The 282,604-nt window shown below is 37.1% G+C and overlaps 26 protein-coding genes, 1 long non-coding RNA gene and 6 other non-coding genes across 56 annotated transcripts in view; 13 read left to right on the top strand and 20 right to left on the bottom strand.

The window, feature by feature from the left end:
* The window catches only part of LOC108607011 (chondroitin sulfate synthase 1), a 6,810-nt gene extending 4,366 nt beyond the window's left edge, over nucleotides 1-2,444 (bottom strand). For 2 of the 5 annotated variants that reach the window (XM_017997591.2, XM_017997595.2), the window contains exons 1-2: nucleotides 1,692-2,015; nucleotides 1-443 (exon numbers count right to left, since the gene is read on the bottom strand). The exon at nucleotides 1-443 is cut by the window's left edge and continues 399 nt beyond it. In XM_017997591.2, the coding sequence (XP_017853080.1) occupies nucleotides 1-366 (366 nt within the window). In that variant the 5' untranslated portion in view covers nucleotides 367-443; nucleotides 1,692-2,015. Of the gene's footprint in view, nucleotides 444-1,691; nucleotides 2,016-2,295; nucleotides 2,353-2,416 lie in introns of those variants that run through there. The other 3 variants (XM_017997593.2, XM_017997592.2, XM_017997594.2) reach the window with 3 other exon arrangements.
* Nucleotides 2,445-2,726: 282 nt separating this feature from the next.
* On the top strand, nucleotides 2,727-9,722 carry LOC108604948. The gene is made up of 7 exons (XM_017994518.1): nucleotides 2,727-2,873; nucleotides 2,930-4,966; nucleotides 5,027-5,156; nucleotides 5,210-5,340; nucleotides 5,397-7,137; nucleotides 7,197-7,453; nucleotides 7,741-9,722. Exons 1-7 carry the CDS (start codon nucleotides 2,727-2,729, stop codon nucleotides 9,571-9,573), a joined length of 6,276 nt encoding a protein of 2,091 aa, XP_017850007.1. The 3' UTR covers nucleotides 9,574-9,722.
* An 877-nt stretch (nucleotides 9,723-10,599) lies between these two features.
* On the bottom strand, nucleotides 10,600-20,238 carry LOC108604949 (mucin-5AC). The gene is made up of 3 exons (XM_033294480.1): nucleotides 20,019-20,238; nucleotides 14,122-14,409; nucleotides 10,600-14,064 (listed from the first exon to the last, which is right to left on the bottom strand). The coding sequence occupies exons 2-3, from the start codon at nucleotides 14,352-14,354 to the stop codon at nucleotides 10,893-10,895; spliced, it is 3,405 nt and encodes a 1,134-aa protein (XP_033150371.1). The 5' UTR covers nucleotides 14,355-14,409; nucleotides 20,019-20,238; the 3' UTR covers nucleotides 10,600-10,892.
* Nucleotides 20,239-22,981: 2,743 nt separating this feature from the next.
* LOC108605509 (N-alpha-acetyltransferase 30A) lies at nucleotides 22,982-24,894 on the top strand. 2 transcript variants are annotated; one of them, XM_017995259.2, is made up of 4 exons: nucleotides 22,982-23,141; nucleotides 23,200-24,007; nucleotides 24,077-24,322; nucleotides 24,499-24,894. In XM_017995259.2, the coding sequence occupies exons 2-4, from the start codon at nucleotides 23,213-23,215 to the stop codon at nucleotides 24,661-24,663; spliced, it is 1,206 nt and encodes a 401-aa protein (XP_017850748.1). In that variant the 5' UTR covers nucleotides 22,982-23,141; nucleotides 23,200-23,212; the 3' UTR covers nucleotides 24,664-24,894. The 2 variants fall into 2 exon arrangements, with proteins under 2 accessions (XP_017850748.1, XP_017850747.1); XM_017995258.2 differs by having other exon boundaries at nucleotides 23,197-24,007.
* An 830-nt stretch (nucleotides 24,895-25,724) lies between these two features.
* Nucleotides 25,725-28,319, bottom strand: LOC108607112 (DALR anticodon-binding domain-containing protein 3). 3 transcript variants are annotated; one of them, XM_017997741.1, is made up of 4 exons: nucleotides 27,300-28,319; nucleotides 26,922-27,240; nucleotides 26,576-26,859; nucleotides 25,725-25,752 (listed from the first exon to the last, which is right to left on the bottom strand). In XM_017997741.1, the coding sequence occupies exons 1-4, from the start codon at nucleotides 28,112-28,114 to the stop codon at nucleotides 25,740-25,742; spliced, it is 1,431 nt and encodes a 476-aa protein (XP_017853230.1). In that variant the 5' UTR covers nucleotides 28,115-28,319; the 3' UTR covers nucleotides 25,725-25,739. The 3 variants fall into 3 exon arrangements, with proteins under 3 accessions (XP_017853230.1, XP_017853232.1, XP_017853231.1); XM_017997743.2 differs by lacking the exon at nucleotides 25,725-25,752 and adding an exon at nucleotides 26,238-26,511 and having other exon boundaries at nucleotides 27,300-28,318; XM_017997742.1 differs by lacking the exon at nucleotides 25,725-25,752 and having other exon boundaries at nucleotides 26,238-26,859; nucleotides 27,300-28,318.
* A 39-nt stretch (nucleotides 28,320-28,358) lies between these two features.
* LOC108607111 (zinc finger and SCAN domain-containing protein 12) lies at nucleotides 28,359-30,144 on the top strand. The gene has a single exon (XM_017997740.2). The coding sequence runs from the start codon at nucleotides 28,490-28,492 to the stop codon at nucleotides 29,981-29,983; it is 1,494 nt and encodes a 497-aa protein (XP_017853229.1). The 5' UTR covers nucleotides 28,359-28,489; the 3' UTR covers nucleotides 29,984-30,144.
* A 249-nt stretch (nucleotides 30,145-30,393) lies between these two features.
* Nucleotides 30,394-31,950, bottom strand: LOC108605728 (dnaJ homolog subfamily C member 25 homolog). Its single transcript, XM_017995521.2, has one exon. The coding sequence runs from the start codon at nucleotides 31,763-31,765 to the stop codon at nucleotides 30,743-30,745; it is 1,023 nt and encodes a 340-aa protein (XP_017851010.1). The 5' UTR covers nucleotides 31,766-31,950; the 3' UTR covers nucleotides 30,394-30,742.
* Nucleotides 31,951-32,626: 676 nt separating this feature from the next.
* Nucleotides 32,627-49,367, top strand: LOC108605749 (ras-related protein Ral-a). Of its 2 annotated transcripts, XM_017995548.1 has the most exons (6): nucleotides 32,627-32,795; nucleotides 44,771-45,042; nucleotides 45,120-45,280; nucleotides 46,728-46,902; nucleotides 47,741-47,864; nucleotides 49,225-49,311. In XM_017995548.1, exons 2-5 carry the CDS (start codon nucleotides 44,890-44,892, stop codon nucleotides 47,855-47,857), a joined length of 606 nt encoding a protein of 201 aa, XP_017851037.1. In that variant the 5' UTR covers nucleotides 32,627-32,795; nucleotides 44,771-44,889; the 3' UTR covers nucleotides 47,858-47,864; nucleotides 49,225-49,311. The 2 variants fall into 2 exon arrangements, with proteins under 2 accessions (XP_017851037.1, XP_017851038.1); XM_017995549.1 differs by lacking the exon at nucleotides 47,741-47,864 and having other exon boundaries at nucleotides 49,225-49,367.
* Nucleotides 49,368-54,386: 5,019 nt separating this feature from the next.
* Nucleotides 54,387-62,285, bottom strand: LOC108604950 (serine-rich adhesin for platelets). The gene is made up of 7 exons (XM_017994520.2): nucleotides 61,725-62,285; nucleotides 57,329-58,127; nucleotides 56,696-56,858; nucleotides 56,498-56,624; nucleotides 55,322-55,497; nucleotides 54,571-55,240; nucleotides 54,387-54,506 (listed from the first exon to the last, which is right to left on the bottom strand). The coding sequence occupies exons 1-7, from the start codon at nucleotides 62,194-62,196 to the stop codon at nucleotides 54,436-54,438; spliced, it is 2,478 nt and encodes an 825-aa protein (XP_017850009.1). The 5' UTR covers nucleotides 62,197-62,285; the 3' UTR covers nucleotides 54,387-54,435.
* Nucleotides 62,286-62,454: 169 nt separating this feature from the next.
* On the bottom strand, nucleotides 62,455-66,822 carry LOC108606626. The gene is made up of 2 exons (XR_001915464.2): nucleotides 66,721-66,822; nucleotides 62,455-62,698 (listed from the first exon to the last, which is right to left on the bottom strand). It is a non-coding gene; the product is annotated as an uncharacterized LOC108606626 (long non-coding RNA).
* Nucleotides 66,823-69,619: 2,797 nt separating this feature from the next.
* On the top strand, nucleotides 69,620-70,996 carry LOC108606624 (GATA zinc finger domain-containing protein 4-like). The gene is made up of 2 exons (XM_017996910.2): nucleotides 69,620-69,695; nucleotides 69,760-70,996. Exon 2 carries the CDS (start codon nucleotides 70,493-70,495, stop codon nucleotides 70,958-70,960), a length of 468 nt encoding a protein of 155 aa, XP_017852399.2. The 5' UTR covers nucleotides 69,620-69,695; nucleotides 69,760-70,492; the 3' UTR covers nucleotides 70,961-70,996.
* An 826-nt stretch (nucleotides 70,997-71,822) lies between these two features.
* LOC108606625 (salivary glue protein Sgs-7) lies at nucleotides 71,823-72,253 on the top strand. The gene is made up of 2 exons (XM_017996911.1): nucleotides 71,823-71,901; nucleotides 71,967-72,253. Exons 1-2 carry the CDS (start codon nucleotides 71,874-71,876, stop codon nucleotides 72,161-72,163), a joined length of 225 nt encoding a protein of 74 aa, XP_017852400.1. The 5' UTR covers nucleotides 71,823-71,873; the 3' UTR covers nucleotides 72,164-72,253.
* Nucleotides 72,254-73,019: 766 nt separating this feature from the next.
* Nucleotides 73,020-75,305, top strand: LOC108604951 (salivary glue protein Sgs-3). Its single transcript, XM_033294515.1, has 4 exons — nucleotides 73,020-73,099; nucleotides 73,164-73,685; nucleotides 74,865-74,951; nucleotides 75,013-75,305. Exons 1-4 carry the CDS (start codon nucleotides 73,072-73,074, stop codon nucleotides 75,234-75,236), a joined length of 861 nt encoding a protein of 286 aa, XP_033150406.1. The 5' UTR covers nucleotides 73,020-73,071; the 3' UTR covers nucleotides 75,237-75,305.
* A 17,518-nt stretch (nucleotides 75,306-92,823) lies between these two features.
* Nucleotides 92,824-194,276, top strand: LOC108606493 (CG43867). 9 transcript variants are annotated; one of them, XM_017996641.1, is made up of 13 exons: nucleotides 92,824-92,840; nucleotides 118,457-119,082; nucleotides 119,139-119,231; nucleotides 168,198-168,260; nucleotides 183,149-184,637; nucleotides 186,640-187,019; nucleotides 187,076-187,501; nucleotides 187,565-187,850; nucleotides 188,917-189,029; nucleotides 189,096-189,305; nucleotides 190,334-190,429; nucleotides 190,655-190,996; nucleotides 191,921-194,276. In XM_017996641.1, the coding sequence occupies exons 1-13, from the start codon at nucleotides 92,831-92,833 to the stop codon at nucleotides 193,193-193,195; spliced, it is 5,409 nt and encodes a 1,802-aa protein (XP_017852130.1). In that variant the 5' UTR covers nucleotides 92,824-92,830; the 3' UTR covers nucleotides 193,196-194,276. The 9 variants fall into 9 exon arrangements, with proteins under 9 accessions (XP_017852130.1, XP_017852132.1, XP_017852129.1 ...); XM_017996643.2 differs by lacking the exon at nucleotides 92,824-92,840 and adding an exon at nucleotides 108,407-108,512 and having other exon boundaries at nucleotides 189,096-189,275; XM_017996640.2 differs by lacking the exon at nucleotides 92,824-92,840 and adding an exon at nucleotides 108,407-108,512.
* Nucleotides 94,319-97,170, top strand: LOC108606494 (poly(ADP-ribose) glycohydrolase). The gene is made up of 3 exons (XM_017996650.1): nucleotides 94,319-94,510; nucleotides 94,563-95,232; nucleotides 95,406-97,170. The coding sequence occupies exons 1-3, from the start codon at nucleotides 94,357-94,359 to the stop codon at nucleotides 96,778-96,780; spliced, it is 2,199 nt and encodes a 732-aa protein (XP_017852139.1). The 5' UTR covers nucleotides 94,319-94,356; the 3' UTR covers nucleotides 96,781-97,170.
* A 400-nt stretch (nucleotides 194,277-194,676) lies between the features above and the next one.
* On the bottom strand, nucleotides 194,677-196,597 carry LOC108605726 (vesicle-trafficking protein SEC22b). The gene is made up of 4 exons (XM_017995518.2): nucleotides 196,201-196,597; nucleotides 196,017-196,126; nucleotides 195,662-195,963; nucleotides 194,677-195,597 (listed from the first exon to the last, which is right to left on the bottom strand). The coding sequence occupies exons 1-4, from the start codon at nucleotides 196,273-196,275 to the stop codon at nucleotides 195,449-195,451; spliced, it is 636 nt and encodes a 211-aa protein (XP_017851007.1). The 5' UTR covers nucleotides 196,276-196,597; the 3' UTR covers nucleotides 194,677-195,448.
* Nucleotides 196,598-196,902: 305 nt separating this feature from the next.
* LOC108606901 (pleckstrin homology-like domain family B member 1) lies at nucleotides 196,903-212,302 on the top strand. 3 transcript variants are annotated; one of them, XM_017997432.2, is made up of 11 exons: nucleotides 196,903-197,063; nucleotides 197,339-197,455; nucleotides 205,165-205,279; nucleotides 206,289-207,856; nucleotides 207,930-208,087; nucleotides 208,148-208,842; nucleotides 208,902-209,058; nucleotides 209,757-209,889; nucleotides 210,896-211,281; nucleotides 211,337-211,469; nucleotides 211,530-212,302. In XM_017997432.2, exons 3-11 carry the CDS (start codon nucleotides 205,165-205,167, stop codon nucleotides 211,704-211,706), a joined length of 3,522 nt encoding a protein of 1,173 aa, XP_017852921.1. In that variant the 5' UTR covers nucleotides 196,903-197,063; nucleotides 197,339-197,455; the 3' UTR covers nucleotides 211,707-212,302. The 3 variants fall into 3 exon arrangements, with proteins under 3 accessions (XP_017852921.1, XP_017852922.1, XP_017852923.1); XM_017997433.2 differs by lacking the exons at nucleotides 196,903-197,063; nucleotides 197,339-197,455; nucleotides 205,165-205,279; ... (2 more) ...; nucleotides 208,148-208,842; nucleotides 208,902-209,058 and adding an exon at nucleotides 209,583-209,697 and having other exon boundaries at nucleotides 211,530-212,293; XM_017997434.1 differs by lacking the exons at nucleotides 196,903-197,063; nucleotides 197,339-197,455; nucleotides 205,165-205,279; ... (3 more) ...; nucleotides 208,902-209,058; nucleotides 209,757-209,889 and adding an exon at nucleotides 210,313-210,701 and having other exon boundaries at nucleotides 211,530-212,294.
* Nucleotides 212,303-217,919: 5,617 nt separating this feature from the next.
* On the bottom strand, nucleotides 217,920-221,263 carry LOC108604952. Its single transcript, XM_017994522.2, has 5 exons — nucleotides 221,259-221,263; nucleotides 220,079-221,108; nucleotides 218,936-220,005; nucleotides 218,649-218,881; nucleotides 217,920-218,544 (listed from the first exon to the last, which is right to left on the bottom strand). The coding sequence occupies exons 1-5, from the start codon at nucleotides 221,261-221,263 to the stop codon at nucleotides 218,240-218,242; spliced, it is 2,643 nt and encodes an 880-aa protein (XP_017850011.1). The 3' UTR covers nucleotides 217,920-218,239.
* LOC108607059 lies at nucleotides 220,566-222,597 on the bottom strand. The gene is made up of 6 exons (XM_017997672.1): nucleotides 222,438-222,597; nucleotides 221,887-222,339; nucleotides 221,749-221,816; nucleotides 221,491-221,646; nucleotides 221,167-221,433; nucleotides 220,566-221,108 (listed from the first exon to the last, which is right to left on the bottom strand). Exons 1-5 carry the CDS (start codon nucleotides 222,527-222,529, stop codon nucleotides 221,285-221,287), a joined length of 918 nt encoding a protein of 305 aa, XP_017853161.1. The 5' UTR covers nucleotides 222,530-222,597; the 3' UTR covers nucleotides 220,566-221,108; nucleotides 221,167-221,284.
* A 189-nt stretch (nucleotides 222,598-222,786) lies between these two features.
* Nucleotides 222,787-226,626, bottom strand: LOC108607060 (40S ribosomal protein S5a). The gene is made up of 5 exons (XM_017997673.1): nucleotides 226,543-226,626; nucleotides 225,635-226,037; nucleotides 223,992-224,108; nucleotides 223,652-223,750; nucleotides 222,787-223,054 (listed from the first exon to the last, which is right to left on the bottom strand). Exons 2-5 carry the CDS (start codon nucleotides 226,034-226,036, stop codon nucleotides 222,986-222,988), a joined length of 687 nt encoding a protein of 228 aa, XP_017853162.1. The 5' UTR covers nucleotide 226,037; nucleotides 226,543-226,626; the 3' UTR covers nucleotides 222,787-222,985.
* On the bottom strand, nucleotides 223,133-223,269 carry LOC117134967. Its single transcript, XR_004458935.1, has one exon. It is a non-coding gene; the product is annotated as a small nucleolar RNA psi28S-1192 (small nucleolar RNA).
* Nucleotides 223,321-223,461, bottom strand: LOC117134966. Its single transcript, XR_004458934.1, has one exon. It is a non-coding gene; the product is annotated as a small nucleolar RNA psi28S-1192 (small nucleolar RNA).
* Nucleotides 223,811-223,954, bottom strand: LOC117134965. Its single transcript, XR_004458933.1, has one exon. It is a non-coding gene; the product is annotated as a small nucleolar RNA psi28S-2876 (small nucleolar RNA).
* Nucleotides 224,544-224,697, bottom strand: LOC117134963. Its single transcript, XR_004458931.1, has one exon. It is a non-coding gene; the product is annotated as a small nucleolar RNA psi18S-1854 (small nucleolar RNA).
* LOC117134972 lies at nucleotides 225,094-225,248 on the bottom strand. The gene has a single exon (XR_004458940.1). It is a non-coding gene; the product is annotated as a small nucleolar RNA psi18S-1854 (small nucleolar RNA).
* LOC117134964 lies at nucleotides 226,108-226,260 on the bottom strand. Its single transcript, XR_004458932.1, has one exon. It is a non-coding gene; the product is annotated as a small nucleolar RNA psi18S-1854 (small nucleolar RNA).
* A 190-nt stretch (nucleotides 226,627-226,816) lies between the features above and the next one.
* Nucleotides 226,817-229,117, top strand: LOC108606850 (ADP-ribosylation factor-binding protein GGA1). 2 transcript variants are annotated; one of them, XM_017997349.2, is made up of 6 exons: nucleotides 226,817-226,898; nucleotides 226,966-227,126; nucleotides 227,226-227,256; nucleotides 227,314-227,826; nucleotides 227,882-228,768; nucleotides 228,831-229,117. In XM_017997349.2, exons 1-6 carry the CDS (start codon nucleotides 226,862-226,864, stop codon nucleotides 229,041-229,043), a joined length of 1,842 nt encoding a protein of 613 aa, XP_017852838.2. In that variant the 5' UTR covers nucleotides 226,817-226,861; the 3' UTR covers nucleotides 229,044-229,117. The 2 variants fall into 2 exon arrangements, with proteins under 2 accessions (XP_017852838.2, XP_017852837.2); XM_017997348.2 differs by having other exon boundaries at nucleotides 227,226-227,826.
* Nucleotides 229,118-229,203: 86 nt separating this feature from the next.
* LOC108606853 (protein LST8 homolog) lies at nucleotides 229,204-230,607 on the bottom strand. Its single transcript, XM_017997350.2, is given in 3 exon segments — nucleotides 229,204-229,989; nucleotides 229,991-230,368; nucleotides 230,426-230,607. Coding segments are annotated over 3 exon segments (951 nt in total). The 5' UTR covers nucleotides 230,543-230,607; the 3' UTR covers nucleotides 229,204-229,533.
* Nucleotides 230,608-230,939: 332 nt separating this feature from the next.
* On the top strand, nucleotides 230,940-232,370 carry LOC108606854 (40S ribosomal protein SA). Its single transcript, XM_017997351.1, has 3 exons — nucleotides 230,940-231,000; nucleotides 231,248-231,490; nucleotides 231,703-232,370. The coding sequence occupies exons 2-3, from the start codon at nucleotides 231,272-231,274 to the stop codon at nucleotides 232,297-232,299; spliced, it is 816 nt and encodes a 271-aa protein (XP_017852840.1). The 5' UTR covers nucleotides 230,940-231,000; nucleotides 231,248-231,271; the 3' UTR covers nucleotides 232,300-232,370.
* Nucleotides 232,371-233,440: 1,070 nt separating this feature from the next.
* Nucleotides 233,441-237,538, bottom strand: LOC108607163 (pleckstrin homology domain-containing family F member 1 homolog). 2 transcript variants are annotated; one of them, XM_017997815.2, is made up of 3 exons: nucleotides 237,354-237,538; nucleotides 236,641-237,290; nucleotides 233,441-234,146 (listed from the first exon to the last, which is right to left on the bottom strand). In XM_017997815.2, exons 1-3 carry the CDS (start codon nucleotides 237,451-237,453, stop codon nucleotides 234,054-234,056), a joined length of 843 nt encoding a protein of 280 aa, XP_017853304.1. In that variant the 5' UTR covers nucleotides 237,454-237,538; the 3' UTR covers nucleotides 233,441-234,053. The 2 variants fall into 2 exon arrangements, with proteins under 2 accessions (XP_017853304.1, XP_017853302.1); XM_017997813.2 differs by lacking the exons at nucleotides 236,641-237,290; nucleotides 237,354-237,538 and adding exons at nucleotides 234,670-235,856; nucleotides 235,973-236,295 and having other exon boundaries at nucleotides 234,062-234,146.
* A 3,201-nt stretch (nucleotides 237,539-240,739) lies between these two features.
* LOC108606480 (glutamate receptor ionotropic, NMDA 2B) lies at nucleotides 240,740-264,894 on the bottom strand. Of its 2 annotated transcripts, none has more exons than XM_017996616.1 (11): nucleotides 264,491-264,894; nucleotides 259,192-260,177; nucleotides 248,172-248,943; nucleotides 246,062-246,212; nucleotides 245,218-245,811; nucleotides 244,788-245,077; nucleotides 243,846-243,998; nucleotides 243,622-243,773; nucleotides 243,049-243,556; nucleotides 242,881-242,985; nucleotides 240,740-240,944 (listed from the first exon to the last, which is right to left on the bottom strand). In XM_017996616.1, exons 2-11 carry the CDS (start codon nucleotides 259,826-259,828, stop codon nucleotides 240,902-240,904), a joined length of 3,405 nt encoding a protein of 1,134 aa, XP_017852105.1. In that variant the 5' UTR covers nucleotides 259,829-260,177; nucleotides 264,491-264,894; the 3' UTR covers nucleotides 240,740-240,901. The 2 variants fall into 2 exon arrangements, with proteins under 2 accessions (XP_017852105.1, XP_017852106.1); XM_017996617.1 differs by having other exon boundaries at nucleotides 242,884-242,985.
* A 4,421-nt stretch (nucleotides 264,895-269,315) lies between these two features.
* Nucleotides 269,316-270,178, bottom strand: LOC108606483. Its single transcript, XM_017996622.1, has 3 exons — nucleotides 270,032-270,178; nucleotides 269,734-269,976; nucleotides 269,316-269,673 (listed from the first exon to the last, which is right to left on the bottom strand). The coding sequence occupies exons 1-3, from the start codon at nucleotides 270,144-270,146 to the stop codon at nucleotides 269,633-269,635; spliced, it is 399 nt and encodes a 132-aa protein (XP_017852111.1). The 5' UTR covers nucleotides 270,147-270,178; the 3' UTR covers nucleotides 269,316-269,632.
* Nucleotides 270,179-270,565: 387 nt separating this feature from the next.
* Nucleotides 270,566-273,522, top strand: LOC108606482 (BTB/POZ domain-containing protein KCTD5). Of its 3 annotated transcripts, none has more exons than XM_017996619.2 (6): nucleotides 270,566-270,996; nucleotides 271,058-271,417; nucleotides 272,338-272,523; nucleotides 272,589-272,654; nucleotides 272,715-272,905; nucleotides 273,354-273,522. In XM_017996619.2, exons 2-6 carry the CDS (start codon nucleotides 271,232-271,234, stop codon nucleotides 273,364-273,366), a joined length of 642 nt encoding a protein of 213 aa, XP_017852108.1. In that variant the 5' UTR covers nucleotides 270,566-270,996; nucleotides 271,058-271,231; the 3' UTR covers nucleotides 273,367-273,522. The 3 variants fall into 3 exon arrangements, with proteins under 3 accessions (XP_017852108.1, XP_017852107.1, XP_017852109.1); XM_017996618.2 differs by having other exon boundaries at nucleotides 270,566-271,000; XM_017996620.2 differs by having other exon boundaries at nucleotides 270,566-271,000; nucleotides 272,598-272,654; nucleotides 273,354-273,521.
* Nucleotides 273,523-282,604: the final 9,082 nt, after the last annotated feature.

The following is a 282,604-nucleotide window of genomic DNA, read 5'->3' as shown; positions in this document are numbered from 1 at the left end:
CACATTCTTGAGCCCCACCACAGGCAGCTCGTCCGAGTAGCTGCCCTCCGAGCTGAAGAACGCTATGCGTCCGGGCACCTCCTTGCCCCATGTATCATACACAGCACGCGCACGCCCCTCGATAAAGTTCTTGGCCGTCATGACGCCCACAAACACAAGATTACGCTGCGAATTCTGTATGGTGTCCTCGTCATTGAGGCCAATTATCTCATGTGGCGTCTTTTGATTCGTTGGCCGTATGCTGCAGCGCTTGACAATCTCCAGGGCGCGATAGTTCTTCAGCACGGTGCCAATGCAGAGGCCCAGCGCAATGCCAAAGCAGGCGATGATCAGCGTCTTGCGCTTCGTCATTGTGTGTTGCAGCATTTTTGCAATGAGATAAACGGACGGACAGACAGACGACTCAATGGCTTAGCTGTAGCAGCGTCTGTGCATGAGGCTGACTATAAAGAAATAAAGGAAATGAATCAGTAACTGAATCTTTCAACGAATTGGGCTTTAATGGCGCGTGCTAGAGAACGACAATGTGCTTTATAACTCTTTGGTTGCGGCTTAAGCGAATTTTAAATACGCTACACACATACAAATTATAGAAATTAACTCAAGCAATTTCAATGTATTTTTATACTCATTCGAGAAATCTTAAGTACCTGCACGCAATTTAGAGTATTCGTTAAGCTTTCAACTTTTAATGAACTAAATGTTTGAGTATAATACTCATGCAAGGTTTTCGTGGAACTGTTTGCTCTCTATCGCCCGCACACACATAGACGCAAACACACGCACACACACATGCATACCTATTGACGTTAGTTAAACAATTTTATAGTTTATGTACAAAGCGACGTAGCCGTGCCACTTGCAAGATGATGCGAATACCACATAGGGGGCTGCATGCCTGGTTACTTGAGCTGAGATTGAAAATAAAGGCAGACAGCCCTGGCAGACATATAGACAGACAGCTGATCAGCTAAATTTAGAGACATGTGTAAATTGAATATTGTACGAAGGCAACAATTGCTGCCACTTGAGGCAGCACAGCGGGAGGAGCGGGAGCGGGAGCGGGAGCGGAGGGCAGCAGCAGCATCAGCTTGCAAAGCGTCTCAACTATCATCTACATGCTATACACATACACATGTACATCTATTTCTTTTTGCTGTTCATTCTGGTTTGCTTTACCGCACATAAAATGCTAATTAAATAAACAAACAGATCAGCAAACTATTTGATCTAGAAATATAGCATATAGTACATACATACTATAATCTGTTATATCTATGCCTGTGGGGCTATGTTCGAAATTCGCATCGATTGCGAGTTTGTTTTCGAATTTTAAAAACAATTTTCTGCCACTCTTTCGTTTTTACCTGCGCGGTCAGTCACTCTCACTTAATAATTATGTGTGTGTCTCAATTATGCAATTCTCTATCGCTGTGTAGTTCATTGGAACGCTTTGTTTATAATAGATAATAAATTCCATTTCATTGATTTTCTATATACACCACACAGCTGCGCGTGTGTATATAGATACAGATAATATTTAGCAATAGATCAAGCGCTATGCGGTTCAATATGCTTTAGCTGTATTCATAACTTAAATATAGAGCTTGTGACGCTTTGACTTCACTAGAGTTTGGAAATAAGATATATGAATCAGGTGATTGCGCTGAATATGAGACAAGTTCACTCACCTGTTGCTTTAGCCTCCAATATTGTTAATGCAGAGGCAAGCAGATTTTAATAATTTTTATTTCGCTTCTTTTTTTTTTGAGACTGCTCGCAAGTCGTCGATTATTATCAGTACCCCACCCCCCTTTACGGGTTAATATTTTATGATCGTCGCAATCTCAAGTTTGTCTGCTTGTCTTAATGGAAGACGCAGGAAATATGTGCGAGACAGCCTATGTACATTTGCATGTGTTGGTGAGCAAGAATGAAGAGAGAGTATTGTGCGATATGAAATGAATTTGTTTAGCAGGCCAAACAGTTTAATTCGTCGAAACTGTTGACAATTAGACGACGACGCCGTGGCGGCAATTAAACTGTTGGGCTTTCAACACACACACACACACACACACACTTATAACACGCACACATACACATTTATGCGGGCAGAAAGCCATGTGCTGTTTAATTATTTTTAGCAGTTGTTGTTATTGTTGCTGCCGCTGTTGTTACGACGATAAGTTAGCAAAGGTCGAGCTGCAAGACTTTAACACACACACACATTAAAAAAAAAAAACATGCACATGCATGTCAGCAACAAGTTGTTTCGAACAAGTTTTTATTAATTACTTTTTTGAACGCAACTACATATTTGCAATTTATATGTTTTAAACATATTCATTGAATTTTCACTTTTGCCCTTTGATTCTTCAAAAGCATAAACAATATACACGAAAATTTAGCCGCTCACCGTTGTGTTGCCTCGATCGCGCTTGTTGTTATACTCAGTGCTGCCGTCTTCGCTTTTTTCCCGTCAAATCTAGCACTTTTTGAACAAAAAATTGCGGGAAGCGCCGCTGTTAATCTTATCTCTGCTATATTACAGGTGAAATCGATTAGATGCGTTGGGCATAGGGCTGCCAGATCATTGAAAAAGCATCACAAAAAGCAACGGTAAATTTTGTAAATGAGTGTGAAAAAGTTTATGTGATCACGTGCAATGCTGTATATATTGTTTAATAAAGGTTATAAGTGAAAAAGAGTAAGTAAATTTGCTTGAAATGAAGCTGCTGTGTCTGCTGCTGTGCGTTTATTGTGCGCAGAGCAGCGGCGCTGGCAGCGCCAAAACGCTGGCACAACAGCGCGCCGAAGTTGAAAAGCTGCGCGGCGAGCTAAACGAAGCCTTTGAAGCTGGTGAACCAGAGCCGGTAAGTAGACATGCTGATTGCTAAATAGACAATGAAGGTGGAATTGTTTTCGATAGGAGGGCGTTATAGTGCAGCCAGGCTGGACGCAGAAGACAGCGGGACAGCAAGCGACGCCTAGCAAGGTGGTGGTAAATGAAAGTAATTTAAAGGCAGCGCAGCAGCTGCGCCAAGAGATAAACCAAGCAGTGCGCCAGCAGGGCCAGACACAAGAGGTGAAAGAGCTGGAAGCGGCCATCAAAGCCAAAACTGCAGCAGCAGAAAAAGATTCAGCATTGGGTAGTGCGCAGCAGGAAATGCTGGGCGCTGCACAAGAGGACGATCCGCAGTTGCAGACAAATGTTGTAGATGCTGCAGCGCTGGACATAGACTTGGAGCAGTTGCAACAATTGGAGCTATCAAAGCGGCGCACACGCGAAATGCTGCAGTTGAGCCGCATAGAGGAAGAGATGCAATTTGAACTCGGCGTAGATGTGCAGCAATGGCTACAGTTTATGCAAAATGGCAGTGTCTATTTACTAGGCAGACGCAGTAACGATTTGTTAGTGCTGCAGTGGCAAGAGCAAAACTTTCAAACTATAGGCGCGCTGCCACTGCCGGCAGAAGTGACCACGCTGATCAGCTGGGAGTTGCCGCAGGGCAGCGTGCTGCTGTTGGCGAGTGAACAGCAATTGCTTTGGCAACGCCTGCAATTGCAGCCCCTGGAGTTGCAGCCAATTTGGCAATGGCCTTTGGGCAATAGCATCGAGAAGCTACTGCCCTTTGCCTGGGACAACCGCGACTACCTGGCGTTGGTGCAACAGCAGACGCTTAGCATTTATGCTTACAATATGAGTGCCTTGGAGTTTTGGATTGTGCAGCGTTTGCGCATGGAGGCGCCCATAACAACGCTGGCTGTGCTTGATACGGCACGAGAGCTACTACTAGCCGTAGGCCAGCCGGAACAGGCTTTAATCTATGCACAACAGTCGGGTGAGCTCACTTGGCAGCTGCGTCAGCGTTTGGCAGCGCCACAGCTGCTGGACATTGAAGCTTTTCAAATGGGTGGACGCAGTTACTTGGCGCTGGGCGGACAGCAGCCACAGATTCTGGCCTATGTGCAGGGCCAGCTGCTGCCACGCACGCTGCTTGGGCAGAACTTTGGACATGTGGAACGTTTTCTTGCTGTGCCCGTGCGCAGCTATAGAGATGATCTACTGCTGTTGGTGCAACATCGCGTGCACTTTGATACGCACTCGCTGCTGCAGCTGGAGGTGCTCATCTGGAATGGCGAGGCATTTGAGGCCAGTCTGCCACCGCCTTGTGTATTGGGCGCACAGACACGCTATGGCGCCAGCTGCCTGTTGGATGAACAACGTGAGGCGGGCTTGAAGGGCGCCACGCTGCTGCGCCAGCAGCAAATGCCTATGATGCTGCTAGTGCCACGCCAGGCGGCACCTTCGGGACTGTTTCGCTTGCACACACAGCTGCTGCCACGCAACTCGGAGCTGCATGATCTGCAAGAGATCTACGACTTTATGCGTCAATGGCTGCAGGAGCAGGATAAAGAGCTGGCAGCCATGCAAAGCGAACTGCAGCAACTGCACACGCCGCTGCTTGTCAATGAGGGCGCGCACATAGAGCAGCTGTTTGTCAATGATTTGCCTTGGACTGAGGCGGATGCGCAGTTGGATCTGCACACGCTGCTACAGGACATACGTGTGCTTAAGGATCAACTACCAGCTACGGGAGCACGCGATAAGCGTCAACCGCAGTCACATGCACAAATATTCCCGTATCACTATGAACAGCTAGATGTGGACTATGTGCTGGCGGAGCAGCTCAGCTTGCAGCGCTGGAACGATTTGCCTTTCTATGTGCAGAATGCTACGTTGCAGTTCAATGGCAGCCTCAATGTGCAACAGCTGCAGGTGCTGCAACCTCGCGTGCTGCCACAAGCTGCTGCCGCCAAGCCAAGCTCCAATCAATTGCAACGCTTGCTACTCAAGGGCAATCTGGACTGCAAGTTTATCAACGGCATCGAGTGGCACAAGTTCAATCAGAATTTGGTCTGGCGTCGTGAGCCTTTACATCTGTCCCAGCTGCTAGTACAAGGTGTAAGTTAATGCTCGTTAACAAAATATAACTTAATTCATATTTTTTCTTTGTACTTGCAGCCCATTGTCTTTGAGGACTCGCTGCACTTGAGTTCGCTGAATGAGCTAAGCTTTCCAGATGATTATCTCTGGTCCCAGGGCAGCGCCACGACAGTGGTGCATGCACCCAAGCAGTTTACCCAGACGCTCTGTAAGCTTCGCTCTACACTCTGCTGCAGCAAATAATTGTTATTTTAATTTTAGCTGTTAATGCTTTGGACACTGTTGGCGCCATCAATGGACGCGATCCGTTAGACGCTATTACGCTCAGCGATGATCAGGAGTGGCCAGGCTTGGTAAGCTTCAGCCAGCTGGAGGTAAGCGAGCAGCTGCAGGTGAGTAATAAAGCAATATAATTTAATACTTACTAAAGCGTTTGTAATCAATGCAGTTAAATGGCAGCGCACAGGGTCGAGAGTTTGAGGATGCGCCACTGAATCCTACACTGCAGGAAGCGCAGCATATAACAGCTGGCTGTCACTTTGCCAAGCTGTTGGTGCAGGGTCCACTGCGTCTGCGTGGCTTGCTGGACAACAGCAGCTTTGAAGCGCTGCTAGGCGATTTAGCACAGCGTCAAGCGGATGCCAATGAGGAAATAGTGATAGCTGGCTTGAAGCAGATTGAAAAGCTTGCACTGCCTGTGGATGCGCATGTGGCTGATGGACAAGTAAGCGGCATACCGCTGGAGCAATTTGTCACCAAGCATACAACTCAACAATTGGATGGATTAAGCAGTCTGGCCGGCTTTGTCTACTTTCATAGATTAAATGTAAGCGGCAGCTACGATGGCGTGCAGCTGGAGCAACTGCAGCGTGAAGCTTTGCGCGTGGATGCGCCACTTAAAGCGTCGAGCACACGTTTGCGCTTTGAGCAGGCGCCGCAGGTAGCACAACTCGAAGTAATTGACAGCTTGAATGATGTGGCATTGACGGATTATCAAACGCTATTGGAGCCAGTGCACTTACAGTCTGCGCACTTTGACAACTTGCAGGCCGCGCAGCTGAACGTGCAGCAAGATGTAACAGGTGCAGCAAAGCTCAATGGTCAAACGCTGCAGCAACTGCTAAAGCAACAGCAGACGTTGCCAAGTTTGCTGCAAGTGCAGGACTTGATTTTACCCAATGGCGTGCAGGCGGCGCAGCTGCAGGGATTGCAGGCAGAGCTGTTGCTTAACTTTCTGCAACAGCTGGACGAGTTGCCACTGCTCATTTTACATGGACAGCTGCAAGTGCAGCATATAACAGTACAGGGCGCAGTGCAGGCGTTAGCAGGCATCAATGGACATGACTTGGCGCAGCTGCAACGTGATGTGGTCTGGCTGGATCGAGAGCAAGAGCTGCACACAAGCTGGCGCTTTGAGCAGCCTGTGAGCTTTGCCAGCGACTTGTCACTCAATGGCAGCTACAATGAGCTGCATTTGCTGCCCGAGGTGATGCAGGATGTAGTCTGGCGCTCAGAGCAGCCGCTGACTATAGTGGGCACCAAGCGATTTACCGGTCACTTGCAAGTGTTGGAGCAACTGCAGCTGCATGGCTTGAACGGTGTGCCCATGGAACATGTAGCCCACACACTAAAGCCTTTGGTATTCCAAGGTAATGTTAGCTTGGCAGCCGCTCTAAATGTGCATGAGCTGCAGCTGCTGGGCGAACTTAATGGCCACTCACTAGAGCCGCTGCAGGAAAAGCTTAGCTATTCCACGGAATACCAACAATTTGTAGTACGTGGTGTGGTGCCATTGCCAGCTTTGGAGCTTGAAGAGCTTACTGTGCTAGGACATCTAGGCAATCGCAGCTACGAGCCTCTGCAGCAATTCTTTGACAATTTGGTTTACAAGTCCGAAACGAATCCTTTAATAACATCACCCAAGATCTTCAATGGGCGCGTTAGCTTGGAAGGCGGTGTGCATGTGCAGCAACTTAATGGCGTCAACCTAACGCAGCTGCTGCCCCAGCTTATATACCTAGATGAAGCCGAGGTGACTATAACATCACCCGTGCGCTTTATGGCGCCCATTAGCATGAAACAGCTTGAAGTGTCGCATCTCTCCTTGCCTGGACATTTACTAAACGGCTGCAACATTACCGACTGGATATACGATACAGTGCGCGTGGATAAAAACTGGGAGGCAACAGGTTTAAACATGACATGCATTAAATTACATAAATTTATTTATACATTAATGTCCTTGCAGTGCCGCTAAGCTTTGCCGCAGGCTCGTTGGATTACAATGCCTTGGAAGTCTCACAGCTGAATCACCTGAATCTCAGTAATCTGATTACATTGCATACGCCACAGGAGCTTAGCATGCCGCTGTTGGCCAAGGAGCTGCATCTGACTGGAGGTCAAGTGGTTTTCACAGGTTTGGTCAATGAACAATATAATCTAACTGAAGAGTACGCCAACACACTACTGGTAAGTCCAACTGCTGACGGGAGACTAATTTATTTTGTTACAAATAATATCAAATTCGTTTTCAAAAAATCGATCAACATAATAACAAAATATCGAATCAAAATGATCAGCCACTTATCAAACAAATATGTATCGATAAGTGCTCGCACACTATTGTTTTGTGGATGATACGTGCTAAATTCGCATTGAAAGCTTGCGGATGACAGTGTAGTCATTCTGCTGCGGCTATAACGGAACTTTTTAAATAACTTGGCACATGTGCTTGCAAAATTAAATATTTAAAATCTGTTTTTGCTTTAATAACACATTTTTGTGCTTTGCAGACGGAATCTCCGCATGTGCAGCGCGTGGAGACGCCGCTAGTACTGCAGTCCATTGATGTGACTGGCAATGTTTATGCCAGCGCGCCCGTTAATGGCAATGCACAACTCAATCTTAGCGATGTGGCCAGCAGTCAGGAAGCAGAACTGGTATTACAAACTCCCATTTACTTTTCAAGACTGTTGGCGCCCGAGTTGCTCAGTCAGCAGCAGCAATTGAATGGCTTTGATTTCACGTCGTGGCATAGCAACAGCTTGTGGTCCAAGGGACGCGCAACGCAGCGGATTAGCGGCAATTGGAGCGTGCGCTGGCTGCGCGTGAAGCAGGCGCCAGAGAATGCTGAAATACGACAACGCAGGCAATTGGATGCAGTAGCCTGGCGACAGAACTTTGGCGAGCTGTGCCAGCGCATAGGCAGGCTCTTTGGACTGCTGCCCTATAAACTGACGCAGCTGAGAAGCCAATTTGCGATTAAGCAGACAGCACAGCAGCGGGATTTGAGACGCGTGCTGTTGCTGCAGGATGGTAACTATTTGTTATTGAATGAGCAGGGCTGTTGGACGCGCGTCTATCGCTGGAATGGCACAGGTTACAAAGCATTGGCGGCCTTTGAGAGCGGACCAGTGGATGAATTGTGGGAGCTGGAAGCAGTGGACAACAATAGCTTTAGCTTTGTGACGAGAAATCAAATGGCAGAGCAGTCGAATTGCAGCAACAGGCAGCAGCTACAAAGCTGGCGATTGGCTGGAGAGCAGCTAGAGATGTTAAAGATGCCCAAGGAGAAGTTTAAGCAGCTGCAAGTGGAGCAGCCATTGGATATGGAGCAACCCTGGCATAGCGTGCGTTATATAAACGCGTCACAAGTGGAGTCAGACACTGCTGCTGGCTATAGCCCCCAACAGTTGGTTATACTGCGTCAGCGTCTGCTGCAGCAGCTCAGCTTTCGACTGCAGACGGAGGTGAGCATAACACAGCTTAGCATACCCGAGCGCGATCTTTACGAGGATGAGCAGCTGCTGGAGCAAGTATTGAATCTTATGACGCAGCTGCCGCAGTTGAACACATTGCCGCTGCCCAATACTCCAGCACGTGTGTTGGCCTGGCGCAGTGTACAGCTTACATGGCAGGCGCTGGAGGAGCTGCAGGCCTTGGAGCAGCGTTATAATGCAACTCAGGAGCAGCAGCAGCAGCAAGCGCAACTGCAGCAATTTATGCTGCAGCTGTTGGACTTAGCCTACGAACCTGGTCAGGATGACAGCAGTCAGCTGCATGATGTCATAGCGCGTCTGCGCGAGCTACAAGCCAAACTGGAGGTGGACCAAGAGGCGCCTGTATCATCCTCGAGCAGCGAGCAGAGCACGCAATTGCCGCAGTCGGCGCAGGCCTGGCGCAGCGTAGAAACCATACGCTTGGATGTGGGTCGTGGTCAGCAAACGCATGCGCTCTATGCGCGTCTCACTCTGCCCATTACAATGCCAATGCCAAGCATTGCTCATGTCCAGCTTTATTATGGCAACGGCTCGCTTTTCCAGACGCTGCCCGCCGCGGACAAGGCACGTCATCTTGTCCAGCTACGCGTGCGTGAGGAAACGTTGCTGGCCTTTGTGGAGCACTGCTGCCAGGTGCGCGTCTTCATCTATCGTGGCCTGCAAGGATTTGTGCCCTTTGCACAGTTCCAAGCGCCATTCCAGGTGCTGCAGTTGCTCATGCTGCGTCTGCCGCTCTCACATGCGCCTGGAGCACGTTACATGCTCGCTGTAGCGCAGCCACGTCAGCTGAGCTTCTATGAGCTGCTTGTGCCCGGACTGCTGGAGCCTTGGCTGCATTGCAACTAAGTCTAGCTTATACTAGTTTATGTCTATTGCCTTTGTTGTTACACATTTATTATAATTTGTTTATAGAAGCACAAATTGTTAATCAAACCTATGTACATAACAAGTTGTTAGTTGAATCACGCTGTATTTGTTGTAAATAAAATGTTGGATTTTTGCTAAAAAGAAAGTTCGTTGCTTTAGTCATTTTGGGCTTGCGTTGTGCATGGGCAAATTTCGTTGTATTTTTAGCTGCTGCTCCTTTGTTATCCTTTCAATATCAAAAGGACATGCATTTTCGTGCTCCTAGGCATCGAATATATCGAATTGCATACCAGGATATCTAGAATTGCACAAAAAAATTTCTTGAAAAAATTTGCAGGGGGTGGGTCGCAAAAATGGATCAAAAAACACAAAATGTCCTTTTTCTCGCAAACTGTAAGGACTACAAGGATGTGCTTTGGTGTCCAAGTAGTGCTCCTTGAGTGCTTTCAGAATATATCATTCGAAGCACGAAAGTCCTTACAGGAGCGGAGAAAAACAGCTTTTTTCGTATACAGAAAAACGGCTATAACTCCCGTATACTTTGCAGGATCAGGACGAAATTAGTGCCAAACGACCGCTTATGAAAAGGACTATCAGCTGGGTAAAGGACATCGAGTTCGTCCCTGTAGTTACGGAGTAAATAAGGATTTTGTGTTTTTGGCCACTTTGCTTGCGCCCTGAGGCTGAAAATTTCCAAGTTAATGGATATTAAGATGAACACATATTTTTTTGATGCAGTTCAATAGAGTCTGATGCTGTGAGTGTCGCAATCCAAAAATTTTGCAAATGCGACAGGATACAGCCAAGCTATGGCCAATATTCGCTAGTGGATTGCCTGTGCTAAGCAGCTGCAAAACGTTGCATACTTTCAAGCTAAGCTATGTAAATAAAAATGACGTAGGCAACAAACTTGGCGCTTGCTTACAAATGACTGGAGCAACAAACTTGACAATTATGTAGATACTATTTATTTATTTAAAATTATTTGTCAATTATTGTATTTGATTTGTTTAATTTGTTTTGTTTTTTGTACAAAGTAAAGTAATATTAAAATATATAATTGCAATATATATGATTGTGACTACGCTTAGAGCTTAGACTGAGGTTCCCACCCAAAAAACCTTAAGTGACTACAAAACCCGGGCTCCTCTGCTAAAAAATAAATACAAATACGCACACACATACACAGATAGGACACAGACACAAGCATACAAAAAAGAGTTAAAAGAGGGAGCGAAGAGCGAGTTGTAGGCAGCGCGAGTAGCTATATACACAATATAAAAAGCAGCAAGTGTCAACTAAACGGGCAGAAAGTCGCGTGGATCACCAATCTTGGGACTTAAACGCACTACGACCTGATCATCACCATCGCCAACTTCCAAAAAGGAATTCCAATCGGCTAGAAAATAGAAGCCATTCTTTTTCTTAGCTGGTGGTGGCTCCTGCGCAACCGGATCGGGTGCAAAGGAGTCGGCTAAATCATCCAGCGAGCCATTGCGTGACTCCTCTGTGGTGCTGCTGGACGGCGAGCTGCTGTCTAGTGTGTCGTCAAGGCTAACATTTAAGCTAAGACGCTCAGGCTGCTCCGTTGTGGTGGTGGTCGAGGTGGTGCTGGTAGTGGTGGTGCTGCTGCTGGTGCTATTGGCGCTTTGACGACGTGGCTTGTTGCTTTGCGTTGCCTGCGCCAGCTGCGACTGCAGGTAAAGCGCATCCGGCGTGCTAGCGCCAGTGGTGAGACTAACATTGAGCTGCTGCAGCTGCTGCAAATTGCTAATCAAGCGCTGCAGCTCGCTGAGATTGCCGGAGAGCTCTGCTGCAGGCGCGGGCGTAGCAGCTGGCTGCGCTAGCTGATAGTTAAGCTCACTGAATTCCGCCATTAAATCGCCATTGAGCACGCCCACCTGCTGCTGCTGCTCATCTGCTGCCTGCTGCTGCTCCAGCTGCACGCTGCGACGTCGAAAGCCTTGACCCAAGCTGGGCGCCTGCTCAGTGGGCACACCAATGCGATTGGCGGCGCGCTTGATAGCGGCTTCAATTATTTTGGTGGCGCTGTAAACAGGCAAATCCAAGCTGCTGGCAGTGCTAACACGCGTGGGTGTAAAACGCGGCGTGGCGGGTTTGCTGGTGGTGAGCGAGAACACAGCGGGTGAGCTGGAATCGTGAATGGGCGTGCTGCTAACAATGGGCAAAGCTGTGGTAGCTGGTGCGCTGGTGGTTGTTGTGCTTGTGGTTGTTGTTGTTGTGGTGCTGCTGCTGGTTGTTGGCGTGCTGCTCATTTGCAGCTGCGTTTCCAGCTGCTGACTTAGCTCTGTGGGCAGTGCCACGCCCAGCTGCTGCAGCTGCGCCGTATTGTAGAGCAGCTTTTGCAGCTCCGCAAGACTTTGCCTGTGCTTTAGCTTGGGCTTCACTGTAGTTGTTGGCTTGCTGCTTTTATAAATGGGCTGCAGCTGTCGCTCGCCTGCATCCTGCAAGCCTTGAAAGAATTGCTGATACTGCTGCAGCTCCTCGCTGCTGCTGCTAAGCAGCGGCTTGCTGGTGCTGCTGGCGGGTTGTCTATACACAGGCAGCTGCAGTTTGAGCTGCTCCAGCTCCAGCTCCTCTGCTGGCTGCTGCGCATAAACAATTTGTGTGCCGCTCAAGCTTTTCACATTATGCGTGCGCTGTGAAGCGGCGCTGGTTAGCTGACGCGCGGGCGCTGCTGTTGTTGTTGCTGTTGTTGCTATGGACTGCAGCTGCACGCGCTCCAGCTCCTGCACTTTGCTTAGCAGCTTCTGCAGCTGCACATAGTCGTGTGGCTGCACATCCGGCAGCAGCAGCTGATTGCTGCGCTCCAAGTGCTGCTGGCGGTTTTGTAGTTGCTGCTGCTGCTTGCTCGGCTGCTGCTGCTGCTCCAGCTGCTGCACGCGCGTCATTAAAGCAGCAAATTGCAGCGGATTTACTGTAGGCGCAGCGCTGCTGCTGCTAGTGCGTGGCGTTGTTGTTGTTGTTGTCGTTGTGGTGCTGCTGCTGGTGCTGGGTCTAGCTGTGCTGCTTTTGCTTGCGCGCGCCTGCTCATAAAGCCGCTCCAGCTGGCTATCATCGCTAAGCAAGCGCTGCAGCTGCAGCAGCTCTGGCGTTTCCAGCTGCAGCGACTGCTGCTTGACAGGCTTAGGCTTGGGCTTGGGCTTAGGCTGCTGTTGCTGTTGCTGCAATTGCTGCAGCAGCAGCTGCTCCAGCGGCTTGGCTGTTGTGCTGCTGCTGCTAACGCTTGGCGGCTTAAACTGCAGTCGCTCCAGCTCTTGCAGATTCTGCAGCAGCTTGGCCAGCTCATCCTGTCCACTCGCTGTGCGCTGCTGATTGCCCTGGCTGCCAAAATTCAGATCAATATGCGGATCGATGCGTCGACGTGGCTTCTTAGCTTCGATTAGCATGGGCGCGCCATGAGTTATAAGCGTTGCAAGCGTTGTAGGCGGCGTGGGCGTGGTTGTGGTGCTAGTAGTGCTAGTGGTGGTGGTGGTGCTGCTGCTGCTCTTGCTGCTTTGTAGTCGCTCCAGCTCCTGCAAATTCTGCAGCAGCTTGGCCAGCTCTGGCAGCTTTGCTGTTGCTGTGGACAGCTCCGTATGCGCGCCTGTTGGTTCCACTGTGGGCGTCGCTGCCTGCGTTTTCTGCAGCGACTTGGGCGCCTTTTTGACAATGCCAAAGCGCGTTAGATAACCCGCCACCTCCGGCTTAACGCGCAGCTCCTCGCCTATGTTTAGTGGCTTAAAGTTAGCATAGGCATCCGGTCTAATGCGCGCGCCCTGCATGCCACGCAAATCCGCCATGGCCACCACCTGCGGCTGCGGCGCACTCTCAGCTGCATAGTAATCCTCGCCAGCGTAGCGCTTATGATTGGACGCCACCGACTGCGCAGCGCCTATGCCCAAACTTTCTAAAATATCCGCCACTGGCTTCACTGTGCTGCTGCTGCTGCTTGGCTGTGGCTTGCGTCTGAACTCCACCTGCTTCGCATTGTAGTGTGAGCTGTAGCGCTGCGTCTGCGTCGGCGCCTGCACCTGGGGCAGCGGCTGAAACTGCATGCTGGGCATGCCCAGCGCTGGCGCTAGCTGATACATAACCGGCGCTGGCGCTGGCGGATGATACGTCGTTGCTGTTGGCTGCAGCTGCTGACGCACTGCAGCATTGTAGCTTGGCTTGTATGTGGTCGCCGCTACAGCGGGATTACCACCAGGCACTGTGCTTCGCGGCGGCGCACTGGGATCGGCTGTCAGAAATTTGATGGGATTTGGTGGCGTATACGCATCAATGACGCGTGTGACAGGCGGCCGCGTGTACAGCTCCTGCAGATTCTCCTCCGTATTGTTGTCCGTATTGAAGGGCAGCACCAGCATCAGCGCTCGCATGCTGTCCGCCCGGCTCAGATCGCCCGCCTCAATGCTCTTCTCGTACTCCTCGCGTGTCACCTTCTCATAGAGCTCCTCGATCTCGCCGCTGTGATTAACATTCATTAATTAATTGCTACTAATTTCGCTCAGTGTGGCTACTTACCGCGTTAGTCGCGGCAATGCTGGATCCCTTGCAAGTATTTTCTGCACCTCATCGATGGTCTGTTCGATCTCTGGCGGCTGAAAGAAACTCTTGTCCAGCTGCTGCACATAGTTTGCTCCTCCTCCCACTGCTGTGAGCTTGGCCTGCCCTTGTATGTTCGGCAGCGCTGCCACCAGCAGCAGCGAGCATAGCAACGCCAGCAGCGATCCTGGCAGACGCTTGCAGCAAGTCATTTTCTGCTTCTTCTTCTTCTACGTATGCTTCTTCTTCTTCTTGTGTTTCGCTGCACTGTAGCACAAAATATACAAATTTTAAAATTCTTTTATAATGCTAAATTGCTTAAGTCTATAAAACTAAATTGTTTAATTAACTTAATTTAATTTACTTTTTAAATATTCACTTAAAAATATTTTTACTACTTTGTTATATTCATTTTTATTATTTTTTTATTTGTCGTATTTGCGTTATTTAAATAAATAAATAACTTATTATTTTTTATATATTTTGCGCAGCAAATAAAACTCAACTAAATTGTTGTTTAAACAAATAAGCAAAAAAATTTATTTTTAAATATGTAAATAAAATTTGTTAATGCAATATATTTATTTATTTGAAGTATTTCTGTATATAAATAAATAATTTATTGTGCTAATAAAAATTGCTTTGTAACTAAATTGTTGTTTAAACAAATAAGCAATAGCTTTTATTTTTAAAGTAACTATGCATTTAAATAATAATTTGTTTATATAATTTTTATATATTTATTGTGTAAATTTAAATAAATAATTTATTACAACAACAGTAAAACTCAAGTATTTATTCACTCAAGTTTATTGTACAACTAAAAATAAAACAAAGCAACTAATTTGTATTTAAATTCATTTTCATTTAATACATTCGTTAAATTAAATTTAAATTGCTTGATTTGATTTATTTATTTAACTAACAAAGCCTTTTATTTTTTAAGCTGCTTAATTCAAATATTAAAAGCAATTTTCAATTTATTTTTACTCTATTTAACATTTACATTTTCAATGTGTTTCAATTAAATAAAATTAAACAACATTTTTGCCAATTGCTTTAATTTATAAAAGTTGCTTTTATTTTAAATACTTTTTTTATTAAAAGTATTTTATTTAGCACACTTTAGTTCACGCTGCTTTATTATTTGCTGCTGACAAAATATGTTGAAAATTAAATAAAATTTTAAATGAACATTTTTTAGCTGCCCACTGTGGCTGGCTAGAGATCTTGACGCAATTGGGACATGATTTCAACTGAAGCCAGTAGATCATTCCAGAGCAAACACACACACACATACACACACACACATGTGTAACTTATAAGAGTTGTGTACCAGTTTTGATTTAACCAGCTGAAGTTAACGCTTTTATTGCAATTAGAATGCGCGTCACGTAGCCCAAGTTGGCAGACTTGACAAACATAACATACTTAATAAAAAAAAAAAAATACCTTGGCCATAATTGTAACCACTTTGCCGCTAACCAAGTCAACTGGCTCTTTGTCTGTTGCTTAACTTGGAGCTTAGATTATCTAACAGTTCGCATTCATTGCTAACGGCTGCATTCGTCGCTTTCTACGGTCACTCATTAAATTTTTTTTTTTTTTTACAAACAGCAATTAAGTGAAAATTAAACGCTTCGATAGTTAGCGACTGTAACTTGCCGCCGCCCCACACCAAAATATTTAATCCTTAATAAAATTTATGATTTCATTTGTCTTCATTTCGTTTATAGCTGTCAACTATTTTTGATTTTATTGCTGTCGCTTTTGACAGCAACAACAACAGCAACAACAAAAGCGACAGCAACTAAAATTTGTCAAGCATTTCAATTTTACGTTTTTATGACTTTTTGCTTTTGCGGAAACTTTAAGACATTTGATTTGCTTTAGTTTTAGTTTGTTGTAAAAACCGCAAAGCTTAAAAATTAAAACTAAGCACAACTAATTAAATTTGTTGTAAGCTAAAATTAAAATGTTTGTCAATTAATCAAAAAGAATATTATTTTTTGTATAAAAAAATTTGTTATGTTCACTAAATTTTAATAGCAAAAGCCAACCACAAGCAATTTAATGTTAATTTTGCTCAATTAAACAAAATAAATATTATTATATATTTGTAAAAAATAATTGTATAAAAAATATTTAATTTTTAAATATTATATAATATTTGTTAAAATTAAAAAGCAATAAATTTAATTTTTTTGACATTTTATGTTTGTTAGTCAATTATTGATTTATTTGATATTCAGCAGCAATTAAATTGACTATATCCTCATTAGCTCACAATTAGCAACAAATATATCGCTGTCTACATGTCGTATACGTAATTTATGCTCGAGGCAACACACAAAATTCGTAGAAAAAAATACGCGCGCACTTTAATTTCATAATTGTTGATGCAAATAATTTGTTACAATTGCGCCAGCAACAACAAAAGCAACAACTGTAGTTGTAATAATAATAATAATAATAATACAATTAGTTAGCCAATCTTTTGTGAGTGAGTGCATTTTCCAATTCCAAGCCGGCAAACGTCACTGAAGCGCATTACACACACACACACAAGCAGTCTATGTGTGTGTGTGCAACAATTAAATTGCTGTTAAGTAATTTTTTGTTGTCCACTTTGTTGTTGTTTTATTATTACTAAGCTTGTTTTTCTTTCATTTCTTTACATGAAGTTTCAAACTCGATACATGCATATGCATATGATGTTATGTATGTGTGTGTGTGTGTGCGTGTGTGTGTTGGCCTAGTCTGCTACTACAGCTCATGACTAATTAAAGCGATTTGTGCCATTATTATTTGACGTTTTAATTTCTTTTTTCACACACAACTCTCAACAATTTGCTTTTTTGTTATTCAACTTGACACATTACACTCATATTTGAAAAAAAAAACATAAACAGACAGACAGACAGACAGAAAGCTGTATAAACATATAATGCGGAAGTGTCGCTTGCTGTCTCTGTTACTCTTAGTGCGCTCTCGCTCTCTTTCTCTCTTTGTATTAATGCATTTTTTAATTGATTTGCCTATAAATTTATTTTTATTTAGCTGCTGTGCTTAGGAAAAATTAACAAATTATTTATAAATTTAATAAAAAGCTGCTAAACATATTTATTTTTATTTTTTGTTTAAATTGTATTTTTTAAATGTTGATTATGCGCGAATTTAAATAAAAAAGGCTACATAATTTAAATTAAATATTTTTTAAAATGTAAATGGCAACAAAAATTAATTGCTTAAAAATATTAAAAACTTGCAACAAATACAAATTTGCTGGCAATTTACTTTTATTGAATTTATAAATTTAATAAAAAGCTGCTAAGCATATTTATTTTTATTTTTTACTTAAATTGTATTTTTTAAATGTTAACTGTGCATGCTTGAGCTTAAATAAAAAAGGCTACAGAATTTAAATTAAATATTTTTTTAAAATGTAAAGCCAACAAAAAAGCCAAACAAATTGCAAATTTGCTGGCAATTTTATTTTATTGAATTATTTTTAAATAATTCAATGCTTGTCAAAATAAATAAATCAAGCAGTGTACATTTTAATTAAAAGCTTGGTATTAGTAAGTGCAAGTCAAACTTTAGCGTTAGTAACAAATTTATAATTAAAGTTCTATTAATTTGTAAATTGTTTTGCTTTGATTCGCAGCCCTTGAACTCCAAACAAGCTTAACCCTGATTTAACAGCGTGAGAGTTACTTGGCGACAGCAGCAACAAAAACAAGCGTAACAACAACTTGAAAATAATAGTTAAGCGCCTCATTAGCAACAAATGCATTGTCCATTGTCTTGGAGAGCGAGACAGCGACAGGCGCTGGAGCTGCTTAAGCTAAGCAGCGCACTTCATTAGTTTAAGTTAAGTTAATCAAGAGCATTGCTACTGCTACAAGTAATAACTACGCTCGTTGCTTGGTCATTTGGTAAATGAAGTCTCGACCTTCACAAGTGTAGAGAGAAACAAAAAGCAATGCTAAATTAACGAGTGTACATTCGCCCAAGTGTACAGCAATCAGCAAAGGTTAAGCTAACATTGTTGTTGTTGTTGTTGTTGTTTGAGTTTCACAAGCGCACAAAAAATATAAATAAAACATCAAATATACAACACCGCGCCCTTCTATATTTAAAAAATGCAGAAAAGAAGAAAGTTGCGCTGTTGGTTCGCTTATGTTTTTTAAGAATCGTTAAGGCAACATAATTTATTTTGTTGTAACGGTTTATTGTCTACGGCTTCAGTGAAATGAATTTAAATAAAGAAATTTTCGTGCGCATATATATTGTATATTTTATATATTATACAATTTGAATGCTGTTTTGCTTTTTTTTGCTGGCAAACAAATGACTTAAGGCACAAACTTGCAGTTTGGCCAATTGAGCTGCAAGGCCGTTTCCGGTATGGCTCACTATTGAGAAAGCGGCGCGTCTCTTGCGCTCACTCACTCACTCACTTTTGGTCAATTAGTCACAAGCGGCGGCGACAAGTGGCCATAAAAATTGAGCAGCGTAGAGAGCGCGAGAGAGAGCGAGAGCGAGTTCAGCACTTTTACTGCAACTTGTTACAAATTTTACAGTTACTGTTACTCTTGCTGTTGTTGTTGTTGTTAGTAAATTTGCAATGCATTTTACAGCAGATTTTCCTGCTTTTGTTTGTTAGCCAGCCAGCCAGCCCAACTGGCTTTGGCTATATACCAACTTTTAGCTGCATGTTGCGGCTAAATTCTATTTAAGCCAAGTGGCAACTTGGCTGACAAGTGAATGTTGTTTTTTGGCTGGCCAGGCAGCAGCTACTCCAAAGCTACTCCAGCTCCAGCTCCAGCTCAGCAACGTGCCAGCCAGCCAGCCAGCCACCCAGCCGGCTTTATAGCCATGGCTATAATTGCAAATTTGCTGGCTTTAATCGATTCACATTTGCCCAGTTTCTATTTTGTATGCAGCTAAATATAGTTTAACTATTAAGCATTTCAGTTTCAGTTTGTTTGTTTGTTTTTATTTTTTTGTCAGTTGCACAACTTTTACCCAACAAACTTTTATAACACAATTGATTTTTGAGCTGCCTAATTGTTGTTATTACTATTATAAACTTTTTTTGTTTGTTATTGTTTTCGCTTTTTGTCGCTGTTTACCTTTAAATACTTTCACCTGAGCTGAGCAACAATAATAAAAAAAAGTTAAAAACACTTAAGCTGCGCACTTGTAAAAAATTGTGTTAATTTTTCAACATTTTACGTTTTGTATATTTGAAAACAAATATTGAAGCAGCGCATTTGAGTTGCATAAATTATTCTTTAAAAAAAATGTAATTCTTCAGGCAAAAAGTTGGGGTTCAACATTTTTATTTTTAGTTTCTGTTATATATTAAATATTTTGAAGTTGCGCAACTTGTTGTAAAAATATTTTTGTGACTTTTTTTATTTCTTGGAAATTTTTAATAATTAATTTAAATATTTACTGATTTTAGCTTTAACGTTTTTTTAAATGCTACAAATATTTTTGTGACTTTGTTGATTTTCTGCAAAAGTTTTTAACAATTTGCTGATTTTTGCTTTAAGCTTTAACGTTTTTTTTAATGCTACAAATTATGTTTGCAAATTTTATTTTATATATAAATCGATAACAACACTAAATAATAACAAGAAATAAATGTATTCTGATTGCTTTCAAGTTCAAAGCATTTTAAGCATATGCAAACAAGTTAGTTTTTGGGCCAAACTACCCACGCTACAAAAAACTAATCAATGCAGTCATGTCAAGGTCATGCCCAAAGCCTATGCAGGCAGCAAATTGAACAACAAGTTTGCTTAAGCGCAGGCGCAACAGAAACAAAAACAAAAGGCAAATGCACATAATATACTTTCAATTACATTTTAGCAGTAGTTTTCGTTATGTAGACTGCACACACTTTTATTCCTTGTTTACTTTTCACAGCTATGCACAAGAAAAAAAAAAAAAAGTCAAAGCACACACGCGCAGCAGAAAAAAAACAACTATAACTTGATAACGAATGCGAATGCAGCTAATATATATGGCAGCTATAACGGTGAATGGAGCTTAGCGCACGCGCAGCGACTAAACCATTTTCAATGAGCGCACGTATCAAACTGAAACTGAGCCACAGTCGCGGCGTCGACAATGCTGGCAGCGACGACAGCGCAGTCGCGCAGTCGACGTTGCAATTGAAAGAGAGCAAAGCATGCGTAAGCGAGAAAGAGCGCGCGCGTCAGTTTAGAAGCTGCAGCGTTTGTTCTCTTCTATTTTATGCTTTGGCCTGTGTGCCCAATGAGCGCTGCTACTTTGAACTCTTTAATTAGTTTAGCAAAGCAATTGCAGCTTGCCTTGGACTAAAGTCGCTGCTTCTTCTTCGCTCAGCGCACAGCAAATTTCACATTTCAATATTTCGTCATGCATAATAATAAACTAAAACCTATGTGTACGTCAATTATTGCATTCAATCAATCAATGATAATTATGCAAATGTAACTGTTTCTTACGCATTGTTTGTCCACTTGACTACACATTTTAATATGTATTTAATTTAAGTTTTATGTGTGTTGTTTTACATTTAGCTATTAGTTTGCTTTGGCTTTGGAATGCTTTGCTGCTCTTTGCGCCCATTTAAATGATTAAATGACTTACATAAGTCTTAACCACAACAGAGTAACGCAGTTAACCCTGGCTAGCAACAATGTTTAACAATATTTTGTGCTTTGTACGCTTTTGCTTGAAATAATTAATAGCAATTTTCGCAAACTCTATTACCAGCAGCAACAAAATATGTGTAACATTACAATTTAGCTTTAGTCTTGGCATTTATTTGCTTTTGTGGCCTTTGTGACATGTTGGGTGACAAAATGTGCGACACAATTTGCGGCTGACGCAGCGAATTTTTATTTTTTGTTGTTGCTTATGACTGACTTTGTCTATTGGTTGGAATTGCAAAACGCGCTACATACATAAATGACACCAACTGAACCGCCGCCGCCGACATGACTTGTCCAAATGGGCTACAAAACAGCAAATAAGGTAAATTGCTGCAAGTCTATAATGTGCAAATAATGAAAAACACAAGACTTGTTGCCATTTTTAGTGTCTGTGTGCATGATAAGGGGCGTTGGTTGCCCAGACGCATCTTCAGTAGCAAACTGTTGTCCGCTTGTTGTTGTTGTTGTTATTATTGCTTTTACTTTAAGCCAACGTTCACTTTCTCTGGCTGACGCTTTTGTTGTTTGCTTTGCTAATTTTGGCAAAAAAAATAAATAAAAACGTGAAACGCTGTTGCTGATTACGTGTTAGTCTATGCTAAATATATATAACATGCTACTAAATTATTCAATAGTTTAGACTAACCCACACACACACAACATTGTCACTAAAAACATTAAAGCTTGCATCATATATTAATTTTTATTTTTTGTACTGCATTGCATTGTGCACTGTGCTCCAATTCCTCAAATAAGTAAGCATAACATTAAGCATTACAACAATTGTAATAGCAGCAACTATAACATCGCTCACGCGCTCTATGCAATGCCAAGTTCGTTGCCTAAGTCTTTTTGTTTATCGTTGAAAATTTATGTCAACGCCACCGCCGCCGCGCACAGTTGCTTTTGTTGTTATTTTTTTCCGTCTTTATTTTTTGGCCCGCAAAGTGGCCAATCAATCAGACAACCCCAAAGGCCCGTTCGTCTGGCACATCATAAATGCCTTCAATGTTAATTAACATAAATAGTTTTAACAACAATTTGCTGCTAACCAAGTTGGACTCATCTGCAGCAGTATCGAGTGCAAGCCAAGCCGCAGCCGACTTGTTTGCTTTCGAAGCAAGTGAAAGGCCTGATCTGGCTCTGGCTCTGGCTCTGGCTCTCTCGTCAACGTCTTGTTTGCCAAACTTGCCTTAAAGCCACGTACAAAGTTGTTTATCATATAAACCCATTTGAAAATCTTCAGACAATCTTCCGCACGCATCTGCTCCAGCAGATCTCAATGCGTTTTCCTTATTTGTAGCTTGAAAGCTTTTGCACACAGCTTTTGGCTTACTAACAATATTCAAAGAGCCAAGATGCTGCGACGCATTGGCTTACATAACTCTTGAGTGCTCCGCATCTGTTTGGCTTTGGCGACACTTGAACGGCTGACCGGCGCCCACCAAGTCAAACAGGAAGGAAACACAGTCAAGCGTTCGAATTCAGCCGCTGAATGAGCATTCAAATTTTATTACAATTTAATCTCCACTCCATCAAGCATGCGCTTCTTTCATAGCTGCTGCTGCTTGCTTCCCCTCTCTTTCTCACGCAGTTAGCTCTTGTGTGTGTGTTTTTTTTTTTTCTTTTTCTGCTTTTTTAATTTTATAGATTTATGCACTTAAAATGAAAAGTAGGCTAAGGTTGGCTTGACATTTTTGGATTTAGTCATTTAATTGGGAACTAAACATAAACATTTGATTTTAATTTGTAGCTGTTCAATATATTGACTCTATTTTTAGCTGCGTCTATTAATTTTAAATCAATTTAAATCAAAGCATTCAAGTTTTGGTTTATATGCCTTTGCATATTTAAAACTTGCGCTACTCTTGTCAAGCTTGCATGCAAATCGATAGTTGTGGTGGCATGCTCTAATCGATATATTTGACGCACAGCTGTTCTGTTGTAAAACTGCTACTCATACGTAACGATTACTTTTTGCAGCAGAAAGTTATTCAAACGTAGTGCACATATAATTTGTATATATAATATATACCGAAGCCATCTTTTGACTGAACACTGATTTATTCCAAGTGTTTTATAACATATGCTGTGCTATTTTAAGCAAACAGTATTCAAAGTATTCACTCGTTACAATATTCACTTAATCGTTCCGCGATTGTTCTACGTGCAAGTGTGTGTGACTGTGTGTTTGCGAGTGTGTGTGTGTTAGAGTAGTGCGGGTGTGTGAATGAAAAACTGGCAACTGTGAAAATATAACCAAAAATAAAGGCAAATTCATAGCGAGTGCGTTGACTCTGCCCCAGCAGCAACAACATAACATAACTGTTACCATCCACAGCAGCAGCGGCACGGCCATGGCGGATGCGGTGGCCAACAAGAAGAAGACCAGAAACAAAAAGAAGTCACAGGCACAGGGGCAGAACCAGGTACTGGCTAAAGTGAACCCCAAACCTGTCAAGGCAAAGCTCAATGGCCATGTTGAGCATCAGCAGACGGACAATGACCAGGTGGATATGGATGTGTCCTTAATCAATGGATTAATGGAGAAGGTCCAGCTCTGCAATGGTCACGGCAAGGAGCAGCTGACCAGCAGCCATGTCAATGGCCATGCCTACAACAACAATCACCTTAATACCAACAATAACAACAACAATAATCATAATAATAGCAACAACAACAATGAGCTAAGCATAAACAGTGCAAAAAGCAATAATAGCAACAAGAACAATAACACTAGTAAAGCAAAAAGCAACCACAGCAAGCCCAAGATAACGCAGAGAGAGGCGGAGGAGGAGGAGCTAGATCCAAGCGTAACAACAACACCAACTAAAATATGCACTGCCAATACAGAAGCCACAGCAGCAACAAAAACCACAAAGACAAGCGCCTTGGCCATTGCAACAAGGGGTGGCATAAAGCCAGATCGCCAAGAGGAACAACAACAGCCACAAGAGGAGGTGCCCACAACATCGGCAGCGGCTGCTGCTGCTGCTTCCACAACTACAACCACCACCACCACAGAGCCCATGGCCGTGTCTAAGCTCGAAACTGAGCCCGTGTCCGTGCCCGCTAACCAACTTCAGTTAGAACCTGCCATTACAGCCGATGAAATCGTTTATAAAGAATACGAAGCCGAGCATCAGATGCATGTAAGAGTGAAGGGTTAACCTCTTTCTTTTCGGTAGTTATATAATTGCTAATGCCATTTGCATTTACAGGACATAATGCGACTGATACAAGCCGAGCTGTCCGAGCCATATTCGATATACACCTATCGCTATTTCATTTACAACTGGCCAAAACTATGCTTCCTAGCCTCGCACGATAATCAATATGTAGGCGCCATTGTATGCAAGCTGGACATGCATATGAATGTGAGACGCGGCTATATTGCCATGTTGGCGGTGCGCAAGGAATACCGCAAGCTCAAAATTGGCACCACGCTCGTGACCAAAGCCATTGAGGTTTGTTAAACAAATGGACAAGTTACTGCAACTGCAACTAAACTATCAGCATTAGAGCTGGATCCAGCCCTAGCTCGAGTTGACACCAACTAATCATTAAACACTAACTGCTAAATGTTAAAAATGTATGCAATGACTTACCAGCTTATATAATCCATTATTATTGTAAATTGCAGGCCATGCTAGCTGACAATGCCGATGAGGTGGTGCTGGAAACAGAGATGCGCAACGAGCCGGCGCTGCGTCTGTATGAGAATCTGGGCTTTGTGCGTGACAAGCGACTGTTTCGTTACTATCTCAATGGCGTGGACGCACTGCGCCTGAAGCTTTGGTTCAGATGAGCCACACTGTATGCTGAAGCCATCGAGAGGATTGTCTAGCGAGAAAGAGAGGGAAAGAGAGAGCGCTCTACAAACGGATGCCTTGTTTCGACTATATATACAGACAGATATGTATATAGAGTTCAAAAAGTGAACCCAAATGTATATCCAAGGGGCTGGCTTCCATGCTGTTGTTCACACCACACACACACACACGCGATCGGCACACTTTGATTGATTGATTGTTTTTTTTTTTTTTTTATATACAATTGTAATTAATAACTTAATCAATTTATAATAATTTTATATTAGGCATTTGTCGTTCGGCTTCTATTTCTTCTTGGCTCATGTGGCGCATGACAAACAATCTTTTTGTACCTATTAACTAGGCTTTACAATTAACAATTTACTTTTTTATGTAAATTATTTAAAACATATGTATGTATTTAAGCAAACACACACACACACAACCACACCACAGCGGAGACGGAAGAAACAGTAGACAGTAAATAGAAGAGCAAAGCAACAATCTAAATAAATGCAAACACAATTAACGCGATACGAAACTTTACATCCTAGACAATTGTATGCAATATGTGATCAACAAAAATAAGTATATATACATATACATACACATCGCGTGTATATGTATGTATAAATAGTTTAAAAAAAAGGGCTTTCATTTAGCAGTCATGGCAGTCCCTGTTTACACAAAAGCAATAAACAAGTTCATAGAATTGAGTCTAATTACTTACTAACAATTATGCATAAATAAACACATATTGGTTTGTTTATGCAAACATTTTTGAAAAGCAAATAATTTACATAGCTAACAGCCTTCTGTTAAGTACCAACATAATTGCATAATATTTATACTTACGTAGTACGTACATACAAACAAATATGTTAAATTAAATTGCGCGTGCTTATTGATCGCATTTTAAAATTGATATCACAGCCATATAGATAAACCGAACAAACAAATATACATATATATATATATATATATAAAAAGATATTTAAAACATAAGCAGGCATATTTACGTGTATGTGTGTATTTTGAAATGGCGGCAGGAAGAGAGACCCGTTGTTAACGATCAAGACTTTGCCCTTAAAACAATACAAATAAATAACAAAAGAATATAAGATATAGTGAAATCAAATTGATGAACAGAAAATAAATTAAACAATTACAAACAAATATACATAAATAAATGAAACTGTGTATAATTTTTTATGGAATCATTAGCATATTATAACTATAATTGTTGCAAGGCGTATAGGAAATAGTTTACCTTTGTATAATCAAAACTATACATGTTTCAATCAAAGGCAAACTTAAGCCATACTTAAAATAATAAAGTTTTTTAACTACTACTAAACTTGAAAACATTCTGCACAATATGGCAACACCGCTCTGTTAATATACAGCAAAGTAACATGAACACGCTTAGCGTTAACATTATGCTGACTGCCGTTAGCATTTAAAATAAGAGACAAATTATCACAACGAATACATAAATTAAATAATGTTAAAAGTGAATTTTCCTTTTGCCCAGTTATATTGCTATGGATTAATTAACAGCAATTACACACTTAGAAGTTTTGTATTTTTTTATGATAGCAACACAATTACATGAATATTTCCAATAACACATAAATTGTTAAAAGTTTTGTTTTTTAATACCGGCGGGTACAATTTGTCACTCGGTTTTTAAAATTAAAAATGTACATTTTAAATGCCATTAGAGATTAAAGATATTAATATAGACATCTATAAATAGTTTAAATTTTAAACCATTTTAAACTAATCATTAGGGTTGGCTTTGCGAGCTTCTGTTTTTTTCTTTTGCTTGCTTGGTATGTTAGCTGAGTATATGGTTAATATAGTTGTATACACATACATACGCTTGAATAAATATATATTTCTTACATATAATTGACGGGCTCAATGCCAAGAAGTGCCAACGATAGATTCAGCACCTGACGCACCGCCTTTACCAAGTAGACCCGTGCATGGAGTACCGGCATTAGATTAGCTCGATGCTGCACAAGAATCTGCTTGTTGCGATAATATCTACTGAAGGTGGATGCCAAGCCGACAATATAGCGCACTAGTATATGTACACCAACGTGGCCCTCTCTGAACTGCAACAATACGGACTCAATCATCTCCGGGAAGTGCAGCAAGTAGCCATAGATGAGATGCCAATCAAGCTGCAGACAAAATTTTAACATTTGGTTATTAGATTAACAACTTATGTCACTTCATGGCTTACATCTTCTTCTAGAGTGCTGAGATCAACGCTTTCTAGTGGTGGCAAAGGTCCATAGACGCCAGTCTCCACCTTGCCATTGAATGTGCGCAGCAGCGTCTCCAGACGTGCCGAATTGTACAGTATATAATTTGCGCCCTTGGAACTGCCAAGACCGTTGGATACCAAAGAGGCGCAGCTGCTGTGACGTACCTCGAATAAGTCAACAATAACAGCCGCAAAGCCAAGACGGCGCATTAGGTCCTGAAAACCTTCGCCCTGGGGGCAGTCGCGCACGCCATGACGATGCATGGCAATCAGCAACATGTCATTCGAGCGTATACTAGAATAGACGTATGATTAGTTGGAACGAAACATATAGAAGGAGCATTACATGCTTACTTCATATAGCTGAGGCTGTCCAAGGTGGTGGCGGCTTTCTTGTGTGATTCGACAACGGGCCCACATACTAGACGCACTTCCTGCCTGACTGGGTTGCCGGGGTCCCCATCTACTATATCGGGTTGAGTTGGACGACGTGCATGATTGTTACTGTCAATGCTTATGACCAGTGTCTCGTCTGTCTGGTCTTCGGGCTCTACCGGATGCATGTTGGTGTACTTTAGCAAGCGGCTGACAATCATAAACAATTGCCTGGCACGAAACTTGTGCATTTCCTTGGAATTGCCGGGCGGGGCCTCCACATCAAGGAACTGTTCATGTAGTACAAGAGACACTGTGGTGTCCGGCGCAAATTCCAGCTTCTGGGGCTTTCCATACAGCTCACCAAGCTGCATTATGTTGCCAATCACATGTGCAACAATTGGTGCGCGCTGGAAACGCAGAGCATAGCGCTCCTTGCGCAATTTGGTAACGCTTGCAAGCGGAAAGATCCATTCCTTGCTCTTCTCAAGAATCAGCTGCACAGCCTCCTCATCGGGTATCATTTGCTGGTCCAAGTGGCGCAGCTGTAGTCCACGACGCTGGCAAAAGCATGCCCAATTGATCCGGCTGGCCGCAATGCTCAAATCTCCAAACTGCACAATACTCTCGTTGTGATAGTGCAAAAGCTCACCATAGCGCGTATAGACATGCTCCCTCTCCTCTTCTGCCCTATCTTGGAATCTAGCAAAGTAGTGAATAAGCTGACATGTCAACTCGGTTATGGGATTGTGCGACATGGCTGGGGCTGGCTCTGCCGGTAGGGCTGCTGCCATTAGGGCTCCTGTGACTTACTTTACGCGCAACTGCAAAGACAATGCAATGGCAAAAGTTTGGACAAATTGTTTGCTTTGCCCACAATTTCTACGCTCTGGATGTGTTTAATCAACTAGCAGTTATGCACAATATGACATTTTCTATTAATAAAAATGATTTTAAGATAAATTTGCGGCCAAAATTGTAAATTCGTCGCCAAGTTTTGTGCTTTTGAAATGTTTTTGTGAAAAATTTCCAGCTGAGACCTATCGAGCAAACTACAAGAGTAATCGCTCATTTGTTATCGAAAATGTATATCGAGCAGCCTATCTAACCGTATGTGTGGTTTCGTATTCCCAAATTCATAACAAACAGCAAAAAGGCTACAAAAACAAATGCCGCATATCTTTGGCTCTGGCTCACGCCTGGTGGATCTAGGCGTCGTCTGTCTGATCTGTTTGCGCGACGAGCCCGGCTTCTGCTCCATTTATGGCCAGGATTTGGATACGCCACAAATGCAAATTGTGGACAAGATACGCTGCTGCAGTGTATTGCAATTGGAAAAGCCAGAGATCTCGCAGCTGCCAAACAAAATTTGCCATGGCTGTCGCACCGAACTAAGCATAACATATCGCTTCCAGCAGAAATGTATAGAAGCGGAAAAGGTATTTCGAACGGCAACGACAGCGACAACGCTGCTGCTGGACATGGATAAACTGGAGTTAGAGCAGCAGCAAATACTGAAGTTACCTGCTAGTTTAAAGATAAAGCGCTTGGAAGCGGAACCGCCCGTGCCTGAAGAGATAGCACCAGTAATAAAACCAGAGTCGAACAAGCTGCTGTCGCTGGACGTGGAGTGGGCGCAGCGTGAGGAAATAGAGGATGAGCAGCTAGAGCTACAGCAAGAGTTGGCGGAAGCCAAGCTGGAGGAACCAGAGGAAGCGGAAGAAGACGAAGAATTGCAGGCATTAGATGGTACCGAGGACTATGCGCTGCAAGAAGAAGTGGGAGAGGAGGAGCTGGAAGAGGACGAAGTACCAGCACCGGCAATACCTGCTCAGCCATTCTGCAGCATTATAAGCGCACCCAATCGTCGCACCAACGAACCAAAAATCTGCGACATTTGTGGCAACACCTATCGCTATCAACATGCACTAAATGCGCACATGCGTCGCCACAACAACGAACGTCCCTACCCCTGCGAAGTGTGCCAAAAGGCATTCATTTCCAACGTCGAGTTGCGTCGACACATGCGCGTGCACACTGGACAAAAGCCCTATGGCTGCCACTATTGCGAGCGTCGCTTCTCCGACTTTGGCAGCAGCAAGAAGCACGAACGCATACATACGGGCGAGCGTCCCTATGTGTGCGAAGTATGCTCCAAGGGATTCGCCTATGCGCATGTGCTCTCGGTGCATCGAAGGACACATACGGGCAAGAAGCAGTTCCAGTGCACACATTGTGACAAGGGCTTTACCAAAAAGAGCTATCTGCTGGCGCACATGGAGCAGCATCGCGGCGGTGGCAGCACAGGCAACGAAGCTGCCAACACCAGTCAAGGAGCTGGCGCCATGGAGCTGGGCGCCACCAAGCTACGGCTGCCCGTGCGTAAACGTGAAAGGACGGGGCAGCAGCTGCATCTAACACCGCCTGCAGCTGTGAATGAATTCGAGTTAGGCATGGAGACCAAAGTGCTGGAGGAATGCATAGTTACCAACGATTTCATGTTTAATGATGATGCGCAGGAGCAGCAAGAGCATAACTACCACGATACGGAGCTGGACGAGAATGCCTTTGAGACGGTGCAACATGTTAAGGTGCCCTATGGCTTGGTTGGTGATCTGCTCGACGATGATCTTGTCAACGCCGCCAAATACCTGATCGAGTAGCTTAGTTCCTTCCTTCCTTCCACCTTATTCAACGCCTCGCCGCACTCCTTAGTTAGTATTATGTCTTAAGCTAGAACTAACCACAAACTGTGTAAATATTATTAAACAAATTTATGAAACGAAACAAAAACAATACCAGTTCATTATTTTGGTTTATGAAATTTGGGGTCGACAACTGTTTAAACAGCTTACAGTGGAAACTCACTAAACAAAAAAGTTGTACAAATTATATCATAGAAATTTTAAATTATATACACCAAGACGTTTATAAGTTTAGCAATAGTTTACTTTACAATAAATTGCACAAAAATTAAAAACAGCTGAAGCTTTTATTAAAGATAGAACATCATTTTGTATATTTGCTATAAAAAATTCGGACAATTGGGCTAACAATTTATTGCTTTTCTCTTGTTGTTTCCTATTTATTTCATAATCTTTTTCTTTTTTTTGCTTAAGTTTCATTTTCAGCATTGTTTTTCATATTGTTGGCTTGGAAAGATAAAGAAAGTAGAGAAGAACGCACGTTGCCAAGAACAACCAGTGAGGTGGGCACGAGTGACGGAGCACGTTTCTGAACCGGTTTCGGCGGCGAGGTCAACGTTTTGCCCATGGGCTAACACACACAATTATTAACATAATTTAAATTTATATTTTAAGACTATTTGCTCCCCCCTCAGCATCAAAGTAGGTTTGGAAAAGTGTACAAAAAAAAATTATAAATACAAATGTATAAAAATTAGGGGGGCAGCATTTGGCTGACTAATCCTCGAAAGTAATGCGTCCTGGACCATGATTCTTCATATAGCGCCTGTAGGCCTTATAGCGTGGATTCTCCGCCAGCTTTTTCTTCATCTCTTCATCCTGATCGGCCTTCCAGGCGACATAGTTGTCGCGCTCCCACAGCTGCAGCCTCAGATAATCCTCCAGCTGTTGTGGTTCCAGCGCATTGAACTGATGCTGTCCCATGCCCATGTGGCGACGTATAAGATATAGCTTCTGCTCCCGGCCATAGGGCTGCTTCAATATGGTATAACGCCAGAACCATTGCGCATGCCACACCAAGAAGTTGAACAAGGTATATGGACAAATAAGTAACTGCACCCATATGACATCCGTGACGCGTGGCTTGGCATAGCCACCTTGCACGTCCATCTTCTCCTCAATGACACGCAGTATAATGCGCTCCAATTCTTCCTTCTGCTCCGTCTTGCTCATACGATTCTTGCCCTTGCTTTTGTGCAGACGCTCGTTGATCTCATCCCGCGCTATGTCCAGCGCACGATTGCGATACTTGGGCACCGTAGCAAAATATTTAATGGCTGCATCATAGCGCTGCCAGCCAGAATAGTATTGTATGATTGATATAATGGTTAGTGTGGCCACTATGACCACACGCACATCCACTTTGGGCGCCACGCGCCTTCTGTAGTAGCGATAATAATGAGCATAGTATGCATCGGGATTGTCCAACATATAGTCATAATCGTTGCGTGACTCCTCATCGCGCAATATCTCATAGGCAGTGGCTATCAGCTTGAACTGCTCCTCCGCCACCGCCTTGGCCTCCTCGCCACGGTGCAAATCCGGATGAGTTTTGCGCGCCAGCAAACGATAGGCTTTGCCTATCTCCGCCTTGGAGGTCTCACGCGTCACGCCGAGCACATCGTAGCAGTTCTCTTTGCCACAATACAGACCCTCTAGCAGTCCCAGACATAACGTCGGCAATGCCGCTAGCACCAGACAGGTGGCAACCCAACTCTTACTCGCTTGTGTGTGTGGCATTTTGTTGGCAACAGCTGTTGTTGCTCCTTTCAGTCTTGATTGATTGGCAACTGTTCCGCAGCACCACACGCTTAGCCGGCCCGCGCACCGCTTAGCAACTGCATAGAAACAAACTGTAAAGACCACTCAAAGCTTAGGTAAAGATATATAGACCGCCTAAAGCTTAGGTAAAGATAAATTTTTAGCCGCGCTGCAGGGCTGCTAGCTTCGCTTTTTCCCGTCAAATCTCGCTTTTTTGAAGCTCAACTGCGGACAACAAGTTTAGAGCTGCATATTCTGTATATCGTAAGAATGGATTTATTTTCCCGCCCTTTTACAAAATTACGAAATGCTTAAAATATACAACATCAAATGAGCTGTCACTGCTTGTAGATACTTGTCAATCAATACTTAACATTTATTTTTTCTGAATATTTATTTATTGTAAATAAAGTTTATTTATTTTAAATTCCCTAAACATGTTTATAGTATATATATATATATGGTATATTGTAGCTGTTACCAGCTAGCAACAAATACTAGGCATCATTCAATTGAATAAAAAAGTTTCGAAGTTCATTGTACTAAGTCGTTCTTTTTGTTCATTTGATTATATTTTGTTTTGTTTATCAAGTGATTTAATGTATTCATCTCGCTTCAACTCTCTTTTATGGAAAATACAGTGCTACATTTTATAAGTCATTCATAATAATATTTATATACGTGTACTTATTATTAATTATTTCACATGTTCTTGTGAATAAATATCCGAATCAGAAGAATCTGAACTTATTCATATCGCTCATTTCATTTGTTCGTTCATTTGAGAACGAGCCAACGTTAGCTACAATTTGGCAACACTAAACATAAGTGTTAAAATTGTTGTCGAGCGTAGAGGTTGTGTCGGAGTTTTGTGCGGATGTTTTGTGCAAAATTATAAACAATAAGCATAAATACGTGCGCGCAACGCAAAAGAAATAGCAAACAGCAATTTAAGAAGAAAACAATACACGCTTGGAGCACATACGAAACGCGTGCGTTTACAGTTAAAGTAAGTGAAAAATACACCTATTTTTTTTTTGTGCTGTAGAAATTTTAACAGAATTTAAAGCAAAAAAGAAAACAACATAAAGAAGAAGAAGCTTAAGAGAGGCGGCTACTAAAAGTGATTACGAAAAGTATGTTTTGCGTTGCATTTTGATATAAAAAAAATACGAAGAAGAGAAGCATTGCTTTCTTTTTATTATATTTTTGTTATAGTGAGCGTGTGTGCAAGTGTGAGTTTACATTATTTTTTATGTGCGCTCTCAATTGTTGTATGTGTGTGTGCATGAGCTCCAAACTATTGAGTTAATTAATAAATAATAACAATAGCGAAGCCGCCAAGAACAAAAAAAAACAAAAAGGGCGACAGCATTATTTTTTTTTTTTTTTTGTAAAGAAAGCAATCAGCTTTTGTCTGTGTGCGTGCGTGGCTGGCATGCGTATGGGTATGAGAAAGCAATAAAACCAAGCCCAATGTGTGTGTATGTGTGTGTGCTGCAAAAGTGAAATTTTTAACTTGATTTTTGCATTTATTATTAAAACTTGTATCAAATAGACACATTGTTGTTGTTTTTGATTGGCAACGCCTTTTTATAAACGCCGCACCCACCCCGCTTGACCTTATTACACACACACACACACACACACACACACACACATGCATGTGTTGTTCCCCTTCCTTGCCGTGCTCTGCTTACACCCGCATTTTTGCATTTTATGCGTTGTTTGTTGACTCATTCTTGCGCTATGTGAACTTTTTTTTCTACAAATTCTACACACAATGTTGCTTCGCTATCTGACTCTCTTCCTCTTACACTCTCTCTCTTTCTCTATTTGCGTGTGTGTGTGTGTGTCCAGTGCGGTTCTCATGTGTCAATTTTTAGCAACTTTGCAATGAAGAATCGCAAAATGTAACTAAACTATGTATGCATGTATATTAAAGCTCTTATCAGCAACAAAGCAACTCACTTACGCTCTCTCGCGCTCTTTATACTACGATCACATGCTTTTGGCGCTCTTTATTCTTAACCCAACAACAAGCGCGCTAGCGAGTTGTCGCCCAAGATGCAAAAATTCCTATGACAAATCACTGAGTTTATAACTTTTTTTTAGACTATGAAATATTAGTTGTTTTTTCAAGAGTTTACTTTTACACTTAGCTTCATATCAAATACGCATACATGCGCATGCATTTGTATATATATGTGTGTGTGTGTGTGCAGTAGAAATTCAAGATCAAGTGGCTAACTTTTCATGTATTCGACACATGCATAGAATTCTTATCTTAATAAAATTCTATAAATAAAAGAGTTGCTTACAATTGTTGAACAGTTAATAAATAAATAAAATAATTGTTTATAATAAAGCAATAAAATATTTTCTAAAAGTAATATAAATTTGATAGACAAACTCACATTGTTTATTATAACAAATTGTTAAGTTAACTTAACTTGTATATTTTTTATAAATTAAGCCAACGTTGCTTAAAATTTTTGTTGATTGCATGTCATAACATGTTGCTTGCTTTTATGAATAGGTCGCTAGACTAATCAACAACTTCTGCTGCTGCTGCTTCTTGCCTGCCCATTAGGCAAAGCAACGGCATAATGTGCCAAAAAGAAAAACAACACAATGCGTGCCGAATTCACTTCCCCCCTCTTAAGAATAATAAAATAAAGAGTAGCAGCAACAAGAACTTTGCGTTACCGTACGGTAGGCTCCAAATCGAAGCGCAGTTATTGATTTGGAAGATATGTATGCCGAGGTTTTTTTTTTTTGTTGTATGTCTCGTGTCTAAATGGATTGTTGCTGTCTCTTTCTAGCTTTTCTGCGCTCTCTTATTAGCGCTTGCTTATTATTTTTTTTTTTGGGTCAAAGTTGCGTCTTTTAGTCGTCGCATACTAACAATGACAAATTTTAGCATATTTGCAATAATTGTTGCTGTTTTTTTTTTTGTTATACTCTTGTCTGGCTATCTCGCTCCCACTACGTGAGAAATTGCAATGCAAATTGCTGCAAAATATGAACAATAATGAACATTAACATTATTATTATTATAATCTGTAGTCATGATGACACAATTCTGTAGCCCCAAAGACTGTTGCCAAGTCTTGAATTGAACAAGCGCTGCTTTTGTTTATTATTTTTATCGTTGTTGGATCTTAAAGTTTTTTTGTTGAGGCAATTTTTTATTATTATTAACTGAAAGCTATTTTATTAGTTGCAAAAATTGGCTGTAATTTGCATTAGTTTAATATATTTTATACCATTTATTTTTATTATATTTTATTAGTTGCAAAAATTAGCTGTAATCTGCGCTAGTTTAATATATTTTATACATATATTTTTATTATATTTTGCTGCTCTTTTTTTGCTGAGTTTTATTAACTAATTATGCTTTACAGTTGTCTTTGTCTATATGCCTGACATAGATAGATTATAGTTACTAGCTAAGATATAGACACTATCTGTAGTCTATTAGCCACGTTAGATAGCGGCAGTTGAGACTTAATTTTCTTTTTTGTACTGCTGTCTTCACAGGCTTTTGTTGTTTACGCTTTCGTTGGTGTAATTTTCTCATCCCAAGATGTTTGTCAAAAGTAGAAAATTACGCTTGCAGCGCAGACACAATAGACATGCACAAACATGCATACATTTGTCAAGATTTGCAGATTTTTTTTTTTTTTTTTTGAGCTGAAATCTAACACTTCCTTCCAACGTAGTTCGCCCCTCCCACGCTTTGAGTCTATGCTGTGAATTTAAGTTGAATTTGGTACTCTATATGTATAACTAGTATGTCTATATTCGCCTTGAACTTGGCCCCCACGTTGTGTGTGCGATGCGTAGAAAGTTAAAGAGATCAAAGATGAAAACTTGTTTCCATTCCACAACGCTATAAATAGTAGCAGCAGCCCAAAGATGAGGCAAACAGTTAAACATGCTACAGCTATACAAGTAGCTTTAAATGGTTAAACAATATACACATTTCATAAAATTAACTATATGTATTTATGAGTTGCTGTCTATTGTTTATACACTTGACATTGAAGCTCACTTTGAGTGTGAGTCAGCAGCAGCAAGTTTTTCGTTTTTTTTTTTTTAAAGCTGTCCCTATAATTTATTAATAGAGCTGCAGCTACTAAACAACTTTTAGTTTAGCTGCAGTTCAAAGTTAGCCAAGGGTATCAAAAAGTTCAGCTAGCAAAATTTTCTTTTTCTTTTTGTCACAACTGAGTGCGCACAGCTCTAACAGTTAACAGTTACACAAATGCCAAGGCAAAAAGCAGCAGCATAAAAAACAACAACAAAATGTATAAAAAACTAGCATTTTGTTGCTTAGAGAACCGGGAACAACACACATTTGTAATGGAATGCAAAAAAACACAGAAATTAAGTTAGACAACCAGTTTTTTTTTTTTTTGTAGTTTTGTTCAAATGTCTGCGAAGCGTTGGGAACCAAATGCAAAAGCAATTTTGAAAAAATAAATTTATAGCCTTAGAGGCAACTAAAACTTAGGCATATGTGACTGGAGAGCCTATAATTTATGCATTACTGCATTGCAATTCTAAGTGCTTATTAAGAAAGAGCAAGCAACAGCGAACCAGAGAGAGAGGGAGAGAGAGAGAGAGCGAGTTATAACATGTTTTAAATCTTGGGAAATATGCTAAGTCTTATTGAAGTTCTATTGAGATAGAAACAAATTGCTGCAGCTCTAAAGTTATTATAGACTCTAGTCTTAATTTTGTATTTTTTATAATCGATAGTATCGATAATGTTACTATCTATTATATCAGCGCAGTTATCATAACTTTTATAAAAAAAATACGCTAGACTTTTACTTCAATTTAATATTATAATTATATGTAGCTTAAATTTTTAATTTCTTAAATTTAATGCTGTTAATCGATAGTATCGATAATGTTACTATCTAATACGCTAGACTTTTACTGCATATTAATATTAAATTTATATGTAGCTTTAATTTTTAATTGCTTAAATTAAATGCTGTTAATCGATACTATCGATAATGTGTGTTAGCTACTATCGAACAGGCCAGCCTAGATTTCAAATATTTATAGCAAAAGTTTTAAGCTGCAAACTTAAATAATTCTTAAATTTACATTTTGCTTTGACTTTCACTTTTTTGAGTGTTTTTTTTTATAATAAAAAACAATAAGTTAAAAGCCTTGCGCTATTTTATGTTGCTAATTTATAAAACATTATTTAAATATTACAAATAGGTTTATTTTATGACAAAAGTAAACAAAGCATGGCTAATTAATTAAAAAGCAATTACACTTAATTTTCTTTTATGACAAAGTTTGTGCGCAACTTTAGCATGAACATAAATCCAACTTAAAAGAGCAGACAAACTAACAGTTATTGTACTTTACACAAGTAAAGTTAAGTTTTGCTTTTTTATTGGCCCTTGCCCTTCGCATTTTTCTTATTTTTGCTCACATCAAGTTGATGCGCGGTTTATTGAACTTAATCTTGACGGAAGTTGCTAAAGTAAAAAAAGCGACTTCTTCACATGTGTGTGTGTGTGTGTGTGTGTGTACTACAATTGTATTTGTATTTGTTGTTGGCGCAGCAATTGCCAAAGTGCAGCAAATACATAAAAAGCAAAGCAAGAAGTTCTAATAAAATAAATCAAATGCAGCACAAACAGACGATGCTGCTTAGAAAAGTTTTCTACGAATTATTTGTACAACAAAATAAAACGAATCAAACGAATCGAATTGAATTGAATCTCTTAAGCGTATTACAATTGAAGTTGAAGTCCTTTTAATAATATTAATAAGAGCAGATTATATAGAAATTGCAGCATTTTGATTTGCTTTTCTTAGAAATTCTCATTAGCGAGTGCTTACTGTAGCACTTAGTGCTTTATTTTCTTTACTTTGATGTTGCTGTTTGCTTTTATGTTTGAACATCTATAGCTTAAGTAAATATTTAAAAACATTGTCAAGTTGATAAATTAGTCTATGCTCTATAATTTATTATTTAATATACACTGCGCCAAAAAAGAGTAAAATTTAAATGCGACAACTAATCGATTGCACTTATAATTTCGATTTTCAACACAGACTATTGACTGGCGTCAAGGTTAATTATAATGAAAAATAATTATAGCAACAACAGCAAGTAGTTTATAACAAATTCCATTAATTTAACAGTTAGCTTTCAGTCAAAAGCAAACACGCACGCAATTCAACTGGCGCATAAGAGAGAGAGGGGAGGGTAGGGTAGGGGAAACCGTAACTAATGGTTGCTGCTTTTTGGCCTAGAAGCCAAAGCCAAAGCCAGCCGGCTAACTCTCTCTCAAGACTCTCTTCTGGACACTCCGTGGCTAACAACTGTATTAAAATCACACGTCCCCCTTTAGCACTTTACACTTGCCACAACTTGAAGTTGAAGTTGACTGACTGCACTTTATTTACTTTGCAAGGCGCCGCTGTGTGCATTAATTTTAATTCACTTTTGACATTTAGAGGGAATGCTGAAGTTGTGCTGAAATTATGTAACTGTTAATGGGAAAAACTGTTGGGTAGAAAATAATAAAGATACATAGAGAGATAAATGGATGGATAGAGAGATAAATGGATAGATAGAGGGATAAATGGATGGGTAGATAAATGAATGGATAAATAGATAAATGCATAGATAGATAGATAAATGCATAGATAGATAGATGGATAGATAGATAGATGGATAGATAGATAGATAAATATATAAATGGATGGATAGATAGCTATATAGATGGATAGATAGATATATAGATGGATAGATAGATAAATGGATAGATAGAAAGAAAAATGGATAGATAGATGAATGGATGGATAAATAGATGGATAGATAGATAAATGGATAGAAAGATAAATGGATAGAAAGATAAATGGATAGATAGATGAATGGATGGATAAATAGATGGATAGATAGATGGATAGATAGATGAATGGATAGATGGATAGATAGATAGATGGATGAATAAAAAGATGGATAGATAAATGGTTAGATAGAGATAGATGAATAGACATATAGATAATTATAATTATATAATATAGATAATTTGTTGCCAAGAGCTAAAATGTATAATAATGAATGTATAAGTGTATAAGTCTGAATATAAGTGGCTAGTATAAGAGTTGCGCTATAGATGCTAAAAAATATAAATACTTGGGCTTTATTTAACAGCGAATTTAATAAGTAATAAAATAAAATAAATAATTGTCTGTTTAAAAGATTGATTAAGCTAATAAGGCAAACAAATAATTTTTTGTTTATATATTACATATAAATAACTAAAGATGAATCTGCATTATTGTTTCTATAACATTTTATTCATATATATGCTTTATTTCAATTATTTTTTAACAAAGTGTATGCCTTAGTTGTGTGCTACTTTCAACACTTTGTTATTTTAGTTATATTTCTGTTGAACTTTGCATGTTTCTCAGCTCCGGCACCTACACATGCTTAAGCCACCACCAAAGTTTTTGGGCTCTAACCTTTAGGCCAACATGCGCTCTCCCCCTTTTGCTTTGCTGCTACTTCTTCTGCTGCTGCTGCGCTCTCCTTCGCTCTATCCCTTTTAGTGCTTCATGCTTGAGCGCGCTGCACACTTTGCACACAAATGACGTCATTTATGCAACCACCAAAAATTCTAGTATAAACAATAGCCACACAACAGTCCTAGACCCCAAATAATATAAAACTAGAAATTATGCGTAATAAATAAAGAGCCAGGCGCACTCTATAAAGGCAACAGTTGCTGCTTTTGCTTTTGCTTTTAATTTCTTTATAAATTTGTTCAACTTTTTATTGTACAACATTCCTTCGTTTTCACTAAATTTCACTCTTGTGCCTCTGTTCAAAATCAACTTTTAAGCAAATAAATAACAATTGTTGCTGCCTAGATCAATATTATGGCAAACGCAATGCGCAAAGCAAAAATGTTTAGAAAATATAAGAGCCAGAAAACCAATTTCAATTACAAATGTGTTGTTTGCATTGAATTTTTGGCTAACGATTTGTTTAAATGTTTGCTTGCCTGTGCTTTTCGAAACTACAGTTGACTCAATTTAGCTAAAGTATGTTACAAAAATAGCTAGCAATAGGTAGAAAAAAGCTAAAGCAGCTTAAATACTTAAATTAATTAAATAAAACAAATAATTTTACTGCTTTAAAAAATAAAAATAAAGAATAGTGAAGGCTAAACAAAAATTGTAGCTAAAATATATTACCAAAATAGCTAGAAAAAGCTACCAAATAAATAAAGATAAATATTTATGAAGCAAAAAATGTTTGGGCTGCAAAAGTTTATTTATTAATGCATTAAATAAATTTAAAAAAAAATAGTTTACTGCTTAAGAAATTTTTTGCTGACTTCTAAAAAAATTGTTTTAAAGAATTATTAAATTTAGTTTAAGTTTAATACATAAATTTAAAATAGTTTTTGCTTAAGAAATTAAAAAAAAAATAGTTGACTTCTAAAAAAAATTATTCAATGAAAATATTAAATTTAATTTGAGTTGAGCTTTAGTTTTGTTTTAATTTATTATTTTATTTTCTCTTTGTTTTAACGTATGCAAAAATATAAAATGCAAGCAAGCTAAAATGCAAATGCTTATAAAAATATTAAACTATAGAGAACATAGCACAAGTGCTTACAATTATAATCAACAACTTATAAAGCGCTTAGTAGCAATGTCTAACTGTCTGTCTGTCCGTCTATCTATCTATCTGTTCTAATTCGCTGCTGGCCGCGCTGCTCATCTATCGGTTTGTCTATTTAGCTTGTCAGCATGTTGCCGTTTCAAATGACGTCATGCCCCAACAGCAAAAGCATTGAAAACAGTTTTCGCTTTGCGTATAAAAATTAATTTCCGCAAATGCAAACAAACCGAGGCAAAAATAGAAGTTCTATTTTATACAGTTTTTGGTTTTGAGTCTCATTTGTTTGTACGCAATTGCAAATGATTTTTTTTTTTGTTTAAACAATGTTTTTTGTTGTTGCTACACACACACACACATGCGTTTAATTTCATGGCATGTTTGCCAAATTTAATTGAGCAGCCAGTTCTGCAATTTTGTTTCTCAAAATTTTCATTGCGGTTTTGTTGTTAAAATTTGTTAAATAAACAATAGTTAACGTATTTTTAGTTTGATAAATTAAAGTTCTGCAAGCGCTAAAAATAAATTGCTTTTAAAGCATTTTAACCTTGGCCTATAGCCTGTTTGCCATATAATGTAAACTAAATTAGCTTAAAAAGCAAAATATCTTCAAGTGAAAAATGCCATTAAAAAAAATTAAGAAAGAAAATGAAAACAATTTGCGTCACAAATCGAAAATGTTGTTAACAATTGTGGTGGCTAAACTCAAATAAAAATTCCAAATTAAATTTATAAAAATTATTGCTTACTATTAATCTTTTTATAAATAAAAATTATCACAAATAGTTAATTTAATGCATTTAAAGTGGCTGGAAAAAATTAAATAAAATATTACAATGCTTATAATAAATATAAATATATTTACTATTAATAATATGTGGTTAAAATTTTATATTGATAACATTACATGTTTTATTTTACTTAAAAATTTTTCGCTCAGTGTATGTTCATTGCAAGTTATTCATGTACATGTTGTACACGCTTATAATTATTTACAGCGCTGCTTGCATTAAATTGAAATTAATTTGTTATTGTAGATAGCTAATCAAAAATTGATTTCATTAGCGCCTATTTTCACAGTTTCTCTCTCTGTGTGTGTGTAACGCTGCGTATGAGTAATATTTTTCAGCTGCAAGCAAGCTTATATATTATTTTTCAATTAATATATTTTTTTTTATTAGCTTTCGCGTCGCACGTTGCGTATGAGTAATGTGCAATTAAAGAACAAACTTTTTTTCAGCTTGCTGTTAGTTTTTTTTTTATAGACTTAGATAACTATATGTATGTATATATATATTTTGAACTCGTACAATTGTTAGCTTTTGTTTTTATTATTTTGGGTGTGGGAGTTGGCATTACTCATACGCCGCATGGCACATTTATTTATGTTATTGCTTGTGCTACGCTTTCAACTTGTTGCACATGCTTAGCTACGCTGATTTTTTTTGTTATAGTTGCTATGACAATGTGGAGCAAGCCAACAACTCATGTAACCGCAACAAATACAACAACAACAAAAAAATACAATTCAATGTCAGTTGTGTTTTTTTTGTTGAGTTTTCTGTGTCATCTTTGCGTATTTGATTTCCCACACATCTGCACAATATTCTCATATTTTGCGGTCTGTCAATTGTTTGTTACGACAGCAGCCGTCATTGGCAATAGCAACGAAGTTAGTTCATAATATATATCTATATATATGTTTATAGCTTTGTGCTAAATTGGAACAGACTAATGGGCAGCAGCTTATGAGCTTCAAAGCAAACATTTTGTGTCATATTTGGGCGCCAGGACAAGCTAAAAAAGATAAAAAGACATTGAAATAAAATAAAGCAAATGTTTTATTTATTTTATTGCTTTTAATTTCATTTATTACTTTCATTTAATAAGTTGCATATAAATAATGAAACAATCAATAGTTATAGCTACAAAAAGCCACATAAATAAAATAGAGTAAAATATATTTCTATATTAAATTAAATTAATTAATGGCTTGTTTATTTTGTATTAAATTTAGTTTATATTTTCTTTTCATAAATTTAACTAAAAACGATAAAACAAATAAACTTATACACACTTTGAATTGTTTGCATATTAAATTGAATTTCATTAATGGCTTGTTTATTTTTTAATAAATTTAATTGCATATTTTGCTAGTTTATACTTTCATTTGATAAATTTAAAAATAATTTAGTATTGTTATATAACTAAAAACAATAAATAAAAGTAAACATATACACACTTTTAATTTGTTTCTAAATTAAATTTAATTTCATTAATGGCTTGTTTAATTTTTATTAAATTTCATTGCATTTTTTACTCTTTTATATTTCATTTAATATTATTTTAACAAGAATTTAATATTAAAAACAATAACAAGTAAACAACACACTTTGATTAAATTTCAATGCTTATTTATATTTCATTTGATATTATTTTGAATTTAATATTGTTAAAGATAAATAAGAAATATAAAATAAGCAAATACACACTGCATTTATTTTTATAAAATATAATTGTACTTATTGCTTCACATTCATTGCATTTAATATTGTTTCATAAATTGTTAAATGCATTTAAAAAAGTTGCACATGTCCGCTCTTCCTCTTCCTCTTCTTATTCATTATTACTTGCCACATGCAATTTGCGGCTCATGTTGCAAATAGGCAGTTTAACTGTTTTTGTCGCTTTTAGTGCATAAAAAGCAGCCTCACTATTTTCTTTAAGCGCAAATCGACAAATGAAGCATAAAAAAATAAATATATATATACAAAGCTATAGACGTATGTAGAAAGAAAACTACAAAAGGCAGAGACAGCGAGCGAGTTGAATGAACTTTGAACACAGCTAAACAAAAACGAACGTGCAACAAAAAACAACAACAGCAAGACACACACACACACACATGTACATAATGCAGAGCTAGTCAAAATGACGCTTTAGGCCAATTTGGTGTTGCTGTTGTTGCCTTAACTGTTTTTGTTTGCCGCCAGTTTGCAATTAGCCTTTTGTCTGCGTCAATTGCAATAAATTAAGGCATAAAATTACGTAGATATTGAGAAAATGACAAAACATGACGCAGCATATGGCAAAGGCGACACGTGGCGAGCCAACAAAATTCGTTATTTAAACTTTATTTGGCTGCTTGAATGCATAAGAAAAATATTTATAATAATATAAGAGTAATAAAAATAAATATTTTATGCATTTAACGCAATGTTGCTCATTAGTTGACTCCACATAGTTATAAAAGCATACACCACGCACTAGTTAGGGGGGGGGCTGAGTGCCGTTAGCCAGTCAGGCATGCCTTATATAGTTCAATTGTCATACGGTTGAATAAACCTGAGCCGAGCGCCCCGAACAACAAACGCGTTGTCGACAGCCAACAATTGGCAGCTTATTGTCGCCTGTTAAAATGCAGGAAACACAAATGGACAGCGCAAAAAAACATAAACATAAAACAGAAATAGAAAAAAAGAAAGCGCTGCAGCTGCAGCCGACTGCCATATACACTTTTTATTGAAATTGACTGGCAAGCAAATAAAATATATTTAATTCATTTTTACTGCATTAAATACAAAATAATTTTATAATATGACAAAAATAAGTGCAATTATATTTTTCTATTTTTATTTATGCACATTTATTTTGTATTTTGGTTTTAATTCTGTAGCAAAATGTATTGTTTAATTAAATTAATTATAACAAAATATTTGTAAATATAACAATAAGTGAAAATATTTTTATTTATGCGCATTTATTAAAAATATGACAAAAAATAAGTGAAATTATATTTTTCTAAATACACTTTTTATTGAAATTTGTATTATTTTTTTATTGTTTCATTTCTGTAGCAAAATGTATGATTTAATTAAATTCGATACATAAAAGTTAAACATATGAACTAAAATAAGTGAAATTATAATAATTTTCTATTTTTCAATTAATTAATAATTATTATATTGTATTTTTGTTTCAATTCTGTAAAAAAGAGCAAAAATTAATTATTTTTGTAATAATTATAATACAATGAATTTAAAAATATGAAGCAAACTATGTCAATTTAAATGTTGCTTTGGCATATAGCTAATGTTATATATTTATTTAAAATAATTAATGAATAATTTGCTATTTTTGCTCAAATGCTGTTATAAAATATTTCATTAAATTAGCTATTATAATTATAATTTGAAGCATTTATGTGCTTAGTGCAACTCTAAGTTACCCTTGCACGCAACAGCTGCTGCCAAAGTGTATCAACGAATATATATCTAATTGCTTAGCTTTTTCTCTAATTGCAGTTACGTTGCGGGAACTCTAGACTAGTGTGAGTGTTGGAGTCTCAACACCACCCCCAAAGCAAAATACAGTTCTCTCTACACATCACGGACTGACGCCCCCAAACCCTCCCACAGCAAATATGAGCAAGAAACCAACAGCGGGCCCAGCGCTCCACAAGGTAATCATGGTGGGCAGCGGCGGTGTTGGCAAATCCGCGCTCACTCTGCAGTTCATGTACGACGAGTTCGTGGAGGACTATGAGCCCACCAAGGCCGATAGCTATAGGAAAAAGGTGAGAGCCCCTTTACACACATTTATATATATATATATATATAGTTGACAATATGTTGCTTGATGATGCGCGCGTAGGTTGTGCTAGATGGCGAGGAAGTACAAATAGATATTTTAGATACAGCCGGCCAGGAGGATTATGCCGCAATCAGAGATAATTATTTTCGCAGCGGCGAAGGATTTCTCTGTGTCTTCTCAATCACAGACGATGAGAGCTTCCAGGCCACCCAGGAATTCAGGTGAGTGTCTTCAAGTTGGCGCATCACACACAAGTGTTCACTAATTAGTCAGAGCTGCTTGCTGCGTTTTTAATTTGCGCACAAGCTGAAAAAGGGGGCTTAGGTCCTTAGAATATGTAGGCACAAATTTATGTGCGAAAAAGGCGCAGCACTTTGCAATAAAATTTTAAAAATATATTAATATAATAATGCATTCAATTAGACTTATAAATAATAACACACATTAAAAAAGATTAAAGCAAGAAGCAAGAAAATTCATTTTAAAACTGTTTAGAGGTTCGAAAAGTTTTATTCTTATATAAAACAGAATAAAAACATAAACTACAAAAGAAAATATTTTTAAAACTGTTTGGTTTGGTTAGGTTTGAAAATTTGTATGCTTTCATGTTTAATGACTTAAGAATACGCGCAATAAAATTATAGATTGATGAATAATAAGTAATATAAATTCATAAACATCAACACATATAAAAATGTATAAGAACATTATAGAAAATATTCTTTGCTGTTTAAAAAACTATAAGAACAAATATAGAAAGAGATTAAACTACAAAAGAAATTAATTTGAAAACTGATTATTATATTAGACAAAAAGTATAACAAATACTGCAAAAAAATATAAGCTACAAAATAAATTAAATTAAAAATAGGGAATAGAGATATCAAAAGTATTTATTCTTTCATGATTAAGCGGCACTCGATCAAATTATCGCTTGGTAATAATTAATAACATTTAATTTTTATTTAATTTGAAAGTATTAAAACAAATATAGAAAAATTGTATAAACTAAAAAAGAAATTCATTTAAAAATGCCTGAGACTAATTTTTATTCTTTAAGGCTTAAGAAAGTATAAAAGCAAATATAGAAAAAAATAATGTTTAATTAAAAATTGTTTAACGCGTTAGGCAGCTGAAATGTTTAATTATCGATTGATTTTTTTAATGTTTTGAAATTAAATGCTAATAAAATAATTTAAAAATGATATTGCTCAATGCTTAAGGATTTTATGCTTTAATTTTATTTCTCAAAGTATAAAAGCAAATATAAAAAAGTTATATTATATTAACACAAAAGAAATGCAATTAAAAATTGTGAGGCAGCGTAAAATATTTGCTGCTTTTATGTTTAATTAGTTAAGAGCGCCGCTCGATAAAATTATCGATTGATGTAGTGAGCATAGCAGTAAAAAAAAAGCAACATAAAGGGACTTGCGTGCGTTTAAGCATTTATGTTGATTTTTATGAGCGAACTTTTTTCTTTTTTATGAGCTCATGCGGAGGTTAAAACAACAGCAGAGAGTAAAAAGCGAAGCCGCTTGAGGGGGCGGCTTAATTTAATAGACAACAAATGCCGCGTAATTGAGCGCTTATAATTTTTTGTTATACATATGACTCAACCGCTCTACCCCCAACTCACCCTCTCTCTCTCTCTTTCGCACACTATAGAGAACAAATATTGCGCGTGAAAAACGATGAGAGCATACCGTTCCTGCTGGTGGGCAACAAATGCGATCTGAATGATAAGCGCAAGGTGCCACTTAATGAATGCCAGCAACGCGCCCAACAGTGGACCGTGCCCTATGTGGAGACCTCAGCCAAGACCCGCGAGAATGTTGACAAGGTAAGTGCCGCCCACTTGACGCCCACTCACTTAAAATAAGCCTACAATTTATATATATATATAAGCTATAAAATAATAATAATATTTGCAGCAAAGAGAACTCAACCAATTGGCTACAATTTGCAAATAAATTGCAATTTATTTTTACTTTATTTATTTAAAGAAAATCAATATTAAACTTATACTTTTTGCCAAATTGTTTATTAATGGCTATCATAATAATTAATAGTAAAGCATAAACAAATTGCACTACTACTATAAACACAACTCTTGAGTTTTTTATAATTATTTATTAATTAATTAATAAATAATTCTTGAGTTTATAGCAGCTTAAAAAAAATACTAAAATATTTCAATAAATAAAAATAAGTAATTATAAAAGTTAAATATTAATATAACAACAAATAATTAAAAATTATGCAGATTTTTATATGAATTTAATTAAGTCTAGCAGCTAAAATTCAAGCGTTTTATTTTTTAAACTTTTAAGCAGTATTTATTATATTTATGTATAACGTTGACACACACACACACACACACTGAAATCAAAGGCTAACATATTTGAGCGCACCCATTGTACTCTTGTTGTTATTTATTATGTGTTTATTTATATATTTTAACTTAATTTTTGTGTCGTACCCAAGCCAAGCAGCGTTGCCTTCTATTGCTATAAACTATAAACACACATATAAACATTTATAGTCAACACCCTACTAAACAATCAAAGCTCTGCTATATATTTATTTGTTATATATTATACTATATACATATCAAGATATATATATATCACTCTGTACAATCTATCTACTATTATTATTATTCAATCCAACAATTGCAGGTATTTTTTGATTTGATGCGCGAAATAAGATCACGAAAAACCGAAGATTCAAAAGCAACAAGCGGGCGTGCTAAAGATAGATGCAAGAAGCGGAGACTTAAGTGTACCCTACTTTAGGCATTAGGTGCATACAAACAAAAAAAATACTCAAAATACAACAAAAAGAAACTATTGTTTTTCTCTTTTGTTTATTAGCTATTTGCCTTTTAACTTAACTCACTTTGGTTTTTCCTTTTTCTTGCTACCTCTGTAATTATCTTCTTCTTAGTTACCTTAGCTTCTGCCCACACACACACACACACACACACACAAACTTAACTTGCGCTTTGGCTTTTTGCAATACTCAAAACAAAACACAATTTATATACTAAAAAGTTTGCTTAACAAATATTTAATTTTTAAACTAATTAGAGTTGAATTTATTAACAAACTAAACTTACTACTTATATATTGGCAGTTTAAGCAATGTATTTATATTTGCAGCTAAGTCTTGCATGTGCTGCTTATATTTTAATTCATTTTTTATGGTGCGGAATATTTAACCATTAGTCTAGAATTTTGATAAAAAAAAAGTTTTCTATAAAGAGTTTTGAGATATATTTCAACGCAGAAAGCTTTTTTGTTATAATAAATATAGTTATAGATTGAATTAAACCCTAAAATAAGGAGATAAAAATAAGATGAGATTAAATACATTATATTTAATATTACTATCAATAATATTGATAAGCTTAGATTCATTGGAATTGAAAACTTAGTTTGAAATCTTTTTATTAGCTCTTTTCTTTTATAAAAGAAAATGATTTGTTGGGAGGAAAATTTTTTGTAGCATTAAAAATAAAGTTCAGTTCAAAATTCTGGTTAGAATTTAATATTTATCAACACTACATCAATAGATTTATGTTTGAAACAGTTTTGAAAAACGTTTTCTTAACTTCAAATAAAAGAAAAGGACTTACGAAATTTAAGCTCTTCTGTTTATTTTGAACTTAAATCTATTGCTAACTTTTGATCAACGTTGTAATGTCTTTAACTTTAAACACTTTGCAGCACTAACAAAAAAAGCAACTGACAACACTGTACAGAGCTAAACTTATAGAATTTCTAGGTAGTTAGCAATATTTTAAGCATAGCTTATTATTTTTATGAACTCTACTTTAAGCACTTAACAACACTGAGGCACACACACATACATAGCCATATGTATATACACTCACACACACACACTTACTATATATGAAATTAAAACAAATTTAGCATATTTGTTGGTTTTTTGCTCTTACTTTTAAATTAATTGGCTTTTGTTTATATTATTTATATATAATTTTAGTTAATTTAAATTGAATGGTGTTTGCTTTCGGTTCTATTTAGTTCTAGACAAAATTTTCTTGTAACCATAGAACCAAAAAACTATATAGAACAATTAACAAATTGTATTTTTGTTTGTCTAAATATTAATGCAACGCTTTATTTTATATAAACAGGTATTTTACGATCTAATCAGGGATATATCATCACGTAAAAAGCAACGTCAGAATGATGTCAAGGAGCCGACAAAGCCCTCACCTTGCTGCCAATTGTTGTAAGCACAACAACAACAATAAAAATAACAAAAAAAAAAAACAACTACGAACATGCAACAGCAGCAAAGGCCTCTACTCCCAGCAACAACAACAAAGAGAATTAATAAATGTGTTATGTTTATAGTATATAAAAAAAAAAAAGAAAAAACAACAACAAATAATAGCAATTTATTCAAAATTTAATTTTCCAACAAACACAGACACGCTGATAAAAACATTAATTAATTATGCATTAAAACATATGTAATATAATTAAATATATATATACACACAAACAGCATACATTATATACATATGGCATACATAATAACTACCAACTCTATATAAATATTATTTACTAGGCCACAGCTTTTTTATTTTGTAATTTCAACTTTGAAAACTTTACGCTATTTGCTCCTAGTAATTATAAATACACGCAGACATACACAATTGTAATAATTTCATTTCAAATTTCTTTGTTGATATATATATTTTTTTGTTTTTGTGTATAAAGTAGTAGCGAAATGTTAAACAATAAATAATTAAAAATCAAATGCTTAAGAACTAAAAACTTACACACACACACAGAAAAGCTTTTTATATATATATACACTACATGCATAAATATTATATATGAATATATATAGTTTAACATATTTGTTAAATTCAGCGACAGGTTGAGAGACAAAGAAACAGCATTAATTAATAGCAAAAACTGCAAACTCTCCATTTATTATTAAAGAAAAACTAAAAAAAAAAAACTATTTGAGAAAAGAAACAAAAACAAAGAAACTTTTATGCAATTTTTGTAATTTTCTAACTGAGAGCCCTATGAGAAAGAAAGATAAAAATAAAGTAATGAATAAAATAATAATAATAAAAGCATAGCAGCTGCTTGTTAAAATAAATTCTCTTGAAACATTTTCCGTTTGCATACTGTATTTTAATATTTAAGCTATTATTATTATAATTATGATTATACTATTATTACTATGCTAATTGTAATGATAATGCAAACTACATTTAATTTTTATTAAATACATAAGTTATTGCAATCGATACATTTTTTTTATCCTTTTTTTTTGTAAAATTTTTTTTATTTATATATGTATAATGAGAACAGAAAGCAGCAGAAAGAAAAGCACATTTTTCTATACACTTTCTTTCTTAATATCACATACAACACAACAACAACAAAATGCAGTACGATATAGTATATATACATATTGCATATGTAACAAATTGTTAGCAACAATATTGAAAGCATTTTTTGTCGTCTCCTTTTTTTTAATTATTATAAAAATACTGGTATGAGCATACGTGTAGCTTGACTCTGAAATAAACAAAAAAAAACTATGAACAATTATAAATTTGTATGTATTGTAAAACTTGCAGGACATTAAAAGGACATGCATTTTCGTACTGCTGGGCATCCAAACTATCGAACTGCATACTAGGATATCCAGCATATCGCAAAAATATATTGTTGAGCAAGTTCGTTGCCTAAGTCTTTTTTGTTTACATTTTGTATGGCAAAGTTTCATCGTTTTTTAGCTCCTGCGCCTACGTTATCCTTCCAATCACAAAAGGACATGCATTTTCGCGCTCCTGGGCATCAAATCTATCGAACTGCATACCAGGATATCTAGAATTGCACAAAAAAATTTCTTGAAAAAATTTACAGGGGGTAGGTCGCAAAATGTGGCCCAAAAACACAAAATGTCCTTTTTCTCGGAACTGTAAGGACTACAAGGATGTGCTTTGGTGTGCAAGTAGTGCTCCTTAAGAGCTTTCAGAATATACCATTCGAAGGACGAAAGTCCTTACAGGAGCGGAGAAAAACAGCTTTTTTCGTATACAGAAAAACAGCTATAACTCCCGTATCCTGTGCAGGATCAGGACGAAATAAGTGCCAAACGATACGTATTTAAAAGGACTATCAGCCCACCAAAGGACATCCGTTTCGTCCTTGTAGTTGCGGAGAAACTACGGATTTTGTGTTTTTGGCAACTTCCTTTGCGCCCTGAGGCTGAAATTTTCTAAGTTGATGGATATTTAGATGACCCCATATTTTTTTGATGCAGATCGATAGAGTTTCGTCCTGTGAGTGTCGCAAGCCAAAAATTTTGAAAATGCGACAGGATATGCGGGAGATATGGCTATTTTCGCTGCAGGAGTTGTCCATGCAAAGCAGCAGCAAAACTGTTGCATACTTTTGAGTGCAAGATAAAAATAACAGACGGCAAAGTCTGCAGGTAAAATAGCCACAGTTTGGTCAAATGTGGTTGGATTTGAATGTACTTTAGATGGTTTATAGTCCTTGCTCTGGAGCATCTGCAGATATTATCTTGATCCTGATCCTGCAAAGGACCTCGTAGTTATTCTCTATAGAAAATTGACCATTGCGCCTGTGCTGCGTTATTTGCAGGATTCAATAGCTGGGGAGTCCTTTGAAGGATCAGAACATAACCAATTGCAAACGGTACGTATTACAAAAACTAAGAATAAAATTTCACAACTCACTGTTGTCCTCTGAAAGTAAAAACTGCTTACAGGATTTTTTTTCAAATCACGTTTTTTTTTTATTTTTTTCGCATTTTTTGTTTTTCTTTACACATTTATAGAATATATATATGTATATACATAATTTCTCATATATATAGTTCATATGCATTGTTGCATGATTTTTTGTTTACGATTTTCTTTGTGTTGATTTTCTACATTTCCTTTTCTTTGCGTTTAAAATTAATTTACAAGTTACATTTACAGCTAAAAGTAATTTTTTTTTTGTTGATTTTTCGTCTTCAATTTTGTTAGTTAATGGTTTTGTTTTTTATTTTTTTGTCTGTTTGCTCCATTAAGATATATTTATGTTACTCAATTCGTGTGTGTTTAATTTATTCAATATGTATATATATATATATATACACATATACATACATATAATTTGCAATACTCCCGATTTGTATTTGTTGTTGTTTGTCGATTGTTAAATTAATTATAATAATAATAGCATTTCTAAAATGAAATCGTTTAGTAAGAATTGTAAGCTATAAAAATAAAAAGTATTTAGTTCATTACTTGGCTACTTACACAGTTGATTAATTAAAAAGCAAAAAAAAAATGTAATTATAATGATAGTAATAATAATAATAATAAACACATACAGTATTGATTTAATAATAATATTAAGCAATTAAATATATGCAGATCTTCAAAAACGAACAAACTAAATACAAATGTTTAACTTTAAATAATTGTTAATATTTGTTTGCTTTTATTTAATTGTTTTTTTTTTTTAGATTTTCTATTTTGTTATATTTTTTTACATTTCTTTTTTATAAGCTTTTTGTTTTTATGTATTTTTTTTTTTGTTGTCGCTTAATTATTTTTTACATTGAAAACATTTACACAAACATTTATGCAATTACGGCTATAAAATTTTTTTTTGTTTATTTTTTGTCAAAACATATTCTAATTTAAAACTTTTTTTTGCTTTTTGAAAAGAAATGTTGGTAATTTTTTCTTATATATTTCTGTGGTTTAAAAATGTGTGAAAAGCAACTTTTGTCATAAAAAAAATATTTACAAAATGTGGCCTGTTGAACAAAATAAAACAAAATTTAATGTAGTGTCTACACACACGCATACACAAACACACACATGTATACAAATACATATATATATATATATAAATACAAATATATATTTATATAAATTATTGTTGCTATGCTCTGTGTTTTTATCTATGTGTGTGTGTGTGTTTTGTTTTGTTGCTTCAACTAATTTACTTTTTATTTATATAATTGTTTAATACTTTTTTATGCGCTAACATACACAGCTACACACACACATGCAAAACACACACAGTGAAAAAAATGCTCCAAAATATAATATATATGTATATAGTATTTGTTTTTTATAGTTGTTGTCTTCTGCTTAACTAATGCTTATATACATAACATACACACATATATATTGTTGTTTTCTTTTTTTGTTGGGTTTTTCTTTAGCTTTTCCGTATGTAAATATATCATATACAAGTTATAAATGTAGTTGCGTTTCTTTTTCTTTTTTTTTTGACATTTCAGTGGGGTAAAGAGCTTAAGGCATTGCATACAATTGAACATACGCATATGTTAGTTATCTATATTACTTTTTTGTTTAAAACAAAAAGCACACGCTTTTGCTAACGTAAAACATTAGGCATTAATGTTGTGGTAAATTGAAAAGGAAATCAAGTTGTGTAGACATAAATTTGTTTAAGCTTATTGGTTAATATGTATATTGTTTGTTTGCTTTTTTTTGCAGGCTATATAACACATATACTACGACAATTTGCTACACATACACATACATACACAAATAACTATGAATATATATAGTTTGCGTTAGTAAATTGCAACAGTTTGACAATTTGAAACGTACGTTTTTTGTAAATTGCAATAGACATGTGTGTTCAACTGTAAATTGTTAAAAGTTTTGGTCAGACACTTATACATAAGTAGTGTGTGTGTGTGTGTTAGTGTGCACAAACATGTCTTTTAGTTACATCAATTTACATACTACTAGCTAGTGCATGAATTGGTTTCTTCTTATATAAAGCGTAACCCTTTTGGTGGTTTCTGTTACAAACAGCGCTGATTACTTTTCTTTCTAAACATTGAGTGTATATGTGTGTTATACATTTTATAAACTTATGTGTATATATGTATATAAAAAAAATTGTTTCTTTTTATATATGCGTATATGTGTGTCTGTCTGTAAAGCAGTATGTGTGTGTGTGTATGTGTGTACAAAATTATTTATTAAAAATAATTTGCTTTTTTATATATATTTTATTTTTTTTGAATTTTTTTTTGTTTTTGTTAAATCCTTTTTTTTTCATAAATTTTTGTTTGATTTTCAAAATCGATGCTTTAATGTTTTTTTTTTGGGCGGAACTGTTGTTTGTTGTTGTTCTACTACTTGTTGTTGTTGTGTGCGATTGTTGTGTGTATGTGTGTGTGTGTGTGTGTTAAACAAGTTGTTGTTCTGCTTTGCTTAAATTGTTTGTTTGTTGTTTGTTTTTCATCCAGGTGGGAGTTGTTGCACACAATTCAGTTTTGTTTTGTTGTTGTTGTTGCTGTTGCTTCATTGAGCCGCCGTACCGCTGCGCATTAAAAAATTATAATTCCGCTCCTTGTCGGACTGATGAAAAGCAGCTACAATAACAAATTGCATTAAATATAGTTATAATAAATTAGTTAGTTGAGTTTCGACTGTTACCATTAGACGTTGCCACCGGCTGACTTGCTGGTTGAAACTTGAGGTTGGCGCTGCGTGGGGGCGCAGCGACGGCGGCAGCGGCGCTGAGTAGATGAGCCTGATGCTGCTGGCTTTGCTGCATGGGCATGGGCGGCGAGGAGGAACTGCTGCTGGAGGAGCTCGACGACGACGACGACGATGATGAGGAGGAGGAGGATGAGGAGGAGCTTGAGCTATTTTTGAAGCCCATAAACGAAGCCGCTGAGGAAACGCCGCTGGATGTGCTGCTGGGTGAGGGCGATGGCGTCGAGGGTGTGGGCGAGCCACGTATGCCATGTGTGGTATTGATAGAAGCAGTGGGACTGCTAGCGGGACTGCTTTGCGTTGAGCTCGTGCTGGAGCCGGAGCCGGAGCCGGAGCCAGAGCCATTGGCTGCCGCCAGCATATTGGCCTTGAGCAAGGCAGCAGCAGCGGCGGCAACGGGATTCAGCAATGTTGCAGTTGGCACGGCAGCAACAACAGCTGAATTTTGATTATAGCTGCCAGCACCGGAGGTAACATTGTTGTTGTTGTTGTTGTGGTTATTGTTGTTGATAATGATGTTATGTTTGCTAGCGTTGCTTTTGCTTATCACAGTTGACGTCCAAACGGCTGCAGCAGCTGGCGAAGCTGCAGCTGCATTCTCCACCAACTACAAAACACGAGTGAGAAAGAGATGCAAATAGAGTTAGACATAGTTAAATGAGCAGTGCAGCAGCAGCTTGCAACTTACAGCAGTGGCAGCATCAAAAAGTATGGCGGCAGCTGCAAGATTGCGATTGGCAATGGGCACAGCTGCTGATACCGTTGCTGCTGCTCCTGATCCGCTTGGCGATGTCGATAACGATGAGGAGCTGGTGCTGGCGCTGTTGTTGTTGTTGGTTGTCAGACAAACAGCTTCGTTAACATCTGCAAAGAACACATTTCAATTAATAAAGCGTCAGGCAATAAAGTTAATTGCTTTCAATATCAAATATCGATTATATCGATATTAAATATCAATCGTTTAGCTCGAACTTTGCTTTTAGTTTTGATATGTCGTTAATATGTGAATTAAATATTCATCATTGTTTTGAATTTTATTCAATTTTTATCGATTATATGCATATTAAATTTTAATCGCTACATAACGTTATATTTTTTTCTATATTTTATACAATTTCATTATTAAAAATCAATTAATTGTTTTCAAATATCATATATAGGCATTAAATATTAATCTATACATAGTTAATCTATATATAGTTATTCTATCAAACTTCTATCGATTATATCGATAACAAATACTAATCAAAATATAATTTTTTCTATATTCTATACAATTTTAATTAGCAAATGCCAACAAATAAACATTTAATATGTAAAATTTGCAGCTTTTTCTTTAAAGCTATCGATTATATCGATAACGAATATTAATAGATTTATTATATATAAAAATTCTATATCAAAAAACAAATATGATTGTTTTTTAAGCTCTTGATGCTATATATATTTACATTTTAGTTTTATTAAATATTAATCGATACATACATTTTCTCTATTTTATTATTACTCAAACTATTGAAGTAAACTGCTTTGGTATTCATAATTGAGCAACAGTTAATATTTGAATTGCAGGCAGGGTTGCATAAGTTGTTTGCATGCAACTCTGCGAAGAGTGAGCGCTACAAGGGCGAAGAGTTCGCTCAATGCGTAAAAGTGGAAGAAGAACTAAGCATTCATTTTCAAATGATATGCAAAACTTGAGCTACATTTTTATTGGAGCGCTGCGGCAATGCAAATATCTGAGCTGCAGCCAAGAGAGATCTACATTGAATTTCATGGTTGCCAGCCACATTTGCATCCACAACAATCTCTTATGACTGCTTTATATATAAATATAAGTATTTTTCAATGTTATTGAGCTTACCTTTATGCTCTGGAATGCTCTGATCTGTGTCACGTCGCAGGCTGTTGTAACGCTTCTGTAGGTCAATCTTTTTCTTGGCCTCAAGCTCATACTGAACCTCCACATCCCGATTGAGTTGCTTTAGTTCCTGTAGAGAGAGAGAGAGAGCAACAAATAAGTTTAGACAATTAAAAGTTAATGCATGTGATGTTAGTTTACCTCAACATATTTATACGCCTTATCGAGTATTGTTAGATTTGATGTCTTTTTGCGTTCCTCCTCTTTGAGCGGCAGCTGATTCTTTAGCTTCTCGTAGCATTCCTTCAGATGTGCCCGCCGATTCTTTTCCAGCTTGTTGTGCACCTCGCGTGTGCCCTGTGCGCTGTAATTTGATGGAAATAAACGTTAATTAGGAAATTTATCGATAGTATCGATTGCATTAGTATGTGTATTTTGGTATTTATGGCATTTAATTAATAATTCAGCCACTTATTGATAGTATCGATACAACATTAATGTTGGTATTTTGGTATTTATGGCACTTTAACGTCAAGTAACTTATTTATCGATATAATCGATTACATACGTATTGGTGTTTATGGCATTTAAGCGCAAATTATGCCATTTGTTGATAGTATCGCTTTCAAGAGCTTTGATATTTTAGTATTTATGCCACTTGAACGTTAATTAACAAATTTATCGAAAGTATCGATTACGTAAGTCTTATTTAAACGTTAATTAAGCCATTTATCGATAATACCGATTACATAAGTGTTCGCATTATGACGCTAAAGTGTTATCTAAGCCACTTATCGATAGTATCGATTACATTAGTATTCGCATCACACTTACCCATTGCTGTTCGAGCTTATGGTGCGCCTGCGTGCGCCGTGTCCGCTCAGCTGAGATCCAGTTATGGGCGCCGATGCCGAGACCGACATTGATGGCCCGGCGGAGCATGAGGCAACTGCTACGGCGGGCGATGCCTGGGCGCTGAGACTCTGACGAAAGGCGGCGCAATAGGCCAGAGCATTGGAGTCGATGGCGGCCGCGTCGCTCATATGCGCATCCTCGGCGCTGCCCAGATAAAAGCTCTGCGGTCCGACTGCTGCAAATTTATGGGAGGACATTGAGAATGAGCGTATGCGGGCATGGGTTTCATCCAATTTGCGCGTCGCCATGGGCGGCGGTGTAAGGGGTATGGCTGATTTGCGTGTGGCGCGCGCTTGCGCCGCCGCCGTCGCCGCCTGTGCGGACGTCGACGTCGTCGTTGCGCCCACAGGATGGAATAACAAATAGCTCTGAGGCGTCACTGCCGCTGTCGCTGTCGTCACTGCTATGCTGCCAGCGTTGTTGACTGATGTGGGCGTGGCACTGACACCTTTCGGATCAGTGCGCATCAAATACTTGCGAGCCAGCTCGCTGCCAACAGTGCCAGCGGACAGTTTATGCTTTAAACTGGACGTCGTGACCACGCCCCCATTCTCATCGAGCAGCGGCAGCGGCAGCGCTGCGGCAGCAATGCGTACAGCGCCATTAACTTTAATTGTTGTTGGTATTGCTGCTGCTGTTGTTGTTGCTGCTACTACTACTTGTTGTTGTTGTTGTGGTTGGGAGTAAGAGTTCAAGTTTGTGGAGGATTGTTCATCCTCTAAAAGAAAATAATAGATACAAAAACGAAAAAACAAAATCATAAATAAAGTTTTCAGCACAAAAACAAAAACAAAAATGAAATGAAAATAGTTAGATAGCGTGTAATGATTTAATGAAATGATTAAAAAGTGTTCACAACCAATTAAAAATGAATGAAATTCACAATGGCAAAACAACAAACAAGGCAACGGCAAGCAATCAATTAAAAAATTTATATAAATATATATAACTTAAGGCAAGAAGCTAGGCAATTAAAAGAATATAATTGTCAACATAAGTAGAAATATTAATTAAGGCGGCAAAAGTCTTTAATCTTTTGAGTTTTGAATTTGAATTCACTTCTCGAACTCTCACTGTCTTTTTTAGTTTTATAAACAAACACTATATATAATAAATATAGCAATTTGCTTAAGCTCATACCAAATTATTCAAACCTCATCAAAAACTAGCACAGCTGCATTTTTATTTAATTATTTGTATGTTTATATTTTTGGTACTCTTCTATAACTTTCTCTATTTTAATTAAGCAAAGCATATTTTATTTTTATATTTATTTATTTTGTATTTTTTATTTGGCAAACTCATCTGACTGCACATTAAAAACACATTATTATTTTGTTTGTTATTATTCTCAACTCAACACCTCACCCAGGCAATAAAAACGATTAATCCATTTCTTTTTGGGTGGCGCTGACGAATTTATGCGCATTTGTTGTTGTTGTTGTTGTTTTTGCTCTAGCAGTAAATTATGCAGCACATTCAATTGACTGAGCAGCTTGGTAAACAAATCAATAACAACATTTTGTTGTGACGACATTTTGCAACAACGAAACACAACGAAAAGTAAAGGTAAAATAAATAGTTATAAGAGCCGAGAAGTTGACATCAACGCGTTTCGTTATCGAATGTTGTCCACACTCTGCTCTAATAACAAACAATGCACAAATGTGCAGCACAGACAAAAAAAAAAAAAGGCATAAATAATGCAAATTCTTTGCGGCAATGAGAGTAAATAACAAATAACAAAATTCCATTTGCATATGAGAGAGACAGCATTGGAATTTATAATGAAAGGCAATTATTTGTTGCCAGCTTTTGGGCGTTCAGCGAAAATAAATAATTAACAAGCGATTTAATGGAATAATTATTGCTGCTGTCAAATTTAATTTTATTGCTACGTTTATTTGTTATATATAAATTGCATTTATTTTATACAGTAGCCATTGATTACTTTTATTTATGCGCTTTGCATTCAATAGTTAATTATTTTGCTGTTGATTTTGTTTTTATTCAATTCAATTACTACTCAACCAACACATGTGTCTGCCCCATTAACGAGCCACATACAATATGTTTATTTATTTATAGCTGACAATGAATGTTCGTTCTACTTTGAATAAGAATAACTCTCTAATTAGAACTAGACAAGAGTGCACTCTAGAGACTTTGCAAAGGATTTTCCTTTTATCCTGCCACAAGCAGACAAGTTTCTGTGGCTAATTGACACCCACATAGTGCACACAAATGGAAGCTGCACTCGAGAGCTGTCTGACTATCTCTCTCTCTCTCTTGCCATTTGCTTGTCGTGGGTTACTACTAAAAGGTTTTACAGTTGTGTAGCTCGCTCTAACTGTTTAGTTGTTGTTGTTGTTACAGTTGAGAGCTCAGCAACAACAACAAATAACAGCAACTGTACAAATATTACGAACGCCAAATTATCGAGCATGCAACAAAAGGCAACATATAAAAACACAAATAAAAATGAAAATTATAATAAATTTCAAAGTGTGAAGCAAATAAACACAAGACATAAAAAAACACACAAAAAAAAACATAAACAAGCGCGCCTAGCTTGGATGCAGTCAACTTGTTGATACACTTTGAGTAGCAAATTGTAACTAAAATATTGCGCTAGTTGTTTAGTTGTTCAGCCATAGTGTCAGTTTTGCTTTGTGGCTTCTTCCTGTTGCATACACTTGCACAACTTGAAGTTACCCTCTTCTATGTTTTATGGGCAATGGTACAAGTGTATAAAAAGAAAGGCCCAGACGCTAATAAAATTATGAACGATGGATTGCCCAAAAAAAGCAACACAACAACAACAATAACAACGAAAAATGCGTACAAAGTTCATTGACTTTGTTTTACATTGCGGAAGAGCAAAAGGAGAGGCAGAGAGAGAGAGAGCGAGAGCGCGCGCCAAAGAGAACGAAAACGCATTGCATGTTGTTGTGTTTTTGCAAAGACAAAGAGAGCGCAGCAGCAAGCGCGCGCTCTTAAAAATTTACTCTTTGCCATAACAATAGCCAACAGTCTGTTTGTCTTTCTGCATGTGTGTGTGTGTGTGCCTATGACTAATTTGTTTGCTTGTTTACTTCATGGCTAAAGAGAGTGAGAGAGTGAGCGGCGAGCGCATGTTAAAGACATGACGTGACCCCAGCACAAACAACAGCAACAAGTATGAGAGCGAGAGAGAGCAAGCGTGCAAGCGAGCGAAAGACAGAGATGGAACACACGTACGTACGTGCAAAAACAAAAAACATGTGCACGCATACAGACACACACACACACACTTGCACTAGTATGTGTCAGCATGTGCTCATTTATTTACATTTACATAGAGCAAGCAACAATAACAACCGCAGCACATGCAAATTTTGTTTTGGGGCGCTTTGAAAAAACCTGTACAATGACAACAGCAAAAGCAACAACAAAAGTGGCTAAAAATATAACAGTACCTGCTGCTGCTGCTGCTTTTGCTGTTGCTATAGCTTGCAGTTCTTGCTGCTCAAGTGTGCGTTTGTCTGTGTGAGGGAGTGAGAGAGCGTAACTCAGCTTATTTGCAGTGTTGCTGTTGTTTTTGTAATTTTTAAGTTTGCTTGCTGCTTGCTTCTTAATTTTTTTAGTTGCTGCTGCGTTGCAAACAAGGTCAAAGCACAACAGCGCTGACATTTTTGGCTATTTTTGGCTAGCTGTAGCTTATCTAGCTGCAAGTGCTTATCAAAAGAAAGCTAACAAATGCATTTCTAGCTAAAGCAATAAATATTTTAATTCTTTGGCTAACAAAAGGGAAATGCAAATAAACTAAATAAAGGCGTTATTTTAATGATAGCTAAGTTATAGTGAATATGTATTCAAATAAATAGCTAAACTTGTTGCATGGCATAGAAATACTCAAATTTATCATCTATATTTAAATTTTAAACTGAGTTGCTGAATATTTTTACTGCCCTTTTATTATATAACATTTCTAAAATTTTCTTTAACAATGAAATAGTTAATAAGTTACGCTTCGAATATCTATAAACAAATTGCGTTAAACATTTAAAAGATAACGCTTGCGACCAAATTGTTTATTTAGTACAATTTGCTTAGCCTATTTTTCTAACTATCTTTTATTTGTAGCTAGCACGCCTAACACGAAATTTTGGCAGCACTGTAGCTTATTTTGATGTATTATGCAAGTTAGTAGCAGTAATGTAATGAAATATTGATGTACACATATAAATGTTTCAATGATGAATTTGAATGTTTTTGCTTGATAAGTTATGGAGCAAGGAATATTGTGATATGAATATTTTGAATATCAACTTACCCGTAGCATTGTGGCGACCCTCGCTGTTGCGTCGTCCTGCTGCTGCTGCTGCCGCTGCTGCTGCTGCTGCCGACGCTGACTCCAGCTGGTGTGCATTGGCAATGGCATATTCATAATCGTGGGCTAACACTGAATGAGCGCGTGGACTGTTGCTGTTGCTGCTGCTGCTGTTGTTGTGGCCATTGCCGTTACTATGGCCAATTGATGTTGCTGCTGCTGCTGCTGCTGCTGCTGAGACGGCGGCTGCAACATTGCCGTTAGTTAAACCGTTTAAATTGGCGGGTGTTGTTGCTGTTGCTGTAGCGGCTGCGGCTGTTGTATTGTTTCTATTATGTTGACTGGCATTGTTGTTGTTAATGCTAGCAACACCTTTGCTGCTGCTGCTGAAGTTGCTGTAGCCGTTAAGCTCCTCCTGCTGCTCAATGAAACGAGCAGCTTGCAATAATATAGTTATGGACCCTGCCCCTGACATAGCCGCCACCGCGCCTCACACACACACACGCACACACAAACACACACAGACTTACACACACACGCACGCCTACGTATAAAGCACACACACACGCAATTTGACTTTTTACAACAAACAAACACACACACACACACGCACGCACACACACTGTTGTAGAGCGGGAGAGAGAGAGAGAGCGCGCCACAAGATTTGGGTCGACACGTTTACAGTTGAAGTTATTTCGTAGCTTGACTTGTTGTTTAGTATTAATTCTTATTCTTGGTACTGCCGTCTGCTGTCTTTTTTATTTAGTTTTTGTTTTTTTTTTTGTTACTTTATTCGTGGGTGCTTTTGAACTGTGTTTTTCCGTTTACTTTAGCCTTTTGTACACTCTGTTGCTTTTGTCTCTCGCTATTGTTTGCTTTAGTTTTTTTTTAGTTGAAGTTTGTAGTTTGTATTGATATTTTTCTGCTGTTGCTGCAATAAGCACAGTTAAAATTCTCTGCTCTCTTTTGTGTTTATGCTGTAATAAAGAAAAGAAAAAAGTTTATTAGTAATGGTTGGAAGCAAAAAGTTCGTAACGTTATTGCCTTGGACAAGTTTGTCGGCAGTACGCAGCAGCAGCAGCAGCTGTTGCGTTTGCGCTAATTGCTCTCTAAGCGATAACAGCAGCTACAGCTGCGCCGCTGTTGACGTTGGCAGCGGCGCAGACGACAATAAGAAAAGAACGCCCCAACAAGTTGTTGACTTAGCAAGAGAGAGAGCGAAAGAGAGAGGGTTGAGAGTTAGCTAGTTCAATTTGAAGGCTCCATTGTGCACAATATCCTGTCAGCTGTTCATACAATTTAGCAGACAATAAATAATAAAGCAAACATTAGCTAAGCTATAAGCTGCTCTTAACTTAAATGACCTTAACAGTTTTGTTCGTGCGCAAAGAGCAACTAAATAAATTGCAAGTTATAGTTGTTCACACGAGTGACTGATTGATTTGATTAATTTGATTAGTTGTTCAATTGAACGCGCAGCAACTCTAATTTGCCTATGTGATTATTGGCGCGTGCGTTTCGTCGCTGCGCTCCCCATTCCCACTCAGAAATGCATTTCGAGCAGCAGCAGCAGCATCAGCTGCTCATGCTCTCTCTATCTCTGTTTCTTTCTCGCAACCGGCATTTATGCTTTTGTTGTTATTGTTAACATTGTCATAAGCAAACATAAGTGTGCGTGCATAACTCATTGAAAAGGTCAAAGGTCGTGACAGTGCACACCTGGCTAGCGCACAAAATTTGTATAAAGGACGCAGCTGGCGCGTAATTAAAGAGCGCGACAAATAAAGAGCGAGACATTCAATGAGAGAGCGCAGAGCGCGTGAATGAGCTCAAAGCTGCACAACAAATGCAAGGCAAGGCGAGAAGCTTTTTAGATTTTGGTGTGGGCGAGAGCGCAGTTCACACAATTACTTGCGCGTGCTCTCGTTCTCACTCTCTCGCTCTCTTTCTAGTTCTCTTGCCTTGACTTGCCTTGACATTAAACGCATATTTTGATGGTCACCTCAGGGTTGCCAGGAGCAAAGCTTTGGCTGGCTGACTGTCTGTCTGTCCGTTCGTTCGTTCGTTCGTTCGTTTGTGTGCAGGGTGCGCAACGTTGACATTTTCATTTAGTAATGCATTTACTTTGGCAGCCCAAGAGAATGAGAGCGACACTTATATGCTGCGGGGGTGGCATTTAAAGTTGCGACAGTTTAATGTAATTTGCGTTTTACTTTAAGCCATTTACAATTTATTGCTAGCGGCACACACACACACACACACACACATTCTTTTTCTTTTTAGCAACCCTCTGCTGCTGAAACGAGAGTTGGCGGCTCACTCAAGGGTCGAGACCATTGTAATATTCTTAACTTTGCTTTCTTTTATACTCTCGGCTCTGCCTGCTATTCAGAACGTAAATTTTGAAGCGTGTGAAAGCAAATTTTGTATGCATCCCATCGAACCCCCCGCCCGACCTTCTCTTCGCTGCATATAAACCAATCGAGGGGTGTGTGGGTCAATAGGCAATCTGCCTTTATAATCATCTTATAATGCACTAAAAACCGGAAACTGTTGAAAGTGCAATGGCAAACCCAACAATTGCTGCTCAAAAGTAATGAGAACGCAAAATGTTAAATTTTTCTTGTGGTTGAAATTTATATTGCACAAGGGCTGCTGTTTATAAAATTGACTTGACACTTGTAAATTTCCAATTTAAATTATATATTTAACACTCTCTCTCTCTCTCTCTCTCTCACTTAGCCAAAGCTTTTAAGCCTACGTATAAAAAAATATATAAAAAGCTTTTGACACTTGAGATCTTACAATCACTCAATGTAATTCTCAGGTGCATACTAAAATACATAACTGTGCTTAGACGTAACGCAAGTGAATGTTATTAATATTACATTTGATATCAACGTAATCAACAATGACACAATGGGAACCTTAAGATGTTCACTTTACATTCACAATGTGCAATCTAAAAAAATATATATAGTTATAGCTGCAAGGCTGTAACTATTTGAATGATATAGAATTATAATATAGTTTTTTACGTTAACGCATTATTAAAACAAATGTAATTTAATTTAACATCTATTGCCAAAGACAAACAATATTTTGTTACTTTGTAATATTGCTCTTGCTATTTAAACTAATTTATTTTATACATTTCTGTATAGCTATAAATATATATTTAGCTTGTGAAAATTCTAGACAACAATTCTCCATTTACTTGGGAATCGAATCTATAGATCTCTGCCATATCACATGTAAAATTGATCACGAGCAGTTACAGTAAACACGTATGTATATGTTTATATGCATGTATACACACTCACACATACATATAGATATGTATATGTATGCATTATGCCTTAATCTTGTGTCACGTGCAGCACAATAAACCGTTAATTATTATATATGTATGTATGCATGTTATTTATTTATTGTACTGCTTGCGTTTGTAAGATTGAAATTTATATATTTTTATATATTAAGCACGTAAAAATGTGTTGTATATTTTTGAAATTTTCAAGTCTTTGTGCTCCACGATCACTTGTAAAATTGAAGGCGTGCAGCTGACGCATTCACACACACACACACACACATACACAGCCAGTCACATTGCACGCACACACACACACAGCGCCAGTTTGGTTGGTTTGCTTTCAAAGTCATTCGTAGGCAACTTAAACAAAAAGTATATGTACATATGCATGTATTATGAATTTAATTGTATGTATGTGCGTGCGTTTGTATGCACTGAGACTTTCTATAAAGCTTTTGTACCGAAACTTATAACTGCAGCTAAAAACGTAGCTTGAGATTGTGAAAAGCTTAATACATATGTAGTAGAAAGTGAATTTTTTTTGTGTTAAACTAAAGCACAGAATAAAAAAAAAACAACAAAGAGCAAAAATATACAAGAAGAAAAAAAAGCTTAAAAGCCAATAGCAAAGAAAGCAATACACAAACAATGCGTATGTATGTATATATGTAAATACATCAGTTTGTATGTATGTATGTACATATGCTGACACTGCTTGCTAAATAGCTTTCACACATACATACAAGCACACACACACACACGCCGACAGAAACGCACGTGAGAGCTAACAAATTGAGCGCGCGTTCAATAACACACAAAAAAATAAAAAGAAAAAAATACACCCATTAAAGAGCGCAGATCGTATATGAAGAGCGCCAAAGAGCAAAGTTATCGTCACGCACTTTCTTTGCATTTTACGTGTCTTCGTAGCATGTTATTTTATTATTGTTGCTAATTTTATCTGCTAAATATTATAAAAACACACACACACACATGAACATAAAGCTACAAAAAATAAAAATAAAGAACGTAACGTATGTATGCATGAAGAAAAAAAAACCGTATGTATAAAAATAGCTAAAAACGTTGGTCTAGTCAGCTTGTGTGCGTGTGTGTGTGTGGGGGGGGAACAGCAAAAGAGAGAGAGAGAGCGCGCTGAGTAAGTGCCGTGTATGTATGTATGAAGCTGTGTATGCGTGTGTGTGTGTGTGTGTGGGAGTCACGTAAAGGACGTTGAAACCAAGGAGAAATAATAGTTAACTGTTTTGCTATTTGCAATACATTTTTGCTTTAACTAAAAGCTACATTTTAAAATAAAAAAAATATTAAACACACACAGAGCATAAGCGACAAACGCAAATGACAGCTTGGCCACGAAAAAAAAGCTCACTTACACACACACACACATGCACATATCATCATTCATACACACATTAACACGCGCACAGTTCATTTACACACACACACTCACGCGCGCGCAAGCAGAGCGAGAAAAAAAAGCTAAATGAAGCCGAAAAAACTTTTTTTCTTGATTTATATTGTTGCTTGTGGTTTTTGCATTTTCTGCACACATAGGATATGTTTGTACGTTAGTTATTTATTTGCGTGCTGTTTGCATTGCAAAAAAAAATTTATAAAAAAAAAATAATAGTATATAATGTGAATAGCTATTTGTTATTTACTGACGCAACGAAATTGACGTCGTCTTCTGCTGTTTGCTTGGCTGCTTTTAGCTGCGACGAACCGACGCGCACGGCACGGCTGAACAACGTATAATGAAAACTAAGAGACACACACAGGCGGCGGCGAGGCTGTCCAATGCTAATACATAGCGCTCCGCAGCAGCAGCGCCAAAAGAGCGCGGGCACATGCACACTCATATACAAAGCCAGCTCTCCAACGTGCGCGCGCTAGTGCTCTCTTTCTAAAAAAAATAAAAAAAAAAGCACGCGCCTCAATCTCTCAATGGCTAAAATGTCTGTGTTGTGCATTGCAAGGCAGATATGCTCTCCCCCACGACTGCTGCACTCTCGCAGCAAATACTGGGCGCTCTCTTTGAGACTGAAAACCACCACAGCATATATGTATGTTTATATGCATGTATGTGTGTGTATATGAATGCGTGTATGTATGGGCTACACTGAAAGGGCACATGCTAAAAACAAAGCCAAAAGCTGACGAACTGGTCGTCGTTTGCTTTGCGCCCTGCACTTTGAACCGCAATTGCTCACACATACAAACAAACATACATATGTACATATATGCATTTAGCTGTATTTTTATATATTTCTCTATATGTACGTAGACACATTTGTATAAGTATATTAAAGCATACGTACGTGTTGTATATATGTATGTATTTATTTGTAGCTCCTCTTATTGTTGTTTTTAATTATATTTGTTGATTTTGCACAAGCACACACACACTAAAAGTAGTTGCACTTTTGTATATACATATGAACATACGTGTATATGTACACTTGAAAAAAAATGATTGCTTAACTAGAGAAAATGTATGGTCTATGCATCGAAATTTTGTTGTTTGATTGCTTTATGCTGTGGAAACAAAATATGCGATTCAAAAGTGAATAAGAAAATAGATCGAAACAAGACGATTTATTTTCGAATAAGAAAATAAATCTACCAACACGATTTATTTTCTTATTCGCTTTTGAATCTCTTATTTTACTCTACCCGCACACACACTGCAATGACACAAGCAAAAGCAAACTAAATGCTGGCGCTATCGCTGCTGCTGCTTCTGGCCTTTACTAACTGCGCTGTCGACTGCGCTGCAGCATTTGCAAAACGCAGTCAAAGAGCGCACGCGGCCCAAGAGCGAGAGAGCGAAATAGAGAGAGAGAGCACGTTTTACGCTCGCGTGTTTGGGTACAAACGCAAAACAGGAAGAAGCAAAATAGCTGCTGCAACTACAGTCATGTATACATACATATATGTATATGTATGTATGTATTTGTAAACACCATCCAGCAGCCAAAGCAAGAACATTAGGGTGTCCCCAATTATTTTTACACGGAATTTCTTATGAACATTAATTACTTGTATGTAAATTATTTGTTTGTATACTATGAAAATTATTTATATAAGCATAAATATAAATACGATTAGTGTTTATAATTTTTTGAGCCACCCTAAGATGCTGCGATTAGTGTTAAGTCTTCAGCAAATGTTTCAGCTGCAAGCTGCAACGTCCACTTCGGCAGTTCTTGTTGTTGTTCTTGTTCTTATTGTTGCTTTTGCTAGCGTCATCAGTTGTAAGTTAATGTTGCTCTTCTTCTACTCATTGTTGTTTTTCTTTTTTCTTTTTCTTTTTTGTCGTTGCGTTACATTGCATTGCAGCAGGCGCTCTTTAGTATTGTTGCTGTTGTTGCCTGCGCCTTTTGTTATTGTTATGATGATGCGTCGCCGTCGCCGTCGTCGTCGGCAATTTCGAAACGTGCTGGCATTTGTGTGGAACGGAACTTGTTTTGATATGCTTGGGCTCATCGCTGTCGCTGCGCTGCCGACGCCGCTGTCAGCTGCCGCTGCTCTGGGCCCTGGGCAAACTTTGCAGCAGCCCCAAAACAACAATAAGAACAACAACAAATTATTTGTTTTCACAATTCCTCTTGCATTTTAATGCTACATTGTGCGTTTTTACGCGCTGCGTTTTGCTCTGTGAGAAGCAAAGAAGAGCAAGAGGAAGAGGGCAACTTTGTATGCTTGCAACATTTGCTTTGTTGTTGTTGTTGTTGCTGCGCAGCCAAAACAAAGTTTGAAGTAGGTTCATTGTACTTTTTTGGGTTTGTTTTTTTTCTGTTTCAGCATGCGCGCTTTTTTTTTTAAACGTCTTAACGCTGTTATGCTCTGTCGCGCATTCACACATAGACAAACAAACACACACACACGCACGCGTTTGTTACACGTGCGTGTATGTGTGTGTATGCAAATGGGTCAACAAAAAATTCACAATATGTATTTGTATATGTTTATTTACTTTGCATCTTCTTCTAACACATCCTGGCGTTTACCATATCTCTCTCTTTCTAACTGAATCATTAACATAAACTTAAGCAAACTCAAGTATTTATTTAAATTAAACTTTTGCTCGTAAATAATATTAACAATATTATACTACAGCAAAGTGCTGCATTGCTAAACAAAATTGTATATAAAATAGATTTTATTTAAAAAAATATTATTAAATAACATTAAACATTCAATTGTGCAGCATTAACGTCTAGAATTAAATTTTTTTAAATTACAAAAAACAATATTTTTATTGCATGCTACATTTGATTTTCTGTTTTTGTTAATCATAAAAACTAAATTTATTTTATTTTTAAAAATTAAATAAGCCTGGAAATTATAGCTCCGAAACTTATGGATCTGCAAACTTTTGTAGGAGAGTTTTTGCATCTTTCTCATTATATAGTCGCTGACTTTTATATACCTTAATCGCTAGAGTTGAAGAAACGCGATTTAACCTGGTTATATAAATATTTGTTTAACAGCGCGAAAATGTATTTATTATTAAAAACTTATTTGTTCAATTGGCTAGAGAATTATCTATAAAATGCGTAAGCTTAAAAATGAGTGATAACAGTTGTAGTCGAAGTGATAGCTCAACAAAATGAAGCTGACCATAGGTTGTCTGTTTGGTAAAGAGACTGGACTAGAGCTTGAAGAGAATCCTAGAGAACTCACATGCATATTTATTTACAGTTAGTTTTGTGCTGTTTAACAGCTTGGAAAACGTCCATGGTAATTATGCGTGTCCACCTGAGACGACGAAGTGTCCGCCTATCACGACGAAATGTCCACCAGCTATAACGACGACAAAGTGTCCTCCAACCGGAACGACAAGGACTACAACTGGAACGACAGGGACTACAACTCGAACGACAAGAACTACACCTAGAACGACCACCAGATGTCCACCGAATACAACTAAAAGAACAACTAAATGTCCTACGCCTAAGCCAACTAAACGTTCTACGACCAGGACAACTAGACGGACTAAGACCACTAAACGTAAGACAACTAAAAGATCCACGACCACAAGAAGAAAAACGCCAAGGACATCGACAAGGAAAACTACAAAAAGAACAACGAAGAAAGTAAAAACTACGAAGAAAGCTACACCGAAAACTACGAAGAAAACTACGCCAAGGACAACCAAGAGGAATACTACGAAGAGAACAACACCGAGGACAACCAAGAGGATTACGACGAAGAAAACTACCCGTAGACCAACCACAACTATAAAGTGTACTACACCAAAACCGACCACAACTAGGACCACAACTAGAACCACAACTAGAACCACAACAAGGAGTACAACTACGCCTAGGCCAACCACAACTATAAAGTGCACTACACCTAAGCCGACCACAACCAGAACCACAACTAGGACTACAACAAGAACCACAACTGGAACCACAAAAACAACACCTCCATGCCCCACAACAACAACAACAAGGACCACAAAGGCAACCACAACACCTTCATGTCCTCCAACAACAACAAGAAGGACCACAACTACCACAAAGGCAACAACAACACCTTCTTGTCCTCCAACAACAACAACAAGAAGCACAACTACCACAAAGGCAACCACAACACCTCCATGCCCCACAACAACAATAAGAAGGACCACAAAGGCAACCACAACACCTTCTTGTCCTCCAACAACAACTACACAGAGAACCACAACACCTCCTTGTATAACCACAAAGAAATCAACAACAACATCAAGAAAACCAACAACAACATCAAAGAAACCAACAACAACATCAAGGAAACCAACAACAACAACCACAAGAATGTCCACAACAACTGTGCGTCCTTGGCACCCATGCGAGCTCTGCGGCCCTGGTGGCAAGACCTGTCCAGGTTGCCCCACTCAAGACAATCTCTGCCGTGAGCTCATCCAGCAGCTGAATAATCTTGAGAAGCGCATAAAACTTTGTGTCTGTGGAGTAAGTAAATTCTTACTCTAATTTAGAATTTACATTTCAGGATTTATTATACGATTGTCATTATTTTGTTTTGAATAAATGTTGTTGTGCTAAATAAAAAAGTTGTTCATATTAAATTGTTGAAAATTTTAATGCTGAGCTGCCTGATGCATATCAGAAGCAAAAGGGCAACCTTAATGGTAGGGTAATACAATAAGTGTTAAGCTATTTTTGAAACTATACAAAATAGACATTTTCAAGGGCCTTGCACAGTTTTGAATGTGAACATGCCATGAATAAACGTTTAGCACACATAATAAAATGTATAAAATATTATGCATTTTATTTTAATATATTACAAAATAAATTTAAAATAATTCAATTGCAGCTTTTTATTGTAAATGGTAATGGTTTCTACTAAAAACTATAAAATGATTGCAGTTAAATATTCAAACCAAACCAATCATCAACAATAGTAAAATGGATTATGCAAAATAAATAGAATATCAAGTAGATAAGCAACATTATTTTACAATTTTTAAAATATTTAAAAAGTCAATTCTAATTAATGCTGCATTACATTTTTTGTCAATTTGTTAGTTAGGCAAATTCAAATTTAATAATTAATGCCTAGTGCATCTTCAATCGCCTCACATTACATTTAAACACACGTATTAATAATTTAACAAACTGATTAAACAAGAATAAAATAAGACTGCTGTGGCTATTAAAAATAAATTTGCATTTACTTTAAAAACATATTTGCGCAATTGTTTTGTCCTATAAATAAACTGCAGATAAAAAATGCTATAAATTCAAAGGATTTTAGTGTATGGAACAACAGTTACCGTTACAATTTCGGCAAGTGTGCTTATCAACATGAAATTCACCATTGTATTCCTTATTGGTATGGCAATTAAGACAATCCAAAAAAAAAGGATTCATAATAATAATTTTTTATTTAATTTACAGTCAGCTGCATTCTGCTCAGCATTGTGCAGGAATCAACAGCGACAGGACATCCCTGCGCTCCATGCGGTCCTGCAGGACGCGCCTGCGAAGGTTGCCCCAGCCAGGATAATCTCTGCAGGGAGCTCATTCAGCAGTTCACCAACCTAAGGAATCGCGTTCGCACCTGCGTCTGCGGCATGAGCAAACATCTTCTCTAAGTAGGATTGCCTGTGGACTCTTGGATATGGATTTGTTGTTGATTTGGATTCGGAAATATAGAATATATTTGTTTTGTTTTGCTTGTAATAAAATTGAATGCATATAGTTGAAAATACTGCGAGTTTTTATTATAAACTTTTCAGAGAGAAAACATAAAAAACTTCAGATGTGACTGATGCTACAAAATTATATTTGCATAAAATAAACTAAGCTATTTTGTATAAATATTTTTTTTTAATTAGCTCCTTTATATATGTAAACAAAAAATTTTAGTATGCAGTCAAACTGAACAAATTTTGTTTCTTTTGTTTTTACTTTCAATTTAAACAAGTTTGTTTGTTGTAGATTTGAAGACAGAAATAAATACAAGTTAAACATAAAAAAGAAAGGAAAAATTCTATAGTTTATGTTTTATTGAAAGCTTTTGTTATTAAGATAAATATAGATTTAGCTGAAGTAAATTATTTAAATGATTGAATGTTATTCTAAAGTTTTAGTTCAATATATTCTAAAGTGTTTGTTTAAACATAAGCGTTAGCATAATTATAAATTATAATACAAACGTTATATATATTTTTATATGCCAAAATATAATTGAAATTTTAAAGAACTTGCTAAGCTCAATAAAAAAATGCCAAAGAATAAATTAACACAGTCAAGTGTCTAAAAATTGGTAAACAAAATTGTTGTATAAAGTTATTTTGGGTGCAGCATTGCGGTTAAAATTAAAAACGTATGTAAAATATTTTTTTAAAATAAAATTGTAAATTATTTTTAGCATTTATTTGCGCAAATGTTTGTCCAGAAGTGCAAAAGCTGTGCGGAGCTATAAAATGGCAAATGAAATGCCATAAAGACAGCAGTTGCCTTCCATAGAGATTGCAATCAAGTTTCATTCCAGGACAATATGAAATTAGCCGTGGCCTGTGTTATTGGTACGAAGAGGATTCGATTATAGGACCAAAACCAAAACGTGCCTAATTTGTTTTCAATTTACAGCGAGCCTTTTGCTCTTGGACGTCACAACTGGCAGCTGGTGTCCATGTGTGACAACACCTCGTTGCCACCCACCAACAACACCCACGACTACAACGCCCACAACAACAACATGCACGACCACAACACCCACAACAACAACATGCACGACTACAACACCCACGACAACAACACCCACAACAACAACACGCACAACAACAACAACAACTGATTGCCCCACTACACCAACAACAACAAGGACAACCAGAACCCCATCAACAACAACGAGAACCAAAACCCCATCAACAACAACGAGAACCAAAACCCCATCTACGACAACGAGGAAAACCCCATCAACAACAACAAGAAAAACAGTACCACCCACAACTCCACGTCCCTGGTATCCATGTGATGTCTGCGGTCCTGGTGGCAAAACCTGCGAAGGTTGCCCCACTCAAGATCATCTCTGCCGTGAGCTCCTCAACCAAATGGAGAATCTAAAGAACAGAATTCGTATTTGCGTCTGCGGCGCCAACAAATATCTCATTTAAGCAGTGAGAGAATCCAATCTGACGTACCCGAAAGCCACTACACGATCCTAAGCATTTCCTATTTTCAACTATCAAAATGTTGTTATATATTTTTTTTTTCAATAAATTGTTAAATGCACTCAAATTTTAATTGGTTTTTACTACTATCTATAACATCTAGCTATCATTTCATATTTAAATATATTTATAGATTTATTCATATAATTAAAATTCGCTTCTAATCCTCAAGCGTATATAATTCCCAAGTGAACATAAGCTCCATATAATTAAATACATATTCATCAAATATTTGGCTTGGGAATTATATTCGCTTGGGGATTGAAAGAGAATCGCTCTATAATAAAATACATTATAAAAGACATTAAGACATTATATTATTTAACCTCGATTTATTCAATAATTAAATAGCAAGACGTTAACTAAGTTAATAGAAGTAACAAGGGTCTTTTAACTCTTCAAAATGCGCTAGGAATAATTTTCTGTTATAAATTAATACAATTTTTTAATCAATTTTAACAATTAAGATTTTTATATCGCATTTTTCTTTTGTATAAAATTCTACCAAAGAGTTTAATCAAATTCCACTCAACTGAATATTATTAGGAATGTACATAGAACTCTCTTTCGTAAGATCTGGTTAAAGACACAGCTCTACCTACTATCTGAGATATATCTATAAATAAAATGTTCATATCAACTATATTGACAGTTTTTTCAACTTAAGAAACACAAGAACATTTATTAATATTTATTCTTGACTTGTAATATCTATTGATCCTTGTCTTTGTTTAAATATATATATATTTTTTATATTGGAGAAATATATGAAGACAAACTATATATAAAGCTCGACAGAGATTCCAAAACTATAAATTGGAAAGTAGCCAAATAAATTAAATATATTTTGTTATGGAGCTAACATATAAAAATAACATTAAATTATGGCTAGAAACTGCAGCTATAGCATATATATAAATTTAATCTATTTTAAACACTTTTGCCTTGCAGCTTAAGCAAATATTGAAAAGTTATAAATATTAAATTGAAATGTAAGAAACAAAAATGTGTTAGCTGTATTTTATTTTTAAAAACTTATTTACGCAATTGTACGGCTGCGTAAATAAAACAATGTGCGTGCAAAGGATTGGCAGCTAGCGACTATAAAATGGCTAAGAAAATTGGCCAAGAGCATCAGTTACAGTTTTAACTTTCAGTGACTTACACAACGCCAATATGAAATTCGCAATTGTCACCATTATTGGTATAAAGCTAAAGCAAAAATTTCATTTGCAATCAATTATATAGATTCTATAACTTTGCAGCCAGCTACTTGCTGCTGAACTGCTTGGCCAGCTGCAGTTGGAAGCCACCAACCACCACAACGACACCCAAGCCATGGGTATGCCAGCCATGTGGACCTGGTGGCAACAAGTGTGACGGTTGCCCCACCCAGCAGGATCTCTGCCGCGAGCTGGTCCAAACCATTTTCAATATTGAGAAGCGTGTTCGCTCCTGCGTCTGTGGTCAACGCAGTTGGCAGCTTTAAGTTCATGGAGCTGACACCCGTCGTTGTTGTTTTTAATTCTAATCAGCATACTTTTTTTTTTTGATATATAAATAAATAACACTCAACTATTGCATTCAATTTATAAAGCGCTCGCTCTTCTCATTAAAAAGACTTGGCATAATCATTTTAATTGGTGGAATTACCACGAAATGAAAACTAAACTTGATTCAAAAACTTACCTGCAATTTAATTTGCCAAGCAGTTTGTTTAGTTTTTAAAAAAATATTTATAGCAGAATGAATACAATTTTAGCAACAAAATTTTCCTGGTTCTCATTAGCATTCAATTAAATTAAAAATATTAAAATTAACTAGCTTAAAGTTGGCTGCAGCCGACAATACAAAACCCTGCAAATTATAAAATAAGACAAACATTTCATAATTTATAAAAACTTATACTTCGAACGTCTGTTCCTTTTTTAAATTTGCCAAAAGTCACATTTTATTTAAAATTTTCTTTGTAACTATAATTAACTAATTAATTTTTAAGACTTACCTGTAATTTAATTTCTTGCTAACTAAGTTTGTTCAGCTTGAGCTGTAAATATAAAGAAATAAAAATTTATAGAAATATAAATAATATTTTAGCTCTAAAGTTCGCTATACTATCAATTCCAATGAGTTATTATATTTATATTCAATAAATATTTATTAAGTCAATTTTGTATCAAAATCTCCAATTGTATAAAAACTAGCCTACATTTCTCTATAAAGATTATAGGGTATACCTCGTAGGCTAATGAGGAAACCGGAGACAAGCTAAGCTTAGGTCATAATGCACATTTAGTTAGTCCAAAGTGTCGAATTGCAGCGCATGCTCTAATTGGAGTTTATTACGTCGCAAACAAAATCAAACATGAAGACCAGCCAATGCAGTGAGAGAGTAGAGCAATGGAGAGAGAGAGAGCGCGAGAGCGATGGCAGAAGATGTAGGAAGTACGCCTGAAGTGATAGCGGGTGTATTAAGCTGGAAAAACCGGGTAAGTAAGGCGCATGTTGAGGAAATCGAAAACAATAACAAATTAATGAAGAGCAACAGACACACGCACACACTCACAGACAAACAGACAAAAGAGCGACCGCAAAAGAGAGCGAGACAGCGAGAGAGAGCGAGAGCGACACTGTCCGAGCTAGTCCAAACAGGATGAGCACATATTGGCGAATAACCATACAAAGCAGCAGTCCAAGAAAATGCGTCGCAAGCCAGAGCGCAGGTGCAAAGAAGAGTGCCAGAGAATAAAAAGGAATGAGAGACAATGAAAGCCGGCAGGACGACCAGGCAAGCAGGACATGTTGAACAAGTATGCAATGCACAAAGGAAAAAAGGAATAATCAAAAAGCCGGAAAGGGAAATTGACAAAAAAATTAAAAAAGTGAAGCGGTGTAGAAGAATTGAAATACACAGAAAGTCTCAATTCTTCTACATAAAACAAATTATGAACAAAATTTAAATGCGCAAAAGTAGTGAAATTTAAACACATTGTATTAACGATAGTATCGATAACAAACGATTTTCATCTATATTCTTTTAGCTTACAGTAGTGTTTAATATTTATTGACAGTTAATCATGTAATTGGTCTTAACTTGTTTTTTTTAGACTTGCACATAATTTTTTACCCACACATTGTGTTATCGATAGTATCGATAATCAGCTAATTTGCTGATAGCGATATATTGATAGCGAGAGTTGATTGTATAACCTACTAGTTTTAACTTGTTCTTGAACAAACGTACACATATTATTTTGCTCAGTGTAGTTCATGCCGTTGAATTCACATGAATGAAAACAGCAAAACGCCGACGTCGACGCTGGCAGCGACGCGTTGCTGTGTTGCCGCTGACGGTGCAACAATTTGTTGCCGCAAAAAGCAGCTCAATGAATGTGCGTCAGAATGAGAGGCAAAGAGAGAGCGAGAGAGAGAGAGAGCGTTAAATTGTGTTCAAGAGAGCGCTAAGTGCGCGAATTGTGAGAGGGAGAGAGAGAGAGTGCCAAGTTGTGCAATAGGGAGGCAGCGTTAAATTGTCAACAACACTCGCCGACGCATTCGTGCCACATGACGCAAGACGCCCACGCCCACTCTGAGGACACCCACACAACAGAGACCGGGACCGAGACCGCAGAAGAAGCGCAAGGCACATCCTAGAAACTTCCAAGTCCTTGCGTGCGTTTTAACTATTTATAAAGTACAAGACGCAAGAGCTTCGAGCCCCAAAGACTACATAAGCTTGCACAATTTTCCAACCACTCTCTCCCCACCCCCCACTCTGTCTGTTCTGTTCTGTTTCACTCTCGCCTAGTGACTAGTAATCTTTATAAAAGCACAATTTGTTTGCATTAATTTGATTGCAACACAACAAGCCGGCATAAGGTGCTTAACTTGTTGTATATACAAGTTTTAGACTCGAGGGTAAAAGAAAATTGGTTTTCAAGAAAAGTCTTAAAGTGTGTCATTTTAAACGGAGCACTTGTTCTTCTTAATTATTTGTAGGTCTAACCACGTTTCAAAGTCGTTCGATTCGAGAACTTAAGGTCGAGCTTAGTTAATTATTCCAAAGGGAATAGCAAATCAGAGTCTATATAGTTGAAAAGAGTTTAAAGTTTTAGGGACGTAACTTTGCTAATGCCAAGAGTTCCAAAATAAACAGGAAATCATAGAGCTTTGGAGCAGGTATAACATTCAAGGAGTACAAGTCGAAGCTGGTTTCAAATTCTAAGAGGAATAGGCAGGAATTCTAAAAGGAATAAAATTAGTCGAGCTATAAATTATTATTATAAGTTTATATAGTTGGATAGAACTTTGCTAAATGAAAAACAATGCTGCGTGTTCCAAAATCTGTTTTGGGTTCTTTTTATGGGTTTTAACTGAGCTATGCATACAGCTTTTTAGAATAAATGTGAGCCCACATTTAAATTGTAAGGATTAGAACTTAAAATTTAAGAGTAAGAGTTTTTGCAACTCTCAAAATTTGTTAAGCCTAAAGTATATCCCATTTGATAAAGTCTTTTATTATTATGGTAACTGTTGTTTGTTTGTGTTTGTTTTGCAAACCGAAACCCTACAGCGAGGGGTCTATTACGGCAACCTGAGGGTTGCAAAAGTGCACGCAAAAAATAGCTCGTCCGAATATGGTAGTAATTAAAGATTAGTATATGTGAATAGATATGGAGTAGAACATGATGACTACAGCATCGCAATACAACAGAACAGTAGTATGACTGCGCATAAGTGTCTTCAACGCCAAATCTGATTTCGTCCTAAGCGTTCTTTATGGTGGTAATCTAGGCTATGTGAAATGCCGCACTCTCTTGCTTATTATAGAGAAACTCAGAACGAGTCGAGCGCCAACCTCTACAGAGTTCTCGTGGATTGAAACTTAGAATTGCTCAGAACGCTTCCCAAGTTATTCTGAAGCTACTAATGTTGACATCTATCATCAAAAGAGTGTGTCTAGTGTCAACGCCTCACTCTCCGCCATCCCAATTTGATTAAAGATACTTTCTTTATAATATGGTAAACATAAGATATGAGTGTTTGTTTTAGTGGTGTCTATGTGACAACGCAACTCCTCCGTTAATCCTTACAGCGAGCGTGGTTCTATTACTCCTGGAGGCTACCACATTGCAGTCTCGCGCGGACTGAGATAAGTGCACGCTCGCAGAAGCAAAAGAAAATGGAAATTAATGTAAATCTGGAGTGTGGTGAGCAACTGCATGTGTATGCTTTGTCTAATAATTAGATATGAGATTAGATGTTGATACATGTTCCACTCCCATGCTTAGCACAATAATCTTAATAACATCACACAGACTTATGTCGATATATATAAATCATTTAATTAAATATATGCAAAAGCCCTCTTGGCAAACGCGATACCTCTCATCCCGTAGCGAACTCTGGTCCTTAACGCAAATATATAAGAGAGTGTGTGCCTGAACACTCGCACTATTGTGTTACCCAAGACTTTGTGCCATCAGCCTACACACCTCTACGAACTCCCAATTACTGACAAGTTTCGAGTGACAAGACTAAATATTCTCCGATTGACTTCTGAGATGTTGTCCAGTACTGCTATCCACTCCTAATACATTTCATTTCCCCATTACGCACTCACCGATCATAAATGAACTATGTCTACTCTGTGGGACGTATAGAGTCATAGCTCGATAGGCAGAATATTTTAGGATAGCTGTCAACTACCTGAAATTTCTCTCCACTCTTATGCATATAGACATTAAGCGAGCACAAAAACTCTCAATTTGCTCTTGCTCGAATTGCAGTGAAATGCGATGAATCATTTGTAAAAACAAATATAGAGAGTCGAGATTTAACTCTCTTTCTATACATTATCTGCTTGACGTGTGGATAGCCTGTAATATTGTCTTGTGATCATAATCTAGATCTAGACTCTGTTGCGTACGATATGTGAAAACAACTGGAGAGTAGAATCAAAAAAATATAATATATATATACAAGCTCCGAGTGGACGATTAAGCTGTCATAGAGCCGTCGTTGCAACGATAGCTTTAAGATATTCAAGCTTCAAGGTCCATTCTTTTAATACAGAGTTGTGATAGATTTTCTGTATGTTGTCCTCTCTTTAATGAGTATATCTACATAATTAAAGTGAACAGTGTATAGTATTGAATATATATTAAGATAAGACTACGAATGCTTAAATGTCGCACTAAATTATTGTGTAAAGTGTAAATAGATATTAATTAAAATGATTGAAAAGTGAGAGATTAGAGAGTAATTTATGGCTAAATTCTGTGATTCATTTGGTTAAGATCAAATATATCAAAGACACTACCAATATATAAAGAATCATATTGCTGTTAACCAGTATAAATGCTTGATCTACTATAATAACTCTAAATTAGAGTGCGTAAGGATCAATAATCACACTAAAATTTACTAGTCAACGTCTATTAGTTATAGTCTTTCTATCTGTAGTATTTAGTCTTATTAGTCTATTTTTATTGTATTTTAATGTATTGTCGAGAGTGTTAAAACGATCTATGTAGATTTGATAATGTGAAATACTAGGTTGCTGCTATTTTAGCATTATCAAAATAGTGCCTATTATATAATCCAAATCAAATTTTTGATTGCCACGTCATGTCTCTTCTATAATAGACTGATAAGTTCGTCTGATTATTTTATAACCTAATACTTAAAGATATTTCTCGCTTATGGCGCGATTACACATGGTGTAACATGGTCACTCTCTCTCGATGATAGATAAATGTGATGAATTAAAATAGTTAAACTTTTAGTACCCATTTACATATTAAATATATCCAATGATATTGATTGTAACGACGCAAGTATAAATATATCTCATGACAACTGTGCCTGGCGCATAAAATTGCATAAGAGTCTTCGAGAATTTGATTGCATGCTAATCGCTTGTCAGTACTATTGTATCTGGTAGACATCCATTAAGCGAGTACCACACCACATTTCCAACCTCCACAGCTCGCAACGGCTCTCCCGATAAGCTCTCTCTACTCACAAGCATCTTGCTGCTTCTGTTCCTCGCTTTCTCTCTATGCACCTTAGTCTGTAGTGTTATCTCACTCCCTACCTCACTTTGCTATATCTTGTGCTCACGCACTCGTTCTCTACGGCGGCGTGTCTCATAGTGTGACACTATTGACATTTATGTCAACGTACGTGTTTGGCAGCGTTATACTGTAGTGAATACGCGACAGCACTCAGTGAGTGTCAGATAAGACTGCTATGAGGGGAGTGAAATGGCGAGGCGTATCCCGGTCTATGGCAGTGGTAGTGGCTCGCTATGGCGTGAATTAGTGCATATTATTCTATCTATCCTACCATCTCTAAAGCAACGTGCTTTAGGGTCCAGATTGGTCTGCTGAGGTTGCTGTAGCTTAGGAATGGCTTGCTAACTCACTATTGCTCATTAATGAGCGTTGTGTTCTAGTTGGAGTGAAACCTCCATATAATACCAGGAGATCATAGCTCAGTAAATAATTTTATATCTCAATAGTTGCACACACTCAACCAATCCATAATTCTTTTTTAGCTGAGAGATCAAACATGCACAAACATTGTATATATTAAGCTATGAAATTATAAGTCAGAAGAGTATAGTGCTTTTCTTATACATTCATGTATCTGTAAGCGTAAGGTATTTGATTAAATTGCAATTGCAGATCCTCTATAACATGCTTGTATGTATGCAAACCCTCCACATCACTGGCACACTATTAATCATACGTCAACTATCTTACTTTATGCTCATCTAGCACCACACACAGATATTATGCTCGTTTTATTAACATATTTTTAACAGGTACTCCCGATGTCGTGACGAGCAAGCAAAGAAAGTCTATATTCCAACCTCTCCGATATAATCTTCAACCTTGTGAGACCAAATAGTCATGGCACACATAGACAACTTGAACTTTCATCTGAGCTCAAATCACAGAGAACATTTCTGTCCTTCAGATTAGTTGTTAGTCTAAAACTGCATACTAGTGTGGTCATTCAGTCATTCAATCAATCAATGCAACCAATCAAACAGACCATAGCTAGGTATACAAAAGAATTGAAGCTGCGAGCGCTAGCAGAGCAAGCGCAAGAGAGTGAGAGAGAGAGAGCGCGCGAGCGCAAGAGAGTGAGAGCACAACTGTGTGCGATAAGCAGCTCAAGTTCATGCTAAAATAAAATGGGTAGTCCCCACACTCTTAGTTAGTTGCTTACACTAATAACAATTAGATTTCTATTTTATGTATTAGTATATATAAATATTTTTTAGCATAAAACTTCAATGAGCAATATTACATTTTTCTGAATTTAGTTATTTTCAAAAAAACTAATAAAAATTAATAAATTGAATTGTTACGTACATATGTATGTATCTAAATTTCTTTAGCATAAATTTTCAATACTTAAATCAGCAAATAACTAAATATATAAAATTGTAGTTATAGCATTCACTCATTTTTAAAATCAATGCTGAATTTATTTTATTTTATAAAATCATGTCTACAATTTTTTATAAAATAAAAATTTATTATTTTATAAGCTCATGTCTACAATTTTATATAAAAGAAAATAATAAAAAAAAAATTATACAGTATTTGATTTTTGAAAATTCTTCAATGCTCTATTAGCTGAATTTTTTATTTTAAAAAATAAAATAATCATTGTTTACGTTTACTATTATATTTGAATATAAATATTGAATGAATTATATATATTTAGATATATTTATATATTTTGTATTTTAAAATTTATTGATTTGCTTAAACTTTCGCTTAAGTTATACGCTAACAACTGATTATTCTATAGAACATAACTAATCGATAACTGTCGATATATCTTATAAGCGACTGCACTCTTAACTTGAACTATTTTATTGCTCAACTTTAACTCTATTAATGCTGCTGCTTAAATTCAAAAAAATAGTTCTCGACAAAGTCTGGACTTGAAGTAGCTTGCACCAGAAGCTATTGTAGCTGCTATGTATGAAAGCAAGAGAAAGAGAGGGAGAGAGAGAGAGCGAGAGAGAAATCCACTTGAGACACTTCTTAATTAAAGTCAGAGTCGATTCTTCTCTCGACGCTGAATGGAGTCGCTCTCTGCAAAGAACTAGACATAAATTCAAATTAGCTTTGCCAATTGCCTTGGCATATCGTATAATGGGCCATTCCGTCGCTCAACTCAACTCTTAACACGAGAGGATAGCCATAGCCCCAACATTTGTAAAGTCTCAGCCGCTAATGGGGCCTGAAAGCTGCACACACCACAATGTGTGAATGAAGTCAGAGAAAACCCAATTAGAGGCAACACACACACACACACAGCGACAGTTTGTATGCTTTGGCTAATTAGCGACATATTATGTTTGATAATGATGATGCGATGAGATGGCAAATTGCTAGAGAGACTAGAGAGTGGCATAGGAGCATAAAGGAGAGTGCGACAAAATTAGCTGCATTATTAAAATCAACAAACAAAAAAGATATTTCTTTTTAATTTCAGTTAGGCAAGCATGTAATTCTTTTGAAATTCTATATTCTGAAAATTATTATTAGCTTAAAGTAAGTTTGCGTATATAAAACATAAAGTAAACAAAATATAATTGAAGAATATTTCATTAAGTACGTATTTGAATAATTTGTTATTATTATAAACATAAAATAAATATCGAAATATATATAAAATAAAATATATACAGAAATATTTGGAAAAATTACATGCACATATTTAATATAAAATATATACATACAAGTCAGAAATATTTGGAAAAATCGCATGCACATATTTAAAATAAATTATATAAAAATTATCTCGAAGAAAATGTTTATTGGCTTCAACAAATAATCATTAATTTAATATAAAATTTGCATTTTTAAAAGCTTATTAATGCCATTATCAAACACAAAATGAATTGCGAAATATTAAAATATATATAAAATAAATATATACATATATGTTTAAAGTCAGACATATTTGGAAAAATTGTATGAATAAAATAAAATATTAAAATATTTATAAAAAAAAAAAATAAAATATGTGCAAAAACTATATGTACATATTCGAAATAAAATATAAGCAAATACTCTCTCAAAAAATGATTATTAACAGCTTAAAATGATTTTCTAAAAATCAAAATAAATTCTAACAAAAAAGTTTGTACTATAAACAAGTATAAAATTAAACAAAATATATTTTCAAAATATTTATTTTGTTTGCATTAATGTCAAAATAGCAAAAGCTATTAAAAATAATTTAAAAAAAAATCAAAAAATTAATAAAAGCTCAAAGTGAATTAAAAAAAAAAGAATAAAAAAAATTTGCACAAAAATTAAACAAAAGTTTTTGAAGCCGCGCATATGATGAAAGCAACTTGCTATAAATTTGCATTAAATTCGACTGCTTAGAGTTAACAATAAATTAATAAAACAAGCTCAAATCCTAACTTTAAGCTTAATGCTGCCTTGAAGGCTTTGAAGCCTACAGGCTTCGACTGTAGTTTTGAATTTCCAATTTGGCCACAGCTGCTACAGCAGCAGAAAAAAAAGAAAAGAAATGTAGCGCTCTTCATTCTTTTTTTTTTTTATTTATTTCCAGCTGTTTGAACGCGTATAAATCAATCAAGCAGAGTGTTTGCGCATATAAAAAAAAAGCAAAAACGTAATAACAAAAAAAAAAAGGCAAAGAGGCAGACATGGGCCATAGGGTTGATATAACGACATGGAACCAACAATGAGAACATGCACATAAAACATGTAGAAAAAAAAGCAAAAGTGCTTGTAAACTTTAGCAAAAAAAAGCAAAAATAAAGGCAAAAGTCAAAGCGTATAGCCCACCAAAAAATAATAATTTGTTAACTAATTTTTAGTCACTGCAGGTGCGTGTCGTTCCGTAAGCCTTATAGATTATTTAGCAAGCAGCCATTGAATTCATGTGGGGCGTTCAAGTGTTAAATGCATCGCCCACTTGGCTGTAAACCCAAACTCCAGCCCCAGTTCCAGTCCCAGTCCCAGTCCCAGTCCCGGCCCTCAGTGCTCAAGGCAACAAACAAAGCAAACAAAAATGAAAACCAACTGCTGTCGTCGAGTTTTCGGATGACGACAGCAAAGTTTTATATTTTGAGTAACATCCACTGACAGAAGTTGAAATACACTCTCATTTTTATATATACATATACATATATTTTTCTAAGTGCACCGCTCTGATAATAAGTCAGCTTGCATTAATTTTTTTTGTTGCTAACCAAAAAGTTTATTTATCTTTGTTGCCCCGCATGACAAAAGTTAAGGTATCGCCGCCTATTTGAACATGCACTTAACCTCACCATGCATGTGTGTGTGTGTGTGTGTGTGTATGACTGTAATCAAAGTATGACACTCTAATTAGCAGGCACAGAAATTTATCAACCTCAACAGCAGCAGCAGCAGCAACAACAACAACAACAGTATGTGCATATATGTATGCGCACACATGCAGTTTGGCATTTTGTTTGAGTTTTTGGGGGAATAGCAGCGGTTTTCTCTTTTTCAAAGAAATATAATTCGCTAAGTCATAAGCTTTGTGCACAATTTAAAATATATACTAAAATTACTATTTAGAGCTTATACTAGAAATACTAAAAATAATGTACAAAATACATACCTTAAAATACCTTATATATCTTAAAATTTTTTCTTGATTTTACTATTGAAAAAAAAAATGAAATAAATTTAATATATCTAAAACATTCTGTATTTTATTATAATACTAAACAGACATATATAGAACTATTTATAGAACTATATTTATTTTCAAAAAACTCTAACTCTAATTATTCAATTTATTTACCAATTTCATTTGATATTTTGATTTTAGTATTGAATATTAAAGCTAAAAGAAAAAAGTCTCTATATAATAAAATATAATAAATATAATAACATATATTTTACTATATTATATTATTACTAAGCATTTAAATTATTGTTTATATAATAGCTAAAATATGCAAACTGTCTAATCTAATATTGAATTATTTCTATATTACAAATATGCAATATTTATTTTCTTGTTTTGAAGACTTGTACTAAAGTTTATTTATTAAGAAATTATGAAATATTGACTAAACTGCTTAAGTTAGCTTATACAATTAAATTAAGTATAGTATATAGTATATATTAAATTTAATAAATATAAGCAATAACTAAACAGCTATAGTTACTTTTAATATATAGAAAATGCTTTCAATTTCGAATTGTAGTGTATAAACTTCGTTGCGTTGTTAAAATGCTGCCCTAGACTGTCTATCTATCAGTCAGCTGCATGCATATGTATGTATCTATGTATGAAAGTATCTATCAGTGTGGCATGCAATACAAGCAAAAGACTTATACAGCTTTGAATTTGTTTGTGTATAAATGCAAAACACTTATCAGTGCTGACGAAAGATACGCTGGGGAGTGAAAGGGACTGAGAGAGACAGAGAGGGAGAGAGAGAATCTGTTGGATTGCGGTGGGCGTGGCAGACTGCTATAATGCACTTAATGCTGATAAGACGTGGCAAACTCTGTGGGGCATGCTGCATGCCGCATGTGGCAAATTGATATTAAACGAAGGCAAATGGAAACAAAGCGAAAGCATAGACACAAGTGACTAAAACATATGTTGCTACTGCTATTGTTGTTGTTGTTGTTGCTATTGTTGTTGTTGTTTCAAGCAGGTTTCAGGGCCATGTTGTTGTTGCAATGCTGTTGCAACTTTTTGCCAAGAGCTAATTGGCATTTGGCACGTTCCTGCAACAGCAAAATACACTTGCAAAAATAAATAACATAAAAAGTATACATATAAAAAAAAATAGTATTTAAAATTTTTAAAATATTGATTGACTAATATTTTTAACAGCTGAAAAAAAATATATGCAAAATTTATAATAATAAAAATTAAATGTTTGCATAATATTTTTAGCTGCAAATTTTTTAATTAAATTAAGCAGTCAACTTTGTTGAATTTAAGCTTAAGCTTGAGCAAATTTGCTAAACTTTTAATAAGCTTTGGCACTTTAGTATTTAATTATTTATTTTGCTATGTACAGTCGTTGCTATATAGTTCAATTTATTATCAGTTACTATATGGACAGGAAATGCATTTTGTAGTTTTTATGCAGGGGAATAGTCGACTATTATTATATACAGCGACTAAACAATGACAACATGCATATATTATATATATATATATGTGTGTGTGTGTAGTTATATATATTCTACATACTATATAGAAAAGTAATTTCCGTCAATTTGAATGCAACGGTGCACAGTGTGCACACTAGAGAGAGATAGAGAGAGCGAGAGTGTGTGCTAGGCCAAGAATGAGACGTGTATAGGCAAATGGACAATAATTGCAGTAAAGTAAAACTGTTAATCGTATCAGTTCAAAACACACACACACACACGCACACATACATTGCCAACAGGCATGATTGAGCGAAAAAAAAGAAGCAAAAAGCAAAAGAAATTAATTAACTCAAGCGCAAAAACAACAACAACAATCATAAGTGCCATAAGATAAAACAACAACAACAAATTCTTCTTATGGGCATTTCATATGCATATTTGTATGTATTAGTGTATATCTTTAGCGCTCTATAAGTCACACTCATGTGCAAAAGTATTTTGACTGCTGCTTTTATTTTATTAAGCAACTAATACAAAATTTGCAGCAGGCTATTATTCAAAAAATTAGAAATTTATATTTGAAATAAAAATTTGCAGCATTAAAAAAATTAGAAATTTATATTTACTTTAAAAAACTTAAACGTTTGTCCAAATAATTTTATGCCTTACAAAATTTATGCTTTATAAATATTTTTGCATATATTTATTTAAAGCATTTTTGTCAACAAACTTTTGTCTATAGTGTATGTTTGTATTTCGTTGAGATAATATTTATTTAAGCTAAAGTTTCGTTTTCTATAGAGCATTTCATTTGTTACAAATTTTATAATACAGCAAATATTTAGGTATAAAAAATATTAAAAAAGTTGTAATATTGCAAAATAATTTTGCTAACTCTTTAAATTTTAGTTTTATTATTTTTTTTATTATAAAAGTGTATTTGCTAGTCGGTGCTAGCTTGCTGTAAGCCTCTCCCAGCTTGTTGTTCTTAACTTTGCTGTCTACGAATTTCTTGTGGCATAATAATAAAAGCTAATATTCTTAGGTGTTAAGCTATACACGCAGTCTTGCATGTGTATGTAAATAATTACACACACACACATCCGCATTAAAAAAAAATGGCTTTTTTTACATAGCCATAAACATAAGCAGTTATGTACATATTTTTATAAAAACAGATGCCTTACAGAACATTTTTGCAGTTTGTTTTTTCTAATTGCATTTTGTTAAACATTTATAGACAAATTGTTTGAATGCCTTGCAGTTGTTATTGTTGTTACACAAACAGCCTGAGAGAGAGAGAGCGAGAGCAAAAGCGCGAGTGTGCAAGCGAGCGAGCGACATGCACACGCAATAACAAACAAGCAAAGACAAAATGTAAAAACAATTGCATGACATGAAGGCAGCGGCGCTCTTAAGCAACAAACAGTGCGCTCTTAGTTCGCGCTCTTTATTGTGTTTGTTTCGTCTTTTTTTTCAAGTATCTGTGTGGTAATTGCAATGCGTCAGACGTTGAGCATGAAAAGCACGAGACAACAATAACAACAACAAAAAGAAGTAAAAAAAACTAAACAGCAGCAAGCTTGACTTGATTTTGTTTTAAACATGACTCACACAGAAAAAAAAATTATTTTAGTTGCTGGAAAATTAAAAACCGAAATGGCAAAAGTTTTTGTTTACAACACAAATTACTCAGATTTCAAGTAACAAAAGTAGCGCAAAACGAATTTGTACACGTAGCGCACACACACACACATACATACATATGTATGTTTGTATACATACATACGTACATACATATGTACAGAGCTCAAGTTTACACGTACACAAAGCTGCGTTCATGTCTTATTTTACGCTCTTGCTCTTGCTTACGCGCTCTCTTTTCCTTGTGACTTTGGAAGCAAAAACAAAAATGCAGTCATGTGCATGCATTTATGACCTACAATAATAAAGCGGCATTTAAAGCAATGCGTGCAAGCGAACTAGCAATAACACCCACAGGCAGGCAGACATTGCAATGCGTAAGAGCGAGCGCAAGTCTTGCGCTGAAACAACGCCTTTAAATTTGATTTTGATTTTGCTTTTCAGTTTTTTTTTCAATCTGTGACACGTACTTTGTTTTTCACTTACTTTTGTATGTACGTTCGCTTTTTGTATGTATGTATATTTGTCTTTTATGTTGCAAGTGCTTTTAGGCATGAATCTTTTTCGACTGTCAAAACAAAAACACACACAAGCAACTCGTCGTCGTCGCTCTCTCTCTGCTGCTGTATATGCAAAAACTTGTTTTTGACGCTCGCCTCTCACGCGTACGCGCTCTCTTTTGCAGGCAAAGCTCACGTGTCAGTTGGAAAACTAGCAGCCGGTTTTTTCCGCCTTGGTAAATCGAACTCTCTTTCCACGCTCTCCTAGTTATTTGCAAGGTGGGGGCGCTCACGTTTACGCTCACGCGCTCTTTTTCTCTTTTGCGGTCGGCTGACGTGTTTACTGGTTCTGGCTTTTGTGCTTGTTTTTGTTTTTTTTTGCGCGCGACTTGCACGTTGCTTTGTTATTGTTGTCGCTGATGTCAGATGTGCAGACACATACACACATGCATGTACATGCTTTAGTTAATTGTGTCTGTGTGTGTGTTAAAGCAGCAAAATAATAAAAGCCAAAGACGTTCCATGTGCAGTGTAGTTATGTACATATGTATGTATGTATGTATGTACTGATGAAACAAAAGGCAATGTGTTAGTTATTTTCAAAACAAAAGGTGTGTGCGCTCTCTAAGCAACAACAATGCATAATTTCATAACATGTACAAATATTCATATATACAGTAGGAGCAAATTAGAATGAGAGAGCGAGAGGCACGATCGCTTTGAACTGCATTGAACCAACATTTTGTTATAGGCTGCAACCACGCCCACACACACACACACACACACACACACAAAACAAACAATTTATAACAAATTCAATAAACAAATTAGTTAAAATTGCATATGTATTGCCTTTGCTGCTGCTGCCGCTCGTTTCTTTTAAAATTTTTGCATTTTTAATGTGTGACGCAAATGCAAAAAAGAAATACGCTGTCAAAAATATGAAAAATTTCAAAAAAAATTATTTTGTTTGTCTTCTTTAAATTTACGCAAACGTTGACATTGAAAATATGCGCATATTTACATACAAAAACAAAATCTAAGCACAACTTGTAAAAATTAGAATAAATAATTTACAGTTTACAAGCTAATGGATCTAAAGTAAGAGAGAGAGTTTATTGGCATACGTGTTCTCATCTTAAGTCCTCTTTGCCCATTTCGCTTGCTCTTCTTCTTGTTGTTGTTGTTTTCTCTTTTGAGTTTCAGCAGCTTTAGAATTTAGACGCTGGCGTCGCTGCAGACCCTGACCGAGCCTGCCGTCTATTACAATTTCAGCATTATCAAAACTCTTACATACAACTATGTATATATGTGTGTGTGTGTGCATTTGAAGTGGTAGGGATTACTCATGCAGTCAGCAGACTCAACGGCACTTGCTTATTATACGCATACAAATATATGTACATATATATGTATGCGTATGTATGTATACATAGTATAAATATGGTAAGGTGCGCTGTTTTACTTACGTACATTCATGTTGTTGATAAGCTTATTGACAGCTGACTAATATTTGAAAACACATACACACACACATGTAACTTAAGTACTTTGCATTTGTGTGCGAAGAAAAAAAAATAAACGAAAAGGTACTCTCAGGCAGACGAAATGCATGTACACTGCACTCACACACGTACAAAAACTGCACCGGCATTTAAAGGTCGTACAATGACTTTACACAGCAACAACAATTACGAGAGTAAAACTACTTTAGCCAGTAGCCAAGCAAGGCAACGGGTGTTAGCGCACTAAAGAGCGTGAGTAAAGTGTAGCTTTGCCGCCGCGACTGCATGCGCGCGTTCTCTCTCTCTCGCTCACACTACTCTAAGCTGACAAAAGCCTACACAGACGCTTTGGTTACGTTCGCCTGCAGCAGCTGCAGCGTTGTTGTCATTTTTCACTGAGCGCATTTATACATTCACACATACATATGTGTGTGTTTGTATGTGTTTGTAAGTCTGCTCGCGCTCTAAGCTGTAGTCCAGCGCCCTTTGGCTGCACAGTGGTTCGCAAAATTTGAATGCAAGCAAAGTTCTATTTGATCATTGCAAATGCTGTTAGCTCAATTAGCTTTTGTTTAATGCACTGCTTATAGTCTTAACTAATTTAGATTAATTGACGTAGATTCTGTTATCTACAAATGCAATACGACGATTAATCATTAAAACTCAAGGCAGCTAACAAATTTTGTTTAAATTTTGCAAATATAAATTTGTTTGTTATACGCTTATAATTTGTATGCACTTGCTTCAATCATAAATGTTACTTAAGTAGTTTAAAGCACACGCCCACAACTAAAATATTATTTTTAATAACAACAGCCACAATTTATTTGCGTGCGTACACATTTTGCATTTGTATTTGTACATACATATGTTTGTATTTATTTTTGTTAATTGTTTTTACAACAAATTTATTGGGGTTAAGGCCTGCTCAACTTGCTCGCTGCTGTTGTTGTTGTTTTTGTAATTGGTTTTGCATTTTTATTATTTGTTTAAAGCGTCTACATATGTATGAACATCTGTACATGCTAGAAAAACGTGCAAAATTTAAAGCGATTTCTCTTTTATTTTTTTGCTAAAATAATATAAAAAAATAAATTTTTGCTATTGTCGTTTTCATTTGATGTATTATTGCTCATAGATATTTTGTTTTATTTTATATTTGTTGTCACTTTCACACCGAGTGACATTTAAGCGTGGGCGTTAAAAAAGAAAACAGAAAAATAATTATACATAAATGAAAAAGTATAAAATAACAACAGTCTCTTTTTAACGCCTATGCTCACAAGATAATTAAGTGTCAATCGGTTTGCATTAAAAGTATGTACAAACATACACAAATACATGTATCATACGCTCAGATGTGTATGTCGTAATAGCTATTAATAATGCTTGCAATTTGTTAAATTTCTTTAAGCAAGCAAACAAAAAACAAATATTGTTTGAATGTGTGTTTGTTGCTAACGGTGCCTTGGCAGCACAATGGACTGCAGTGTCAAATTAGATGGCATAAATAAACAAAAACAAACGCTGTAAGGACGAATAAGTTTTTGGTCTAAGCTAATGAAATTTGTACCACTGTGTGTTATGCGCGCTGTCAACAGCAGGCAATACATATGCATACATAATCTAACTGTTCCTTTAGCAGAATTTGTTGCGCAAAGCGAAATCCTAACAACAACAACAACAGCTCTTCCATACATGTCTATACAACAAGTGGTTAGGCAACGCAACATTGTAAGAGAAAGATTCACATAACAAAAGAGATCAGGGGCTTTGGCGCAATAAAAACTGTTTGTAAACATGCATACAGCTTCTTCTTCTTCTTTCTATTTATAAAACGCCTGCAACGTGCGCGCCAGTTTGTCTCAAGCTGTCATGTGCGTGTGAGTAAGTTACAAAGCGAAATAAACATAAACAGCAAGTGCAAATAAAAATAAGCAAATGCTAAAATCAAAGTGTAAATAATTCCCTAACTACAAAAAAAAAAGGCTAAAGCGGTAAATTTTCGTGTTTTGCCAAGTCTCGCGCTCCTTTTGTGTTGCCGCAACAACAACAACAACGAATGTTGTAGAACGTGCGCGTCGCATTAAAATTATGTGCCTATGTTTTTTGTTTTGCTTTTACTGTGCGTGTGTATTGTGTATATAATATAATAAATTTTTTTTTTATTAATATTTGCTTAATAAAGTGTCATAAAATGCATTCATGTTCAGTCTGCGTCTCCGATAAAAATGCTGGATCATGTGATCGTGGCAAGCACGCCCATACATGCAAACAAGTGAGTTCACACGCATACATGCATACATATTAAGATTTAGCTATACAATAGATAGCAAAAATTGCAGCTATTATACATACAGACTTCCATACAATACATTATCTAAACGACAAACAAAAAATTGTTAAATTTAAATCCACAGCGCATGTTTGTGTGTACATAAGAACAAAATAAAATTAATTTGAAGCTAAAAGCAAAAACACACACACACACACACATACGGGCACACGTACAGCCAAGCGTACGCTTTTGTAGCCGCTTGCTGCTGCACTTGACGTCGGCAGCGCTGTCTCGGCTGTCGCCGCCGCTAGCGGCTGTGGCTGCGTTTTTGTAGTTCATACTTGAGATGACCTTGAAAAGTTTAGTAACATTTCGCATTCTATATTTTTTTTGCTGCTGCTGGTGCTGTTGTTTTGATTTTCGTGCGTGTGTGTGGTGTCTCCTGCCTATGCTGCTTTCACTGTTATTTGTATTTGTTTTTGTTTTTGTTTGTGTTTTGTTTAATTCTTTTTGGCAGCTGATTCTGATTGGATGTTGTTGCCTGCCAGCGTAACTGTTTCAAAACAGCGCAGCTGACGTACAAATTCACACACACATACACACTCACATACGCGTATGAAGGTGTCGGCAATTCGCAGAGAGCGCTACAGTTTATACATATATACGTAGTATATATGTTTGTGTATTTCTAGGTTATGGTCAAGGCGACTGCGACGTAGATCTGAACTATGCTAACATAAACACATAAGTATATAAGTGTGCATATAAATGTAGATACACACATGCGTATGTGTGTGTGCGTCTGTTTGGCAATCTAATTGAGGTTTTGGTGATAATTTTGTTGCTTTCTTTTGCTGCCTTTATTTGTTTACGTCTTACGCGACGCTTTGCACGCAGTCCAAAATGCGAAAGAGCAAAAATTCGTTTGATTAGATTCTGATAAAAGTGTGTTGAACTCTGCTAAAATATACATATAACAATATGCACATATTTAAATACTTACTTATGTATAAGTGCTCTCTCTTTTAGCTGTTGCTTGAATAATTTATTGTTTTGATAGTAAACCTTAACGTATGTGCAGCACTTTCACTGCCTAAACAACACAAGAACCAATTATATACAAAATTTAAATTTGGCGCGCAGTAAAGCTTTCGATAAATTGCTTAAGTTGCGGCGCTGCTTTAAAGCTAAGCAGTGCAATTTTATAGCCAGCGTATGTTTTATAATAATATGCTTAAAGCTAACTGTAAAATTTTACTATTAATAACGAGCTTAAAAAACGCGCGCGCACTGCCAATTCAAATTAGCAAACTGCTTGGATGACACTTGCTGTTACAACCACTGTTGGATGACAGTTGCGTCGCAGTGGCAATTATCGATAAATTCGTTCTTTTAGCAAAATGAAATTTTTTTGCACATTAAAAATGTTTATAGTGTTTATATTTTGTGCCGCCTAAAAAAAGTAAATAAAGCAAAGGCTTTTGAATAAAAAATCACAAGTGTTAAGTGGCAATCAATGCAATTGATTGCAAAAAATAATAGAAACTTCAACAACTTTGCGGTTTTTGCACATTTTCATTTGTTAAACAATAAAAGAAGTGCCATGGACAGCAGCAACAACAGCAGCATGGAGGTGGATGAAGAGCGTGCTGACTCCTCAGGAGCAAATGGTAATAAACAATACGCATTGTTAACAAGTGTTTAATGTTTTTTCTTGCGTAGGCGATAATGCGGAGGCGTCGGAGCCAATTCATTGGCGCTGTCAGCCCATAGAGTCGGTGCATCGTGGTCTGCAGCCGTACGAGCTAGAACATTTGGCTGCAGTGCATCCAACTCCTTTGCATCGTGTGCTGTATCGTCATCCCATACGTGAAGCAATGGACGAGCCGCCGCTGCCCTTTCGCGCCACTGCTCGCTGGGATTCTGAGCATGTGCGTTTGCCCTGCGCTTTGGAGAGTAAATATCCAGTGGAGGCTGAGGATGGCAGCACCAACATAGACTCACGTTGGGGCATGATCGAACGTGCGTTGCTGCGTCCCATTACCACTAGCAAGCAATTGCAGGAGGCAATTCTCAGCTATAACTCCACCTATAAAGCTCACTGGAGTTTCCGCGCATTGCATCAGCTGCTCAACGAGGAGGTGGATGAGAGCGAGGCCAAGGTTTTCTTCGAGGATCTCTTGCCGCGCATTATACGCCTCGCTTTGCGTCTGCCCGAGCTAGTGCAGGCGCCCATTCCATTGCTTAAGCAAAACCAAACTGTTTTGCTTACCTTGTCGCAACAGCAAATTAGCTGCCTGCTGGCCAATGCTTTTCTTTGCACCTATCCACGTCGTAATACGCTCAAACGCAAATCGGAATATAGCAATTTTCCAGATATTAATTTCAATAGGTGACACAGGTTTATGAAATTTGCAAGACACTTTGATAGCGATGCTTGAAGAGAAGTTAATGATAAGTTATATAAATTTGTGATCTCCCTGACTTCTTTTCTGAATCTGCTATCAAAGTGTTTGGTATATTGTCTGCAGATCTTTGTTTAACTTGCTTCAACTTTGCTTTTAGATTATATCAATCGACTGGCGCAGCGGTTTATGAGAAGCTCAAATGTCTATTGCACTATTTTCGACGCGTTTGTCCCACTGAACGAGATGCCAGCAATGTGCCCAACGGCGTTGTGACTTTTGTGCGTCGCAGCGCCAAACCAGAGTCGAATCCACAATGGGACTTAAGCGCTGCACAATTGGCCGGCATACCAGTGCATGTAAATGCCGCAGGCACAATCGAGGATCAGGGTGTGGGCCTGTTGCAAATGGACTTTGCCAACAAATTTATAGGCGGCGGTGTGCTTGGACATGGCTGTGTGCAGGAGGAAATACGCTTTGTCATTTGTCCGGAGCTAATGGTGTCCAAGCTATTCACGGAGTGTCTGCTGCCCAGCGAGGCGCTGTGGATACTTGGCGCGGAGCGTTACAGCAACTATACTGGCTATGCCAGCAGCTTTACCTGGGGCGGCAATCATGAGGATCTAACGCCGCGCGATAGCTCCAGACGTCGCCAGACCGCCATAGTTGCTATTGATGCATTGAGCTTTCAACAGGCCTCAATGCAGTCACAATATCGCGAGGATCTCATATTGCGTGAGCTGAACAAAGCATCGATTGGCTTTAAGCATTGGCTAACAACGCCGCCGCCAGGTGTCGCCACTGGCAATTGGGGCTGTGGCGCTTTTGGAGGCGATGCACATCTCAAGGCGTTGATACAGCTAATGGTCTGCGCCCATCACAATCGCCCGCTGGCCTATTTCACATTTGGCAATCTGCAGCTGCGCGACGATTTGCATACACTGTGGCTAATGTTTCGCGAGCAACGCACCACTGTGCAGCAGCTTTGGGCACTGCTGCGCAGCTATAAGCTGCAGCCCAAGCAAACGCTCTATCAATTTGTGCTGCAAGAGATCAAGCAGCAGTCGCAGGCAGCGGCGACCACAGTCAAGTGCGTGGCAGCAGCGCAGCAGGAGCAGAAACAGGAACAGGAGGAAAAGGCTGCAGTGGTGGCCATGCTGGCTGCCACATTGGAGAGCGTTGACAGCAGCAACAGCAGCAGCAATCAATCGGCGACAGTAGCAGCCACAGCCGAGGCAATTGTAGCAGCCGCCGCCGCAGCAGCAGCTGAAGTTGTTGCCGCCGAGGCAGTAGCAGCCGCCATTGATGCCACAGTAGCAACTAAAAGCAGAAAAGCTGCTGGCCCATCGACTTCACGTCAGCTAACGCTGCTGGAAATGCTCGATCAACATTATGTGGAGGGTCAAGCTAATGGCGGCCAAGCCAAGCGTCAGCATCTGTCAACGTCGGCGAGCTGCAGCAGCATTAAAACGCGCAAGGATTGCGAGGACGATGCACCTGGCACCAGCAAAGGCAGCAAAACACCGCAAGAGTAAACAACAACTATTGCTATCTCTTTCGTTTTGGCTATTTGCCATACAAGCAAAAACACACGAAGTTAGTTTATAGGTTGCGTCATATGATTTTTAATATTTAACAACATTAAATATTCGACTGTTAGCATTTCTTTCAAAACGAATTGAGTTGCATAAGCATTAAACATTTGTTAATAACATTATTAACAAGCGTTAGACTTAAGTGTGTGTGCGTGTGTGTGACCAAACTCAATTGTATCTATAGCATGAATTTTAAAGCTAAAAGCATTAAAGCTCTAAATGTATAGTTGAGAGTTAAATAAACTAGTTGTAAGACTTACTGGCATTATTTAAATGTTATCAACGTTGCTTTTATTTAGCGCCGATATATATACATATATGCTCATTATATTAATTACTTATACATATGATACATACACATTCAAATATAATCTTTAGTGTTGTAATATGTAGTTGGATTCCAAAGTTTATTTCGATGTGATGTGTTTAATTAATTGACATTTGTAATTAAATTGCAAATTCTTTGAATATCTATATGTCTAATTGCATATACAAAATGGTTATAAATATGTATTTAATTGATTAAACAGTTTAATGAACACACACGCTGCATTTTTATTGTAGTTGTAAGTTGTAACTTAAGTTAATTAGTATTTACTTTATTGTATTTATTATTTTGTAATCATAATTATATTATTTATTATTATTTTTATAAATGTTGCAGGCTAAACAAAATATTAAAAGTACCGCTTAGCTTAAAAAAATATGGCACAATATATATTTTAAAGCTCTGACTTGATCATACTATAGTTCAAATTAGCAGTTGATCTGTTGTAAATTAATTAATCAAATATTTTTACTGACAATCCATAGCTTTGGACTTCAGTCTTAATTTTTTTGAAAATTAAAATTATATAGAATTGTTCTTTAATGCTATTAGACAAATTTATATTATACTAATATGCTATAAATCAACAATTAAGTTAGATAGAAATAGAATATTCACTGCTAATAGGCAACTATCACGTCAGCAGTTGAGCTAAGACTGAACGCAGTCAAGCTCTCATTCCTAATTTATAACTGCAGTCAAAGCAGCACCCACACACACCCACCACATCGTACGATGCACATTGAGCAATGGTCTAAGCAAAAAATCGGCGACGCTCTCGTTCAGTCGCAGCAGCTCAGTGCTATCGAGAGCGCATACGAAAAAAAGCAGCGCTGCTCTCTCTCGCTAGCAAGCATGATAAAATAATAAAAGGTAGCGGGTTCTTGAAGCTTCTTCTCTCTTTTTGCTGCTTGCTTGCTCTCGCTCTTTTCGTTTTGTATCAAAGTATGCATCGTACAATGCGTGTGCATTAGAGCGCTCTCTAAGCAACAAAGCATCGACGCAGTCACAGCAGCAGCGCTTAGAGATCGAACGATACGAGCAGCGCTGCTCTCGTTTAAGCTCTTTGAGCTGCTTGCGCTCTTTGCTTCTGTTCTTGTACTTAGATCAATGTGTGTGTGGCCGGCGGTCAGAAAAGTAAACGATACGAGCAGCGCTGCTCTCGTTTAAGCTCTTGGAGCTGCTTGCGCTCTTTGCTTCTGTTCGTGTACTTAGATTAAAGTGTGTGAGGCCGGCAGGCAGAAGAGTAAACCAGCAGTAGTATGAGTGCGTTGCCATTGACATCGTAAGCAGCGACGCATGTCTTGTAGTCGCAGAGAGATCGCAAAACGCAAGCAGCGCTGCTGTCGCTTAAGCTCTCTGAGCTGCTTGCACTCTCACCTTTCGTTCTTGCATTTAGATCAAAGAGTGTGAGTGAGGCTGGCAGCTAAGCCAGCAAGCGTGGCCGCCCACGTGGGTCAGTTGTGTTTGGACTCTTGGTGACTAAACAAAAGGTGAACTGTGAGCTGCTGCCAGCATATTAATAATAAATATTGCAACGTATATATTTTTAATTAATTAAAAACTATTAAGAACGTAACTAAATTTGTTTGAGTCACAATTACATTCAAATATTTCTTTAATTGATGGCCTTTGACCCTCAGCTCTTATTATTTATAAAAATCAAAACATACATTCAACTATTACCATTGGGAAAACTTGTGGACATTGGTCACTTGAGTGCATTTGTCAGATGAGTTGCTGCTTTGAGTTTCGTTTGATGTTCAGATTAAAGTTGCAGAAACTATAAAAAATAAATCAAAGTTATGTTCAGCAAGGCAAAAAATCAAATCAAAATATTAATTTTGAGCAAAAGGTTATTTAAACTTTTGGCGAGTGTGAGAGCAAAAAGCGAATTTGGCTGGCCAAAGGCGCTTGGCTGCATTTTATAGACAATAAAAATGATATGAAAACACAAACACAAGAGTTTCAGAAAATTGCACACAGACACATACAAAGCAATCAAAATGCATCAAATTGTGGCATGTGGCAACACAAAATGGCACAGTGGGTGCAATGTGAGTGATTTGTGGTAACAAAACAAAAGTAAAAATTAGTTTATATTTAAAATTAATATTTTAATAAACATATGTTTATTTTTTACTTACAGGTGAGTACTGATGAAATGAAAATTATGCGAGCACTAACTACTGCGCTGTCTACTGTGCACCAGTGCAGTAATTAGTACCTATGCCACACTCAATGCGTCAATTGTGTTGGCCATAATTGAAGCATGACTCTTGACTCGGCAACAGAATCACGAGTTGAAACAATGCAGCGATAATTTCTAGCGTACTATTGTACACAAAGGATACAAAGGATATCATTGAGCTTTGGGTGTCGACACAGCGTCGTTGCGCATCCGTTCAGCATGTTATTGTTTGTTGAATGTTAGTTTTCGGTTATGCAAACACGTACGTTGGTGCAACAACAACAACAACAACAACAACAATAAAGTTGCAGGAAATATGGAATCGAGTTGAGTCGAGTCGAGTGGAGAGTCGAAGTTTTGGGTGCATGTGTTTGGCTTAACTTTATGCCACAAAAGCGGCGCCGCGGCGCATAACGTTAACGTCTCTGGCCATGTTGTTGCAAGCACTTTGTTTGCTCATTTTGTTGCAGCTACAACATCATAGATGATGTTGCAGTCAAATAGCAAAGGCGCTAATATAAACATGTGTGTGTGTGTGTGTGTGTGTTGTCTGCACGTCTTGCGCTTTAGTTGCAATAAGCCTGGCTGCCTGCAAAGAAAAAAAATCTACTGCAATACGCAAATGCAGTTTTAGTTGCGTAGGCAACAGCAATAAATGTGAATTTCTATGCCACAAACTTTTGCGAAAAAACCTGCAACAAAGCGCTCAAAGCGTTGCAAGGGGGTTGCGGGGGGGTTGCATGCGTGACTGCATGTAAGCTTTGCCACATGTTGTGGCTATAAAAGTTTTTGGCAGACGCCAACGGGCAACGCTTTGTTATTTGTATTTTTACTAACCAAAAATTACGTATACGACTAGTAGTAGCGCAATCGCCATTTGATCATTTATTTATGCTATATATACACAGTTATTTGCGCTGTGCAATGCATTAGCGTAAGGATATTTTTATTTCAACTACGCGCTGCAGTCTTTGATATTTGTTTGGGTGGCGTATACTTAATTTCACATTTAATTTGTTACCTAAAGCATAAATTGTGTTTTAATTAAATACAAGTAAAGTTTTTAATAACTAACTGTGCTAGGCAGCAAGGTACAGTGGGCTATTTTGTTGTATTAGTTTTATGAAAAAATTATAAGAATATGTTAAAATATTGCTAAATAATATAAGGGGTAATAAATTCCACAATTTTATATTGCTTGAAATAAAAAAAGTAATAAACTAAATAATAAAAAATAAAAATATTGGAAAATAATATTAGTTAAAATAGTATACAGTATTTTTTATATAATATAAAAAATTCTATATTGATAATGGTCCTTGATTTTAAGCTTATAAATTTCCCTCTTTTAATATTTATGCTCAACAAATGAGTCGTTAGTGCCCACTGTGCGTTTTGGTTTGATTTATATTTTTTTATTAATGACAAATAATGATAGAAAATAATTAATTATCATTATCTTTTATTATTTATGCTCAACAAATACTCATTTAGTGCCCACTGTGCTTACTAGCTTGTTTTTTTTTTTATATATTTCACAAATAATTAATTATTGTTAAAGCAAAATCATTATTTTTCCCTTTATTATGTATGCTCAACAAATGAGCGTTTTTGACCCACTGTGCGCCATTGCTTGGCCAAATTGAAACTGTCAAATGCACAGCAGCTGATGCAATTTTATGTTTGAACTAAAAGTAAAAGGGCAGAGTTGGGGGCGTGGCAGTTGTAAAGAAAACAAAATAGCTATAGAGTAAATATTTGTTGTATGTTAATACCAAACATGACAACATTATAAAATGTAACAATTTTATGTGTTTCCAATTTTTATGTTGAAAAAATTTCGAATTTTATAGGCAATTTTATGAAATATTTAATAGGGTCTCGCTCTCTCTCTCTCTCGCTTTTGCTTGTTTATGTGCATAAATTTTATTACTGCCTTTTGTTTTTTGTTGTTGTGTTGAGGGCGAAAAGTTAATGCAACACAACATAAATGTATATTTATTTTCTTTCTTACTTTTATTTATTCATAATTCTCTGTGCGGAGTAAAATGAAATGCCAACGAAAATATGTGAAATATACAAGGACAATAAAAGTGTCGCGCTTGTGTCGCATGCCGCATATGTCATAACCACAGATGCAGGAGCAACGCCCACGCACCACGCCCACTCACACACACACACACACACACACAAGCGGCCAATGCGCACATTCCATATATCACATAATATGTATATATGCTAAATCAGCATATTTGCGAGTTTATTTACAAGGACATTTATAAAAATTTATGGCCGTGCTGGCAGGTCTTGAGATTTATGCGTCCTCGAACTCACCCCTTTGCTCACTCTCTCTCTCGCTCTCTCTCGAAGCTACCAAGTTAACCTTTTCTCACATAATTCAAAAGTCATTGTCTGAAAAACCAAAACGTTGGGCTTAAGGCTCAAAGCGTTGAGTAGGGTTTGGTGCTATCGCGATTAAGAATTTTTAAATCAAAAGGGCAACGCGCATTTTGAAAACATAGCTTAGTTTATTAATGAATTAAGTTAGCTACAATTGGCTAGTTTTGAAGCCAAAACAGACGTAAGGCTCAGGGCTATAAAATAATACAAAAAATGTAAATTTTAAAACAAATATATTATTTGTAGTTCTCTCATCACGCATACAATCAAATTTTAGTATCAAAAAATAAAAGAAAAATGTTTAAAATAAAATAGTAGTAAAATCTAAAACATATTTTCCAAGTTGTAGCAACAAAAAATCAATAAAAATGTATCAAACTTTATTGTTTAGCTATTTTATAATAGTATTGGCTGTGTTTAGCTTTTTTTTTTAAACCAAACCAAAACAAATTTAAAGCTTAAGGCATTTAGTGGCGTCTAGTAACAATTAAAATAATATAAGCAATGCAAATTTAAAAATAAATATTATAATTTATGCAATTTGAATATATAATAAATTAAAGCTAGACAATTAAAAAGAGTTATTGAAGAGTCTAGTATACAAATAAAAATTTTGATGGGAAAGTTTCATTCCAAAACAAAGTTGAACTATTTTTGTGTATTTTTGAATAAATTTTGGATTTCTTTTGAAGTTAACTGTGACTATACTTAGCTAAAACTAGCTATATTTAGCTGGTTTAGTTAGCTTTCAGTTCAAAGTTAGCCCTATTTAAAATATTTATAGCTTTAAAATAATTATAAAAATGTTGATGTCATTCCAAAACAGATGTAAACTATTTTTGTTTATTTTTGAATAAAGTTTGGCTTTTTACAAAGCTAACTTTGACTATATTCAGCTCAAATTAGCTATATAGCTTGTTTAGATAGCTTTCAGCTCAAATTTTAAAATAACTATTAAAAGTTTGTTTATTTTTGAATAAAGTTAGCATTTTTTAGCTTCTTTAGTTAAGTTTTAATTTAAAGTAAGCCTTATTCAGCTTTTTTCTAGCTGAAAAACTCAATTGGAAAGCCAAATAGCTTGTGGCAAGTACAGCTTCAACTTAATTGAACTCGTTGCAGGTGTCAAGGTGGTCAGAACTTTACATAGCAAGGACACTCATGTACATATGTACGTCTGTCTGTCCGTCGGTTTGTCTGCTAGCAACAGCAATAACAATTAACGGCATACCAATGTGTCTAGCCAGTCTGTTTTCAGACACTGACTGCAAATTTCAAAAATTTCAATTCACAAAAATGTAGAAGAATGTGCTTGCCACATATTCGTGCAGCAGGTGCATGCCACCACCCACACACACACACACAGCTTGAGTTTTGCCTGCTGGCCAACACCTGTCTGTGTTGTGTGTGTGTGTGTGGGTGGGTGGGTGGTTGGAGTTTCAACTCGTCAACTGCAACTGAGCCTGCAGCTCTTTTAATTACATAAATTGAAACTGCTAGCAAAAGAGTAAGAGTAAGAGACAGACAGCTATCAAATTTAAGCTGCTGTCTTTTCAATCAATTTAATTACAATAGACAAAAGACAGTGAGAAATTTAAAACAATGTATTAAAGCTTAAGCTAGCTTAAAGTTGGCGTAGGCTTATTGCTCACGAATCAACTTAACGAGCCAACAAACAATAAAAGGCGTTGCCTGGCTGTCAAAATCAAGCGAACAATGCTTTACAATTACAATAATGCAGAGGCGGCGACTCCTACATACGTATATCCTTTGCACAAAGGATACAGCAGCAGCAGCAGCAGCAGCAATAAATGGCAGCTCAACGTTGTTGACGTGGCATGCCCCATGTGAAGTGTTTGGAGTGAGTTGCAAGCGTCACAGCTGCCAGCTCGCTGGCAATAAAGTGGCCACGAGTCCAGTGTGATTACACGTGCTCATAAACAAGGACATAAATACCAAAGTCCAAGGTGTTGCCTAGTATCCTTCCAAATGCTCAACGCTTTTGTATCCGTCAACAGATTTACCTCCAGCTGGACACACACACACATCTCGCGCTCTCTCTCTCTCTCTCTCTCTCTCTCTCTATAGTGGAATCAATCAAGCAGCTGCAGCAGTTTCTCTGCAATTCAATAAAAACCACACTTGAGCTCAAGAGTTTGTCCACGTTTCAACCCAAACCAAAACCACACACACAGCTGGACTTATGTCCCAGGTGTCTATTTAGTTGATGTACATTCATTCGATAAGCAAAAGACTAAAAGCGGCAGTAAAAACATTCGACTTAGTCGCTACTTTTATGCTATAAACAAATACAAGTTACTTAACATTTAATAATAGTTTACTCCTCGAAAATCAAATCAAACTTTCCCAGTATTTTCTCTACGTTGCCCGCACTCTGACTAACTTAATTTAAATCCATTGTTTAAAAGCGTAAGAGAGGCAGTAAAAACGATCAATTAGTAGCTACCTTTTTCTAGAAACAAATACAAGTTAGTTAACTTTTTCTAAGTTAACATTTATTGATAATCCATTCTCCGAAAATCAAATCCAATCTTCTTTGTTTGACTGTCTTTTTAATTGTTATTCATTCATTCGTAAAAAAAACTTAACCTTTTGAAAATAACATTCGAGTAGTAACTACTTTTTCCCTTTAAACAAATACAAGATATTAAATAAAGTTATTTACAGGTTTGCTTAGTTAACAATTATTGTTAATTCTTCAAATCAAACTTCCCTAGTCTTCTCTCTTGGTTTTCCAGACTTAGTGTAACTTAACTTAATCTATTGTTTTGACTCCCTACTTAGTTAATATTCATTTATTCGTAAGAAGAGGACACAGAGAACATTCTAGCTACTTTTTTCTATAAACAAATACAATATATATAATAAAGCTGCAAGGGTTTATTTTTTTCCCAATCTTTTCACATGGTTTTCGGAACTCTGACTAACGTAACTTAATCCATTGTTTTACTTTTTGAGCAGTAACTCTTAAGACAAAAAATTATAAAAAATTAGATAGTAATAAAATAATAATGACTTAATAATATTCTTCATATTGCCCACTCTTAGGATAAAATAATAGTTCAGGGTCTACTTGTTGAATAGTAAACAAAAATTTATATATTTATATTCAAATTTGGCAGCTGTAAGATTTTGGACTTCAATTCTTATCAGCCTCTAATTTTGATGTGAGTTTGAGAGTTTTTTGACTTAATTTACACATGAGAGTTTTTAAATAAACACATGCTGTTGTTTTTAATCAATGGCAACATATTTTTTAACAGTCAAACGTACAACTCACATTTATCTACTTAAATCTCATTCCGCTCTGGCCCACAAATATTATTCAAAAATCAGCAACGCCGCTGCTCAAGGACTACCTTTGACGGTGGGCGGTGGTGGGAGATTTATTACAGCAAACATTAGAAGCGGCAAAACTCCACTTTTTTACCTACATACGTGCATCCCCTTTGGGAGCACTAAAGCACTTAAGAAAGTGGCAAGAACCCTCTTGGCAGCAAATCCGAAACCCTTTCCACTTTTCCAGCACATTAAGAAAATCACACGAGAGAAACTCAACTCAGCTCCAGCTCCAGCTCAAGTGCAGCTGCTGGTCGAATTGAATTGAATTTATGGTGACTGGCTACAAGATGTACTCACACATATGTGTGCGTGTGTATGTGTATGCGTGTGTGTGTGCGAGTGCGTGTCATTAGCGTAGTCAGCTAGGCACGAGGCCAGGAAAGAATAAGCGAAAGCTAAAGTTGTATGCAGACCCAGCTGTAATATACACTTTGCCTTAAAAGGCAAAGGCAATTATTAAAAAATATTAGTAACTGCAAATAACAGTTATGAGTGTTTGAAAACAACATAAAGCATATTTATATATTCTGCATAAGCATTATATTTTTTTCAGATTTTTTTTAAAGCCTAAGCTTAAAAGAAGAATTAAAAAAAAAATTCTATAATTAATGAATATTTTATAAGACGACTGCGCTTATTTAAGTACAACATATAAAGTATAAAAAGTTCGCTTTAATTCTTTCTATAAATATAATATTATGTGTTGTATTCCTAACAATTGAAAAATAATTCATTTCTAATAACATTTTTATATAATTTAAAATGGAATTTATTTCAAACAAAATCTCATTGCATAATTTAGCTTTAAAAAGTTTATTGCTGGCTGTAAAACGCTTGATTAGCGTGTTCAAGTTGTTAAACAACTTTAAAGGCATCTTCATACGCAAATTGGTGTCTATAGCTCTTTTAGTCAGCGAGATCTTGTTGTTCATACAGACGAACATGGTCTCAATCGACTAAATTTGCTATATGCTAGTTTATGGACACAATGTTACAAACAGCATGCGCAGCACCAATATACCCCTTTCTAATAAAAACAATAATAACAAAGTGTATAAAAAGGTGTAATGTTTTATTGCATGTGGCTGCAAATGTGAGTTATATATGAGCTTAAACACGGAATTTACATTATGCAAACACAGACAGAAACCTTATATGTCGTACGCCCTTAAATCCCGTTACGCCCACAAAAAAAAACATAAAAGAAAATAAAACAGCAGCAGCGCACGAGGCAAAGTTAAATAATGTACTTACCAGCTGGCTATTATTTTTTGTTTTTTTTTTTTGAAATATCAAGTATACGGCGCTTAAGAAATTGGCCTAGAAATCTAAAAGTTACCCTCATAAATCTTCAACTGCAGGTCATTGATTAATGAGAGCGCCGCCAAGCTGCTCGCCTAAGTCACCACATAGATAGATGTGGGAACAATGCATTTCTGACATGCTAGTTAGCTATAGAGAGTAACGTGACATGGCGGAGTGCGAGCATGCATGCTTGAGAGAATCAGAGAGGGAGAGAGATGAGAGAGGGGTATCTTAGGAATGGTGGCCATGTGCAGAGATACCGATGATATAAGTTGCTATTCTCAGTTAGCAGAACGAAAGCGTGCTCCAGTGGCCGGCAGCGTGGCAGCGTGTGGAGAAGGTGCGTACATGATGGGGCGGGGGGCTGTTTTTTGGGGCTGGCCGGTGGCGGGTTGGGGGGGAGTTGGGTTGTGGTTTTGGTGGATACCTAGTTTTGCAGAAAACTGTAATGAGGAAATAACAAATAACTCTGCGGATTTATTTGATGAATGGTTTGATGATGTCTCGTGATAGAGCGGCTGAATTTTAACTCTCTTTGGCATGTAGTGTATGATAGGCAGGACACAGATGCCAGAGGTGGCGGAGCCTAGGCGCCAATAGAGACGTCAACGTCAAGTTACGTGATATGTCAGGCTAAGAGTGTGCCCACGTTGCGCACCTAGAATTCGGCTAAGGGGGAAGTTATGTGAGTTAAAAGGAGTGCTCACGCTGTGTCTTTTCACGACATTTCCGCTAATTGCTGCGGGCACAGTCGTTGGATAAACTTATTCATAGTGTACTGGGCTGCACTGCTGTGTGTGCTATGGTGTTGAGTTGTTCGGGTCCTGGTTGTGCTATGACTGATAGAAGGCGAATCTAATTCTGTATATATTTTTACGCATCACAGTTTTTTATGCCGCAACGAGAGTGTTAGGACGCGTTTTGAATCGTATATCATTGAGCTGCTTTTTTGCTCCTGCTTGGCTGCTGTTTGTGGGCGCTATTGGAGGTAAAGTCTCAGTTTTAATACTGATGTTTTTATATGTTTTTATTCTAGTAATGTTTAGTCTGTAATATTTATGAGGTTGCGAGCTTACGTACCTTTGAGTTCCGCGCAAATGTTAATCTTTAGCGGTTCTGTGCCACTTTGCGGGCAAAGTGTGCTTTTTGCTTTATTTTTTGTGTGTTTTATGTATTTGTTTATTTATATTATTTGGTATACCTGTGATCAATATTGATTTAGAGCGTGTCAATGATGAGTCTTTTGCGTGGGTGGAAAAATTATATTCGGTGCGCTACATTGCTGAGGTCTTTTTTGTGCAAGTATATGTCCAGTGTTAACTAAAGTTGTATTTGTTAATGCAATACACGCGTGTTGAGTTGAGTGGATGGCTGTCGGCTGGTCAAGAAGGCGGACGGCGCTCGTCCTTGATGTGTGGCAAAGTACATGAAGATTAAAAAAGCATGACTTCGAATAATATGTTCGGTATCATATCAGCAGACAGCAGACGCCATTTTTTCACGTTTTTTTGCTGTCAATAACAACAGAAACATAATCACGGCGGCGCTTTCACACGCTCCGCCTCTCTTCTCTCTCTGCGTGCGTGGCATGGTTCGGCTCGCGCTCACTCTGCGACGTGCGCAGAGAACAGAGCCCACAAAGGCAGCGACAGCATTTGTTGCCCAAATGAATACCACAGCAAATGGCAAATGCTTAAATTTATTATTATTTAAAACAAGTTACTAACTTAGTTAATTTATTATGCACATCTGCTGTGCACAGCGCTGACAACTTATTAGCGCTTTTAACATTAGTTGCGGGTGTGCGCTGTTAACAGCGCTGCTAATAACAGCGTGCAGCAGCAGCAGCAGCAACAGCAAAGTCAAAAGCCCAACAGCAATAACAAACAAGCGGCGACGGCAGCGCAGCGACGGGCGGCGTTAGTTTTTTTCAGTTTTTTCCTTAGTGCAAAGCCGCCAAGTTGTCTGTCGCGTCGCGTTGTCGCGTTTTCGTTTTTTTGTTGTTGTTTATTAAACTACTATTGTTAACTACGGCTGCTTGGTTTGTGCCATGTGCACAACTTTTCGCTGTTATGTTTTACTCTCTATGTGAGTGTGTGTGTGAGCTTTGTGTAAAATTTAAGCACGCCTTGCTCAACGACAATAACAAGTGCAGTGGCGTAGGGCAAAATCAACAGCTGTTTGCCAGCAGCTGAAGCGAACGGAGCAAGCCAAATGACAAACGGCAAAGGGGCGCAGTTCGAATAATTAAAGAACAAATGCGCGCGCGTCGGCAAAAATAATAGAAGCAATAATAACTAACAGCAACGACATACAACGACAACAACAATAGCTTGCATAAATTCAATGTACCGTAATTTTGTGCTGCTGACTACAAAACAAAATGTGCTGCGCGTGAACTTTTAAATACCCTGCAAAGTGTTTTGTGTTACATTTCAAAAATTTTATAGCTGTATGTGTGCGTATGTTATTTTATGCAAGTTGCAAGCTGTAAATAAATAGTGAGAGCAAGCGAGAGCGTGCGCGAGCGAGCGAGCGAGAGAGCGCGTCTAAGCTAGTGAAAGCGAGAGTGTGTGTAGGGTAATTAACAGTCGTGTGCGCTCTACTTTGGCTGCATACATTTTGTGCGTGCGTTTGTGTTTTTTTTTCGCCTTTTTTTTTGCGTTGTTTCTTTTGCTGCGCTTTCACGTGCATGGCTGCTGACACTGACTGCGCTGCCAGCAACGTTTTGCAACGGTTAAATAAATGCAAACAGAAATTCCCATGCGGCTGCTTAGCCCAGTGTACTACGCCTACAATGCTGCGCTCATGTTAACAGTCGTCGCCTCTGTCGCTGTCGCTGTTGCTGTCGACGTCGGCGTAAGCTTAGCTGCTGCATAACACTGTGAGGACAGCAGCGCTGACTGCTCTGCGATATGTATGTTGTGCCCATTCAAGAACAATCATGCACATAATTTATGCTTTAAAATTAAGAGACAAGTAGCGCTTTTTAAGAGCAACATTTCTATTATGTAAGCGTCAAAGGCAAAGGTCATGCAAATAACTTCAAATGAAACTAAAATGTCTCAATACAAAGCAAATTAACATAAATTCATTTTATTTGTTTTTTCTTGCATACCAACGCTCAACGCTAGGGAGCGTAAGCGCAAAAAAAAAGAGTTCAACGACGTTTGCCACAGGGTTAGTTTCAATTTGCAGCAAGCAGGGGAAGCAAGCGCTGTTGTCAATAACTTTGGGCCTGGCTAACACACACACACACACACACACATACATATAGAGACAGCTACTGGCGACGACAACTGCCTTGCATTCTACTCGGCTATATTCCCTTAAGAAAAATCAATGTAATTGTTTGGCTATATATTGTGCTATTGCCCAATGGCCCAGTCAGCAAACTAAAATTCATGATTTTCTACTCTTTGAATAACAAATTTTAAGCAATGGCCAAAATGAAATATTGCTGTTGACCTGAAAAAAAAATCAATTGCAACCAAACTTAAATAGAAACCATGTCAAGAGCACTTTGTGTTGCAAGTTAATGCAAACGTCGATGCTTGCAACAATTTTTTTTATTGCTGCTGCTGCTGCTGCTTGGACTTGAGCAAGTTGTTAGACTTATTTTTAGCAAGCAAATTAACGCGAGTCCAACAATTAAGCCAAGTCAAAGAGCCGCCGGCAAAGCTGCTACGTGCTTTTGACGCACTTTTCCAAAATTTCGAGTCTCCCCCTCTCTAACCAAATGCATTAAAATAAAGTCTTCACCAAGCAGCAACGTGGCAAGTAAGTCAGGGCAATTCTACTCAAGACCAAAACGAATCCAAGCTGCGCTTTAGTATGTCAAGTGGCAAGTGGCAAAGCCAAAATGAGGCTAAAACATATGTAAATATGCATACATCAAGCTAAAAGATTATAAAAAAAACTTAAATTTTTGGCTGCCACAGTTTTTACTTTGAAACCTTTTTGAATAAATATTTTGCGGTTTTAATAAAAATAAAAAATAAATAAAAAATAAAAAAAAAAAATAAAAATAAAAATTCTCATAAGAAATGCATTGACATAAATGCAAAATGTTTTATTTAGCATATCAGTTAGCGATTTGTCATATATTTATATTATTTTCAATTTTAACTAGAAACATTTTGCTTGGAATCATTATTTATATGCATATTTCTTTTATTTGAAGCTAAAATATTATAAAAAAATTTCAAAACATTTATTTTTACTAGAAATATTTTTTTTTGTTGCTATATTTGCTTGTTTATTTATAAAAATGCTCATTGACACTTATAAAACAAATAAATGCAAAATTTTTTACTTAGCATATCAGTTAGCAATAATTATCAATGTGATTTATATATTTTTCTATTATCTTTGATTTTATTCGTTTTATTTTTATGCATATTTCTTATATTTTAAGCTTAAATATTAGAAAAAAAATCTCTACGAATTTTTGGCTGCTACATTTATTTTTCCTAGAAATATTATTTTAATTTTGTTTATTGCTTTGCTATATTTGCTTAATTTTATTTATAAAAATGTTCATTAAGACTTGTAAATTAATTGGTTAGCAATAATTATCAAACTGGCTTGAATTATATATTTTAATTTTAACTAGAAATATTTTGCTTGCTTTTATAATTAATACGCATATTTCTTTTATATGACACGGGCTATGTTTAATCGATTTACTTGCCTATAAAATACGTTTGGCTTGTATTAACTTTAGTTACAGCTCTCACAGCTTGACTGACGACATTTGCTTGAGCAAGCGACATAAAGCTAAAGAGCACACATAAACATTAGCAATTGCCATTTTTATTTTTTTTTTGTGCTTTTGCATTTTTTATTTAGCCAATAATCACAACAGTGCCCTTCGTACCTTACAGCAACTGCTGCTGCGTATTTGTATGTGTATGTGTGTGTGAGTACGTGGCATGCCACTTGGCTGCTTGCTATGTATGCTTGACTCCAAGCAAGAATCATTTAATCAATTATGCTAAAAACGACGTCGACAGCAAACGATGTATCGTAAAAATGTTTGCAAAACTTACGATACCCTTTACGTGTCGCTTGCTGTCTCGCTCTTACACTTTCTTTGCATGTGTGTGTGTGTGTGTGTGTGTGTGTTGGCCCGACTTTAGTTATTGCTTGTGCATACGACGCGGCGCGGCACGTTTACCTTTTCTAGTATAAATAATTAATTAAATGTACATCAACTGTGTTTGCAAAGCTAAGCTACAGTTACAGTTACAGTTTACTGTTACGGTTACGATTACGATTACACGCCCTCAGACACCCCATTGAGCAGTTAACAAAAAACCTTCACATTGATTAGCTGCATGCCAATTAAAAATAATTATTAGCTAACTGACATTCCAATTCCAATTTTCAATTAAAGCTGACAATGCATTTTGTAAGCATATTTAATTGATTTAAAACAATTGTTAATAATTATTGACTAGCTGACATGCTAAGTAAACAATTTAAAGCTAAGGCTGCAACTAATCAGAGAAAATTTGTTTTCGTTTTAAGGATTTTATAGGAAAATGGCTGTAAACTATTATATTATTTATATAATATATATTTTTTAATTATTTATTTTTATTTCAATTAAAGTTGACAATGTAATTGGTAAGGAATTTTAATTGATTTAAAACAATTGTTACTAATTATTGACTAGCTGACATGCTAACTAAACAATTTTAAAATTTAGCAAAATGGCTAAAAGCTAAAATAATGTTTACAATAATATTGTTTATATAATATGCACTTTTAAATTATTTATTTTTATTTTTATTTGCTTTTATAAACATTATTGCGTTTTGTAAGGATTTTTAATCGATGCAAAACAATTGTTAATAATTATTGGCTAGCTGACATGCTAAGTAAACAATTTTTTATTATAGAAATAGGCTATAAGCTAGTGTAATGTTTATAATAATATTTTTTCAAGTAAACAATTTTGCATTAAAGTTGCCAATGCATTTTGTAAGAATTTTTAATTGTTTTAAAATTGTAAATTGCAATTTTAAAATTTAGCAAAATGGCTATAAACTAGCGTAATAATTTTATTAATATTTTTTATATAATATATACTTTTTAATTATTTATTTTAATATTTATTTGCTTTTTTAAACATTTTCGACAAACGTTGCTTTTAGCTTTTCAGCACTCAGCTTGAGGTTTGCTGCTTTGTGCGCAAAGCTTTGGCTTGTTGGCAATGCACATGTATGTGTGCATGTGTGTGTGTGTGTGCTTTGGCCCTTATTTGTTGCCACTTGAACTTTTCAACCTTATGGGTCCTTGTGGGGGGCAAAACAGACACACACAGAGCAAACAATAAGTGCACAATTGTTTTTGTTCGTGGTTTCCACTTGAAGTTATCTAGCAGTATCATATGCTAATGAGTGTGTGTGTGTGTGCGTATGTGTGTGTTCTGCATTTCCTTTTATTTATGCATATAGTCGCTTATTAGCGCAAGTTTTGTTTGCTCAAGATTTGATTTGTGCCCATATCGAGGTCACTGTCATTTCTCATCGTGCTTGGCGTCAATTAAAATCATTCCACTAACAGTTTGGTATACATTTCATTTGATTTTTATTTCCTTTTTGTTTTGTTTTTTTTTTTAAGCTGCCTTGTTTAATCGATGGCGTCAATTGCTTTCTACTTGACTCATAAGCTTTTCAATTTGCACACAGTTCGTTTGACTGCCTTTTAGCTCAAGTGTCTGTACTTCAACACACACACACAGGCACACACACATGCACATATATATTGAGATAAAAGCGTGAATCAAGTGTAGCTTATAGAACTTTATAAACGCTTCATATTGCTCAAGTTCGCTAAGAGCTAGAAAACTATTTTTAAAATAAAGTCTACGATAATAATTATTATTCATTATTTATAATTTTTTATATTTATATTATACACTAATAATTATACTAATAATGTGCTAGCTCTGAGAATTTATAGAAATATTTACTTATTTATTATTATTTATTCTTAAAATAGAACAATAGTTGTGAATTTATAGAAGATTTAATTTACTGTTTAGCTTTAAATTGCGCAAAAAAATGCAATTTTTTTGATTTGCTAAATTTAAATTGAACAGCTATAAAAGTATTTTTAAAATTAAGACTACGATAATAATTTTTAACCATAATTTTTTTTAACTTTTTTTATTTTATTGCGCTCAAAATAAAACAATAGTTGAGAATTTATAGAACATATAATTTAGTGTTTGATTTTATATAAATCGATCTTAGATAATCATAAATTTGAATTAAACACCTAGAAAACGATTTTAAAATAAAGACTTCGATAATTTTTTTTTATAGTTCTTTAGATTATTTTATTTGGCTCAAAATAAAACAAAAAGTTCTTGGAGTTTATATATATTTATTTATGAAATATTTTTATTAAATTTACTGTTTGGTTTTAGATTGAGCAAAAAAATGCAAAATTTTTGATAAGTTTTAAAATAAATACTAAATAATTAACATTTTTTATTTTATTGCGCTCAAAATAGCTTAAAAGTAATAATCTGCTAGTGCTGGGAATTTTATAGAATTATTTTTATTTCTTTTGCTGTTTGGTTTTAGCTTGAGCAACAAAAATTAAAACTCTGCGTTAAACATAACTTTTGAGTTTTATTTTATGACGCTAATTGAAGAGCAATTATTATTATTTAAATATTTTTAGCGCTAAACTTAGCTGCTCTAGTTGAAGTTCGACAGTTTTGCAACTGCCAAATTTTGCAAAAATGCTCAGGCTCAAGCTTGTTTTGATTTTCGTGGCATTTTCATGTTAATTTTTCGCTTCTGGATCTATCTAAAGATATCCATGTCATTGCTTATGTATGCCACATGGCTTGTCTCGCTGCTCTGCTCTCTATTGTTCCAAAGCTATCTATACAACTGTCAATGAGGCGGCGCATGGAAATTGTGAGGCTTTTATCACTGCACAAAACTTAAACAACACGAATGAGCATGCATATGCAGGTCTGTGCATGCCTATGAATAAAAAACACACACACACACACAATCTATACAATAATAGTTCAGTATGAAAAACAGGCAGAGTGACAATTGTGTGGGCGGCCTTTTGTTGCTGAGCTGAGCAAACCGCAAAAGTCAATGTACTATGAATAAAACAGAAACAAATAGTCGAACTTGCCTCTGCTATTTGCAATTTGCAGTTGCTGCACGCATTAAAATTTATAACACACAAATTTTGTTGTCAAATTTTTTAAGTATTGGGGCGCTTCAATTAGTTGAAGAGCAAATGAAATTGCAGGCTAATTGCTTAAACAATAAAAATCATTTTTACATAATAACTTTAAGTTAAGTTTGAAAAACTAAAATTAAGCTTATTAAAGTTTAAAACTAAATTACAGCTGTGCTAGATTTTTTTTTACCAATATGTATTATTTTATTTGTTTATAAAGGATTCACTAAGCTACTCTCTGAATAATTAAATTTGTCAAAGCATTTCTTAACAAAATTATGAATTTTACTGGAATTGGTTTTTTTTTCACTCAAATAAATTCTAAATAATTATTCAAAATAATAAGATTGTACATAAATTTGCAAAAGTCAGTCACTCTACAAATATTTAAATAATTAAAAATTTTTTTTATTACAAGCAGTAAATTAATACAAAACATCGATACCATTTAAGCAAAAATAATAATAAAAGCAGTAATAATTATAATTTTTCAAATTTCTTTTGATAAATTTGAATTATTAAAATAATTAAGTCTTATTGAGGTACCAAAACATTAATAATAATTGCAATAGCAATAACATATTAATTCATAAATTAAAAAAAGCTATAATTATAAAATTTTGTCACATTGCTGTTATTAAATTTCGAAAAATAGCAAAATTTGAATTATTAAAATTAATAATAAATGCAAAAATGCCACAATTTAATTCATAAATTAATAAAAGCTATAATAAAAAAATAGCTAAATTTGAATTATTAAAAGAATTGAGTTTTATTAAGCAACAAATCCAAAATAATATGCAAACAATTCCATGCCTAAATTAATAAAAGCTATAATTATAAAAATTTGTCATAATTTCTAGCTCGAATATTATTAATTTTGCCTGATTTTATAAGCAGAGCGCAACTATCGATAAACTTTTGAGCATAAATTAGACGTAGCTTTGAAAACTGAACAGCAGCTGCAAATATAGTTGCTGCTTACTTTTGTTTCTATATATACATATATGTCTGGCAATATCGTTATTACTCGTTCTGATTGCAATTGCAGTTGGCTGCGACTCATTGGCAATTCAGCTGGTGAACGTTTTCATTTAGAGCCAGCGACAACAGCTAAGCCGTACTTCAAACTCAAAACTCTTGTGAGTGAGTGTGCTACTGGATATATATGATGATATGCTATATATACATGTGTGTGTGTGTGTGTGTGTGTGTGCTGCGTAGCATTTCGATGAGCTCAGCGCGATTGCATTTGTCATGCATTATGCATTATACATTGAACATAAAGCACCCACTATATGCAATATACATATAGACACATCATCATCATCATCATGAACATTGTCTGTAGTCGTTGTCGAGCGCATATATCAGTACAGACTATACTATAAGTTGTATATTTTTAGCATAAATATATATTTAATTACAGCTAAAGAAAGATATGCGCTAGAAATTCGTCATCAAGTTTTTATTAAATTGTAGTTGCTTTAGCTTTGCAGCAAGTTACAGCAAAGTGCTGCAAAATTTTCTCTTATGCAATTGATGTGTGTTGAGAAGTTTGCAAGCAACAAGCGCTGAATGCAGTCATGGGCGTAGCTGGCAGCGTGCTAAAGGGGCGCTCCATATAAGCTTAATTTAAAGTAAAAGTGCTGCTTACTTATAATAAATTATGCAATAAATAGTGCAAATTAAATACAAAATATTAAAAAAAAAAATTAAAAAAATAAAAATATTTTTGCTTTAATATTTACATTTATTGTTAACTACTGGGCGCTGTCTATAAATTATATATATGCGTAAAAGTGCTGCTTACTTAGTTCAAATTAAATACAAAATATAATAAAATTAAAAAAAAAATTAATGAAAATATTTTTGGTAAATGTTTACATTTATTGATTGATTTACAATATATTATTATAGCAGCATTTATTTATGGCTATTTTTTTATGTGCTGCTAAATTGTAATAAAATATGCAATAAATAGTAAAAAATTAAGTACAAAATATAACAAAATTAAAAAAAATAAAAAACTATAAAATAAAAATATTTTTGCTAAATGTTTACATTTATTTATGACAGTTAAAAAAATAAGTACAAAATATTTAAATAAAAATTTTAAAATAAATATATTTTTGCTTATACTAACACTTATTGATGATTTACAATATATATATATATATTTGGCAGCATTTGTTAACTACTGACCCCCCTTCAAATTACATGCTAACTACGCCACTGGGCACTGCACTCTTGTCTTGCTGTAAATCATTGGCTTCAATGCAGCTACAAGTCCAATCTTAATTCGGCATTGAGTGTTTTGTGCTCGAGTTGCCTCGAGTTGTCCCCAGCTGTGGTCGAAAACTGTCACACAAAGAGACCCAAACAAGACTCAAGCCATGAAGGGAGCGGCTGCCATTCATGAGAATTATATTCAAATTTTGTGCTTATTACGAAGCAAGGACAACTTGCAGTTGGCCATAAAATTGCTTCGCAATTGCTTTCAACTTCAGTTGCTAGCTCCAATTATTATTGCGTGTGTGTGTGTGTGTGTGTGCACTTTGTACTCTAAATTTGAATTTAATTAGAGTTGATTGAAATCTTAATTTTGCAGTTTGCCAAGTGCCTTGCAATTAAATTGCCAACCACAGCCCACAAAACCACAATTCATTTTCTTCGATTTAAACCCCAATAAATAATATATTATTGCTTAAGTTAAATTAAACATTGCAGTCGTTGTTTTGCTTTTGTTAGAAATATTAAATATATTAATAGAAAGCTTGCAACGATTTTTATAAATGTCTAAATGCAGCATTAATAAAATATACAATAGATTAAAATAAAATATGCAACAAAATTGTTAAACAAAAATATATAAAAAAATATATATAATGTGCAAATAATATAATTTAAAAATTGAAAACAAATAATTATTTTATTGCAGTAAAAAACACAAATTTTAAATATAATTATATAGCACAGAATTATTTTATTGCACCAAAAACTAAAAAAAAGAAAAATATGTATTTTTAATATTTAGAATACAAATTTTAAATATTTTTTTTTAGCAAACTTGAATATGCTATAAATATTTTAAAAGCAAATAAATATTTTTTAACAGTAAAAACTAAAAAAAAAAATATATTTATTTAAATATTTATATTACAAATTTCAAATATTATTTGGTGGCTTTTTAACAAATTTGAATATGTTATTGATTGATTGAAGCAATTATTTTATTACATTAAAAACTAAAAAAAACATATGTATATATTTTAATATATATAATACAGCTTTTAAAAATTATTTTGCTGGCTTTTTAGCAAATTTGAAATTAGATTTTGATGCTTTTTGATATTTTATATATTTTTATTTAGCTAAATATAAAATAAATTGATTGATTGATTTAACTTTAAGCTTAACTGAACAAAATTAAAGTAAAAGTTATGCGCACATATTATGTAAATAATTAAATAAAATGCTTAGTAAATAATGTATATATTTTTTGTTTTAGAACATAACTTTGCTAATTCTAGACTTAAAACAGTTGCTAGCAAGTTCAAGTTGAATGAACTGCTTAGAATATGCGCGCAGCACTTTCAAGTTTTCAAATCATAAGCAGCTTAGCAATATCTCTAAGCTGTAACCAACACACACACACGCACACATGAGTTAGCTGTGTGTGTGTGTGTGTGAGTTCATATTTACACAGACTGAAGTTAAGCCTTTGCCTTTAGCTGCTTTGGGGTTGGCAAATTGTCTCATAATTAAATGTGCTGAGCACTAATAAGCTTTAAATCTATTTGCAGCCTCAATGTCTGACGAAGTGCCTTTGGGTCGTTTATCCCAAATATTTGATACGCTTACGAGTCTACAAGAGCAACAGCAACAGCAGCAACAGCAGCAAGAGACGTTGCAGCTGCAACAGGCGGCTGTGGGTCGTCGCTCGTCGTCGCTGTCACCATCGGCAACGCCAGCAAGCGCATCTGCCTCAACATCGGGTCGTGCCACGCCCAGTGCGGCGGCACAAACGCTTTACTATACAAATACGCACAATTACTATTTACGCTCGCAAGATGGCGCCAGTGCGCCACATTTTCTGCATACATTTCCATCGCACTATTTGCAACAGCAGCAATGGCAACAACAGCAGCAGCAGCCACCATCGCTGCCCATACATCTAACTGGGGGCGCTCGTTTGGCCAGCGGCTTTACTTTGACTGGCTCACGCTCAGCTTCATGCTCGCTGCATGGCTCACCGCTGCCAGCAAAGCGTGCCACATCGTTCAGCGGCGCCAGCAGCTCAACGCCCAACAGTCCGCAGCTGCTGCCGCGTCGCACGCAGCGGCCACCGCCCATACCAGCAAAGCCTAAAGCTGCAGCTCAAGCATTAGAGCAGCATTTGGAGCTTAACTATGCACAAACATTGCCCGAGGTATTTAACGCACTTTGCTTATTAATTGTTTAGCTTATGCAATCTACGGCTTATAGATAAACTGGCAGGAGCGCTGCCTGGAGCTGCATTTGGAGCTGCATCGTTCTAAGAATCAAGCAGGGCGTATACGTGATATGCTACGTGATAAGGTAAGTCACAGCAGCAGCAATATTTTTAAATAAATTTAAAGCGCCTGCAAGGCGCTGCTTGAATTTGAAATTCGAGTGAAATAACCTGCGTTGACCCTTTGCAAAGTTTTGCAACCACCTTCAGTTCACAGCGGCTGAGCGGCTCAATTGTTGTTTTTCCCTCAGAGGCCTAGACGACCGTTCAGTCTCTGCTATGTGTTTGCTTGTAATGTTTGTCTATAGGGCGTGTGCCCCACACACACACACACAATGGAATAGTTTCGCTGTTGATTTTAGTCGCAAGACTTGCGGTGGAGACTCCGCCGCCATACACAGGATGCATGAATAGATTCTCAGTTGTGTGTGCCCGCCTGCAAAACTTTAAGTTCATTTCCTTTGATATGCATAAGAAATCAAGTAATTGCATTTGCTTGCAGTCCATACACTGACTAACTACATATATGTCCCGACTTGCATTTTATCCATTTTTAATTGGCAGCGCTCCCAAGCACAAGCAGCAACCTTAACATCTACTATACAGTTACTTGTGCATTAAAAGAAAATTATATAACGATCGCATTGCTTTAAGTTATATGCAATGAATATATAATTTTTGCTGCTCTTTCGACATTCGCTTTTGTTAGAATATTCTCTTTGTTATTCATAGCTGCATAAGCTTTTTGACTTTGTGCTGCTTTTGTTTGCTTATATTTATTTATAACAACTATTGTATTCATATCTAAAACTAGTAATAGCTATATAGCATTGAGATTTGTTGCGCAGCTATGCTGCATTAATATTTGTTTTATTAATGCACTTAAAATAATTTATATTATGAAAAATATCTATAGTATCGATACATAATAATACTATAAAACTCAGATTTCTTGCACCAATATAGTTTAAGCAATTATTTTAAGCGCTCAAGCTAGTTAGTTTCATTAATGTGCTTGAATTTATTTATAGCTTCTAAAATATCGATAGTATAGAAGCCACTGAAGCTGAGATTTATTAAAGAATTATAGCTAAGCAAATATTGCTAGCGCGCAAATTAAGCAACTTTAATGATTTTTGTGTTAGTTATTAACATATCGATAAATTGTATATCAACATTTGTTTCATTTATAAGTTTAGCAGTTTGTTTTAGCGCTTAAATAAAAAGTTACAATGATTGTAATAAAAATTAGTTATATTTTATAAAATATCGATAGTATAGCTTAATGATAAGCCACTGAAGCTGAGATTTGTTAAGCAATTATAGGAAAGCAAGTTTTCTAGCGCTCAAATTATTCAATTTTAATGATTTGTGATTATATATATGATTATATATCGATAGTATCGATAAGCTGTATAACTCTAGAACTAACAGCCGTTGCACAATTATACGTTTATCTATTTGTTGCAGCGCTTAAATTAGCTAGTTTCATTCAAAATTTATAAAAATTAGCTATATTTTATAAAATATCGATAATATCGATAAATAGCAAAGCTCTAAAACTGCAATTTTTGTACAATTAGCAAACAACAAACATTTTTGCAGCGCTTTTATTATGTAACTGCATAAAAATATAATTATATATGTTAAAATATCAATAATATCGATTAATGATAACTCTTTAAAAATGAAATTTTTCAACCATTAGCAAACAACAAATATTTTTGAAGCGTTTTTATTAAGTTATTCCATGAAAAATAATTATATATGTTAAAATATCGCTAGTAGCGCTATAGCTTTCTTTCTAATTTGCTAACACTTGCTCTCACTTGCTTGATTTGATATCAAGTGTTGATGCTTTTAGTAGCAAACAACGCTTCAATTAGTTAGTGAGTCTCAATGATGAGCTGAGCTGAGCTGTCTGCTCAATTCAGTCAGTTCATTGAATGTACTTCAAGTTGAGCGCGCGCACTCACATTGGTATTATGTTGCCCCCACCCCCACCCATATACGTTGCATGTTGCATGTGGGCAACGTGTGTGCGCTGAACATAAATGGGCAATGGCCACTATTTCATGCTGTCACTTTGCCATATGCTGGTGATTGCACACATCGGGACAGAGAGCGAAACAGTTAGCACACATAAGTGCCATAAGCTATAAGTCATGTGCCGCATCAGGGGCGGGTACGGGAGTCTTCTCACTCTCTGCGCTGTCTGCGCGTTAACGCGTTGAAATCTGCGCTTAGAGGCGTTGCAGCCAATTCGATTTGGCCCAAAACGTTGACAAAAGTTACGCGCCCCAGCGGCGATACAAACTGAAACTGTCGACGCCGCCGTGTATGCGAAAATGCAATATTTGATAGCCTATGATAATTATTATACACGCGATGCTAAGGCGCAGCTGTCAGAGCTGTCAGAATGGTCATTTGTGTGTGTGGCATGCCGCACTGATTTCATATAGCGAGTTATAGCTACAGCGGTGTGTAGTTTATAGTTCATGCTGCGCACAACTTTAATGTGCATTAACTTTAAGCTGACTTAGTAATTAGCAATTAAAGCGGCACAACGTTGCGTATTATTAATTATTGCACATATGCATTGCATACTTTTGTGCGCTGCCGCTGCTCTTGAAGCAACATGTGCTACTTTAATGTGTGTGTGTGTATGTCCTGTCCTTCAGAATTAATGGCCATCAGTCGCATAATAAATGAAACGCTGCCACGCCCACGCCTTACAGCAGCTGCTGCTGCGAAAACTTGTAAAATTTTGCAGACTTCAGACTCAGCCTCAGTTGCTTGCAAAGTAAAGTTTGCGTCTATGCTGACTGTTCTATATGCATGTGTGTGTATGTATGTGTGTGTGTATGCTCGTTTATTCATTTGAATTATTCCCAAAAGCGCATTTAATTTTAATTAGGCGTGACAATGCCTCATACAAAACTCTGTTATGCTGCCACTCTATTCAGCTCCACCCCCCACCCCACTCTACCGCTACTCCTTGCACATGTGCGACTTCCCAACCAAAGCTTAAAGGCTCATAGTGTACGCTCTATGAAAAAAATATGTAATAAAGCCGCGCCGCATCGTTAGTAGTTAATACAGCGCTCTTATTTGTTTCTCTCTCTCTCTCTCTCTCTCACGCTCTCTATGAGCACTGCAACTAGGACAACATCGTTGTTGTCCTGTCACAATGCTGACAAAGCCGTCAGGCTAACAAAAAGTGTAATTAAATACAGTAGAGCTACGCTAAGTAGCGCAAACAGTTTGTCAAATTAGCATTTGGTTCAACTTTAAGCTTGAGTAAAAATTATAAAGAATAAAATTAAAATATGCATGCAAATTTAATGATTAGCATAATTTCAACTAATTACAATTAAACAAAATTGTAGCTTAAGAATTATGCTTGAAATATTAAATTAAGCGTTGAGTTAATAAATGCAAATAATAATGAAATAATTGATTTAATTCCTAATTATTGCAATTACAAATAATTCAAAATTTTATAGTGAATTATTTTAGTTTTGAAAATTATTCTTAATTATTTTTGGCAGCCCCATAAAGTTCATACCTAATATATAGAAATTAATTTATTAAAATTATTAAAACTTAGCAAACAATGCAAAATTATTAAAAAAAAATAATTAAAATGTATTAAAATATTTGAATTATTCATCTAATATTATTGCATAATTTAATTATGGGGAATTATTTAAGTTTCAGAAATTATTCTTAATTATTTTTGGCAACCTCATAAAGTTTATACTTAATATACAGAAAAATATTTATTAAAATTATTAAAACTCAGCAAAAAATAGTGCAAAATATATAAATAATTTAAAGATAAATACTTTAAATTTTTTTTTACTATTTATCTCAACAAAAATCAGAAGTTGCACTTAATATATAGAAAAATATTTATTAAAACTCAGCAAAAATAATGTACAATATATAAATAATTAAAATTTATCAAATTATTTGAATTATGTATGTAAAATTTTAATATTTGCATAATTTAATTTTGGAGAATTATTTGAGTTTAAGAAATAATTCTGAATTATTTTTGGCAACCCCATAAAGTTTGTACTTAATATGTTGAAAAATATTTATTAAAAAATAATGCATAATATATAAATATTTATAAGCAAAATACTTTGAATTATTTTTACTAATTATCTCAACAAAAATCATAAGTTGCTCCCAATATATAAAAAATATTTATTAATATTATTAAAACTCAGCAAAAAATAGTGCAAAATATATAAATAATTAAAATACATAAAATTATTTGAATTATTTATCAAATATTTTTATATTTGCACAAACATAAGTTGAGTTTAGCGTTGATTAAGCTTCAAATAATTCATAGACAAATTAAATATTAACAACTGAAGCCTTAAATTTCTGCCTTTATTAGCTGTTAATTTAGCAAGCACATAAAAAATTGTACATTTATATATTTTAAGCTCATAAAGAAGCTTAACAAATAGTCCAAGCAGCGACGCAACGTAGTCTATTAATATTTATCAATCTAGAGAGCACCATGTGGAGCTGTCAACAGAAGCTTTTGTGCTTAAAGCCACTTGCTGCTGTTGCTGCTGCTGCTGCTGTTGCTGTTGCAGTTGTAGTTGGAAGTTATAGTTGGCATTGTTCGTTTGTCTTGTTGCTTTTACAGTTGGCTAATATCCTTTTTAATCCACTGCTCATAAACATGAGTGCACGGTGGGGAAGCCCTGGGGCCAGAGCGACAGTAAAAAGAGCATAGGTCAATGCTTGTTGGTAATAAAAATTATTGTTAGTTGGAGATTTCTATAAATTTGCAAGCGAAAAGCTTCGGAGCAATCCGCTTAATAACATTTTTTTTTTTTGTTTTTTTTTTGGGGGTTTACTTTGAGTGTAGCGCATGTGCTTTGCCTACAAAGCCATTGCCAACTTTGTTGTTGTTGTTGACATACGTTTGCCATAGCAAAACTAACTGTATGTGTGTGTGTGTGTGCGTGTGTGTTACACACGTAACAAACATAAAGGGCTTAAATAAGCAGCCCGAAAGCCGCTTAACACACAACTTTAGTGCGGTTTTCTCGCCATGACGACAACTTTTCGCTTTTCGCAATGGAATTCGTGTATTTAATTGCACACACACACACACACACACACACACACACACGCACACAGGCTCAGTGGCAAGCTTTACATTCATAATCATGTTTTATGCTTTCTGTGTGGCTCTCGACTCGCGATCATTCATTCATACGCATAAAAAGTTAAGGCGACCGCAGTCCACAGCTCCCAAAAACTTGCACAATGGGCAATCCCAGACAACTTCAAGAGCTAAAGTCAAACCCCTAACAAAATAAATTTCAAGAGCATTTTCTTTATACTAAAAGCACTTAAATTCATTTGCAGTCAAACTTTATTTGAAAATATATTTCTTAGCAATTGTTATGCCAATTTATTTAGAGTCTAGAAAGGCTAAAGGCAACTTGCAAATTCAACTTAATAATTTTAATTTTATAGCATATTATTATATTTGCATAGCTAAGCAATTAATAATATAATTTGCATTTATTTGTGGCCATAACAATTATAATAAATATAAGTTATGTTCAAAGCATATAAAATAAAGCTATAAAGCATATAATGTATATATTATACATATAGCATATATTTTATAATTTAGCTGCTTTATAGCTAAACAAATTTATATCGTATATATGTTGGAATTTAGCTGCTATAAAATAAAATAAAAATTTCTAAGCAATTTTTTTAGCAATAGAATATTATGCTGCTTAAAAAAATTAAATCTTAATCGTGTAGATTTTTTTTTTTAAAATATAATAATTAAATAAAAGCAAAATATCTTGAAATTTAAGTTCCAAGTTACTCAAATCAAAGCGTAAGCTTCAAATATATGAAGGGAAAATATTTGGAAATTATTGGAAATTTAAATTTAATACATAATATACATACATAAAATTTAATACATAATACATATCTAAAAATACTTGAACAACTTAAAATAAATAAATTTTAATTTTTATTTAATATATTGTTACTAATTAAATTTGTGTGAAATTTTCTAAGCGCTCAAAAATTAACAAACAACAATTTGAACTTGAAGCTAATATAATATTATATAAAATATTATATTTTTAATAAACGTAGCTCAACAACTTAAAATAAATAAATTTTAACTTTTTTCTAAATTTTTTAAGCGCTCAGAAATTATGATCAATATTATTTTTAGATATTTGTGACAGTAACAACAATTTACAACAATATTATGTAAAATATTATATTTTTATTAAACATAGCTGTAAATAAGCATAACATAGGGTATGCTATGCTTGCTTACTATGGCAAGTTAAGTGTATATTGTTGGGAAAAATGTGGCTCTAAACACAAAGTGACGCTATTTGAAAACACACACACACATGCGCACACAGACACACACATGCGCACAATGTACAGCATACAGCTGTGTGTGCCGACTGCCTATGCGTGTGTATATGTCTGTGTGTGTGTGTGTTTCGTTTCCTTGTTGTGTGCTACTGACTCCATGGCTATGGCTTTGGCTATGACTGGGACTGCTCGGGCTGCTCGACTGCTGTCGACTGTCGACTGTCGTTTGTCGTTTGTCGGTAAATCACAACCAGAGTACGGCACACGGCAATCAGTTTGTGTTTGGCTGTGTAACGCGTTGCGTGTTGGTTCCTTCGCTACGGCTGCCCAAAGTTTTTTTTTCGCTTGAGTTTACAAAAATGCAAACGCGAACTCGCGCGTCTTTCCATTTATACTATTTGTGTTGTTTTTAATTTTTTTTTTTTCGCGTGCTGTGCGTGCAAAAGTGTGTAGAGGCGGCGAAGTAAATTAACAAAAAAATATAAACAAAAATAAATAAATTAATGCTTAGTGCTAGGCTTGAGACACTATTAAGCGGCGGCTTGGCAATTGTTGCTAGCCAAGGCCAAGGCAGTTCATTGGCAGACGAACTGGCGCCCATTGCCTGCCTGCCTGCCTGCCCGCCTGGCTGACTGTTTTAATATAATGCATATACACATGCTACATACTGTGTTCTCTGTTTATTTTTTTTTTTGTAAATTTTTGCGCATTTTTTTGATATCATAAGCATTTGATGTATGCTCTTTGTCTGTTGTGTGTGTGTGCTGTATAAATATTTGATGAGCATTTGAAAAATGCTTGAATAGAGTAAACTTCAATCAAAAATGTGTAGCATACTTTGCAGCGCTCATTAAGCAATTTCCCAATTGACTGTAAAAATAAACATACGCGCTGTTGGCTTAAAAATAAATTATTAATATATTATTAAAGTTTTACTTTGTTTCCGCGCAAAAATAAATTTTTAAATAATTATTCTTTTTTTTTTTTTATAAAATTACCTAATTACAATAATTACTGTTAAATTAGTGTTTTTTTTTTTTATTACGTTGCTTTTGCGCAAAAATAAATTATTTAAATAATTATACATTTTATTGTTAGCTTAGCGCAAACTTTAATTAAAGCAGTGTAGCACTTAAAAGCAATTTCTCAATTATAATTAATTTGTTTTTATTTTTTAGCTCATGCTTGCGTAAAGTAAACTTCAATAAAAAAGTATAGCACACTTTGCAGCGCTTAAAAGTAATTTCCCAATTGGCTATAAATTATTAAACAATTATTAATTTATATATTTTGCTGCTTAAAGTAAACGTTAAGCAAAAAGTGTAGCACATCTTGCAGCGCTTATTAAGCAATTTCTCAATTGCCTGCAAATTTATACATATAGTGGCTATATGCTTGTAAAATGAAGCTGAAGCAGCAGCAGCAGCAGCAGCTGTCCCAAGCACAAGTTTTAAGCGCGCCCCTTAACTTGCAAATCAAGCAGCGTGTCATTAATTTGCTGCTGTGTGTGTGTGTGTGTGTAGCTTTTAAGCCGCTGTGCCATTGCCTGTGACAACAACAGCAGCGTCCAGTGTGCAGTACACTCGAGCTCAGTTCAGTCCACTACAGTTCAGGCATATGTATATTATCTCTGGTGAATTATGGTCTGGCTATATAGATTCCAAACTGGCGCGTCCTTACAGTAACAACAACAACAATCACTGCCTGTTTGGCCACACACATACTAAGCATGCAGCTCGCCTTACTGTTTAACCAGCTTCTTGCAACTCTTGCTCTGCCCCCACATACGTCTCTCTGTCTGTCTGCCCCGCCCCTCTGCTGTCTATATGCATGGTCATCATCCACTGTGACACCCATTGTTAAATGGACGATACAAAACTTCAACTTACATACAGCTCTACAGCTAACAGAGAGCTACAGCTACAGCTCCTACATGGACATGGACATGGACGCAGACACTATGCTTTAGTAGACATATCCTGTGCGCTGTCGCCTGCCAAACATGCAACACTTCGCCCACTCGAACTTCACTCCACGCCCCCCGCTCCCCACTCGCCCAGAGTTGAATTGCAGCATATTTTTGTATGCTGCAGACACAAATTGAAATTAGATCTTGATATTCTGTTAATTTAGCAGCAGACTTCCTTCCTCTCATCAACTGCATCAGCAAGCAATTCCAAAAAAAATATATATATATATGTCTATCTAGTTAATTTGCGCTGATTTGCATAGTCTGCAAATCCATCCAGACTTCAAATTTTGATTTTTTAGTTAGCATAATCTTTTATTTTTTTTTAATGGCAGCCTTGCATTGAATTCAATTTAAAATGTAATAAATTAGAAAAGAAATTAAATAGTCGTACTTGAATTAGTATTAGTGTTAAATAATTCTTGAGGAGCGCTTAGCTAAAAAAAATGCAAATGTTCAATTTAATTTATTTTAAATTAAATTAAAGTACAATAAATTATTAGCTTTATAAATGAATATTATTTTTCATTATTATTCATTTAATATTTGTTGATCAAATTGAATGGGTTTAATGGCTCAAATTTATTAATTTACTCATTTTTCATATTTTATTTTTGCTCAAATTTAATTTAGTCAAACGTAATGAAATAACGAGAGCATAAATTCAACAATAATATTTTTATAAATTGCTTACTATGTATAAATTTTTGCTTGTACATAAATTAAAGCGCATAAAAATATTTTTATTTATAATGAGTGCTGATAAATTCAATAATAATATTTTTATAAAATCTTTACTATGTATAAATTTTTGCTTGTACATAAATTAAAGCGCATAAAAATGTTTTTTATTAAATATTGAGAGCAATAATATTTTTATCAAATTTTTAATATGCATAAATTATTGAAAATATTTTTTAGAGCATTTAAAAAAATATTTTAATAAAATCTTTGATGGGCATAAATTAATTTTGTTTTTTCTACATACTTTGATATGCATAATTTAATGCAAATATTTTAATTACACCCAACGTATGATTTGTATGAATTATTGTCAATTGTTTTATATTCTCATTTTTTGTTGTTGCATGTCTCGTTAAGCTGCGCAATTTGATAATTTGTGCAACGTAATTGTCGCCGGATTATCGAGATTGTAATTTATTTGCCACATGCCGATGTCAGGCGCGTGTTGCGTTTGTGTGTGTGCGTGTGAAATGTATTTAGAATGAAATAAATTAATCATACGCCATGATTAACAATTCAGTTTTACGTATGTAAATATATAAAATGCAAGTGTGTGTGTGTCAATATTTATTATACGCAGTGTAGTTGATATTTATTGTCATTTTAATTCGATTTGCGCTCATCAAATGCCACATGACAACACGAATCAGTTGCAGTTACCGTTACGCTTACGCTTTACCGTTACAGTAGGGTGTGTCTATTTGTGGTTTGGGGCGCACAAACAAAAGCTCTCCAGTGGCACATTAAGCATGTGGCAGACGCCTAAAATGCAGTTGCAACAATTTGTAGCAAACTGAACAATGACTATATAAATTTTCGCTATAAAGCGCTCCAACGCTATACGCAGCCAACTCTCAAGTCAGCAACAATTCTCAAACTGGCGTCGCCCTCGTCTGCTCCAATGGATGTCGCTGGGCTGGAGCAAGAGCAGGCCACTTCCAATACAATGCCAGACACCAATGCCGCCAATAGCTCGAATAGCGCAACTGATGCGACTATGGCTGGCACCTCCAACAGCTCCTCGGGCACTAGCTCGCCGGCCAAGACCTATCACCATATCACACACCAGCTGCATCATAATCACTCGCTGCTGCATCATACTGCGCCACCTTCGCCTTTAGCTACAGTTCGTCATCAGCAGCAGCAGCAACAGCAGCAGCAGCAACAGCAGCAACAGCCACTGACGGCTCAGAATGTTTGCATATCTGTTTGCTGCAGCACTAGCGATGCTAGCAGCTCGCAACTTCATCATCATCATCAAGTGGTCGCGGGCATTAACCATATCACACACTTGCCCGTGCACTCCTCACTTTATCCGCTAATGGGCTATGTAAGCTCCGGCTCTGGGCCCAGTTCGCTGGTTAGCTCGCCTGCGCCAGGTCGACGCAAACGCTACACCAGCAACTCCTCCAATTGCTCCAGTCAGTTCAACAACAACTATGCAGGACTCGATATGGACTCACTGGATGATATGCTGCATAAGGTATGTCCAAAAGTCGCAGTTCAGTTAGCAATTGATAAGTTCGAGTATTGAACATTCGTATATTTGCTTAGTGTTAATCATAGTTAATGTTAAACAATGGCAACTGAGTTTGAAAAGTGCAAAATCAGTAACCAATTTTGTATATTTCTTTAAGTTGGTTAAAGCTGAAATCTGCTTGAGTATTGAACTTGAAAAGTGCAAGTTTTATTACAATTATAATTAAAAATATAAAGCATAACTAATTTTAAGCGACTGCTGTCAAATTATTATGCGAATGAGCATGGAACTGGGAGCTGAAATTGGAATTTAAAACCTTCAACAATTTTGTAATTTTTTTTAAACTAAAGTCCGCATGAGTATTGAACTTGAAAAGTGCAAGTTTCATTGAGAATGGTACTAGGATTTTAACTTGAAAGCTGAAATACCTTCAACAATTTGTTAAATTTAAGTTTTTATTACATTTCTTGAATCATAACTAATAAGCAATTAATCTTAGACTGTTTTATTAAAATATTTTATATGAAAAGTGGCAATTCTGGGATTGGGATTTGAACTTTAAAGCTGTAAATGCTTCACAATTTGTTTTTATACATTTCTTGAATCATAACTTATAACCTAAGATCAATTAGACTGTTTTATTAGAAAGTTTAATTTGAAAAGTGGCAATTCTTCAACATTTAAATATTTAAACAGTTTTAAACATAACTAATGTTAATCAATTGTTGTCAAGCTTTAATGGAAATGGGAATTGAACTGAATCTTATAATTCGTTTGAAATTTCTGTAGTTGAGGCTTTCAACAGATTTAAACATAACTAATGTTAATCAATTGATGTCGAGCTATAATGAGAAAAGATTCATTTGTTTAAAATTCATTTTAAATTTCTGTAATATTAAACATAACTAATGCTAATCAATTGATGTCAAGCTATAATGAGAATGTTAATTGAATTTTAAACATGAATAATCTTATAATTCGTTTGAAATTTCTGTAGTATTAGGCATAACTAATGTTAATTAATGTTTATTGAGCTATTGATTGAGCTAGAAATGGACATAGGAAATGAGATGGGAATGGAAACAATAACTAATGTTAATTAATGTTTATTGAGCTATTGATTGAGATAGTAATGCAACTTAAAAATTACAAAATCTGTTAATTCCTTTAAAATTTCTTTGCTTTCAATCCAAAACTTGCAGGCTAAATGAAAACATTCGTTTATCAAATACAGTTAAGTACTTGCCAACGCTTTTTCTGGCACTCTCTCTCTCTCACTCTCTTCATTTCGCTCTTTCATGTTGACATTGCACTTAAGTACTTGCAACTACATTTTGTTTTGGCTGTCCACAACGGCAGCAGCAGCAGCAGCAGCAGTAGAGTGCCATAAATCTTGGGCCTTGGGCTCTACCGCAGCAGCTGTAACCGCGGCGCAAAATGCGCCTATGCTTAAAAATTATGCAATGCCTTTACCTTTGCCATGTTTAACATTGAGAAATCCACAACTACTATAAATAATAGCATGCAAAAAAAGTAGAAATAGTGTGCCAGGTTTTTTTTAGCCCAGGCGAAGAAGTTTCTTATAGAGCTATAGAGCTATAAATCGTTAATGTTAATGCAGCAAGCTTTAAAATATGCTGTTGGAATAAGTTTTGCCAGAAACAAAATGTGTATAAATGATCTATTAGCACAATTCACAGATAATCGATAGCATCGATAGCAGCAGCGATAATTTACGCATGTCATTGTTGAGGCCTGCTGCAAATATTTCATTAGTAATTCAATTAAATGTTTTGATTATCATTCAAGTTACAGACAATCGATACTATCGCTAGTATATTGTTGTTGCCTGTTATCAATCAGGCTTGTGTAAGCACAAGCAATCGATTGTCGTCGAAAAAGCAGACAATCGATACCAGCGATAGTAGCAAAAATAAGGCACACACACAGATTTGTTGGTCCGTCTTCGTTGAGGCTAGCTCAAATTTTGTAATAGTGACTAAACTGTGACTTAATACAGACAGCTCGATAATATCGATATTCTTTTATGCTATCCAATAAATCACATATTTGCTGGGTTTTCATCGTTGTTGTTAGTTACAAGTAGAGACCAAACTGTGACTAATACATACATAGATGAATCGTTAATATGGATACTATCGATAGTTCTTCAAATGTTCTATTAGCGATTAAACTGAAACATACATGTAATAGTTAAAAACGATACTATCGTTAGTATTCAAAGTATAAACGATAAGCCACGTACAGCATTAAGCTTAATTCCAAATATTCTATTAGCGCTTAAACTGTAACTAATCATGCATGCAATCGTTATTATCGATACTATCGATAGCACAAACGATAAGCTACGCACATATACGCACTCCACAGCGTTGAGGTTTGCTCGTCGCATTCTTTTAGTGATAATGAACTTGCTACACACACACACACACCCAAACACTCAGTCCAGGCCACACCCAATGTGGTTGGGGCTGCCATATGAACAGTCTCTCTCTCTCTCTCTCTCGCTCTCTCGCGCGCTCGCTGACGTCAATGGCATGTGCTGTTGTTGGCATGTGCCTGGTGCAGATGAGAAGCGGGCGCGCTGCTCGCGTCATAGCGTCAAATCGCCTGGTTTCATTTTTCTACATATTGACGGTTTCACAAACAGAATCTCCTGGCAGAGAGCGAACTCTACTATAAGCTAAGCGGAAAGGTAACGTCGCTATGCCAAATCAATAGCCGTAGTTTTTGGGGGCTCTGCGGTTTTCAAATTGCCACTGTGGAGCGAGCGAGCGAGCTCTGCATTGCATTTGCGGTTGGGCTTTTCCAAACAGGGCAGGACTGCGGCTCGCTCGTTCGCTCGCTTGTTGTTGTTGCGACAAGTGCAATTTTCCGTGGCATACTTTTCGGTCTAGGCTTGCGGCTGTTGCGGCGCGTGCATAACGGCAATTTGAATAATGTGCCAAAACTGCGGACATTTCATTGTTTGTGTCCTCATTCGACCAAAGCTTCGCGACTCCAACTGCGACTGCGACTGCAACTGTGAGTTGGTTAGAATTGCTGTCAATGGCAATTTGAGTGCACAAGCTTTGGTTGGCGCAAACAAATAGCAGCGGGCTATCAATGTATTGTGTGTGTGTGTGTGTGTGTGTATTTGGTTATTAAAAAGTAACAGCACTTACAATTAGGCAATGCTGGCAAACATGTCCAAAAAGAAGAGCTAGCAAAAAAAAAAAAAAGACACAAAATTATGCACGTCTAAGCCTAATTATATGTGTGTGTGTGTGTGTGTGTGTGAGTAAGTAATGCCCAGGATGCTCGTTAGTCGCCATCAAATTGCTGCGTTTTGGGAGCACACACACACACACAGTCACACACACACACACTTGCAGCACTTAGAGCGTGAATAAATGGTTTTTTATAAGCCACCTTTACATAATGACCATGGGGAATCATTAAATACATATACGCAACAGCTAGGTGTGGAAATGTTTATAGTACAGCCCTGGCATGTGTTTTATTTAGAGCCATTTTATAAGCATGACACATACGCTAGGTCTGACATAGTCGGCTGCAACCGACTTGCAGCCAAATTAAATCGAGAGTCTTACATTTAATTCCAAACTTTTGTTTTTATAGCATGCAAAGCGAATCAATCAAACTAAATGATAATGATATAAAAGCAAACAACACATATACAGAGTCTTACCTCAGTTGGTGTTAACCGACTTGCAGCAGCATAAGACATATCAAGTCTTTAACTTTGTAGCGTTGAGCTGAAGTTTATTTGCAGCAACGAGCATCACATACAAATTGAGATATGAGTAGCAAGCGATAATACAAATTTAGTACAAAAGCAATAGCAGCCCATGTACAGAGTACGCCATGGTCGGTTGCAACCGACTTGCAGCAATTTAGAGCGAGTGTTCTTACATTTAATTTCGAACTTTGTAGCAAAGAAATTAAACGACAAAACAATAATAACAGTCACATGTACAGAGTCTAACATGTTCGCATGTGCCCCACTCTCAGCAGTATAAATGCATTTTAGCTTATATTAAGACATATCAAGTCTTTAACTTTGTAGCGTTGAGATTGAGTGAGAAATACTCAAAGAAACTTGCATATAAATTTATATATGTGCCTTTTAGCTATATACAGAGTTTGCAAAAGTCGGTTGTGTTCGTCTTGCAGTAAATTAAAGCAAGCTAGCCATATCATATATTTAACTCTCACACATTTGTTTTATTTGTTTACTTTATATGAGCAGCAAGCGCCTTTAATGCATAACAGAGTCTCATTTGTTTACCTTTAACAAAATTAGAGCTATGTACAGCGTCTGCTTTAGTCGGCTGCTGCCCACATGCAGCAATATTAAGACGTCTACAACTCTTTAACTTTGTTGAGCTTATTTGCGCAAAAGCAAAAAACAAAAGAAAAAACTAACATACAAAATTATGTGAACAAGCCAAGAAATCACAAAGCGTAAAAAGAAGTAATATTAACGAACTCGAGAGAAGCAGTAGCAAAAAAAAGGGTTTAGTCCACACACACACACACACACACCAAGGGATATTCCCTCAATTAGGATTGATACTTAAGATAGAGAGAAAAACTGAAATGGAAAATGTAACGCACATGGGAGGAAAAATGTTACGCATGTGGGTTGCTGCTCTCAGCTTGGTTAACCCAAAATGCAATATGCCAAAGTTGCCTACGGCTCACTCGACCCACAATTGAGGCATTATTAGTAAAGTAGTTTTATATGCCAAAATTTTTACTACAAGCACCAGAACATACGCTGTACATTTTTTAGCTTGGCTTTAAAATAATAAATCGCGCTACATTTACAGGGTATGTGAAACTAGCACATACCCTTTTTTGCTTGCGTTTCTGTGCGTTTCAGCTTCAGCTTCAGTTTTGTTTTTTTGACACTGACGTTGATGAGGGACTTGCTCAGCTTCGTTTACGCTTTTGCGTTTAACTTTTGCCGTATATTTTGTATTTCGGTTTTGTTTGGGTTTAAATAGCTTAAAAGTACAATTTATCACAATTGGCAATTGCTTGCTCTATTGTGTCTATCTCTGGCTCTATCTGTGTCTGTGTCTGTGTCTGGGCCTGGCTAACAACTTGACCGGGTTTTTGCTGCGTTTGTAACCGCAATACCAAAATGGGTTTTGACATTCCCTTCTATACAATTGTGTGTGTGTGTGTGTTGTTGTTATCCTTTTTCACTTTCACACATATGCGCAGCATTAAATAGTCTCGGGTCTCTATGGTCAGCAATTTATTGAACGCTGTAGTTAAAAGTTTAAGAGGTTACTTAGTTTAGTAAACAAAAATGCAAGTGGCAAACTGCAAAGTTATAATTCGTGTTTTATTCCAATTCTAAAATCAATTCTTGCTACGCATTTTAACAGGTAAAATTTTGATATATTATTTTATTGTTTTGTCGCTTCGATTCTAACAAAATTGATTTAAATATCTCTGTTAGTATTAGAAGCTTTAAAAATATTATAGACAAACATTATTTTCGTTCATATAAGTTAGATTTGAGTCAATTCTGTTTAGGTGTAGAACAAAATTAATGTTAAAAATCAGCGCTAAATTTTTTATTGCAAATTCTTGTTTAGTAATCTAATATGGAGTCTATATAATTTGTAATTTTTGTGCGCTTATATTATTTATTAAAAACAATATTCTGTTTGTTTATTTATTTATTTATAACAAGGTCTCAACCTGTCGACTACGACCGTCAGTTTGTTACACTCAAATTTTTTATTTGCCGCTTTTGTAGTTGTAAATTTGTGGAAAAGTTTTTAGCAATTTTGACATAGAGCGACAATTGCTGCTCTATAACGTCAATACACTTTTATAATTGCTTTTTGGGCTAAAAGCTTTACCGCATATGAATGCGAACTGCTCAACTTACAAACAAAACACAAAACTTTGCTAAATTCGAGTGCGAAAACTGAGCAAACGATTGTCATGAAGCATTTGCATTATAATATGATTTTAATTTGGCACAAGAGTAAACAGAGCGCTGAGCCTGTATGCGCATTGAAAAGCGAATAACACAACCCACCAAGTCCACCCAACTTTCATTTCCTGTCTATTTTCCGTTGCATACTTTTGTGCACATGATGCATTCAGTGCTACGCTTCGGTTTCGGTTGCTGCCATTTGCTTGTGTAGGCTATTCAGATACTCGGATACAGATTGAGGTTGTGCGTTGGCCTTTTCCCCTATGTTTGTGTACACACATGTAGATTTTATTAAACATATGAATTCATTATGTAAATACAACGATGACGACGACGACGAGAACGACAAAAGCCAAGGGGGGAAAATTGTATGAGTATGAAATTCGCCCTTTATTGCTCGCCTCACAGCCTGTGCTCCACTTCTGCGCTTCATTCACACGTTTGTCTCTCTACCTTTTTTGCTTTTTTGCGTACGTTTTTCTTTTATCATGTGTCGAGTTCTCGAGAGCTCGGGGTTAATGGGTTATGTGCTGTGATTTCCAAAGTGCGCCTTCTTTTGTTGACTTTTGTTTAACTCAAGGCACAAATTGATTTGCCATTGCATTAAAAAATATATATATATACATATACATGCTTGAACAATATGTTTCGTTATGCATTGTCGAGCATAAAGCGCCGCAACAATGCAGCAAAAGGAAAAGCATGAGATGCATGTAAAAAGAAAATTAAAAATAACAAAAACTTAAAATTTGCATGCTTAAGAGCAGTGGCGTTGGCAAAGTGAAACAGAAAGGGGGCCATATATTTTGTAAGTGTGTGCATAGCTTTTTTACATATTACGTATACGCATTATTTTAATACATTTTTGATAATAGCAAGCAAAAGTCTAAAGAAAAACAAAACTTAAGCGCAGCCAAAAAATGTTTAAAGGGTAAATAAATATATAAATAATTTTTATAAATTTGTAGAAATCAGAAATCAGCTAAATATAAATTTTTGTATATATCAAATATTTATTTTTGTTAAAAAATCTGCTCTAAAAATCAAACTTCAACTACAAACAATAAATTATGATTTTATTTCAAATCCAAAAATACGTTGGCAAAATTTTGATGCGTTTTAAAAGCCGCGCATCAAATAGTCCCATAAAAAATAACACTGAACTTCGCTTTACTGTGTGCCAAAAACTTATTATTGTCACTGCTATTTTGATTGTCATTGATGTTTTTGTTTTCGTGTGCTTTTCTTTTTTTTCGCTTGTCATAAAGCGGCGCGAATGCAATCAAGGCGGCTATTATTCTTAGATTTGAAGCGCAAATGAAAACGAAGAGCAAAGCCGCCAAGACGAGCCGTCAGCACGCCAACCAGCCCAGCCCCAGTCCCCTCTCCAAAAAAAAAAAAAAAGAAACAACACACGTTAAGGCCTGGGCTCAATACAAAACAAAAGGGCAAATGTGTGTGCGTGTGTATGCGTGTGTATGCGTGTGTGTGTGTGTAGCCCAGCAGCAAAAAGACAAGCGCGTTGTTGCCGCACATAAAAGCCTCATTGTTTGGGCTGAGCAAGCGTTGGTAATGGCGCATGTGGGGCAAAAACGAAGAAAATCATGTCGGAGTTGTGTGGCTCATGTGCATATGACGTGTGTGTGTGTGTGTGTGTGTGTGTGTGTGTGTGCTGCGCATGTATGCAAATTTTTAAACAGCGACAATAGTGGGAAGTTGAGTTACCGGCAGTTAGCAACAGAGAAAACCCTTTTAATTATGTGCTGCAGCTCGGCTATGAGATTTATTCAACTGTAGCATGTTATAGAGCTGACAATCAATGTTGCTACACATGGCTATCGATACTATCGATAGCAAATAAGGCTTAAAAATTTTGTAAATAATATTTGTGGCTGTCGATTGTTATAAAATTCAAGCGATAGTTAAGCAATTGTTGTTGCTCACTGCTAATAATCGATACTATCGATAGCCAATAACTAAGATTTATTCAACAGATCAAATTTTAAACGAAGTTACTTATGTTTAAAATTGATATGAAACCATTGCGCGGAGGAAGAAGAAGAAATAGCTAAGCTGTAGATTGTTATAGAATTCAAGTGATAGTTGAACAATTGTTGTTGCTCACTGCTAATAATCGATACTATCGTTAGTCAATAATTAAGATTTATTCAACAGATCAATTTTTAAACGTTGGCTAGTATACTTATCGATACTATCGAAGTTACTTATGATTAAAATTGATATGAAACCATTGCGCGGGTGAAGAAGAAATAGCTAAGCTTCTACAGCTTGAATTCTTTAACAATCTACCTTATACAAAACCAATTCGTGGTGGCTTGAAGAAATATATAAGTTAGTAGATTTTTATAGAATGTTAGCGTTAATGAAACAATTGGTATTGCTAACTACTAACAATCGATAGTTAATAGCAAATTAAATATTATATAAATAATTTTCGTGTGCTGCTTGCCAAGCCAAGAATAGATTAAATTTTTAATGTTGTATGCTTTAAGAGCTAATGGAACAATTGTTTAATAACTAGTAAAAAAATTAAAAGTTATATAAATAACTTGCGTGGGCTGCCGGTCAAGCTTTAACGAATATTATATTATATTATAATATTATAGGCTTTAAATGCAAATGGAACAATTGTTTTTGTTAATAATATTAATCGATAGTATCGATTTGAATCATATAAAATGATTAAAAGCGTTATCAACCAAATTCTTGGGGCTCATAGATTAATTTTGTTAAAATAATTGTTGTAGTACTTTCAAATAATGATAAATATATATATATATAGCTAAAGAAATTTAAAAATAATGAATTACTGATTGCTTTTTTCAAATTAAACTCATGCATTTTACATTTTTCTCTCTCTTTACAGGTGAGTTTCAGTTTCAAACTAACAATGCATATGTTACTTCAGCTATGCTACAGTCAAAAAGAATTGCCAAAGGTAAATGTTATTTCAATTAGTGAAAATGTTGCAGCAGCAGCACAAAGAGTTGCAGCTAAAGAAATGTCTGTGTGTAGCTTGAAGGGGAGAGGGGGAGAGCTCCTCTTCAATAGAATGCAGCATGAGACTTGAACTTTAGTAATGAAAGCAACTTTACTCTTTGAGCATTTTAGTAGCTGCTGCTGCGTAAGTTTTGCTCTATTTAATTTCTTCTTTTGCATTGTTGACTGCATATGATGATGCAGCTGTGTGTCCGGTTCCGTTACTGGTTGACTTCTGGCTGCGGCGGCGGCATCAGCTGTAGCCAGTGCCAGCTACAGCGCCAATGGCAAAGCCAAACAATTGCATTGTAATTTTTGCAGCAACATATAAGCCAAATTGTTGTTGTTTTTTTTTGGGCAGCGCTCTCTTGTCAATACGCATACCACAAAAGCCACTCCACAGTACCACACCACACCACACACATATGAGTGTGTGTGTGTGTGTGTGTAAACAAACAGAATCATTGAAGCGCGTTTTACGAACCTCAGTCTCCAGTACTCAGTCCCAACCGACGCGTTCACTTAGTCGCTCTCCCCCACACACACACACACACACACACAGACGTTGTCGTCAATTTCCATTGCTACTTTTGCTACTGTGTGGCTTTCGGTCCAGCTGCAGTTGCGTATGTATGGGAGAGAATTAAATTACAGAGCCCTGACATGCAAAAATGCACTTGGCAAGCATCAGTCGCTCGTTTGAGCTGATGTGCAGTTCAATAAATTGATTAAAGCCCTCGAAACGAGGCAAATAAGAGTTTGCTGCTGCTGCTGCTACTAATTTGCTCTCACTTAAATAATTTGCAGTAGCTCAATTCACTTTTGCGTCATTTCGTGCGTTACAGTTCACCCAGTTATAAAATAATAGCGAAAATTTAATTTTTTTCATATAAGAAATGAAAGATTATTTGATTTAAGATAAAAATCTTTTAGTAATATTAATGAAATTGAAATTTTATTAAAAACAACAGAAATTTGTAGGCAAAGCATCAAAGTTTAAATAAAAATTATTGCCATTCTAAACTAAATGCAGCATTATTAAGTATACGCTCAAAGCAGCAAAATGAACTATAAAATTTATAGAGTTTTTATTTAATAAATTCAAAATTATAATGAAAAAAATTCAATTTTGCCGCAAAGCTAAAAATAAAAACTAAATATTCGCATTCTAAACTAAATGCAGCAATATTAAGTATACGCAAAGTATATATTAAGTAAACGCTCAAAGCAGCAAAAAACAATAAAATTAATAGAATTTTTTATTTAATAAATTCAAAATTATAATTTTAAGCAGAATACAGCATTATTAAGTATACGCAAAGTATATATTAAGTATACGCTCAAAGCAGCAACAATTCCTATAAAAATTATAGACTTTTTGTTTAATAAATTCAAAATAATAATTAAAAAAAATTAAATTTGCAGCATTCTAAACTAAATGCAGCAGTATTAAGTATACGCAAAGTATATAATAAGTATAAATAGCATATAACAAATTCAAGTAATTAATAAAAAAATTAAATCTACAAAGCAGCAAACTGAATATCAAATCTGTTTATAAAAACTTCGGTATAATTAAAAAAAATATTCAACATTAAAACTGCAGCTTAAACCAAACTAAATACAAAACAATATATGAATTTATTGTTTATAAATTATAAATGAAAGGTAAACCTAAAAGTTTCCATATCAAAAGCCATTAAAATTGAAACTAAAGTTATATGCGCCATTTGAAGCTAAAAGCAACATTATCAGCTATAGCTATGTAGCCTGCTGTCTGCGCCAAAGTAATGTGCCAAGATTGTTGACTTTAGCAGCCCTGGCACAAGCAGTCAGGGCTGTAATGCCTAAGGCCAAGTTGAGTGCTGTGGCTTACTTCGGGCTGCTTGGAATTTTTGCATTGTCAACAGATCGCAGATTGCTCATGTTGTGTAGCATATTTTCAACTTTTGAGGCAGCAAATCATATTGCGCGCCCACCCACAGCACCCCCAACCCCTCGCTCGCTTGGCAGGTTGTAGCTAAGTCACAGCTGAAACTTTGTCAACAATGTTGAATAATTAAAATGCTCCCTCGACAACAAGTCTAGCGCGACTTTGGCAGCTCAGTAGTTGCTGTTGTTGCTGTTGTTGTTGTGGCTGCTGCATTGTTGTTGTTGACTTGACAGTTGGGCTGTGCTTTCAGGCCAGGCCCAGACCAGACCAGAGCAGAGGCAAAGCTCATCAGCAATTCTCGATTGCTATTATAATATTTTTTAGCTGCGTTCCGTTCGCTTGGTAAACATCTGATACAATTTATGTGCCTGCTGCTTGCAGCTTTATGTGGCAAGTTTGTGCCAAAGCACTGGCCTAATGCACAGTCCCCAAGCGGCGCTAAAGTTGCTCAGGCTAAAAATTCATCAACTTTCGTTTATTTAAATAATAAAAGCAGCATGCAGCACACTTTGTTGTTATCGTAGCTAGTCAGCAAATTAAATCATATTTTTTGTTGTTTTTTGATTTGCTACACTAATAATTAGCTAAGCCTTAGCGACTAAACGGGCGCGCAACTTTAATATTTTAGTTTTTAGCTTAAGCTTTTACTTTCTCTTTTTTGTGCGTTCAAGCACTTTCTCAATGTGTGTGTGTGTTGTCTTTTATAGCTCAAAAGAAAATGTAGAAAGTGTGTGAGGCGGGAAGACATGCAAAGCGTTGAGCAGCCACGACAGCTGCCACTTAGAAGCAGCAGCAGCAGCAAGGAAAGGGGCATAAGCATAAGCATGAGCGTGTGGGCGTGGGCGTGGGCGCTTGTAGGATGTTACCTAGTCAAGTTGTCAGCCAAGTCAACACTTATCTTTATGAGTTTCCGCTTTCTGTAAAGTCATTGACATCTATGCCAACTGCTGACTGCTGCATACTTCAAGGCGCTGCGCGATACCAAAAATACGCACAGCCCCCAAACTCGCGCCCTGTGCTAGAGCAAGACAGCTGACACAACATACATGGCTATATATATATATTATATATATATAAAAATGATAGCGCCAGTGTGAGTAGACAACGAGCATTGTCAGCAGTCAAGCAGCTCGTAATATTTGCGCGTGTTTATTCGCTTGTTGTCTGCAACTATGTGTGCACCCCACATATATATATATATATATATATACATATATACACATTTTATATAGCGCTGCTCTGCCTACTTTCGGTATCATTTGAAAATATTACAACAACAAGCAGTTTGTCGAAATTTTCGTTTGTCGCTCGCTCAACATTTTTATGCCTTTTGCCTATAAATTTAGCGCTGTTTTTAAAATAACAAGTGCAATTTAATTTTAAATGCGTTGCTTTACTTTATAGTTACTGCAACTTTTAAAAAAATAGCAGCATTATTTTTATTATTATATTTTAACTAGAAGCTATATTTAGATAACTTTAAATGAATTATTAATTTAAATGCCAGCTTTACATTATTACTTTATTTTATTAAATTTATTTATGTTTCTTATGTTTAAGTTTTTCAATTATATTTAAACTACTTGATTTTTATTTAACCTTTAAATTAACTATTATTTTAAATGCCAATTCGTTGCTTTACTTTATTACTTTTTAATTACGTTTATTTAATTTTTTATCAAACTATTTAATTTAACTTTTTAATTTTTCAACTATATTTAAAGTAATTGATTTTTATTTATTAAACTTTTATTTATTAAAATTTCATTTAACATTTTAGTTTTTCATTTATATTTAAACTACTTGATTTTTATTTAATAAACTTTAAGCTTTATTACTTTAAATAAATTATTAATTTAAATGCCAATTCGTTGCTTTATTGCATTATTACTTTTTAATTAAATTTATTTATTTTTTTTCAAACTTTAACATTTTAATTTTTCAATTATATTTGAACTACTTTTTTTTATTTAATAAACTTTTTGACCTGCTGCAAATGCTTGCAAAATATGCTATTTATTTATATAAAACAATCTTTTGTTACATTTTCGTTGCTATGAAATTTTGTTTAACTTTTATGAGCTCAACACAAATCTGTAGCCAAAATATATTCAGCCCTTTCTCTATGCGATTTTGTTAGCTGCAAACGCTTTACTCTTTCACTCTCTAGCGCATGCAGAGATTAAATTGCAATAAGATGCCACACGTAGCAGCGAATTACAATCTTGAATTTATTCCACATACGAAGCGCATGAATTTCAAATTACTGTGAGAAAACCCAAACGTTAGCAACAAAAGAACGAGGCAGTGAGAAGTGAGTGAGCTAACTTGGTATGTAGTCGAATAGTAGAGACGATTGCTTCCAAAAAAAAAAGAAGAAAACCAATGCATGAGAATGTGTGTAAACACACACACACACACATGGAGAACATCATTGCCATTTTCATTTCCATATCCAATCGCCACTGCGGCTTGACTGGCAGGTAAAACGTGTGCAACACGTTAGTTTAGCATTCAACAATGGTTCAAGAATTTTTGGGGCAGTCAAAAAAAAAAGGTAAAAAGAGAGTTAGCAAGGGTAGGGGAAAGAGGAAAAGAGTTAATCAGGCAACTGTGCGCATTTGAAATTCTTAGATTAATTCCATGCCAATACGAAATACAGAGCATTGGTACTATGGGTAATTTAAGCTGCTTTTTCTTTTTCGTGCGTCTGTATGAGCAAGCAAGAAGCTCAGCGAATCTATAAGAGCTAGAGTAAATCAAATTTGGTTATATAAGTGCTCAAGCATTGCGCTTACATTTTTGTAACATTTTTTTCCACCCCCCCTCACCCACAAAGCAAAAAATGCGTTTTACGCGCACAAGTTAGCTAAAAAAAATCTAAAATAAATTACTAAATACAGGCATTGGTACTATGGATAATTTAAGCTGCTTTTTCTTTTTCGTGCGTCTCACCCACAAAGCGAAAAAATACGTTACGCGCACAAATAAGCTAAAAAAAATCTAAAATAAATCACATATGCGCCTTTTCATGTGCCTAATCGATAACAAAAATTTCAAAACGTTTAGCTATATAAATTGGCAACTTAATTTTCCAGCGTGGTTTGTTCACTTTAAAATCTCTACTAAATGCGCTGTTTACTAACACTTAAAGCTGTCAATAAAATCAGCACACAGTTGAACTGTAGCTGTAGAGCTGTTGAGCAGCTCTTTTGCGCTTCATATACGTTTCAATTCTCTAAATAATAAATAAGCTTAGCATAGTTTGTGGCGCACACACAAGCAAATCGATTGCAGCAGCAGCAGCAGCTGCGGTACAACATCGAGAGTGAAAGCTGCTGCATACATTTTGCTCTCAGTGTATTTGGGTTTCTTAAACAGTTCGCCATAAATGATTTATACATGGAAACCTGGCCAACACACACACACACACACACACACACATAGCTGTGCATGTTTTCAACACATTTGCATATTAAACCACGCGACACGCTTCCAAATCGATCCCCCGCTCACTTCTCTTCTTTGCCCCTTTAGGCGTATTCACTGAGATTTGCATTTAAAATTGGCTCAATGCGTTGACGAGTGACGAGTTTAACTGTTGATGACCTTAAAACAGCCATTGAATATAATATTTTGAAAATTGCTACAGTCAGTGGCAATTACAGTCATGGGCATATATATTCATATCGCATTTATTTATGAAATCGAAAAGTAGTTAAGTTGTAAGAAAATTCAACAAAACATTTATTTGTATTTTTTTTTTACACAATTTATTCTATTTAGCCTTTTTAAATGATTCTTAAATGTTAGTGAAACAGCAAAACTCAAGAGTTTGTTTGTTGGTTATGTATTTATTTATTCATTTTGATTTTTAATATAATGAATTCATTAAGTTTTATTTCTAAGCAAAGTTTTGTTTTCTTTTTTGAATTTTTATGCATTTCAATTTAATTTGAATTACTTCGAAAAATATAATATATTCAAAAATATATTGTATTTCGAAATATATATTTCTAAACAAAGTTTTATATTTTTTTTTTAATTTTGTAGCATTTTAACTTAAATTAAATTAATTAATTCGAAAAAAGTTCATAAAAACTAAAACAAATAGTTAATATATTTGTATTACTAAAGAAATCTTATGCATTAAATGTTTCTAAAATTATTTGTAATATTTATTTATAATTGCATGAAATTTATTCAAGTAAAAAGTTGAGCTCAGCAATTTAGTAATATTTCTAATTGCTTAAGTGTAATTTTTAAACTACACTTATGTTAGTCGCTCTCTCGCTCTCTTGAAACTTGTTAGCCATAATTGGCTGAGTTGGCTTTGAGAATTTAAGATTTGTTAGCAAGAGATCTTTGGCAATAGTTTGGCAACTCGGCGCGGCCAACAATATTAATTTGTCAGCATTAGCGTGGCAAAAGCGTATTGCTTGCTTAATGACTTTATGCGCCACTTGCAACAATTTGTGGCAAATTGGCAGCAAGAGTTGTCTGCGCGCGCGAAAGTTGAGCCAAAGCTGCTACGTCCAACTTTTTGTGCAGCAGCAAGCAGCAATGACCTGCCACTTGCCACTTGCCACTGCAACATGTTCAACAGATTCAATTAATTAACTGTCAATATTCTTTCAAGCACGGGGCGCTTAGACAACGTTTTTATTTGCCCAAACGCCATTGCTGCTGCTGCTGCTGCTGCTGCAACTAAATAATTAATTGAAAAGACAAATTGCTGTTGATATAGCAACCACCACCCCCTGGGCTGGCCACCTGTTTTGCTTGCTACGCTTTGTGCGGCTTTCAGTTAAAAATTCTTTGGCTATCTGTAGCTTGTGCGCTTTTTTTTTTTGTTTCATTAATTGCATTACTAATTAGGCGTAAGCTTTAAATACAACTGCGGCATTAATTTGCAGCCGCAAACATAATAAAGTAAAGCAGTGTGGGCGTGTGTGTGTGTGTGTGTGTGTGTGTGCCACGCCCAGCGGCGCTGCCTCTTTGATTGGTCACGTGCGCCATGCACATGGTTGTGATTGCTTTGTATCGATTACGAAATTCATTACAACACACACACGCACACACACATACGTATGATAAATAATAATATTGAGCAGGCGTGAGCTGTAACGTATACGTTATACGTTGCGTATACGCACAGTTAAAGCGCTAAAGAGTTATATGCGCTGCTGCTGCTGTTGATTGCGCAATTTATTTATTGCATTCAATTGACATAATTCGTAAGGTTAACTGTATTACAAATTGCAATTATTATCACACACACACACACACACACACACGCAAGCAAAAGAACTTGGTAACTTTTAACAACTCTTGGGAGACACTTTGATAAGGCAAAAGCTTATTGGGGGCTTGTAGCCCCAACGTGCCCCAAAAAGTTTTCTGCTGCTTGGACACACGAGCTTAGCCCCCCTCGCTCAAGTTTATTAAAGTGTCATAAAACTGTCATTGACGGTTAATGCTTTGCGATTAGTCGCATTTAGTTAATCAGCGCGTTTAACGCTCGACTCGAGTGCATAATTGAATGGTTGGATTTCAATTTGAGTCTAACATTTTTATAAACTCATAAAATGCAGCATTTTTTATATGTTCAATTTTTGTTTGTTTAACTTTTGGCATAAAATAAAGCAGCAATAGCTTTCAACTTAACAAATAAAATCAAATGATCATTGCGCTGCCATTAGAGTTAAAGTAAAGCAAATGAAGTTGCCTTTGAGCTGCTTAAAGTAAAGGCTTAGATTACAGTTAGTTACGCCTATAAAAATGAAACAACTTTTTGTTGAGTTTCAAGTTGCAACTGGCAGCAAGTTTCACTTCAATTCTGCTTAAAACTGTTAAGTAGCGCAGAGTTAGAAATTTGAGCTTGAGAAATAATTTAAATTAAATTTTTTAAAGGCATTAATATTTATTTAAATTGCAGCGCGAAACAAGCTTAACAATCGCTTAAGAAAAATTCCAAATAATTTAATTCTTATGAAATAAATTTTTATTTGAAAAAATTAAATGTTTAAGCTTGAAAGAAATTTAATACATTTTAATTTACAATGAAAATTCAATTTAAAACTATTTTGCGCTTAAGCTGTAAATATATTTAAATACAATATTATATTAAAATTAATTCAACTCTTTATTAATACAAATTTGTATTTTGACAAGTTACAAATGCTGCTTTTGATTATAAATTTTAGATAGCAGCAAATTTTAGTTAGTGGCCAAAATAAAGAATTTTGTTGCGCACGTTTGTTTATAACTATGTTAGTTGTAAACATTTATATATTTCTTTTTGAATTTGAATATAATTAAATTCTTGTGAAATAAATTGTTATGTGAAAAAATTAAATGTCTAAGCTCGAAAGAAATTTAATACATTTAATTTACAATAAAAATTCCATTTAAAACTATTTTGCGCTTAAGCTATAAATATATTTAAATACAATATTATATTAAAATAAAGTTGCTTTAATTTTCAACTCTTTATAAATGCAAATTTGTATTTTGGCAAGTTACAAATGCTGCCATTCATTATAAATTTTATATGTATAGCAACAAATTTAAGTTAGTGGCGAACATAAATGAATTTTCTAAGAATTTTGTTTATAACTATGTTAGTTATAATTTTGCTGCCAGCGCCACTCAGGCAACAGAATGTATAATCAGACATATGCTGCTCTCTCTCTCTCTCTCTATCCCGCTCCCTCTCTCTCTCATCTCTTTGTCTGTCTGTTGCCTTTTGTAAATGGTTTCATGGCCTAAGCTATTCAGACTGCATATACTTATGGCCAATACACACATATGCATGAAGAACGCTTCAGTGTTGTGTAAACTTTATGAAAATCATATGTGTGTGTGCGTGTGTGTGTGTGTGTGTGTTAATGATAATCATGAATATTGTGTTTTGTTTGGAATTGAGAGCCCTGGGCAAACTGTTTGACTGTTTGCACAATAAACTGTGTGCGTGTGTGCGTGTGTGTGTGTGTGTGTGTTAGCCAAGCTAAGGGTCCCAGTAGCAAAATTTTGTGGCATTCAAGCTAAATATTTGATTAGCTTTCTCTGCTGTGAGGCACAAACTTATTTTAGGCGCAGCGCAAGATGCTACAGCTCCACTCTACTCTCTCTCTGTTGCAACTCTCTATGTGTGTGTGTGTGTGTGTGTGTGTGTTGCAATGAAATTCCAGTTAATTAAAGTTAAACAAGCAGCTAATCAAATTTTCATGAAATAGTCTTAGCGCAAGCAATTTCTATATAAAGCAAAATTTAACAGACAGTAAACTAAGTGTGTGGCTGCGCTCTCTGTCGCTCTTCGCTCTCGCTCTCTCTCTCACTCTACGCTATGTCTGCTTATGCTCGTACTGCGCTTGAATTTGCTATTAGCTTAGCAATGCTCGCTCGCGTTTTGCGTAGTTAGCGTCATTATAAGCAGCGGAATTAGCTGCATATCGCGGCAAGGCTTACTCAGCAGGCCAACAGTAGCTGGCCTAAAGCAGAGATTAGGCCAATAGCAGCCATTGAGCAACAGTTTCAAACACAATACTTCAGTTGCTGTTGTATGTTGTGCTCATATTTAGTTTGAATATAAATTCTGCGTTGTTATGTATATAAATTTGCAGCTTTAACGCTATTGCACATAAACCAGCTTGTTTATTACCGTTATGCAGTGCAGCTTAAAACACGTTTAAAGCACTTGCTGGCCAAATTGATGCGCCGCTTATGCTAATCCAACTGCAGCTGACACAAACTATTATTTTCTACATGCACCGCTTGTGTTAATTTATAACAAATGCATGTTACCCCATCGTTTGTGCAGTGCAGCGTAAAATGACATTTAAGCTAGTGTTGGGCACTATCGATAGTTTTCGATATAGCACAAATAATAAATGATGTAGTTTTGCTTACTTTTGGTTCATTTATAAGCAATTTATTTACTTATGCATTTAATTTACTTATGGCAGCTAAAGCTAACACTAACAATAATCGATACTATCGATTGCATACATTGCAGGCAGTTTAAATCTACATATTTTATTAAACTATAACAATTCATGTGTCTGTCGTGTAGCTAACATAGAATTAATACAATAGATAGCATCAATTATATAATATGGAGTTAAAAATATCGATAGTATCGATTGTTTATTAAAATATAGCATTGTTTTATATAAAGCTAAGTACTTAGTTGAGTTAAAAATATTGATAGTATCGATTGCATTAAAATATTTTTATGCAAATATAGGTTTGTTTTATATAAGAACTTAAACTAGAGATAGCACTATCAATAGTATCGATTAAAATACGTATTGGATAAGCCAAAGCTTATAATATATTTATAAAAATTATAGCAAATTAATTGTTAAATGCTTAATGTCATATAAGCTAGCTAGCTAGCACTATCGATATTATCGATTATATTATATACAGTTAGCACTATCGTTAGTCTTGATTGTGGTGTCTAATTTTGGTTGAAAATATAAACAGAATTTACTTATAAATAAGCAGCCATTAATATTTTCTCATTAACTCTAATATGAACTCTCTGCTGCTTGTTGCTGCTGCTGCTGGCCCCACAAATTAAAAGGGCTGCTTGGGCCAAAGTATTGTGTTACCAATTTGTAGCTCAAACAAGACTTCAACAAAATTGTAAAATTTTAAGCAGGCATCAATTTCTCGCTCTAACTGTGAGCTGTGAACTTTGTGTGCTGAAGCTGACACCAGTTCAAAGTCACTTCAGTTAGTTAACAAAAATGTGCTGTAGGTCGCGTTAGCGTAAAGATTTCAATCTCATCCTTTATGGCAATACCTGAGCAACGTTCTGTGCCAAGCGCTGTGGCTGCCGCAGTCCTGCTAACTGGCTGATGCACTTCTGCATTAATGTGCAACTGCTCGAGACGCGCAGGTGAGTGGGATGCACGTCTTGGTGACTGTAGACGACGCGGGGGTGGCGGCGGCGGCGGCTCAGGCTGCTCCAGCTTAACTATGGATATGTCAATTGTTTGCTGCTCCAGTCGATTGCTAAACATTTGCTCATCCTCCGCATGCAGTTGGCAGCAAAAGCTGCAGAGCCAACAGCGTCCAAGGTAACTAAACATTGCTAACTGGCGTTTGCTGGCTTTGGCATTTTATAGCCGCCCAGTGGTTGCCTAAATTAATTTTCAATTGATTTGAGTTTGTCAGCTGTTTGTTAATCGACAGCAATTTGCCGGCTGCAGCTGCTTTGCCTACAAATGAGTTTGATTATGATGCGAAAGTTTCAATTACCAACCTTTTCCCTTTTTTTTCTTTGCCTCGCTCAAACGCAATTTACACTTTACGTTGCCTACTTTTGGGCGCAACTTTCCCTCTAATGAGTTTTGTAATTATGCAAAGCACTGAGTAAAGCATAATTAGCGCACAGCTCAAAATACAAAATTCAATTACAAAACTGAGCGCATATTAAATTCAAATTTTCAAGCACCGCTGGCTGTTGCCAAAAAACCAAACATCAACTTTCAAATGTAAACAATAAAATGTATTTTAAATTTGCAAACTCATCAGCAGCCACACACACACACACACACACATAAAACTTTGCTTTTTCATAATAAATTTTCGTAGCGCAGCAAACTAAAAAACAAATATATATATTATGTCATTTGCAGGCTTTGCTTACATTTTGGGGTTGTTTTCATTTTTTCTCTACCCTCATACATTTTTTTTTTTTGTTTTAGTTAGTTGCATGTCTGCTGAGTTTATTATTTTTATTATTGTTATTGTTATTATTATTGTTGTTGCTGCTGCTGCTGCAGGACACAGATGTGTAGCTGCGGGTCCTTGCAGCGCTACACAAAATAACAATTATAGATTAAAGTTTAAACTAAGAGTCATGTGAATATGTGAAACATAACTCAAAGCATTTTTAATTTATATTTTTATATGACAGCAGGCACTGCAAATAACAATTGTTGGCTTAAAAAAAAACAGCAAAGTCAATAACAATGGATTAAGCAGAGACTGAATATTACAAAATAAATTGTTGGTAATTTTTTTTTATAATTGAATGCGAGCGCTAAAATTTTTCTACATTTTTTTTTGGATTTTAATCACAATAATAAAAGAAAAAACATATAAAGTTATGAAATAATAATAAAATATGCTTATAAAAAAATTAGCAAACAAACAATTTAATATATAAATATATAGCAAAAGTTATTGATAACAATTTTATTGATTTAGAAAAAATAGACATGAGTTTAATTGAAAAATATATGATAACCTTTTTTTGGTGGCATAAAATAATTTTGAAATTTGTATTAAAAGAAAAAAGAGCATAAAGTTAAGAAATAATAATAAAAAATATATTAATGCTTTTAAAAAAAATTAGCAAACAAGGCAATTTAATATATAAAATGCTTAAGCAATAGCTTTTGATAATAATTTTAATTATGTCATAAGTTTATTTACAAAAATCAAACAATTATTATTTAAATAACTACTGTTGCATCTATTGTATGTAAAAGTAACAATGCCAGTTAGAAAATGTTGCACATGCTAAAAATTAAACTTGGCTAAAGCTTTGGCAAAAGTTCAATGCAATTAACAGGATGTTCATTGCCAATGGGCGCACATATAAAATTAATGGCTAGCAACAATTATAGCGCACCTGCATACAAACACAAACACACACACACACACACACACACACACACAGCGAAACGAAGAATCGTTAAAAAACTTAGCAAATACGTTTGTGTGTGTGTGTGCGTTGCTTTAATGTTAATTTTATTAGAAAACGCAGCAGGCGCAATTTGCTTTGGCATTTTGCTTTACGTTGTTGTTGCTGTTGTTAGCCAAAAAAGAAAACCAATTTCGAACTCGAAACAAGAGCCATAATAAACTTTAGCAGAAACAAACAAACAAACAGCAACAGCCACAACCAGCAAAAGCAGCAGCAGCAGATGCTGAATATAAAGCTGAAATTAGAGCTTGGGCGCTTATTGTTTTTGTTCAAAGCGAACTGCTTGAGAGAGAACGTTGCTGTCTTTAATCAATGCAATTTTGCTTGAGGTGAGCTACAAAATGTGTGTAGCAGGTAAATGTTATTTTAATTAGTGTGGCAAGCCAAATATTCCAGCACACACACACATTTTTGTAGCCCCAACTGTGATTACGGCTTTTTGTTTTTGTTAAGAGTATTAAAAAAAAAGAGAGCAAACAATGGAGGCTGCTGCTACGTGCTACGGCTGCCTGCGTTGCCATAAGCAATTTAGCTAATTTTCTACAACGACTAACATAAGTTAATCGAAGCGTAAGATAGCCGAAACAGTTGAGTGCGTCGCCCACTCAGAGGGGGAGTGAGAGCGAGAGCGAGAGAGCGACATACAGTTGTGCTTAGCTTTGTTTTGTGGTTTAGTAGCACTTGTAATTTATTTAAAATTTGCCAATAGTTGCTGCTGCAAAGCATTCAGCTTTTGTCAGTGCATTATGATAACGGTTATGCTCGCTCTCGCCCGCGCGCTTTAGCAGTGCTGCCAGATTAGCTAGCTAAAATTCGCTAAAGCCGCTAAATTTGCTAGCCAAGCCAAGCGGCGTTTATTTATTTATAATTTTTAATATTTTTGGCGCTTTGACTTGCTTTTGAAATTCATGAAAATTTAAATAAAATGCACATTTCTATATATTAAAAGCTAAAAAGCTCGCATAATCCATGAAATGTTTCATATTATATAATATTATATTTTTTCTAATATTTTTGGTGCTTTGACTTGCTTTTGATTTTAAAATTCCCTTGAAAAACAAGCTAACGATTTAAATTAAATGCACATTTCAAGCAACTAAAAGCTAAAAAGCTTGCATATTTTTTTACTGGCAAACATTTAACGTCTATGAAATATTTTATATTATATTGTATTATATTATTTTTAATATTTTGCTTGCTTTTTTTACAATTCCATTGTTTGGAAAACAAGTTCAGCATAATTTAAATAAAATGCACAATAAACTAAAAGCTGAAAAATTGTCAAATTTTTATGCCTTCAAGTATTTTACGCCCTATTTTACGTCTAAGTTTTGCTATTTTCAAATAAGCTAAATTTAGCTTGAAAGCAGCTGAACTGCCAACACTGCTCTAACATTTTTTTTTTTAATGTTGCGCCTATAAAATATTTCTTTGAATTAAATTCAAAATAAGCTTACTTATGGCTATAACTCTCTTAGCTAAATCTAGCTTGAAAGCAGCTGAACTGCCAACACCGCGCTCACGCTCAGAGACTCTGCTAACATCATATGCGTGCATAGTTTGTAATACTCTCATTATCATCATTGTTATCATCAACATAATACCAGCTGCTCTCTGCTCTCTGCTCCTTGCGCTCTGAACTCTGCTCTCTGCTCTTGTCTTCGAACTGGGGGGCAAGTCGCCTAATAATCGTTGATTTTTATGCCACTTGGCGTAGCGGGACGGACATGTCTAAAGCAATGGAGCAGCTAAAAATCAAATTTGCCTGCCCCCTGCTGCTCCGCCTACCCTTTTTATCCTTATGCTCTCTGCCCTGCCCTACTGCTGTTTGTGGCTGTGTGATTGAATTTTGAATAACGCCCCAAGACGATTTGCCAGCTCCAAAGGCAGCTGCTAATGCCTGACACAAAACCCAACCCCAAGCCAAGCAACCACCCAACCAACCAACCGACAACCAACACGTACGCTATGCTTTATAAAGTGAAATCTAACGGAAACGGAAATGGCATTGAAATGTTCACATGAGAATTGAAAATATATAAAAACAAAGCGCACACAGACAGGAGAACTTTAAAATGATTTTCAGGTAGGAAAATAGAAACTAGAGCAGTTAGCTCGAAAGCTCGTAAAGTCCTGTCTAAGTGAATTAAATAAATTTTAGCTGAATTTCTGCTTGGCAAGACAAATGCGCTTATTGACTTGAAACGCTTGCGCATAAATTTTGCAGCCGCCATGGCCAACAAGTCTCGCTCCCACTGTCTCTTGGTATAAATTAACTGTAACTTAAACTATTTCTGCTTTGTCCCGTCCACATGCAACGACAAATGTATGGCCAACGCAGATTTATAGTCAACTCTCTAGCGCAGACACCACGCCGTACTTATAGCCGCTAACAAGGCTCTCTGTCATTAATATTGATTGCATTGCTACCATGCTGGCTTAAATGCTATAAAACTAAAAGAATAACACAAGCTTAACAGTTTAAAAATATATATATTCGATTTTCTTTGCGCCAAAAATGAGCAAAACGCTTCACAAGGCTTAAAGTAAAAGTTTAACGAGTTTAATAAAAAGTTAAGTTCTGCATAAGCAAATACAAATTTATAAATCAAATTTGATGGCATTTGGCAGCTTAAAAACAAATAATTTGTAAAACTTTAAATCTTGCAATAATTTGTATTTTAATATTAGTTTTAAACATTTACACTTTGATTTTCTCAAATATAAATCAGGCTTTCAATATTTTGTTCTACACTTTAGTTGCATTTATTTTTTTTAAATTTATTTATTATATTTTTGAAATATAATTCTGTCTTTGAATATTTTTTCTACACTTTGTTTTTGTTTAGGTCTTAGTTGTATTTAATTTATTTATTTTTGTATTTATTTATTTATTTTTTAAATATTATTCTGTATTTTAATATTTTTCTACATTATTATTATTATTATTTTTTTTTAATAATTCTGACTTTTAATATTATTTTCTACACTTGGTTTTTGTTTAGGTCATAGTTTTATTTAGTTTATTTATTTTTTTAAATTTTTTTATTTATTTTTTAAATATAATTGTGGCTTTCAATATTTTTTTCTACACTTTGTTTTTGTTTAGTTCTTAGTTGCATTTAATTAATTTAACTTTTAAATGTAATTCTGTTTATCAATATTTTATTTCTGCACTTTGTTTTTGTTTAATTCTTTGCTGTAATTAGTTGGTTCAACTTTATATATCTAAATTCTGTGCAGTTTAACAATTTGCAATTTGTACTCATTATAGCCATTACACTGCCTGCAAAAATTAAACGCTTTAACTCGTTTAGTTTCTTCATTTCAGTCTCCCCTTTTACTCTTTCACTTGAAATTCCTAAGCGTTGTACCTTTAGCTATTAAAACTATTCCGCTACTTTGCTGCTCTCTCTCACTCTCTCTCTCTCTCGCTCTCTCTCTGTGCCGCTCTGGCACTCATTAAAACCTTTAATCGCTGTGCACTGTGTGCTTACATTTTGATTAGACTTTAATGTGTTTTCAGCTTCGTCGCAAGAGCACTTTACTTATAATTTAATTTTTTCGCTGAGAGCTTCTGCCGGAAACACGGCGAGAAAAAGAGAGAAAAACACGGCAAAAACAGATTTGCATAAATTTACATTGGTCCGCAGCCCCCTCACCGCTCTCGTACCCCCCAACTAAGCAACAGTGTCTAGCTATCTGTCTTGCGTGGTGTGATGATGACGATGATGATGATGCCACACAATGCCACAGGCGGTGTCCATGCTGCGTGGCAACAAAGCAAAAGTACTTCAATGGAAAACAAACGCGCGATACTTAATTAAAATTTGTGTTGCGCAAATTTAGCGCTTGTGTCAATAATTTTATGCTTATCATCGGCTTTGGCGCCAGCTTCTAATTTGCAACAGCAGCAGCAGCAGCCGCTTGCAATAGCTCACAGTTTTCAATTTATGTTGTTACTGAGCTGTCAGTCTCGCAACGAGAGACCGGAAATTGAAAACGGAAAGCAAACCCCCAGCAAGCAGCAAGTAGAGGGTACCACCCAGCTAGAGTAACAATACTTGATACTGTTGACAGTTTAACTTTTTTTTTGTGAGCAACACAACACTTTAAATGCGGAAGTCATTGTTTAAACTGTAGGATATTTCATTAAATTAAGTATACGTAAGCTAAAAACAACAAGAAAATTATTTGTGGTGTAAGTACCAAGGTATAAAAAAGGGTGCGGGGTGCCAACAATTATTTGTAGCATAAGTATCAAGGTATAAAAAAGGGTTTTGGTTTGCTTGCAATTGATGAAGTAATAAACAAACAAAATGAGTACAAAATTAATAATTTAAAATTAAAATAGTGTTTAGTAATATTGCAAAGCAGTTTGCATAAAACGGAAGGAAAGTGAAGCAGCTAAAAAGTTTTATTTCGTAGCTTTAAAAAGAAGAACGAAGCATAGTTAGTTTGAAAGCTACTTGATTTACATCTTGTATAACTTAATTTCAGCTTCAGGCCTATCGATTATGCTTAGTGTAGCTTAGACCGGTTTATTGTTATCGAAAAGTCAGCATGACTTTAACTTATTTGCGCTGGCACTAAGTTAATCGAATTTTTTTCGAATTTTTAATTCAATTCAGAAGCATCAACTTGAAGTGTCGCTCCTTGTTACTCATGTGTTTGATGTGCGAACCAATTAACGCCACAGCAACGCATCAAAGCAGGCAAATTGTAGTGTGAGCAACATAAACATAAAAATTGAAGCAATGTGGCACTTTGCACCTTTCGGCAAACAGCGCGCGCTCTGGAAATTGTAACTACTTTGGTGAAGAGCGAAGAGTTTTGCTTGCTTGCTTGCTGCTGCTGCTTCGGTGTGGCAATCAAAAGCAATGATTGTTGCACATTAAATGAAACGGTTATGTTTATCTGGCTTTCGGGTTTCGGGTTTATATGCCTGCAGCTTGTCAACAGAGTGAGAGAGAGAGAGAAAGAGAGAGAGGCTTACTTTTCAAGCAAAGTAAATATTTAATGTACACCCGAACTGGCTGCAGAGTTTGCATAGTTAATGGACTTCGCTTAGTGTTAACTGTAAACTGTTTGTGAAATACTTTTGCACTGCTTCCTACATATTCAATTTTAAAGCTAAATTCAAACTACAAGAGCTGCGTAATTTCCGTTACAAGGCAGCAACACGTTCAAGGCTATAGACATGGCAAGTAGTGGGTTGGGATGTGGGCTCGGTTTGACTTACGCAATGGCAGCGGCTGCAGCTGCAGCTAGACAAATGGCAAATGGCAGCAACAGTCGCCACGCCCGCCTGCACTAAGAGCACTGTTAACAAAAAAAAAAGCGAGTCAAGGGAGCAACAGACAGCCAGAGCGGCAAGAGAGCTGCAGGAGACTAGTAAGAAAATTTACATACAGCAAATGAAGCAGAAATATAAGTAAAACAACAAAAGGTGAGCTTTGGTCGCATGGACGAGGTCACTTGAAAAATGTTAGATAAATATACACCCATTTGCCAGCTCCCCATGCCCATCCCCATCCCCACCCCTTACCCACACTATTGACCAGCCGCAATGCAATATAAAGTAAATAGCAAAGTTCTAAAAGAAATTGAAAACTGTTGGCACAAAAAAAGAAATAGAAAGCACACATAGTTCACATAGTCTCGTGCTTCTAATAAAGCTTTCCGTCTGCGGTTTGTTTTTAGATGTCGCTTCCTTCAATTTCTTGTGGTTGTCGCCACTCTGTTTTCCATTTGTAGCCCATAGACCTGGGTCCTTTGTATACTGTGGAGCAAGTGTATAACATTTTCGAATTCGAATTTAATTTCCGGACTAGTTCATTCACTACAAAATTATTACATGCTCGAATTCGAATATTACATTTTCGAACTATGCTCGAATTCGAAATCGAAATTAATTACATCAATTCTCATTTACAGCTTTGCGTTATCATCAAATAATAATAATTCTTGTACTTACGATTCGAATTACATTTTCGAATTCGAATATTATCAACCAGTCATAAAAGAGAATTATTCGGATGAATAATCCACACATTTTAAATGCACCAATTTTAAATAAGTTTAGTTAAATCATGGAGTAGCAGAAGTTCAGCGACGCTTCATTTTCGAATTCGAAATTAATTCCACCAATTTTTGTTAACAGCTTAACGATATAATTAAACAATCATAAGACTTGTTCTTTCATTTATTACATTTTCGAATTCGACTTACGAATATTATTAAGCAGTCACAAGCGAGAATTATTGGATGAACTTTTCACAAATGGATTATAAGTCTGAAAGGAATAATTTTTAGTATAATAGTTGAGTGAAGTCGTTTATGTTCACAATGGGAATTTATAAGCGCGTAGCACTTGAGGCTTTGAAATAATAGTCAGGGAGCTAAAAAGTAAGCACTTGAAAAATCCCATAAAACGGTGAGAATAGCAATTAGTGCATGGTCTCTGGACTTAAAGCGAAAGAGAGAAAGAGAGAGAGAGAGAGAGGCACGCACACACACAGAGGAGACAAAAGGCAAATGAAAAGACGCGCGTATAATAATCACAACCAAGTGCTGCATATTTATAGGCGCAATCAAGTTAATTGCGCACAGAACGAGCAACAGAGAAAGAGACAGAGAGAGCGGGAGCGCGATATAGAAAACAAAAAGCACCACAAACGCGAAAAAACAAAACAACAGAAAACATTGCCAAAAGCAAGAAGCGCTATGCTAAATGGACTGTCGACTTAAGTGGTAAACAAAACAAGAAAAACAAAAAAAAAACAGCGCAGAGAAAATAAAACAGACAATGGGAATTTTTTTAGTTAGGTACGACGACATTTTACTTTTGAACGCTTACAGCATTATCTGCGCTTTATCTGCGGCTCTAATTAAATTAATGCAAACTAGTGCATAATTTCAGTTTTTTTTTAATTAAAAAATTTTTTAATCAAAACAAAGCTGATAAGCAAGCTAAAAATTTAATTATAAATGCTGCGCAGCAAATTCTTGATACGTTTACATTCATGTGCAAGTCTCATTTGCTGGCCTCAACTTATTTGTTGCCCTCAGATTAGCTTTCAAATTGATGTGCAGAGTTCTCAACGGAAAACTCACATTAGAGATGCTGCTGCTGCTTATCAGGCACAGTGCACACGGACTTAAAGTCCGCCCACATTGATGGGCAAACTTCTGCTATTTAATGCGGCTGTGTTGAAACAAATGTTTGGCTCTAAACTTTATACAAATTGAGCTGCGTGGGAGGTGGGAGGTGGGCTGGGGTAGCTGCAAGTAATGCAAGCGACACTTTTGTATTAGATGTAATAAAAACAAGATAATTTCAAGCAAGTTATAGTTGGGTGGCTGGTGGCAGCTGCCGAAAGCCAAAAGCGCAAAGAGTGCGAGACGGCGAGCTCCACGGCTATAAAATTTCCATATCAGCAATTTTATTTGCAACAATTTGGTAACACTTTTGTGCAAAGTTATGCACACCACCCCACACTACCGACCACCACCCACCCACTCGAGCAGCGCTGCGTAGCATAGCGGTGACGTATCAATTTCCGCTTGATTGCATTTAAGCAAAAAGAGCGAGAGCGAGAGTGAGAGAGTCAACAAAAGTTCCTTGGCGCAAATTAAGTTTTGGTTGTGTTCAGCCAACCCAACCCAAAAGCCACACCCCCCGCCCCGCTCCGCAACGCACCGCGCTGCCGTCGCTGCTTTGTCGTTGCAGCCAAATACAATTTTCACGGCAAACGAAAATCGAAAATAAAGTTAAAATTTTTACGTTTTTATCTTGTATGTGTTTGCAGCAACTTTCCCCGCAACGCCCCCTGCCCCGCTCCTGCGGCCAACGCAAAACTTTGTCGAGTGCAAAAGTTTACAATGTTTTTTTTTTGTGTGCAGTTTTCTTTGGTTTTATACACATTTTTTTTTTTTTTTTGCGTTTTGCGTTTTTGTGGCGCACAAGTTTAAAGGTTAATGATACCGCAAAGTAACACCAAAATAACTTACGTTAAGCATGTGGCACCACCCAGACTCAGACCCACAGCCAAAAACCACAGCCACAGCCAGAGCCAGACTAAGGCAACGTAGTAAAGTAGAAAAAAACGCTTCTGATTGGATTTGCTACGTGCCGCCACAGACTGTCAGGCAGGACATGCAGACAGGACATTTTATGTCATGTATGTGCCACTTTTGAAGCTAAACGAAGCGTTATTTGTTATTTCATAGATCATTCACATTAAAACTGTTGCTGATTCTTCAGTTGAGTTGGCAAATGTTCAAACTTGTTAAACGAGCGATTAAAACTTATGCAGCTCGAGTTTATTTATTGAGTGCACATATTTGTATTTAATATTAATAGCTAATTATTAGTTTTATAAATTGTTAAAAAAAAAACTAACAGCGCTTACAATTAGAAATTTTCCATAATTTTTATCAATTTTAATATTTTTTAAAAGATTTAATTTGTTGAAATTTTTGCGTATATTTTTTTTTTTATTTTTGCTCAATCTATTTGCATTTTCTAAGCTTTATTACAACTTTTATTTAGTGCTTAGCCAAAATATTAAATATTTTATTAAAAAATAATATAATGTTTAACTTTATACGCATATTTTTAAAAGATTTATATGAAGCTTTTTTAGTGCTGAGCCAAAATATTAAATATTCTATTTAAAAATAATATAAGCTGTTGATTTTTATACGCAAAGATTTATATGAAGCTAAAAATAATATAAAACTTAGTTAATCTGCAATTTATTTAAATTTTTCAAGTTTTTTTTTACATATTTTATTTAGTGCTGATATATTAAATATTTTATTAAAAATTTATATTAAATGTTGAGCTTTATACGCAAAAAACTGAAGCTAAAAATATTATAAAATTTAGTTCATTTGCATTTTCTAAATTTTTTTACATATTTTATTTGGTGCTGAGCCAAAATATTAAAAATTTAATTTATATGCTATAAAGTTAGCTATGAATTAAATTGAATTTAATTTTTTGCCTTAAAAAGCGCACATGTGCTCCATAGTACTTTTTACACTTTGTGTATTTTTTTGTTGTTGCTTAGTCAACATTTAATTGTTGTTTATAAGCACTCTGTACTTTTTGCTACAGCCAGCCAGCCACCCACCCACCACCCACGCCTAATGCACACAGCAACAAGTGAGTAGGTTTTTTATTAAAGGACTCAGGACTAAGCACAAAAGCAGGAACAAAGCAACGCTTTTCCACACACTACACATGGAAACAATTAAGCCATAGCTATGTGGCAAGAATGTTGCGCGTAAATTTACATTTTAATTTCTTTTCAAAAGAAAGGCACACAAGTCGGTTACAGCCGATAGCGGCAGACTCTGCGTCTAAGCGCATATGCATACAACTAAATTTGTAGACAGCTGTAAATTAAACTAAAGCTTAAAATAATACATTGAAATGTATTTTCTTTTTTTGTGCTATGCTTTTGTTTCATGTTGCATTATTTTGTTATTCGCTTTTAATTACTAGTATTAGCATACAATGTAAATGAGCGAGGAAACAAACACAGTGCGGCAACAGCTGTCAATACAAGTTGAAAGGATTTCTCTTCCTTTTCCTCTTTTTTTTTTTAATTACTACAGCCGCATTCTCTCTCTCTCTCTCTAGCAGGCGCTTCCATTTGCATTTGAATTGGAATTTAAAATGTAAGCACCCAAGCAGTTAGTCCCACACTCTAGTAAATAAATTACTGCGTTGTTGCTTATTTAAAATAATATAGTTAAGCTTAAAAGGTTGCAAATTAAACAAAGTAATGTTGCCTAGCTGTAAGTTGGATGCCGTGGAATTTACATGGCGTGGTCTTAAAAAATTCCCAGACTTCCTTCCAAGGCAAAAAGGTTCGAGGTCCTTTAAGTCTTTATTTACTTTTTATATCGTTTGTTAAAGTAAACAACAAAAAATTACAAAAAAAAAATCTATTAAGTAAACATTTTTGCGCTTAATTTGGAGCAGCATGTCCATGTTGAGCGTATAGCCATTTATCGATTACTTATCGATAGTATTACCTTTATAAGCTTTAATTCAAATGCATTAAATCTATAAAATAATAATGTACTAAACTTTTTGCATATTTAAATGGAAGCTGCTACACATATGCATTTATCGATAAACTATCGGTATGATTTTAACTTTCTAAGCAAGCAATTATATGCTTTAGCTCAAATGCAATATCTATAAATAAATATTGAACTGAACATTTTCAATGCTAAAATGGCAACTGCAACACATATGCATTTATCGATAACATTATAAGCAATCGATTATGTGCTTTAAAGCCATGCATACAATTAAGAAATTGCAGTTTTAACTATATAGTTTGCTAGTTACTACATATAGACTATATTATGCAGCGATAATTTATCGATATGTTTAAATTAACATAATCAAGCGATTAAATGCTTTATGCACAAATGTATAGCCATGAATACAAAAAAGTAATCGCAATTTTAACTATATAAGTGCGCTTTGCACTGCATACTATCTATCGATAATTAATCGAAATGCTTAAATCAACATATTCAAGCGATTAAATGCTTTAAGCACAAATGTATTGCAGTTTGAACTATAAAAGTTCACTAGCGCATACATATTAGCTATCGATAATTTATCGATATGCTTAAATCAACATAATCAAACGATGCTATGAGCTATATAACAACTATATTGACTATAGACTTGACTGCTCTGCTCAGCTTTTGAGCTGGAATGATTCCGCTTTCCATTCCATTAGCTACAAATTGAGCCTTGATGCCACCCCCGCCCCCCAGTGTGGCTCGCTTTTATGGCTTAGACTGAATGTCGACGGTAATCTTTAACCTGAGTCCTAATCCGTGCGTCATGATTGAAAGCAGCTGCAAGAACGTGGCAACGCGCTCTGTCTCAAATGAAGCCAGAGAGCGTAAAGCCCCCCCCTCCCCTCTCCACACCCCCCCGTAACAAGCAGTGGGTGGATTAAATAGCAGTTGCTCTAGCTGCTAAAAGGCTAAAAGACAATGTCGCTGATGATGAGCAGACAAGACGACGACGACAACGACGACGACGACAAAGATTTTGCTGTTGCAACTAATCTGATTGCCGCTGATGTACTTGCCTCATTCCCAGTCCCTTGCCCCATTCGCAATGCCAATTTGTTGAAGTTTGTCACATGTCACTACATGCAAGGCAAGCAGCCTAGTTGGCTGGCATAAGCTTACTGCTGCTTCTAATTAGCTACGCTGATTATGCAGCCTGTCAGAAAGGCCAAGACACACACACACACACACACACACACACACATAGACAAGCTGACACACTTGACACAGCGGCACGCGACTTGTCAGGACTTGTTTATGGGCCACCTTAGCGCTCGTGTTAGCCTAGTTTATTTTTAGTTTCTTCAGCTGCTTTTTTTTTTTTCTTTTGCCTCAATATATCTTCATGCCACATGACAATTTCTTGCAGCCACATAAGGCATATGGCATGTTGCAAGTGACAGGTTGCAAGTTGTGCTTGGAACTTCGAGCGCCATTGACATCAATGGCTAACGTCAGTGCAAAAAAAATCTGTTAAAACAACAAGCCAGCAACATATAGAAATCTGCAAGGTGGAGCTAAATTTAAATTTATGTAGCAAGCATAGCAAGTTTTAAAGATTTTAGATTGCATTGACTTAAAGCAAATTGTTGCATAAAAATATTAACAAAGACTTGTAAACGTTGCTAGCAAATAACTTAGAATGTAACTGAGTCAATGATTGACGTCCACCAATTTATCAATTTTAGTCTAAGCAACTGTCGAACTTAATAAAATTTGTTAATTGTCTATTGAGCTACATTGTAGCAGCTCGAAGCTTATTTCATATAGAATTTATATAGAATTATATAACTCAAAGCATAAAATATTTATTTACAACTTATGTTTACTTAAATTTATTTAAGTTGCAGTCTAAGCCTTTTCCAATTGCAATAGTAAAATTAAGTCAGCTCGCAGCTGATTTTATACAGAATTTATATATACAGTGTAGAATTATAGAATATAAAGCATAAAATATTCACTACTTAATGTTTATTTAAATTTATTTAAGAGCCCAGTCTAAGTTAATTAAATTACATTTGTGAGCATTGAACATCAAAGCAGCTCGAAGCTTCATCTATATAGAATTTATATATACAGTATAGAATTACAGAATTTAAAACATAGAATTATCCCAGCTTAAGCCTTTCCTCAATAAAATTAAACTTAAAGTTAAAGTTTTATATAGATTTTATATAGAACTTAAAGCATAAAATATTCACTAGTTAATGTTTATTTTAATTGAAGATCCCAGCCAAAGCCTTAACCAGATCCAAAGCCAATTGGAACAGTCCAATTGGAATAGTTAATTAAATTAAATTTGTGAGAATCAACATTAAGCCAGCTCGAAGCTTCATTTATATAGAATTTATATATAGAGTATAGAGTTAGAATTTAAAGCATAAAATATTCACTATTTAATGTTTATTTAAATGTTTTGAAGATCCCAGCCCAAGTTTTTTTTAATTAGAATAGTAAATTAAATTATATTTGAACTAGGTCGAAGCTACTTTTATATAGAATTTTTATATATAGTATAGAATTATAGAATTTAAAGCGTAGAATAATCCCAGCCTAAGGCTTTTCCAATTGGAAAGCAGCTTAAAGTTGATTTTGCATATAATTTATATAGAATTTAAAGCATAAAATATTTGCAACTTAAGTTTTTTTAAACTATAGCGTAAACCTTTGGCATGGATTAAATTTGAGAGCAGCTCGCAGCTGATTTTAAATCAAATTTAAAGTAAAGCATAATTAAAACTTGTGTTTATTTAAATTTATTTACAATCAATTCAGACTTCAGTGCTGCCGTTTAAGCTTTTTTCAATTGAAATATCATTAAGTGCTGAGCTGCATTGTTGAAAAATTATTAATTATGGCCAAATAGCTATTGCTTTTATTATTAATATAAACATTCAACAAGGCTATCTATATATTTATGCTAAGCTGCAATCTATTTTGCTCAATAAAAACTTTAAGCTTGTTACTGTTTAAAATTTTCTGCAACATTTACAGCAAAGCCTTGCGCATCGCTAATTGGATATTCGATATTAATGTTTATTTGCTTGTTTGTTTATATTTAACATATTTACACATAGCTGGGCGCATAATCACGCAATATTAATTCAAATTAAGCACAGCGTGTTGATTTCATTTACATTTATTTATAAGCATACAAATTGATGTACACATTAAATGCATTAAAGTGCATTATAGTTATATATATATATATATGTGAGATTCAACAGTAACAAGCATTTGCATAATGCAATTTCATATCTGTCTGTTGCTCGCTGTTTTACACAACAAGTGATTTCATTTTAACATAAAATCGACAGAAACTGCTCATTTAAATGTAAAGTGTGCTTGAGTGTATATTAGGGTGTAGCCTTTTATTTATACACAATATTAAAGTGAGCCTTTTAACGCATTGAATTCGCAAATTTTATGCTCAAATAAATCTTCAAAGTTTGCAAATTTTAGCACAAATTTCTTTCCTTAGTTTAATTATTAATTGAGCTTGAGCAAAATAGAAGGCACTCTGCAGTTTTTTATTTACAACTTTTAGCATAAAAGCTGCGCAATAATTTTTGTATATTTTTTATACTAAAAATTACGCAATTTATTTTATTTATACAAATTAATGTAATGTAAATTAATGTATGTAATTTATATAAATTAAATTACTAATTAAATGAAATGCAAATTAGGCTTTAGCTTAATGCATTTAAAAGTAGCCAAAGTTGACTTTGTTTATAAACAAAAAATTTGTATGCTTTGATTTGTTGTTTATTTCAACGCAAAGCAGCTGACAACTGCAGCTGGCTACTTAAATTAATCCGCTGTTTTCTAAGTAACAACTGTTTATATAGTGTGGGCTGGGCTGACTCGTTGGTTTGTATAAAAGTTAGTTTAGTATGCCGTGGCCATTGCTTGACTATGGCCAACTTACTGCTCTCATTTCTACGCGGCATTTTCAATTGTCGCAGATCGCCAACAACTTATATAATTAGCAGTTTCAATAACAAGGACATCGCACAAGCCACACAGGACATGTCAGTCAACAATGTGCAGCCAATGGTGGAACTAGCTAAGGCTGATGATGCTGATGCTGATGCTGATGATGATGGCTATGGCTATGATGATCCACGTTTGCCAGAGCTGATTATTTAGCATATTAGTAGGCTAATTTACTAATGGGCAATCAAGCGACTAATTTTAATTAGACTACTTATGTTGTTTGCGCAATTTGCTATAATAAAATGCAGCGACATGTGAAATTATTTATTATTTACACATTCATTATTTTAGACACCGCAAATTTTTATGTGAGTTGATTTGAGCGCATATATATATATATATATATTGTTATTTATTTTTTATTGTGTCTCATATAAACAGATTTTTGTTATTATAAACAATAACTTGCATTTATATTACTTTGAACTGCTTTTATATAAACAAAAGTAAAATAAGCAGCAAAAAATATTTTTGTTGCTGCAATAATTTTAATTTTATTAGCGTACTCAAAAATATTGTTACAAAATCAATGTTTAATATTATATTAAAAACTTAGCTGCTAATTTGTAACTTTATTAACAAATTTCTTTGCTTTATTTTAATATTATGTGAATAACAATTAATATAATTTTGCTAAAATAATTTGGCATACGCTAATAAAATTAAATTATTAATATAATATTAAAATAAAGTAAGGCAATTTGATAGTAAAGTTTCAAATTAGCAGCTAACTTTCTTATTAAGACTTTTTTCATATAATTTTTATTATTATTTATTTTTATTTAGAATGACAAATATTTGATACAATATTTTGGAATTTGCTAATAAAATTAAAAGTAATTGTTATTTATATAATGTTAGGGTATTTATAAATAAAGTTTCAAATTAACAGCTATAAATATAATATAATTCAAATAATTTTTTTATATTTTTTATCAATTGCAAAATGCTTATTTATTTATAATGACAAAACTATGAAGCTGCTGCTTAAGTTGATTATAAATTAAATTTTATAGCAAAGTTTTGCAGTTTTGTTTTGAATATTTTGTGCTTATTTGTTTTGAATAACAAAGCTATAAATGTTGCTAAGTTTGCTGAATTTTCTTGCTAAGATTTGGCCGCTTAGAATTGCTCCAGCGAAGTTAGCGAACGTCTCGAGCTCAGCTCGGGCACTGGCAAAGGCAAAGGCAGTGGCGGCGGCGGCGGCGGCGGGGGTGGCGCTGTTGTTGGCTTGCTGATGCGACGTCGTTGCAAGAACATTGACTTGCGTCCCATTGCATGCAAGCAATGATCTGCTTCATCCAAAGCACCATGACTCTCATACGTATCCTGATCATCCGATTCGCGTTGATCCAGCGTACGAATGCAACTGAAAAGTTTGCGCAGCTTTGTGCACATCTCAATTGATGATTGGCAACTGTTGGGCAGACAAAGTGTTGAATCTTATATAGGATTGGCTACTGAGCTGTGCTGAGCGTGCCTGGCGCGCTGTACATGACGCAGACTAACTTGGTTAACTGCTCTTGGCTTAAAACATGTGGCAAGAGTCAAATCGAATGGCACAAGTTGGTTCCAAATTGTTGAAAAAGTAGCTTAATTTAATATAAACTGCTGCTTAACTGTTTACCTGCGCACTAGTTGGGGTATAATTAAATACAGGGCATAAAATAATGGTAACAAATTTTAAGCTTTAATTCAAATGCAAGCAGTAAAAGCAAATTAATGTTATTACAAAATAACTTTTGACTTTTCTTTAATATTAATACATTAAATATATTATTATAATTAAGTATAAATGGATCAATACATCATAAGCTTATTATTTGACGTTCATCAATCGCTGCCAAGTTCAACTTCAACTTGAAGCGGAAATTAATGCACTCAAATAACAAAAGCAAACAGATAAAGTTCTTGCTGCTACCCTCAGCTCGCTGTGTAATGATTAATTGATAGAACGCCCCTCGTGGCCAAAAAAGGAGGCGAATGTAAACGCACTGGGCAATGCTGAGACTCATTTCCGTTATAGGCTTGCTAATGGCCAAACCATTGAAAGCAGTTAAGAGTACGAGATTAGTATATCCGCTTGCCTTGGTCACTGTCATAACCCTAAAGCCGTAAGCCAAACGCCTCCAGTTGCTTTGCCTTTGACAAGTTTTTTTTCTCTTTTTGTGGCAAGCAGCAGCAGCAGATTGGTTTTGGTTTTCAAGTGGGTGGTGCTGTTGGTGGTGGTGGTGGTGGGTTGCTCTAAGTGGCTGTGGGCTGTCAGCCCAAATTGCAATTTAAACTGATGTGCGTAGTCTTTAGTGTCTTTGGGCTTAGGCTCAAGCTATGAGTTTTAAGAATTTAAGCCATTAGGCCGTACTAACCGCAAATCGCACATGATTTCCCCCAAGATTGATTGGCATGTTGACTTTAATAAAGGCAAACATTCAATAGAGAGCAAGCGAAAGTAATACAGGGAAATTTGTATTGCCATTAAGCGCGCGTTTGGTAGTTGTCTGCGCTAAAAGGTTGCGAGCGCAGCTAAGGAAACTTGACTAAGCTTGGAATTTCATATTGCAGGCTAACTAAAGTTAATAAATAATAAAAATAAACGTATATCGTTATATTATATATATTAATGACATTTTATGGCATTTCTTATAAGCTCTGCTCTTATCTTTTAACCAACGCTCTTATCTTTATTATCAACTTTTGCAGCTAACGGAGCTCGAACAGCGCGTCATTGAAGCGGAAGAGCGCGCCGAGGAAGCTGAAGATAAGGTAAGACATTAAATGAATGACAAACCTTTAGCCTTTAGCCATAGATGCGAAATTACAGAGCGCCGCGCCGCGCCATGCTCTTCATTAAAAGTCTGACAGTCAGTCCGCTTGCAATTTTTTTGTGGGCAAACAACAAGAGACAAACCAAACAAATTGTTCGGTATATACAATACATAAATCGACTTCCGTTCAGGAGTGCGGAAATACACATTAATGCAACACTGCGTACTCGCAGTCCTTGCACGAATTTCAAGTACGTGCGGTTGCAACTGATGCTGGGCTTTTGGCAAACGACAACTTAGTCCCTTTACCCAACCAGCCACCCACATACACCCACATACACTAAAACTACCCTCTGTTTATGCCACACTGGCTGGCTGCCGCCCCTTGCCCGCAATTTTCAAAATCAAATGAGCATTGTTTGCATTAACCAGACCCCAGAGGCTTTCCGGGGGTTTACAGCAGCAGCAGCACACACAACACTCCCCAAATACGATACCAAGGCAGGCTTATCTCTCGACTGTGTCTTGCTTAAAGCCACACACACACACACACACATCCTGTTACCATGGGCGTCACTTTGCGCGGCAGTGGGGGCCAACAAATTGCTGCATTTGAAGTCAATGCTGCGTGGCATAGCAAAAGTTAAATGATAAAAAAAAAAATCAGTTCCCACCCCTACCACTTGCACTACGCCCCTGTGTGTGTGCGCGGCAACCCCCGTGACAAATTGAACGTTTGCTGCCTTTGTTTGTAGCCGAGAATTAAATTTACGGAATGTTAACTATCTGCAAACCAGATAGTATAATGTTTAATGAGTTGCCTGTGTGTTGGGGTTGGGCTTAGTTGCAATTAGACGCTGCTAAGCCATCAAATTGTTGCACGTCTTCACTTCTTAAGCTTCAATTTGTTGAGTTTAATTTCGAATTTAAATATTAACTGCTCTACATTAGCAACTTCTTTATAAATGCGACAGAATTCAATTAATTCTGCTCTAAAAAATCTCATTAAAACTTTATGCTCCATTATCAGCAATTAGATTGCACTATGGGTGATTTGGTCAATGTTTTGTGGCATTAAATATAATTGAAGGTGTTAACATAAAGGATTAAATACTCAGTATTAATTACAATGACATATAAACTTATTAGATACTTTGATAATACTTTAAATTTCAATATCGTTTGTTAGGCAAGCCTATTATGTAGCTTAATACAGTTACAGATTATACATATACATATATATATATAATAAGATTAAATTATTATTAATTTGAGGAGTCCAAACCTACAGTCGCCATATAAGCAACTGATGTTTGGGCGTTTCTTATCGACGTTCCAATCGCTTTTGCGTCCCTCTAAGCGTCTTAAAGGACGACGAGACTTTAACAGTGCTGTTGACTCTGTAACTGGAGAAAAGTAGAAGAAAAGTATTAAAAATTTGGCTTACGTCTTTTTTTTATAAAGAAATTTCCAACCTTTTTTGACAAATAAAATTTTTTGTACTAGAAGAATTTTGGCAAAAAATCAATTGGTTAACATATTGCTATTTAAATGCGCTGCCACGCCCATTTTGGTACGAAGGCTAAGCAGTTTGCAGTTGACGTGCACTAAAAGTAGCCAAATTGACCATAGTGCAGGCAAAGTGCGGGGAGAGGACGAGAGCGAGCTTGTTGCATTTGCAATGCTTTTCAATCAGCTGGTGAATGCTTTTTGTTGCATACTTAGAAGCGCATGGAATACAGTGCTGGAAAACACATAAAAGTGCACGTAAAATAACTGTAACACTTTTTGCCAGCCAGGGGGTTGTTAAGCGAGCGAGTGAGCGAGACAGCAATAGCATACGCGAGAGCGTCGTGCATTTTTGTATATTGTGTGGAACTTGTACATATTATGAAATATTTAAGGCGAGCATTTAATGAGCGTCGTCGACTCAAGCCTCAAGAGAGAGAGAGAGAGAGAGAGAGAGCGCCAAAGAAGAAGCATGCGAAGCAAGGCATGAAAAAGAAAGAGAGAGAGCGACAAGTTAGCGAGCAAAACAACCACCGAGCGAACAAAGCTGAACGACTCGACTTGACGCTACGAATGCGATTGTGAAAAGCAAAGCGAAAGGCGAAGTAGCGTAACAAAGCGTAGAGCGCAAAAGTTGTGCAAAAGGAAGACTTGTAGCTGCTGCTGCTGCTACTGCTGCTGACAACTAAATTGGCAATTTGTTTAAACTATACAACAATAAAAGCAGCAACAATAATTAAAACTCAATACAACAAAATGCGCTTGCTTAGTTAACAAAAGCAAACACACATGTGTGTGTGTGTGTGTTGCAATTGCCTGTTTGTTTGTGTGTGTGTAAATACAAATGAAGCCAACAAATTTTTTTAGTGCATAATAAAAGGCGCGCAATGTGCAACGAAACTTAAACAATAAATAATATAAGTTACATTTAAATAAATAAACAATAAACAAACTGCCAACCATTGCTAGCAAATTAAATTGATTAAAACCACAAAATACAAACACATACTAACGCGCGCGCGTGTGTGTGTGTGTGTTTATATAATTAAATAATTTTATATGCTGCAAGACTTTATAAATTAAAAATTGCAATATACAACAACAAAAAAAATGGCAAATGAAATTAAATAAAATTCATTCGCATTTATTACAACGCGTTGCCCACCCTTTGCCTGCGTGCAAGCGGGAGAGCGCGAGCGTAAGAGCGTGAGAGAGCCGCAAGCAGCAGCAGCCGGTTTAAGAGAGCGCCAGAGAGCGCCACGCACATGTCAATGACAGCTGACTGGCAAACAAGCAAAGAAGCAAGCAGACGAATAAGCAAAGCAAGCTAAAGCTAAAAGACAAAAAGGCAACAAAACGCGCGTGTGTGTGTGTCCGTGTGTGTGTGTGCTTATTGTTTATTAAACAATGTAGCTAACATTTTGCTTTCAATAAATTACACAACATATCAAAAGCCATACACAAAGTTCAAACGTCCATTTATCAGCTGCAAACAAACAACTTTAGCTAAATTATTTAATTATATTATAAGTAACATGCTTAGCAACAATTATTGCTGCCGCCGCCGCCGCCGCTGCTGCTGCTGCTGCCTAAAATGCCAACAACAACAATCGCAACAACAAAATGCAGTTCACTTAATTTTGCTGCCACTGTCGTCGTCGTCGTCGTCGCCACAGCAGCCAAAATGAAACGCATTCGATGCACGCATACGACTACGAATACCCTTCCTGCCCCTCAGCTATTTATGTTGGCATACTCTAGTCCAATTACCAATGTACTAAGACAACGAAATTTACTACAACGAATACTCAAGTGCTTCAATTCGAAAAGTTGCAACGCATAAAGTTTATTGAATGGATAACTATAGGAAGAAGGTGAGCGCTTAAAGAAAAATAAATCGAACGAATCTCTGGCAGTTAAAAAGCCTAGAAAAAAATATTAATAATATAATAATAGCTATATATGAATTATAGTAATTTTCTAAATGAAATAGAGTTGCTAGAATTGAAAAAAAACTCTTTAATTAACTATATACATTTTTATTTGAAGGGTTTTCTAGTTTTCAAATAAATCGAACTCAAAGTTACAAATCTATAAAACTAAATAAACTTTAATATATAAACTGCAAAATTTATATATATATCAAGCATATAAATTTAAAATAACAAAAAAAAGCAAAAGCTTAAAACATTTTTGCAGTTGCTGTTTAAGCTAAACTAGAAGACTGTTATGCTCTTTTCAAAATAAAAATATTTAAAAAATAAACGAAATCGAAGATAAAAGTCTATAGCCCTCAATAAACTTTAAGACATAAAGTTGAAAATTAATAATAGAATTATAACTACATAAACATAAATTGAAAAATAATACTCAGCAGCTTAAAACATTTTTGTTGAAACTAAATAAAAAATAGGATATGATAGAATAGGATAAAGTCTCAATTTTCAAACTAAGCGTAATCAGAGCTAACATCGAACACAATTTTGTATGTATAAAGCGCTATACTAAATAAGCTTCAAGACTTGAAGCTTAACATGAAAAATATAGTATAAAAATAATATAAATAATTTATAATAATTATAACCTAAAAACATTTTTCAAAGAGTTCTAGAAACTAAACTTTAATATCATTATATACATAATAATAATTTCTATTCCGTCTGCGTTATCAAACAAATTCTTGCTAATTTTTATATTTAATAACAAATCGTTTACTATGTCATAGATTAAATTCCATTTGCGTGGCATTTTCCAATTATTTCTTAGCGGTTGTCGCTTTTGTTGTGTGGGGCGTCAATCAAGTAAACAAAACAAATGCTGCACAAATCAATTAACGTGCAACGAGGGCAGCATGTGGCAAGTGCAAGTGCAGCTTATTGATTGCTTTTGCCGGCTCTTTGGGCAGCTGATGAAAGATGAGCGGGCGAGCGAGCGACTGTTGAATTATGTCTATGGCAGTTGCTAAGGCGCGCTATGCCATAAACATTTGCCCATTGTACTGATCTCTCAATATCTCAATTCATCAACAAGCAAAATTGATTAGGTTCAAACAAGCAAAAGACTTATAACGTATGGGCGTGATAGAGATGGGCACGTGACACGAACGGGAAACGATACGCGAGATTCCTTAAAGAATAAACTAAGCGACAAAATTTGAAAAGCAACGAGCTAACATTTTTATATCGATTGATACAATGATGACTTTTATTATAATTATAATTACTAATAAGCTAAATTATGTTTGTAATATTATCAAAGTTCTATATTATATAGTTCTAAACAATTATTAAAAAATAGTCAAAAAAGAAGAATACAAAACAGAATATGTACTTACATTTGACTACTTAGTCAGATTACTTAAGATTATTTTGATATTAATTTTTATAATTTTCTATTAGTCATATTTTATTTTTGTATCGGCTCGCGCCTGGAATGGGCCTTAGATATTTATTTCGTGCCCAGTTCGTGTCTCAAAGTAAAAGTTTTCACTAAAAAGAAAAAGAAATAAACAATGAGCATTAAGTATATTCATACTCTTACACAATCTACATACGATAAATTTATCTATTTGTTGTTTATAATTATAGCAGTTAAATTACAGAGTTAGAATTCAATTAGTATTAGAATTACTACCACAATTACCACAATTATTAAAACATAGTCAATAAAATAATACAATATAAAATGCATAAGTAGTTAGTTTATTTTAAATTATTGTTATTATTACTACTAATCAGCAATTACCACAATTATTAATAAATAATTCAATATTAATTAGTTTATTTTAAATTATTTTTTATAAATTTTTATTATTTTATATTATATATATATTATATTTATTTCTTGCCCAGTTCGTGTCTCGATTCGCTTCCATCTTTAGCGTGTGCGTGTTGTCAGCTCAAAGTAAAAGTTTTCACTAAAAAGAAGAAAAAAACATATACATATATTAATGAAGAAATAGTTTATAAATTTATCTATTTATTGTGCAGAGAGCGTGACTGCAGTTCGAATGAATACAAAGAGTTTGTTGCCATAACTTTGTGTTCTTCTTCTTCTGTAGCTTGTGCCTTAGTTAAATTAATGAAGCATACATCCGTCATCAAAGTGCAGGCGTACTAGACACGGCGCCACTGCTACATGCCGCTTGCCCCTTGCCCCACTGTTGGCAACGTTGCACATTTTGAAGAAAATCTAATGCATTTTTATGCCTTTGGTTTTAAGTGCTCAGCTCGGCTGCTGCTGTTGCTGCTTTTATTTATTTAAAAACTCATCAAAAACAGTCGACGACATCATTTGTGTGCCCCCACATTAATATTTGTATTTAAAAATAGCAAAAAAAGTCCCACCACATACAAATTGCTGTCGCTGTCTCTCACTCTCTTTCGCTTTCGCTGCTGCAGTGCATCAACAAAAAAAGGGGCATGCAACTTTGTAATTAGGTTATGTTGCAACTACAATATTCAAAAAGGATTTTTATGGAGTTTGTATTTTGGCCAGCAGCCAGAGTCGCTCCATTGCGTCTAGACAAACAAACTTCGATCAATGCTGAGCGCATGACAATGAAACTGACTCATCATCATACGTTGGCGCCTGAGTTTATCCTGTTGGCTGCTGTTGCTCCTTGGACTCTGTTCAAAAAGTACAAAGGGTCTTATCTGTCAGGAGGAAAGGCTTAAAAAATTGAAGCTTGTTTAAGATATTTTGCTTGCTAGGGAAATTTGCTGCCAAAGAACTAAAATCGAAAAAATTATATATTCAGTAGTTTCGAATTTAAACTTAGTGCAAGTTCGAATTTATATTCAACTAATTTCAAGCATTAGCGTTAAATCTTGTGGTCATTTCGAAGTTAGTATTTGAATTATCTAAAAGTTATCGCCAAAAAAGACGAACAGCTAACTTTACGCATCATTTTAAATATGAAATTTAAACTTACTTTGAGTTCGAATTCATATTAAACTATTTTCCAGCATTTGCAACAATTCGTGCGCTCATTTCGAAGTCAGTATTCGAATTATGAGAATATTTTTAACCCTTAACTGTGACGATTAATATTAAATTTAAATTTACTTCGAGTTCGAATTAATATTAAACGAATTTCGAGCATTAGCGACAAATCTTGCGATCATTTCGAAGTGAGTATTCGAATTATGAGAATATTTTCAAGCTTTACCTGTAATGTTGTATTAAAATTTAAACTTACTTCGAGTTGGAGTACATATTAAATTATTTACGAGCAACAATTTCGAAGTCAGTATTCGAATTATATAATATTTTCAAAGCTTAGCTGTAATACAAAATTAAATAAACTATTATTTTAAGCTAAAAGACAAATTAAATTATTAAATTCAATCGAAGTGCACATTCGATTTCGAAACCATTTTACTTTTTCTATTGACTACTGGGGGCTACTTGAGCTGTCGACTATGCCCCATATGATTTTATTTATTTCACTATATTAATCAAACAAATTGTTGTTGGCACAACCGCAGCAGCAAGCAATCAGCTGAAAGCTCAAGAACAACACGCTCACATGTCAAGTCTATGGCATGTACATTTATAATTGCCAATGACCAAAAAAAAAACAGAAGAAGAGGAAGAAATTGCTACCCCTGGCAAGGAGCAAGAACAGGAGCAACACATGTTTGTCTGTCTGTCTGTCTGTCTGTCTGTCTGTGTTCAAAAGATATATTATGCGAGTAGAGTAGCTGCTGCTCCTGTTCCGACACATAATCTGACAACTGACATGCATTCTAAGCCTCTCTGCTCCAGCTCTCTCTCTATGGCGACCCCATTCTCTCTGTGTGTGTGTGATGTTTGCTTAAGACAAACAGACAGCAAAGCAAAGCCATCGTGACGCTCTAGCCCTATTTAATGTTCAGTTCCTGGCATGCATATCCAGCTTCAGCTCCAGCTCCAGCTCCAGTCATTGACACCAGGTACAAACTTTGTCTCGGTCACGTTTTCCCCATCAATTTATTGCTCTCTAGCACTTAAAGTTTCGCTCGAAAACTTATTGCCCAGTAATGGTTTTTAATCGAAATCATCAATATAGCTGCACTACATTTTGGGAAAGTGGCAAATATACAAAAATTCTGCTGCAAAGTCAATTCTAATGCATAAAATAATTTTTATTTTAGTTAAAAATTGCAAAATAAAACTTAAAATATAATGTGTATTAATTTTAATAGTTTTAATGTTGGTTTTGCGTAATAATATTTTATTTGCAACCCAAATTGAAAGAAAAAAATTGGCAGCTTATTTTTTTATTTAAAAATTAAGCAACTTACAATTAACAGAAATAATTAAAAATAATCTTTTTATAAATTTTAAAACGCATGCGCTTTTTATTATTTATATATGACACGTTTTTTAATATTATATTATAATTATATCATTTTTAATATGCATATGCTTTTTATTATTTATATATTATTTATTATTATTTATACATCTTTGTTGCTCTGGCTATACCAATTGTACCATAGAATTTAATTCCAGGCTACAATTAAAATAAATAAATTATTATTTATATATCGAATATTTATTTCCTTTGCTGCATTTGCTTAACTTCAAGCTCAAGTTGCATATATTAAATGTTTAACTTATATGCTTAACCCTCTATATACCAAAGCGCTGCAGATGAATTACCTGTCTAGGCATGAATAAATAAATATAAAATGTAATAGCAACAAATGCATAAACATATTGCCTTTGCCCCTTGCAAGTCACAAACTTCCCTCAGCGCGCACATAAATTACCCCCAAACTCCAGTGCACAAACCAAAGGCATACAAAATTTCCCTATTGTGTGTGCGTGCGTGCGTGTGTGTGTGCTTGGTACTTTATAGTTGCTGCTTAGGCAGCCGGTTTAGTCTTTCGCTGCAGTTCGAAGCGCGCGCGTCGGCGTCGGAAAGAATTAAATTTTAACGGCTGTTTGCGCATAAAATAAAATTTACAAAGCGCTTAAACTTTGCGTTTGTTTTGTTTACAATATTATATTTTATTTTAATTTTTTGTATGTGTGGCAAAAGTGTTAAAAAGCAACCCTAAGCGCTACGCTACGATCACAACCCCCTACGCCCACCACTGGCATTAGTATCAGTTGTAGCAACAACAACAAACCGGTTTATACTGCGGCCAACGCGAATTATGACTATTTCAACCCCCAACCCTTAGCGCTAAGGGCTTTGCCAATGAACTCTAGTACTTTCGATCTTAAAACACTTGAGCTATAGTACATATATACATATATATATATAGCGCTTAAAATGGCAGCCCTAGGCAAGAACGCGCTTTGGCAAATGTAAGCAAAACTTTTAATTATATATGCTTAAATTGTTATTAAATTTTGTTAAGAAAATGACAAAGAGCTCGCAGCTGTGAGTTTTGATCGAAGAGAGAGAGAGAGAGAGTGAAAGAGAACGAGCCTTAAGCAAATGTTGAGTCATATTATTTCTATTAAGCTGTCAATAAGTAAAGCTGTGTAATTTTTTATATATATTTATGCATAATGTTTTATTAATTTACTTAAACTTAGAGCGTAGAGTTTAATATAATAAATGCTATATTTTTATTAATTTGTGCAATATTTTTGGTTTTTATTATATTGCAGTAATTATTTGTAATTTAAACTAAATGTGCATTTTATTAAACAATTTTTTAAAAAGTTTTAAGCTTAGTCAGCACAAAAATGTTTGGAAATATTTAATAATAACTTAATATTGTTTTTAATATTCTTAATTTAAATAAGCTTATAATTTTTTGTGTAATTGTTTGAAACTTTGTTTACTTTTTATATTATTTTTATATTTTTAAAGAAATGTCGCGCACCTTTAAAATTAACTAAATACAAATTTTAATTTCTCATTCAAAGTGCAGGCAGTGCTATAATAAGAATTAGTTAGAATTCAATGTTTCAAGCTTTCAAACTTTTAAACAATAATTTGTAGCTTTTTATAATGTACAAATGCCTTACCCTCCCACCTCCCCTGCTCATTTGTTCTATTGAAATTTACAACTGAATGCACTTTCTGTTATAAAAAGCAGCAATTTTTCATATTTTCTAAATTAAAAAAGAAAAAAAAAAATGAACAACAATAACCAATTTAAAGAAATACTAAAATAATAGATATGTATTTAGGTCTTTTGAAGAAAAAGATAAATAAAAAAAAAAAAGAAGAAACATAATAACAAGAAAGGACAGTTAAAATAGAAAAAATAATAGATCAAATATAAAAGTAGTCCGGATTAAAATAGAAAACTGGATCACTTTATAATTGGATTTGGGCTGCGATAAAAAATAATAAGATAATATAATTTACACTCTGAATGCACTTTCTGTTATAAAAAGCAGCAATTTTTTCAATTTGATATAAATTTAAAAAGAAAAAAAAACGAACGCCAGACAAAAGCAATTGGCTTTGCTGTAGGCTTGTGGGTTTCCCCGCTTCCGACCCCCCCGCTCCCCCACCCTCCTCACATCCGCCTTTTCATAATTAACCAATTGAGCATGTGAGTGTCCGCAGCGCGGGGCGAGAAGCGAGTAGGAGATTCAGCAGCCCCCACAATTATATTTCTTTTCAGGTTAGTTCTTAGATGTGTCTCTTTGATTAATAATATAGATATACTTTTGTGTCTATTTTATTTAGTCGATCATTGATTATTTGGCGGCTTTTAAACTGTTATTTGTCTCTATTTTTTGAGGACTGCTGTCACTCCAGCGAAAATAAGCTACGGCCTTATTTTTCGGCGATGACTGGAGCATTAATGTCCACAACGAGGAGGGCAATAACTTCTTGGATAGGAAAAGAAAAAAACATGCACAAGCCATAATATTGCAAACTACTTTTTTCTAAACCCCCCCGCCCCTCTCTTCCCTCCGAACGCCACCCACCCCTCTCTCCCGCCCTCAGCTCACTTTGGACTTCTAATCTTCTCATTTGCTTGGCTTTGCTGACTTGTGTGCAACTTTTTGTTGCAAAATTGTCGCCTGCTTTACTTTGCCGACTCATAGTGGCTGCCACGCCCCCGCCTCCGCCTCCGCCCGCTGCCAGTTGCTATGGTCACATTATTTGCCTTTTAACGTTGAATGCCTCGAGTGGCCAAAAATGTCTGTCTGGACACACTTAGGCCAGCCAAGAGCCTCTCCAAAGGGCTGAGCATACTTTTGAGACAAATTTAATAAATCATAAATTGCAGACATGTCTTAGACACTTTTAATAAACGAAATTGTTGAATCGTAAGCTAAATAGTTACCAAGTTAACAGCACAGAATAATTATTTAAGCCTAGGCACAGTGGAGCTAAAGCTAAAGGCAGCTGATTTCAAACTAATATAATCTAATATATTTCAGTATGCATCAATTATAAACAAAGCTACCAAGTCTTATTTTAAATTAAATTTTTATAGCAGCGTGAATCAATTTTTTTTAAACTAACAAAACTAAACTAGTCAAAATTTATTTGCAACATTATTTATTGAATTCCAAGCCTAATTTAAAAAAACATAAGACAAAACGAGTACCAAAGCTTTAAAAATAAAAAATAAAATAGCAAAAAAATAGTTAGTTTATTAATTTTTAACTTAAAAAAATATAATAATATTATTTCATACCATCTACTTTAATAGTTAAAGTAATAATGAAATTTTGTTAATTTATATTTTTAGTTTTTATAACATATTTAATTTAAAATACAAAAAAAAAATTACCACAATATTATTTCATAGCCTCTTCTATAATAGTTAACGTCATAATGAATATTTGCTAATGTATAATTTTATATTATTAATCAATCAATTAATTAGTCTTTGGCTTAAAGTTTCGCATTAATTAATAAACTGCTGCTCGTATTCCCCATAGTCTTAGCCTGCTAAAAAAAAGGGACAACGCAACTTCAGCTAAAAGTGTAAAAAGAAGCTGCTGCTTAGAAGTAATGGGTGGGGTGGCAACCCTGGCCGGGTGTGGGTTATGGACTTTGTCTGGTTTTAAAGCAAAAACTTTTATCAGCATTACAAACTTTTGTTTTAGTTTATTGTCTGGCGAAAAGCAGAAAAAGTTTCACAACTTTTGCCTGCCCCCCTCGCACACCACGTCTAAGCTTGTTTACCAACACTGAAAACTGATTAAGTGCAGCTGTGGACTTGCAACAGACGCAACAAAGTATGCAACACGTCAACTTAGCGTGCAACACTTCAACAGACAAGTGACACTTTGCAACAAAATGCAGCAAGGCAGAAGCTTTTACATATATATAAAGTCTGATGATGAAGTGCTGGGGCATATGCCACGTATAATTTTGCAACAGATTTTCAATTTCGCAAGCTGCCAAAACATGCAGCAAATATTGACATTGATTCAAATGAGAAAATTCATGCGTTGCAGCAACGATCTGAGCAGCTTCAGGACTTGGCTTAAAGCTAAACGCTGTGCAGACATAGACGTGTGCGAAAGGGGGTTGGGGGGGTGCACACAATTTATATTTATGGAGTGTTGTCTAGAGTGGCTGCTGCTGCTGCTGTCGCTGCTGTTCACTATAAATAACAATGGAATCATGACGTCGAAATTAAACGTCGACAAAAACAGCGTGTGCCAGAGCAGACTCAACAGAGAGAGAGAGAGGGAGATAGAGAGTGGGAGTGGGGTGTGTGGACTGTGTGTTCGCTTAAGAAGTCAGAAAAGAAAAACGCAAAAGACGGCGCAGATTATACGTTCGTGTTCATGTAAATGCCCCCACAAGATGTTTCAGCCTGCCAGCCAAGTGGGCAGCACACTAAGAGTGCTAGAAAGAGAAAGAGCGAGTGCGCTAAAGTGCTGCTGCAACAAATTGTTGCCCCCACTCCGTTTGTCGCTACAGAACTTCCCGTTGTAAATGGCTGCAAAGCTAATGCGAATCAGGCTAATGCAAAGATAAGCAACTAATGCTACTTAAATCAGCCACTGTTATCAGAAGTCTATAAATTTAGCGCTGGGCTATAATTAAATAACTTAAGCATTATAAACTTTGAATTCAAAACGAAACGAAGCTGCAATGTATACAAAATATTCCTTTATGCTAAGGAACAATATCGAACTGGGGTGATTGTGATTAAGATGGATAAAGACAAAGAAGTAAGAGACAAAGAGGGTCGTCTGCATTGAATAGATTCCATATGCTTAATCTATCTTGTCCTTGTTACTACAAGTCTATCAAAAATAACTTCTTTGAATATTAACTTTTACCTTTTAACTCTCATAATTTTGTTCACTTTCCGATTGGTGGGGTGATTATTTAAGACCCTTCCCTTTAGCAGGGAATTTGTCAACCCGAGGGTCGTCTGAATTGAATAAATTCCATGTCACAAGTCTATCAATACTAACTTATATATATATTAAATTCAGAAACATCATGAGACGACATACTAAATTCTCATATAACTAAATTTTTATAAACAATATTCTTTTATTCATCATTGTTAATCATAAAAGAATATTTTGTATATCCTTTTATCTTTTATCTGTCACTTTTCGATTGGAGTGATTATGATTAATACAGACAAAGAAGTTTCACCCTGTCCTCACCTCTAGCAAGGAATTTGCCAAGCCGAGGGTCGTCTGCACTTTTCAAAGTGCATACAAAATTATTGCACAAATTCCATATTGTTAATCTATAGTTTTCTTCTCAGAATAGGGTTTATTCAACATAGAGTTCTTCTTATTACAAATCTAAAAATTTGCTCTGCAATCGACGCTTTCGGCTTTAATAAAATAACTTATTGCATTATTAACTTTTATTGAAAGAACGTTTTTAGAAATGAAATAAATACATCTCAATTAACTAAATTTTTTTAAATAATATATTCAATCATTAGTCATTAAAAATGAATATTTTGTTATACTTTTATCTTTTAACTGTCAACATAAAAGAATATTTCTTTATAGACATTTTTTTCACTTTTCTATTGGGGTGATTATGATTAATGCAAAGTTTAATTTCCCCCCACCCTAAACTCGTAGCAAGGAATTTGTCAACCCCAGGGTGCACTGAATAAAAATTAATTGAATTCCATTCCATATTTGTGCACATAAAAAATGCTTTGAAAAAATGTCATATTATTAATCTATAGCCTCTTCTTCTTTTTTGCTCTGGCAGCGCAGTGACTCATCTCATTGTCGTTAGTCATCTGCGCTCTCTTCTCTGCTTCTTTTATTTCAACTTTTCACCTACGCTTTGGAGCATGGAAATAATTGCCTGCAATTCATTGCTATTTTTATTTTTTTGCTCTTGAATTGCGTCTCTTGCGAAAATTTCCATCAAATTGATATTTAAATAGTTTTTGGTCTCGCTTGCCAGCTTTCCAGCTCTGTCTGTAGTCTGGAATTTCTTTTGCTCTCTCCCGGCAGCTGTTGCAACCCTTTTTGACCATAAACCAATTTGTGCGTCGTATTAGACGCTGCTCGGAGCTTACAGTTAATGCAAGCAGCTGTAATGTGCGAGATTTATGTTGGTGCGACTCCCCCCCGCACTCCCCACCAGACGTTAGTTGGGCGCTAGTTTGCTTTACTCTTTTTCTCTCACACTCTCTACTTCGTCGCTCTTCCATTTTATGGCCTGACAGCTTCAGCTGTGCCCACTTACATTTACTGCATTTGACAGTTGGCTCAATAAGTATGCGATTTAAAAAAAAAGTACAGTGGGTACATTTGCAAATAATTTAACAACAAAAATTTATAGTCAAGCATAAGCGACTATATAAGGCTCTGTACGAAAATTAAACCAAAATTCGATTTGCCAAATTTGTTTATTATTTTTATACATTATTTATCAATTAATATTGTTGCTTATTATTTTATTTTGCTCATTACTTAATTCTTGATAAAATTATTGGATATAAACATAAATTAATTTAATTAATAGAATTAATTTCTTTACATTTAATATTATAAGTATTTAATTTTATATATTTATTTAATGATTATTTTCATTATTTTATTTTGTGAATTAGCTTTAATTAAAATTACTTAAAAACTTTTTTATATCCATAAATTGCTCAATAACTTTTCGTAGAATTAATTTCAATTATTTCAAGGTGTCATTGTAGTTCAAGAAGTCGATAAAGTGATATGAACTTTATAAATAATATAAATTTGAAAACCTAAGGAAATTAATTCTACGAAAAGTTATAGAGCAATTTATGGATATATTAACTATATCTATATTAACTATTTTTTTAATAATTAAATTATAAATTTACATATTTTTACTCTTCTATCTTAACATAAAAATTATTAATTAAACCTAATCGACTCAGCTTGTTAACAATTAATTAAGTTAATATATAACTACATTTTTTTATATTGTTTAAAAATTGCTAATCAAATTTATTTGCTTTTATTTTTTAGGTGCGTGCTATGGAGCAGCGGCTAAGTGAATGGCCCAGGCCCCAGACACAGCAAGCACAGCAACCAGCACAGCATATTCAACAGAGCTCCGGCTCAGCATCCGTCTCCAGCTCCGTCTCCATCTCCGGCTCGAACCAACAGCAAGAGCAATCGGCTGCTGCTGCTGCCGCAACTGCTGCTGCCATTGCCAGCGTCTTGACAGGATCGAGCGGCGTGTGTAACGACGCTTCGGCGGCGGCTATAAGCTCATTGGAGATACAGGTGGAGGAGCAACGACAGCTGCGACTGCACGACGCGCGTCAGATCGAGGCGAAGGCGGCCAAGATCAAGGAGTGGGTGAACAACAAGCTGCGCGATCTCGAGGAGCAGAATCAGCTGCTGCGCGAGCAGAACATCAAGTGCAACCAACAGCTGGAGCTGCTCAAGAATCACATAGCCAATCAGTCGCAGCGCCACAGCATTGTTGGTCCAGTGCGCAATAGTCTGAGCCTGGATGTGCAGGATTTCTCGCACGGCACGCCGGAGACGCGACGACGCAGCGAGAGTCTCGATCCGCAGGAGATCATAAGCCGACCGCTCACCAGCTCCTATCCGCATCATCAGCATCGTCGCAATTTGTCCATGGAGCCGCAAGAGCTCGAGCGTAATCTGGTGGCCGCCGTCGATGGCTTAGCGCTGGCGCCGCTTAGCAGCATCAGCAGCAAGGCGGCCAGCCAAGTGGGCGGCGGCGGCGGCGCCAGCAGCAGCAGCAATGCGCGCCCCGATAGCTCCGATACGGATACGGCGCATGACTATGCCGAGATCTATACGCCCTCGTGCGAGAAGCTGCCGGCCTGGATGAAAAACAATCCTGGCGGCTTGACAGCCAGCAGCGGCGGCAATTCCGCCAGCACCACCACTACTACCAGTGAGCTGGGCGTGCCACGCCCACCCACACCGCCACTGCATCGCTTTCCCAGCTGGGAGGCCAAGATCTATCAGGTGGCCAACGATGGACTCGTCGGCACCAGCAGCACAGCCGAAAGCGCCGCCAGCAACGAAGCCACGCCAGATGAGCATCGCTCCAATACGCTCTCCAATGGACGCTCACGCCATGCGCATGGCCATGCTCATGGCCATGGCCATGGTCATGCCGCTGGACAGGATGGTCAGACGCCAGGCACTCCGCAGCCGCCGACGCGTCAGCAGCAAACTGCCAGCGGCGGCTTCTGTGATATTTCGGTTCCGGTCTATGCCACAGTCAAGGGACGCGCCTCACAGATTCGCTCCATGCCCTTTACGGGCGACTCCAGCGACGATTCGAGCGATGGCGAGGACAATGCCGTCATGCTCACCCACAATTCGCATAACTCCACCGCTAGCACCGACAACACGGAGACCTCCACCTCGGGCAGCGCCTCCAGTCCCTCGAAGAGCCTCAAGACCTCTTGCAGCCTGAGTCCAGCCAAGCGCAGTGGCTCCGAGTCACCCAAGAATGCTAAAACGCGTGGTATGTAAACCCAAATGCCCCCGGCCCCGCCCCCAGCTTTGCCCTTAGTCTGAATCCTCAGCACGTGGTAGCACCAAAGATGCAGCAGCTCAAACGTTAGACATCCATCCCTACACACTCCACACTAACCAACTAACTAATTAACTAACTTACACTTTCCTTGCTTCCAAAACTGTTAATAGCATTTTCTTTAACAAAGTAATTTAAAATCGTTTTAATAACATTATTTAAAGTTGTTTTGTTTTATCGTTAACTAACCCTTTAGTTTAAATTGTTTTATTAGCTATTTTTCTGCCTAAGAACTCATTTAAGATTTATAAAATTCAAATTAATTTGCGCTGATTAGTTTCTAATATACATATGCATATGTAATTTTTTGAAAAGAAAGCCTTCAGCCTTTTTTAATTTATAGCTCCAGTCAATCGTACGATCCACATAGAGCGACGCTCTCATTTAGTCGCAGCAGCATCTCGGAACGATCGAGAACGCATACGAACGAAAGCAGCGCTGCTCTCTCGCTGGCAAGCCGCTGCATGCGACGATCAGCGCTCTCTAAGTAACAATGCAGCCATGATACAATAATACAAGGTAGCGGACTGCGCTCTTCCTTTGAGTGTTTGGGTACTTAGCTTCATTCGCTCCCGCTCACACCGTATACAAAACGAAAACAGCGAGAGCGAGAAAGCAGCAAAAAGGAAGAAGAAGCTAAGTAACCTAAGAGCGCAGTCCGCTACCTTGTATTATTCTACCATGAATGCAGCGACGCCTCTAGCTCAGTTGCAGAAGCGCTGCTCTCTCGCTAGCTACTTGCTATTGACTGCGGCCCACGCTCCCTCAGCTGCTTGCGCTCTTAGCTTTGTTCTTGCACAAAGTGCGTACAAAACGCGCGCCTTAGAGCGCTCTCTAAGCAACAAAGCAGCGACGCAACTCTTTCAGTCGCAGCAGCCGCTGAGATCGAACGATACAAGCATAATACAATAATATAAGGTAACGGATTGTGCTCCTCGGTTCCTTATGCTTCTGCTTCCTTTTTGCTGCTTGCTTGCTCTCACTCTATTCGTTTTGAATCTATGTTCACCTCTAGCTCAGTCACAGATGCGCTGCTCTCTCGCTGGCAAGCAAGCATCGACTGCTGCTCACGCTCCCTGAGCTGCTTGCGCTCTTAGCTTTTGTTCGTGTACTTAGATCAAAGAAGGCATCGCCCGCATTAGAACGCTCTCTAAGCAACAAAACAGCGACGCATCACTTTCAGTCGCAGCAGCAACGCTAAGAGATCGAACGATACGAGCAGCGCTGCTTAAGCTCTCTGAGCTGCTTGCGCTCTTAGCTTCTGTTCTTGCGCTTAGATCAAAGTGTGTGAGGCTGGCGGGCAAACAAGCACGTAGGTCAGTTTCGTTTGGACTGTTGACGAGTAAACAAGCAAGTTAAGTGAGTGCGCGCAAAAATAATAATATTATGTGCAACTAAGCTGCAGCTTTAATTGTTTACATATTAATTACTTACTATATATACAGTATACAGCAATTGGTGAATAAGCATGCAGTGAACGAGCTGCCAGCATAATAACAATACCAATATTATTTAATTACATCAAATTTTAAACTCAATATAAATTGTTTATAAAAAAAAGGCAATGCACATTGCAAAACAATTTAGTTTTTGAAATCATTAAACTAAATGAAGCATAAACAATTTTTAGGAATTTTTTTTGTTGTGTTTGTAAACTATTTGAATTAATTTATTGTTTTAAATTGTATATATTATTGCTAACCCTTTAGTTTCGATTAAATGCTATATCGCTGACGTTTGCCAACTGTACTATATATTGCAGCCCTTATTAATTAAACTGTCAATGAACTAACTTTCTAACTAAACTAACTAAAATATATGGGTTACAAATTTTTTGCGCATCTATCGCTTTGTCCTCGCTCTCGCACCATCATTCAATTCAATTGCAAATAACCATAATTAACCCAAACAACAAACCAACAACCACCAACAGTCGCCAACATCAACAACATGCCAATAACCGATTCACCAACTCCCACTCGCCTAACTGTCTACACTCGAACACTCACTCCACAAACTCCACAACGACAACAACAACAGCAACAGCAACACTATTATCATCATACATTGCCAACAACCCAGAGCACGTTAACATGCCCCCAAGCACGCCCATGCCCTCGCCCTCGCCCTCGCCCCGACATGCGTGGCACAGTAATTTCAGATCTTTCATTTGAATCAGGCCTCTCCGATGATTACGCACTGCCGCCAGACGCCGTCTCGGAGACGACATGCATGGACGCCTCGATGCCATCGCTGCTGATGCGTCAATCGTACGTTGATTCGCCCAGCAAGAAGCTGGAATCGCTCGAAAAGGTTTGTGCCCATAAATTAGCATTTATTATAAATAATTTCTTATGTGCTTCTGTTAGATGGGCCATCTGGCCAAGCTGGGCGGCAAGCTAAAGACCTGGCGCAAGCGCTGGTTTGTTTTAAAGAATGGCCAACTGAACTATTGGAAATGTCAGCACGATGCAGCGCAGCGCAAGCCGCAGGGGCAGATTTTATTGGATGAGGCATGCCGCATTAATCGCGCTGAAGGCGCCTCCACATTCGAAATCGATACAGGCAAGAAAGTTTACTATCTAACCGCCGATTCACATGCCACCATGGATGATTGGATACGCGTGCTCCAAAACGTGCAACGTCGCAATGCCACCAAGCTGCTGCTCAGTCGCGATGATCAAAAGCCCACGGTGCAGGGCTGGGTAACCAAAGTGAAGAATGGTCATGCCAAGAAATGCTGGTGCGTGCTGCTGGGCAAAATGTTTCTCTACTTCAAAGCGCCAGCTGAAACGGTAAGTGGCCCAGGCACAACTCCTAACTCAAACTCAAACTCAATTTTAAACGACTTTGCACAGAATCCTTTGGGACAAATAAATATGCGCGATGCGCGCGTTGAGGAAGTCGAACATGTCTCGGACTCGGACTCTGAGGAGCGCGAGGAAGCCGGACAGGATGGTCAGGCGCGTTTAACTGTCGCCATTTATCCAGCACATCAGGGTCCCACGTATTTGATACTAGCCGGCAAGCCAGAGCGCGATAATTGGCTATATCATCTAACTGTCGTATCGGGTGGCGGTCCAAGTGCTGGCACGCAGTACGAGCAGCTGGTGCAGAAGCTCATGGAGACCGACGGTGATCCAAGTAAATATCGCAGTCTTTACTTATTTAGATTAAAGCTATAGCTCGACTCTAAATAGCATTCAATTCAATCTATAATAAAAGCAAACTCGACTAAAGCTGTAGCTCGAGCCCTGAAGCTAAATTAAGTCAAAGCTGATAAATATAAATCTCTATATATATATCTCAAACATATATCAAAGCTAAAGCTCAAAGCCTTAAGCTGGAATCTATAAATTATAAAAATCAAACTGTTTAAATCTAATCGAGAACTTTAGCTAGCAGCTATTATTAAATTCAAATCAATCAAGCAATCAGTTCAAATCTGTTATAATCTTTGCTTATAGATAAATAGAAATCTATATTAATATTATTATATCAAAGCTATTACTCAAGAGTTAAGGAGACTAGGATATATATTAAAGTCTGTTCTTATAGATAAATATAAATCTCTTTATTATAAGTTTCTATGCAATATTAAATCTATATACAAACTGGACTAAAGCTCTATAGCTTAACCTATATATAAATATTAAATTCAAATTGATAATCGAATCTAATATTTTATTATAGATAAATATAAATGAATTAACATAGCTCGAGGCCTTAAATTTGCAGCTTAATGAAATTCAAATGAATCAAATCAAATTGTATATTCCAGATAATTATAAATCGCTTTTATTATTTATTTTTTATGTTTCCATGCCATTTTAAATGCAATTACAAACTATATTAAAGCTATAGCTAAGGTGTCGAGTTAGCAACTATTATTAAATTCATATTGCTCAAATCTAATCTTAATTATTTTCGCTACAATATTCAAATTGATCAAAGGTGTTTTAATCTTTTATTATAAATTTCTATAAATTTATTAGATGCTGCTACGAACTATATCAAAGCTATAGAGCGATGACTTAAGCTAGCAACTAAATTAAATGCAAATGCATTAAATCTTAGCTAATCTTTGATTATAGATAAATATAAATATCAAAATATTAAATATACACATACATAGCAGAGCTAAAGCTTAAGCTAGCATCTAAATTGTATACAAATCTGAAGAATCTAATCCAATCTTTTTCAATGCTAGATTGCGTGCTCTGGCGTCATCCGATACTGCTGCATACCAAAGATACAATTAGTGCACCCCTCTCGTCCTTGCATACGGAGGCGATGCAGCCGGAGGCCATTAAACTATTCAAGGTAACAAGTTAGACCAGTTGCATTTGATGTTCATTAACTCTAATCCTCTGATCTTACTTGATACAGAGCATACAACTTTTTATGTCTGTGGCTGTCAATCAGCCTGGCATCGATTATCATGTGGTGCTGGCGCAGAATGCGTTGCAGCAATGTCTGGACATGCCGGAACTGCAAACGGAAATGATTTGCATATTGATTAAGCAAACGTCCCGACATCTGGGCCAAAAGCTAAGTGTCGGCGTCCAGGTAAACAAGAAGCTGGGCAAGCAAACGCGCGTAAGTTTTTTGTTTTTTGAGTTGCAATGCTTCTTCTTCTAAATGTAACCCTTTAGTTGTAACCCCCCAACCCCAACCCAAACCCAACTAACACTTTCAAACTTCTCATTACAATTGCAATGTATGTGAATTAATAAATGTTACACCCAATCAAAACTTTTCGAACAGCTTCAGATACTTGTAGGTATCGTATAACAGTTCCTAGAATGGAGCTTACTTCATTTCTGTATTCAAAACTCGCAGCTCTGCTTCAAATTTAAAGCTTACAAACGCTTTTATATTCAACATAACCTATAAATAATCAATTTGCATGTAAACTCTTGTTGTCTATTTAAGCTTTAAATGTTTGTTACTTAGATTTGCAATTTTTATTTGTAGTCATATAAAAAAAAGACAATATATTTCCCCCATAACTGTCATACTGTCATACACTGAAACACACACACACACACATGTTTCAAAACTAATTGTGTTCAAAGTAATTGCTGTAAATTTAGCGCTGCAGCTGTTAAACTATCGTTACATGCGATAGTTTAATTTCGTGCTGCATAAACAGCTTATATCGATGCTATCGATAACATTATTTGAAACAAAATAAACGCTTAGGTATGTTATATACAAATCAAGACTCACATACATATGTATATATGATATATACACACACACACACGCATAAAATTGTTGTTAAACTTTAGCGTTTTCTAACTTGTTATTCTATACTTTGTTTTGCTGCTGACTTTTCTCTTTCTGTGTGAATCAACTTGTGTCTTTTTTACGTTAAGTGTTACGCATTTTTATATTTACTCATTTAACAAAAACAAAAAAACTTTTGCGCTTTTTTAAATGTGTTAGCAAAACAAAAAAAAAAAAAACAAGAAATTTTTGATCAGCTCAAAATGCTTTTCGCCTTTTCTTCTATTCCGTTTTTCATTTTGTTGTCTGCTCAAATTCAAAAACCCAAATCTCTACCCAACGTTAACCAACACTGAACGTAACTGTACCTGAACCGCGACGTGAACAATTTACAGCAACTACTCTTGTGCGCCACCCAAAGCCTATTCACATGTGATACCCAACAGGCTGGCCAAGCTCACGCCAACGGCAGCTCGCCCACATCGATTCAGGTATGCGGGGGAAATGATCTTGTCTTTGATGTTGGTATTGATGAATTGATTGATTGACAAACTGTTATAAATTGCAAACTTGTATTGTAAATTGCCAATTTGCTTTCAGTTCTTTTATTGTAAAAACGCTTTGAAACGTACGAAAAACTGTTATACTAACCCCCCTAAAAAACTAAACATAAACTTGTCATAACTGTTATACATTTTTATTATAATCGTTTACAGGCGCCACTAACCACGCCCATCATTGACTGCAAGTCCAATCCGCCCGCCTACAGCTTCGTTCAGGGCTGGCAACTGCTCGCCCTGGCTGTTTCGCTCTTCGTGCCCAAGTCCAGTCGCCTGCTCTGGTACCTCAAGCTCCATCTCTCTCGCAATGCGGACACCAAAACCGAGACAGGCAAATACGCCGCCTACTGCGAACGCGCCCTGGAGCGCACGCTCAAGAACGGCGGACGCGAAACGAAGCCATCGCGCATGGAAGTGCTCTCCATTCTTCTCAAGAATCCCTATCATCACTCCTTGCCACACGCCATACCCGTGCACATGATGAACGCCACCTATCAGGTAAGTCCCCAGTCAATAGACGAACAGAGCAATCAGGTTAGGGATGCAAAAATTTTAATTATTTTGTAAATTAATTACATTTTATTTTTGGAGCTTAATAAGAATTACATAAAAATATATTTTTCACTTATAATTTGTATAACTATTGAAATTACAATTACAATTATTAAATACTTAAAGATACTTCACTTATTTCCATTTATAATTTTAGTAATACAATTTTCACAATATTTTAATTTTTGCAAGTAATTTTTAATAAATTCTTATTAAATACCTAAAGATATTTCACTTACAATGACATTTATAATTTTATAATATAAATTTATGCAGTATTTACTTAAATACAATATTTTAATTTTTGGTTGTAATATCTTATTAATTCTTATTAAATACTTAATAAATTTCACTTACAACTCTTACTTACACTTATAATTTTTAATACAAATTTATGCAATATTTATTTAAATACAATATTTTCATTTTTGCAAGTAATTTCTTATAAAATAGTTAAAGCTATTTCACTTACATCATTTATAATATATAAATACAAATTTAAAAATTATTATAAAAATTGAAATGCAATTTTTATTTTTAAATGAAAGATTGAAAAATATTAAAAAGTAATTCTTATAATTAAAATTGTGCAATAGTTTGCATTTTTCATTGAATATTTTCGATTTGTATAAAAAAAAGTTGAAACATAATTTAATTTGCTACATTAACAATAAAAATTGTAAGCTAATTAATATATTTATTTAAAGTCAACTATGAACAGTCGATGATAAAAGAAAAGAATAACATAAAATACTTAAAATTATATTTAAAAGTTAAAATTTATTATTAATTTTAATTGATTGCTCTTTCGTCTATTTAATTTTATTGCGTCGCTTGAATTTTGGAAACTCATCTCTTGACACATTGCAGGTGGTGAGCTTTGATGGGTCGACAACGATTGAGGAGTTCCAGAGCACGCTGGCGCAGGAGCTGGGCACACGCGACGCCAGCAATGGCTTCTGCCTGTTCAGCGATGATCCGATTGAAAAGGATTTGGAGCACTATTTGGAGCCGCTGGCCAAGCTGTGCGATGTCATAAGCAAATGGGAGACGGCGCTGCGTGAAAAGGGCTCCGGCAAGTTTGAGAACTCACGTGTCATACAGCTGAGCTACAAGAATCGCCTGTACTGGAAGCACACGATCAAATGCGAGACGGACAAGGAGCGACTGCTGCTGTGCTATCAAACGAATGCGCAGATAGTGCAGGGACGCTTTCCGCTGTCGCGTGAGCTGGCGCTGGAGCTGGCGTCGCTAATGTCGCAAATCGATTTGGGCGACTATACGCTGGAGAAGTCACGCGATGTGGGCCTCAAAGCGTTGGATAAGTTTTATCCTTATCGCTATCGCGATGCGCTAAGCAGCGAGCAGCTGAAGGATGTGCAGGAGCTGCTGGTGGCCAAGTGGACGCTGTTGAAGGGACGCTCGACGCTCGACTGTGTGCGCATCTATTTGACCTGCTGTCGCAAGTGGCCGTACTTTGGCGCTTGCCTGTTCCAGGCCAAGCCGCGTCACTGCGAGCCGCAGGCCAGCAGCACGCCCGTCGCCTGGCTGGCCGTAGCCGAGGATGCGCTCAATGTGCTGGAGCTGAGCACAATGGCGCCCATTGCACGCTATCCGTACAGCACAGTGATGACATTCGGTGGCTGCCAGGATGACTTTATGCTCGTGGTGGCGCACGATGAGCACGCGCTGCTGCTGAGCCCAGTGAGCGAGCAGAAGCTGCTGTTTGCCATGAGCAAACCCAAGATTTTAGAGATTACGCTGCTTATAGCGGACTATATGAATGCGTTGGGTCACACTGTGCCGGGCACGCCGCAAATGAATTCGCTAACGCGCAACGGTTCGCATCGCTCGCTGCGCACATCAGCGCGTCAAACTGCAGGCGCAGCGACAAGTGGCGCCACTGGCTTCTCCACCAATGCCAACACTACGGCGCATAATACGCTCAATTCGCATGCAACGCATACGCTGCAGTCCAATCACTCACACACGCTCAGCAGCTCGCATCATGGCGCTGGCGTCGCAGCTGGCGGCAGTCATCACAGCACATTGAACTCCACGCATCAGCAGCAGCAGCAGCATCATGCGCATCCGCATCAGCCGGATATACTCAAGAGCACACCAGATCATCAGCGCATTAAATAAAACACACACACACATACACAAGTTACACACACATAGCTCTACTATGATATAAGCGTTACTCAAGCATATGGCGTAGCTTATGCTCAGGTATTGTACTCAACTCTATGCACTAACTATAACTATAACCCTCTTGATTCTAAGCTAAGCCACACAACTTACTTTTGTTTATGTTCTAGCCTAAGTTTGTTGTCCATGTGTCCATGTGTCCATGTGTGTGTGTGTGTTAACTTAACTTGTCTTGTCTACTTATAATCGTATATACCAAAAAGTAATCAACAAATTGAGGAATTGTGATAGTTAAAATTGTGAATTGCTTTTAATTGCTTTGTCATGAATCTCATTAATGTCCCTCCATGCTCAAGAACTGCCTTTTGGAACCAAGAGAATCAATAAGCCAATAACAAATTTTCAAATTCGACAAAATGCGCGCAACTCAAGTCACATTCATATTCATTATATAGTGTATATAGTACAATCTTATAAAATATTTGCTAACTTTTAGTATTTCAGCATTACTTTCTTGAATTTCTTGAAATTATTTGCTATTGGATATGTAAATTACCAGTTAATAGTGTTCAGCTGAATATTTGTCAACACGATTAATATTCAATAATTTTATGCACATTTGCCAAGTAATAAATATAAAGTGCTCCAGCGCTCATTCGTCAATATTTTGACTGTTCTATAATTTTATGACTATATTTCCAAGCTCTGCACTTTAACGAGATTGTACTGTATGTTCTAATTTTTAGCTAGTGCTAAATTAAATTGAAAACAAATTTCTTAGCATTTTTTGCACACATTGTCCAAAATAGTTGTAAAGCGAATTATATATTCAAATTACTACAAATTTATTGAAATTGCCAACCGAACACAGCCAGAGCTTTTTTTAGTGACAACAACAACATAAAAATAATGAAAAATAAATAGCAACTGCTTTTGCTATTGAGAGCAAAGTTTAGATACGAAGCATAGATGCAAGCCAATGAACAAATATTTAGAGAGAGACACACACTCAAAGAAATTAATGATAAAAATAAAATTTACAACAGTACCATAGCAATTCACTCTAATATGTAGGCCATTGTTTTTTTTTTTTTGTAATTGTAGTATTTTTTTTTTGTCAAAAACTTGATTTTGAAATCTTTATGTTGTTAACAAAGCAAAGTACATACATACATATTATAAAAAATTTATATAAAAATATATATATATATTTAACAAATTGAAAATTATACAAGGATTATATAACAATGAATGTGAATGAATAACATTGCATATTTTTTTCCTAATTGTAAAAATTTGATATTAAAAACATTTATACGCAACATAGAAATGAAAGCGGCATTCAACTAAATATATATGACTATATACTACCAAACCAATTGATTCATAAAAACTGCAAACAAGTTGTTTCAATTAAGTGGTGAACTTTTTTAAGGTTTTTTTTGTATAAATTGCCTAAATTTGTTTATTTTGATTTTTCAATTTAGTTACATAGCCATCATTATTATTATCTTCATTAATTTGTTATCATTTTTGTTTACAATTTCATTTCGATTTCGTCAGGCAGCAATATCAACATAGCGCTGTCAAATTATCGATATTATCGATAGCATGCAACAAAATGCTGCAGCTACTCACAACAGGTAAGCTTATAAAAATATTTTAATTTGTAATTAGAAATTTGCAGCACAATATTTAATTTTTAACTGCTCTCAGTTTTCATTTCGAGCTACTAAAGGTACATAATATTTCGCTTAAAAATCTATATAAATTATACCAAAAAAAAAAAACATATTTAATGGAAATCTTCATAAGACAAGCAGCGTAATCCGAAACACTATCGATAGTTTGACAGCTCTCTATTGAATAGTTGCAACTATAGTTGAATAAATACATAAACCACAACGTTATGGACTTTGGATTGTAATAAATTTGTCTTTTTACTAACTATTGTGTGTGCTGTTGTTGTTTGTTTGTATATGTGTATATGTGTGTGTGGAAATGGATACCCATAACTGGGGGTCATAGTTAAGCAAGCGCCTGCTTGTCGTTGTTACATTTTTGTTTACTATATGTATATAAAATATATGTTTTTGGCCTTTGGTAGCTTTGTCTGCAATGCGTCTATGACGCGATTAACAACAACCACAGCAACAACATTTGACCAATGATTATTGTATAATTACAATTACTAGCAACTAATGTACAATATACATATACAAATACATTCATACACACATATGCATATTACAGGACCCAAAAGTAAACTATAAAAACAAGGAATATAGTGCCCACAGCCGCCGCTTTCACATACATCGATTTGCGATTCAACAATTTGGCATCCTTTTTATACTTTTGCGACATCATCGATAGATTCTGTGTCTTTGTATCCAGCTCTGCAAACGTATGGCGGTATGTTAAATGATCTTAGTAAAGAGAATTGTTTATTGCTACACTCACCCGCCAAGACTGTGCCACGTTGCAGCACATCGTCTATATTTTGCACCATAATGCGTTGCACGTCCTGCAGCTGTGTGTTGATGTTGTTAATGTTGCGTCTGCGATCTGTAAGTTGCTTTTTCGCCTTCTGTATGTACACATCGAATTCGATAAAGGCGTAGGGGCGTGTCACTGAGTTAACGCGTCTGCCATAGGTTGTGTGGAAGCCTTGCGCTAAATCCTCCAGATAGTTAAACGCCAAACGTTTCGAATACATTTTATCCACCATCACCAAGTAGCAAACGTCGTTCTCAATCAGATAGCTAAAGTTATGAACAGCTGAGTTATGAACTATGCACCAGAACAGGTCACTTACTGAAATAGATATGGTCCGGTCTCAATGCTGCTGCGTGCCGGCGAGTTGGTGCCCAGCTTGCGAAACAGCATTTTCGCCTGATTTTGATAGTCCAAGATGCTGCGACCGCTCTGTGCATGTGTGGAAAGTGAAAGTTATGCATTAATATGTATTAGTAGCTACGTGTAAGCGTCTGTGTGCTGACCTGTTCATCTTCCTGCATTGTGCCCACCAGTGGAAGGCCATCAATGACACGGGCAATCATCGTTAGCAACGCCATGGTTTGGTTTCTTCTTTTATACGCGTGTGTTGCAACTGTTGGACTGTGGCCACGGCTAGCTTTCCCACTTAACTTATTGTTGTTGCCGTGGCCGCAATTGCTCTCTCCTTAGCGTCTACCGTTAGACCTGTTGTTATTGCTGCTGCTGCTCCTGCTGCTATTTTTTGTAATTTCGAAATTGCTTACAATGTGCAATGTTGCCTTTGTTTCTGCTGCTGCTGCTGGCTATTCGTCTATGCACATTGCCCGCTTAATTTATGAAATTATTAGATTGTAAAGTGTTTTTGTGTTTGTGTGTTGAAACACGTCAGCTAGAGTTGAACCTATTCGAGCTCACTCGTTACTTGTCACGAGTAGTCTGCTATCGATAGCGCTTGCGATAGCTTGCGCACTGGCTAACAGTGTGCTGTAGCACAATAATTATGCTGGATAATACTCGTCAATTTGCGGTTTTATGCTGTGCTATTGCTGCCCACTCGCACTTATTACAATTGAGTGCTGCTACACTGCTCGCACAATATTATTTTCTCTCTGACTCTCTCTACTTTGTTACTCTTACGGTTAAAATTAAAACGCATGTCGGGCTTATTGGTCGCGTCGCTTGTTTTCGCGGTGAATTGTAATACTAAATGAATTATTGTGACTAAAAACAAAAACAAGGCGCTTACTGGCTGCAACAAGTGAACGAAGCTCGAATTAAATATTAATTATGTGCTACGTAAAGCGGTAAACTTGGCGCTGTAGTCAGAAATTGTTTTTAGGCGTGCGTTTTGCCAATTCGCTGAATTGTTTGTATTCTTTGTTTTCTGTTTCTGTTTTTTTTTTTGAATGTGCATTGTGAAAATAGATAAATAGTGTATAATTTAAAAATGCATGCAAATCAAACTGCAATTAATAATTTTCATTAAAAACATTTTGTTGCTGCTGCTAAACTAGTTTTTTACACACATACATACGCATAAGCTTTTACAAAAAGTAAATAATTTTTGTTTTTTTTCTCAATGGTGCTGAAAAACTAAATCAAAAACTAAAATTCAATGCATTATAACAACAACAACAACAGCAGCAAGACGACGACGACGCCAACGCGAACAGCAGCAAATACAATAGCAACAATAGCAACAACAACAGTTGATAAACTGTTGCAACAGTTGAGGCGGCGGCAAAGAAATCGTAGAAGGTATGTAGACAATACATATATGAAGGCTCATTTATATCCAAGTCTGTATGCACTTATGCATGTGTATGTGAGCTAAAGCTACACAGAGATACGATTGACGTCACAGCTTTAAGACACATAACGGTTTCTTAGACTCGATGTAGCAAACGCCCTTGACTATTGAAATTCCCAACTGGCAGCGCAGCGCAGCGTGTAGGCCGCCAAACAAAAGCAGTCAGCAGAAGGTTCGAAGGGGGGACCAAGCAAAGTGCAGCGCATGCAACTTGAAAAGAGAAAAGGCAAAAGGTAAAGGCAGGGCAATCAAATGGAATTTAGCCGGTTTATAGCCAAACGACAACAAAATGTTGTTGTTGTTGTTGTTGCAGCTGCTGCTGCTTCTGGTTGTTGCTGTAATAAGAAAGTTCAGACATTTTGGGTATGCCCAATTTTCACCTTTTTTACACGCTTTGCATAAAAAACAAGCCAGCATGGTATTCCATATTGTTATTATGCAAATTTATGCCGAATATTGCCAAAAACAAAATTCAAACGAAATACACATTTAAAGTAAAGCGAAACTCGAACACAAAAGATAAGGCTACATTTTTATTATTTGCTTGAGAACTTGTTTATTCTTTTATGCGGCGGCATTCTTGGCTGTTAGACTCTGTAAAATAAAAGGGTATAATAAGATTTGTACGTAGATTACATAAAGTATATAAGCATTGTATATAAAGATCGAGTTGAGTGGATATAGCAGGCGGAAGAAATATTTTGCAGAGTCTTACATTGTCGACTGTGCGTCTAAAGTTAAGGCGAGACGCTTACGCATTAATGTTAAAGTTTTTGTTTAAAATATAAACTTTTGTTGTAGCTACAATTTAAATTTTGTATTTGATTTCCATTGCATGTCTATTGTCATTATAATAATTATAATGTGTTTTATTTAGCAATTTTTGTTGCCCAGAGGTTACGCTTGCTTACCAAAGTGTGAGCTCAACCTGATATACATATGTATATATCTATATATAAACAGCAGCCAGATCTGGTCTTACAAACATTTTTATGTGCTGGCGATGTTGTCATCACATCGTCGCCTCGCCATTCTGCAACTCATATAAACGTCATTAGCTCAGGTTCCCGGTAAAATATAAAACCCACACACAAAAAAAAAATACAAAACTGTAGCTGAAATGTTTATGAATACATGACACATGTGGCAGATACACACACACACACACACATATGCAGCACAGATGTATCTGTCAATATAGTTTGATTTGTTTTTGCTGTTCTTGCCAATTATTTGTGTTTATTTTGACAAAAAGGCAAAGCCAGCAGCAGCAGCAATAACAGTGGCTGCAAATAAGAGTTAAAAGTTTAAAGCAAATAAAGCAACTCTAATTGATTTTTAACACAAAAACTGCAAAATTTAAGCAGCTAAAGTTCTTTTTTTAATTTGTAATTTAAAAGTTTAATCCAAATAAAGCAACTCTAATTGATTTTTAACACAAAAACTGCAAAGTTTAAACAGTTAGTTATTTTTTTACTTTGTAATTTAAATACCATTTGTAATTGATTGAATTTTATTTAATTATATATATGTTTATATATTTAAAATTGTTTGTTTTATGTTTGCTAAATAGAATCTCACTCAACTGACCCCAACACATGGCATAACTTGACTCTCTCTCTCTCTCTCTTTTTCTCTCTCTTTCTCTCAATTGCAACAAACAATTGCATCGAATTTCAAGCAAACCAAAGTAATTAATTAAAGTGGAGAACCAATGCGCTAGACTTTAGACTTTCGAAGTCTCAGCTTCGCTTCTGCGAATTCTCTGTGCATACGAATTTCGAATTCGAATAAGCGATCTGTCGTTTCCCATTCAATTTGCCCACCAAGTGCGCTGAACTTGAGAGTTTTGTTGAGCGCATAAACTCGCCACATAAATTGCTGCCCTGCCCCCCGCACACCCCGCTGCCGCCCTCGCTTTTCCCCCACTGCTTTGCATTTAATGAAGCTACCGATTGGCAGCGAAATTCAAACGAATTGTTTTTGTTTTCACTGTGTGCACATGTGTGAGAATTTCTTTTATGTATTTTTTTCATTTCACACTTTTTTTTATGTGCTATAAATTTTATATTCTTGCAACGCTGTTGCAAGTGGAGGAAAAACTAAATTTTTCAACAGCAGCAACAACAACAACAATGTACATTGCCAATAATATTTGTGTGCAGCATAACGGTTTCTAGAGCGTAGCACAGTGGGATAAGTTTTGCGCCAAATAATTTCAATCTTTATGCTAATGACAAATCGAATTCAAACAGACTAACTATGTTTAATATAAACTGAGCTATTATAATGTTTTATATAAAAGCAACAAGTGTTAAATGCTCAGCCTTTGTAACTATTTTATATGTTGCCACAAATGTGCTGTATTTGCCCATAGTACATTGGCTGTGGGCACTAATAAGAACACACTATGCACATGTGCATACATCATTTGCATACGAAAAGCATAAACCGGACGCACTCACTCGCTCCCGCTCTTCCTCTCTCTCTCTCTCTCTGCTGCAGCTCACCCTAGTGCGCTCTCTCTCTTTGCTTAAGAGCGCGTTTTATTAGTGACACATATTAACTTGTGTCTATGTATGCAGCTTTAGTGTTTTAGTGTTTGTTCCCAATTTCCCAAAGTCTGAAATTTGTCATAACCCCCAGCAGCAAGAGCAGCATTTAAATATTTATGTTCAAAATAGACGCGCTTCCGTTTCCGGTCGCCCATAATGTCAACAATAAGTGGCAACAAGTCCTCAATAGTGCCCATAGCTTTTGTATATAATTATATACAATGAAATTCATTCAACGAGTTCAAGCACCGCACGCACTTTGTTTATGCCATTTAGCCAGGGCGAACTGTAGTGGGGGGGGGGCGCTGTGGGTTGATTGCAGTGACCTTCATATTGAGCATTTAATTAAAAAAGAAAACACGCCTATGTGCTGATGGAAGTTCATAAATTCAGCTTTTGTTAACAATGGCAACACATGCGGGTCTTAAATGCAAAAAATAAAGAACTTTTCGCATAACAAATCGAAATATTTATAACAATACTCAAGTGGCTCAGTTCGTTTTTTATGCAATCAAAAGCATATTTATTGTTAAGCTATTGAAACTGAAATCTTTCTACTTTAAAATAAAAACAATAACAAATACACAAAATACAAATTTTGCCCTTAAAAACTTTAAAATAAAATTATTTTTTATAAAATTAAATATAAAAAAAGATAAAATAAAAATAAATATTAAAACAAAATAAAATAAAAAAATATTATAAAATAAAATAAATAAAATTATAAACAAAAATTGATAAACTTAAGATAATTATTTCTTTAAAAAAATGTTGGTTATATATTTTATATATTTTTTATTCATTGCCCACGCACTCATTTAAAAATGAAATACATTTTTAAAAAATTAACTAGCATAGCAACATTTTGCGCATATTTTTTATAAAATTTAATTATTTTTATTTAATTTTATACACACTTATTTAAATTAAAATAAAATTATTTTTTATAAAAATTAAATAAATAATTTGTGTAGCATTTTTGTATATATATATTGTACAACAATTACAATACATTTTTATAGAAATAACTAGCTCACGATTAATTTTATATTTTTTATAAAGTTTATTTATTTAATTTTATTGAGTGCAATTGACATTGCTCTTATTTCAATTTCTTGGTGTCTGAGCTTTCGCTTTAGCTTAGAATTCTAAATGTAATTGTATTATTCAATTCAAAGGTATCTACATTGCTTTTGTTAAAGTTTATATTTGCTTTTGTTGTTGTTGTAAGCCGATGACATCAGCTCTGAGCCAGAGTTTTTGCATATTTTGCGTTGCGCATTTTAAAATTTTCGCATTGTTTATTATTTGCTATTGTTTGTTGCCTTTTGTAATATGCTATTATATATACAAACATAAATATATTTGTGTACATATATAACGCACACTCACCCACACACAAACTGTTAAAAGCAGTTAAACAGTTAAGTAAATTGAACTCAATTTGTGGCTTCAAAACGAGTCAAGTAGCAGTCAAGAATATTTTATGCGTGTGTGTGTGTGTCTGTGTGTGTGTTAATTAGATTTTCGAGCATTTGGGTTGAGCCTTAAGTGGACAGCAGTGTACAGAGATTGCTGCTCTTCAATAGTTAAATATTTTCTACGTTGCCTCTTTATTAATAAACAAATTAACAAGCCCCACTTGACATACAACGCAATGCGTTGAATAGTTGGAAACCCATTGTCAACTTACGCTAGTGATGCCCCAATAAACAAATGAAAAGGGGGCTGGGGTGGGGTGGGGTGGGCGGCTTTTGATTTGTGTTCTTCATTTTGAAAAGCCGGCAACGTCATTGTCTCATTTTTAAATTATCTTTGCGCATATGTTGAGTGCACATCAAAAGCCCCAAGCTCTGTGTAATAAACAATAACAAAAGAAAAAACAGCAAACAATAGCCAAGTGACTCATGCTGCGTCAACAGCAACAACAGCAACATCAACAATTACTGTTATATTAACAACTTAGGGCACTGTTGAACAGTTATCTATGTAAGTAGTAACAACGCTGAACGCAGCTCGCCTCGATTGATGGCACTCTAAGTAGAACTCCCACCCACCCACAGGCCATTGCCATTTTTAGCTTGTCTTTATTTATTTATGTGCATATGTGTATATCTGCATATATTAATAGAGCAAACAGAGCCCAAACACAGCTGTGTATGCCAGCTTGAAGAAGAAGAACAAGAAAAAGAAAACAAAACACACACACACATACAGACACACGCCTAGGGCTGAAGCGTCTGGCAGTGAATGGAGGCGCAGTCTCGATCGAGTTCGAAGTGTAGCCGCTCATGCTATATACACTATAGAATGATCTCGATAAGTCGGCGCCAATGTGCGGCTCACTTGTTATGTGGCTCAAAGGCGACTTACATCCCAACTTAGTTTTTTTTTTACCTATATTATTATAGTAAAAATTTATATATAATTTTTGTAAAATATATATATTTCCATACTATATTATTATAGTAAATAGTTATATAAAATTTTTGTAAAATATAATAGCTGCTAATTTAAAGAATTTTGAAATTGGAATATAAAATGTATAAAATATAAAAAAATATATATACAAATTCATCATTTGCTTAGCTTAAACCACAAAGCTATTTGTTTAATTACTAGCATATAATTTATGCAGCACACAATTTTATAAATTAATGTTAAATAATAAGAATCTTTAATTCCAATTTTAGCTACATTAGCATTAAAACCGTTTTTTAGTTTATTGAATATTCATTTCACACAATTAAAAATTAAACAGCAGCCAAAATTGCCAAGACAATAAACAAACATATTAATTACTAAGCATATAAACAAATAATAATATTATTATTATTTTTGCTTTTAGTGCAGTAATAAAAATCTATTAATTTTGCTTGCTGTATAAATATATTTTCACTCAACGTTTGTTTATTTAATATTTAGTTTAGACAATTAGAATAATTTTAAGTCATAAATAATATAGCAAAACTTGTGCATAAATTTAATGCACTAGTAAATTTTTATTAACATTTATTGTAATAAAAATTCAATTTAAATTTAATCTTATGCTAGTTTTTGTTACGAGTTTAATGTTTTTATACAAAAAATAATTTGTTCTATATTATATATATTATTATTTTACTTTGTAGTGCAGTGTAGCAAAGTTTTACCAATCGAACTTGTCTTGCATTGAGCCAAAAAAGTAAAAATTGTTGTGGGCCCAACTCAAATAACTCAACTAACTTTGTTTACATAAGTACATAGATATGTCTCGATTGATATTTGTGTGTGTGTGTGTGTTTCAGTTACAGAAAGTGTGTCAAAGCTTCAAGTTGTTACACCCACAGCGTTTTTAAATAATTTGTTGGCTTATTTAGTATTTTAGGACTGTGAAAAGTACCGCGGCTCAATCTAGGTCTGTGGGTCTTGGGCCTTGGGCTGGCAGCCAAATAAATTCGACTAGCAAAAATGTATTAAAAACACTTGCGACACATTGACAATTGTACAAACATGTATGTATGTGTATTGTTTGTGTAATTATGCATGTTAATAAAAATAAACATTTTTACCTACAGACTGCGCAAATTGAATTCAGAAAAAAGCACGCAAAGCGCTCGTTGTTCGCTGTTTGCCAAAATTTTTATATAAAAACAAAATTAAACATGCATTTTTTTTATGTCATTTATTTATGTTGACTTTTTTTTATGAGCTCGACCCCGGGCGATTGCGATTCAGTCAATTTTTTTTTATATAAAAGCAAATTAATTATTTTTTTGTGTGTCACAAATTTATGCACTAAGAAAAGTTTACTATGCTAACGTTGCGATTCATCAAAAATTATATTTTAAAAAACACTCACCAGCTGTAGTTATTATATTAGTTTGTATAATTAATAAATATAAAATTTATAGCATTAAATGTAAAGTGAAGTTAAAGTGCTTTAAATTGCTGTATCGATAGTATCGATTGTTGTTGTTGTTGTTAACACTATCGTGCATTTATGGCTTGCATAAATATTTACACGCTTTTGTAACTGTAATTATAACACGCGCAACTCTGTGGACAAATGCCGGGGCTGATGATAATGGCAATGTTGAAAAGAGACAGCAACAAACAGCCACACACATGCCACAAACTGTGGAAAAATCAAAAACAAATAAATCGTGTCAAATGAAAAGTTTTTATCAGCAAAAGCAGGCAGCGCCACCCCCCACCCTCAACTCCCACATTGCTATCCAAGCGCCTGTGCCACATACCATAGAGATATGTACATAATATATATGTATAGCTATTATATACATAATGCGGCCGATGTTGATGATGATGTTTGTAGCTTAATTACATTAGCGCTGTGTTGTTTGATTGCCAACTCAACGGGCTGCCGCCGCCTCATCCTATTACGGCAAGTCTCCGGGTCTCAGGTCGCTCGCTCTCTTGACAACTTTCAGTGTTTATGACCCAATTTGGGCTCTTCAAGCGTTTCGTAAGCAGCAAACGCGCGGGCCCTAAAAATAAAAAGGCAAACGAAAAAAAAATTAAATTTCAAATGCTTTTTGTCGCTTAATTGCTTCCCGTGTCTCCAGCAACACACGCACTTGTATTCATATGTGTGTGCTCGTGTGTGTGTGTGTGAGTTTGTTATCAGCTGTCGCATTCTTTATTTATGGCATGCGTAGCGAGCAAGAGCAAGCGCTGCTCTCTTTCTGATTAATTAGCAGTAAGCAGTTTTTGAAATCATTACAATTGTTGATCTGGCAACGCTGTCAAACTAACAGCTGTCCTAACTGCAGTTACGCCGCACAGCACAAAAAAGCGACAAACAGCAGCTGCACATCAGTTTAGCCGCCCTCGCGCTCTCTTTTGTCTACGCGCTCTCACGCTCTCGCTCTCTTTGTTTTGGCTGCACATGCGCGCGTGCGTTTTTTTTTTTTGCCTTTGGCTCTTCTTCACTTTCAAACACAGTTGACAGCTGAAGCGCGTGCGCATGCAAACCGTTAATCGCTTCATCTTCATTCTTACTCACATTCTCATTGACAACACCAACACCTGCGCTCTGTGCTTCTTCTTCTTCTCGTTCTACTGTGCGTGCTTGACTCAAATTCTGTTTTCGTTATTTGCAGATGTCATTGACGAAAAAGGATCCATCGCTGCGTGTTGCCGCCTCGGATCCCCACTTGGTCAGTCTAGGCGGTGGTCGTCTCAGCACCGCGGTCACCATACACTACATACATATCGGTGAGTAGCCAACCCAAGCCCCCCCCAACCTAAGTCGACGACAGATAAGTCTCAGTCCCCAAGGTCACATGTAAAGTAAGGCGCGCGCTGCTCTCCAAATAGAAAACAGCGATAGCGCTAGTGCGCACAGTGGTGCAATACACATTTGCCATTTGTCTAAATTGCAAACATAATTGAAAAAGCGTAAAGTAGTTTATTTGTTTGTGCATATAAAATACGTTTTATTGAAAACTTTACATTAAAATAATTATTAACAATTCAGCTAGAAAGTATAGATTAAATATATATATATTTTATTTTATCGCTTACTTACAAATACTGAAATTAAACTAAATTAATTAAAGTAAATTGAGTGAGTCAGGCAGCCATTGTGCATTTAACATTATGTTTTATTGAAAAGTTTAAATTAAATTAATTAAAGTTAATAACAATTCAGCTAGCATAAATAAAGATTGCTCAAGATTAAATATTTTAAATACATTTTTTTGTTTTATGGCTTACTTACAAATACTAAAATGCATTTAAACTTATTAATTAAAGTAAATTACTTGAAGTAAACTAATTAAAGTCAATTTAATGCGTCAGGCAGCCACAAAATGGATTTAAATTGTTGTGCGTATAAAAAAATACAAACGTATCAAATAAAGTTAGCTTGTAAATTTCAATCAATTATTATTAATAGTCACTAACAAATATATGCAAACATTTTAAATTAATTTTTATGCAGCGCATTTTTGTTTGTATTTAAGAAATTAAATTACACTTAAACGCCGCTTTGTTTAAAGTATCGCATTAAATTGTATGTAGCCCACTGTGCGTAATCTTCAACGGTAAAATGTTTTAACGATGACAAAGTTGCGCCACCAAGCAAGATAAGCTACGCACCCTTACCCACCCCAGAGAGTGAGTGAGAGAGAGAGAGAGAGAGAGAGAGAGAGAGAGAGAGAGCGAGCGTGAATTGAGTTGTTAACAAGTATTAATTGATTTAGTTTAAATTTTGTGCTTGCAGGCGATACTACAATTGGCTCCTCGCCCAGCTGCAGCATCTCGCTGAACGGAAGCGGCGTCCGTCCGCTGCACTGCACCATCTACAGAAGCGAGCTGAACGAGGTGACTTTGGTCTCAGAGCCCGACGCACGTTTGTTGATCGACGGGGCACACGTGGAGGGCAAGGCGGAGGCGAAGCTTAGCCAAGGTGCCATGATTACCATTGGCAACTCGAACTACTTGCGCTTTAACAATCCGGATGAGGCGCTGATGATGCGCTCCGCCATGGGCTCCAACGAACGCATTTCCATGCCACACATTGACTTCACCCAAACCGCCAGCTCACAAGCAAGCGAAGCGCAGCAGCTGGAAAGCTTCTATGAGAGCATCATCAATCCGCTAAAGGATTGCGCGCCCGAGTCGACGCACTGTCCCAAGGTGTTCAGCTCGGATCTGGTGACCGTCAACATGCCAGCGCGCGATGTGCTGGGCCAGAAATACGCGAGCTTTGCACGCAATCTTGTCGAGAATCAGCGCAGCGACAAGCAGCTGAACAATCAGTTTAGCAAAAGCACCAACGGCATTGGCCACAATCCCGGCTACTGCAATGTGCCCGCCAATGCAGCGATCTACAAGATGCACCATGAGCAGGAGGAGCAGCCACTCAGCAAGGTAAACAACGATCGCTATGATCGCTATCCCAAGCCGGCGCCAGGACTGCAGCTGTATGCGATGAATGGACTCAACTCGGAGCTGAATACAAGCACAACAGCTGGAGCAGCAACTGGAGGCGGCGGCGGCGCTGAGCTGGAAGACATGCTAAAGATTTGCACGGAGTACGCGGATCGGCAGCAGCAGCTCCAGGTGCAGCAGCAGCAGCTCCAGACAAGCCACAATGCCAGCTCGAGCAGCATAACCAACTCGCCCATTGTGCAGAATCGCATCAAGACCAACGGCTCGTTGCCACGCGACAAGAAGTCGCCGTTCCAGAGCAGCAGCAACAGCAGCAGCTCCAACGGCTACGAGAACATACGTCTGCTTGGTCCCAATCGCGTCGAGATCAATGGCCAGCTGCATGTGCCGGCGACGGCGACGACGACGGCCACAACCAGCGGCTGCAAGTCCAGTCTGGAGAATCTGACCACCAAGTATGTGCCACAAAGTCCGCGCACCAAAATACGCACCAATTGCCTGTCGCCCAAGAAGGACGCAAGCTTTGTGCTGCTCTCGGCGCCGCTGCCCGCGCCCAAGCCCGCACCCAAGCCAGCGCCGCCGCCAGCGCCTGCGCCTGCGCAGCAGCGCGACTACGAGCAGCTGTTCAAATCCTTTGAGCGCAAGCAGCAGCTCGAGCAGCAGCAGCAGCAGCTGCTCAGCAGTCCCGCCAAGCGGCACAACAAGAACATCAACAATCTAACGCTCAATCTGCAGCAGCAGCAGCAGCAGGAGACGCCCAGCAAGAGCAGCCGCAAGCCAGCGCCAGCGCCACGCAGCATACACCTCGAGCAGCGACAGCGACGTGAGCTGCAGCAGCGACGCCAACAGCTGCAGCAGCAACTAGCGCAGCTGCCAGCAGCGCAGTGCAGCTTTGAGGTGAGTTCAGCAGCTCAACTGGCAACTTTAAAACTAAATTCGCTCTCTCTCTCTGTCTCTCTCTTTCTAACAGCTGGAAGCATCGCCCACTAATCCGCGGCAGCAGCTGCGCGCGCTGCAGCAGCGCATACATCGACTGGAGGCGCAACGCAATGCGACGCGCGTCATGGAGGAGAATCAGCAGGCGAAGCTTAAGCAGTCGATTGAGCTTAAGCAGGAGCAGCTGGCCAAGTGAGTAGAGCAAGCAATAAGCCAAATATCGATTAAATTGTCTTCCCAACTGCTTTGCAGATTGAGAGCAATGCTCAAGCAAAAGCCGCAGAACACTTGTCTCAAGGAGGAGCTGCAGCATGTGGGTGAATCGCTGGACAGCGATCGCAAAGCCTTTGAGGATTTGGAGTTTCAGTACTTTGAGGAGGAGTCGGAGCATCATGCCAGCCATGAGCAGCTCAAGCAGCAGGAGCAGCGTTTGGCTATCGAAGCTGAGCTCGCCGCGCTGCGCATACAGCTGGGCCCAGAGCAGACGGCAGTGGAGCAGCCAGCACAGCCTCAAGCTCAACCTCAACCTCAATCCTCAAGCAATCTGGTCAATGGCGTCATGTCGCAGTCGCTGTTCGGCTCAGCTGAGCTGCTGTGCCCCAAGCGGCGCGACCAGGAGGACCTCATGTCCAAGAGCGTCAATGAGAACATGTTCTTTGGCCACAACAAGATCGAGATCAGCAGCAGCACGCCCAAGCGTGCGCCACTGCAGCTTTGCCACAACTCCGGCAGCTGTGAGCAGATTAGCTTCAATCTATCACTGGGCAGTGACAGATTCGAGGTGAATCCGCTGCTGGAGCATCGTGTGCCCTCGCAGGATGACATTGATCGCAGCTGCCAGGTGGCCAAGGATGCGCCCATTTCGGCCAGCCAAGGCGCCAGCACCAAAATCTTTGACAGCATCAAAGAAATTGAGCGCAATCGCAAGCTGCTGCTTGCCCAGCAGGGTAAGGAGCACATGGCAGTGCCTTAGCTATGTCTAAACTCTCTCCCCTCCAACCAACAGGTCACCAAGTCATTGAGCATGAGCGTCAAAAGATTTACGATCTGAAGAAGAAAAGTCACGACGAAGCGCGCACTCAATATTTACTCTCGACTCAAACGACGACGACGACGACGACGCCCACGACGGAGCCAACAACAACAGCAACCACCACAGCCAAGTAAGTGGCGCTATCTCCAAGCAGCGTACGCATTCAACTTCAATTCCAAGTAATTGACGCTGGGCTAATTAGTTCTGCAGCTGGGGACAACGCGTAGGGCAAACTCATTACACTGCGCTGCAGGAAATCGAAATCGAATAGATTAGTTTATACCCAAGCGGAAATCAATTAACATATCAAAACTTTTGGGCTGGCTGGCGTCATAATCAATCAAAGTTAAGAGAGCGTTAAACACGTAACCGGTTTAGCCAAAATGACGTAATGTTTGTTTACGCTAGTGCTTGGTGTTGACTAGTGTAGTCGCTCTTGGATTTGTCTCTGCTGCTCAGTGCAGAGTCACCTGAAAAAAAAAATCATAAAGCCAGCGCGCTGGCTGTTGCTATTTACTGTTGTTGCTGATAAGCTTATCAGCAAAGCGTCGACTCTCTTTTAGTTTCATTCTCTCTCTCTCTCGCTTCGCTTTTATTTGTGCAATATTCGTTGTCGTTTGATGAATTCAATTCAGTTTTATTCTGCCGCCGCGCGCTTAGTCAGTCGAAACGGCAGCAGCGGGCGCAGTGCAAGTTGCTCTCAGTGAGATTCGCTCTGGCATTAGTCAGCAGTCGCCATGGATAAGTTGAATGCTTTAATTCCCTGCTGGTAAACGCCTTGGAGCGCCGCCATAACTACAACTAATTGAGTAACCTTTTCAATTGCAGTGGCGGCAAGGATGCCAAGCTCTTTGACAAGTGCGAGCTGCTGGAGTTGAACAAAGAATCGAACCAGAATAAAGAAAACAATGCGGCAGCAACAACAACAACAGCAGCAACAGCAGCAACACAACAGCAACAAGTAAGTGCTAAAAATTTCATAACCTACGGCAAGTTCAATAGTCTAGCCCAGCATCTGTTTAATATCTGCAAACGCTTAACCCGCTCGTTAATTAATTACAGCATTAGCTGTAAATTATAGCCACTCGCCACTTGGCCAGCTATTTAGCATTAACTCAAGTTTGCTTGCTGATCGTTTGATTAGTTTTTATCAATTGTAAGTGCATTGATCTCTCTCTCTCTGTCTCTCTCGCTCGCTTGCTCACTCACACTATGACGTATGCTTTGCTCTTCAATTTATATTTATTTTGGCCAACAAATTTTGTTTATTTTAAAAACATACAACGGCGCAGCAGCCGCTCTCACGCTCTACGTTTTTATGAACTATATTAATAAGTTTATAATAATATTTTGCTTTTTACTCATCGACAATAAATTTAGTCTGCATCCGCTGCTTGCGCTGGCTGCTGCTTGTCCGTGTTTTAGTTTAGTTTTAGGCTCTTATATTGTTATTGTTTATGTTTGGCGAGTGTTTACATGTGCCCAGTAGCAAGCAATTCCACAAATCATTGGCCATGTCCAATCTGCTTAATAATTGTTCGCGTCTCGTTTGAAATCTTTGCCACACACACACACACACACACACACGTTCGTTCCATCGTTTTGGTTGGGCATTCTATAAAAATTTTCGGGGCTCTACGTACGCCGCAAGCGTTTCGCACTTTTTAGTTTCGCCAACCATTTCGAGTCATCAACATGTCCGTGTGGATGACCTACGTGCAACATCGTCGCATGGACGCAAATGCGCGACAACGCAACGAGTTTTACTATCTAGTGAGTTGGCCCCCCATCCTCTCAAGTTCAAGTGCTCTTTGGGCAGCTTCGGCGCTTTGGCTAATGGCCAAGAGTGCGCGTTTGTCATTGACACCAAAAGCGTTTATTGCTCGCCTTTGTCTATTTATATTGCTAACCTACTAAACTCTCGCTCGCTCTCACACTCACGCTCTCTCTCTCTCTCTCATTTGCAGCAACGGCACTCGCAGCCAGAACTGGAGCAACATGCTGTAACATCCACAGCTCGCAGTCCGCGTCCCTTGTCCGAGGCCAACAACTGCGATGCGCTGATTGAGGCGCCCAAGTTTGGCAGCAATGGGGACGCCGCTGTGGACAAGCGCGCCAGCAGCAACAGCAATTCGCAGGACACCGCCTCGGCGGGCAGCGGCAGTGGCAGCAGCGGCAGCAGCAGCAACAGCCAAAGCGAGCGCAAGCGTGTGCTGCCCAAACATCAGCGCCCCTTGACGCGTTACTTGCCCATCTTCTCGCCGGATCTGAATCTGCGTCATCACATCGAGACGGCTGGCCATCAAATCGATCTCTGTCCGCATGTCTTTGTCGATGCGCACAGTTGTCGCGGGTAAGTCGACCAAGTCAGCTGGACCTGTTTGCATTTTAATTACAATATTTTGCAGTTACTTGCACAAGCTTGGAGCCACCTTTCATGCCTGGTCACGTCGCTGGTTCGTGCTGGACAGACAGCGTAGTGCGCTCATCTACTACTCGGACAAGTCGGAGCGCAAGCCACGCGGCGGCGCCTACTTTGCTGTATGTTTAGTTGTCCATTTAAATTTAACTTTAAATTTAAAACACACAAACTGCTTACAGACCATAGACGAGGTCTACTTGGATCATTTGAATGCCTCGAAGAGCGGTCGACCCCACTGCACGTTTATTGTCAAGACTAAGAAGCGCAGCTACAATCTCCAAGCGGCATCCGATGCGGCTGCGCGCATTTGGATCGATGCCATCATAACTGGCGCCCAGGGCAATCTGGACTACTAACCAACACACACTTATATATATATATATTTATATATATATATGCGCAGCCTGTAATTACAAACTGTTTGTTATTTTGTAAGCCATGCTCATCCTTTAGTATTAAGCAGTAACTAACTTATATACATATGTCTATGTATATTTGGCAACTAACGAAATCAGAGATTTCAATACTGGACCAAAGTAAGCAATGTATTTTTCGTATGCTTTTAATTTGTCATAGTCTAGCGCATTAAGCACTATTTTTATAAACATATACATATTATTATACACTTATAACTACTACTACTACTACTTACATTAGACAAAAACCCAACGGTAATAACGCAGCCATTTCTATCAGACTAATTGTAAACTTAAACTAACAACAACCATTGACTTATGACTATGTATGTTATACCGCAAACATTTATGTGAACTTAACTATATACGCGTATATATTGTGTATACTTAAGCATAACTTACATATAACTTCATGTGTACATGTGTAAGCGACAAATTTGTTACTGGTGAGCTTTGCTTACATTGCATACAAAGAATTCCCTCAAATCTTTGCTCAGGCAAACTGAAATAAAAATCTTTATATAGTATATATAGAAAAACCAATTAAAAACACTCAATGATTTAATTATTGCAGGGGGTGGGTCGCAAAAAGTGGCCCAAAAACACGAAATGTACTTTTTCTTGGAAACTATAGGAACTACAAGAATGTCCTTTGGTGTCCAGGTAGTGCTCCTGGAGAGCTTTCCGAATATACTTCTCAAAGGACGAAAGTCCTTACAGGAGCCGAGAAAAACAGGTTTTTTCGTATACAGAAAATAGGCTATATCTCCCGAAACCTTGCCAGGATCAGGACGAAATTAGTGTCAAACGACCTCTTTTTAAAAGGACTATCGTGCTGACAACTGGATCGCCCTTGTAGTTTTCGAGATAAAGTGGAATTTGTGACTTTTAAGCATATTTTGCGACCAAGGACTTGGAAAATTTCCACTCTTAAATTACAATAACAACACGTACACTAAATGCAGCGACTACAACAACACATGTGTCTCATATAGCAACTACTACGACAACACAGCAACAACAACTACTACTACTACTACCTACTACCTGTACTTAATACTACTACTTACTACTACTACTACTACCTACTACCTGTACATGTATTATGCATACAAAATAACTATATATGGGTTGTCCACCACCACTACTACAACAACACAGCGACTACAACAAATTATACAACAACAACCACCAACCACAACCACTACAACAACAACCACTACAACAGCAACACCTACAACAACAACAACAGCAACAACAGCAACAGCAACAGCTGATTCCAATAATAATGGGTTCTGCCGTGCAGTCCAATATCAAGGTGCTGCCGTGAGTCCAATAATGCATGGTTTGCTGCGTGCAGTCCAAGTAATCAATGGTTTTGCCCGCGCATTCCAATAATCAATAGTTTTGCCGCGCATTCCAACTAATCAATGTTTTGCCGTGCATTCCAATAATCTATGATTTTGCCGCGCATTCCAATAATCAATGTGTTTGCCGCATTTCCAATAGTCAATGTTTTTGCCGCCGTTCCAATAATCAATAGTTTTGCCGCGCCATTCCAAAATTCAATGGTTTTGCCGCGCATTCCAAATCCAATCGGTTTTGCCGCCCATTCCCATAATCAATGGTTTGCTGCGTGCGTCAATAACAAGGTTTTCGCCGCGCATATCCAATAATCAATGTATTGCCGCGCATTCAATATCAATTATTTTGCGTCGCATTCCAATAATCTATGATTTTGCCGCGCATCAAGAATCAATGTTGTGCCGCGCATTCAATAATCAGTGGTTTTGCCGCGCATTCCAATAATCAATGGTTTTGCCGCGCATTCCAATAATCAATGGTTTTGCCGCGCATTCCAATAATCATTGGTTGCTGCCGGTGCAGGCCTTTAATCAATGGTTGTGCCCGCGCATTCCAATAATCACAGGGGTTTTGCCCGCGCATTCCAATAAGCAATGGTTTTGCCGCGATTCCATAATCAATGTTTTGCCGCGCATTCAATAATCAATGGTTTGCCGTTCAGTCCAATAATCAATGGTTTTGCCGCGCATTCCAATAATCAATGGTATTGCCGGCATTCCAATAATCAATGTTATTTGCGTCGCAATTCCGAATATCTATGGATTTTGCCCGCGCCATGCCAAAATCAATGGTTTTGCCGCGCTTCCAATAATCAGTGGTTTTGGCCGCGCATTCCAATATCAATGGTCTTGCCGCGCATTCCAATAATCAATGTTTTGCCGCGCATTCCATCATCAATGGTTGCTGTCGTGCTAGTCCAATAATCAATGGTTTGCCCCATATTCCAATAAATCCAATGCTCTTGCGCGCATTCCAATAGATCAATGGTTATTGCCGCGCATTCAATAATCAATGGCTCGCGTGCAGTCCAATAATCAATGGTTTGTGCCGCGCATTCAATAATCAATGTTTTGCCGCGCCATTCCATATCAAATGGTTTTGCGGCATTCCAATAATTCATGGTGTGCCGTGCAGTCCAATAACAATGTTTCGCCGGCATTCAAAGAATCATTGGTTCTCCGTGCAGTCCAAAATTCATTGGTTTTGCCGCCATTCCAATAATCAATGGTTTTGCCCGCAGCATTCCAATATCATGGTTGTGCCGCGGCATTCAATAATCAAATGGTTTGCCGCGTATTACCAATATCATTGTTGCTGCCGTGCAGTCCAATAATTCAATGGTTTTCCGCGCATTCCAATAATCAAGGTTTTGCCGCATTCCAAATAATCAATGGTTTTGCCCGCGCATTCCAATAACATTGTGTTCTCCGTGCAGCTCCAATAATCAAATGGTTTTGCCTGCGCATTCATAATCATTGGTTGCTGCCGTGCAGTCCAATAATCAATGGTTTGCCGCGCATTCCAATAATCAATGGTTTTGCCGCGCATTCCAATTAACACCCCCCCCCCCTATGGTTTGCCTCGCATTATCCAATAATCATTGGTTCTGCCGCGCATCCAAATATCAATGGTTTTGCCGCGCATTCCATAATCAATGGTTTGCCGCGCATTCCAATAATCAATGGTATTGGCGCCTTCCAATAATCAATTATTTGGTCGCATCCAATATCTATGATTTGTGCGCGATTCCAATAATCAATGGTTTTGCCGCGCATTCCAATAATCAGTGGTTTTTCCGCGCATTCCAATAATCATAGGTTTTGCCCGCATTCCAATAATCATTGGTTGCTGCTGTGCAGTCCAATAATATGGTTTTGCCGCGCATTCAATAATCAATGGTTTGCCGCGCATTCACATAATCAATGGTATTGCCGCGCATTTCCAATAATCAATTATTTTGCGTCGCATTCCAATAATGGTTTTGCCGCGCATTCAATAATCAATGGTTTTGCCGCATTCCAATAATAAATGTTTTGCCGCGCATTCCAAGAAATCAATGGTTTTGCCGCGCATTCCAATACTCATTGGTTGCTGCCGTGCAGTCCAATAATCAATGTTTTGCACGCGCATTCAATAATCAATGGTTTTGCCGCGCATATCAATAATCAATGGTTTTGCCGCGCATTCAATAATCATTGGTGTGCTGCCGTGCAGATCCAATATCAATGGTTTTGCGGCATTCCATAATCATTGGTCTGCCGTGCAGTCCATAATCAATGGTTTTGCGCGCCTCCAAATCTCAATGGTTTGCCGCGCTCATGCAATAATCATGGTTTTGCGGCATTTCCAATAATCAAATGGTTTTGCCGCGCATCCATAATCACTTGGTTTGCGCCGTGCAGAATCCAATAATCAATCTTTGCCCGCGCTATTCAATAATGCACATCGGTTTTGCCGCGCATATCAAAATCACATTGGTTTTGCCGCGCATTCATATCATGGTTGCTGCCGTTCAGTCCAATAATCAATGGTTTTGCCAGCGCATTCCAATAATCATTGTTTTGCCGCGCATTCATATCAATGGTATTGTCCGCGCATTCCAATAATCAATTATTTTGCGTCGCATTCCAATAATCTATGATTTTGCCGCGCATTCCAATAATCAATGGTTTTGCCGCGATTCAATAATCAGTGTTATACGCGCATTCAATAATCAATGTTTTGCCGCGCATATAGAATAATCAACTGGTTTTGGCGCGCTATCCAATAATCATTGGTTGCTTGTGCCGTGCGTCCAATAATCAATGTGTCTTTGTGCCGGCATTCCAATAATCAAATGGTAGTTGCCCGCCATTCCAATAATTCAATTATTTTGACGTCGTTCTATGATTTTGCGCGCTCTCCAATAATCATTTTTGCCGCATCAATAATCAATGGTCTCTCTGCCGCGCCTCTCAATAACAATGCTTTTGCCGCGCATCTCCAATTAATCATGGTCTTATTTGCGGCATTCCAATAATCAATGTTATGACCATGGTTTTGCCGTCGCATTCCAATAAACTCAATGGTTTTGCCGATATCCAATAACACACTCGTTTGCCCGCTCTCTCACCCAATGTTTTGCTGCGCTCCCTCCAATAATCAATGTTTTGCCGCGCATTCCAATAATCATTGTTGTTGCCGTGCAGTCCAATAATCAATGTTTTTGCGCAGCATCCCACATATCAATGCGCTTTTGCCGCGCATTCCAATACATCATGGTTTGCGCGCATCATCCACATGCACATGGTGCTGGCGTGCAGTCACAATCAACTGGTTTTGCCGTGCATTCAAATCAATGGTTGCGCAGTGCAGTCCGATAATCATTGGCTTGCTGCCGGCAGTCCATAATCAAATAGTTTGCCGCGCATTCAATATCAATAGTTTTGCCGCGTCTCCCAATAATCAATGCGTGTTGCCGCGCATTCCAATGATCAATGGTATGGCTTGCCGTGCGCTCATTATCATGCTCTGCTAGCCGCTGCATCTCCAATAATCAATGTTGCTGCGTGTTTCCAAATAATCAGTGGTTCTGCCGTGCATTCCAAGAATCAATGGTTGCGTGATCCGTGCAGCTCCAACTAATCATATAGTTGCTGCCGTGACAGTCCAATAATTCAATGGTTTCGCTGCCGTGCAGTCCAATTATCATGGTTGTGCCGGCATTCCAATAATGACATGGTTGCTGCAAGGGTCTGTCCAATAATCAAGTGGTTGCGTGCCGTTGTCATTCCATATAATCAATGGTTGTGCTGCAGTCCAATAATCCATTGGTTCTGCCCGTGCTGCTCAATACAATAGTTGCTGTCCGTGCAGTCAATAACAGAGTGTGTGCGTGCGTGAGTGTGCGTGCATGTGTCGAGCATCTATCATCCTGTCAAAGGATATTTGTGTAGTCCTTGCAGTTTTGGAGAAAATCAGCATTTTGTGTTTTTCGGGACATTTTTTCACCTACCCCTTAAATTTTCTTGTATATCCTGGATGGTTGTTGTAGTAGTAGTAGTTGTTGTTGTTGTTGCTGTTGTTCTTGTTGTTGTTGTTGCTGTTGCTGTAGTTGTCGTAGTAGTTGCTATATGAGACACATGTGTTGTTGTAGTCGCTGCATTTAGTTTACGTGTTGTTATTGTAATTTAAGAGTGGAAATTTTCTAAGTCCTTGGTCACAAAATATGCTTAAAACTCAAAAATTCCACTTTATCTCGAAAACTACAAGGGCGATCCAGTTGTCCTTTCCCAGGACGATAGTCCTTTTAAAAATAGGTCGTTTGACACTAATTTCGTCCTGATCCTGGTAAGGATTCGGGAGATATAGGCTATTTTCTGTTTACGAAAAAACCATTTTTTCGCGGCTCCTGTAAGGACTTTCGTCCTTTGAGTAGTATATTCTGAAAGCTCTCCAGGAGCACTACCTGGACACCAAATGACACCCTTGTAATCCCTGTAGTTTCCGAGAAAAAGGACATTTTGTTTTTGGGCCACTTTTTGCGACCCACGCCCTGCATTTTTTCAAAAAATTGTTTTGCGCAATCCTAGATATCCTGGTATGCAGTTCGATATATTCGATGCCCAGGACCTCGAGAATGCATGTCCTTTTAAGATTAGAAGGATAACGAAGGATCAGGAGCTAAAAAATAACTGTTTTGCTATGGTAGTAATTCGCCATACAAAAATGTAAACAGAAAAGACTTAAGCAAGGAACTTGCTGTGGTTTTGCAATTTTTATTTTTTTTTAGTTTTGGTCCAAAATCTTAGGTCTATGACTTAAAACTACATAAAGAGTTTTTCTGTTAATATATTATTATTAATTTTTGTTTCTTTTTGCAGAATGGAAAACAATTTAGACGACTGATGACAATTGGTCGCGAAAAGGAACACAACATGTTTCGAGCTTAATCGGGATTCACAGTTTTTTGATAGCATTCTCCTTAGAGAGCCTTATGTTCCTAACTTATAACTAAATAATGCTTTGCTACTAACATTGTTAGAAAAAGAAATTCTGTCTTCACTCAATACTGGTTATGTTTATAATAAAATTATATAAAATATGTCACCAGCAGTTCTTTTCTTTGGCTAAAAGAAACGGGGACGTTTGCAAGATGTAGACGCATCGAGATCATTATTGTCATGGAGGTCCAAGTACTCAAATAGCCAGCGAGCAAACTCGTTCATGTATTTATCCACCTTGGAGACAACTTTGAGGCGAATGACAGCCGGTGGCGGATGCTTGCCAGCTCCCAGGACGCTCACTACAAAATGCTCGCAGTGAAAAATGGCCACGACAACGTCGGCCTCAAGCACTTTCAGTCGCATACCCAACTTAGCAAAGGATTCGGCAAACTGCTTTAGTACAATGTACGTCTTGCTGGTGAACACAGCTGTGTAAAACGAAAGAGAGCGAGACAGAACATAAACATGAATTAAAGTAATAGAAGAGTGTGTGTGTGTGTATGTGTGTGTGTGAGAGAGAGAGAGAACATACTTGAACGCTCTTGGCGTGAGACTAGATAGTATTTGCGCAGTAGACTCTCCGCCTCGGGCGTAAACTCCACCTTGCGCTGTTGGAGCAGTGAAAGAAACTCGCGCATATGCTCATCAGGTATGGATAACATATGGGGATCTGACTCTGGCGCATTCTCTGAGAATTTGCGCAAAGTGTAGTCCCACAAAACCTCATCCACCTGCTCGTCCATGCACAGCGGCAAGCCAAAGATGCTGCAATACAGTTCGGATTAGATTTGATTATTGAATGGTTAAGCGGAAACTTACGGACACAGCTTGGCAAAAGCCGTGGTCTGATTGGCAGCATTTTCGGGCTGCCAGTAGGTCCAGATGGATGCCTCAAGTGGCTGCTCGTTAACCTCTCCACGCTGCGGCGGCAACGGCACGCTGGCATTTTCAATGCACTTCTCAAGCTCCTCGCACTGGTCCCGCAGCAGGCGATTCCAATCGCCCACATAGTAGATACCTTGCTGTGCCAATATCAGCGGACTGGCTGCAATCCAGGTGTGATGTGCAGGCAAAGGAGATACAACTGCCTGCTGTTTGCCATTGTGTGGACCCACAAAACGCGGCGCCAGCTGACCCACGCTGTAGAGCAAGCGATGCGCAATGTAGGTATCGTTGCATAGTACGCACAGGGATATCGGTGGGCGCAGCTCGTCCAGCTCGATGCTGGCCAAGCTGGCAAGCATGGCCATTTTTAGATACACATAGTAGCCCATGGGTATAAATTCCTGACACAACTGCGAGCTCAGCGCGAACACAAAGGCGAAGTCGGAGTTCTTGCCACAGATGAGGCGATACAGCTTTTGGATGGGGCGAGGCATAAGGTTTAGATCGACGAAAGCACCACGAATGTCGTTAGTGGTGAAAAGATGATGGCGCGGTAGCTGTGGTGGGGGTGTTGTATTTTCTTCTTGTTTCTGCTGCTCCTGCTCTATCACATTCTCTTTCTGCTGCATCTCTATTGGTGCATCATGCCAGCTACTTTCGAATTTCATCTCGCCGGGATCGTACGTAGTTATAGTTGAAGGTGGGCTGGCGCTGTCCTTGCCACTGCTGTCTGTGCCAATACCCGTGCTGGGGAGGCTGGCGTGCCGAAAAACCGACTGAGTTGCGGCTTCACTGTTGTTGTTGGTGACCTGCGAGCCTCTGTAGTTGCTACTCTTTGGCGTCGAATGGAACGACTTGAAGTTATAGTTATAGTTGGGCGGTATATTGGGTGTGGGAAGCAGCGCTGGCAGCTGTACAGGCTCCTGCTGTCCAGGCAACGTTACTAGCTCAAACAGCGAATGCGGCTTGAGTATGCGATGGAAGCGTTGGCGGCGACGACGCTCCTGCAGAGTGCAGACAAATGGAGTTTAGATTTCAATATGTAAAATAAATCATCATAAATTTTGTCACACTTACACTTAGCATATTTCTGGGCTGCTGCTGGGCACGCATTGGTATGTCCTCAGTTTGGCTAAAACCAATGCTGCTAGGACGAAATTCCTTCGCATTGAAATTGAGTGTGCTGCGGGAGGCAATGTCCTGTAGTTGAGATTCCGCTTGCAACTCAGATTGGGTTTGGGATTCGAATATGGGTGTAGTATCCGCCACTGGAGTTGCTTCTTTGCCCACAATTGCCTGTTGCAGCTCCTGCATAAACGATAAATCAGCATCAGGCGCTTGGCTGGACTCTATAGATTGCATATCATCCAGATCCTGCTCCATCATATCATTGCTGGCATCATCGATCCAGTTTCTTGCAAAAATCGGCTTGTTTCGCCTATTTGTAGCATTATTCACATTGATATCTTGACGCATAGGTTGTTGGATATACACAGCAGGCTCTTCCGTATTAAGATCTACTACATTGGCGTCAGAGAGCTGTGCAGGCATAGCTTGTGAAGGAGTAGCTTGTGCTGGCTCTGCGGCTTCATCGCTGTCACTATCGCCCCATCGCGATGAAAAGATCAACTCTGTATTGGTGGTCTCCACCATTGGAATATTATTCGCACTACGCTTGAAATGTGTTGAAAATCTAGGAGGGGGCGCACTGGCGTAAATGACATTTGACTGAGCTGGACTCGTTGTCTTTAGCATTGGCAGCAGCTGCGATTGCGCAGTCACCACTGGTTGCTGCACGGACTTCAACCATTTGTTCACCACCTGCTGTTTTTTGAGGCATCCAGCACGCTGCTGCTGCAGCGCCTGGCTCTGCTTTTGGACATTTGTACTTGCAGTCTTTTCTTGTAGAGGCATATTGCTTTCAGTGGGTGTTAAAGGTGGCTCTGGCGTTTTTGAGAGCTTTGTCTTTCGGTTGCGCACGGCGCCAACAGCGGGAAACTCTTCTTCATTGGGCCCAGTGTAATTAAATTGGCGATCACTATTGCTGTTGGCAGTCCAGGGGTTTTTAGGGCAGCTACTGCCACTTATGATTGGTGAGACGTTTGTGCTGCAAAGATTCAAATTAGATTTCGAATATCAAATTTTCTAGAGCGTCTGCTTTTTACATATGGGAGTTGTTGCTGCAGTGCGAATGAGTTGAGGAATTTTGTTGTTGTCTTTTAAGAAGCTGTTGTATATCTTGGGCTGGTGGAGTTACATCATCGTCGTCACGCAAGAAATGAATTAACTGAACGGGATTAGCGCGCTGGCGTCCAGTCTTTGCGCCTCTTTTAGATGGCATGCTTCAAAGATATATGTGGTCGCTGTTGTGCAATAGTAACCAGTGGCCAAATAAAGAGCGCCCAGCTTCAGCTTGCAGTCGTATGTGTGAGCTGTAGGCAAAGTGAATTAGCATATATCTCCCTTTCTCTTCTGTTCTAGATACTTACCACGGATTCGTACTATTATGGGTCGAAAAATGCGATCTATGGTGCGCGGCGTCTGGATGCAGGCGCCTGGCAATACAGCTATCAGTCTATAGGGTTCGGTGATGCGCAGTTTTGCGTATTCGCTCATGGGGCGCGAGCAGTTGGAGCACGGCGGAGCTGCAAATGTAAAAAGCACAGAATAAATGAAAATGTAAATGCATCAATTTTATGCGAATTAGTGAGTGAGTGTGGGCTGTGAAGCTAAACCTGGGCACATACCATTTGTGGAGATGTTTTGTATTGCATTACGGATGCAACCGCTGCCGCAGTACCAAACGGACTGTAGACTGAAGCATACAAAATAGAAACGAGAAAATAGAACATTTGCATCAAGAAGAAGATTTGCGAGACACTCACATATTTGTCTCGGGGGTCGTGAAAGCGGACAGTATGCCGTGTACCAGGCTAAGACCAAACGGATAGAGATGCTGATTGGGATCGAAAAGCACTTGGCGATGCAGCGGCAAATCCAAGAAACGCCACAGTGTGTGCACTTGGGTTATGTCAATGACTTTGAGGCCGCTATCGTTAGCGGCAGACTTTAGTTGAGCGCGCACCAGACTGTAGATGCTATACTTGATGGCATCGGCGAACTGCAGCGGCTCATCGATGGCCAGGCGTAGTAGTTGCGGTGCAAGTGCTCGCAGCTGAGCGAAATGAAAATCCAGGCGTATTATAAGAGGCGCCAGCGCCAGCTCCCGCTTCTGTGAACGCTTATATACGCCCAGAAATTCATTAATATTACCTTCAATGATTTTCAGCAGCTGTGATTCGCGACAAAACTTTTCAACCAATTTCTGCTCGTGAAACCTATAAGTGTGTGTGTGTGTGTGAGAGTGTATTTGTATGTTTTGTGTCCATGCAAGTGCCGCTATTTCTCAATCTATATGTACACATGTATTACTTACTGGCTGTATTGTTCTCCCAAATTATTGTCTACGTTTGAGTTTGAGCTAGATGTAGGTCCTTCGCTTCCAGAGATTATATTCACATTGAACATTTTAGGCAAAGCCTACTTTGCTATTTTAGTTTATGAATTTGAAAAACAACCGCACTGACTTGAGCACAATGTGCTCGGCTCAAGAAGCAATTTTATTGTAATAAAAATGTTAATTGTTATTCAACACTATGCACCCAGTGCTGGTCATCGAGCCAAAATTCATCGATAACTCATTGGTGCGACCGCCGATATTCAAAAAAGTTCATAGAAATGTATTTTGCGATTTATTCTACACCACTAAAAAAAAAAAGGAAGCATTGGTCTTCACACAAATTTATTTGTTGTACAATTCTTGTGTATCGTCGCTCCACCACCACTCCACTTTAATGCCCACTCTTAAAAAACAATTCTTTCAGTTCATTTACACACACAACATTTAAATCGAACGGAAAGCGTTTTAGACTTTAATTGGACATTAAAAAAATGGTATAATTGTGTATGAGTTGTAGTAGCTCCTTAACGGTTGGACTTGGCCACACGCTCCAATTCGTCCTTCTTCTTAATGGCATACGAGTTGGAGGAACCCTGCAAAAATAATGAAATTTATTAATAAGGCTGCGTAATATATTTTAATTGTTTAAGCTAAGCGGATATAATTTTAATGGCTGTTCTTCTACGTTTCTCGTGTGCATTGAACTAGAGTCTGTCACAAGCACAAGGATAATAAAAGTTTACTTTAGTCCAAAAGCGAGTCTGCGACAATATACGATGACATGATGCAGAATTAGACTGGACATAATTAAGATATCTAAATCAACTCCTAATGTTGTCAACTATCGAGGCGATTATTAAGCTGTTCTTCTACGTTTCTCGTGTGCATAGGACTTAAATCTGTCACAAGCACAAGGATAATAAAAGTATGTTTGCTTTTGTCCAAAAGCGAGTCTACGACAATATACTATGACATGATGCAGAATTAGACTGGACATAATTAAGATATGTAATATAACGCAAGCTATGGAGCAAGCAGACCGAGCTGTCATCAGTTCAACATATATAACCAACGTTGTTGAACGTTAGGAGGAGCGCCTCCTAATCTTCCCAACAAGCGAGGCGTCGATCTTTGGTTATACACTACGAGGCTTTAGAGTAAACACTCTTGCTGCTGTGTCAGTAGCTTACCTTGGCGGCGTTGATGAGCTCATCAGCCAAGCACTCAGCAATTGTCTTGATGTTCCTGAAGGCAGCCTCACGAGCACCGGTGCACAGCAGCCAGATAGCCTGCAAATAAGAAAAATATTAGTTTCAGAGTTAAGATGTCTCGCTGTTTAGCGTTTCTAAAAGGCTGTCACTTCAATTCATACGCCAAATGTCTGCTAATTACACATAAAGACGCTACGGATATGATAGGATATTTGTTCTAGCCAAACGTTATAAGAATACAGTCTCATTAAGGAACTGTATGCCATTGCTGCCGGCCATGAAGAACAATAGCGAGTTGTTGTAGCAGCTGTATCCTTACCTGGTTGACACGACGCAAGGGGGAGACATCCACAGCCTGGCGACGGACTGTACCAGCACGACCGATACGCGTGGAGTCCTCACGTGGGCCAGAGTTGATGATGGCGCTCACCAAGATCTGAAATTTATAAATTTGATATATTAATAAACAATTGCTCTCTATAAAAATTTCAGTTTTACACGTGTTTTAAGATAAATGTTGTTTTAAGTTCCAAGAGAGCAGGAAGAGGAATAAAATATCTTCAAGCACTAGGATATTAAAACATTTTTTAATATGAGTCCATTTAAAAGAGATGCTTAGTGCAGCCTAGTTTTAGCTGCCTAGCATTGAGTAGGACTACTATGTATAATTTTCGTTTTAGACAGTAAGTTTTTAAGCATTGGGTAACAGAGTTTGAGTGTGGTTTTAAGTTCCAAGAGAGCAAGAAGAGGCTAATATATCTTCAGGCACTAGGATATTAAAACCCCATAATATTAGTCCATTAAAAAATAAAACAAGTGCAGCATGCAGTTTTAATCTCCAGCATTAGGAGAACACTATGGATATATAGGGAGCGCTATGTTTGTGATTTAAACTTTATTAAGGTTAACATTTTTAAGCCAATGCCCTTAAGAGGAATAGCAAATCATGGGATTTGGTGTAGTCCAATTGAATACTGCACTAGTGTCGAGAGCACTAATGCAGTTTTAGTTTGGACATAGTAGGGTACTGAAACTCTGATTGACAGTTTGAATGTGGTTTTAAATTCCAAGAGAGCAGGAAGAGGCTTATTTATCTTCAGGCACTAGGATATTAAAACCCTATTCAATATGAGTCCATTTAAATAGATGCTTAGTGCAGCATCCAGTTTAATCTGCCTAGCATTGAGGAGGACTACTATAGATATTTTTTGGTTTTTGTTTTGGATATACTAAGTTATTCAAACTCTGGCTAACAGTTGGGAGTGTGGTTTTAAGTTCCAAGAGAGCAGGAAGAGGCTAATATATCTTCAGGCACTAGGATATTAAAACCCTATTTTAATATTAGTCCATTTAAATAGATGCTTAGTGCAGCATGCAGTTTAATCTGCCTAGCATTGAGGAGGACTACTATGGATATCATAGGGACGCTGTTGTTGATTTTAAACTTTATTAAGGTTAACATTTTTAATCCAATGCCCTTAAGAGGAATAGTAAATCATGGGATTTGGTGTAGTCCAATTGAATACTGCACTAGTGTCGAGAGCACTAATGCAGTTTTAGTTTGGACATACTAGGTTATTTAAGGTCTGGATTAACAGTAATATTGTAGTTTTAAGTTCTGAGAGCACAGGAGAGATTATTTAATCTGCAAGCACTAGGAAAAGACTTAACTATTATCTAAGTCCACTTTGAGATATATGCCCAGTACGTGTTTATCTTGAAACGTCTGATATATAGATGGACTGTACTTAAATATATGATTTGTTTTGTGGTTTCAAGTTCCAGGAGAGTACGAAGAGAAAGTTACTTTGAACACTAGGATATTGAAACAAGTTTAATCTGCGTGGACATTCTACCTGTCGTCCATGTAAAGTTTTGTATTCATGGACGCAGTTTAGCATGTCACGGTGCAATTTGAAAAAACAGAGTAAAAAAAACTAAAACAGTAAAAAATAGGCGTACCTGGAGTGGGTTCTCGCCGGTGAGCAAGTGAATGATCTCGAAGGAGTGCTTGACAATGCGGCAGGCCATGAGCTTCTTGCCATTGTTGCGTCCCTTCATCATCAGGGAGCAGGTCAGACGTTCTACAATGGGGCACTGGGCCTTGCGGAAACGCTTGGCAGCATAGCGACCAGCCGAATGGGGCAGGTAGCGTGCGAACTTCTCCTTGACGGAAATGTAATCCTGGAGCGAAATATCGTTGACAGTCACATCATCGCAGGACCAACGACCGAACAGCTTGATCTCAGGCAGTTCAGTGGTAGCCACCACGGTTGTGTCCACTACAGCCTCAGCAGCCTCGGCCTCCATGGGCGCCGCCGACTCCTCGATGTTCTCCACAACGTTCTCTGCTACGTCAGCCATGCTGCAATACAAATAAATTCCAAGTTACAGTAAGACAGTGGGCTTAACACAACAATATTTAGGATACTTGTAGTTTTGTTCTGTTGGTTTTTGACTTTATTAAGGTTTATATCTTTGAGACGATACCCTTAAGAGGAATAGTAAATCATAATTATATTATGGTCCAATTGAATACCACAACGGCGTGAGTTCACTGCTGCAGTTTTAGTGTGGACGTAAAAGTCAGAATAAAAAAAGAAGCGGCAATGAATAACAAAATAACAATTGAATTTTACTCCTGCTGCCAACACGTGTGAGTGGACAACACACATACACGCACACAAACAAAAAAAAAAAAAAGAAAATAGCACCGTTTTTAACCTCACTTGAAGTGAGAAATGCCGTTCACGCTAAGTTTCTGCAATTTGCACAATATTCTAGCACAAAATTATGATTGGCTGCACTTAAATGCAATGCTTAGTTAACAATTTGCGTATTTTCACTTTATTTTGCAATATAAATCTTACATTTTTCACGGAAGAAATCGGTGTACGATGTAAGCGCAAAGACGTACGCCTGAAAAAGAACATGTCAAAGCAGTGTGCGTCAATACCACGAATGTAAATTTCCGGCTAGAGCGCAGGGTTGATTTTTGTTGGTATTTTATTATTGAAGTGCTAAACTTTAACAGCAACTGTTACTTCAACCAACAGCACACTGTCATCTTATACCAAATGGCAACAACAATAACAACAATGTCATTGTTGTTTAAATTAGCCGGAAAACATATGTAAAATACGAACTTCTTAATTTTATAATTAATAATTGCTAGCATTTGATGTAAATATGACAACCGACGAAAGCATAATGGCAGAAATGTTGGGTAAGTAAGCATTTAAACACAGAAAAGGGCATGTATTAGTAGACAGACATTAAATTTTTTCTTGCAGATCGCGCAACAAAACCAGACAAAGATCGTGTGGATGAGTTGGGCGTCCAAATGTTCTGCCTGGTAGTGCGCAGCAATAGTCAGTTGGTACACAAAGCTCAGGAAATGATAAGAACCAAAATATGTTCAAGCAACGTCATCGAAGCGACGCGAGCAATTGCAGTAAGTTTATCATGCAAAGTTATACACATATATACAAACATACAAACATTAACATAACTGTGGTTATTGTGGTTTATTTGACTGCTTACCCTTTTACAGCTGCTAGAGGAGTGCATGACGCAGTGTGGCGGTGAGTTTCAGGAAGAAGCAGCTAAGTTTCGTTTTCTTAATGGACTTATACGGCTAGTCTCCAAAAAATACGAAGGCGCTGAGACAGCGCACGAAGTGAAGCAACGAATTATGGAGTGTTTGCTTCTCTGGACTACTGAGTTTCCGGACCGGCAAAAGATACGTGATGCCTACGATATGCTTCGTAAAGAGGGTGACATTGAGCATGGTCAGTCGGCAGCGGCGCAGGCAAAGCGTGAGACTGTGCTTAACACCATTGACGAGGCCATGTTTGCTAAGCTTATCAGGAGCAAGGATCCAGAGAACTTTAAGCGTGCCAATCTGTTACTGCAGTATCGAATGGCGCAGGAGGCACGCCGCAATGATTTGCTTGCTCAACATCGCTTGGTGTTACAAGAGGTGCAGGAGACAATGAAGCTGCTCAATCAAATGCTGGACACCTATAATCCAAATGACCCCAGCGAAGATGTAAGCGAAACCATACACGAGCTCTATAAGAGCTGCAAAAAGCACAAGCCCATCTTTCATCATTTGCCCGAGTTGTTGGGCGAGTCCGATGCTCAGCTGATTGGTAAATATCCTAATACTGTGAATTCCTACAGTCCTGCAACAATTTTCTCTTACAGAGGACACGTTGCAGACAAATGGCGAGTTAATTGCTATCATGTCGCGTTATAAGCAGCTTGTTGCGTCGCCAGGCAAAGCTGTAGGGACTCCAGGAACAACACCAGCAGGTCAAGGAGCAGGAGCGGGCTTAGCTAGTAATTCTACTGCTTCAGGCAATGCATCACTGCTTAATGAGCTGCTAGGAGATCTACTGCTGAACGATTCTAATGGCACCACTATTAACAACCCAAAAACCAATGTCATGTCAGATCTTAGCGATATTTTTAGCAGCGCTTTGGCTGAGAGCGAACAAAAGCAACAGATAGGACATGTTACTAAGCTGCTAGAGCCACAAGTGCTTAGTCCTAGTAAGACTGACAATGGGAATGACCCCTCTAATGGGGCCGTGGAACCCATGGGGGATACTAAGACTTACAGCGCTTCTGCACGCAAGATGCCAGCCATCGCTATGCTGAGCGAGGAACTTTTCCAAAGGATAATGCCAACGCAAGAGCGTGTGAGCAGCTTTAAACGCGAACCGGAGAAACTAACCCTTAACGATTTGGCGCGCGAGCGCATGCACGTGAAACCAGCCACGGAGCAGGTGGATGATGTGCCATTGCTGAGCGCTCCAGATATTCCAACCAAAGTGGAGCAATCAGCTCCTGCACCCATAGTGATGACGTCCATGCCAAGCAAGCAACATTTAAGCGAGATTAACATCGAACTTGATCATGTCCAAGCCACGGGTGAGCAGCGTGTTGTGCTCGATGACGACGACTTGCATCTGAGCCTTAACTTTACTGAAGACCGGCCTAGTCAACAAGTGTCTGTCATTGTAATATCAGCTCAAAACAAGAGCCGGCTACAATTGAAAGACTTTCAGTTCGAGGCAAGCGTCAGGAAGGTGTGTATCATCGCTGCTGCTCCTAATCCGTGTCACTGTACTCTTCTTTGTTTTGATTGCAGCCGTGCAAGGTGCGTCTGATGGCACCGACAGACAACGAAATGTTAGCTCATAAACCATTCCGACCAGTTACACCCATTAACCAGGTGATGCTGCTGCTGAATCCTACGGGCAAGCCGGTGGACATAACATGTATTGTCAGCTATAAGCTGGGCGATGATCCGGATCCCATTAAAGAGTCAATTGTGGCGCAGGGCATTGCCTATGTGGATTAATGAAACATGTCTTTACATACATATATTCTAGTTTTTTTGCAATGGCGTATGCATTACTGGAAAGGATTTTTTTATAAGGTATTATACTCTTTCAAAAATTATAAAAGAGTTACTATTATTTTTATTATGTTTTTATCTGTTTATGTCCAGTACTTATATATTTATTTATATGAATGCTATGCCTATAAGGTTTATTAAATCGCATTCCCTTATTAATAATAATCGTAGTATAATATATGATTTATAAAAGTTTGAAAAAACGACGCTACAAAAGCCAAGCGCGCATTTCAGAGGTAGAACTCAGTTCAGTTCAGTGTGTCTCCACGGACCCATACCCTCCAAAATTGCCAATTGCCAATTTAACCTCTGTTGCCAATATATATATATACTTCCCACTCCGTCCCGGAGCTAGGACATTGCTGTTGCTGCTTTGTGGATTGTTAATTAAATCCTTAAGCTAGAAGACAAGCTAACCGCCCGTCCTGGGGCGCTAATCGGGCACAATCTCGTCCTTGAATGAAAGTGCTGTTATGGCCTTGGTATGGCCAGTGTAGTCTCGTATAGACTTTTTAGTCTCGGTTTTTAAGTTCCAGAGACGGGCTATGCCGTCTGAGGAGGCAGTGAAAAGCCATTTGGAGTCAGCACTGAAGGCAGCATCCCAGACCCAATAACCCTTGATGACCAACTCGCACCATTTGCTAAAGTCTTCAATCTTCCAGATGCAGGCAGTGCCATCGCCCGATGTAGTCACCAGCATACGTGAGTCTGGACTGAACTTGCATCGCAATATGGCGCGATTGTGTGCTGGAATTTTCACTCTGGCCGTGATAGTGCTTAAATGCTGATTGGGACTGCTTGACAATTCCCAAATGTAGCAGTTCCCCTTATTGTTGCCTGCGGCCATGTAATGTCCATCCGGTGAGATGGCTACATCTTGTAGTAAAATCATCCCACCTCGGCAGTAATCTAATTACCTCCGACTTAACATCCCAGAGGTAAACGCCACCATTTTGCGAGCCCATAGCAATTTCCACTTGGTTTGGATGTAAGCATGCGGCATTTACGGGTGCCTGGCAGTCGAAGACACGTGAGCAATGGGGAGGCGCAGAGATCATGTCCCAAATGCGCACTCGATGGTCCTCACCAGCCGTATACATCCAGTTCCCATCCTCCTGAAATCCTAGGCGCGTGACGTTCTTTTGCACGCCGTCAAAATTGATTATAGGCGCCGTACAGTTGGACTCCAAGTCATAAAGCCGTATGCACTGGTAGCCACAAGCAGCCAGACGTGTCTTATCTGGTGTGCGATCCAATGCATTTACTTGCTGCGTATTCACAATTGTCATTAAAATTTGACGTCTACTTGAACTCTTCTTACTTACCGATGTTTCCACAAAGCGCATGGTCTTTATGCAGTTCCCGGTATGCGCTTGCCACACTTTGATTGTGTGGTCATAGCCACCTGTGGCCAGTATCAGTTGGTCTTCCGTTGCATCCATTGTTATTATTATTAATCAAAGCCGCATTTCAAAAACTTTTGCAATTATCTTACTTTACAGTTTTTATGCAGAGTAGCAGTATTGGCAATTTAGCCATTTTCACGTCAGATCTAGCCATTTTAAAAATTGGAATGTAGTAGCACTCTGAAATGTAATTATTATTTAAAAAACAAATCAGCCTAGCCATTGACACTAACTATAACGCATGATTATGGTTATTTTATTGTCTCTTTTGACTTGGTTTATATTCTTTTGGTTAACATTTTTAAAATATTTTATATTGTCAAGATAGCTATTATAGGCTATCGATAAGCATTAAGCAAGTTTATTTTTAACACTGATGAGTTTTTAGTATTTAATGTTAGTTTGCTAGACTTAGTATTTTCAAAATGTTTACGTCCGGTCACACCGAATGTACAATCGTCCATTTTGTCAACGCTCCCAGCGGCATCCAGAACGTGAGTTAATCTAACAACTTTAAAAAATAATTTAATTCACTTTAAAACTATGAAAAATGCAAGTTTAAGTAATGGAAATAAGTGAAAAATAGCGGATGCACATGTATATTGTTATATGCTCGTATTAAAGTGGCTTAATTTTAAGCCTATCCGAATGCGACAACATGTGCTAGGCTGCATGTTTGAGGTTATGTATGAACAATGCAAAATAACTAACAATATCTTTCTATTTGTATAATTTTAACAGGTTTCGTAACTCATTCACGTTAAAATGTCGGGAGGCTTAGATATTCTGTCCCTCAAAGAGGATGACATTACCAAGATGTTGGTCGCTACCACCCATCTGGGTTCGGAAAACGTTAATTTCCAGATGGAGCAGTACGTCTTCAAGCGTCGTGCCGATGGTGTGAATATCATCAACCTTGGCAAGACCTGGGAGAAGCTGGTGCTCGCTGCCCGCGCCATTGTGGCCATTGAGAACGCCTCCGATGTAAGTTGACACGCATACGCATGAACACATTTTTTTTTTTGTTGGAGTCCACGTTTGGTGTACATGATGATTTTTCATATTATCTTTCGGGTATGAAATGCAATGATTTCAACTTCAATGCTGACCACGCCACGTGCTCTCGCTCACAGCAAAAGAAATTATAATAATGTCATGAAATTTGTTTACATTATTAACTTTATTGTTTCTTATAGGTGTTCGTCATCTCGTCGCGTCCCATTGGTCAGCGCGCTGTACTGAAGTTCGCTAAGTATACCGACACCACACCAATTGCTGGCCGCTTCACTCCTGGTGCGTTCACCAATCAGATTCAGCCCGCTTTCCGCGAGCCACGTCTGTTGGTCGTCACCGATCCCAACACCGACCACCAGCCCATTATGGAGGCTTCGTATGTGAACATTCCCGTGATTGCCTTCACCAACACGGATTCGCCACTGCGTTACATTGATATTGCCATTCCGTGCAACAACAAGTCGCCCCATTCTATTGGTCTGATGTGGTGGCTCTTGGCTCGTGAGGTGCTCCGTCTGCGCGGCACCATCTCGCGTACCACCGAGTGGCCTGTTGTGGTCGATCTGTTCTTCTACCGTGATCCCGAGGAGGCAGAGAAGGAGGAGGCTGCTGCCGCCAAGGAGCTGCTGCCACCACCCAAGATTGAGGAGGCCGTCGACCATCCCGTCGAGGAAACCACCAACTGGGCCGATGAGGTTGCTGCCGAGACTGTTGGCGGTGCTGAGGACTGGAATGAGGACACCGTGAAGACCTCATGGGGCAGTGATGGCCAATTCTAAAACCTGACGCAAAGATCATTGGTGTTCAAGCGACAATGCTGCATAAATAAAATCAGATTTATGTTTCATAATTATTTGCGTTATCCGTTTAACACAGGATTTGGGTGGTACATGCGCGGGAAAGCATGTGTTAAATGACTTAAGCAGCAAACTTAATGTCCGGTCATCAAGTTTGTTGCCTAAGTCACTGTTTATTAACGACAGCCCAGAAGTATGCAACAATTGGTTAGCTGCCACGCATTCGTCTCCCGAAGGGAAACTTGTCCACAACTCGCCCGAATCCTGTCACATTTCCAAAATTGTTGGCTTACGACACTCTGAGGACGATACTCTATCGATTAGTACAAAAAAAATATATGGTCATCTAAATAACCATCAACTTATAAATTTTTAGCCTCAGGCCTGCGGAAAAGTGGCCAAGATCACAAAATGCCCATTTCCTCCAGAACTACAAGGACAATCCAGGTGTCCTTTGGTCAGATGATAGCCCTTTTAAAAAGGAATCGGTTGACACTAATTTCGTCCTGATCCTGGCAAGGATTCGGGAGATACAGCCGATTTTCTATATACGAAAAAAGCAGCTTTTCTCAGCTCCTGTAAGGACTTTCGTCCTTTGAGTGATATATTCTGAAAGCTCGCAAGGAGCACTACTTGGACACTAAAGGACATTCTTGTAGTTCCTGTAGTTTCCGAAAAAAGGACATTTTGTTTTTGGGCCACTTTTTGCGACCCACCCCCTTGCAATTTTTTCAACAAATTTTATTGTGCAATCGTGGATATCTTTGTATGCAGTTCGATTGATTCGATGCCTAGGAGCACGGAAATGCATGTCCTTTTGGGATTGGAAGGATTACGAAGAAGTAGGAGCTACAAAGATATTAAATTTTGCCATACATAATGTAAGCAAAAGATAACTGAACCAGCGGACTTCCTGGTAGAGCTTACTTGTTCGATCCTGGCTATCCTGGAATGAAATAGCTCTGATGCTCAGGACTCCGAAAATGCAGGTCCTTTTAAAATTAGAGCTTATAATGCATATAAATCGAATTACACTTTAAATTTATTTATTAATTTTTTTTTTACTTTATATAAATAGAAAACAGTTAATGATTGCTTAGGTGTATAAATATTTAAAAACCTTTCTTCTATGCATACAAAAAAAATCTTGATTAAACAAAAAATTAGTTACGATGTGAGTTGGATGAATAGTATGTGAATGCATGTATGTATTACATTAAATGAGCTATATTATTTAACAGTACATCTGAAACTTGGTTGCCCATACCATAACCCCGTTATAAATGAAATTATATATAGTTCAAATCATAGTACAGCTATTTCACTGACAGGACTAATTAATTAAATATACAAAAATAGATATATGTTTAACAATATTTCGACATATATGCTTGCATAGTCACAATTCTCTAGTGCAAGCAATATGTACGTATATACTCTTGATCCTGCTCAAATATACAATGTGTGTGCGTGTGTGTGTGTGAAGGACATTCAGACATTCCGTGCATAAACAATTTTCAGATAGCAAATACAGATTACAATGACATAAACAAAGAGCCAAGGGGATTTAGTTACGCGGACACACACACACGCACACATATTTAGTTTAATAAAAATAAATGTTTTGTAAAACATAATATATATAATATGCATAATGTATTTTTAAATTGTTAATCAATTGTGTTGTTGGTTGGTATTATTTAAGTGTAAGTGTGTTGGTTGGTTGGTTGGTTTATTTATTTAAATGGGTTCGGACGAGCTTTAAATTCCGTCTTTTTGCGTATTTCCCGTATCTGCTCTTCTTCTTGTTGCTTCCGTTGTTCATCTTGCTGCAAAGAGAGTACATTTTAAAGAATCGTTAGTTTCATTTCAAACAGAAATACTCTATCTAACACTAGATATGTGCATGCGCCTAAACTAAAGTTAACGCCGTATCAAAAGTCAAGCCAGCTTACTTTGCATGAATTTTCAACGAGTGAGTCATGTGTACAGTTGAGAAACTGATTAGCCCTAAACTTGTACATATAATGTATGAATGTTACATATACACTAAATATATGTAGATTTAAAATATGTGTACACACACACACACACACACACACACACACAAGAGAAGTTTAACCTTCTGCCCAATGATAGGAGAAAAACAGTTAAAAAACACTGTAGACTTTGATAAGGCGCAGAATACTTAATATCTTTGTGTATGTATACAAACGTATCAAGTTTCTGTTACCAAATAAAGAAGCTGCGCTGATAAGAAGAGTTCTACAGCAAAACGAATGTAAGAAGAATGTGAAGGTTGCTGGAGGAGCAAGCGAGGAGACCAGCTGATGATTTGTTTGCACAACCTACCAGCGTTCCCCTCAACAGTTGGAGGCCATGGCTGGGGCTGCTGACGATGTTGTCGTTGAGTTTGGCAGCGCTGCGTTGGGCGTTGTGCTAGCAGCTGAGCTCATTGAATCATCGGGCGCAGCGGACAGACTGCTTTCATTGCCATAGAAGCGCGGCTCGTCGTGCGCTTCGGCCGATGGTGATGTTGTCTCCTCATCCGAATCGTCATCATTGGAGCTGTCAGCACCGCTGGCATTTATTTTGCGATTACAGCCGGCGGCATCGGCATCCGCTGGTTCGGTGCTGGCTCCCGGTGTGGAGCGATGCAGATTCTCGTAACAAGCATCACAGACGCGCAGCGCCTTGTTGCTCTGCTGCGGCAGCAAGTGTTTCTTTGATGAACAGCCGGCGCAGACAACGGCGCCGCAGTTGCGACAGTGATGACGACGCTGCACAAACGTGAACTGCGTCTTCTTGCAGTGCATGCAGATGCTTGCCTCGGCATCGGGCACCCAGACAGCGGCATGATTCTCCACCGGTTTCTTGCCGCTTTTGCGTAGCAGATCCTCCACACACTTATTGATATGAGCCATCCACTCCTGCTTTTCGGTGGTGGTTGCAGCGTACACCACAAACGATTTAGTTGTGGTGCGTATGTACCAGCCGTTGCGGTATTGCTGGTTATCCGGTATTGGCTCCAGCGACACCTCTTCGAGCGGCATAATGTGTTGCTTGTTGTACTTCTTCTTGCCAATCACAATGTTGCCGTACACGAGTATATCGTTGAAGAGGAAGAACTGACGTGACTTTGGGCGCTTACGACACATCTTTGTGAGAACCCCTTCGCCGACTAGCACGCGTCCGGGCACGGCTAGTGGCACGCCGGAGCTGCCAAAGCAATTCTCCACGGAGGCAATCCGACGTGTGTTTAGCTCTGAATTTACTAGACGGTCAACCATTTTGTTGTTGCTGTTGTTTCTAATAGAAGCTGGTGTTAGTTAAGTTTGTTTCTTGTTGATAGTGTGTTTGTTGTTGCTGCAGCGAAAGTTGTGCTCAGTTTTTGGCGAAAGCTTTGGCCCCTTGCAGTGTCTACTGTGCCAGAGACTGTGACTGAGACTTGACTGTTGCTATCGCAGTCTCAGCAGCGTACTTCAAGTGTGACGAGGGCGCACTCACTAAAGCTGTTATTGTTGTTGCTGCTGCTCACGCTGCGTACGTTTGCGTATGTGTGAAAGAGTGGAAGAGAGAGAGAGAAAGAGAATGATAGAGATTCTATGTAGGCCTAGGTTATTACAACAATAAAAAATAGAAACCTTTAGCTTACTCTTATTGCTGTAAATGCTCATCCGGAATATATTCGCGTATATGTATGTATGTACATCAATCTGGAGTCACACGCTGCGCCCTTTATGCAATGCACAATAAAATTGTTTCTACGCCGTCGGTTTACGTTTTTAACCGAAATGTCATGACTCACACCACTCACACACACACACAAACACACACACGCGCACGCAGAACAACAATTATTTGCACTTATTTACTCTCTGCACTCTTGTAAAACTACTAAATGTATTATGCAGTTGTTAAATATAATCCCTATATTTATGTTTATGGGCTCGCAACAGCAGGCAAACTTATTTATATAAAAAAAAAATGTGACAATCAACTGCAGCTGTTGATGATACTGTGAGAATGTGTTGCGCTATGTTAATGTCAACTCGAGCGAGCAGCTCTGTTACAGGGTTGCCATCTATCAAGTTTCAGGTCATATTTAACACTGGTGCAGATACTTTTGGATATTACATTATTATGTTATTACAAAATACAAAATTCAGCAGTTAGTAATTTTTTATCTATGAATATGAGTATTATTGTAAATATAGCAGGCTTTTTTAGATTTTGTAAATTTAGCAACAACTCAGTGTGACCAGCGCATGCGCAGCATTTATTTTTTAAATCAAACCATTATATTTATGCATTTCAGCTTACCTGTTGTTTTCTTTCTGCCAACTGCTTTTGCATAGCTGCATCAAAGCCACGGCGTTCACGCACACGCTGCTCTGAACGTAATTGAAAGGGTTTTACTTCGGTTAGAGCTGCACGTGAGTCCTTGCCATTCATTTCGTCCACCCGATTTGGGTCGACTTGGCGCTTGCGCGAATGCTTTAGTGTCTCTGGGGTTGTGGGTAATGTGAACTTCTGTACTACAATCATGTCTTGCAATCGCTTGTGCATTGCTTTGAAATTTGGTACTGGTCGGCTATGAAATTGGCGCGCTTTGCGCTCCTCTTCTTCGCGTTGTCGTAGTGCATTTTGTCTGCGTTGATCATAAACAGCCTTAAATTCGTAGGCGCGTGGTGCTACAGCCGAACAGGAGTTTTCGCTGCCACTTGTCGGAGATTTGGAGATGGGCGACCAACATGATCTGATGTTAGGCTTAACATTCTCAACGCCAGCGTCTGATCCTGTTTCAAGAATTTCCAATTGTTCACCTTCGGCATCTAAATATTTTATGGTAATAGTATGTTCCTGCGTTTTTTGTGTTGGCGCAATATATTCTTTGTTATCCTGCTCTTCCCAGCTTAATTGTATTTGTTCTTCTTGTTTTATATTTTCCTTCTTTGTGGTACGAGTTGTTGCTAAAATGGCGGTATGGCTTGTATAACTGTAAATTATAGCAAAAATGTGTGCAGCGGGCTTACCGAAAAAATTCTCTGAATGATTCAGATTGTAATCGCCAACTTCTATACAATCCCAGTTAAATTCTGTCTTTATTTCGACTATTTCATTTTTATTATCCATGTTTTAAGCAAATAAGCGTGTACGGTAATTTCAAATAACATAAGCACGAACACTGTAAACGAGAATAACAAGGGACTGACTGCCGATAATTATCGTTCAATAATGTGCTCCCAGTGTGTGTTATGCTAACAGCTCTGTTCTATAGGCTGTTATTGTGTTAAGACAAACGCTGGCTGCTGTATGTTACGTTAACAGTTCTGCTCTGAAAATGTAAATGCGCTGTTATTGGCTTCTGAAATGTTACTGCATAGATGGACAAAAGCTGTGCGTTATATGTCGTCGGTTAAATTCAAATATAAAAACACGTTCGCTTGCTGTTTTTTCTGTTTTTGTATACACATTTATTGCAAGATTGTGGTTGTTTATAATTTAAATGTATTCTCATTTTAGCTCTTTTTTGTAACTACCACATCAATATATATTCGATATTCATTTTGGATTTGCGATGCAGTATTGCCTAATTTATGTGAATTTCGTTTCGTTTTGTTTGCTTTGGTTTGGGTTAAAAAAAGGATTTATCGTTTTAGCAACTTGAAATTCTGTTCGTTGTTGGTTCCTTATACCAAGACAACAATGCATATTCCGTTTATACAATTACTAGTGTTATTATTGTTTTTGCTCGGCTTGTAATTGAAATTTGTATATTATTTCATGTGCATTAATTGAGAGAATTTATGTACATACATACTATTGAGCATACTTTTGTTTTTGGCAAGACATTCGCATACATGTGTGTTGTAAGGACATACACATACATATATAATTTAATATGCAATTTTTTTAGGTCCATGACGAACACGGTAAAATGCATTTTTTTTTTATACATTGTTTTAGTTTTACTTTTAGTTTTTTCGTTTCCTTTTTGTTTTTGTATTTATTTATTAAACATTTAACAAAATTCATATGCATTCATTTTACCATGTGTATGTGTATGTGTATATATATATGTTTGTATGTATGTACTAATGTTGCATGAATTTTCTTTATGAATTAATGTACTTATATATTTCCTTGTGTTTCTTCTTTTGGTTAACTTCATACTTCCTCTCCACTGCACTGTTTCGCAATCGTTACTCTTAATAACATTAATAAAAACAACAATGTTGTATACATAATACATATACATAAAACGTTTCTGCGCGTATTTTTATCATAACTTAGCTTATTTTGCATGTTTCATTTTTCATTTGCCATGTCCATTGAGTTTTTGGTTTTTGGTTTTTTGTTAAATTACTAACTACTTATACAATGTAATGTTAACTGGTTTTACTTGTTTTAATTTGTCCGTAAAGTTTTCGTTTAAATACTAAACTTTTTTCATATTCTACGTCATTCCTCAAAACTTTATATGTCATACCAAAAATGTTTGTCCGGCTTGGGGCTTTTGTTTTTTGTTTTGTTTTGTTTTAAATGTGAACAATTTATCTTAAAAAATATATGTATGTACGTAATAATTAACATTTCGCTATGTTTTTGTATTTTTTTGTTTTTGTTTTTGTTTTTGGTATTTGTTTAATGTTTATATTTGCTTTCATAATTATATGTATGTATAAAATATTATTACTACAAAAAATCACTCTTTGCAAATCAAACTCAATGCGTTTTGTTTATTTTACTTTTTAATTTTTACTGTTAACATTGTTTCCGTTTCCGTTAGTTTTCTTGTTGTTTGTATTTGTTTTTTTGGTTTGTTTGTTTTTGTTTTGATTTATAAACATAACAAGCTTAAAGCAATAACATTCAGTAATTAAAATTTTAATATTCAATACATATACGTAATTATGTGTGTATAAATGTGTAAATACATAAATGAATTTGTTTTTGTAGAAGCGCATGTATTTACAATTACATAATTTAGTTTTGTAAAAATTTTGCTTTTGCCTCGACACACTCTAAACACTTAGAATGAATAAAATACACAAAAAATGAAATAGAAAACCAAGAATTATTTCTCATAGCGTTAGCAATGTCATTTTAAATTGAATTGGTATTTAGTTTATACATATTTATTTATCATGTGTTTAAATTTTTTTTTTAAGTTTTTAGTTTTTATGCAAGTAACAGATTTATTTATTTCTTTCACGAAACATTTAGCAGTGCAGATACGGATAGCAAGGATGTCAAATAGGAAAAGGAAATTGTCAATTTGGGGTTACGGTTAGGATGATAACGAGTAAATGATAACGAATGCAGTAGGATTCTATGCGAGTAACGAGTAGCGAGTGAATTCGTCTGCACTTGTGCTAGTTTGTTTTTAAGCTTTTGGTTTATAAGCGTTTCTGTTTATCAAAAATTACATTTAATAAAACAAATAAAAAAAAAAACACTTGTATATATGCAATGTAATGTAGTTCTTTGTATATCTTTCTATACATATATATATGTATATATATATACTTGTGTATATGTGTGTATATGCAATAACATTCATATCGTAATATAATAATGTGAGTAAATACATATAAATATGTTAATGTGTATATGTTTATTAATGCGTAGTTCTTTCATTTATTAAGTTTTCTTTTTTATAGTAGTATATACTTTACCTTGACGCATTTCTGTGGCAATGATATCTCCCATCCGATATCCGCTGCTCAAACGCGATATCAGTTTTTGGTAAATACTTAAATATTAAATTAAAAAAAAAAAATTAATTAACTATATTTGTGCTATATGCTTTGCTTTTGTTAACATTCACAGTTCGATCGGTTTATCTTTCTCTTTGGTTGTTGTAGCTTTTGGTTTTGTTTTTGTTCTTGTTAGCACTTAAAACTTATATTTAAAAATATTGGCTTTCGTAGTCAGTTGTTTTTGTTAGCTTTATACAATTTTCATTTTAAAATTTGTTGTTTTGTTTTTTTTCTGAACTCTGCTTAATTTTGTGCTAATACATTTTTTGTTTTCGTTTTTGTTTTTGTTTTTGCATGAGGCGCTTTAGGCTTTGGTTAAAGTTTGTTCTTCAACTTTTAAAAAGCTTTCAGTTTACATTTATTTGAAACATTTTTTTGCCATTTGGGCAACATTTTGATTAAATATACACACCTACACCTGTATATACGAGTATATATTTTTTAATAAGTATATATGAAGAATTTTAGAGACCTTTATTTATTAACTTTTTGCTTGTTCTTTTTTTAAGTTGTATGTTTTTTAAATGTTTTTGTTTTTGTTTTTTTTTTTTTACTTTGGTTTTGCTTGCTGTAAATTTGCAATTGCAGTCCGCCTCGTCAGAAAAAAATTCCTTTTACTTACATTTCATTTTGTTTTATGTTAATAAAATGCATTTTACTTGCTGCTCTAGTGTTTTTTGTTGTTGTTGTTTGTGAGTTTGCTTTTGTTGCTTGATTGGATTTTATTAAAGTATAGTTTAGACTTAAGTGTATAAAGCTGGCAATGAATTGTTGTTGTTGTTGTTGTTGCCAGTTCCAATATTAATCTTTTGCTAAATTCAGAGCACCGTTTCCATTTCCGCAATTTCCGTTTTATAAGACCTTTCAGTTAGAAATTGGGTAGAGAATATGCAGAGTAAGTAAGTGGAATAAACAAATTCAAATAGACATTTATATTAGTTGCATGCAATTAGAAAATTTCTAGCACAACAACAATTAGTTAAATATTACAAAGATAGTGAGAGAGACAGAGACAGTGAGAGCAACACAGACTGAGTTCGTATTTAAATACACAGTTTAGAAAGAGAGAGAGAGAGAGAGCGAGAAAAAGAGAAAGCTAAGTAAATAAATTCTTCAATTAACTTCCCATAGCCACAACTAAATACAAAGCTTACAAAATGTTCAATAATATTGCGTTTGAGTTAATTAAATGAAATGCCAAGTGATTTGCTTTACTCAATGTAATTTCATTGTCATTTGTTTGCTGCTGTCAAAATCACACAAATTACAAAATTTGCATTTAATTTAGTTATTTATTGTTTTTAGCTAAAGCAGCAACTTGCACCTAGAGCTGAGAGCCTGTTTATCAATTAGCAACAGACACTACGGCAAATGGCAACTCGTTCGGCTTTTCCAACCCCAAATCCCCAACCCCATCCCCAACCCCAAACTCAACACAGACAAAGTTTTCAAGTGCTTAACACTTTATTTTGTTTGATGTTGTTAAACGTGTGTGAAATATATGTTTACACACAATTTACGCATGTATTTATGCAAATGCATTCATAATTATATTAACTTAACTGAGAGAGGGAGGGAGGGAGAGAGCATTGGCATATTTGTGAATACGGTTAACTTTATTTCTATTTTTTTTTTTTTTGGCTTTCAATTTGCTATGCAAAACTTTTGCGGTTCTTTGGATGAGTTGGGTTTTAAAATTTGCATGCAGTTCACGTTCATAAGTTACGCTATTTATTTGTAAGAAAGAAACTTTAGTTGGGCATAGCCGACAGTGTAAGACGTTGTACAACAAAAGATCAGCCGAGAAAATTTAAAATAAGCTCCACAAATTGTATAAAATTCTAACAAAAATATAAAAAATTAAATCAAATTAAATAAAATTGTACTAATTACTACAAAATAAAGAAAGTATTAACTATATAAATAAATATAAAGTGTGCATTTAAAATCTATTAAAAATATAAAATAAATATACAAGCAAATAAAATAAAATTAATAATATTGTAGCAATTACTAAAAAATTGAAAATAAATATAAAATAAAATGAATAAAATTGTAGCAATTTACTAAAAAATATATAACTTGCTTCTAACAAAATAAAATGAATATAAATACTACAAAAATAAATAATTTATATGCTATATGTTTAAAATTATATAAAGAAATGTATAGTTTGCACATAAAATCTATATAAATGTCTATTAAAAAATCAATTAAAATAAAATGAATATAAATTGTTGCAATTACAAATAAATTATATAAATGAATGTAAAGCTTGCATGTTTTTTTTTTGCTTTAGTGCAGCAATAATAAATTCAGAGCTGCAGCATTGATATGCAAATGAGTTTGAGCGCCAGGACGCAGACCCTTGCGCTTGCCCCCCCTCAGGGCTACTAACAATGACAATAAAGAGTTCATCAGCAGGCAGGCAGGACAGACAGACAGACAGACACACAGGAGAGTGCTTGGTGAACTAAATTGATTAACATATAATTTAGTTAGGGCATAAGACAACAAATGGGCGGGCGGGCTGAGCTGGCAGTGAGTCTTGGGTTTGGGGCATGCAACAAAGGTTATTAAGCTATCAGCTTTAACTAGCTAATGGTGCTGTGAATGAAAAATCAATGCGCAGTAGCAATAATACACTGAAATAAGTATTAGCTTAAGCAATTAATTAATTGTTGAACAGCAAAGAGTGTGTGAGAGAGAGAGAGAGAGGGAGGGAGGGAGAGAGGTAGGTCCTAAGCTATAGAAACGGGTTGGGGGCAGCATTACAAGGGGGAATAAAAAAACTTACCACCTGTATAGATCTTGAGCGCTGGCTGCCAAGCTAAGATTGCCCAACAATGGTGGCCGCTCCTTTAGATGATGATGATTGAGCAAATCCGAGGAAGAAGCCAATCTGCAAAGCAAAACGCAGCTAAGCCACTGGAATTGCACTCAATTTGATTTGCTGTTTGGTTACCTCAATTGCGGCGCCTTGATGCCATGTTTGTCCATTACCTTCTCCAGCTGGCGCACGCGCAGCCGCGACATGTCCAGCTCATGCTTCACTTTCCACAGATGCGTATCGCAGATGGGATCATTGCAGCGATGCTTTTTGAGTATTTCCGTTGCCTCGAAGACGGCGCCGCGAAAGGTCAGCGACTTGCCCATGGAGAGCGAGATGAGTGCGCAGCAATGGCCGCCATCCTTTTTGGCCAAACGCTTGCGTATGTATTTGAAATAAACATGCTCCAGGAGCAGCAGCAGCGCCGCCAGCAAAATGCCCGCCATGAGCAGCAGAAATGCGGACAAGAACTGCTCCAGCGCCAGCGGATCGGACGACTTGTGCTCCTGCTTGCCCGGCCGACAAGTGCCCGTCATCCAGTAGCGACGCAGTCGCTCCAAATCGCCATTGGCGCGAAACTCCAGCAGCCGCTTGTTGAACATTTGCACATACTTGGAGTTGCGGCTAAATGCGAGGCCATAACCTAGGCCATGAAAGAAGCAGATGCTATAGAATGCGCTTCACTTTATTTGATTTGAGTGCACCCACCTGTCATCGCATACCAGCTGCCCACAGTCATCAGTCGACAGTCCTCGTCCTGCGCCACCAAATAGTCCAGCACAGTGCCGTCATAGATAAACGAATCCAAATTACCATTCAGCACAGCCGCAACCCCATCCGCCACGCTTGTCTTGTTATATCTACAAAGGAGTGGAGAGTGAAAGTGGCTGAAATTTATTCAAATATTTGCTTTTTGGCCTGGGCCCACTCACTGCTTCATATAGTAGTGCATGTCCTTAAAGTATTTGTGTATGGTCGAGTCCGTGTGGCTGTAGGGTATGGTGCCGAACTTAAACGAGGGCTTATGTGAATAGGGATGCACCAGTCGACTGTCGTTCAAGCCGCTGAACTCATGAAACTCTTCCCTGCAAAAAAGAAAGGTACAAAATTTGGGAATTAGAAGTTGCTAATGGACAAAAGCTCATCAATAAGGCAATAGCTAACACCACCTGGACTTGCCATTTGGAGACCCATCCCTGTTTCCCTCAGTGTAATATGCATCGTCAATATAAAAATATATTCCCCAGCTTAAATTAAACCATAAAATTTAAAATAAATTTAATTTACTAAAAAAATCTGTTCAACACTCTCAAATATATAAATTTATATTTTTTTTGGCTGTTTGTTATTAATTATAATTAATTAATTTTGAGCACTTTATTGTGTTCGTTGCTCTGGCTAATTTAAATAAATAACAATTTGACTAATTTTAACATTTTTAAAGTTGAATTTCATTTTAAAAATTTTAAAAAAATTATTTACACATATTTTTTTTAAATTTCTTGTGTATTTTTAAAGCCTATGCCAAAATATTTAATTATTTTGTAGTCTCAAAATTTGTTATTTGACTTATTTTTTGAAGAACGCATGCGAATGAATTTTTTTGTAATTATTTTAATGTTTTTCATTAGACGTAAGTTGCTGCTGTCAAGCGTTGCCAACTTGTTTTTTTTTTTTGCAAATTTGCCAGCACTAGTTTCTTACTACCTGCACTTTAATTTATGTTGCATTGCAATAAAAAGATTTATGATATTGCTTATCTTTATAATATAAACTAAATTGTTATAATATAATATATAATAAACTAAATTGTTTATATGTTGTTTATAATAAACTAATTCGTTTTAAATGTTTTTTTTTTTAGTGGCACTCACCTGGTTATCATGAACGCGGCCAGGTTGGCAGTGTAGATGGCAAGAAAGACGACGGCGAACAGAGCCCAAACGTTGGTCATGAAGCGCGAGGTGAAACCGCGTGGCGAGTCGACATGGACGGCCGCTTGGAAGAGCACAGCCCAGACCAACCAATAGGTGCGAAAGAGCGAGAAGCGATAGGGAGTGACGTTGGTGTTTTGCAGATAGAGCTTCATGTCGTAGCCGCTGGGCGAGAGCCACTCGAAGAGGAATATCATAAAGGTGGCTGCCTGAATTGCAACGATACCCACCTAAAGTTCCCACGCGTAAGCGATAGAGCGAGAGCGATAGAAAGAAAGAGAAAGCCAGCATGTTGTATAGTAAGAGGACTTACCGGTCTATGTGGGGTGTTTGTGATTGGCCTTGAAGGAACCAAACTTATTGTACTTACCAACATCCAGGATGCCGTGTCAAAGGGCTCGAGAAAGGCCGTGGGCGATATGATGCCGGTGCGCTTGGCGACCACAATGGCAATGCCCGTTTCCATAAAGGGCTCGCTGAAATCGACAACCGCCTCGCGCTCGGTGTTGATCATGAGAGAGGTGAGAACCATGTCCGTCTTGCGGTTAACCAAGTCGGCGATCAAACCATTCCATTTACCATTCTCAAGTGTACCCCATTTACCATCTTCAACCCGCACCAGCTCGTAGGTGAAGCCCAGCTCCTCGGCAAACTTTTCGAGCAGATCAATGCAGAACCCGCTGCAGCACTGATAGAAGGACTCGTTGCGGTGTGCCTGGCCCACATCGATGTCGGCGGCCATCTCGTGATCCGCTGCGACTCGACAGAGCACACCGCGGTCCATCAGGCACTTGCCACTCACTGGATCCGCGGGCGACAGATTGATATAGGGTGCCTCCTCGAGGAATGTGATCTTTAAATGGAATTTCTCGGGCACACCTTGAGGCGGAGCGTGCGAGTTACCTGGCCACGCTATATCGCGTATATCAAGTTTCTGTGTCTCCCAAGACTTCCAAACGCCAATCTAAGCCCGAAAGCGGGTTCGAGGCAGCGAGTTAGCAAGGAAGCGAGCAATTTGCAATTGCAATTTGTACAAAGCGGTGAGTGTTCGAACATAATGAGTGATGATAGTGATTCGATTTGATTGAGTGTTTCGTGATTTTTTTTTTTTTTTGGTGCCAGAGAATAAATAAATTGAAACGAGTGAGTTAGCATAAGTGAGGTTAAGTAGATAGAGAGAGAGAGAGAGGCATGCTGGAAAACGCTTTACTTACCTCCTCCCAAACAAGATTCTTGTTGTTCGCACTCGGTCGCAGATTCATGATCTTAAGTTCCGCCGACTTCAAATCCCCATCGGCTGTAAACTCAATATTCGGCTTGTTCAGATCCCCCTCAATAGAAACATTGCGCAAATACTTGAAAAAACTAAAATCGTTTGCGAATTAAAGTACAGTGGGTTCAATTCATATAACAACACATATAACAATTTCAATTTCCAGTTGCCAAATGTCAGCATTTTCTACTTCTATAATATTAGTATTTAAATATTAAGTATTTTCTCTAGTGCACAGCTTATTGTATTTTTTTCTTAAAGCAAAAGTAAGCTTTAGCATATGCAAAAATATATATATTTTTAAATTTTTATTCAGTGGTAAGACAATTATTACAATTGCTTGCAATTTATGCACTTAGCTCTTTTTTAAACTTGGCCCAACTGTCTATACTACATGTATATTAAATAATTAATATGTAAACAATTAAGGCTGCAGCCATGCGCTTAGTTGCACATAATATTATTATTTTCGCGCGCACTCAGTTAACTTGCTTGTTTACTCGTCAACAGTCCAAACGAAACTGCTCTCTCAAAAATGCGGCTGCGTCCCGCTTAACATCACTACATTCATTATATTAAAATTGCAATGCACGGAATACATGAAAGAAGCTGAGAGAGCGTAAGCAGTCCTGCCAAGAAAAAGAACCAGCGTGCTTGTATTGTGACGATCTCTTGAAAAATTTCTCTCACAAAGAGCTGATAGAGCCGCGACGAACATGAGAGATCGATTGCCTGCTTTGTTCATTATAAAACGATTCTAATTAAGAGAAGCTTTGTACGACGTTATTAATGCACAGAAGGTTGAAGCGCAAGCATACATTCAGAGAGCATTAAACGACACACGCTTTGCTGCGAGTTGTTCGTCGCTGAGAAGACGAGCGCGCCTTGCTTATCGGGGAATAATGTCAGACATTTTAGAAATCAGAGTGCAATGACTCGATTAAGCAAGGAAGCGCAAGCAAGCTACAGATCAGCGTGAGATGTCAGTCAAATTATTCGGCGGTGCTTGATAGCGAGGCGGCAGCGCTTAGAGACACTGAGCATAGAGCGTGTCGCTGCATGTTGCTAAAATAGAAGCGCTCCCTAAATGACGCCGCGCTTAGCGTAGATGCACTCTTTGATCTAATACAGTACAAGGGAAACAAAGCTAAGAGCACGCAGCACTCAGAAGCTTAACCGAGAGCCGCTGCTCGTACCTCATTGAACAGGGTTAAGGCAATTTGCTCTCCTCGCTCACAGAGGAAAATAGAATCAAAACGAAAAAGATGTAGAGAGCAAAGTCAAAGCATTGCACAGACAAATAGGAAAGCAGCAAGCAAAGGAACCAAGAGTTTCAACAATGCGTTATGCTTGTATCAGATTCGAGATCTCAAGCGGCTTGCTGCGACTAGAAAGAAATTATGCGTCGCTGCTGGATATTGTTCTTAGAGAGCGCTCTAATGCGCGCGCTTTGTACGATGCACAGAAGGTGAGAGCGCAAGCAGCTCAGAGAGCTTAAACGCTGCTGCTGCGAGTTGCGTTGCTGCTTTGTTGCTTAGAGAGCGAGCGCGCCTTGTACGATCCAGAAATTGAATTAAGTGCAAGAACGAAAACTAGGAGGGCAAGCAGCTCAGAGAGCGTGAGAGTCATTCAATACTTGCTTGCTAGCGAGAGAGCAGCGCTGCAGCGACTGAGCTAGAGGCGTCGCAGCATTATTGCTTAGAGAGCGCTTATTGTCTGATGCATCACCTTACGGTGCTTGCTAGCGAGAGAGCAGCGCTGCTTTCGTTCGTTCAGCGCTGCTGCTGCTGCTGCGACTGAAAGAGTTGCGTAGCTGCTTTGTTGCTCAGAGAGCGCGCATTGCACGTTTTGTTTCGACTGTAGCTTGAGCTTGTGCTTAGGAAAAGTACTGGCTATGTCTTTTTGACTTAAGTTTTGTCTTTGAGTTATTAAATAAAATGTTTTTTTTGCAGCAATAGCAATACTTTGATCAATATAATTATAGAGCTGAGCTTTACTTTTGCTTTTATCTTGCAAAAACTAAACAAGGAACAACTGCTTGTAGTACTCACATCTCGCCATTGTCCCAGCGGCCGCGTCCTTCGTCCTCGCAGGAGAGCGACTGTGTCGTCAGTCGACGATCCTTGTTGGCCGGATCGGTTAGATACGCCTCCACGCCATAGCTGTAGATCTTGATGGCATTCGATATTTCGTTCATCAGAGCGGCGCTGCTGGTGTCAAAGTGCACCCCCAACATGCCCACGGGGAACTGCGAGTGCGCATCCTTCTTCTCAATCACCGACTGACTCACCACCCACACATAGTTCTCCCCAGTGAGCTTCATCTCCTCGGCAGCACGCAGAATGGTTATGGCCTCCGTTTGGGTGGCATAGAGCAGCATTACTCGCGCCTCGCTGTTCACCAGCTCCATCAGGTCGCTGGTGCGCGTCACCACAATCGAGTTGAGTATGGTGAACTTGAAGTGCTCCTGCATCTCGGCCACGCGCTCTCGCACCGCCTGCACAAAGTCATCGTGGCCGGCAATCTGTGACGTCACCACCGAGAACTGATGCCACTTGTAGCGCTCCAATATGCTCAACATGGCGGCGCTCTGATGCTCAATGCTCGGCGCCAGCTGCAGCTGCAGCGTCGACTGCGACGCGCGACGCTCCAGGCCCGAATTGTCGGCATTCCATGAAATCACCGGAATGCCCAAGTATCCGGCCAGCTGCAGAAAATACTGCGCCGAGGCTGTGCTGTGGCCAAACTGCTCGTTGTTCATCATATACAGAATGGCCGAGACGTTCACCCGCAGGAACTCTTTACATAGCGTGCTCAGAATTGCTGCAAAAAGCAGAGAAAATAAAACAATTAGTAAATAAAATGGCAAAAGGACTAAGTTTATTATATTAAGTTAAGTTTATTTGATAAAGGCTGAAAAATGTATAGCAAAATATATTAAATACAAAATAAATATAAAAAATAAATAGTTAAGTAAATATAACAAAAAAGTTAAATATAACAAAAATTAATTAAAAAATAAGTGGAAAGTATAAATATTAAATGTAGACATGTAATAAGTTTAAATATAAATTCATCTAAATTAAATAAATGTTATGCCAAAAATCAAAGCAATTTTGTGTTATTTTTTAAATGCTAGCCACAAATAGAGAGAGCGAGAGCGAAAGAGAATGAGAGAGGCAGAGTTGGAAAGCTGTGTTAAAATTAAGTTGAAATAAATAAATTTGTAACTAATAAAATCAAATTGAAATGAGCAGTGCCAAGTACAAATTATGCTGCATATTTTAAAAATATATAAAGTGCTAGGTCTAGAGGCAAATGACAAAGCATATCCGCATCCGGCGCCGAGAGAGAGCGAGAGAGCGAGAGAGTGGGAGCCAAGTGTGAGGTTAATTTGCAAGCCAATACATATCCCGCTGAGCCTGGGACTGGGACTGGTACTGGTACTGAGACTGGCGAGCCGGGGCCGCAATTAAAAAATTTAATTTTGTATGGCCTCATTGACAGCTAATGTGTGTGCAGTACCCCACCCACCACCCACCCCCCACCCACTCAACCTAACCGATACATAATGCTTGCTCCCTGCGGTGACAAATTCCGCCCGCGTTGGCACGACATAGAGCAACGCTAATTGACCTACTTAGCGTAGGTGTTGCCGGCTGGGCTGAGTGGGCACTAAGTGCAGTAGAGTGACACGTGGTGTGACTCACTGACTGACTGACTGACTGACTGACTGACTGGGCGGTAATGTTTAAGTAGCCGCAAAGTAATTAATTCATATGCACTTTAAATGCAAGAGCGACGACAGTTCGCTCGCCATTCGCTCAACGTTTGTTAATTTTGTAGCGCAAAACAATGAGAGTTGATAATTTAGAAAGTTTGTGCGAATAGTTTAGTGGGGGGAGGGTGGGGGGTGTGTGTGGGCGTTGTATGGCATTTGCAGAAAGTTGTAAAGAAAACTTGAGCGAATTTCTATCATTTCGACATGTCGAAGTTTATTTTATTTTGCAAACGTGAAACATGAATACACAAGCCAAGCTGGGCGGGTTGCCCGCAGTGGGCGTGGCAGTTGGCTGCTGTATAAGTTCTGTCTTGGCAGTGCTTAAATCTAAAATCTCATCAAAAAGTTTAATTAACTTTTTCATCACTTTACGTCTGCTATTTGCATTAAGCTGTAGGTGAAGTGAGGGGGGCGGCCAGGCAGGCAAACTCGACTACAAAAAGCTGCTAATTTTAAGCTACACACACACACACACACAGACAGGCAGTGGTAGGATGGATATGCTTAGGCATCGACAAAATACACACAGCGTAGCCATTGATGGATGAGATATATAGATATAGCTGGAAAGCATAGCAAACATTAGAGCTAGAGTTAGAGCCTGCCTGCTATTGTTAATAAATCTGCTGCTGTTATAGAAAATCGCTTAATCAAATTATATATACGGCCGTCGGGCAATAGAACAAACAGACAGCGACGCTGAGGCCCAGGAAATTAAAAAGCTGACAGCCAACTGATGAAGCAGCAGCAGCAGTTTGCTCTGCACTATTCTGCATAATTGAATGCCGTTCAATTGGCATTTGCCAGTTACGTTAACGTTACGTATATTCTATAAAGTTGAAATTGAATTGAGTGTGTGTGTGTGTGCGTGTTGTGTTTGGTATTAAATTCTCGATTTAATTGCCCAAGTCTGCTGAGTAACTGACACAAATTGCCTTTGAAATGTTTGCTGCTTCTTCGTCTGCTTCTACTCTAACTGTGCTCAGTGCCTTTTATTTTTCACTTTGTCCGTTTCCGTTGATGCTGCTGCTACTGCTGCTGCTGCTGTTGGCTGCTGTTTCCGGTTCGTTTTGATTCTTGGCTTGTGCAAGAAGCTGACAGCAAAAAAAAAAAAAAACGCACATACAAAAATTCTATTGCCTATTTATTGGGGCAAGAGTTTTTAGCTTCCACAAGTTTTGTCGTTTGGCCATAAATTGAATTTATTTTGTTACTGGGCTATAATTAAATATAGCAATAGCAAGTTTAACTAAAAGTGCGCTTTAAACTAACAATTTAGTTAGTTTGTCTTAAAGCAAAATTGTTAAATTTGTTTAGTAGAATTCTTAGACTTGCTTAACTTTTTTGCTTTTTAATATAAACAAACTGTTAAATATATAAATATTCATATTTGCCACAAAAATATGTTGCTGCTATATACACAAATTATTTGCAGCTTAGTTTCAAATGTGAAATATTTTTCTTACTATTTTATTGCAAGTTTATTTGTTTAAGCTTTTAAATTTGTAATGTTTGCTTAGTTTGTTCTAAATAATTAAGCAACTAACCTGCCAAATGTTTTCTTTTCTTATTAAATTTTCAAAACTATTAAGCATATTTGCTGCTTCTAATTCATTTATTAATTTTAATTTGTTTCAAACTTTATTTTGGCTGCAATTTGTTGCTTGCTAGCAATATTCATTTTACTATAAGCAGACTTTTATGCTCTTTGAAGTTTTACTGGATTTTTAACTTTAGTTTGCTGCAGTTGCAACTACTTATGTGTGTGTGTGTGTGTGTGTGTGTTGCAAACGCTTTTCAATTTTAGAGCCCTAAGTGGAATTTTGTGCGAGAGCGCTTGCAATTTGGACTCTTTTGACTGCTGACAAGGTCTCCTCCCCCCTCCTGCTCTGTCTCTCTCTGCTTTGGGCACATAAATTTGCGCCTAACTCTATTTGGCTGCTGTTTGCTCGTGTATTGGTTGGTTGGTTGTTGGTGTGGCGGCTGCCACAGCTTGGCTGCTGCTCATTTTGAATTTCAAATTCATGTTGCTGCCGCACTTGCGTCCCTTTGATGTGTAAAAAGGCACAAGGACTCGACTCGACTCGAGAGAACGTAAGTAGCTGCGAATTGCGTTACTTTGCCAAAACAAAGGAACCGCATTGTCTGCGTCGTCGTTGTCGCTCTTCTCTTTTTCTTCTTCTTACTCGCTGCTCGTTTACGTACGCATAATAATGGGTAAATTGAATTTTGACACCGTGCTGCTTCAATTTGGCTACTCGCATTGCCTGCGCTGCTGTCCTTGCCTTGAGACCACGCCAGGCTCAGCTCATTTTGTGCTGATGCTGTCAGCCAAGCCCAGTGAAGCTGCCAGAGCTGCCAAGCCAATGACTCTGACTCTGCCTCTGACTCTCTGTCTCAGTGTGCAGCTGTCAGTTTTACTCTCATACTCTCTGCTCAGTGTTGTCAGCATTTTTATTTTTATTATTTTTCATTTTATGTGTTTCCTTTGCTTTTCTTGTTGTTGTTGTTGTTGTCGCTACGCAATGACAAACTCAAAACGATGAATTCCCAGTTCAGTCTGCCGCGCCGCGCCGCGCCGACTCGCAATTCGCATTCAAAGGACTTCCCTTTCGATGTGACAGACACACACACACACGAGCGCACACACACATACACAGCAGGGCAGGCTTGACTGCACTATGGGCAATATTCAACACTTTTTGCTTGGCAGCAGTTGCAAGTCTAGCAAATGTTTTCAAATGAATAAATTATATACAAATTTAATATATATAAAGTGTTAATCAGTGCTGCCATATTAGCTTATTATAAGCTAGTTTTAGCATTTTTGAAAATGCAGCAACTTTTAAAATTTGCAAATAGCTTAAAACTTGAATTCTAGCATATTTTTATTAAGAAAATATTGCATTAAAATGGTCTAGGCAATTTTGCTGTCTAGCTTATTTTAGCTAATTTTTATTACAAAAAATTTAATTCTAGGCTGACAATTAAAAGTAAATAATATAAACTAAACTCAGCCTGAAGGCCTTTGTTGCTCTGGCTATACCAATAGTTTAGCTCATGTTAAAATTGCTGTTAACCTTTTAACAGTTTCCTGTTATTTAAATTTAGCTTAGCTTTCAATAATTTCAATGTATTAATATCAGTCTAATGATTTAAATCTAATAATATTTAAATCTAATAACATCCATCATTATACTAATATTATTAGATTGATATTATTGCAAGCTAAGCGTTGACATCATCAATTCTAGTGTGAACAGCTGTGTTATTTGTTTATTGTTAACATTGAGTTTGTGAGAATTACTTGCCTAGTTGCTGTCATTTAGATAGATAGTTAATTAACTAGCTAACTAAATGTCTATAATATCTGCTAAATATGCATAATATATATGTAAAGATTGCATGCTAGAAATGTCAACATTCAAATGTTAACTTAACAGCTGTTAAAGTTAGACAAAGTTGTAGTAATCGAAACTAAATAATTTTGCATAAATTGCTGTTTATATTGCTATTGCCAGCTGGACTATATAAATATATAATATTCAAACTATATATATCAAACTATATATATAATATATATGTAATAAATATTTAACTTCAAACTTGATAGCTGCTGCAGCTTGATATGCCTACAACTATCGATTAACTGAGCAGCACTAAGCAAATTAAACGTATCAACACTTTTAAATAAAAATGAAAGCCATAAAGTTGATAATTTTAAAGTTGTTAAGTTGTTTAATTGCAAGCTGCTAAAAGTTGTTAATTTAATGTGCACAATATTGGCTAATTATATTCATTTACTAACTAATAACATTAGCTTTTGATTTAACTGTATAAATCTTACATAGATTGCAATTAGAAACTTTTGCTGCTTTAAGCTATTGACAGAGACAAGTTTCAATTAATTTTTAGCAGCTTAAATTTGTCATTAATAGCGCGCAATTTGCCCATAGTGCATTTGCTACAGCGAGAGTAGCAAAACTTATTACAACATTCATTAATTTTATTTCGAGCTCATTCAGTTGCTGTGCACACTGCTTAAAGAACTACGCTTTGGCCACACTGTGCAGTGAAAGTGTAAGCGTTAAGTGAAAGTGAGAGCAGCTTCATTACGTTTAGTCACGATTCAAGTTGCTCAAGGCTTAAGAGCGGCTGAAAGCGGCGGCATTTGGGGACTAGTAATAATTCATAGGCAAGCGAAGCGGTGTGTGTATCGTTTGAAAATAATCTAGACAAACAGCGTGCAGCACATAACACGCATACGCAGCGTGGTACAGCGCAACGCAGCAATTATTACGCATACGCTATGTGGGTAAACAGAATCAAGCCAGAACGCCAGAGCAGAGATAACTTCAGCTGATTAAACAGTGAAGGGGGTGGGTGTGAGGGTGGGGGTGGTATCCATAACCAAAGACAATATATGCATAGCACGATTGCACACGTTTAGGTGTGGCATACACAGCTGTGTGTGTGTGTGTGCGTCTCTGTGTGTGTTTCGTTGTTTGTTTTTGTGTACATAGCTTGCTGTGAATTTAGATTCCTAACATGCCACACACACACACACACACACAGAGAACAGTCAAAAGCAATAGCAGCATAGCCAGTTATCGAATATCAAAGTGTGTTTCTTATTTTTGCAGAATTTTCACATCAACTGTAATCACAAAATGTGTAACTCAGTTTTTTGCAAAGTTTTATTTGCTCTGTCTCTGCAGCTTTATCCAAGTGTTTGTGCATTAAATTGAACTACATTAAGCTGTTAGCTAGCATTGGTTTATTTTCTAGTTTTGCTATTGGGCACTAAATATTTATTCCAAAACAAACTTTGCAAGCACCTTAAGCTTTTTAGCAATTAAAATCGGCTTAAGTCTTGCTGCACTTCTTACAAACAAATAGTTATTGATTTGTTATTTATTTATAAGCAGGGGGAAGCTTTTAAGTTTGCTTTAAATAAAAGTGCAAATTATTATTACTTTCAGTTTATGCTTATTGCATTTTAAGGCTGCCTTGCATAATGTTGTTAAGTTTGTAGTTTTTATAGTTTATAGTCTATTATTAATATTTAGTTAGAAATGCAGGCAAACTGCTTTTGAATTTGCTGAAATAAGAAATGTGAGTAGCTTATGCTTGAAATTCACTTTAATTGGCAACGGAGCTGCGGCCACAGTACACACTCGACTTGTGCGCTTTAAGCTGTGCTGCGCAGTGGGCGTGGCGTGGGCGCGTCGCCAGACAATAGAACACACACGCACAATTAGCAATTGGTCACTGTTTTGTTGCTCGAGTTGAGCGAGAGTACAGCGTCCAATTTGTGGCTAACCAGTTACACACACACACACACACACACACACATAGACAGTGAGAGAGAGTCATAAACACCGTTACACGCAGCAGTTTGTACGTGCCTAAGGCGAGAGTCAACAAAGCGCGCAACGTTGCCGTAACTCAAAACCAAAATAGGCATGAACTTATCTTTACGCCTTTTTGTGGCCCCTGCACAGTGGTACAAAAGCATATATTTTCTTTTATTATATTTATATTTGCAATTCGTTTAGTTTGCAGCTCAAAATGCCTGAGCCCAGCAGTTTGCACTGCTTGCACTGCTTTGCTTTTAAAGCTGTGCCTTTGCCTTTTGCTTTTTATTAAGTATACGCAGCTACTTTTGTTTGCCTTTGTCGCTCGGTTTTCATTTTATTGCTTGTCCATTTCAAACTTTGTGTTGTGTTGAATTCTCGACCCTATCGCATTGCCTTTGAACTGGCGCAAAACTAATACCAACTGTACTGAATAGTTGATGCCATTTAAAAAAATGCTTAAATTTATTAAAGTGACAGCTGCAATAGTAAAAACTAAAGCTAAATAATTTTGAGTACTTAGCTTTATATATATATATATATATATAAATAATTATTATTATTAATTGTTGCAGTTTCTTTTACTTTAAAGCAGTTTTATTCATTTTTTATATGATACATTTGTATATAAATTTTAAAGCTTTATTAGCTATATTTTTAATAAATCAATTAAGCAAACAAAAATGCAATTCATGCAACGATTTATTCCTATTTATTATTTTACTTTAATTTGACTTTAACACGTAATAGCAAATAAATGAATAGAATTTAATAAATATATGTAAACTTGTTGTTATTACTTTAAGCTGATTTTTCCAGCGAAATGTGTGCTAAGCTATAGCGCAAAAATATATATAAAGAGCTTAGCTTAAGGTATGCTTAACATGAATTTCATGCGCTTCCAAGTAAACAAGCTACAGCTTTAGTTTTCAATTGAAAATCACAAATCGCCCAATTCCAATTAAGTGCGTGCAACTATTTAATTGAATTCACACAGCCACCAAATGAAACGTTTCGCTTGCGTTTGTTTTGGCCCAGAGGCCATAATTGAGTAGCTCGCTGGCCTGAGTCATTAAGTCGAAGAAGCCAAGCAGCTTGGCCTTTGAACTTTGCCTGCTAAATGATTCAAAGCGTGCTGGGGCTGCTGCTGCTGCTGTTTATATTTGTATTGAGGCTTTAACGCAATTTTCAAGCATAAAGTACTTATAAATCGAAGTGAGCAGAGTGGGGAGTGTGGAGTGGGGGTTTGACCATAGCCACAGCTATCTGGGCAGCGCCATCGCCGTCGTTGTCATTGGCACTCCACTCAGGTGTTGAAAGTGCTTTCGCCTCTCTAAACGATAAGAGAACACGCTCTCGACAGTTTATTAATGGGCTTTGCTTGTTGCTGTTGCTGCTGTTGTTGTTGCTGGTCAAAGCTGTGGCTACTCACCTGGCAGTAGTCAAGGCAGCAGGTCGGGCATGTTGGTGGGGGGCAGTAAAATGAGATTTGTAATGCTGCATGTAGACAATGTGTAAACAAGCTGAACAACATTGCCCGCTGACGTGATAGAAAGCGAAATAGAGAAGAGAGAACAGCTGCTAGCTTAGGTTTATGTTGATGCACCACCCACCCACCCACTCCCTACCACCCACATAGACAACAATGTAGTTTGTTCGCAAGTCAAAGGTGAATGACGTACGCGCCGCGTAGGCAACAAGCAAATTAAGCTTAGCGCGCTTTTGGGCGCATAAGCGGGGGGCAGGGACGTAATCAATGCAGCGCGTTTCAAGCGTAGCTAATCACTTGGACAGTTGAACTTTTCGGCCCCAGCTCAAATTATTCATGGCGTAGGTGTTGACAGCTGTCATAAGTCAACGCACCAACTTGTCCTGACATGCCCCCCACCGCCCCCTTGAGCACACCCCAAACACACACAGACAGCAGCAGCGCGCACATTTTGGGCACACAAAACAAAATTAGCTTTTAGCTAGTTTATATATTGGCTCAACTAAATTTAGCATAAATAAGTAAAATAAATAAACGTGTGCAGCATTAGTTGTAAGCTATAGCTATAGCTAGTTTTTAGCTATTTTTCTAATGTGCAATTAAATGAAATATGTCTTGAAGCTAAGGAGTTTTATTATTATTAATATATAATTAAAGCTAGAGTTATAAATAGTTAGCGTTTTTCTTATATTTTTTTAAATCATTTCAGCAGTTGTATATTTTATTTTTATTACATTTATTCTTTGTCTAGTTAACTGCATAAATATTGTCACTTTTGAAAGCAGCTATAGCTAGTTTTTAGCTACATAGAGCATATAGCTAAATAGCTAGCGGATTTTATTTAAATTTGCATAGCTATAGTTCCCTTCTCAGCAAGTTTCAAATAGTTTGCGTTTCTTTTTATTATTTTTAAATTATATGAGCTCTTGTATTCTTTTTGTATGATAATGTTAATTTATTTTTTGTCCAGTTAACTGAATTAATCTTTTCAATAAATAGCTTACGACGAAGTTTGAAGCTAAGAAATTTTTTTTACTACTACTTTTAAGCCTGTTTGACTATTTTTCAAATCTAATTAGCTAGCGCTTAGCTCCTACATGATATAATTCATTTTTTAACTGAATAGCTTTAAAGTTAAGTTTTAGTTTTGGAATCTAGTCAAATTATACAGCGTATAGCAAAACAAATTTAGCAAGTTTTTAGCTACTTTTAGTATTATTTGTATATGCAAATAAATGAAGCTAAATAACTTAGGAATTTTGTTTAAATTTGCAAAGCTAAAGCAAGTTTCAAATAGTTTGCATTGCTTTTTTAAATTTTTATTATCATATTAACAACTAACTGTTGAGTTGAGTAATGAGTAATTCTGCGTCTAATAAATTAGAAATTAGTTTGAAGCTAAACAATTTTAATTGCCAACTTAGCTACTTTTAAATGAAATTAGTTTGCACTGTTCTGAATATTTTTTTATAATTAAACAAGCTACTATTTTATATAATATAATATATGTATAATTTTTTTTTTGGCTGAATAGAAGTTCAAGTTAACTGACTTAAGCTAATAGTTTTAAGTTGTTAGTTTTAGCTTGGAATTTAGCGATTAGCAAATCAGAGCTAGCTAGTTTGTAGCTACTTTTCAAAATCAATTGCATGCTTTATTATTTAGCGCATAAGCTGCATGAATTGAAAAGCTAAATGCAGTGGCGATTTAGCTTAAGTAGTTGCCAGTTTGGCTATTGAAGTATTAGCTTTATTTACTAGTTATATTGCACAAATAAAATAGCGATTTTCAAGCTATAAAGCAATGTGTGCATTAGCTGAATAAATTTAAGTTAAAACTAAGACTTGCTGCACTACAACAGTTGCTAATTTAGCTATAAACTAAATAAAATAAGCGTCAGCTCGCTTTGTATATTAAAAATTATTTAGCTATTGATTTGCTGTGCAGCTCGTTGCTCCGCATAAATGTTAGTTTTGATTATTATAAATAGGAATGCAGCCACATTGGGACTTTGGCTATTTCCTGACATAAAGCTACGTTATTTTCAATAGTCAATTTAGGTGCTGCTAATGGGCGGGGGGCGGACTGTGGCCTTGTGGCATTTTGCTATTGACCAAGTGACATTGGCAGGCATTTGTTGCAACCATTGGGTTTGCATAATAACGAACGAGAACGAAATAACTCAGAGTCAAGTTGGAATATTAATATTTGGTTGAATGGCTTTGCATGTGTGTGTGTGTGTGTGTGTGTGGGTGGGCTGGGTGAAAGCACAAATCAGGTTATTACATCGTTTATTTGATTGGCCACAAATTGGGCAACAAAATATGCACAAATTGCGCTACACAGCAAGGACTAAGGACTAAAGGACTGTGACTGTGTCTGTGTCTGTGTGTGTGTGTTGGTTAGGCATAAAGGTATTCGTATATGTGTGTGTGGCGACTTACCCGTTGGACTGGGGGTGAGGCTCATCATATCAAAGTGTATGTTCTTCTGCTCGAAGCTGTAGTCCTTGAGGAATGTTAACTTGGCGCCGCGTGTTTTGGTCAAACCAGTGACTGCATTGTTAATGCTGCGCAGATATTCGCGCTTGCCAAAGTTCGTGTGCGGCGCTATCAAACCAATGTTGAGCTGCTCCTTGTTGGCGCCAATGGCTTTGCTCAGACTGCTGCCGCCATTGGTGAGACGCAGTGCATCGCTGCTGGCAGGACATGCGCAGGCACAAAACAAAAGCAGCAGCCACACAAAATGCAATCGATTGTTGCCGAAGTCGCCGCCGCTTGACTTTGTTGTTGCTGCCAAATCTCTTATATTGCTATTGTTGTTATTATTAAAATTATTGGCAGTGTTTGTGTTGTTGTTGTTGCTGTTGTTGCTGCTGCTGTTGCTTGTTATTGTTCTTGTGCGTTTACTTGACCATTTGATGAAACGTTCAGCAACAGTTGCTGCTGCTGCTGCTGTTGTTGTTGTTACTTCAATTTGCATGCATTTCAGCTTGACTTTGCTTGTGCTGTCGCTGCGCTGCTGCCACGCACAGCTGTTGCTGCTGCTGTTGCATGCAACATATTGCAGTAGTTGCACCATCGCTTACGCTCGAATTGCTTCTGTTTAATGATTCTCTTTAACGCAATAATTTTTAATTGTTTAATTTCGTGTCGATTGTAATTATTGCTATTGTTGTTCGCTTATTAGCTAATTCACATATTACTGCATGTTGCTGTTGTTGTTGTTGTTGTTGTTGCTGACCTGATTTTATATACTTATGTACATATATATATTTTTTATTTGTATTTGTGTTAAATTTTGGTGGATGGATTAGGTTTAAAAACAGTTACATTTCCTTTTTTGTTGTTGTTGCTATTTTTTCTTTTTTTTTTAATTGCTGCTGCTGCTGTTGTTGTTGTTGTTGTTATGGCTGCTGCTGCTGCTGCATCTGAAAAACACTAAAAACCATTTGTACGTTCAATTGTTAATATTATGCTTGGCATTTAACAATAATATACTTATTATTATTAGCAACAATTACGCTGAATTGCTTTTGTGGCTGCTCATAAATTAACACTAATTAAGCAAAGCAAATAAATAATTTAGTTAAATATGCAAATAAAAAGCATTAAAGTAATCGTTGCCATTAAATGATTATCAAATTAATTGTTTAATGTTTTAAATATTTTAAAGCTTGCTTAACTAACTTTTTATATTGTGACAATAAATTATTCAAAATAATTGAAGCCCAAAGTAATGATAAAAATAATTAAAGTTCTGTATATTCTGCTTTAAATAATTTGAAGCTTGCTCAACTAATTTTAACAAGATTTTCGACGTATTCTATGCAAGTTTTATATTTTCTATATTATTAAAATAAATTATTTAAGTCAAATTGCAGTAAACTTTAGTATATGCTCACATTAATTAAAGCTCAGCATGCAGCGCTTACATTTTATTTATAAATTCAATTCAATTATAAAAATATTTGCAACTGCAGCGCGAAAGTTTTAAAACAATGCTGAATGGCAAATGCCATTAAACAAAAGCTCTCGCTGGCAATGTGTGGAATGTCGAATGGTATTTGTTAATCAATCAGCTAGTTGAGATTTATTAATATTGCAATTGCTTTTGATTATTTTCATTTTATTGCTGCTGCCGCAGTCGCTGCTGCTGCTGTTGCTGCTGCGGGCGTGAATGTGAATTTATCTAATAGTTGTAGTACTCTATCAATAAGTTTTAGCTGCGTGCGTGTGTGTGTGTGTATATAGAGGGGCGTAGCCATAGCTGCTTGTGGCTAACATGATAATGATTATCATCATCAGCGACAACGACAGCGCAGTCAGCAGCGTACTCAGCTGAGCTGGGGCTATGGGCGTGGCATTCAAGGCGTGACGGCGTTTATACGTCAGCAAGTTGTCGTTGTCGCTGTCGTCGTTCGGCTCACACACACTAACACACACACACACACTCGTTCGTTCGTGTGCACACTGCAGACAAAGTTAAAACAGCTGCAAAAGCTGCTGATACTCGTGTTTGCTTTATTTGTATTGCTGCTGTTGCTGCTGCTGTTGCTTTTGCTGCTGCTGCTGCTGCTGCTGCTGGAGCAAGCATTGGTGTTGGCTTAAACTGTGAGTCGCCACTTAGGTGCTGTCAATAAGCAACGGCATCAACGGCAACACTCTCTAAGCCGCGCGGCAGCTTCACACTTTTGCGCTCTGGCTGCCCTGGCTGCTTATCCTTTCGCCACTAATATCCTAGCTAGAGACTCACTGTGTGTACTGTACTCTCGACGCTTGAATCGTTTTGTGGTCGCCCCCCCCCCATAGTTAAAATAGTACGACAAATTAAATTGCTGCATGTTTGAACTCTTCAAAGTATGCTATACATTTTTTGTCATATTTGCAGCAGCCTGACTTCATATGACTCGCAAAAGCATGCTACACTTTTTTATTATTATTATTATTTGCAGCTGGCGCTGTGTTTTGCTTTGTTTTGTTTTGTTTGCTGGCCCACATTTGCTTGCGCCGCCTTTCATGTTGCTATTTTTATGTGTATTTTTTTTTTTTTTTTTGGCAATGTGACAGTTAGTCGTAATATTTATTATGCCATGGCTCTGACTCTGTTGTTCGTATTTATTTTGCTCGCTTTTGTGCTTTATTGTGCTCATTCGCAGCAGCATTCGCCGTTTTGTGCTTGGACAAGCAACTTTCGCTTTCACTTTCACCCAGCCAGCCAGCCAGCATCTTGTACTATATCTTCTTTACACCCCCAACCCAACCCAATCCAACCCACCACCCACTCACATGCCCTCGCTATCTTTCGGTCTCTATCTCTTTCACTCGCTACTCTCGACCGGCCCGTAATTTGACAGTTCGTCGACCGCTGTCTTGTTATGAATGCTCTTCTCTACTTGCCTCCTTAATTGTATTGTTGCTGTTGCTGCTGCTGCTGCTGCTGCTCTTGTTGTTGCTGCTGTGCCATTATTGTGATTGTTGCTGGTAAAACATTTTGGTCATTTTGTCACTTTTGCTTCAATAACGACCTTTTTGGCGAGCGAGCAACAATAATAATAACAACAACAATAACGACAGACCCCACCCCACCCCACATAAAGCATTAGCGCTGGCTGCCAAATATGTTATCCTTTTTAAAAAATTGTTAATATTTGGTAACAACTAAATGTACTTTGTTATAAATTGCAGAATTGTTGTTATCGATCAAATCGATCATTAAATTGTTTATAAAACATTTTGAGAGCTTGAGCTGCGCTTTAAAATATTTAACAATAATGAAATGAAAACTTTAAGTACTAAATATTTTAAATACATAAGAAATATTTAATATGCATAAATTATAAGATTGAGTAATTATAAGAAAAATGCAAAGCTGAAAGAAATAAATGCACATAATAGAATATTAAATAAAATAATATAATAGAATTTTTAAGTACATATAAAATATGTTTAAGATTTAATATAATTAAAATAATAATATTAAGAGAAAATATATTATGACGAACACATCAAACAATAAAAATAAAATAAATATAGTCTTGAGCAGAATTAGTTGGAATTGTTGAAAATAAAAATATTCAATCTAAATAGAAAAAGTGAAATAATAAAATAAATTATAAAAAAAATTTAATTGTTGCTACAAGATAAATATATAAAAAATATATGTATATTGGTGAGAATAAAATAAATTATATAATTGTTGCACTAAATAAAAAATATATAAATATATACAAAATATAAATCTGAATAAAAAAGTAAAAAGTAAAGAAAAAATTTATGTAAATAAGAAAATAAAAAAAAATATGCAAAATAAATCACAGCAATTATTTAAAAAATATATGAAAAGATTTATTTAAATATTCAGCGTATAAAAAACTGAATATTATATATATAAATAAATGCTTTAAAAAAAAAGTTGAACTTAAGTCTGCAGGCAGCAATAAATAAATAAATAAATGCATAAATAAAACATGTTCAGCAATAAATAATTCATTTTAGCTGGCTATGACTATGGCTATGGCTATATAAGATATTTGCTGTCGATGCTTTTTCGCTCAATATTGTTGTGAGGCATGATATCATATAAATTATGCCATAGCCTAGCGTCCCGAACTAGTGGCAGCTGTGAAAAATGGGGCGTGTGTTTTGCTGTTTCGGTTGACATTGATGATAACAAGCGCCAGAGAACTGAACTCAAGGCGCTTCACACAGGGACACGGGCACAATTAATTAATTCGATAAAGTAGCAGAGCCTGCCCTGGCATTCTACACATATTTTGATTTATTTAGAAACACACACACACACACATAGAGTTTGCAGCCGCTCTATATAGAAATACATATATGCTATGCTATATATTGAGGCTGAGGCTGTGCAATTACAATAACAATAGCTGCCTGTAGCCTGAAGCTCTACAATGCTGGGGTTGGGGGTTGGGTTGGGGGGTACGCAGTGGGTGTTGGGCGTTTCGTTTCGCTTGGGAAAATGACTTCGTTTGACCTTCGATCTTAAGTTATACGCTTTGGCTTTCATTGCTGCGACTGCTCGTTTGTTTTCACTTTTTTTTTCGTCACCGGTAATGCACTTGAACAAAAATATATAAAAAACACACACACACACACACACATACACACACACACACAGGCGCATGTTCAATTAATAATGCGCGCACAATGAGCCTGGCGTATGAATTTGAAAGCATTGAAGCTTAAGTTTCGTTGTAGACACAGCAAAAAAAAAAAAAGCAAAGCAAAGCAATAATTATTTTAATACAAACAATAGTTGCTTATATATATAAAGCTATAGCTATGTTGTAGCTAATGCTATTGTTTGTACTATTGTCCTGCAGGATACACAGCGAGCGAACTGCGGGCCGGGCTACAACAACAACTAAAAAAAAAAAGTAGCAAATAAAAAGAGAAAAGCAGCAGCAGCAGCAGAAAATGAAACAAGAAACAAGTCCACACCCAAAAATTTCAGAAAGACACGCACGAGGAAGCGTCGACGTCAACGAAGGCGCACACCCAAACACACACACACACACTAATACACGCAGGCATGTAAATATGTATGTGTGTGTTGTGTGTGATTTTGCTGCTGCTTGCTAAGTTTTGTGGCCTGGATTGACGCTAACTGCTTCTGTCCTTTGTCAGCGGTTCGTTCATTTTATATTTTTTTGTTTGTTGTGCGGCGCTTAGCGTTGTGGGTGGGTGGGCTGGGGTGCTGGTAATTGTATTTGCTTACGTTCACTTTATTTATTGTTTACTGTTGCACTTCGCTGTTCACACGTATTGGCCAGGCCTAAGCGTCTCAGCCGGCTCACAGTCAGTCAGTCAGTCGGTCAGTCGGTCAGTTAGTCGTCGCTTAGTCGCTGCTTGGTAAGCCCAAGTTGTATTTGGCTTGCAATTTGTGTGAATTTTGTGGCGTCGTTGCTTCAAGTCGTGCAGTCAGTGCTGGGTCCAAGCCGTTTGTTTGTTAGGGCCAACACACTATTATGTTAGCCCTGACGCATTCGAGACTCACACACACACGCAGACACACACACACACACACACACAGACAGACAGAACAGTACTGCCGTATGCCCGGAGATGCCGTTATGCGAACTGTATGCGACAAGCAGCGAACTGGCACTGGCACTGGCACTGGCGCTGGCGCTGATGCTGGCGCTTGGCTTTGGCACTGGCGCTGCCAACCCGGCCAACAACATGTATAGGAAAACAGTTAACACACCCAGCATCCAGTAGCGGCAGCGACGTTGGCAGCGGCAGCCTCTGAGCAAAACGTTTGCTGATTACGAAATTTACAAAAAGCTTTACACACACACGAACACGCACACACACACACACGAATACACGCCTGTGTATATGTATTGCTGCCTTTTGTGCAGTTTTTTATGCTGCGCCCAGATTGACACGAGCGCTCAGTTTAATGCGCGCTCTTTCTAGCTCGTTGTATTGCTTGCTCGCTTTAGCAACAACAACGCAACTGTTTGTGTCTGTGTGTGTGTGTGTGTGTCTGTCTCTGTGTGTGTGTGTGTTGGGTGGTTCTATGGTGGCTTTGGGCTTACAGCATCCTGCTGCCCGTTCAATGTCAAAGGAGCGCGCAGGCGTTTTTCGCATGCCAAACATTGCGTATACGTAATGTTTGTCTTGTTTAGCTCTCGTCGCAACATTTCTTTTCGCTCACGAATGAGCGAGCGCGCGCGCTCTCTTGCGCTTGAACTCTAAAAAAAATTCTCAGTAATTCTCGTTGCAATTTCTTTGCTAATTTTTTTGTAATTTGCTTTTGATTTTTTAATTAATCGAACGTTGCATCCAAATCGAACTGCACTGCACTGCACTGTGCACTGTGCTCGTGCTAAGCGTGTGTGAGCGAGCTGGCGTTAGTGTGCGAGCGAGTTAGCTGCTGCGCAGTGCGCTGGAGCTTTTGGGCTCGGCTTGCTTGGCTTTGGGTCTACAGTTTGTAGTTTGAGGGCAAACCACGTGTTGATTTGTTTTGATTATGCGCATTCTGTTCCTACTGCCAACTTATTTAATTGAATCCTTTGGGGACATTGCTTAGGTCAGACAGAGTTGCGCAGCGAACCAGAGAAAACTGTTCGGCCAGCAGCCAAACCCAACCCAACCCAACCCAACCCACCCACTGCTCATTCTCTCTGCTCAGGCATCGTCTTTTGCCCCATGGCCACTGTTATCGTCATTGTCGAGGCTGTTGTGGCTTCCAACTCCAACCACCCACCCCCCACCCACCAACTGCTGCTGCTCACGACTCGACTTTCACTCGCTCACTCTCACTCTCACTCACTCTCACCACTCCAGCTGGCAGGCTCAGGGCTTAGCTTAAGCCTCAGCCTCATGTTCAGCTCTAGGTCTGGGCAAAACTCTGAGAGCGCCTGCAGTGCTTTATGTAAAAATCTCTCGTCTTCCCCCCCCCCTCCCCACTGTCAGTTTGTTCGATTGATCAAATATCTTTGCTATATATGATTAATTTCTTTTGAGGCTACGTTCTTGATTTACCAAGAGTCAAATGACTAGACACGCCCCTATTAATAACTAAATAAAGTAAGCAGTACAGTAATTTAAGGCGCAGCCAACTTGCCAATACACTTTGACTCAGCTCGTTGCAACTTGCTGCTTATTCAAATGCAACAAATTTCAATTTTAGTTAAATATGCATAATAAATTCTTAGCTAAATTTGGATGCAACCAACGTTGCGTATACACTTTGACTCAGCTCGATTGCACTGTGGAGTACCTGATGCGATTCTAAACAAACAAATTTAAATTTAAATGGGCACATTAAATTCTTCGCTACAATTTGCTAAATTTGGATGCAACCAACGTTGCGTATACACTTTGACTCAGTTCAAATGCCCTTTGGAGTCGTTGATGCGACTTTCTGCTACTTCAATTAAATTTAAAAAAATTTAAATTTTAGTTAAATGGGCACATTAAATTCTTACGCACAATTTGCTAAATTTGGCTGCAGCCAACGTTGCAAATACACTTTATGCAGCTGCTGTTGCTTCCAACTACTGTAAGCTGACTACATTAAAGGCTTAGCTATAATTTCATAATTAATTAATTAGTAAATTTGTATTCTCCCAATTGCGCAACACACTTTAAGCAAATTGCAATCGCTTTATAGAGTGGCAAGCATTTGCACAAATTTTAAATACACTTTGCCAAACAAATTTAAAGTGTATATTAATTACAATTTCATAAGCAATTAATTAATAAGCTAAATTTAGCTGTAGCCAACTTTGCAATTCACTTTTGACTGACTTATTGCCGCTCATACAGACAGCAAAATGTTTTGATACCCTTTGGCAATTTAGAATACGCATTTTTAATAAAATATGTAAAGTGTATACAAATAACTGCATACAGTAGAGTCTAAGTAAGCGATACAAAGCTCTGTCGATAGCTGTGCAAATTCTTTTGCTAGAGTCTTATCTACATTTCAATTCATAAGCTAATCAATTCCAGCATCATCATCATCGTCATCATCATCTCGTATTGGAATTCAGTTCAAACTACAAAAGAAAATGCCGTTTACTGAATTTTCACAGCAGGCAGAGCAGAGCGTCTGTTGTCTGTTGTTGTTAGGCAGCGGCGGGGTGTGTCCCGTTTCAGTGGGTGAAAATATTGATTTGAATTCAAAAGAAAGAAAATCCTTGCTTATTGTTAAGACAATAGTTGGAAAAATGTATTTAATTGAATTTTGCAAATTATACAGTTATCGCTCAGCTTATGCATATTTCTGGGCGTGTGTGTGTGTGTGTGTTGTGTATTGGCAGCTGCAAATTACATTTCGTTTGCATGGCGCAGATTGGTTGAAAGCCACTTTCCGACTTTATGAATGCGCCACAGGGGGGCGGCAGCAACAAGAGTCAAAGCGAAAGGTGGCAGCTGATTTTTTTTTTTTTTTTTTGCATATCATCGTTATCATCATTGGCAGCAAACTATGCCGCACACACACACACACACACATGCACACATATGTGAGAAAATTGGAAGTGCCTACAAATAAATTTTTTGGGCGTTGCTTTTTTTTTTTTTTGTAGTTTGTGTTGTTGGCATTCTCTTTAAATTATTATTTTGCCGTTGCTCACACTAGAGCGCAAAGCCAAAGCCAAAAATAGAGTGAGATAGCTGTTGAGTGTGAAAGAGAGAGCGAGCGTTAAGCAGCGATGACACAAACAAAGCTAAACATGTTTTAGCAAGTTTTTTGGCATCTGTTGCGGACAAAGGGAAATTTGTGGGGAAAGTTGGCTGCTTTTCATATATGTACGTACGTACGTCCGTCTGTATGTCCGTCCGTCCATATATGTGTGTATGTACTCTACGTACGTGCGACACTTTGACTTGCTGGCACTAAGGCTGAGGTTCGAGACATTTTCTGCCTCATTGGGTTTTGGCCCCATTTAGAGAAGCAGCAGCGCAGGATGTAAATTAGCTGATAGCTTGAGGTTTAGCTGTTGCCTGCTCTACACACACACACACACACACACACAGTCATATATATATATAGTATATAGCTGAGCGCCTTGTTACTTGGCTATGAAGCATGCCACATATTGTGACCAAAAAATGATTCAAGTGCTCGTTGACTACTAAGTGCCCCTAAAGAGGGCTCTTTAAATGGAATCGTCTGAGCTAGACTAGCGCTTATGCATAGACACACACACACACATACCAACACACACACAGATTCTATTTAGCAGAGCAGATTAAGTTGCTAAATTTGGAATTGCGACTGAAGTGGGCATCTCAAATTAAACTCTGACAAAAATGTAACTACAAGAGTGGCAAGCAGCTCAACTAACTATTAAAAAACAAAATACATTTCACTTTGCAACAAATTGTCAAAGCTGTCACAAAAGCAATTATTCCTAAGAACTTCAAGAGACTTTCAATTATCAAAAAAGAGTTAAGCACTAAGGGCACTAAAATATACATTGACAGACTTTATAGCCTTGTAAATAATTTAGCCTAGATAACGGTATAATAGTAAGAATACTTGATCTCCCTGCTAACTATATAATATACATATATATTCTATAGAATGACAGTTTCATTATATTATCTATATTATTCTTTTAATACTACTCATAAATTTAAAAAACTGAAAAAAATCTTTTCATATAATGAAAATAATTATTTTATTTTATATTTTAGTAGTATTTTAATACTACTCATAAAAAACTGCACAAATCTTTTCATATAATAAAAATGATAATTAAAGCCTATTTAATGTTTTCTGAATTCATTTTGTAAATTAAAAACATATATAGATAATTTACTTATTGTTGAAAAAAGATTATAAATAACAGAGAAGTGAAAAACAAAAGCATTTGTTTTTATAAAAATATAAGATTTTTAAAAATATTTTGTTAATTTATGCTGATAGTTTTTAATTAGCTAAAAACGTCGTACATTTTATTTTTGATTTGTATATGCAAATATGTTTTATTTATTTAATTTACCTATCTTATTTTGAAAAAAAAAAAAAAAAATAGTACAAATTTAACTGCTGCAATATATGTAAATATTTATTTTAGCAGCAACGCTGAGTAATTTAATTGCCTTTTTTATGTTGATTAATAGCTGTACGTACGTAAATATTTAACTAGTATATACGCCTACGTTTATCAAAATTCAACTGAAGACGATCTTTGTCCAGACAACTTTCGAACGAACAGAGCTCGCCGATCAGTCAAAGTCGTGGGTGTATAGCAACTTGTTCGTATGTATTATTTATAGTTTATTAGCTACGCAATGATATCATTGCCATTAAACAACCAACGCAACGCGTTACGCTGACATAACAACAACGATTGCGAATAACAGTTAACAGCTTGTTATTGAGTTGTAGACTTGGCTAATTGGTGGCCTTGACCTGTGCCTTTTGACGCGACTTGACTGCAAGAGGTGCAAGAGTAGTTAAGTTAATTGTGGTTCATAAGCGCAGGCTCAACATACCAGTGATTAGCGCATCTGCATCACTTGGAGCAGTTGCTGGCAATAGCTCAGTGATTGTTGCCTCGCCAATGGACGCAGCCTCTGCCTCTGCGGCGGCTCCTCCTGCACCTTTACGCCTCAGCACCTGTTGCCGCAGCTTGCGTATATAAGCTGCTTTATATTCCTCACTTGGCTTGCCGCCCACGCCGTAGCTAACCTCGAGCACAGTCAGTGGTATAACCGTTGAGGAGACGGCCACCAAGTCTGTAAGCTCAACACAGTTAGCACTAACTGCATGCAGTTGCAGCAAAAAACATACCCGCTTCATACTTTTCATCTGGATTACGTCTATATAGCATAGGCGTTGCTTGCACGCAGGCAAAAGTTAAAAGTACTGCTAGCACTACTACTAAGCACTGCTTGCTGCTAAACATTGTCAAACTGATTTTACGTCTAGACGTTTCAAAAGCTGCGCAACAACTAAATGCGTTGACAACTGTTTAAGTTATTTGCGCAGGCGCCACGCTAAAAGTTTAGCCATGACGCACTTTCAGTTATGCACGCATACTATGCAAACTTTCAAAAAGCACGCGCGCAGCTTACATAGCAAGCAGCTTTGGTTTGCGAACAGACACTGTTAAGCGCGCTGTTAATGCTGCTCGCTACTTGCTGTTAGCGATGATAGTTGCTAGCAAATACTTTAAATGTTAGTTTTATTAAACAAAGTTAACATAAATTTGCTTTTTAACTGCATTTTATGTTTAAATAATAATTATTTAATTCTATGCACTAACATATAAATTTGCTGTTGTTGCAACTCTGCGCGTTGCAACACACTGTCATCCACTTGCTAACGAAAATAAAGAGTTGCTGTTTTGTTTTTAATACTCATTGAAAATAATTCTCGCATTATCATTGCAAATGGAACGGTGACACAAATGAATTGGACATAACAAAACGTGGCGGAGCATAAACGGGCGCAGTTATACAGTAGAGTAGTGCAAAAAAACAAAAAAAAAAAAACAGAATTGTATGCCCAACAACGAAAAATAAAAGCATGAGTTGAAAAGCTGAAGACAAGTGAAGCAGCGACACACACACATACACACACAGCCACACGTATGCAAACAAACAAAATACAAGAAGAAAGACACTTTTTTTTCAAGGCAACAAATTGTGTGCAAACGACAATAACGATTTAAACAAAAAATCTAATTAAAACATACATGCATAGCTGGTACGCTGATTGACAACGCAAGCACGTGTAGTATATAACAAACAGCAGTATGTATGTATGCATATATAAAAGTTAATTTTAATGTTGACTAAAATTGGCCATCAACAGCAACAACAACAACAGCAGCAGCAAAGAAGAGGCGCGCGCTTTATGCGTTTATAAATTCAGGAAGCAGTAACGATTATTGACAGCATTAAAAATCAGCAACAACAATAAGAATAACAAGCAACAATCAACAACAACAACAACAATAACAACAACAGCATCTCATCATCATCAACCATGAGCACTGTATTTATAAACTCACGCAAAAGCCCAAATTTGCTGAAAAAACAGGGCACAGACCAATGGGTCAAGCTGAATGTAGGTGGCACCTACTTTTTAACTACCAAAACGACGCTTTCCCGTGACCCAAATTCGTTTCTATCACGTCTGATTAAGGAGGACTGCGACCTGGTATCTGATAGGGTAAGCAGCTTGTTGTGCTCTCTCTCTCTCTCTCGCTCATAAATGTAAATATGATGGGAAATCACTACGCAAATGCAAAATGCAAAGTACACAAATGCAGGTCATTCCACAAACAATTACATCAAACAAAATCCAAGCAACCCCCAATAAAAAGCAACTGCAGCAGCACCGCCTACGCCTGGCGCCCACCCCTTTTGCTATATTCGGTGCATTCCTTTCCAGGGTCACCCCAGTATGCAGCCAGCGAGTCAAGTCACTTTTGTTAATGCCAAACATGTCTATATATATATTATATATACAAGCTCGAGAGCTGCGATTTGTGGTTCAATTTAATGAACACGTCAAGTCGTTGCAATTTGATCAAAAGTTCAATCTGGTTTAATTCAATTACCTTCACTTAAACTGTCGATTAAGGTGATTAGTGAACTGCGAGCGAGACTAAATAATGTGTTCAACGTTGTGGGCAATACAGTGTGGTAAACTTTAGTCAGTTCAGACTGTAGCTGGGTGCATCCTAAATGTAAAAAACTAGTTAAGTTTTTGACATCAACTGAAGCAAAGTTTGCTGTTATTCTTTTACAACAACCAAAAGTCCTTGGTTTGCTGCTGTTGTTGTTGTTGCTGCATAACATGCATTGCCTGCCTGCCTGTCTGTCTGTCTGTCAGCCTAGTGGGTGGTGGCTAATGCGCGTGCCTTGAGCTATGTCAACAACAACAACAACACACATTTCTCTTTTCTTTTTGTTTTGCTAAACACTGTGCCAAGAATTTCGACATCTCATTCATTGCATGCAATTCACCATTGAGCGCAAGACAATGAAAAATTTATAAACTAAATGGCAATTGCTAACTATAAAAGCATAAACTGACATTAGACATTCGACTGTTACTGACTTTTAATCAATCAACTTGCTTTACAGGATGAAACTGGCGCCTATTTAATTGACAGAGACCCCAAGTACTTTGCACCTGTGCTCAACTATTTGCGTCATGGCAAACTCGTGCTCGATGGCGTCTCCGAGGAGGGTGTGCTGGAGGAGGCGGAGTTCTATAATGTTACACAGTTGATAGCGCTGCTTAAGGAATGCATTTGCAACAGAGATCAGGTGAGCGCATTATCTGTTCAGCCACATTTAAATAAGAACTCAATTTATTGTTTGCATTTGGGCAGCGTCCACAGGCGGATAAGAAGCGCGTCTATCGTGTGCTGCAGTGTCGTGAACAGGAGCTGACTCAGGTAACAGTTGAATGCATTTGGGATTGAATTAATTTAACAAATTGTCTCTCTTTGGAATAGATGATCTCAACGCTGTCCGATGGCTGGCGCTTTGAGCAGCTAATTAGCGTTGGCATGCAATATTCAAACTATGGCCCATTCGAGAACAATGAGTTCCTTTGTGTGGTATCCAAAGAGTGCGGCTCGACAGCCGGACGTGAGCTCGAGCTTAACGATCGTGCCAAAGTGTTGCAGCAGAAGGGATCGCGAATGTAAGCATATCCAAAGGCTTAAAACAAACAACAAAGAAGACTAGACACCCCAACAACGCTTAGTCCAAAGCGCTTTGTATCTCTTACACACATACATACACTTGCTCACACACACACACACACAGTTAGGCAAACAGACTCGCTGTTCTATACCAATGATTGTTCAATTATTGTTAATTGTTATTATCTGCTTTGCAGTATTGAAATCAAATCAAAGCAATATGCAATTAATAGCAGCTTATTTATATATATATATAACTCTGTATATGTGTTTAGTATGTGACTAATTGTGATTAATGCTTTTATCTGTATTAGCTTGTATAAGATAATGACTTCTAATACGAATTTTTAACAAATTAGTGCTCGCTCGCTCGCTTGCTCGCTCACTTGCCCGCTCTCTCTCTCTCTCTCTTTCACTCACTCATACACCTTCTCTGTCTAATTGCAGTCTTGGAATCTAAACATGCTTATACCTTTGAACGCGTCAATATGTAATCCCAAATCATCATCAATCAACAATCATCATCCAGCCAGCAACAAATGCTAAACAAACAAAACAACAACAACCGCACACCTGTTACAACAAATAGAGCGTAACGACAACAATAACAACAACAACAAACACCACAAGCCTACACTTATTTAAGTTGAATTTTTTGTAATTAAGTTTAAAACTGAAAGCTATGTTTATGCATATTAAACTCGCCAATCAAAACAATCAAATCAAACGTTAAGTTTAGTCAAGTCAATCGACAAATCATGAAATCATATTTCTGTATTATAATTGTAACTGTTTTTTTTGCAAAAGAGAACAATAATAGGAATTTATTGAATGAATTTGCATTTTTGTGTTTTTTGAATGTAAATTGTGAATTTTTTGTTTGCTTTTGACAAAAAAAAAAACGTCTGAGTAGTAGAAGCAGCGAGCTGAATTTTCACAAAACTGTTCGTTTATAATGTATATAGTTTATAAACATTACATACGCAAACTATTTAACTATTTAGCCTTCCCTTTCTGCCTTCCACTCGAACGTGAAGGGCTCAATTATACGCTTAAAACTGTTGAGACACCGCCAGCAGCAAATGCAAATGCAAACTGCAAGCGCAAGCAAATGAATTAAATTAAATTAAATAAAATACAATACAATACAATGTATGTGTGACCGCAAACATTATGACAAATACTAAGTATGTGTAAGCACGCTATATAGTGTAGCTAATAAATATTAATAATAATATTTTTAGCTCTTTAGGTGGTTTTACTTGTGCTTAAAACTCGGATCGATACACAGATCCTTTTATTGTAGAGCAAGCAACAAATACAATATTAACTATATATGTATGTGTATATGTAATAATTATAATTATACAATAAGCCCCCCTTCCCCCCACTACGACACTTTTAACACACTAAACTTTAGCAGACTAATTGCAATACTGAGATTGTGTGGCTTGATTAAATTGTTATTATTAAAAGCCACGTGTACGTCAATTTAAACAAAAAGAACGTAAGATAGAGAGGAAGAGAGCGTGGAGAGTTCGTGGCGTTCCATTGGTGTTCATTGCTAATTACTTTAATATACAAAAACAATTGGTATAAAAAAAAACAAAACAAAACTCTGTTCGAGCTGCATTTATGTCTGATTAATAATCAAGAACTATATTATCGACTAGTGTTTATTGTATCTAGTACTCAAGCTTGCATTACTAGTGCTACATTGAGCTTTATTTATATATATTTGCATAGATTTGCAACAAAATAATTTGAATCACGACTGAATTTATGTGAAAATTGCACAAAAAAAAAAAACAAAAGTCTATAAATCCAACTGGCGTATATATATATATATAGTGTCTACACTTTGTAATCAATTTTGAATTATTTCGATTGTAAGCAAAACACGTAGATTACATTTACATTGGTTGAATATATATATATATATTAATGATATATGTTTATCCTAAATGCAACAAACAAACAACTTAGCAATATATCAACAAATGCACCAATTGATAGTTACGTATGCGCACATACATACCAAACATACTGTAAGTTTGTAAGTGTCTATGTTAATATGTCTCTGTGTGTTTAATTGTCGTACATACCTTCAATTGTCTCCGGTGTGTTCTCATTTCCTTCGATGTCGATGTACTTTTCGCTCGACTTGGCATAAACCTACAATATTAACATATAATATATATATATACAATTAGTCGCTAGAGAATTCATCGTATAATCAACATTTAACACACACACACAAACACACACAACTCCAATATTTATACAAATACTATGTATGTGAAAATAAATTAACATTTTAATGTAAACGCCTCCCTTGTTGTATTAACATAATGCTGGAGGCTCTTATGACTCTTATGACAAAAAATATTAAAAAATAACAAAAGCGTAAAAAAAATAAATATTGAAACCCTTTTTTTGTAAACCAATGTGTTGTTTTTATTAAATATTACGACGTGCGGCAAGCTAAACAAAAGCTTAGTTGAAGCTTAGTGCTTGAATTGGATTTCACTAGGAGCAGAACTTTGACTGAAAGCTTAGTCCTTGAATTGTATCCACTAGCAGCGAGGACATCAAAAGCTGCAAGTTTAATTTTGGCTTCAAACCATATTGAAAGCTTTTATTATGCTTTACTACCTATGCAAGTCCTTTGCACAACTTTCGAAGCTTACAATTTTTCCATTTATTTTAAGCTTTTTGCAAAAATGTTATAAAATTGTAAATACACAAAATTCTGTATATAAAATTTTTATTGATTAACAATAGTTTAGTCATTGACTGAGCATTCTTATTATTTTTTCTGACAAGTTTGCAAGATAGAATTTTGTATATTATAGGATTTTAATTGAAGTTGATACGCTTTCCAAAAATTCTGTATAAGCTTCTAATCTTTGTTTGACTTTGTTTTTCAAACAGCTACATACTGTTTACTTTAAATTAAATATTAAATATCTGAGCAGCATATTAATCGCCGAAATAAATAATAATAAATAGTTTAACATATTGAGCATAAAGTTTGGAGTAAGTAAATAATATTAGCAGTTGGCAGCTCGAATCGTTCACTGCTTGCTTAATCACCAAGACACAACTGAACCACGTGGGCGGCTTCGTTTGCTGGCTTAGCTGCCAGCCTCACACACACTTTGATCTAAGTGCAAGAAGTAAAGATGAGAGCGCAAGCAGCTCAGAGAGAGCGTAAGCGACAGCAGCGCAGCGCAGCTGCTGCGACTAAAAGAGAAGCTAAGAGAGCGCGCATTGCGCGATGCAATTGCATATGTTAGAATAATATAAAGTAGCGGATTCTGCTCTTGAGTTCCCTATGATTCTTTTTCATATTTGCTGTTTACTCGCTCTCACTCTTTTCGTTTTGTATACGGTGTGAGCGAGAGCGACTAAAGCTAAGTACCCGAAACACTCAAAGTAAATTGCTACCTTATATTATTGTATCAAGCAATTGCAGACCAATGCACTTAGGTCTTTTTTAAGCTTGGCCCGACTGTCTATAATGTATGTATATTAAATAATTAATATGTAAATAATTAAAGCAGAAGCTATGCGCTTAGTTTCACATAGTATTTTTATTTTAGCAACGCACTCACTTCACTGCTTGCTTACTCGTCTACAGCCCAAACGAAACTGACCTACGTGCTGTCTAGCCCACCAGCCTCACACACTTTGATCTAACAATAAGTGCAAGAACAGAAGCTGAGAGCGCAAGCAGCTTAAGCGACATCATCACTGCTCGTGTCGTTCGATCTCTCAGCGCTGCTGCTGCGACTAAAAGAGAAGCGTCGCTGCTATGTTGCTTAGAGAGCGCTCTAATGCGCGCGCATTTAACGATCCACACTTTGATCTAACCATAATACAATGTATCATGGATCTACCGACCGAAAGAACGAAAGCTGAGAGCGCAACCAGCTCAGAGAGCGTGAGCGACAGTCAATGCTTGCTTGCTAGCGAGAGAGCAGCGCTACTTTCTTTCATATGCACTCTCGATCGCTCTGAGCTGTTGCGACTGAACGAGAGCGTCGCTCAATGTGCATCGTATGATTGTGGGTGGGTGGGTGAGTGTCTTGCTTTGACTGCAGGTATAATTAAACATTATAGCTAATGCTGCCTTCAGCCTTAGCTTAGTTGCTTATGTGTCAAGTTGCCTATTAGCATTGAATATTTTATTTCGATCGCTAGATATAATTAATTTGTTTAAGTTTAATAACAATCTGTTTATTTTTATATAGATCAATTCAATGTGCTCCAAGGTTTTAAAATAAAAATAAAAGAACTCAATAAAATGAGCAGAAATTTATTTACTGACGATAAAGTTATTCAGTTAACATTTTTATAAGCGCTGGCTTAAATTTCTCATAAACAACAACAACTAAGTAAAAACTTTTATTTTTTCAACTAATTAGAAAATTAATATATAGATTGACAGCTAATTTAATATTTAATAATAATGAAAACTGATGAATTTATTAACGTTTTGGAAACTTTCCATTAGCAAATTTATTAGATTAACAATTTAATCGGAGCTGTAATCTTCGCACTAATTTTCTCTACTCTGTACTCTGCATTTTCTCTACTTTGTATACTGCGTAGTAATCGAACTGAAACAGTTCAAATATCAGCTCAGTCAGAAATTAGTTTTAAAATTGTAAATAATAAATAATTAAAAAATTCCAAAAATAAATGAATGCTATTAATTTTAATTACTTTAAGACTAAATGCAAGTAAGTAAATTATTGTATGAACATTGTGCGCTGAGCTCTCGAAAATGTTATCAACATAGAAGGCTTCTAATATGCAGTAATCACTAAATCACACACACATACATACACACACACATCCATATATACATGTGTGGAGATTTTCCACCCCGAAAACAATGTGGCACAGATGACCACAATTACCACTAGGCATACGTAATGGGCACATGGCTATAGAGAAATGCCATCAAGCTCAGTGCGGCTGCAAGGGGGTGGGGGAGGTGGAGAAAACGTTGCTGGTCGCAGGTCCTGGTCAGCGGATGTGGCATTAAAACTTTTACATTTTTTACCCGAAAAAATTCCAAACAATCAGCGTTAGTCACCTTATCTAAATCATGCCGTCGCAGCAACAAAGCAACTGAGTAGAGAGAAAGGGGTTCCCTGCTGAGTGGGGTGGGTGCTGTGTGTGTGGATTTGGAGTTGGGGGCAAACAGCAATACAATGCGACAATGAACAAAAATACTTTCGGTTTGCTCTCTAGGTGCGACAGGTGTTGGGTGCAGAGGGCGGGGGGAAAGGGTTAACGTTAACGTTACCCCTTTTTATATTATTTTAACATTTTTTATAGCCCTCGCATGGTTTTTGTTTTTTATTTTTTTGCGTGTGTGTTTTGTTGTATTTAATACGCGCACATCACACATTTCACATGTCGACGCGACGATGAAACAGCCTCCCGCGAAAATTGCTGGGTGGGGGGTTGAGGTGGGTCAACGCTTTTGGGCGCTGGTTAAACTTTTTATCGATTCGTTGCATAATATACACGCTGAGGGGGATATGCCAACAAAATATGCCTAGAGCAAAGCCGATGTCTGTTGTTTTTTTTTTGTTTTTTGTTGCGGGGGCAGCTCTAAAAGTGAGGCAATGACGAGAGCAAAAAAATTTGAAAACAGTGAAAAATACCAACAAAAAAAAGCAGCAGCAGAGTAAACCCGAAACCCAAGTGATTAAATTAACATATTCATATGTGCGTGACGGTTGGTCCAGCACCCCAAGCCCCCCACCCCAACGCCCATGGTTGCTGCTCTTTTTGGCCGCGGCGTCCAACACACACATAATAAGCAACATTTGCGCGACTAACAACAGCAGCAGCAGCAAGATAAAGTGCTGTAGTATGGGTGGGGGAGGAGGAGCAGAGGCTGCAGCTGATTTCTATAGTAATAGTGGCTGGGTGGGCTAGGGTTGGGAGTTGGTCAGTTGAAATATGAGCCCACCACGCGCTTAATGCTGTCGCTTGTTGTTGTTGTTGGTGCTGTCGCTTTGTCGCTGTTGCTGCTGTCGCTGTCTGTTGCTGAGAGCAACCACAGCAGCTACTTTCTAATTAAGTATGTTAAGTTAGCGGGCGCGGAAAGAGTTTTAGGACTTCGGGGCTGGACACAAACATGTCAGCGGCAGAGAGTCGCCCTTTTAGGTTTTTTGGTCAACGGTTCTGTCGCTGTGGAGGTGGGTGGAGGAGTGAGCGGGGTGAGCGGCATAGCGGAAGTGCACACGCATGTTAAAAATATCTAAATCTGCCGTTTATGTTATCTCACACACACGCATACACACACACAGATGAAAAGCATATTATATATACATATGCATGTACTTGCAATTTGTATGTGTGTGTGTGTGTGTATGTGCGGGTGTGAACCCTTTTTGTTAACAGTTAGCGAGCTGGGGGCGCGCAAAAAAACAAAAAGTTTCTAATGAAAACTCGCAAAAACCCCAAAAACCAACAACAAAAAAAAACCCCAACACACATACAGACAAAAGCGAGACCCACTAATACATACGCAAAGCGACAAAACAATAGGCACACCAAACATAAAAAAGCAGCGACTACACATATACATATGCGCTATATACTAATAAATGTTTAGCATTGGGAAGCGCTGTAGCTCAACCTCAGACGGGAGTTTAGCTAACTCACGCTCTGCCCGGCCGTGCGCGCATCCTTTTTCGCTTTTTTTTTTTTTTTGCTTTTTGCGGCACTAACTAAGCGACGCTCATTACACAACATAAATTGTTTCGGTAGGTACAGTCGCCGCTTAAAATTCAAAACTAAATGCGGCAGCATTAGAAAAAATAAAAAAAGCAAAGGGCAGCTGCAATTAACAAGCGTCTAGTGTGTCTATGTGTGTGTGTGTGCAAATAAAGCATAGCATACATCGAGGCGCAAAAACAATAAACTCTAAGGGCATTTGAGTTGAAGCGTTCGCAATGGAATGGAAAGTGAAGTGCGGTGTGGGGGGGAAACGAATGAAACGCAAGGTAGTTGCATTTGTTTGCCTAAGCAGGCAGACATCATTAGTAAGCTACTGTGACTCTCTCTCTCTCCCCTCTCTTCCTCTTGCTCTTGGGACTCTCACTTGCATTTGAGCATCCCTTAATGCCCCACACACTTGCTGTCTAGAGCTCAGAATTCTCAACTGCAGCGCAAATGTTGTTTATAGGCTGAAGCACAAGTCATCAGACACCCCTACACCTACAAACTCCCTCCCGCTCCCGCTCACTCTCACTCTTTCGTTTACTTCTTCTTCATCTTTAGCTCTGTATGTAGCGTAGTTCAAGTGCAACCCTCTACCCCATGCCGCTCAAAAATTTGACACATGCTCAAGTATTAAACAAAAAGAAGGTCAGGACAAAAGCGACAAAAACCTTCTTTCCACACCTCCAGCATCTCCCGCCACCTCATCTCTTCGGCATGCGTCCCTCTCACAACTTCATTCAATTCATTTCACTTTTCACAACTTGCACGCACACACACACACACACACTTACACACACACATGGAAACGGGGCACGGGCCTTGCTCGCATTTCCCAGTCCGTGGGTGCTACCGTGTAAGTTTCTTTTACATTTTTTCTTAAACATTGCAGCAGCAACCCCCCTTCAGTTGCATGTGCACCGATCTGCATTTCAAAAGCTGAAATGGCATGGAATGAAAGTGCAAAGTGGGCATGGCATGGTTGGTTGACTGGTTGGCTGGCTGGCTGGCTGGCTGGCTGGAGCAGCCTTAACCTCAAACTTTCCGTTTCGCTACCGTTGACAGACAAATAATTCTTGATTTTTTTTTACATGCTGTCGCTGCTGCTGCTTCTTCTTCTTCTGCTCTCCTTACCATTCACACACACACACAATGTTTGTTAGACAGAGTCTTGTTTGCTTTGACAGTCATTAGTCGAGAGTTGCTTTTAAATTTACATGTGTGCATTGCCTATTCAGAGAGACTCCAATCTCCAACTACGGGGGCAAACCCTAGGGTTCGCTTCGGGGATTCAATGCAGTTTTATGAAAAACATTTTAATGTTTGCTGAGTGAGCGACAAGAGAGTGAAGCAGAGAGCGAGAATGTAGGCTAGTTTATATATATAACTGATTATATATTTACAATATAAATTATTAGTTCTATAAATTGAGCTTGGAATTAGCTTTATGGGCAAATTGTTAAGTTGCTCATCGAACGATGAATGTTAATGACGCTAATTGCACCTAGATAAAGCTATAATAGATACTAAAATATGTTGCTCGAACTAGGCAAATAGCTTAGTTGGTTGTATTGACACCATTAATAATTCTATATTATTCGATTTATCTTATATTAGCTAGTACTAAATTTTATAGCAGAGCTAATTGGGCTTCTGCTCTGCATAAGGCTCTGAACCATCTTAATCTCAGTATATGAACTGTCTATTTCCTAACTCTTTAAACAAGCTCTAACATAGAAATACCCCAAAGGTTTTAAAGAAACTATGCTAGAAATCAAACGCTACTCACTCGAACAGAGATGCAAGAAATTGTCATGCAATCAATCAATAAATGTCTTGATTGTAATTTTCATGTCCATTCGGTTTAAAAGACATCAGCAGCTATTGCCTCTGCTCTTGGTACAACCACTGATTAGTGATGACTTTTACGAATTTCTATGTATACTTCTACTTTTAATACTGCTAATATACCCTAAGTATCAGTCTCATTATACAAAGTAAATACAAACTATTTAAATTCAAATATTTAGCTAAGTATTTGTTTTTAGTTTTACAATTTGGAAAGTTGTTTCATTCAATTAAAAATATTCCAAGATTAATCTAAGTCTGCATTTTGCCAATATATATAATTTAAATCAAGTATATCTTTATCTTTTGCTCTATCTATAGCTTTAAAAGCACTTTTATTTATAATTTTTAACATTTTTCAATCAATTTAACTCAGCACATTTTTTAGCAATATTTTTTCTATTTTATTAAACGAGATGTTAGCTAAATAAAACGAATGCAATTTCACACACAGGCACAGACACTTGAGGACACTGAGCAGGTGAAGATGAAGTAGCAAGTAAGCGTGTGTGTGTGTGTGTGTGTGTAAGCAGGATGTGTTGGCAGGATGTGTAGTACGGCATGTCGTAGTCGTAGTCCTGTGGCTTAGATGCAATGCATACCCCATTTGTGAAAAATAGGGTTAAATTGCATAGAAATCACGCAGCGCGCCCCGCAGCAGCAGCAGCAGCAATGACACTGAATAGTGGGAGTTGGGTGGTGTGAGCGGCTGGTTGGGGGGGTTTAACGTTTGGGGCGGGTTGCAGCTTTTGTTTCGACGCACTTAACACAACGATGGCGACATGCACTTGAGTTGCACAAAGGCCTACTTATAGACACACACACACACACACACACACATATACAAACTGTCTGTGTATTTATAGAGCTGAAATTTGCACAGTTAGATGCACTAGATGAGCGAAACGCAGCGCTGCAGGCACAAAAACGAAGCCAAGTGTAATGCTCGAAGTCATCCCTCAAAAAGAGCCTGCCACATGCTGCTGCATGCCCCACCTGCCACACATTGCTGCTGCAAGGCTAAGCTAACGCGTAGTATGAAGTTTTTTGGGTGTTGGGAATTAGAATTGCGTCAGCAGCGACCCCAGGGCTACTGTCAA

This window comes from Drosophila busckii, chromosome X (assembly GCF_011750605.1).
Source record: "Drosophila busckii strain San Diego stock center, stock number 13000-0081.31 chromosome X, ASM1175060v1, whole genome shotgun sequence".
In the NCBI taxonomy this organism is placed as follows: Eukaryota; Metazoa; Arthropoda; class Insecta; order Diptera; family Drosophilidae; genus Drosophila; species Drosophila busckii.
The sequence above is the reverse complement of the archived record's forward strand: the minus strand, read 5'-3'. Positions and strand labels throughout refer to the sequence as shown.

What these genes read in the sequence shown, in the direction of transcription:
- LOC108606624 (XM_017996910.2), top strand. Translation starts at nt 70,493, where the DNA reads ATGCCCCACAACAACAACAACAAGGACCACAAAGGCAACCACAACACC.
- LOC108606493 (XM_017996640.2), top strand. An exon ending in GTGATATGCTACGTGATAAG is followed by an intron (nt 119,232 to 168,197) that starts GTAAGTCACAGC and finishes CAACTTTTGCAG; the next exon opens with CTAACGGAGCTCGAACAGCG. An exon ending in AGCTGGGCAAGCAAACGCGC is followed by an intron (nt 189,306 to 190,333) that starts GTAAGTTTTTTG and finishes AACAATTTACAG; the next exon opens with CAACTACTCTTGTGCGCCAC.
- LOC108604949 (XM_033294480.1), bottom strand. Translation starts at nt 14,354, where the DNA reads ATGACTTGCTGCAAGCGTCTGCCAGGATCGCTGCTGGCGTTGCTATGC. An exon ending in GCATTGCCGCGACTAACGCG is followed by an intron (nt 14,065 to 14,121) that starts GTAAGTAGCCAC and finishes TGTTAATCACAG; the next exon opens with CGGCGAGATCGAGGAGCTCT.
- LOC108607112 (XM_017997741.1), bottom strand. Translation starts at nt 28,114, where the DNA reads ATGGCAGCAGCCCTACCGGCAGAGCCAGCCCCAGCCATGTCGCACAAT. An exon ending in GACAGCCTCAGCTATATGAA is followed by an intron (nt 27,241 to 27,299) that starts GTAAGCATGTAA and finishes CGTCTATTCTAG; the next exon opens with TATACGCTCGAATGACATGT. An exon ending in TCAGCACTCTAGAAGAAGAT is followed by an intron (nt 26,860 to 26,921) that starts GTAAGCCATGAA and finishes TTTTGTCTGCAG; the next exon opens with CTTGATTGGCATCTCATCTA.
- LOC108607163 (XM_017997813.2), bottom strand. Translation starts at nt 235,607, where the DNA reads ATGGTTGACCGTCTAGTAAATTCAGAGCTAAACACACGTCGGATTGCC.
- LOC108606483 (XM_017996622.1), bottom strand. Translation starts at nt 270,146, where the DNA reads ATGTTTAGCAGCAAGCAGTGCTTAGTAGTAGTGCTAGCAGTACTTTTA. An exon ending in AGATGAAAAGTATGAAGCGG is followed by an intron (nt 269,977 to 270,031) that starts GTATGTTTTTTG and finishes TTGAGCTTACAG; the next exon opens with ACTTGGTGGCCGTCTCCTCA. An exon ending in TGCAGATGCGCTAATCACTG is followed by an intron (nt 269,674 to 269,733) that starts GTATGTTGAGCC and finishes CACCTCTTGCAG; the next exon opens with TCAAGTCGCGTCAAAAGGCA.
- LOC108606854 (XM_017997351.1), top strand. Translation starts at nt 231,272, where the DNA reads ATGTCGGGAGGCTTAGATATTCTGTCCCTCAAAGAGGATGACATTACC. An exon ending in CCATTGAGAACGCCTCCGAT is followed by an intron (nt 231,491 to 231,702) that starts GTAAGTTGACAC and finishes TGTTTCTTATAG; the next exon opens with GTGTTCGTCATCTCGTCGCG.
- LOC108607111 (XM_017997740.2), top strand. Translation starts at nt 28,490, where the DNA reads ATGCCGCATATCTTTGGCTCTGGCTCACGCCTGGTGGATCTAGGCGTC.
- LOC108604950 (XM_017994520.2), bottom strand. Translation starts at nt 62,196, where the DNA reads ATGTCAGGGGCAGGGTCCATAACTATATTATTGCAAGCTGCTCGTTTC. An exon ending in GGGTCGCCACAATGCTACGG is followed by an intron (nt 58,128 to 61,724) that starts GTAAGTTGATAT and finishes ATTTTCTTTTAG; the next exon opens with AGGATGAACAATCCTCCACA. An exon ending in ATAAGCTCGAACAGCAATGG is followed by an intron (nt 56,859 to 57,328) that starts GTAAGTGTGATG and finishes ATCAAATTACAG; the next exon opens with CGCACAGGGCACACGCGAGG.
- LOC108604952 (XM_017994522.2), bottom strand. An exon ending in AGCCCAGAAATATGCTAAGT is followed by an intron (nt 220,006 to 220,078) that starts GTAAGTGTGACA and finishes TGCACTCTGCAG; the next exon opens with GAGCGTCGTCGCCGCCAACG. An exon ending in GCTTTTGCCAAGCTGTGTCC is followed by an intron (nt 218,882 to 218,935) that starts GTAAGTTTCCGC and finishes ACTGTATTGCAG; the next exon opens with CATCTTTGGCTTGCCGCTGT.
- LOC108606480 (XM_017996616.1), bottom strand. Translation starts at nt 259,828, where the DNA reads ATGGTGCAACTACTGCAATATGTTGCATGCAACAGCAGCAGCAACAGC. An exon ending in CGCTGGGACAATGGCGAGAT is followed by an intron (nt 246,213 to 248,171) that starts GTGAGTACTACA and finishes AAACGATTTTAG; the next exon opens with TTTTTTCAAGTATTTGCGCA. An exon ending in ATCAAGGCGCCGCAATTGAG is followed by an intron (nt 242,986 to 243,048) that starts GTAACCAAACAG and finishes TTTGCTTTGCAG; the next exon opens with ATTGGCTTCTTCCTCGGATT.
- LOC108606625 (XM_017996911.1), top strand. Translation starts at nt 71,874, where the DNA reads ATGAAATTCACCATTGTATTCCTTATTG. An exon ending in CACCATTGTATTCCTTATTG is followed by an intron (nt 71,902 to 71,966) that starts GTATGGCAATTA and finishes TTTAATTTACAG; the next exon opens with TCAGCTGCATTCTGCTCAGC.
- LOC108604948 (XM_017994518.1), top strand. Translation starts at nt 2,727, where the DNA reads ATGAAGCTGCTGTGTCTGCTGCTGTGCGTTTATTGTGCGCAGAGCAGC. An exon ending in AAGCTGGTGAACCAGAGCCG is followed by an intron (nt 2,874 to 2,929) that starts GTAAGTAGACAT and finishes TGTTTTCGATAG; the next exon opens with GAGGGCGTTATAGTGCAGCC. An exon ending in TAAAAACTGGGAGGCAACAG is followed by an intron (nt 7,138 to 7,196) that starts GTTTAAACATGA and finishes ATGTCCTTGCAG; the next exon opens with TGCCGCTAAGCTTTGCCGCA.
- LOC108605749 (XM_017995548.1), top strand. Translation starts at nt 44,890, where the DNA reads ATGAGCAAGAAACCAACAGCGGGCCCAGCGCTCCACAAGGTAATCATG. An exon ending in CCGATAGCTATAGGAAAAAG is followed by an intron (nt 45,043 to 45,119) that starts GTGAGAGCCCCT and finishes ATGCGCGCGTAG; the next exon opens with GTTGTGCTAGATGGCGAGGA. An exon ending in CCCGCGAGAATGTTGACAAG is followed by an intron (nt 46,903 to 47,740) that starts GTAAGTGCCGCC and finishes CAACAATTGCAG; the next exon opens with GTATTTTTTGATTTGATGCG.
- LOC108607060 (XM_017997673.1), bottom strand. Translation starts at nt 226,036, where the DNA reads ATGGCTGACGTAGCAGAGAACGTTGTGGAGAACATCGAGGAGTCGGCG. An exon ending in CCGGCGAGAACCCACTCCAG is followed by an intron (nt 224,109 to 225,634) that starts GTACGCCTATTT and finishes TATAAATTTCAG; the next exon opens with ATCTTGGTGAGCGCCATCAT. An exon ending in AGCTCATCAACGCCGCCAAG is followed by an intron (nt 223,055 to 223,651) that starts GTAAGCTACTGA and finishes TTATTTTTGCAG; the next exon opens with GGTTCCTCCAACTCGTATGC.
- LOC108605728 (XM_017995521.2), bottom strand. Translation starts at nt 31,765, where the DNA reads ATGCCACACACACAAGCGAGTAAGAGTTGGGTTGCCACCTGTCTGGTG.
- LOC108606850 (XM_017997348.2), top strand. Translation starts at nt 226,862, where the DNA reads ATGACAACCGACGAAAGCATAATGGCAGAAATGTTGG. An exon ending in CATAATGGCAGAAATGTTGG is followed by an intron (nt 226,899 to 226,965) that starts GTAAGTAAGCAT and finishes TTTTTCTTGCAG; the next exon opens with ATCGCGCAACAAAACCAGAC. An exon ending in AAGCGACGCGAGCAATTGCA is followed by an intron (nt 227,127 to 227,225) that starts GTAAGTTTATCA and finishes ACCCTTTTACAG; the next exon opens with CTGCTAGAGGAGTGCATGAC.
- LOC108606901 (XM_017997432.2), top strand. Translation starts at nt 205,165, where the DNA reads ATGTCATTGACGAAAAAGGATCCATCGCTGCGTGTTGCCGCCTCGGAT. An exon ending in CAGCAACACAACAGCAACAA is followed by an intron (nt 209,890 to 210,895) that starts GTAAGTGCTAAA and finishes TCTCATTTGCAG; the next exon opens with CAACGGCACTCGCAGCCAGA. An exon ending in GATGCGCACAGTTGTCGCGG is followed by an intron (nt 211,282 to 211,336) that starts GTAAGTCGACCA and finishes AATATTTTGCAG; the next exon opens with TTACTTGCACAAGCTTGGAG.
- LOC108605726 (XM_017995518.2), bottom strand. Translation starts at nt 196,275, where the DNA reads ATGGCGTTGCTAACGATGATTGCCCGTGTCATTGATGGCCTTCCACTG. An exon ending in CAATGCAGGAAGATGAACAG is followed by an intron (nt 196,127 to 196,200) that starts GTCAGCACACAG and finishes ACACATGCACAG; the next exon opens with AGCGGTCGCAGCATCTTGGA. An exon ending in ACCGGACCATATCTATTTCA is followed by an intron (nt 195,964 to 196,016) that starts GTAAGTGACCTG and finishes TCATAACTTTAG; the next exon opens with CTATCTGATTGAGAACGACG.
- LOC108606494 (XM_017996650.1), top strand. Translation starts at nt 94,357, where the DNA reads ATGCAATTGATTGCAAAAAATAATAGAAACTTCAACAACTTTGCGGTT. An exon ending in TGACTCCTCAGGAGCAAATG is followed by an intron (nt 94,511 to 94,562) that starts GTAATAAACAAT and finishes TTTCTTGCGTAG; the next exon opens with GCGATAATGCGGAGGCGTCG. An exon ending in CCAGATATTAATTTCAATAG is followed by an intron (nt 95,233 to 95,405) that starts GTGACACAGGTT and finishes CTTTGCTTTTAG; the next exon opens with ATTATATCAATCGACTGGCG.
- LOC108604951 (XM_033294515.1), top strand. Translation starts at nt 73,072, where the DNA reads ATGAAATTAGCCGTGGCCTGTGTTATTG. An exon ending in CGGCGCCAACAAATATCTCA is followed by an intron (nt 73,686 to 74,864) that starts TTTAAGCAGTGA and finishes AAAATGGCTAAG; the next exon opens with AAAATTGGCCAAGAGCATCA. An exon ending in CGCAATTGTCACCATTATTG is followed by an intron (nt 74,952 to 75,012) that starts GTATAAAGCTAA and finishes ATAACTTTGCAG; the next exon opens with CCAGCTACTTGCTGCTGAAC.
- LOC108606482 (XM_017996619.2), top strand. Translation starts at nt 271,232, where the DNA reads ATGAGCACTGTATTTATAAACTCACGCAAAAGCCCAAATTTGCTGAAA. An exon ending in GCGACCTGGTATCTGATAGG is followed by an intron (nt 271,418 to 272,337) that starts GTAAGCAGCTTG and finishes CTTGCTTTACAG; the next exon opens with GATGAAACTGGCGCCTATTT. An exon ending in GCATTTGCAACAGAGATCAG is followed by an intron (nt 272,524 to 272,588) that starts GTGAGCGCATTA and finishes GCATTTGGGCAG; the next exon opens with CGTCCACAGGCGGATAAGAA.
- LOC108605509 (XM_017995259.2), top strand. Translation starts at nt 23,213, where the DNA reads ATGGCGGATGCGGTGGCCAACAAGAAGAAGACCAGAAACAAAAAGAAG. An exon ending in AAGCCGAGCATCAGATGCAT is followed by an intron (nt 24,008 to 24,076) that starts GTAAGAGTGAAG and finishes TTGCATTTACAG; the next exon opens with GACATAATGCGACTGATACA. An exon ending in TCGTGACCAAAGCCATTGAG is followed by an intron (nt 24,323 to 24,498) that starts GTTTGTTAAACA and finishes TGTAAATTGCAG; the next exon opens with GCCATGCTAGCTGACAATGC.
- LOC108607059 (XM_017997672.1), bottom strand. Translation starts at nt 222,529, where the DNA reads ATGTTCAATGTGAATATAATCTCTGGAAGCGAAGGACCTACATCTAGC. An exon ending in ACAAAACATCTCCACAAATG is followed by an intron (nt 221,647 to 221,748) that starts GTATGTGCCCAG and finishes TTACATTTGCAG; the next exon opens with CTCCGCCGTGCTCCAACTGC. An exon ending in CATAATAGTACGAATCCGTG is followed by an intron (nt 221,434 to 221,490) that starts GTAAGTATCTAG and finishes CTTTGCCTACAG; the next exon opens with CTCACACATACGACTGCAAG.